The sequence below is a fragment of the Erinaceus europaeus genome, chromosome 3 (genome assembly GCF_950295315.1).
Source record: "Erinaceus europaeus chromosome 3, mEriEur2.1, whole genome shotgun sequence".
Classification (NCBI taxonomy): domain Eukaryota; kingdom Metazoa; phylum Chordata; class Mammalia; order Eulipotyphla; family Erinaceidae; genus Erinaceus; species Erinaceus europaeus.
Window position 1 is genome coordinate 89153286 of NC_080164.1, and position 288358 is coordinate 89441643.

General features: G+C 40.5%; 3 protein-coding genes across 9 annotated transcripts; 1 reads left to right on the forward strand and 2 right to left on the reverse strand.

The window, feature by feature from the left end:
• Positions 1 to 18688: 18688 nt before the first annotated feature.
• ERLEC1 (endoplasmic reticulum lectin 1) lies at positions 18689 to 67382 on the reverse strand. Of its 4 annotated transcripts, XM_060187650.1 has the most exons (14): positions 67066 to 67380; positions 53116 to 53220; positions 51956 to 52036; positions 51096 to 51173; positions 50696 to 50759; positions 49356 to 49390; positions 46351 to 46574; positions 46129 to 46258; positions 45027 to 45188; positions 44284 to 44343; positions 36851 to 36975; positions 24551 to 24628; positions 24168 to 24243; positions 18689 to 19064 (listed from the first exon to the last, which is right to left on the reverse strand). In XM_060187650.1, exons 1-14 carry the CDS (start codon positions 67225 to 67227, stop codon positions 18993 to 18995), a joined length of 1452 nt encoding a protein of 483 aa, XP_060043633.1. In that variant the 5' UTR covers positions 67228 to 67380; the 3' UTR covers positions 18689 to 18992. The 4 variants fall into 4 exon arrangements, with proteins under 4 accessions (XP_060043633.1, XP_060043635.1, XP_060043634.1 ...); XM_060187652.1 differs by lacking the exon at positions 45027 to 45188 and having other exon boundaries at positions 67066 to 67382; XM_060187651.1 differs by lacking the exon at positions 24168 to 24243 and having other exon boundaries at positions 67066 to 67382.
• Positions 67383 to 67450: 68 nt separating this feature from the next.
• ASB3 (ankyrin repeat and SOCS box containing 3) lies at positions 67451 to 181088 on the forward strand. Of its 4 annotated transcripts, none has more exons than XM_060187656.1 (10): positions 67451 to 67632; positions 86372 to 86580; positions 93963 to 94121; positions 119372 to 119484; positions 120077 to 120212; positions 125995 to 126172; positions 131590 to 131787; positions 146555 to 146812; positions 151875 to 152008; positions 178643 to 181088. In XM_060187656.1, exons 2-10 carry the CDS (start codon positions 86385 to 86387, stop codon positions 178846 to 178848), a joined length of 1578 nt encoding a protein of 525 aa, XP_060043639.1. In that variant the 5' UTR covers positions 67451 to 67632; positions 86372 to 86384; the 3' UTR covers positions 178849 to 181088. The 4 variants fall into 4 exon arrangements, with proteins under 4 accessions (XP_060043639.1, XP_007528009.2, XP_060043640.1 ...); XM_007527947.3 differs by having other exon boundaries at positions 67497 to 67636; XM_060187655.1 differs by lacking the exon at positions 67451 to 67632 and adding an exon at positions 68617 to 68803.
• On the reverse strand, positions 71840 to 83239 carry CHAC2 (ChaC glutathione specific gamma-glutamylcyclotransferase 2). The gene is made up of 3 exons (XM_007527948.3): positions 83029 to 83239; positions 76613 to 76648; positions 71840 to 73553 (listed from the first exon to the last, which is right to left on the reverse strand). Exons 1-3 carry the CDS (start codon positions 83161 to 83163, stop codon positions 73170 to 73172), a joined length of 555 nt encoding a protein of 184 aa, XP_007528010.1. The 5' UTR covers positions 83164 to 83239; the 3' UTR covers positions 71840 to 73169.
• Positions 181089 to 288358: the final 107270 nt, after the last annotated feature.

The following is a 288358-nucleotide window of genomic DNA, read 5'->3' on the forward strand; positions in this document are numbered from 1 at the left end:
TGCCACTACCCAGCCCGCTCTCCCCTCCCCCCTTTTTATGCTGGAGACTGAACTGGAGACTGGGAAGCCTCAGACATGAAAGGCTTTTTGCATAACCATTATGCTATCTCCCCAACCCAAGGTTCAATTTTTTTTTTCTTCCAGGGTTTATCACTAGGGCTCCGTGCCAGCCCTACAAACCCTCTGCTCTTGCAGGCCATTTATTTGACTTTTTTTGGATAGGGCAGAGAGAAAATGAGAAGGGATGGGAAGATAGAGGAGAGACAAAGATAAGACACCTGCAGATCTGCTCCACTGCTAGTGAACCGTCCTTACCCTGCCTGTGGGGAGCTGGGGATTGAATAGGGATCCTTACGCAGGTCCTTGGCGCTTCACACTATATGCGCATAACCTGGTGTGCTACCGTGCAGCATCCCCCCATTATTCAATAATCTACCTATTACTAGAGAGAGGAGAACAGGAGAAATAGATACTACAGCACTGCTTTACCCCCATATGGCTTCTCCTAGTGTTCTTTTTAAAAATATTTTATTATTAATAAGAATAGGCGAAAGAACCAGAAGTCACTGTGGATTCATGTGCTACCAGAACACAATTTTGAACAAAATTTTTTGTTTGTTTGTTTTTGTTGCCCTTGTTTTTATCGTTGTTGTGGTTATTACTATTGTGACTGATGTTGTTGTTGCCGGATAGGACAGAGAGAAATGGAGAGAGGAGGGGAAGATAGAGAGGGGGAGAGAAAGACACCTGTAGACCTGCTTCACTACTTGTGAAGCAACTCCCCTACAGGTGGGGAGCCGGGGGCTCGAACCTGGATCCTTAAGCCAGTCCTTGCGCTTTGCACCATGTGTGCTTAACCCGCTGCGCTACCACCCGACACCCTAAGCTTTTTTTTTTTAAGTTCACTTTTTTTTTTTTTTTGGCTTCCAGGTTTATCACTGGGGCTCTGTGCCTGCACCACAAATCCACTGTTCCTGGAGGCCTTTTTTTTTTTTTTTACCTCTTTTGTTGCCCTTGTTGTTTTGATTGTTGTTGTGGTTATTATTATTGTCATTGATGTTGTTGTTGGACAGGACAGAGAGAAATGTGTCGGGGCCTTAAGCCAGCCCCCCTTGCTCCGCTCCATCCTCCATGGCTGAATCTATGGTCTATTTACATAATCATTGTTTTGCCTGAGATCCGCCCTGCCTGCAGGGTATTAATTAATCCCACCAGTTAAAAGCTTTGCAACAGTTACTGTGGAAGTTTTCTACCTTCCTGCTCTTTCCTTTTCTCCACCCCCTTTCCTAGCCATTTCTTTTTCTGACTTGCCACTTCCGGTTCAAAAGACATAAAAGCATTGTCTCTGATCAATAAAGACTCAGCCACGAGTTCCTGGTCTCTCTCCCACGTTGCTGAATAAGCAGCAGCCCAGGTTGGCAGCAGCCTTAGTTGGCTCCAGTCGAGTTCTCTCCAACCCGAGAGCACGTGCCCAGGAAGAAACACCCTCAGGCTAGCCCTGCAGAAATGGAAAGAGGAGGGGAAGACAAAGGGGGGGAGACAAAGACACCTGCAGATCTGCTTCACTGCCTGTGAAGTGACTCCTTTGCAGGTGGGGAGCCTGGGGCTTGAACCAGCATCCTTATGCCAGTCCTCACGCTTCATGCCACCTGCGCTTAACCTGCTGCGCCACTACCAGACCCCCTAAAGTTCTCTTTTAAATTCTTTCTTTAGTCTTTTTATTTATTGGATAGAGGCAGCCAGAAATCGAGAGGGAAGGGGAAAGATAAGGAGAGAGACAGAAAGACACCTGCAGCACTGCTTCACCATTTGCAAAGCTTTCCCCCTACAGGTGTGGACTGGGGACTTGAAAATGAGGGTTCTCCCTCATTTTAACACGAGCTCAACCAGGTGTGCCACCACCTGGTCCCAGGACCTCAAACTTAAAAGTCCAACACTTTACCCACTCTGTCACCTCCCAGACCACCCAGTAGTGTTCTCATGTGCCAGGGCTGGAACACACCGCACTTCACGTACTGAGCTATTTACCTGCATTTGTCTATCCCAGCATTTCTGAACATCAGATTGGAAGATGAAATAAGCAAAGAATAACAGTGATTGGGGCTGGATGGTGGTGCACCTGGTTGAGCACACATGTTACAATGTGCAAGGTCCTGGGTTGGAGTCCCCAGCCCCCACCTGCAGGGGAAAAGCTTTGTGAGTGGTGAAGCAGTGTTACAGGTGTCTTTCTGTCTTCTTCTCTATCACTCCCTTCCCTCTTGATTTCTCACTGTCTCTATCCTATAAATAAATAAATAAATAAATAAATAAATAAAATTAAAAAGAATAACAATGATAGTTTGAACTGCTGCATGTTACCTTGACCTTGCAAGCTGTTTTCTTTAAACATTTTTTTTTAAACCAGAGCACTGCTCAGCTCTGGCTTATGGTGGTGCAGGAGATGGAACCTGGGACTTTGGAGCCTCAGGCATGAGAGTCTCTTTGCATAACCATTATGCTATCTACCCCTGCCCTCTTTAAGAGAGGAAGTAACTTGCATAATCATACTGTGTAGCATGTATGTTCAGACCAAGAATAAACCCAAAGGTTATTTACAAAACATAATTTTCCCCAAATAATTTTATTAACAGAAATAATGGTTTACAGGACAGTTGTTGACATGTGGTTCCAGTTTATTTATTTATTTAATCATTATTATTGGGATAGAGAAAGAGAGAAATTGAGAGGGGCAGGGAAGAGACAGATACCTACAGCCCTGCTTCACCACTCATGAAGCTTCCCCCCCCAAGTGGGGACCAGGGGCTTGAACCTGGGTCCTAATACACTGTAATGTGTGCTACCATCTGGCCCCCATGGTTACAGTTTATCTCCCTATGACACAGTCTGCACACCACTCCCACCAGCAATGCAAGTCCCTCTTCACCATTATGCCCTGGGTACCATACTCTAGCTGCTCCCTCTCATTTCCCCCTGTTCTTTGCTACAACACACCCGGACCACTTTCACTCTGTCACTCTTTACTGCCTTTTTCTTGCCATTTTTATTCATTATTATGATTTTCTTAACCAGAGCACTGTTCAGCTCTGGCTTTTGATGGTGCTGGGGATTGAACCCAGGACCTCAAGCCTCTGGCATGAAAGTCTTTTGCAGAACCATTATACTATCTCCCTATTACGCTATTTAATATTTACATCAATGACCTCCCAGAAACTTCTTCAAGGAAGTTCATCTACGCCGATGACATCTGCTGTGCAACTCAGGCATCAAAGTTCGACATCCTCGAGGAAACACTCACGAAAGACATGTCTCTGATATCTGATTACTGTAAAAAATGGCGACTGATTCCTAGCACTGCAAAAACGGTATCATCTGTTTTCCATCTACACCATGCCTCGACCTCGCGTGAGCTTAATGTGCAGCTTGGCGATACGAGAATCCGGCATGAAGCCCAGCCAGTCTATCTTGGCGTTACTCTCGATCGCACTCTGTCATTTCACAAACATCTCATAAAAACTGCAGCAAAGGTGGGCGCGAGGAATAACATCATTGCAAGACTGGCCAGCTCCTCATGGGGCGCGAGCGCTTCCACACTACGATCATCATCTCTGGAATTATGCTATTCCACTGCAGAATACTGTGCCCCAGGATGGTTCCGTAGCCCCCATGTCCACTTGGTCGATTCCAAATTATATTCCTCCATGAGGATAATTTCTGGAACCATCCGTTCCACCCCGGTTCCATGGCTGCCAGTTCTTAGCAACATCGCCCCGCCAGATATTCGTCGGGATGCGGCATCATCTAAGTTCATTTCCCACGTCTACGCTCGACCGGACCTGCCAATATACGCGGATATCTTCACCCAGCCTGTCCAATGCTTGACGTCTCATCACCCAATCTGGTCCCCTACGCCTACACTGAACTTCTCTGTTCCAGACTCTTGGAAACAGAGTTGGCAGTCAGCTGAGGTAAAGAACAAACACCTCATCACAGACCCCTGCGAGCGTCAACCCGGCTTTTACCTAGCACGTTATGATTGGGCCCTCCTCAATCGCTATCGAACAGGCCATGGCCAGTGCGCCGCTATGTTCCATCTCTGGGGAGCCAGAGACCACCCGAACTGCCCCTGCGGCTACAGACAGACTATGACCCACATAGTCAATGACTGCCACCTCTCCAGATTCAAAGGAGGTCTCGAAACTTTACATCAGGCTCAACCTGACGCTGTTGACTGGCTACGGAAGAAGGGCAAACGCTAGAAGAAGAACTATCTCCCCAGCCCCTCTTTCCTTGCTTCTTAATTACTACCTATAGGTGAGATCATCCAGTATTTTCCTTCTCCTTCTGGCTTGTCTCAGTTAACATGGCTCCTTCACATTCCATCAAGATATGGAAAAGGAGAGATTTCATCCTTTCTCTTTACAGTGGAGTAATATTCCAACGTGACTATGTGACAACTTTTTAAACCACTCACCTGTTGTTGGACCTATTTTTTTTTTTTTTTTTTTTGCCTCCAGGGTTATCACTGGGGCTCAATGCCTGCACTATGAATCCACTACTCCTGGAGGCTTTTTTTCCCCCTTTTGTTGCCCTTGTTGTTTATTTTTACTGTTGTTGCTGTCGTTGTTGGATAGGACAGGGAGAAACCCAGAGGAGGGAATACAGAGAGGGGGAGAGAAAGATAAGACACATGAAGACCTGCTTCACTGCTTGTGAAGTGACTCTCCTGCAGGTGGGGAAGCAGGTGCTCAAACCAAGATCCTTGCTTAGGTCCTTGCGCGGTTAACCTACTGCATTACTGCCTGCCCTCACCCCCGCCCCCAACCTTTTTTTTTTTTTTTTTTTAAGGTTGGTGCTATTACAAACTGCTGCTCTAACCGTGTGTGCCAGGGGCCAGCCCCACAGGTTATTAGGGTAACCTGGAGAAGAAGGGGCATTGGCGAAGAATGAAGAATGAGAGACAAGTGAGTTGATGCTGAATTAAGCTCAAGCAGACATCTCTGTCTTACTTAAGTAAAACTTTATTTTTATAGTCTCATAAGGCTTAGATCATTAAAACAAAAATCACCAAGGTATTGATTATTAAAACAAAAATCACCAAGGCTTTAGTCACTAATACAAAAATCACCAAGGCTTTGATTATTAAAACAAAAATCACCAAGTAAGAACAGCATAGGTAGGGAACACCTCCTACTTTGTGGAACATTCACATTCCAGGGGCACTTTCCTCCCTAGAGATCACATCACAGTTTCTATGTTTTTTGTTATTCCTGTACCTGTGTGCTAGGCAGATGTCCTGCTGATTAAGATTAATATTCTACCTATATGTTTATGCCATATAACATGCCTCTTGCCTCTGTGCATCAGAAGCCAATGGTTCATAGAAAGTTCACCCTACTAGGGAAAGAGAGAGGCAGACTGGGAGTATGGATCGACCAGTCAACGCCGATGTTCAGCGGGGAAGCAATTACAGAAGCCAGACCTTCCAACCTCTGCAACCCACAACGACCCTGGATCCATACTCCCAGAGAGATAGAGAATGGGAAGGCTATCAGGGGAGGGGATGGGATGTGGAGATCGGGTTATGGGAATTGTGTGGAATTGTCCCCCTCTTATTCTATGGTTTTGTTAATGTCTCCTTTCTTAAATAAATAAACAAACAAACAACAACAAAAAAAGAAAGTTCAAGCTTGTTATGTTTCTAGAGGCCTTAAACAAATTGAGCAGCCCATTTTTCATAAAATCTGTTCCATTGTTTGATTAAGGAGTTTTGTTTTGTTCCTTATTGAGAAGGCACCAAGGTGGTGCCAACCTGGCCATCCTCTCCATAAAGTTAAGCTCTCTAGCTAGAATCCATCTTCTGTGTATGCTCACTGTGTGACCTAGGTTCTTGTGTACTATTCCTGCATAAGGAAGTGGGAGCATAGTGGTGGATGGTAGATTAAAAGGCCCATTGTATCTAGGCAGGTACCATAACTTTCCATTAATTAATTATGCTATGTAAGGTGGCCCCTCCACTGCGGGAACCACCAATCTTTCTCTATATTTTAGGGCAAATACTAAAGGAAGTGGTGTAGATAAAGGGGAAAACATTTTTTCCTATTGGAGCCTATAGAAAAATACTGCATTACTGATATTACTTGTTCCATTATGATCAATCTTACAGTGTGCAGTGCAGGTTTTGCCATTATTTTTGTCATTTGGTCAGGCTCTGAGCCTGGCCATAGGTAAATATTATTAAAACCACAAAGAGCTTAATCATGGCAAAAGGTGAGATGGTTTCAGTTTGGCCTGGAGAGTCCAGCCATGCTGAACTTCCTTCGAAGCTGGTACCATCAAGTAGCTCGCATGGTGGCGCCTGTGTGTACATATGGCTTTTTGAATTAGGTGTGTGTTGTTTGAATAGAGACCTAGGAGAGGCACTGCCAAATCATAAGGAAGATCCACTTCTAGTGTTTTTAAAAAAATTTTTTTTATTATCTTTATTTATTTATTGTATAGAGATAGTAAGGAATGGAGAGGGTAGAGAGAGATAGAGAAGACACTTCCAGTCCTGCATCTCCACTCGTGAAGCTTTCCCCTGCAGGTGGGGACCGGGCTTGAACCAGGGTCCTTATGCACTGTAACATGTGTGCTCCACCAGGTGCACCACCACCCAGCCTCCCATTTCTAGTGTTCTAAGGAACCTCTGGACTATTTTCTTTACAGGAATTGAGCCATTTTACATTACCACCAACCGTGTAGATGGATTCTTCTTCCGTCACATCCTTGCCAGCATTTGTTGTTACTAATGTGTGACATTCTCACAGGTGTGAGGTGGCATCTCATTGTTGCCTTTGCTCAAATTTCTTGCATTGGTGATTTTGAGCATTTTTTTTTTTTTGCCTCCAGGGTTTTTGCTGGGGCTGTCTCAGTGCTGACACTATGAATCCATGGCTCCTGGTAGCCATTTTTTCCATTTTATTGGGTAGGACAGAGAGAAATTGAGAGGGGAGGGGAGAGATAGAGAGGTAGAGAGACAGACACCTGCAAACCTGCTTCATCGCTTGTGAAACATCTTCACCCCTTCCTCCCTCTGGGTGTGGAACTGTGGGCTCAAACTTGGATCCTTGCCTGAGTCCTTGTGCTTAGTTCTATCTGCACTTAAGCAGGTGTGTCACTGACCTAGCCCTCTTCTTCTCATTTTTTAAATGGGGTTACTTGGTTGTTGTTGAGTTTTATGGGTCCTTTATATATTTTAGTTATTAGCCCTTTATCTGTATGTTTGTAAAGCTCTCCCATTCAATACGATGGTTCTTTTTGCTGTGCAGAAGGTTTTCAACTTGCTGTAGTTCCCTTGGTTGATTTTTTGGTTTTGTTTCCTTTCTGTTGGGCTCAAGTCTTCAAAGACATTTCTAAAGCAAACATCATGGAATGTTCTGCTTGTGGCAAACCTAAGTTTCTTACCCAGCAGGAAATACCCACAATAAACATTGCAGGCAGTTCTTTAAGATAAATCTGGGAAAAGATAGAGAAGTTTGGAATTTTTCATTTATCAGTCAGCATTTGTCTTTACAAATTAGGGCTTTGGGGGTTGGGGGGGCAGGGTAGTGACTCAGCTTCTTTTTTTTTTTTTTTTAATTGTTATCTGTGACCATCTGTGGCCAGTAGTTTTGTATTTTTAAAAATATTTTATTTATTTTGTTTTTGAGAGAGACGCAGACAGAGAGACACAGAGAGAAACACCAGAGCACTGCTCAGCTCTGGCTTATGGTGGTGTGGGGGGGATTGAATCTGGGACTTTGGAGCCTCAGGCATGAGAGTCTGTTTGCATAACCATTATGCTTCCCAATCTGGTCCCCTACGCCTACACTGAACTTCTCTGTTCCAGTCTCTTGGAAACTGAGTTGGCAGTCAGCTGAGGTAAAGAACAGACACCTCATCACAGACCCCTGCAAGCGTCAACCTGGCTTTGACCTAGCACGTTATGATTGGGCCCTCCTCAATCGCTATCGAACAGGCCATGGCCGGTGCGCCGCTATGTTCCATCGCTGGGGAGCCAGAGACGACCCGAACTGCCCCTGCAGCTACAGACAATGACCCACATAGTCAACGACTGCCACCTCTCCAGATTCAAAGGAGGTCTTGAAACTTTACATCAGGCTCAACCTGATGCTGTTGACTGGCTACGGAAGAAGGGCAAACGCTAGAAGAAGAAGAACCATTATGCTATTTCCCCCACCCGTGACTCAGCTTCTAAAGCACATGCATTACCATGCTCAACCACCTGGTTTCAAGAAGCCCCCAGCCCCCACCCACAGGGGGATAGTATCCAGTGTTTCACAAGTGCTAGAGTAGTGCTATAGGTGTCTCTCCTGGTTGCTTCTTCCTTCCTTCCTTCCTTCCTTTCTCTTTCTTTCTTTCTTTTTTTTCTTTCTTTCTTTCTTTGCTTTTCTTTTCTTTTCTCTTCTTTTTTTCTTTCTTAATTGCCACCAGGGTTATTGCTGGGGCTCTGGCACTCCCAATCCACCGTTCCTAGAGGCCATTTTTTTTCCTTCTCTTTTATTTGACTGGACATAGAAATTGAGAGAGGAGGGGTAGAGAGGAAGAGAAACAGACACCTGTAGACCTGCTTCACCGCTTGTGAAGTGTCACCCCTGCAGGTGAGGAGCTGGAGCTCCTTGGGCCTTGCACATGGTGTATGTGCCCCTCTCCTGAGTCTCTTCCTCACATATACCTCTATAAAAAAAGTGGTGGGGGAATGACTAGTGGGGGTGGTGGAGCCATGGAGGCATGAAGCCACACTTTCAAACAATATCAGTTCTCTTATCTAAAATAGTACAAATTCTGTTATTTAAATAAAATGTTGGGAGTTGGGCTGTAGCGCAGCGGGTTAAGCGCAGGTGGCGCAAAGCACAAGGACCGGCATAAGGATCCCGGTTCGAACCCCGGCTCCCCACCTGCAGGGGCGTTGCTTCACAGGCGGTGAAGCAACTGGTCTGCAGGTGTCTTTCTCTCCCTCTCTCTGTCTTCCCCTCCTCTCTCCGTCCTATCCAACAACAACGACAATAATAACTACAACAATAAAATAAAATAAAAAAAATAAAAATAAAATGTTATTCTCTAGAAGTAAAATGCAACTACTCCTTTTTACTGTTTTTTTTTTTTTTTAGATAGAGATAGAGAAGGAGAGAGAAAGAGACTAGAGCATCAAAGCTTCCTTCTAGGGTGAGGGGAGAGAGCATAATGGTTATGCAAAGAGACTCTCATGCCTGATGCTGCGAAGTCACAAATTCAATCCCCCTGCATCCCTGTAAGTTAGAGCTGAGCAGTGCTCTGGTTAAAAAAAAAAAAAAAAAAAGAAGAACAAAGCTTCCTTCTATGTGGTGTGAGCCTTGTACCCATCCAATTTTTTTTCTTTTTTTTTTGCCTCCAGGGTTATCATGGGGGCTCAGTGTTGGCACTACAAATCCATTGCTCCTGGAGGTTATATTTCCATTTCCCTTTTTTTTTCCTATCATTGTTGTGGTTATTATTATTCTTGTCGTTGTTGGGTAGGACAGAGAGAAATGGAGAGAGGAGGGGAAGACAGAGAGGGAGAGAGAAAGATAGACACCTGCAGACTTACTTCACTGCCTGTGAAGCAACACCCCTGCAGGTGGGAAGCCAGGGCCTCAAACTGGGATCCTTATGCTGGTCCTTGTGCTTGTGCGCTTAACCAGCTGTGCTTCTGCCTGACCCCCAATATTTCCATTTCATTGGATAGGACAGAGAGAAATTGAGAGGGGAGGAGATGATAGAGAGGAAGAGAGAAAAACAGACACCTACAGTACTGCTTCATCACTTGTGAAGCATCCCCCCTGCAGGTGGGGAGCCAGGGGTTTGAACCAAGATCCTTGTGTGTGTCTTTGTGCTTCATACTATGTATGCTTAACCAGGTATGCAATCACCTGGTGCCCACTCCTTCCTTCCTTCCTTTGTTTTTTTGGGGATGGTAGTGATTTATTAATTATAGAGAAGCAGAGTATGACTCTGACATATGCAGTGCCAGGGATTGAACTTAAGACCTTATGTTATTTTATTTTTTACCTGAGCTATTTTTTGCTCAGCTCTGATTTATGGTGGTGCAGGGGATTGAACCTAGGACTTCAGAGCCTCGGGCATGAAAGCCTCTTTGCATAACCATTATGCTATCTACCCCCACTAAACATTCCTTCTCATTGGAATTCCTTGGCTCATTATGTAACCTGAAGACAGTAAAGTTTTCAGAAATCACAAAGGAGTTGGAGAAAAGAGGTAACTAACTACTAGCTTTTGGAGAAAGAGAAGTGAAGATACCAGTTTTTTTTTTTTTTAATAATTTATTTATTCATGAGAAAGACAGGAGGAGAGAAAGAACCAGCCATCACTCTGGTGTATATGCTGCTGGGGATCAAACTCTGGACCTCAGAGTCTAGTGCCTTAGCCACTGCCCCCACCTCCTGGACCACAACCAGTTTGTTTGTTTTTTTTAAAGTATACAATAATTTGAATAAAGATGTATATTCAGTGAAATTTTGCTTTTTTTTTTTTGTAAGATTAATTATGCCAAAGTATCCAATTAAAGTGTCGCTTTAGGGGAGACTGAGTGGTGGTGTACCAGGTTGAGCATACATATTACACAATGACTCAGGTTTAAGCCCCTTGGGGAGGCAGGGGGACAACTTCACCACTGATGAAGCAGTGCCTCAGGTCTCTCTCCCTCTTTATCTCCCCTTGATTTTTGACTTTTGATTTCTGACCCTATCCAATATATATGGCATTCATATAACTGAAAAATAATTTCTAAAAGTATCACTTTATAGCTTTTGAATTTTCCCTTTTCCACTCCCCAATAATTTCTTTACTGATACATTTGGTTAACACCAAGTTAAGTTCATTTGATTTGTGAGTCCTTGTTGATGTGGAAAGTTTGCCCATTTTAGTTTCCTGAACTTTCAGATGCCTGAAGCATGCTGATCAGTGGGAGAACTTTCCACTGTCTTTCACCGTGGGAATCTTAATTTTCATGTGCTTTTTTTTTGTTTGTTTTGCAAAATGTAGCTTGTGCAAATGCCAGGTAGGCCTTTAAAAGTAGGGCAATTCACAAAGGGTGCTCTATTCCTGTTTTCTCTGGCCACAGCATTGGGCCAGGCTTCCTGCCCTATGCAAATACTTTTAACACATTCATATCAGAAATTGGTAAGAGCTTATGAAAGCTTCATGTTCCTTTGCCTGGCTTTAGTGATAAAGTCTGCCAGAGACATTGTTAAGAACTGGTTTTATTTTATTTATTTTAAAATATTTATTCTCCTTTGTTGCCCTTGTTTTATTGTTTTAGTTGTTGTCATTGTTGGATAGGACAGAGAGAAATGGAGAGAGGAGGGGACGACAAAGGGGGGAGAGAAAGATAGACACCTGCAGAACTGCTTCACCTGCAGATGGGGAGCTAGGGGCTTGAACCGGGATCCTTATTCGTGTACTTAACCCACTGCACTACTGCCTGACTCCCTATTTTATTTCTATTTAAATTTTCTTTTTCCCCCACCAGGGTGATCACTGGTTCTCTGTGCTGGCACTACGAATCCACCGCTCTGGGTGACCATTTTTTTTTTTTTTCTTTTTCAATTTTATTTGATAGGACAGAGAAACTGAGAGGGGAGGGGAGACAGAAAGAGAAACACCTGCAGATCTGCTTCACTGTTTGTGAAGCGTCGCCCGTACAGGTGCGGTGCTGGGTCTCACACCTGGGACCGTGCAGGAGTAAGCTTAGTACTTACTATGTGTACTGGCTTCTTACGAACTGATTTTACTAATGTTATTCTGAAAAAAGATATTAAAAATGTGGGTTTTTTGCTTGTTTTTGCAGCAGATAGATGTTTTTGTTTGCTTTTAACTTCAGATGGCTTTACACTAGTGCTTTTGTTTCATGAAGCCGAGAGATTGAAAATTCAATGATTTTCTTGGCCTTTGAGATCAGGAACCTTCCTTCAGTTGCTGTCCACAGTGGGGAAATACAACACTAAGTGATAATGATAATCTAGTTAGGGAGAAACAGCATATAGAACAGTGAGAAAACAATGTGATTTAACAGTTAGACCATGTTGGGGCAGAGTGGTGGCTCATTTGGTGGTGTGCACACCTTACAGATATGCAAGGATCTGGGTTCAAGCTCCCTGGTCCCCCTAGAGGGAAGAAGCTTCACAAATGGGGGAAGCAATGGTGCAGATGTTTTTCTTTCTTTTTTTTTTGCTTCCAGGGTTATTGCTGGGGCTCAGTGCCTGCACTACAAATGCACTGCTCCTGGAGGCCATTTTTCCCATTTTGTTGTCCTTGTTGTAGTCTTTATTATTATTGCTGTCATTGCTGTCAGTGTTGTTGGAAAGGACAGAGAGGAGGGGAAGACAGAGAGCCCGCATGTAGAGTTCTATAGAGTGCAAGTGTAAAAGAATACAGACTGGGTGTGGTTTGGGAGGTGGAGCAGTGGTAAAGCTCTGGACTCTCAAGCATGAGGTTCTGAGTTCGATCCCCAGCAGCACATGTGCCAGAGTGATGTGTCTGGCTCTTTCTCTCTCCTCCTATCTTTCTCATAAATAAATATTAAAAAAAAAAATAGACTGGGCAAACTCAGTTTTTCTAACCATTTAGTTTATCTAAACCTGAAGAACATAGCTTTTCTTCTTAAAAGTTCCAGACTGGGAGTTGGGCGGTAGTGCAGCAGGTTAAGTGCACCAGGTGCCAAGTGCAAGGACCGGCATAAGGATCCTGTTTGAGCCCCTAGCTCCCCACCTTCAGGGGGTCACTTCATGGTCTATCTTTCTTCCCCCCCTTTTTAAAAAAATTATTTTATTTATTTATTAATGAGAAACATAGTAGTAGAGAGAAAGAACCAGGCATCACCCTGGTACATGTGCTGCCGGGGATTAACTCAGGGCCACATGCTTGAGAGTCCAATGCTTTATCTACTGTACCACCTCTGTACCACCTCCCGGACCACTCTTTCCCCTTCTCTCTCCATTTCTGTGTCCCTTGTTATTGTTGATTTCGTCATTGTTGGATAGGACAGAGAGAAATGGAGAGAGGAGGGGAAGACAGAGAGGGGGAGAGAAAGAGACACCTGCAGACCTGCTTCTCCGCCTTGTGAAGCGACTCTCCTGCAAGTGGGGAGCCAGGGCTCGAACCAGGATCCTTACACCAGTCCTTGTGCTTCGCACTATGTGCACTTAACCTGCTGCGCTACCACCCGATCCCCCACTTTTATAAATAAGAGTAAAAAAAAAATCCTGAATAGTTTTTGCTGTCACTAAAAGACCCCTAGTCTGCAAATTAGTATTTCATTGAAGACATAAGTGCTAAGCCTCTTGTCCCTAACAAAGTTTGATATTTTTAGCTACATTACTAAGTTTAGAGAACAGTATATTTGACTTATTGGTAACTCTTAACTTCTGAATGGTCAAGGAAGTTTCAGCTTTAGAATTATCTACTTACAAAATGAAAATTAGTTTGTGCTTCAAGAACAGAAAGGAAGTCAATATGGCAAGACAGCTTACCTAGGAGGTGGAAGGGTGCTTGCTTTGCTAAGTTGTGCTATCTTTCTGTCTCTGACAAACAAAAACCCCATTTTTTTTCTTAAACTCAGTGTCAACTCAGTTTTTTGAAGTGTATAGGAAAGCTGTTTAATCAATATGAAGTATGTAATATATAGAATGTGAGTGGACACGAGATGTTTAGTACTGTCCTTCTTGTGGCTTCATGCCTGCATGGTTCCATTATTCCTGGTGTTTTTTTTTTTTCTCTCAATTTAGCTAGAGGGTAAGAAACAGAAAGGGGTGTGTGTGTGTGTGGGGGGGGAGAGACTCAAGCTATTCCATCACTGCCCCACTGCTCTAGAAGTTTTCCTAGTTCAAGTGGAAAACTTTAGTGACTCCTCATACCTGGTGACGTGTGTCCTCCAGCAGGTAAGCTATCTCCTGGATCCCTCTTTATTTAGTACATTGCCTACCTCCACCCCGCTTTTGTTTGCTGCTCAGCTCTGGATTATGGTAGTGGCAGGGATTGAATTTGGCGCCTTGGAGCTTTAGGTATACTAGTATTTTGCATAACCACTGTGCTATTTCTCCAGTTCCCAAACCCTGCTGAGCACTATCTTTTAAACTCACATTAATCTTTCATAGTTGCCATGTTTAACCTTCCAGAAGTTCTATTTGATGTGCTTGCTTTTACCGAACACTTTGCTTCAGGTATGGAAAATACCAAAATGCCTTCGGACTTCCACGTAGGTGTGAAAGCAAAACATTAAAAGTTTCTCATTCCACTCAGTAACAATTTTGGCTTCTAGTTTCTAAGTTCTAAAACGGTCAGGCCTGTATTTCTGTTAAAGAGCAAAATTCCAAAAGTTTTCAAACCATAACTTCTTTTAACTGCCAGCAAAGAAAACAAATTCAATTCTTATAGTCAGTAAGCAGTAGTATTCATATACTGCATTCTCAGAGAAAAGCCTGTTAAGACACAGGGCCACAGTGATCATGAGTCAGAGCTGGTGAAAGTAGCCAGTTAGGCTTTACTTGAATTCCTATAGGTTATATACCTAATATTGTATGTTCTCAATGCTCATATTTAAAGTATTCCCTTTTCTGCAATGTGATATAAACATGACTTTAATCTATAATGCTGCAGTGTAGACTAGGGAATGGGATGCACCATGGTCAGTCTACCTGTTAGTGAAGTTTAATTTCTTCTTTGAAGATGAAACATTAGCATTTAAGAATTTCTAGTATGAGGATTTCTGATAATTTCTTTCTGTAACTTAATGTATCATTCCACCTGCTTGTGCAGCCCCGTATACAATATGGCATTACTCTTGACATTGCTGTGGCCTACGGCTTCTCTACCACTCCTGCCAGACAACTGGAAACAAAGAAATAAACCAAGATAACAAGGAAAAATGGATTTGAACCCCTATCATCATATTTTGAAAACTTATCTCTATATATGTTAAAGATAGCCTGACAGTTCAAACAGAAAATGTTAAGTATCAGAAAGAGTATTAAAATAAGATTCTCAGATAACTGATATTTTTTTAAAACTTTGTTAAAAATAATTTGAGGAGGAGTCGGGTGGTAGTGCAGCAGGTTAAGAGCAGGTGGCGCAAAGCGTAAGGTCCGGCGTAAGGATCCTGGTTTGAGCCCCCGGTTCCCACCTGCAGGGGAGTCGCTTCACAGGTGGTGAAGCAGGTCTGCAGGTGTCTATCTTTCTTTCCCCGTCTTCACCTCCTCTCTCCATTTCTCTCTGTCCTATCCAACAACAATGACATCAATAACAACAATAATAATAGCTACAACAATAAAACAAGGGCAACAAAAGGGAATAAATAAACTAATTAATTAAATTGAGGGGATGGGGCAGTGATAGCACAGTGGTTAAATGCACATGGCGCAAAGCGCAAGGACCATCATAAGGATCCCGGTTTGAGCCCCGAGCTCCCCACCTGCAGGGGGTTGCTTCACAAGCAGTGAAGCAGGTCTGCAGGTGTCTTTTCTCTCCTTTCCATCTTCCCTTCCTCACTGTCCTATCCAACAGCAAGAACAGCTATGACAATAACAACAATAACTACATGTGCAACAGCAAGGGAAACAGAAATGGGAAAAATGGTCTCATCTAGCAGTGGATTTGTAGTGCAGACACCAAGCCCCAGCGATAACCCTGAAGGCAAAATAATAATAATAATTTGAAAGGGTCGGGTGGTAGTGCTCCTGGTTGAGCGCATAGGCTAGATAGCCCCTGGTCCCCACCTGCAGGGGGAAAGTTTCACGAGTGGTGATGTAGGGCTGCAAGTGTCTGTCTCTCTCCCTCTCTATCTCCCCCTACCCTCTCAATTTCTGGCTGTCTCTAATAAATAAAGTTAAAAAAAAAAACCCTCTGCCTTTAAATCCTAATTCAAAATTTAAGCCTTGATTTAAAATTTCTTCTTCTTTTAAAAGATTTTATTTATGTTATTAATGAGAAAGATAGGAGGAGAGAGAAAGAACCTGACATCACTCTGGTACGTGTGCTGCCAGGGACCAAACTCAGGACTTCATGCTTAAGAGTCTAATGCTCCATCTCCTGGACCACCCTTAATTTTAATTTTCTTGCTTAGTTCACATCATTTTTATACTGGATCATTGGTGATACTGCATCAATAATTTGGTCTGATTTTTTTTTGTCACCAGGGTTATCAATGAGGCTCTGTACATGCACTACTAACCCAGCACTCCTGGCAGCCACCCCATCCCTTTTTTTCTATTTTTATCCAGGTAGGATGGAGAAAAACTTGAGAGTGGGGATAGGGGTGGGTGGGAGTTAGAGAGGGGGAAAGACACTTGCATATCTGGTTCACTGCTCACGAAGCTTCCCCTCTGCAGGTGGAAAGTGGGAGTTTGAACCCTGCTCCTTGTACTTGGTACCATGTGAGCTCAGCCAGGTATGCTATTGCCCAGCCCTGGTCTGATTTTGTACCAGCAAATTTAAGCATTGTCAAAAATTAGGTCTGGACTTTGTAGATAAAAGTGACTGAAAAGGATAATTCATCAAGAAGTCAAACCATTGCGTGTAGCTAAGATAATGTGTTGTTCTTTGCAGTCAAAAGTTCTTATAATAAAGGTTGTCAAGATATTAAACAAGGGTTGAACTATAGGCTCCACCTAGTGGTGGCTTGGAGAAAAGTAGGTAAAGATAAATCAAAAAACAAACGAGCAAAAAAACCCATATTCAACATGTCAAAATTTCCAGTTTTCTGAAAAATGACCTACTAGTTACTTCCTTAAAATCCTAAATCTAAATCCTGACTCCTCTGGGCAGATGACCTCACCAGTGTGTCCTGGAACCTCACTTCTCTAGAGCCCTGCCCCACTAGGGAAAGATAGAAACAGGCTGGGAGTATGGATGGACCTGCTAATGCCCATGCCCAGCAGAGAAGCAATTATAGAAGTCAGACCTTCCACCTTCTACACCACCAGGGGAGAAAATGATAGGGGAAGATGACCAGAGGGCTCTGAACTCCAATTCCACCAGGACCCAGAGACAGAAAAACGACATTCAGAAGTGGCAATGATAGCATAGCGGGTTAAGTGCACATGGCACAAAGCACAAGGACTAGGCTTAAAGATCCCGGTTGGATTCCCTGGCTCCCCACCTGCAGGGGAGTCCTTCACAGGCGGTAAAGTAGGTCTGCAGGTGTCTTTCTCTTCTCCATCTCTCTCCATTTCTCTTTGTCCTATCCAACAATGACACCAATAACAATAATTAAAACAGTAAGACAAGGGCAACAAAAGGGAATACATATTAAAATGAAGGTAGCAGCAAAATAATCTGTATATCAAATGAGACTCGTAGACTAAATATAGGAGTTTATAAGAGTTTTTGAGTACTTTGCCTCGCTCGCCCCCGAAAAGAATTTAAAACTGTTAGCCAATACAGAAGAGTGACTTTCAGCATTTTTTTTATTTTGAAGGAATTATGGCCTCATTATTTCAATTAGATCCTGCCCCCCTCCAAAGGCAATAGTCTCACTTATCTTTCCCAGTGCTAACTTCCTTCTTATTACATCAATCTAATGTGAGAGGAATTCTGTTTATATTATTTAACTTATAAAATGACTGGCTGTATACCTTACTAAAGATATAAACTTAATGAATCTAGTCTCTGATCTTAATATGTTAATAGGGGACAGTGACAATATTAGACAGTATACCAACACTTACTGGGAACCGGTGTCAAGTACTGAGACGAGGTTTTTTTACATACAGCAAGATGAAAATATGCTGATACAGTTACCTTATCAAGTAGATGATCTCTCTTACAAAAGACGAAGTCCGGTTCAAAAAGGCTCCTCTATGTGTTCAGGACCACATGGCTAGATCATACGGCTAGCATCTGGACCTAGTACCAAATTCAAAGCGCATCCTCTCTACAAATGCTCTATTACTAAAATCTACCAGTCCCCCATGAGTCAAGTGTATTAACCTTTTCCCAAACTAAAATGTCTTTGGCTGGAACTACCAAAAGGGAGAAAGGAAGTATAGTATTTTATGATCACTTTCAATACCCTTATTCAGCTGTATATACCCAGAATAGAACAGGGTGATGTGTCAACAAGATAATGGAGAAAATAAAGGGAGCAAGTAATCTGTCACTGACTACATGGCAAAACTGTCTGTCGACATTTTATTCATTTCAAAATAAATATTATGTTATAAAAGCAGCCAGCACTAAAATCTTCAGTATACAATAGGGATATACAAAGGATACCCAGCACAGTGTGTTTGCTAGAGTAAACCAAGAATAGGGCCACTGACTAGACCACCAGGCATACAGTTTGTGAAAAAACATACACTCCTATCAAGTAGAAACAGGCAAGAGCTCTGAGAGAGAAATAATCTATTACAAAATAAGAACTTCTTAGAATTAAAAGGGGTGAAGAAAACTTTTATGTGAGGTTCTACTAGGCACCCAGTTTCTTCTAATTTTATACCCGGTAGAGAGTAATTTCTAAATAAAAATTTGTTGAAAGGAATTCCAGCACTGGAATTTACACATTTTACATAGTCTCTCATTTAAATGACGTGTCAATTTCTTTCTTCATTATTTTTACTTCATTGATTAGTTGTATATTCTATAATTTACATAATAAATTTACTATTTAAAAACTTTCCAATAGGTATAACCATTATGACATTTATTAGATTGGACTCTAAAGTGCTTGAGTGTGATTTGTTCTGAAATCACATTACCCAGGCAAGGAAAAACACACAGTTGGCTTACAAACCACAACAAACATGAAAGGAGACAAATGTCTGCCTTAGAAGTTTATCAATAACCTCTTATATACACAGGTATATTCACAAAGTGGTTACAAGTCCTTTAGATGAGGTCCAATGGATGAGGAGTCTATAATGACACACGGACAGAAATTATTGTGACTTTCAAGGGTCTTTTCTTTCCCTGAACTTTATTCTCCTTTAGTTGGGGAGAGAAAGAAGTCCATTTTCATCTGCTGTATCTAAGATTTTGCAGATCACTGGAGACTCAACCTAAAGAAACAACAAAACCATTAAAAAGTTCCTAAGCAATTAAAAGTCAAATACTTTATTATTCTGCTGAGTTGAATACATGTCTATGAATGTATTAAATGTATCTGAGCCATTGTTTTGGATAAACCACTCAATATTTTTTTTCCCCCCTCCAGGGTTATTGCTGGGCTCCATGCCTGCACCATGAATCCACCGCTCCTAGAGGCCATTTCCCCCCCTTTTTGTTGTAGCCTCGTTGTGGTTATTATTTTTGCCATTGTTGATGTTGTTCGTTTTTGGATAGGACAGAGAGAAATGGAGAGAGGAGGGGAAGACAGAGAGGGGGAGAGAAAGACAGACACCTGCAGACCTGCTTCACTGCCTGTGAAGCGACTCCCCTGCAGGCGGGGAGCCGGGGGCTCGAACTGGGATACTTAGGCCGGCCCTGAGATTTGCGCCATATGCGCTTAACTCACTGCGCCACGGCCCGACCCCGCCACTCAATATTCTTTTAAGGTTTTTAATGTGTTAGTTCTGGGGAATGAACCCATGTTCACATGTGCATGGTACCATTCACTGCAAAGTGAGCTCCCTGGACCTTTTTTTTCCAACTTTTATTTTTATTTTTTAAAGTATTTATTTATTTATTTATTCACTTTTGTTGCTCTTGTTGTAATTATTGTTCTTGTTATTGTTGTCGTTGTTGTTTGATAGGACAGAGAGAAGTGGAGAGAGGAGGGGAAGACAGTGAGGGGGAGAGAAAGACGCCTGCAGATCTGCTTCACTGCCTGTGAAGTGACTACCCTGCAGGTGGAGAGCCAGGGGCTTGAACCGGGATCCTTTCACTGGTCCTTGCGCTTTGCGCCACGTGTGCTTAACCCGCTGCGCTACCGCCAGACTCCCCTCAACTTTTATTTTAGAGAGAGGGAAAGCAAGAGAGGAGAGAGGGAGAAACAGAATGGAAAGACACCGTAACATCACTTCTACATCCATGGAGCTTCCTCGGTGTTCTCAGTGATGCTCCCATGTGGTGCTGCGGTTTGAACCCAGGGCCTCACATACAACAAGAATGTGCTTCATAGGGTAAGCTATCTCCTGGTCCTTCTAATACTATTTCTATAATTTACTTACTTTATTTATTTGAATATATTTTTTGCTGCAAAGGCTATACTGGGTCTTTGCACCTGCACTATTCAGTGATTGCAATTGACTCTTCCTCATTGCCAGACAGAAGATGAGGGAGGCGCTGAGAGGAGGGAAGACACGGGGAGGAGCAATACCATAGCACTACTCCACCATTTGGAAAGCTTCTCCTTTGCATGGTGCTGCCATGTGGTGGCTGGGGTCTCAAATCCAGATGGTCCTCACACATGGTACCCTCCTGGTCCCCAAACTGTGTTATCTGAAACAGTTCATTAGCTCTCCATACAAAATATCAGGTAGGTAGAGGAGACATTTTTATGTCTAAGTAAGAGTGGTGAGAAAGAGACAATGTGAAATACCAAACTAGAGTTGCAAAATAGAAAATAGATGATCAGGGAGTCGGGCAGTAGCGCATCGGGTAAAACGCACTGGGTGCAAAGTGCAAGGACCAGCGTAAGGATCTCGGCTTGAGCCCCCAGCTCCCCACCTGCAAGGGATTTGCTTCACAGGCAGTGAAGCAGGTTTGCAGGTGTCTATCTTTCTCTCCCCCTCTGTCTTCCCTCCCTCTATTTCTCTCTGTCCTATCTAACAAAGCCAACATCATTAACAACAATAACTACAACAACAATAAAACAACAAGGGCAACAAAAGGGAAAATAAATAATAAAAAACAAATTAAAAAAAAGAAAATAGATGTACATGACATAATAGTTGAACAATTCATGATAAAAGGCAAAGCTTGAACCTGGGTCACATACATGGTAAAGCAGTGTTTTATGTTATAAGCAGTTTGTACTTCTCACTCGTCACACTCATGGAGAAAATGTGACAGTGTGAATTCAGTGTTATATTTAACTCTGTTAACAACACATTCTTTTTTTTTTCTTTTCCCCTTTATTTATTTATTTACTTATTTATTTATATTTTTATTTTCTTCACCAGAATACTGCTCGGCTCTGACATATGGCGATGCAGGGTATTGAGCCTGGGACTTCAGAGCCTCACGTGTAAGGCTGTCTTTATATAACCATTATGCTATCTCTCCCACCCAATTCTTCGTCTTAGTAAGTCAAGTCAATCAATCTTCCACTTTGTAGTAAATATGCCTATTGTATACTATAAAAATATTTTTTCTGGCTCAAGCACTATGAGATATTTGCTTTTTTTAAAATAATTTATTTCTTTATTGGGGAATTAATGCTTTACATCCAACAGTAAATACAATAGTTTGTACATGCATAACATTCCCCAGATTCCCATTTAACAATACAACCCCCACTATGTCATTCATCATCTTTCATGGACCTGTATTCTCCCCACCCAGCCACCCACCCCAGAATCTTTTACTTTGGTGTAATACTCCAATTCCATTTCAGGTTCAACTTGTGTTTTCTTTTCTAATCTTGTTTTTAACAACACATTCTATGGGAGTCCGGTGCTAGCACAGTGGGTTAAGCGCAGGCGGTGCAAAGCAAGGACCGGCATAAGGATCCTGGTTTGAGTCCCTGGCTCCCCACCTGCAGGGGAGTCGCTTCACAGGCAGTGAAGCAGGTCTGCAGGTGTCTATCTTTCTTTTCTTTTTTAAAATTTTTTAACATTTATTTATTCCCTTTTTTATTACTATAATTATTATTGATGTTATTGTTGTTGGATAGAAAGGAGGGGAAGACAGAGGGAGAGAAAGACAGACACCTGCAGACCTGCTTCACCGCCTGTGAAGTGACTCCCCTGCAGGTGGGGAGCCGGGGGCTCGAACTGGGATCCAGACACAGGTCCTTGCGCTTGGTGCCACCTGTGCTTAACCCACTGCACTACCACCCAACTCCCAGGTGTCTATATTTCTTTACCCCCTCTGCCTTCCCCGCCTCTCTCCATTTCTCTCTGTCCTATCCAACAACAACGACATCAATAATAACTACAATAATAAACAAAAAGGGCAACAAAAGGGGATAAATAACTAAAAAAAAAAATAATAACACATTCTATTTGGGGGCCAGGAGGTGGCAGACCTGGTTAAACATATGCATTATCCTGTACGAGGACTTGTTCAAGCCCTCCCCCCCACACCAGCATGGAGGACGCTTCATGAGTAGTGAAGCAGTCTGCAGGTGTCTCTCTCTCTCTCCCTTTCACTATTTCCCTTTCCCCTCTCAATTTCTATCTGTCCTATCTAGTACAAATAGAAAGAAAAAAATGGCTGCCAGTAGGGGGTGGGTTTGTAGTGCTGGCACCAGGCAGAAAACCCTGGTGGCAATAAAAACAAACAAATAACACATTAAAGTTACCAATTTCAGTGACTGAGGAAGTGGTTCAGTGGTTAGAGCACAGGATTCACATGCATGAGGCCCTGGGTTCAATCCTCAGCATCACATATGCCAAAGCAGTGCTCTGATTTTGCTTTCAATAAATAAATCTTTAAAAAGTCATTAGTTGGGGTAGGGAGAAGATAGCATAATGGTGATGCAAAGAGACTCTCATGCTCGAGGCTCTGAAGTCCCAGGTTCAATCCCCTGCACCACCATAAATCAGAGCTGAACAGTGCTCTGGTAAAAACAAAAACAAAGAAAAAAAACTTACTTATTGGGGGGTGGGGTGGGTGGAGCTTCATGAGTAGTAAAATAGTGCTATGTGTGTATCCCATTCTTCTCTTTTTTAAAAATTTATTTATTTTCCCTTTTGTTGCCCTTGTTGCTTTTTATTGTTGTTGTCGGTATTAGTATTGTTTTTACTGATGTTGTCATTGTTAGATAGGACAGAGAGAAATGGAGAGAGGAGGGGAAGACAGAGAGGGGGAGAGAAAGACACCTGCAGACCTGCTTCACCGCCTGTAGAGTGACTCCCCTGCAGGTGGGGAGCTGGTGACTCAAACCTGGATCCTTATGCCGGTCCTTGCACTCCACACCACGTGCACTTAACCTGCTGTGCCCGACTCCCGTCCCATTCTTTTAAAATTTATTTATTCATTATTTATTGGCTAGAGAGAGAAAAAGTGACACCTGTAGCACTTCTTCATGGCTTATCACCTTTCCAACCTACAGGTAGGGACTGGGGGCTTGAACCCCAGGTCCTTGCATACTGCACTGAACTAGTTGTACCACTGTGCCCTCTCCTCTCTCCCCCTTCACTTTCAATTTCTCTGTTTATATTCAAGACAATAAAATGTAAAGAAAGAAAGAAAGAAGAAAGAATTCTAGTGGCCTGTGGATAAAGTACTTGAGGTTCTGTGTTCAGCTCCCAGCATCACATACTCTGGTTGTGTGTCTCTCTCTCTCTCATTATAAATAAATTATACATACACACACACATATATATATTTTTTACTAGAGCACTGCTCTGCTCTGGTTTATTGTGGTGCAGGGGATTTAACCTGGGACTTTGGAGCCTCAGGTTATCGCTGGGGTTCGGTGCCTGCACCACGAATCACTGCTCCTGGAGGCTATTTTTTTTCTTCTCTTTAGCTGCCCTTATTTTTTATTGTTGTTGTGGTTATTATTATGATTGTTGTCATTGATGATGTTGTTGTTGAACAGGACAGAGAGAAATAGAGAGAGGAGGGGAAGACAGAGGGGGAGAGAAAGATAGATACCTGCAGACCTGCTTCACCACCTGTGAAGCGACTCCCCTGCAGGTGGGGAGCTGGGGGCTTCAACTGGGATCCTTACACCGGTCCTTGCGCTTTGTGCCACGTGCATTTAACCCACTGCGCCACCGCCCAACCCCCGCCCCTTTTTTTAAAAGAAATTTTCTGTAGTGCTAGACAACTCTGTTTTGATGATAACTATGTGGACACATAACACTGTTTTGCTCAGGACTTAGCTCTTTATTATATGTAAAGTATACTTTAAAAATGTCAGCTTTTACAACAAAGGTGGTATGGGACTAAATTTAATTTTGGAGTGTACTGGAGGTTCTTTCTAGACTCGATGCTAAATGTTAAAATAGCATCTCAAATAGAAGTGCTAAGTATTACTTCTTACTTACCCCAAGGATATACTGACAGGAGTGAGGCTCTAGCATATATACAGTTACAGCATGCGGAGAGTCTGATTCTTTACACCTAAAGCAGAGAGTAGTTTAAAGATACTGTCCAAATCAAAGATGATTTTGTTTTCCTCTTAAAATATCAAAGTTCCATTCTGTGGTTCTGTGTAATTTAATATATAATTGAAGTAATATAGGTAGGCAATAGCTATAAGTTATTATAAAGTTGCCTTACTATTTTACAATAAAATAATTCTGACAATAAAAATCACCTGTAAGTTATGAATTAATTCACAATTATATTTTATGTTTGTGTCACCTTTTCCCCACAATAAGCAGATTACAGAGAAAGACATAAAGTGTAATTTGATGTTCTGACTTACTTTAGTTTCACAGTCACCTGTCTTGGCTTGTCAGTTATATCACAAATATCTCCATTCCCATAAAAGTGTGACACCATCCTGAATCAGAAACACACAAACTTTATTAAATTAAAATGTCACAAATTCAGAGTCATTATAAAGGGTGAGAAGATGGTTAGAAGGATCAGTTTTGTATTAGTTAACTTTTTCTTTAAAAATACAGATGTAGGGGGGTCGGGTGGTAGCGTGGTGGGTTAAACACACATGGCGCAAAGCGCAAGGACCAATGTAAGGATCCCGGTTTGAGCCACCAGCTCCCCACCTGCAAGGGGGTTGCTTCACAAGCGGTGAAACAAGTCTGCAGGTGTCTATCTTGCTCTCTCCCTCTGTCTTCCCATCCTCTCTCCATTTCTCTCTGTCCTATCCAACAACGACAGCAATTACAACTATAATAATAATCACCACCACCAAAACAACAAAAATAAGGGCAACAAAAGGGAAAAAAATGGCCTCCAGTGGTCCGGGAGGTGACGCAGTGGATAAAGCACTGGATTCTCAAGCATGAGGCCTTGAGTGCAATCCCCGGCGCAGCATATGTACCAGAGTGATGTCTGGTTCTTTCTCTCTCCTCCTATATTTGTCATTAATAAATAAATAAAATCTTTTAAAAAAAATGGCCTTCAGGAGCAATGGATTTGTGGTGCAGGTGCTGAGTCCCAGCAATAAACCTGGATACAAATAAATAAATAAATAAAATAATACAGAGGTAGAGGCCAGATGGAAGTGCACCTAGTTAAGTGCATGTGTTACAATACACAAGAACATAGTTTCAAGCTCCTTGTCCACACCTGCAGGGGGAAAGTTTCATGAGTGGTGAATCACGGCTACAGGTGTCTCTTTTATTCTCCCTCCCTTTTCCCTTTTAATTTCTTTGTCCTATAAAATAAAGTTAAAACTATTTAAAAAATACAGATGTTTGGGTTTATCACAGGGGAGATATTTCAGTCTAAGGCATTCCTAAAATATGACCCAGGGGATTCGACTTCCGGAGGCGGAGCTACGAGCAGCAGATCGCTCTCCTCTCATTTTTTTTTTAAAGATTTTATTTATTTATTAATGACAAATATAGGAGGAGAGAGAGAAAGAACCAGACATCACTCTGGTACATCTCCACTCCTCTCCTCTCCTCCCTTCTCCTCCCCTCCCTTCCCCCCACCCCTCCCCTCCCCTCCCCTCTCCTCTCCTCTCCTCTCCTCTCCCGGATCAACTAGGAATACCAAAGGAGACCACCCAGGACTGAAACAAGACAGGACTAGAATGACAACAGGAACCCAGTAAATCACCCGTGAGTACAAACACATGTGGCTGGTGACAGAGAGGAGCCTAAGGAGAGATTAAGTGACGGCTAACAGTTCAGCAGTTTATCAGTTGAGACACCACCTCCAGTCTGCTCCACCAACAAGGGGACAGCTTAAGGGAGGAGAGGACTCCCCAGAGACTCACCAAGTGCAACTCTGAGTCTCCATTGCTACTACCCTCAGAATCTGGAGCAGTGAAAGGGAGGGACACCAGGGGACAGAGATCTAACCGGGAAACTCAGGAGAAGACCTATACTTCGGTAGCATAGCTGAGGGGCTGTGAAAGTCTCTTTGCATAACCACTGGATTATCTCTGCCACACCCTGCTTTATCTCTTGCTCAGGAGTCAGTGATTAAGCTAAGAAGCCTATTGATAGTTTAAAAGCCCTCAGGCTCCCATAGCCTACAGGGAAGAAAAAAAGAGGCTTTTAAACCACTGAGCTCCAACGCAGGGATTGAAAAAACTGTTAACTTCCACCACTGTAAACCCTTTAATTAACTTACTTAGACACAAGTCAATCCAGGCAATAGTGATCAATAATTTGAAAAGTACTGATAAAGGGAACTCATAACATAATATATAAAATGGTTAAAACAACAAGAAAAAATATTGGAGACTCGAACCAGGACAGGAGTCCAGCTAAAAGTCCTCCAGAGGGTGAAGCACAAAACAACGAGTTCAACATCCAAACATTAGCTAAGGAAATAATCACAGGAGAGAGAAAAGAATTTGAAAAAATTGTAATCAGAAATGCAGGAACAACAAAAGAGAATATGGAAGAAAATTCTAATTATCTCATGGTTATTAGAGAGCTGAAAGCTGAAATCGCTGAGCTAAGAATGCAACTAGCTGAACAAGCTAAAACAGTATCAGAGCAGGGCAACAAAATAGATGAACTCCAGAAAGCAGTAGAGGGCAGAGAGAATAGAATCAATGAGGCTGAAGACAGAATTAGCAAGATTGAGGATGAATTAGAGACAACCAAAAAAGAAGTAAGAGATCTCAAAAAGAGATTAAGAGATGCTGAAAACAACAATAGAGTCCTATGGGATGACTTCAAAAGAAACAATATATGCATTATTGGCTTACCAGAGGAAGAAAGAGAAGGAGAGGAAGAAAGCATTCTCCAGGCCATAATAGCTGAAAATTTCTCTAGTCTAGACAACACCAAAGACATAAAGATTCAAGAAGCCCAGAGGGTCCCAAACAGAATTAACCCAGACCTAAAGACACCAAGACATGTCATACTTAGAATGGAAAGGAATAAGGATAAAGAAAGGATCCTTAAGGCTGCAAGAGAAAAACAAAGAGTCACCTACAAAGGAAAACCCATAAGATTAGCAGCAGACTTCTCCATACAAACACTACAGGCCAGAAGAGAATGGCAAGATATCTATTGAGTGCTCAATGAGAAAGGCTTTCAGCCAAGAATACTATCTCCTGCTAGACTGTCATTCAGACTAGATGGAAGCATCAAAACCTTCTCAGACAAGCAACAGTTGAAGGAAGCAACCATCACCAAGCCTGCCCTGAAAGAAGTTCTGAAAGGTCTCCTATAAACAACCAGACCACCACAAATAGGACATATATCAGAACACTCTAAAACTCTACAAGAATGGCGTTCAAATATCTTCAATCTTTGATATCAATAAATGTCAATGGCCTGAATTCACCTATTAAAAGACAAAGAGTAGGAAGATGGGTCAGAAAACACAACCCAACAATATGCTGTCTACAGGAAACTCACCTAACTCAACAAGACAAACACAGACTTAAAGTGAAAGGATGGAAAACTATCATACAAGCCAATGGCCCACAAAAAAGGGCAGGAACATCTATTCTCATATATGACATGATAGACTTTAAAATAGATAAGATTAACAAAGATAGGAATGGACACTACTTAATGCTCAGAGGATCAGTCAATCAAGAGGACTTAACAATCATTAACATGTATGCACCCAATGAGAAGCCATCTAAATACATCAAACGTCTACTGAAAGAGCTACAGCAATATATTAACAGTAACACAATCATAGTAGGGGACTTCAACACCCTACTCTCTCAACTTGAGAGATCATCCAGGAAGAAAATCAGTAAAGACATAAGGGAGCTAAATGAAGAGATAAATAAACTAGAACTATTGGACATTTTCAGAGTCATTCATCCCAAGAAACTGGAATACACATTTTACTCAAATCCACATGGGTCATTCTCAAGGATAGACCATATGTTAGGCCACAAAGACAGCATCAGCCAATTCAAGAGCACTGAAATCATACCAAGCATCTTGTCAGACCACAGTGGAATTAAGCTAACACTTAACAATCAACAAAAGATTAGTAACAGTCCCAAAATGTGGAAGCTCAACAGTACACTTCTTAACAACTTCTGGGTCAAAGAGGAAATCAAGGAAGAAATCAAAATGTTTTGAGAGTTCAATAAAAATGAAGACACAAGCTATCAAAATATTTGGGACACAGCTAAAGCAGTCCTAAGAGGGAAGTTCATAGCTATACAAGCACACATTAGGAAACAAGAAAAAGTACAAATAAACAGCCTGATTGCACATCTTAAAGACCTAGAAGAAGAAGAACAAAGGAATCCTAAAGCAACCAGAAGGACAGAAATCACTAAAGTTAGGGCAGAAATAAATAACATTGAGAATCGGAGAACTATACAAAAGATCAATGAAAGTAAATGTTGGTTCTTCGAAAGAGTAAAGAAAATCGACAAACCTTTAGCCAGACTGACAAAACAAAAAAGAGAGAAGACCCAAATAAATCGGATAGTAAATGAAAGAGGAGATATCACAACAGACACTGCAGAAATTCAACATATCATGCGAGGCTTCTATGAACAACTATATGCCACCAAGCTAGAGAACCTGGAAGAAATGGATGATTTCCTAGATACCTACCAACTTCCAAAACTAAGTAAAGAGGAAGTGAATAACATGAACAGGCCCATCACAGCTAATGAAATTGAAACAGTTATCAAAAATCTCCCCAAAAATAAAAGTCCTGGACCAGATGGCTTTACAAATGAATTCTACAAAACCTTCAAAGAAGAACTAATACCTCTACTCTTAAAAGTCTTCCAGAAGATTGAAGACACTGGAATACTCCCTGCCAGCTTCTATGAAGCCAACATCACCCTGATACCAAAAGCAGACAGGGACACAACCAAAAAAGAAAACTACAGACCAATATCTCTGATGAACATAGATGCGAAAATATTGAACAAAATTCTAGCCAACCAGATACAGCAGTATATCAGAAAGATTGTTCATCATAACCAAGTGGGGTTTATCCCAGGTATGCAAGGTTGGTTTAATATACGTAAATCAATCAATGTGATCCACCACATCAACAAAAGCAAGACCATAAACCACATGGTCATATCAATAGATGCAGAGAAAGATTTTGACAAAATACAACATCCCTTTATGATCAAAACACTACAAAAAATGGGAATATGTGGAAAATTCCTGAAGATAGTGGAGTCTATATATAGCAAACCTACAGCCAACATCATACTCAATGGTGAAAAACTGGAAGCATTTCCCCTCAGATCAGGTACTAGACAGGGCTGCCCACTATCACCATTACTGTTCAACATAGTGTTGGAAGTTCTTGCCATAGCAATCAGGCAGGAGCAAGGAATTAAAGGCATACAGATTGGAAGAGAAGAAGTCAAACTGTCCTTATTTTTAGATGACATGATAGTATACATGGAAAAACCTAAGGAATCCAGCAAGAAGCTTTGGGAAATCATCAGGCAATACAGTAAGGTGTCAGGCTATAAAATTAACATTCAAAAGTCAGTGGCATTCCTCTATGCAAACACTAAGTTAGAAGAAATTGAAATCCAGAAATCAGTTCCTTTTACTATAGCAACAAAAACAATAAAATATCTAGGAGTAAACCTAACCAAAGAAGTGAAAGACTTGTATACTGAAAATTATGAGTCACTACTCAAAGAAATTGAAAAAGACACAAAGAAGTGGAAAGATATTCATGTTCATGGGTTGGAAGAATTAACATCATCAAAATGAATATACTACCCAGAGCCATCTACAAATTTAATGCTATCCCCATCAAGATCCCAAGCACATTTTTTAGGAGAAGAGAACAAATGCTACAAATGTTTATCTGGAACCAGAAAAGACCTAGAATTGCCAAAACAATCTTGAGAAAAAAGAGCAGAACCGGAGGCATCACACTCTCAGATCTCAAACTGTATTATAGGGCCATTGTCATCAAAACTGCTTGGTACTGGAACATGAACAGACACACTGACCAGTGGAATAGAATTGAGAGCCCAGAAATGAGGCCCCACACCTATGGACATCTAATCTTTGACAAAGGGGCCCAGACTATTACATGGGGAAAGCAGAGTCTCTTCAACAAATGGTGTTGGAAACAATGGGTTGAAACATGCAGAAGAATGAAACTGAATCACTATATTTCACCAAATACAAAAGTAAATTCCAAGTGGGTCAAGGACTTAGATGTTAGACCACAAACTATCAAATACTTAGAGGAAAATATTGGCAGAACTCTTTTCCGCATAAATTTTAAAGACATTTTCAATGAAACGAATCCAATTACAAAGAAGACTAAGGCAAGTATAAACCTATGGGACTACATCAAATAAAAAAGCTTCTTCACAGCAAAAGAAACCACTACCCAAACCAAGAGAACCCTCACAGAATGGGAGAAGATCTTTACATGCTATACATCAGATAAGAGTTTAATAACCAACATATATAAAGAGCTTGCCAGACTCAACAACAAGACAACAAATAACCCCATCCAAAAATGGGGGGAGGACATGGACAGAATATTCACCACAGAAGAGATCCAAAAGGCAGAGAAACACATGAAAAAATGCTCCAAGTCTCTGATTGTCAGAGAAATGCAAATAAAGACAACAATGAGATATCACTTCACTCCTGTGAGAATGTCATACATACATCAGAAAAGGTAACAGCAGCAAATGCTGGACAGGGTGTGGGGTCAAAGGAACCGTCCTGCATTGCTGGTGGGAATGTCAATTGGTCCAACCTCTGTGGAGAACAGTCTGGAGAACTCTCAGAAGGCTAGAAATGGACCTACTCTATGACCCTGCAATTCCTCTCCTGGGGATTTATCCTAAGGAACCCAACAAATCCATTCAAAAAGATCTGTGTACACATATGTTCTTGGCAGCACAATTTGTAATAGCCAAAACCTGGAAGCAACCCAGGTGTCCAACAACAGATGAGTGGCTGAGCAAGTTGTGGTATAAATACACAATGGAATACTACTCAGCTGTAAAAAATGGTGACTTCACCGTTTTCAGCCGATCTTGGATGGACCTTGAAAAAATCATGTTGAGTGAAATAAGTCAGAAACAGAAGGATGAATATGGGATGATCTCACTCTCAGGCCGAAGTTGAAAAACAAGATTAGAAAAGAAAACACAAGTAGAACCTGAAATGGAATTGGTGTATTGCACCAAAGTAAAAGACTCTGGGGTGGGTGGGGAGAATACAGGTCCATGAAAGATGATGAATGACATAGTGGGGGTTGTATTGTTAAATGGGAATCTGGGGAATGCTATGCATGTACAAACTTTTGTATTTACTGTTGAATGTAAAACATTAATTCCCCAATAAAGAAATAAATTATAAAAAAAAAATATGACCCTTTGGCATGTGAATGATGATGATTTTGCCTCAAGGGTTATTGCCTAGGGCATAGTGGCAGCATTACAAATCCACTGTTACTGGTGGCCATTTTTTCCTTTTTTTTTTTTAAATATTTTATTTTATTTATTTATTCCCTTTTGTTGCCCTTGTTGTTTTATTGTTGTAGTTATTATTGTTGTTGTCGTCGTTGTTGGATAGGACAGAGAGAAATGGAGAGAGGAGGGGAAGACAAAGATGGGGAGAGAAAGATAGACACCTGCAGACCTGCTTCACCACCTGTGAAGCAACTCCCCTGCAGGTGGGGAGCCGGGGTTCAAACCGGGATCCTTATGCGGTCCTTGTGCTTTGCACCACCTGCGCTTAACCCGCTGCGCTACAGCCCGACTCCCCCATTTTTTTCCTTTTTATTGGATAGGAATAGAGAGACATTAAGAAGGGAGGGAGAGGTAGAGAGAGAGAAACAAAGATAGACACCTGTAGACCTGCTTCACTGCTCCTGAAGTATCCTCTCTGCAGATGGGAAGCTGGGGGGCTCGAACCCAGAATTCTGTGTGGGTCCTAGCGCTTTGTACTATGTGCATTTAAGTGGGTGTACCACCACCTGGCCCCTGCATGTGGATTATTATTATGATTTTCATAACTTTATATCAGATAGAGACAGAAGAGAAATTGAAAAAGGGGAGAGGTTGAGAGAGAGAAAGGTGCAGAAGTAGATAGCAAAATGGTTCTGCAAAGAGATCTCATCCCTGAGGCTCCAAAATCCTAGGTTCAATCCCCGGTACTACCATAAGCCAGAGCTGAGCAGTGCTCTGGTTAAAAAAGAAAAAAAAAGGAGAAACACCTGCAGCACTGCTTTACCAGGTTCTGGTTTGTAACCTGTGCACTAAATCAGGTGTGTCACCACCTGGCCCCTAAAGGCTGAGATCAATGGAGACCCTCAAGTTTATGAGAAAATGTTTACCTACCTAGAAGAATAAAAATTGGGGGTACTGGGAGTTGGGCGGTGGCAGCGGGCTAAGTGCATATGGCACCAAGTGCAAGGACCAGCATAAGGACCTGGTTTGAGCCACCGGCTCCCCACCTGCATGGGAGCTGCTTCACAGGCAGTGAAGCAGGTCTGCAGGTGTCTATCTTTCTCTCCCCTCTCTGTCTTCCCCATCTCTCTCCATTTCTCTCTGTCCTATCCAACACCGATGACATCAACAACAACAACAATAACTACGACAACAATAAAACAACAAGAACAAAGGACGTGGCGCAAAGTGCAAGGACCGCCTTAAGGATTCCGGTTTGAGCCCCTGGCTCCCCACCTGCAGGGGGGTCGCTTCAGAGGAGGTGAAGCAGGTCTGCAGGTGTCTGTCTTTCTCTCCCCCTGTCTTCCCCTCCTCTCTCCATTTCTCTATGTCCTATCCAATAATGACATCAATAACAACAATAATAACTACAACAATAAAACAATGAGGGCAACAAAAGGGAATATTAAAAAAAAACAAAAAAAAACAACAAAGGCAACAAAAGGGAAAATAAAAAATTTGGGGTATTATACAGACTTCAGATTTTTTTTTTTTTTGATCAGTGATAGTCTTTTTAACCTTTTTTTTTTTTTTTGCTTCTAAGTTGTTTACTTCTAAAGTATTTTTTAAAAAAGATTTAAAAAATATTTATTTATTTATTCCCTTTTGTTGCCCTTGCTGCTTTATTGTTGTAGTTACTGCTGTTGTTGTTGTTGGATAGGACAGAGAGAAATGGAGAGAGGAGGGGAAAACAGAGAGGGGGAGAGAAAGATAGACACCTGCAGACCTGCTTCACTGACAGTGAAGTGACTAGCCTGCAGGTGGGGAGCTGAGGGCTTGAACCAGGATCCTTACACCAGTTCTTGTGCTTTGCGCCACCTGCAATTAACCTGCTGCGCCACCGCCCGACTCCCCTGAGTATTTTTATCTCTTGATAAAGGGTGAGAAAGAAACACACAGAGAAAGAGACACAGAGAGAAGGAGACACCATAGCACTGCTCCACCACTGGTTAATTTTCCTTGAGCATGTGCATATGGTGTCTCGTGTTTTTTTTTTTGTTTTTTTTTTACCTTATCAATAAGTATAATAAAGTGTGTGCTATACGGGGAGAACTCTCAGTTCTCAGAAATAATCTTTCTAGCAGCCTGAAGGTGGCTGGACAGCAGGTTATAAGACTTCCAAGTATGCAGTCTTAGGTGTGTTCTTCAATACTGCCTGTGCCATACTGGTGCTGTGACATCACCCAGGAAATACAGAAATATATATATTTTTTCTTTTTTAATGACAAGACAGAGAGAAATGTGGTGACAGGTAGGGATAGAGAAAGAGAAACAACCTGAAGTCTGTTCCATGGCTTGTGGCACCTGGGTATTTGTACATGGGTAACTTTTACGCTTTACTGGTTGTGCTAGCAACCACCCCTATAATAAATAAATAAAATAAATCTTTGTTTTTGAAAAGAAATATCTGGGCTGAGGAGATGGCATAATGGTTATGCAAACAACATGCCTGAGGCTCTGTGGGCCAGGTTCAATCCCTAGAACCACCATACATAAGAACTGAACAGTGTTCTGGTGTCTTTCTCTAACCTTACATCTGCATCTCTCTCTCTTACTAAAACAAACTAATATTTTGAAAATAATATACATGGTTGAGCAAAAACCTAATTATAGGGCATCATGTGGTGACGGAGCTTGAACCCAGGGCCTTGTGCATGGTGAGGCACATGCTCAAGTGGGTGAACTACCTTCCATCCCTAGCAAACACTGCTCTGTTTTAGTTAATCATTTTCTTACTCCTCTGTGTTTGTTTACTTTATGGAATAGTCTTCTTCCCAACATGTATTCAGTTCTACCCCTTCATCTACTGTAACGCAAGTAGTAAAGACGTAAAGGATGAGGCAAGTGTAAATTCCAAATGAGTAGGATTCAAAGACAAATTCTAGTGTAGCTAATCTTATACTCCTGTGCTTCAATGTTTGTTACAGGTTGCTGTAAGTTATTTTCACATGACCTATACAAACAGAAGAAAAATCCATCTGTGTAGTGTAAGAGTGAAATGCTTTTTGATTTCACTAACTTTGAGTTTGGTTTGTATAGTCTGAAGGTAGTCTCTGTGTTAGTAAGGACAAAGTTAATGCTGAGACGGAAAAAGAATGAATAATTAAAACTTACTGGGCAAGACTACAAGCACAGGTAAAATTTAGTTATTCTTGGGAAACAAGAAATTTCTGCTGTGTATGTATTATATATAGTCCAGAACATAAGGTAGTTTTTTTTTTTTTGCCTCTAGGTTTATTACTGGGGCTCAGTGCCTACACTGTGAATCCCCTGCGCCTGGAGGCCATTTTTCTCATTTTGTTGCCCTTGTTGTTGTTATTGTTGCCATTGCTGTTGTTGGGTAGGACAGAGAGAAGGGGAAGACAAAGGGAGGGAACTGGGGGGTTCCAACTGGGATCCTTGAGCCATGTGCCCTTAACCTCCTGTGCTACTGCCCAGACCCTGTAAACTATATTTAACCATTCACTTTACAAAGGTTAAGAAACAAAGGGAAATGCTAGAGTATATTTAAATAGATTTAAATACCTTGGAAGAGGTAAAGATAACACATGAAAGAGGTAAATGCCCTTTGATGGCATCAGGCCTAACTCCTGGAGTTAACTCACTGTTACTAACATGTCACCACTCAGAGTACCACACCCCCACCATGGCTAGAGGCAGCAAAGTTTACTGAGTTCTACTGTCAGGCATTATGCTTTATTTATTTTAAAAAGATTTTATTTATTTATTAATGAGAAAGATAGGAGGAGAGAGAAATAGCCAGCCATCACCCTGGTGGTATGTGTGCTGCTGGGTATTGAACTCGGGACCTCATGCTTGAGTCCAATGCTTTATTCACTGAGCCACTCCCAGACCACGCATTCTGCTTTATTTGAACCACCTTATTTAAATGTCACAACAATATTGTTAAGTAATTGCTACAAGAAAAATTAGCCTTCAGAATATGATATAATATGGTATCATCGAGCCTGGCTCCCACTGCACTGAAGGAAGCTTTAGTGCTGTGACCTCCCCTTCTGCCTCTTTGTCTCAATTTTCCTATAGAAGTTTTTTTTTTTTTTTAATATATTTATTTATTTATGAGAGGGAGGAGAAGAAGGAGAAACAGAGTACTGTTCTGGCATATGTGCTACTGGGGATTTTAGGATCTCATACTTGACAGTTGAATGCACTTACCCACCATGCCACATCCTAGGCTTCCCCAATTTTTCTACTTAAAAACAAAGATGGGGAGCTGGGTGGCGGCACAGTGGGTTAATTGCACATGGTGCAAAGCGCACGGACCAACATCAGAATACAGGTTCGAGCCCTCAGCTCCCCACCTGCAGGGGGTTCAATTCACAGGCGGTGAAAGCAAGTCTGCAGGTGTCTTTCTCTCCCCATCTTCCCCTCCTCTCTTGATTTCTCTTTGTCCTATCCAACAATGACAACAACAATAATAACAACAAATATAAACAACAAGGGCAACAAAAGGGGAAAAATTAAAATAATAATAAATTAATATATATGTATATATTAAAAAAAATGAAGGGAGAGGAAAGGAAGAGAAGATGAAATCTGCTCAAGATAATCTGCCTTAGGATAGTCCTTCCTAAAGTCTTCATACAGATCTTCCCACGAGATCCAAAATGGGCCATTCTAGTACAAGTCACTGTAGTGTGGGGAACTACATCATACTGAAAACAGTAAAGGCTGTGGAGGTTCACAAGAAGCCTGATCACTCAGCTCTCTAGAAGAATGAAAATTGCAACTTTTATTAGAAACAACCTCTCTACTGGAGAAACCTTGCTATATGGCAGGGCTAATATCCAATCACAGAGCATCTGGTCTCTGTCATGAGCCCCCATTCCCCCTACTTCCTGAAGAATCCACATCCACGGAGACTGTCTATATATACTTAAACTTGTCCTTCTACCAATCTGCCTGACATTCATTTGATAGCTTGACCTGCTTGAGAAGTATGTAGAAGGATGGGGGAAATGGCTTCTTCACCTTTGTATTTATAATTGCCAGTATTTGAATCCAAGTCCTTAACTATTACACTGTTGCTGCCCCATGAAAAGAAAACTAGACTAGAGGCTGTTTCTTAAGACTGGCTACAGATTTTGGGTGTTTACATTTTACTTTTTTCATTATTCGAAGTTTGAAGTACTACACAAATCAGAGTCAAATGGAAATAAAGTTCATCTTTACCTGACTGTCTGGGTACCGTCGTCCTGAAGGTAATAGGCTCTAGCAGTGTTCTTCTTTGCCCATTCTATATGCTCCTCTTGGTTCCATGTTCCCACAACCACAGAGGTTTTCCCACTATCCTTGTCCTAATTTATGAAGAGATATTTGTGTTAACACATACTTGATGTTATCAGATAGACATCTAGGTTGAGAGCTTATAATAGTTAATCTTCACCTGTACACCACCTTTACTTAGATGAGTATTAATCAGTCTTGATGGAGTAGATTTAAGCTCACTGTCTTTACTCCTTGTTTTTCTGAATAGTGCAACTGCTTTCTAGTAAGGCTATCTCCAGATGTAGTTATTTTTGACTCTACTATTTCCTTCCACTCCTATTAAAAATATTATTTTCAAGACAGAAAGAGACAAGAGAGACACTAGAGTACTGTTCAGCTCTGGCACACGGTAGTGCTAGGGATGAATCTGAGCTCTCTGGGCAAGTCTGGCATACATGACTGTGTTATCGCCCCAGCCCTATCACTTTTTCTTTGGTGATGTTCCTGACTTTAGACTCTTCCTCTATATTTCTAGGGCTAACATTTCACCTCCCAATGAAGAGCTCACTTCTCACAAGTTAGATAATAAAACCATACATGATTCTCTTCTTTTTTTTTTTCTTAATTTTTAAATATTTATTTATTTATTTTCCCTTTTTGTTGCCCTTTTTTAAACTGTTGTTGTAGTTATTGTTGTTGTTATTGATGTTGTTGTTGTTAGCTAGGACAGAGAGAAATGGAGAGAGGAGGGGAAGACAGAGAGGGGGAGAGAAAGATAGATACCTGCAGACCTGCTTCACTGACAGTGAAGTGACTAGCCTGCAGGTGGGGAGCCGGGGGCTTGAACTGGAATCCTTATGCCAGTCCTTTTGCTTTGTGCCACGTGCGCTTATCCCACTGTGCTACACCTGACTTCCTCTTTCTTTCTTTTTTAACTACAACACTGCTCAGCTCTGGTTTATGGTAGCACAGGGGATTGAACCTGGGACTTCAGAGCCTCAGGCATGAGAGTCTCTTTGCATAACCATTAAGCTATCTACCCCTGCCATACTATTCAGATTCTTAATAAATTTCTGGCCTCAGCCTGGGAGATAGTTGAGTGTGTAGAAACTGGGGAATGTTATGCATGTACAAACTATTGTACTTACTGTTGAATGTAAAACATTAATTCCCCAATTAAAAAAAAAAAGAACTCCTTTTTGTGCAAGAAAAACACCTCAAAACAAATAAGATGCAAATTTTCAGGTTATATTGTTCTTCACACTAATTTTCAAAAAATATTTATTTATTTATGCCCTTTTGTTGCCCTTGTTGTTTTTATTGTTGTCCTTGTTGTTGGATAGGACAGAGAGAAATGGAGAGAGGAGGGGAAGACAGAGAGAGGGAGAGAAAGATAGACACCTGCAGACCTGCTTCACCACTTATGAAGCAACTCCCTTGCAGATGGGGAGCTGGGGGCTCGAACCAGGATCCTTATGCTGGTCCTCGCACTTCATGCCACCTGCGCTTAACCCGCTGCACTATCGCCTGACTCCCCACACTAATTTTTTATTAAGCTTATTTCTCTATCAGTACTGTCTAATAAGAACCTCCCTACTCCATTGCAACATTATTTTAAACACTATATACTATATCGTACGTGGACTTCCTTCTCTCTCGTTCTCTCCATCCCTCCCTCTCTCTAGGGTTACTGCTGGAGCTTGGTGCCAGCATATGTATTCATTGTACCTGGTGGCCATTTTTTCCTTTTTTCTTCTCCCCCATTTTATTTATTTTTATTATTTTATTTATTTTTACCAGAGCACTGCTCAGCTCTGGCTTATGGTGGTGTGGGGGACTGAACCTGGGACTTTGGAGCCTCAGGCAAGAGAGCTTCTTTGCATAACCACTACACTGTTCCCCTCCACCCACCCCTGCTCTTCTCCCCCATTTTATTAGATACAACAGAGAGAAACTGAGAGAGGACAGGGGAGATAGAAAGATAGACACCTGCGGATTTGCTTCACTGTTTAGATAGAACAGAGAGAAACTGAGGGGGAGAAAGGGAAGAAGAGAAACAGAGACATCCACAGCGCTGCTTTACCATTTGTGAAGCTTCCCCCTTGCAGGTGGGGACTGGAGGCTTGAACCTGGGTCCTTGTGCATGGTAATACATGCACTTAACCAGATGCACCAGCACCTGTCCCCCTGGACTTCTTTCTCTTTCCTCTTTTCCTGTTCATTTTTTATGTCTGGTACCAGGCTGCCACTAATACACATCTGATTAGTAGAAAACAAAACCTTTACAATGGCAGTAGGCACACCCATTGCTTAGTGGGTAAGAGTTAATAAACATTCTTTTAGCAACGAGGCCCTAGATAGACAGGGATTAGAGCTGCATAGTGAAATGTTTAAGAGACTAGACAGAAAGCGAAAACTGCCAGGTTTCAAATTTCAGTTTGTTATTTACCACCTATATGATTTCAAGTAAAGTTCTCTTCTGTTTCCTCATTTTGGAATAATACTTATCACTTAAAAGTTGGATTAAAAGACTTTAATATATGTAAAGTGCTTATAACAGAGCCTAATACACTCATTGAGCACTCTACCTGTTAGCTATTATTTTGTATGTCCAAATCTCCTGAGACCCTCAGAAAATTCTAGGTAATATATGACCTTGGACAAATTAAGTTTGATGCAGTCTACTGGTGGTAGATAAAAATGCTAATGTGTCTTGTGACTATATTTGTATAAGTTCACCAAAAGAATTATTATTATGGGGGTCGGGCAGTGGCGCAGTAGGTTAAGTGCACGTGGCGCAAAGTGCAAGGACCGGCATAAGGATCCCAGTTCGAGTCCCCGGCTCCCCACTTGCAGGGGAGTCGCTTCACAGGTAGTGAAGCAGGTCTGCAGGTGTCTATCTTTCTCTCCCCCTCTCTGTCTTCCCCTCCTCTCTCCATTTCTCTTTGTCCTATCCAACAATGAACAACATCAACAATGGTAGTAATAATAACCACAACGAGGCTATGGCAACAAGGGCAACAAAAGGGGGAAAAATGGCCTCCAGGAGCTGTGGATTCATGGTGCAGGCCATGAATAACCTTGCAATAACCTTGCAATAGCCCAGCAATAACCTTGGAGGAAAAAAAAAAAAGAATTATTATTATTATTATTTACCAGAGCATTGCTCAGCTCTGGCTTATAGTGGTGCACGGGACTGAACCTGGGACTTCGGAGCCTCAGGCATGAGAGTCTCTTTGCTATCTAGCCCCACTCCAGAATTATTATTATTTTTTAAGAATTTATTTATTTATTCATGAGAAAGATATGAGAGAAAGAACCAGCCATCACTCTGATACATATGTTGCCAGGGATTGAACTCAGGACCTCATGGTTGAAAATCTGTTGCTTTATCCACTGCGCCACCTCCCAGACCACCAGAATTATTTTTTTTTTAAAAAATGTTTTTATCTATTTATTATTGGACAGAAACAGAGAGGAATTGAGAGGAGAGAGACAGAGAGACACCTGCAGCCCTGCTTCACACTTGTGAAGCTTTCCCCCTGCAGGTGGGAACCAGGGGCTTGAACCTGGGTCCTTGCACACTTTAATGTGAGCGCTTAACCAGGTGTGCCACTGCCTGGCCCCCCCCACCCCCAAAAGAATTATTTAAGCATGTTCCCAAGATGTTGTTAATACATGCACTCAATCAGGTACGCCACCACTTGGGCCCCCAAGATGCTATTAAGAATGAAAATTGTAAACAACTTAAGTTCCAGCTATAGAGATCTGGTTAAATCCATTTTGGATAGAGACAGAATGTGTTGTTGGTGACATGGAAAGATCTCCAGTATACTAAGTGAGAAGAGTAAGTGTAGAATTTAACATGGACAAATTCAGTATAATTTTTTTAAAGGAAGGCTATTTTTACATATACACAATTTCTCTTGTGCATGGTTAACTAATAAAAGATTAAGATGCCAGGCTCAGGAAGATAGCAGAATAGTTATTCAAGGTATTTTCATTCCTGAAGTTCTAAACTCTCAGGTTCAATCCATGGTAAGCCAGAGCTGATCAGTGTTTTGAGAAAGAAAGGGAAGGAGGTTGGGGAGAGTGAGAGGGAGAAAAGAAGGAAGGAAGAATGAAGAAAGAGGGGGAGGAAAGAAGGGCGGGAAAGAGAAAACATTAAAATGTCCCACTTTTCATTTCCAATTTCTGGCATATAGTCCTTCAAAGAGAAAGTCAATGGATATTATCTCAGTCATTGTTTGATGATACTTTTACTATGTTTTCTCTAGTTAATAAGTGCTTTTAGAAATAAAACATCTGATGGTGTGTTTCTTTGTCATAGGCATGGTCCAGGTTCAAGTCTGGCCTCTACCACACTAAAGCTTTGGTGCTGTGGTGTCTTTCTCTGTCATTCTGTCTCTGTGAAACAGTTGGCCTACAGCAGTGAAGCCTCACAGATAGCAACAACAACAATCCACAAGACACTGAGAATCATGGTGATAATCTATTGAAATGGAACATTTCAGGTTTAGGTGAAGGAAAAAAAAAACATTGGTTTGTAGATGCTTCATCCATTTGGTATGACTTATATGGTAGATATTAGTATGACCTTTCTGGGTAAGAGTCATTTTGGAATTTAAAAATCAGTTCAATCTACTTCATGAGGGTAAACAGAGGATTTTCTGATCACTAGTTATTATTTCTTTAGGAAATAAAAAAAAGATATCTCCAGAGTAGGCAGGTTAATATTAAATAAAGGTTGTTTTCTGTCGCTTGTGGCGGTGGCAGGACGCAGAAAAAGGAGGTTTGGAGCAGAAAGGAAACACAATCCTTTATTTGCGCTGGCACCTCAGAGTTGGGTGAGAGCAGCAGTTTGGGCCACGTGGAGGTAGCAAAAATGGCCACCTCATGCAGCAACCTTCCCTGCAAGAGAGTGAGGGGCGGAAGAAGGGCTTTTATGGGAATAGCTCTCGTGAGAATGGGAAGAGGGAGGAGTAACCAAAGCACTCCAACTATGGAGGGAATTGACAATGCCCTGAGGGCACAACATGGCAGAACAGGTGCATTGAGAATGTCCCAACTCTTGCTGCGGGAACTAGCAATAGCCTGAGGGGACAACATGGCAGATGTGACTGCATCTGCACAATTTCCCAGCAGTTTCCCATGTCTAGCAGGCTTACTAGCAGACAAAATTATTGAGGATTTAAAGCAGCTAGACTTAAGTGTAAGAAACAGACTATAAAAACTATTTATGAAATTGTAGCAAGAGAATAAAAAGCCAGTGTAGGTAACCTAAAAACAGAGTGTGGGCACATGCACTATTTCACTACTCTTAGCTGCTTTTTCATTCAGATGGAGAGACAGTGATAGAAAGACAGATGGGGGCGGGGGAAGGGTTAAGTGCACATGGCACGATGTACATCATGGTGAGAAGCACAAGGACTGGTGTAAAGATCCTGGTTGGAGCCCCCACTCCCCACCTTCAGAGGGATCACTTCACAAGTGGTGAAGCAGGATTTCAGGTGTCTTACTCTTCCTTTCTCTGTCTCCCCCCTCCCCAATTTCTCTCTGTCCTATCTAATAACAAGAGTAGCAACAGCAGCAGTACCAACAAAAATAACAATGTGAAAAAAGATGGGCTTCAGGAACAGTGGATTTGTAATATAGGCTTAGTGGGGCAGGTGGTGGTGTTACAGTGCAAAAGGGACCCAGGTTCAATCCCTTGATCCCCATCTGTGGGGGGTGGAGGGGAAGCTTCACGATTGGTGAATCAGGGCTACAGGTGTCTCTCTCCTTCTATTTCCCCCTCCTCTCTCAACTTATGTCTCTATTCAATAATAAGTAAATAAAAAATTAAATTAAATTAAAAAAACATGACAGATGGGCAAATAGGGTGAAAGGAGAAACACTACAGTGCCAGAGATCCCTCCGTTGCTGAGGCATGAACTTGGGTGGGTCACCTGCTTGGCAAAGCATGTGCCTTATCCAGTGAGCTCTCTCTCTAGTTCCAAAATATTTTATTTTAAATTTAGGTGATACGATATCTTTTACAACTGAGAAACTTGCTGCATTTACTATGTTGTTAGCTCAAATGTACTATCTCACCAGTGATTTTCTTTATTTCTCAGAGCTAGAAATTAGTCATAGTAAGTGTGGTGATCCCAGCAGGAATTTGGGACTATTAGCACACAAATGATATCACCTTGAGGAGGTGCTTCAGAGAAGGGAATGTATAAAAGCAAGGGGCTTTGAGCATGTGAGCCTCTTTGGCTGCTGCTCCTTCTCCTAATCAGAAGCTTCTTCTGGTCAGGTGCGCCATGGCTGCTTCTCCTGGGAACTGAACATGTGTGATTCTGCTAGCCGGTAAACTTTCAGACCCCTCTACAGTCATGAGCAACCTTTACCAGAGCTTATAGTGTTTATCTTATGGGGCTAAACTTAGACTTTATGGACCTAGCGCACTCTTAATCCTTAATGATAAGTGCTTATTTTGCCTTTTACCTGTTTCACCCCAATAAACCTTGTATTGTTTAAACCAGTTCCAAGACCAGGCTGTGAATCCTTCTATGTGCCGCAAGCAGCAGCCCCGACCCCCAAACCTCTTTTAAGTTAATTTACAACAAGTAAGTTATTTCTCCAGGTTCATAGCAGTTAATCAACAATGCCATCCTGAGATGTTGACTCAATGACAAGTTTTCTTTTCATTTTTTAAAAATATTTTATTTATGAGAAAGAAAGGAGGAAAGAGAGAAAGAACCAGGTATCACTTTGGTACATGTGCTGCCAGGGATTGAACTCAGGACCTCATGCTTGAGGGTCCAATGCCTAATCTACTGTGCCACCTCCCAGACCACAATGACAAGTTTTCTTATTTTTTATTTTTTTTTATCTTTATTTATTTATTGACTTGCAGGAGGAGATAGCATAATGGTTATGCCAAGAGAGTCTCATGCCTGAGGTTCTGAGGTAGCAAGTTCAATCCCCTGCACCATCATAAGTAAGAGCAGCTGAAAGCAATGCTCTGATTAAAAACAAACAAACAAACATATATTTATTTATTGACTAGAGACAGTCAGAAATTGAGGGAAGGAGGTGAGAGAGAGGGAGACAGACAGACAGACACCTGCGGCCCTGCTTTAGTATTTACAAAACTTTCCCCCTTGCAGGTAGGGACCAGATACTAGAACCTGGGTTCTTATGCACTGTAACATGTGCAATCAACCAGGTGCACCACCACCTGGTCCCACAAGTTTTCTATTTCTAAAAACTCAGAGACACTTTAAGTAATTACTCTGACATCAAAATTATTTGATAATTAAAAGCAATACCAATTTCCCTCTTCCCCCTCCCCCACAATTTAAAATTGTTATGCCCTCTAATGGTAGAAAGGTATAAATGCTATTTAGTACCTCATGGTATTGATGTACATGTTTGCCATAGCAGAATTCGTATTTCCACCAGCCAACACCCTGCAGAAAAAGAAACAGATCAAGTTATACACAGAAATCTATATAATTTTTTAAGAGCTGTAATTGCAGTTGGTTAAACTTGAAAATTACTAAAAAGAAAATAAATACACACTCCCTTGGTAAAATAACTCCCACTGGAGCTACCAATGGGGGGTGGTGAGGGCAGGCAGGCAACAGTTCACCTTTTGGATACTAATTCAAACAATAAATGAAATGTAGGTGGATGCACATAGTAACAACAAATCACAGGTAACACCCTGGATCACAGGTAACACCCACCCACCTACCTATCTGCCTACCTTTCTTTTCTTTTTTCCATTAAGCAAAGGTCAAGTTCTAGCTTGTGAGAAAACTGAACATAATGGTTACAGATTAGCTTACAGGAAGCTGCAGAGGATACATTCATTGGCAGGATTCCAGAATTCTGTCATTTCTTTAAAGAGGAAAGTCATGTGTAGCAGTTGAAGATGTGGTTCAGAGCGTGCAGTGTAATACTTGAATGTGTGTGAGGTCTCTGATTGGGGGTCCCTAGCACTATCTATGGATAGCAGAGCACTGCTCTTTTCCTTTTATAAGATAAATACTAAAATCCTTTTTTTTTTTTTTAAATGTAGTGTAAATGTCTTTTGATTGACAAGGGGAAGCCGTAAAATAAATATCAAATCCAAAGGTTGACTTCTTACCCCATGAAAGCAATAAGAGCCACTGAGAAACTCTTTTATGAGTTGGTCGTCTGTCAGTTTGGAGATGTGTGTTGTTCCAACAGTGAGCACTGGCTGAGAACCAACAGCAATGGGCTTGTGGATTGCTGGGAATCTCTCTTCTTTAGGTGACTGTAAATCTTCCTAAAATTAAGTGTACATATGTTTAACGGCTTCCATGTCACAATTTTATTATTAATATATTTTTAAAGATTTTATTTATGGGGCCAGGCAGCGGTGCACCTGGTTAAGCGCGCACATTACAGTGTGCAAGGACCCAGGTTCAAACCTCTGGTCCCCACTTGCAGGGAGAAAGCTTCATGAGTGGTGAGGCAAGACTGCAGGTGTCTGTCTCTTCCCCCTCTATCTCTCCCTCCCCTCTCAATTTCTCTCTGTATCTATCCAACAACAAATAAATAAAAACATTAAAAAAAACCACTCTAAAAAAACTTTAAAAAATATTTTATTTATTTACTAATGAGAAAGACAGGAGGAGAGAGAGAAAGAACCAGATATCACGGGAGTCAGGCAGTAGCGCAGTGGGTTAAACGCACATGGCACGAAGCACAAGGACCAGCATAAGGATCCCGGTTCGAGCCCTGGCTCCCCACCTACAGGGGAGTCGCTTCACAGGAGGTGAAGTAGGTCTGCAGGTGTCTCTTTCTCTCCCCCATCTCCATTTCTCTCTGTCCTATCCAACAACAGCAACAACAACAATGATAAAACAATAAGGGCAACAAAAGGGGAAAAATGGTCTCCAGGAGCAGCTGATTTGTAGTGCAGGCACCGAGCCCCGGCAATAACCTTGGATGCAAAAAAAAAAGAACCAGACATCACTCTGGTACATGTGCTGTCGGAGACTGAACTTGGGATCTCATGCTTGAGAGTCCAGTGTTTTATCTACTGCACCACCTCCTGGACCACTGTCACAATTTTATTTATCATTTAATTTTAAACCATAGAAGACATGGAAAATATAAATAAATTACTACTACTATTGAACAGAAGTCATTAAAATAGTGATATGTACATTAAAAACTTTCAAAAAGATACACTGAGGAGATACTGTTAGTATTTCTCATACCTCTTTGTTTCTCCTAAAAGGTACCCTTAGTATTTCTTCCTGCTGTTCTAGTTGTCTCAGGGTGAGAGGTTTAAATGGTGACCCTGGCAGTGATTGGCAAAATATGTCATTCACAGGAGAGGCTCTGAATCTATTTGGTAAGAACAAAGCATTAGTAGTAAGCAGCTGACACTGTAAAGCATGTATGCATCTTATGTTTAAAATATGAAGTCCACATCCTACCTATATTTAGGATGACTGCATAAGAGTGGTGTCAAAATGACAACTTCATATTCACAAGTTGTAACTTCGGCTACTGAAAGAATTTCATGCTTAGATTCAGGATGACATATGTACATCACAGTACTTGATCTGGGCCGGTTCTGTTTCAAACTACAAGGTGTACCATTTCCCATTCCCACAGGATAGTAGGGTGTCATCTGACCTTCGATATTTTTAGTGGGAATCTTAAAAAAAAAAAAAAAGTATGAGACAGAGTTTTCATTAGAAATGAAGGTGGGATCAGGATGGGAGAAGCATTTATTCTGAATGAGATAAAATCATTTTATTTATAAAGTGAAAGGTATTATTTCTTCATTTTCAAACAATGGCTTTTTAAAAAAAAAAAAAAACCAGAACACTGCTCAGATATGGTTTATGTTGGTGCTGGGGATTGAACCTGAGGCTAAGAGGTTACAGGCATAACTGCTAAGCTGTCTCCCCAGCCCTCCATTTTCTGTAAGTTTTCCCTGAAATAGTCATTGGATACATAAGTTCTTATCTGAACAAACACATTTTTTAGAACTAATATAGTACAAAACGAAGTTTTTATTTGGTGATAAGTAAACATGGTCATATAAAAAGCTGTAACATCATGATTTATGTAAATTATTTTTAACAGTGCTAAAGAAAGAGTCTATAATAATTAAATACAGGAATTTACTACAACAGCCTGGGTAGATATTTCTTCAGAAATCCCTGAGTGCATCTGTAGCAAACCTTAGATTTGACAGACTTGAAATCTGATTTGTCAAAAAGTAGGACTATGTAAGAAAACATCTTAAATTTTTTTTTTGGGGGTAGGGGAAATAGCATAATGGTTATGCAAAAAGAATCTCACTCCTGAGGCTCTAAGCTCCCAGGTTCAATATCTTACACCACCATAAGCCAGAGCTGAGCAAAGCTCTGGTTAAAAAAAAAAAAAAGAAAAGAAAAGAAAAAATTTGCTTTTAATTGCTACCAGGGTTATCACTGGGGCTCCGGAGCATGCCTGCATGACAAATCCACTGCTCCCTGTACCAATTTTCCCTTTTCCTTTTATGTTGTTTTTGTCTTTACTAGATAGGACAGATAGAAACTGAGGGGTGAGGGGGAAGGTATAAAAGGAAAGAGTAAAAGAGACCTGTTTCACTGCTTGCAAAGCTGCCTCTCTGCAGGTGGGGAGCCAGGGCTCTAACCTGGGTCCCTATGCTTGGTAGCAATGTACGCTCCACTGGGTGTACCACTGCCTGTCCCCCCCTCCCCCCAAAAAAAGATTTTTAAAAGGTTTATTTATTAATGAGAGGGTGGGAGAGAGCATCAAAGTACCTACCACTCTGGCATATGTGAAGCTAGAGCTAGAAATTGGACTCCCATCTTTTGAGAGTTCACTGCTTTATTCACTGTGTCATCTCCTGAACAGCAAAACATTATCTTTTAAAGCAAGACTCTAAATACTTTGTTGATTCATTCATCTGCTTACTTTACCCTATTACCAACATTAATACAGATGCTTATCAACATAGAAACTTCTGAAGACAAAATAAAGATCACCTCAAAAAACCAATTACTAAGGAGTCAGCTACCATACTTTCATCTACATAAATGTAAAAAGAATCTAGGTTAAAAAAAAGATATTTCTAGTGATATACCCAAGAAAGCTCTTTGGAGACAGGGATTCATCTTGTATCACTTTGGTACCATGTTCAAGCAGGATATAGATAAATGCACCAGCAAATATTTTGAGATTTTTCTTTATATGCTATTTTTACCCCAATGTTTGGAATTAGAAAATCTTGGATTTAAAATCCAAGTTTTGAATCTGTCAGTTTTATAACTTGGCTAAATTTCAAAAGAAGAATAATAAATGCTCAAAGGTTGGGAGGAGACTTCAGTATTACCTTCCGTTACATGCCTGGCACGGTGTCTGGTTTATAATAGGGTCTTAGTGTTTTTATTTTTCATTCTCTTACCCTCTTATCTTCTTTATTTATGATTTCACACTTTTGAGTTCCATCACTTGCTATTTTCCAGAACCATGATAAAAAATATTTAACTCAAATGATAGTCTATAAAATTAAAATCTTCAAAACCAGCAATGCTATTTGTATCTATGCCTAGCTGGTCAATTCTACCCCCTCCCCCAAGAGCCACCTTTTTAGCAGTTTTTAAGGTATTTTGCAACTATATTTCTAACAAAGTTATTTTTATGATACGAAAACAGTGATAAACTACATGACATTTAAAAACTGTTATTAGGGGAGCTGACATAAAGCACACCAGGTAGAGTGCACACTTTACCATGTGCAACGACCTGGATTCAGGCTCCCAGCCACCACATGGGACACTAAACTGTGGGAAGCTTTATGAGCTGTGAAGCAATAGTGTAATATCTCTCTTCGTTCTCTCTTTCACTTGCTATCTGGAAAAAAAAAAGAAAGAAAGGAAAGAAAGAAAAGAAAACAAAAGTCTGCCAGGAGCGGGGGCACATATAGGCACACAAAGCCCCTGAGAAGCCCTGGAGGTAAAGAAAAAAAAGTTTTTAGACACCCTAAATCATTCAATCAACATCTCTAAAATGCCTACATTATGTCTGGTACTCTGCATGGTTAGGTAAAGAGATAAAATTTAAACAGTTCCTGCTTTTAAGATGCTTGCAGTGTGGTAGCTTGTGATTTATAGATAGAAGCCATCAGTAAGTCCTCAGAAGTAAGGGACCAAATGGCAGGGAAAAAAGTGCAAGCCTTGTATTTGCTTCAATTTAAACAGAGAAAACAATTCCTAAGGACAGAGGTGACACATTGTCTTTACAGAATCAGTCTCCCAGGCACATCTCTGCTAGTTTTGGTAATATGCAAATGTCTTTGACTTGATCTTTTGAGGTACTTGATAATTAAAGAACACATGGCCATTTTCTGTCAAGTAAATTGTATAAAGTCATGTCTCACTAACAATAAATGTTAAGAGTGAAAGATCCACATGTCACTTGCCTCCTTTGACTTTTCCCTTTCTTCTGCTTCTTGTTCTGTAGAACATAAGAGTAAGATAAGTATAAAGAATTCCAGTGGCTTACTGATAAGATGTTACTAAGTTCCCGATTTTATAACTTTAAACTTCATCTTAAAGAAAACCCAAAACATAAGTTATCATGCTACTTTTCTTGACATACTTTTTTTTTTGGAAACAAGAGTCTAAAGATGAACTTTATATGTTTTCCTATGGAGAAATATTCTACTTCAGACTAGTTAGTATAACTGGCCACAACAGTTTTCTTTTATTAAAGTACTCTTATGAGTGAAAAATTTAATCTTAGCGAATTTGAGTGATATAGATGAACAGAAATTTTTCACAATTTGAGGGATATGCTTACAAGCCTATTTCCAATACTAAAAAAGCATTGCTTAAACTCAGCAAAAGGGTATATAAACACTAATATGTTTATCCTACTAGAGTAAAAAAAATAACAACAACAACAAGAAAAACAACAACAACTATTAATAAGCAGGGAAAGCATGATCGTGGGGGCCAGGCAGTGGTGCACCTAGTTAAGCATACATGATACCAGGCTTAAGGACCCAGGCTTGAGCCCTGCTCCCCACCTGCAGGGGAGAAGTTTCACTATAGGTAAAGCAAGTACTACAGGTATCTCTCTCTCCCTTTCTACCTCCCCTGCTGTTCTAGCAAATAAAGGGGGAAAAAAAAAAGGAAAAATGGCCATCAGGAGTAGAAGATTTGATGAGCAGGCACTGAGCCACAGCAATAACCCTGCTGGCAATAAAACAAACAAACAAATGAAAGACGACTGTCCACATGAAAATAATGACTTTTTTCCTTTTGAACCACAGCTCAACATTAGCTTATGGTGGTAGCAGGAATTGAATTTGGGACCTTGGAGCCTCAGGCATGAAAATTTTAATGCACAACCACTATGTTATCATTGTGAAAAAGCTTTCCAAGCATTATTTGAAAAGTGTAGTGTTTTAAAATTCACAGTTGCCAACAAAAAAATATTTTTTAAGATCTCCCCCCCATTTTTTGTGGCCCTAGGGCCTCACACATGCATTATTTTGTCACTTTTGGGTGACTTTTTCATTCAGACAAAGAGAGGGAGAGTGAGGAGAGACTCCCCAGCACCAGATCTTTCCTCAATTCTATGCATCTCCCATCCTCACATATGGTGCTGGGGGTTGGACCTGGATCACACACAAAGCAAGACACATGCCGTGTCCAGTGAACTCTTCTCCAGTCCAACAAAATCTTTTAGGTTCCAAAGAAAACAATTAATTAAATCAAATCCATTATTACTAGAAATCAGTTGGTAGAAACAAACCTTTTTCAGATAGGAGGTTCTTAGCCAACATATTCCCAAGGTAGTACTCGTGAATATTAACTTTCTATATTTGAAAATAAAATAAAAAAATATAGTAAGTAACTTGCAAGTACAGTTTTCAAGAATACAGCTTTAGTTTTGTTTTTCAAAGACTTCTTTATTTTCTGTGAGAAGACTAGAGCACCTCTCAGTCCTGGCATATGACAATGCTAAAGATTGAACCTGAGGCCTCTGGAGCCTCAAACATACAAATACTGTGCTCTAGTGCTGAGCTATTTCCTTGGCCCCAAGAATAAAACTTTAAAATCATCAATCTTAAAAATAATAATAATCATCAATCTTGTTACTACAGATATCATTTTATAATGCTTGATTACTCATATTTTGAAGAAAAGCATACCTGACCACTTTCCTTCTCTTCATGGTACTGCCGAATATGTTTTCCATGGCATACTTCATAAGTCCAGTAAGATTCAATCTAAGAAAGATGGATGTATTTACATATATGAAAGCAATGCTACTCAGTTGTCACTCTTTGATATCATAATTGAGTACAGTTCCTCAAGATTTAGAGTGCTGGGGGCCGGGTGGTGGCACACCTGGTTGAGCGCACATATTACAATGCACAAGGACCCGGGTTCGAACCTCCGGCCCCCACCTGCAGGGGGAAAGCTTCATGAGTGGTGAAGCAGGGCTGCAGGTGTCTCTCTGTCTCTCTCCCTCTCTATCACCCCCTTCCTTCTTGATTTCTGGCTGTCTCTATCCAATAAATAAAGATAACAAAAAATAAATAAATTAAAAAAAAAAGATTTAGAGTGCTAATGGATGTCTGCTGCACATATTATACATGGATATAAGTGAATAAAATAATATTAAGTAACAATTTTTCATTAAGTTTTAAAAATTGGCCTGGAGCCAATTAAAATTATTATATTTGTTTACTTATTGATAAAGATAGCCAGAAATTGAGAGGAAGGTGGAGATAGGGAGAGAGACAGAGAGACACCTGAAGCACTGCTTCACCATTTGTGACAGTTTCCCCTTCTGGTGGGGACCAGGGGCTCAAACCCAAGTCCTTACACATTTTAACATGTGCACTCAACCAGGTACACCAGCATCCTGCCCTAATAGTTTAATTTATAACCAACTTTAAATCTGATACAATGTAATGAAGTAAAATGAAAAGCAGAATTATTTTCAAGAGCCTCCCGGCTGTTGACAATTTAATTTCTAGTTATTGAGAGAACATAAAATACATACTCTATAGGAACAACTGCTTTGCTTAAATAGTGGCTCCAATAGTTCTCTTGGATTAGGGCCTTTATAATCCTTTTCTTCTTCCTAAGAAAGAACAAGAGTTTAATACTTACAATTATTCTAGAACTCCACCCATTTGAGTATTCATTGGTCAAATCACAAATGCTTGGGAATATGAAGGGGAAAAAGTTAAAACTTATAATAAGAGCCTATGGTATGCCACTTCTTTCAAAAGAACTGAAGTATAAAAAGTATAGAATGAATTTCTACTCTTCCTTCTCTCAGAAAGGGCTTTGAATATCAATTTCAAGAACAATTTTCATACACCTATTTCAGAATTCTCAAACAATCTAGCTATGAAAGCCTCAGGTAAGGAAAAATCTTGTAGATATATTGGAAAGGTTTATGATCCTTTTTAGTTTTATATCTTTACATTTTGTATTTGTATGCTACATAAATGTGATCGCATGTGTCTTATTTGATTTAAAACAAAATGAAACAAAGTTGTCATTTACTTATTTCAAAATCTGAACAAAAGTTACGAAGACACTCACTGAATTTAATATTTCCATTTTACAGATCACGAAAATAGTGCACAATAGGCTCAATAAGTTCATTGAGTGTAGGAATTGAGTTTCAAATTTGTTTACGACTCTACAACTAACTATATAGCCTATACCTCAGCCTCCTGGCTCCTAGGCTGGTGTCCTTTCCATTTTACCATGCTGCCTCGCCTGTTTCATCTTGAAAGAAGTCATTGCCTTGAAGGATGGATAAGAGGCAGTTAGGGCATTTTAAGAGGAAGAAATGGGCATGAACTAAGGCAGTGAGAAAGTATAAGGTACCTATAGATTTATCAGAAATTCTTAATAAAAATGTCACATATTCATATAAAATTCTATCTTGTTTCAGAACCCTCATTTCTAGAAAAGAAAGTAAGAATGGATTAGATTTTCATTCAAAATATTAACTGTGAGCTGCTGATTTTTCCAGGTTGAACTGTAAGATCAAAGAGTTTAGGAATAATGGAAATGACTACGACTTTTATGATAAGCAGGCTTACTAAGAAACATGTATTTCAATTTGAACTTGATGTATCTAATGAAAATGTTTTAAGTACAGTTTTGGTGATAGGGACTACAATATATCACAAAATCTATTACCTCATCCCCACTTGTCACAAGGGGAAGAATGCATTTATATTTTTCTTTATGGGACGTTGTCATGATGACATAGTTATCTTCTTTATACAAAACTCCAGTTGTTGGCTGTAAGAACAAAAATATATATTACTTTCTTCAGCTAAATTGTATTACACTGAATAACTTAGAGTCCTAGGTCGAATTAGCTCATCATTTCAACAGAGGACTTAAGTGACTTATTTATTATGAAAGAGAGAATGAGAGAGGATGGGAAGGGGTTAGGGAGAGACAGAGTACTGCTCAGCTATGGTGTAACTTGATGCCAAGAACTGAACTTGTGGCCTCTTCGCCTTAGACCTGCAAATTGGCAATCTAACAGGCTGAGCTATATTCCTGACCTTAATAAAGGATTTAAGAAACTTATTTCCAGGGGCCGGGTGGTAGCACACCTGGTTGAGTGCACAATGCTCAAGGTGCACCTGGGTTCAAGCCCTCAGTCCTCACCTGCAAAGGGAAAGCTTCATGAGTGGTGAAGCAGTGCTGCAGGCATCTTTCTCCCCCCCTCCATTTCTCTCTGTATCTATTCAATAAATAATAACTAAACTATAAAAATTACTCCCAAAGGCAGGGCTATGAGTCTATACAATTTTTAAAGATATATTATTTAGAGGTAGGATGAAAAAGAGAATGAGGCAGAGAATCAGAGGCTAACTCTGGCATATACAGGACCAAGGAGCAAACTTGAGATTTCAAGCATGGAAGTCCTGTGCGCTACCGCTCAGTCACCTCCCCAGCTGCAACACATTTTTTAATGACCAATGAAAATGACAAGCCTGTCTCCTCTCCCGGATCAACTAGGAATACAAAAGGAGACCACCTGAGACTGAAACAAGACAGGACTAGAACGACTACAGGAATCCACCAAATCACCAGTGAGTGCAAACACACATGGCTGGTGACGAGAGGATCCTAAGGGAGAGACTAAGTGGCTGGTAACAGTCTGGCAGTTTACCAGTTGAGACAACACCTCCAGTCTGTTCCACCAACAAGGGAACAGCTTAAAGGAGGAGAGGACTCCCCGGAGACTCACCAAGTGCGACTCTGAAAATTCATTGCTACTGCCCTCAGAATCGGGAGCAGTGGCAGGGAGGGACACCTGGGGACAGAGATCTAACCAGGAAACTCAGGAGAAGACCTATACCTCGGTGGCATAGCAGTGGGGCTGTGAATGTCTCTTTGCATAACCACTGTACTATCTCTGCCACATCCTGCCTTATCTCTTGGTCAGAAGTCAGTGATTAAGCTAAGAAGCCTACTTATAGTTTAGAAGCCCTCAGGCTCCCATAGCCTACAGAGAAGAAGAAGAAGAAGAAGAAAAAAAAGAAGCTTTTAAATCACTGAGCTCCAACTCAGGGATTAAAAGACTATTGAAACAACTGTTAACTTCCATCACTGTGAACCCTTTAATTACCTTACTTAGACACAAGTCAATCCAGGAAATAGTGATCAGTAATTTGAAAAGTACTAAGAGAGGGAACTCATAACATAATATATAAAATGGGTAAACCAATAAGAAGAAATATTGGAGAAACTAACCAGGACAACAGTCCAGCTAAAAGCCCCCAAAGGGTGAAGCACAAAATAACGAGTTCAACATCCAAACATTAGCTAAGGAAATAATCACAGGAGTGAGTAAAGAGTCTGAAAGAATTGTAGTCAGAAATACAGAAACAACAAATGAGACTCTGGAAGAAAACACTAACTATCTCAAGGTTATTAGAGAGCTGAAAGCTGAAATAGCTGAGCTAAGAACACAACTAGCTGAACAAGCTAAAACAGTATCAGAACAGGGAAACAAAATAGATGAACTCCAGAAAACAGTAGAGGGCAGAGAGAATAAAATCAATGAGGCTGAAGACAGAATTAGCAAGATTGAGGATGAATTAGAGACAACTAAAAAAGAAATAAGAGATCTCAAAAAGAGATTAAGAGATGCTGAAAACAACAACAGAGACCTATGGGATGACTTCAAAAGAAACAATATATGCATTATTGGCTTACCAGAGGAAGAGAGGGAGAGGAAGAAAGCATTCTTCAGGCCATAATAGCTGAAAACTTCTCTAGTCTAGACAACATCAAAGACATAAAGATTCAAGAAGCCCAGAGGGTCCCAAACAGAATTAACCCAGACCTAAAGACACCAAGACACATCATTTTTAGAATGGAAAGGAATAAGGATAAAGAAAGGATCCTGAAGGCTGCAAGAGAAAAACAAAGAGTCACCTACAAAGGAAAACCCATAAGATTAGCAGCAGACTTCTCCACACAAACACTATAGGCCAGAAGAGAATGGCAAGATATCTATTGAGTGCTCAATAAGAAAGGCTTTCAACCAAGAATACTATATCCTGCTAGACTGTCATTCAGACTAGAGGGAGGCATCAAAACCTTCTCAGACAAGCAACTGTTGAAGGAATCAACTATCACCAAGCCTGCCCTGAAAGAAGTTCTGAAAGGTTTTCTATAAAGTCAGACCATCATAAATAGGACATATATCAGAACACTCTAAAACTCTACAAGAATGGCGTTCAAATATCTTCAATCTTTGATATCAATAAATGTTAATGGCCTGAATTCACCTATTGAAAGACACAGAGTAGGAAGATGGATCAGAAAATACAACCCAACAATATGCTGTCTACAGGAAACCCACCTAATTCAACAAGACAAACACAGACTTAAAGTGAAAAGATGGAAAACTATTATACAAGCCAATGGCCCACAAAAAAGGGCAAGAACAGCTATTCTCTTATCTGACATGATAGACGTTAAAATAAATAAGATTAAAAAAGATAGGAATGAACACTACTTAATGCTCAGAGGATCAGTCAATCAAGAGGACTTAACAATCATTAACATGTATGCACCCAATGAGAAGCCATCTAAATACATCAAACTTCTACTGAAAGAGCTACAGCAATATATTAACAGCAACACAATCATAGTAGGGGACTTCAACACCCTACTCTCTCAACTTGAGAGATCATCCAGGCAGAAAATCAATAAAGACATAAGGGAGCTAAATGAAGAGATAAATAAACTAGAACTATTGGACATTTTCAGAGTCATTCATCCCAAGAAACTGGAATACACATTTTACTCAAATCCACATGGGTCATTCTCAAGGATAGACCATATGTTAGGCCACAAAGACAGCATCAGCCAATTCAAGAGCACTGAAATCATACCAAGCATCTTGTCAGACCACAGTGGAATTAAGCTAACACTTAACAATCAACAAAAGATTAGTAACAGTCCCAAAATGTGGAAGCTCAACAGTACACTTCTTAACAACTTCTGGGTCAAAGAGGAAATCAAGGAAGAAATCAAAATGTTTTGAGAGTTCAATGAAAATGAAGACACAAGCTATCAAAATATTTGGGACACAGCTAAGGAAGTACTGAGAGGGAAGTTCATAGCTATACAAACACACATTAGGAAATAAGAAAAAGCACAAATAAATAGCCTGATTGCACAACTTAATGACCTAGAAGAAGAAGAAGAACAAAGGAACCCTAAAGCATCCAGAAGGACTAAAACTAAAGTTAGAGCAGAAATAAATAACATTGAGAATAAGAAAACCATACAAAAGATCAACAAAAGTAAATGTTGGTTCTTCAAAAGAGTGAACAAAATCGACAAGCCTTTAGCCAGACTCACAAAACAAAAAAGGGAGAAGACCCAAATAAATCAGATACTAAATGAACACCGCAGAAATTCAACATATCATACGAGGCTTCTATGAACAACTGTATGCCACCAAGCTAGAGAACCTGGAAGAAATGGATGATTTCCTAGATACCTACCAACTTCCAAAACTAAGTAAAGAGGAAGTGAATAACATGAACAGGCCCATCACAGCTAATGAAATTGAAACAGTTATCAAAAATCTTCCCCAAAATAAAAGTCCTGGTCCAGATGGTTTTACAAATGAATTCTACAAAACCTTAAAAGAAGAACTAATACCTCTACTCTTAAAAGTCTTCCAGAAGATTGAAGACACTGGAATACTCCCTGCCAGCTTCTATGAAGCCAATATCACCCTGATACCAAAAGCAGACAGGGACACAACCAAAAAAGAAAACTACAGACCAATATCTCTGATGAACATAGATGCTAAAATACTGAACAAAATTCTAGCCAACCGGATACAGCAGTATATCAAAAAGATTGTTCATCATGACCAAGTGGGGTTTATCCCAGGTATGCAAGGTTGGTTTAATATACGTAAATCAATCAATGTGATCCACCACATCAACAAAAGCAAGACCATAAACCACATGGTCATATCAATAGATGCAGAGAAAGCATTTGACAAAATACAACATCCCTTTATGATCAAAACACTACAAAAAATAGGAATAGATGGAAAATTCCTGAAGACAGTGGAGTCTATATATAGCAAACCTATAGCCAACGTCATACTCAATGGTGAAAAACTGGAAGCATTTCCCCTCAGATCAGGTACTAGACAGGGCTGGCCACTATCACCATTACTATTCAACATAGTGCTGGAAGTTCTTGCCATAGCAATCAGGCAGGAGCAAGGAATTAAAGGGATACAGAAAAGAAGAGAAGAAGTCAAACTCTCCCTATTTGCAGATGACATGATAGTATACACAGAAAAACCTAAGGAATTCAGCAAGAAGCTTTTGGAAATCATCAGGCAATACAGTAAGGTGTTAGGCTACAAAATTAACATTCAAAAGTCAGTGGTATTCCTTTATGCAAACACTAAGTTAAAAGAAATTGAAATCCAGAAATCAATTCCTTTTACTATAGCAACAAAAACAATAAAATATCTAAGAGTAAACCTAACCAAAGAAGTGAAAGACTTGTATACTGAAAATTATGAGTCACTACTCAAGGAAATTTAAAAAGACACAAAGAAGTGGAAAGATATTCCATGTTCATGGTTTGGTAGAATTAACATCATCAAAATGAATATACTACCCAGAGCCATCTACAAATTTAATGCTATCCCCATCAAGATCCCAAGCACATTTTTTAGGAGAAGAGAACAAATGCTACAAATGTTTATCTGGAACCAGAAAAGACCTAGAATTGCCAAAACAATCTTGAGAAAAAAGAACAGAACTGGAGGCATCATACTCCCAGATCTCAAATTGTATTATAGGGCCATTGTCATCAAAACTGCTTGGTACTGGAACATGAATAGATACACTGACCAGTGGAATAGAACTGAGAGCCCAGAAGTGAGCCCCCACACCTACGGACATCTAATCTTTGACAAAGGGGCTCAGACTATTAAATGGGGAAAACAGAGTCTCTTCAACAAATGGTGTTGGAAACAATGGGTTGAAACATGCAGAAGAATGAAACTGAACCACTGTATTTCACCAAACACAAATGTAAATTCCAAGTGGGTCAAGGACTCGAATGTTAGACCACAAACTATCAGATACTTAGAAGAAAATATTGGCAGAACTCTTTTCCGCATACATTTTAAAAACATCTTCAATGAAACGAATCCAATTACAAAGAAGACTAAGGCAAGTATAAACCTATGGGACTACATCAAATTAAAAAGCTTCTTCATAGCAAAAGAAACCACTACCCAAACCTCACAGAATGGGAGAAGATCTTTACATGCCATACATCAGACAAGAGTTTAATAAGCAACATATATAAAGAGCTTGTGAAACTCAACAAGAAGACAACAAATAACCCCATCCAAAAATGGTGGGAGGACATGGACAGAATATTCACCACAGAAGAGATCCAAAAGGCTGAGAAACACATGAAAAAATGCTCCAAGTCTCTGTTTGTCAGAGAAATGCAAATAAAGGCAACAACAAGATACCACTTCACTCCTTTAAGAATGTCATACATCAGAAAAGGTAACAGCAGCAAATGCTGGAGAGGGTATGGGGTCAAAGGAACCCTCCTACACTGCTGGTGGGAATGCCAATTGGTCCAACCTCTGTGGAGAACAGTCTGGAGAACGCTCAGAAGGCTAGAAATGGACTTACCCTATGATCCTGCAATTCCTCTCCTGGTGATATATCCTAAGTAACCCAACATATCCATCCAAAAAGATCTGTGTACACATATGTTCTTGGCAGCACAATCTGTAATAGCCAAAACCTGGAAGCAACCCAGGTGTCCAATAACAGATGAGTGACTGAGCAAGTTGTGGTATATATACACAATGGAATACTACTCAGCTGTAAAAAATGGTTGACTTCACCGTTTTTAGCCGATCTTGGATGGACCTTGAAAAAATCATGTTGAGTGAAATAAGTCAGAAACAGAAGGATGAATATGGGATGATCTGACTCTCAGGCTGAAGTTGAAAAACAAGAAAACACAAGTAGAACCTGAAAAGGAACTGGCGTATAGCACCAAAGTAAAAGACTCTGGGGTGGGTGGGTGGGGAGAACAGGTCCAAGAAGGATTCAGAGGACCTAGTGGGGGTTGTATTGTTATATGGGAAACTGGGGAATGTTATGCATATACAAACTATTGTACTTACTGTTGAATGCAAAACATTAATTCCCCAATTAAAAAAAAAACAGGAAAAAAAAAAGAAAATGACAAGTCTTAACCTGGTGTTTTAATAGAAAAAAATATTAACAGAAAGTCTGGAGTATAAAGAAAAAAAAAGACTAACTCAACAAGTTGAAATATGGATTAAAAAGGTGTTAAGAGCCAAAATGTTCATGAGGCCTAGGAGGTAGGGCAGTGGATAAGCTGTTGGATTCTCAAGCATGAGACTCTATCACTGACTACAAATTACTTATTATTTTTTTTTTACCAGAGCACTACTCAGCTCTGGCCTATGGTGGTGTGGGGAGATTGAACCTGAGACTTTGGACCCTCAGACATGAGAGTCTCTTTGCATAACCATTATGCTATCTACCCCACACCTACATATTACTTCTATTAACTATTACCACCTATGATTATGCTTAGTGAAGTAAGGAAGTGAAAAGACAACTACCAGATGGCTTTGCTCACATGTAGAATACAGATACCTGAAACACATGAACTTGTGTGTACACACACACACACACAAAGTCAAAGTAGCCACACCGTCTCTAAGAGTTTATGAGAACTATGGTGTTGATGCTGGTGTTGGGAAACTCAACACTTTGGTGGTAGGTGCCGTATGAAACTATATCCCTGTAACCTAATAAAACATTGTTAAATTACTGATAAGAAAAAAAAAAAAGGCCATCACTGCCCATATGTGAGAATCAATAGCCCTTTAGAAGCATACTATCAGTTTTGTTAGATGGGACACCTGAATGATATACTGCAATTACTTTCCCCATGTAGATAACGTATATATATACTTTTTCTGAGTACTATTACCATGTAAAATATAAGTTCCAGGTATACCTCATAATGATCTGATGTTTTGCCATTTGTTATCATAATAAGCCTAGTTGAAATGAAGCACTACTGCACAATTTATATATATATATATATATATTTTTTTTTTTTTTTACTGCACAATTTTTATCTGTCTTTACAGCCATCTGGATTATTGCTGGGGCTCCATGCCTGCACTATGAATCCACCACTCTCAACTCCCCCACTCCCTTAAAATTTTTTTCCTTTCTTTTATTTGATAGGAGAGACAGAAACTGAGAAGGGACAATGAAGTAAAGAGGGAGAAAGAAAGAGATACACCTACAACACTGTTTCACCACTCATGAAGCAGGTGGGGGCCAGAAATTCGAATCCGAATCCTTGAGCACAGCAATGTGTGCACTCAGTGGGATGCACCACCACCCAGCCCCAAGTTTTACTTGATGATTATAACCTTTTTCTTTTTAATTAATTAATTTTTGGATAGAGACAGAAAAGACAGAGAGACGACATTACCAAAGCTTCCTTCAGTGTGGTGGGACTGGGCTCAAACCTGGGCAAAGCAGCATACTATCCAAGTGAACTATTTTGCCAGTCCTGATAAGAACTTTTATTTATTTCATATGAAATATGAGAGTTTTATGGGAGAGAAGGAGAGGGAGAGAGAGAGAAGTCAGAATACCGCTTAGGTACACAAGACACTGGGACTTGAATTTGGAGTCTCAGGTATAGAAACCCCATGATTTAACAAGTGAGTCAATTCCCTGGCTTCACCTCATGATAAGAAAAAAACAAATGAGGGGGTCAGGCAGTAGCGCAGCGGGTTAAGCACATGTGGCACAAAGAGCAAGGACCGGCATAAGGATCCTTGTTTAAGCCCCCAGCTCCCCACCTGAAGGGGAGTTGCTTCACAAGCGGTGAAGCAGGTCTACAGGTGTCTTTCTCTCCCCCTCTCTGTCTTCCCCTCCTCTCTTAATTTCTCTCTGTCCTATCCAACAACAACGAGAACAACAATAGTAACAACACCACCGATAAACAAGGAAGGGCAACAAAAGGGAAAAAATGGCCTCCAGGAACAGTGGATTCGTAGTGCAGGCACCAAGCCCCAGCAATAACCCTGGGGCAAAAGAAAAAAACAAATGAATAATAATTAAAAAGATGCCTTTATTTTTGGTAAAGAGAAGCCAGAACATTAATCTGGCACTTGCAATACAGAGACTTAAACTCAGGACCTCCTCAACACTTTGCCAACTGCATCAGCTCCTGGGCTGCTCATAAAAATTTTAAGATTGGGGCCAGGCAGTGATGCATCTGGTTAGTGCACATGTTACAATGCACAAGGACCTGGGTTTGAGCACCCGGTTCCCACCTGTGGGGGGAAAGCTTTGCGAGTGGTGAAGCATTGCTGCATGTGTCTCTCTGTCTCTCCCTCTATCTCCCTTTTCCCTCTTGATTTCTGGCTGTCTCTATCCAATAAGTAAATAAAGATAATAAAAATGTAAAAAAAGAGTTAATACCTCTACAAAAAAAATAAAAATTTTAAGATTTAGAGGAGCCGGGTGGTAGAACACCTGTAATAGTGCAGAAGGACCTGGGTTCAAGCCCCCAGTCCCCACCTGCAGGGGGTCACTTCACAAGCAGTGAAGCAGGTCTGCAGGTATCTATCTTTCCCTCCCCCTCTATTTCCCCCTCCTCTTTCAATTTCTCTGTCCTATCCAACAATAGCAACAACAATGGAAAAAAGATGGCCCCCAGGAGCAGTGGCTTCATAGTACAGGTACTGAGCTCTAGGGATAACCCTGGAGGCAAAAAAAAAAAAAAAAACCCATATTTTTGTAAAAATTGATTTTTATTTTTTAAAATTTATTATTATTATTTTTACCAGAGCATGGCACAGCTCTGGCTTATGGTGGTACTGGGGATTGAGCCTGGAACTTTGGAGCCTCAGGCATGAGAGTCTCTTTGCATAACCTTTATGCTATCTATCCCCGCCTGAAATTGATTTTTATTTTAAAATCACTATGACTTGTTTTATTTACCCTTTCAAATGATTTTATTGGGGGAAATAAGTTTATAGTTCAGTTGTTGACATATGAGTCCAATTCTTATCTCCCCATCAGTCCTACCATCTACCTAATTCTTTCACCACCCTGTCTTCAACACCACCTCCATTTCCCCCCTCACAACCCCCCCCCAATCTTTTGTTTTAGTGCAATACACCACACCCAATACAGGTTTCACCCTGTGTTGGTGTTTTCTCTTTCATTCCTTGTTTCTTAAGTTCCACCTATACAAATTCAGATCTAAAACTAATAAACTAATAAACTAATAAAACGGCCTCTTCCCGTTTCAGATGGTAGAGAGGTCCTTATCCTTGTTAACACAGCTAACAGGCATAAACCCTACCATCTGATCTACAAAAAGAAAAGGGGCCTGCTTGTACTACATCTGGTTCAGGATGTGTTGCAATGCACTAGGAACCAGGTTTCCGTGGTCCCCAACTGCAGGGGAAAACTGGCGCACCTGGTTAAGCACACACATTGCAATGCACAAGGACCCAGGTTCAAGCCCCTGGCTCCATCTGCAGGGGGCAGCTTCATGAATGGTCAAACAGGACTGCGGGTATCTCTCTCTTTATGCTGCCCTTGTTTATCATTGTTGTTATTATTGTTATTGTTGCTGTCCTTGGATAGGAACAGAGAGAAATGGAGAGAGGGCAAGAAGACTGAGGGGGAGAGAAAGATAAACATCTGCAGACCTGCTTCACCCCCATGAGGCCACCTCCCTGGTGGGGAGCCGGGGGCTCAAACTAGTATCCCTAAACCCTAAGCCAGTCCGTGCACTTTGCGCCATTTGCACTTAATCCACTGCACTACTTGCTCAGCACCTCCCCCCAGTGTCTATCTCCCTCTCCCTCTCAATTTCTCCCTGTCTCTATCAAAGAAATACAAAAATATATAAAGAAAATAAAACTAATAGATATGTAAAAAGCTGGCACACTACACTAGTACCATTTTCCAGAAAATTCTAGTACCAGTAAAAAAACTGAGGTGTTTGGTAGCTAGTTTCAGTCATTTATGTATGGATCACTGTTTTCAAGGTCATATATCAGTGTGCTGTTTTCTTTTTCTTGACCATCAAGATTTTGGGATGCAGTCATTAAAGTGGCTGGACTGAAAGCATGAAGTCCTAACTTTGGTGTCCAGCATCACATATGTCCTTTCTCATTCATACAAAAATAAAATAAAATTTTTGGGGGAAGGGTGCCAGGGAGTAACCCCAGGGTCTCATTATGTGCAGGGCATGTTCTCTACCACTGACATACTCAGCATATTTTAAGTTAAAAAGCAAAACAAAAAGCGCAGGCACAAGAGTAATACAAGGTTTAATGATGTGGTCTGGGAGATGGCGTAGTGAATGATAAAGCTTTGGACTCTCAAGCATGAGGTCCTTAGTTCGATCCTCGGTAGCACATGTGCCGGAGTGATGTCTGGCTCTTTCTCCTCCTATCTTTCTCATAAATAAATAAATTAATAAAAAGGTTTAATGACCACATTTTTTTTTTTTGCCTCCAGGGTTACTGCTGGGGCTTGGTGCCTGCACCAGGAATCCACTGCTCCTGGATGTCATTTTTCCCCCCTTTTGTTGCCCTTGTTGTTTTATTTTTGTTGTGGTTATTATTGTTATTGATGTCATTGTTGTTGGATAGGACAGAGAGAAATTGGAGAAAGGAGGGGAAGGCAGAGACGGAGAGAGAAAGATAGACACCTGCAGACCTGCTTCATTGCTTGTGAAGCGACTGCCCAGCTGGTGGGGAGCCGGGGACTCAAACTCGGATCCTTGTGCTGGTCCTCACGCTTTGCGCCATGTGCACTTAACCCGCTGCGCTACTGCCCGACAAGCATGACCACATTCTTTACACAGCTGTCATGCCCTCCACAATTAATTGTGCTCTTAAAAAAAAAATAGCAGAGATTGGACTAATCATTTCTCACTCTAAGCCAAGTATCTGATTTACAGCAAAACTTTAATGTGATTTTTAAAATTTACTTATGCAGGATCAAGATGGAAACTGAGAGGGAACAGGGAGGGAGATAGAGAGACAGAGAGACTTGAGGGCCAGGTGATGGCACACATGGTTGAGGACATGTTACAATGTGCAAGGACCCAGGTTCGAGCCCCTTGTCCCCACCTACAGGGGAAAGTTTTATGAGTGGTGAAGCAGTGTTGCAGGTGCCTCTCCTTTCCCTCTCTATTTCCCCTTGCCCTCTTGATTGCTGGCTGTCTCCATCCAATAAACAAATAAGGATAATAAAAAAAGAAAAGAAAAGAGAGAGACACTTGTAACACTGTTTCACAGTTTATTAAGCTTTCCCCCTGCAGGTGAAGACTGGGGGCTGGAACCTGGACCTTTGTGCACTGTAATGTGTGCACTCAACCAGGTGCGCCACCACCCAGCCCCTTAAAGTACTTTTAGTATATCAATATTGGGGCCTCGTGGTAGCACACCCAACTGAGCACACATTATCATGCCCACAAGCCCAGTTCAAACCTCCATCCCCACCTGCAGGAGGGAAGCTTCATGAGTGATGAAGCAGTGCTGCAGGCTTCTCTTCCTCTCTCCTCTATCTCCCCTTTCCTTCTCAATTTCTCTGTCCCATCAGTAACAGACACACACACACCCATTCCTTGGAATGAACACAAAGATAAGCCTGCCCTGCCAGACAAATATTTACTTAGATAAGTTAAGAAACCAGTGAATACCAGAAAAGGAGAACTGAAAGCGGGGGGGGGGGGGGGGGGGTGTGGGGGGGGGTGGGGGGGGTGGGGGGGTGGTGGAGAAACAAACCAGGTGTGAAATGTTGACAAAACTCAATATTTGCACAGAAAGCTCTTGTAATGATGATATCTTTTACATCTGGTAAAACTTATTCTGACATAATGGTATTGCTAATCAAGGTTGAAATGAAACAGTGACACAGCAATGTAATAATTTCCCAAGTTGAAAGACTGCAGGTAGTTGACATACTAGATAAAAAAAGTTTACTGGTCCGGGAGGTGGCGCAATGATAAAGCTTGGGACTGGCAAGCATGAGGACCCAAGTTCAATCCCTGGCAGCACATGTGCCAGTGATGTCTGCTTCTTTCTCTCTCTCCTCCTGTCTTTCTCATAAATAAATAAAATCTTAAAAAAAAAGTTTACATTTTCTAGAACCTCAATGTGAAATAGATGAACTCATGACTACTAAACATTATGTCCCACATGGACAAAGTTTCTATTGGCCTGCAGTGGGTAAGAAGACATTTCAGTAGTCTATTCCTTCAAAGCTGAAGGGCTGTGAATTTTCATTACTGAGAGATCATAGAAAATAGGCTCTTGGGCCAGGTGGTGGTATACCGGATTGAGGGCACGTTACAATGCTCACGGATGTGGGTTTGAGCCCCCGTTCTGACCTTCCCGGGGAAGCTTCATGAGTGGTGAAGCAGCGATGCAGGTGTCTCCCTCTCTTTCTCCCCTTAGCCTCTCGATTTCTGGCTATCTCGATTCAGCAAATAAAGACAATTAAAAAAAATTACAAGGGGGACGGGCGGTAGCACAGCGGGTTAAGGGCAGGTGGCACAAAGCACAAGGACCCACGGGTGTTAAGATCCCGGTTCAAACCCCCGGCTCCCCAACTGCAGGGGAGTCGCTTACAGATGGTAAAGCAGGTCTGCAGGTGTCTTTTTCTCCCTCTCCACTTCTCTCTGTCCTATCCAACAACGACGGCAGCAATAACAACAGTAATGATAAACGAGGGCAACAAAAGGGAAAAAATAGCCTCCAGGAGCAGTGGATTCGTTGTGCAAGCACTGAACCCCAGCGAGAACACTGGAGGCAAAAAAAAAAAAGAAAGGAACTAGGGTTCAACCACGCATAACAGGTTCAAAGTTTTGCTCTTTGAAAATAAAATTGGTCCCTACTCCCAGAGAAGGAGAAATGATAAGGGGAAGATAACCAGAGGGCTCTGAACCCCAATTCTATCAGGACGCAGAGAAAGAAGAGGAAAAAAAAAAGGACTTTCAGAAGAAGCAATAGGTGTAGATGTGACTTGGAAAAGAAGGATCATAGGAAAAAAAAAAAGGGCAAAATATATAATTATAGATAGTTATAGGAAATAATAATCATCCCACATCTGTGACCTTGGGAGAACTGCTGCTGTATCTTCCAATGGAGGGAATGGAGACACAGAACTCTGGTGGTGGGAACGGTGTGGAATTATACCCCTGTTATCTTAAGAGTTTTTTTTTTTTTTGGTAAATCAATGATTAAACCACTAATTAAATTTTTTTTAAAAAAGGGGAGGGGGGAGAGCAGGTGTCTACAGAATCCAAATCCTTAGCAATGGAGCATTCTGTTCGCTCAGCACCTGCTGGAGGAATGAATGAATGAATGAATGTCATGGCCGCAGTTTGGGCTGGGGAAAAAGCCAAGCGCATGGAGAGGTGCGGGGGGGGGGTGGGTTGGAGGGAGCTAAGGTGTGGCATCAGTGCCAAGAGGAGGAGAGATGGCCGGGGGTTCGCGAGGGCACTGACCAGAGAGAACTCGGTGCCGGGCCAGTTGACGCGGAAAGGGACGTCATCGCTGAGCTGCGGGAGCGCCCGGCCGCCGCCCGACGCCCCCAGGAGGCCGCAAAGGACCAGTAACACCGGCCCACCGGGGCTCAGATTCTGCACGCCGCCGCCTCCTCCTTCCATCCTCCGCCGCCGAGCTCTCCAGCCGCCGCCACAGCCTCCTCTGCCCACAGAGGAGAGGAGGGGGGAGGAGGAGGAGGCGGCGGCCGGACTCCAAAAGCGTCCGGGAGCCGGGGACCCAACCGCCGCCACGTCTCCTTCCGGAGAGCCCGGCTCCACAGTCCCCGCCCCCTTAGCTCCTCCAGCCACAGCTTCCGGGGCAGGCAACATATCAACATCCGGGGTCACCGCTGTCCGCTTACGGAAGCCAGGAAGCCGGCGGGGCAGCTCGGGTCACCCGCAACCGCAGCGGCTCAGTGGAGAGGCTGGGCGTGGGCCGCCTCGAGCGAGAGAGAGAGGGCCCTGGACGGAGAGAGGAGACCTGACCGGCGACCAGCTCTCTCGGCGACGTGCCGGCCCTGGAGGGAGGTCGGTGAGTCCGGGAGGCGGCGGCAGATCCGGCCCGCCCCGTGCAGTTGTCCTGCGGGTGGGCGGGGGCCTGGGCGGCGCGGGAAGGGGAGCTGGTCTGGGAGCCTCCAGCTCTGCACTCTCCCAGTCTGTTTGCACGTCTCCTCTCCTTGCGCTTCCGCTGTGGGTTCCGGTCTTGCTGACCTGCGCGGGTGGTTGCCCCCGAGCCCGGGGAGCCCGTGTCCTGCACCCACACCAACACTGTGTGACTATTGTAGTGGAGATGCATCCTGTGAGGAGGAAGGGCGCTGCAATTCGGTCTCTACTGAGGCTTCCTCCTTCCTCCTGATCAGAGAGCGTTGCCTAGAATTTCACATTTAGTCATGACGAAAGTTTGCATTGCCGTCCCTGTTAAAAAAAAAAAAAGCTATTTTAATCATCAGTATAATGGAAATGAGAAACTATTTTGTGCCTGGAGAGGGAGAGAGGCTAGTGACTTGACTGCATCTGTTAAGACTTTCTGCACTTGCCCTCTAACCCTGAGTTGTTTTTGTTTTTAATTTAATTGATTTATTTGTTTATTTACTTATTATACTATTCACAGTAGCCAAAGAGTGGAAGCAGCCCAAATGCCCATCATTAGATGTTTGGCTAAATAAGTTATGGAATATATATTCCATGGAATACTCTGCAATTAAAAAAGATGGCACTATGTGTCCTTTGGGACAAAAATAGATTAAACTGGAGGATGGTTATGTTATTGGAATAAATAGATAAAAGACAACTACCAGATAGTGTCACTCATGTGGAATCTAGAGAACACACACAGGTTCTTGCAAAAAAAAAAAAAAAAAAGCCTAACACCCCAGAAGTAAATAAGCTGTTTCTAGACTTTTTAAAAATTTATTTCCCCTTTTGTTGCCCTTGTTTTATTGTTGTAGTTACCATTGTTGTTATTGATGTCGTCATTGTTGGATAGGACAGAGAGAAATGGAGAGAGGAGGGGAAGACAGAGAGGGGGAGAGAAAGACACCTGCAGATCTACTTCACTACCTGTGAAGCGACTCCCTGCCACGTGCGCTTAAACTGCTGCGCTTAACCTGCTGCACGACCGCCCGACTCCGTTCTACACTTTTGATAATTAAAGTCCCCTGCCTCCGAAGTCCTGGAGGGTTATCTTTATCTTTGGGAGGTGGGTGGATGGAGAAACAACTTTGGTGGTGGGTGTGATATGGAACTATACACTCTCCTCTTACAATCTTATAACCCATTATTAATCTCTCTGTATTTTGTAATGTAAGTGGTAGAAGAGTTACTTTGGGAAATAAATGCTTTGGGATTTAGATTTGTAAAATTAAAGTCTAGATCTCTGAATTGATCTATATAGTTCTGAGTTAGCATGTCATCTTGGCTAGGCATATAGGCATACTTTTGTGGAAAATATTAATACATGTCAAAATTAACATGTTTATGCAATAGATACTATCTTATTATACATGTTAATTGATTTAAGCACAGATGAGTTTTTAAATATATTGTAGAGCTATCACTTACCATATGTAATTTTATGGTTGTTGCTATAGAAACAAGCTTGGAGGAGCTACTGTCATATGTAAAGTGTCTGTTCTATCTTTCTAAGATTTTTTTTGAAAGAAACTTAATTTTTTTTCCCCATTTGTTATATTTTATTATTTTTGTTATTGCTGTCATTGTTGGCTAGGACAGAGAGAAATTGAGAGGGGGGGAAGGCAGAGGGGGGAGAGAAAGACAGACACCTGCAAACCTGCTTTACCGCCAGTGAAGCGAACACCCTGCAGGTGGGGACCCGGGGGTGGGGGGCTCAAACCGGGATCCTGATGCCCTGATGCAGGTCCATGCCCTTTCCTCCATATGGGCTTAACCCATTGCGCCACTGCTTGGCTCTCCTAAGATTTTTATTATTATTACTATTTTTTAATTTATTTGTTATTGTATAGAGACAGAGATTGAGAGAGAAGGGGGAGATAGAGAGGAAGAGAGTCAGAGAGACACCTGCAGACTTGCTTCACCACCTGTGAAGCGACTCCCTTGCAGGTGGGGAGCCGGGGCTTGAACCGGGATCCTAACCAGTCCTTGCGCTTTGCAGCTACGTGCGTTTAACCCGCTGCGCTACTGCCCCTAAGATTTTTTATTTAAATGAATGTTAGTACCTTCCCTGTTGCACAAGGTAAATGAAATTATATATACATATATATACATGTATATATATGTATATATTGGTAATTTTTGAGGAAGATGTTAACAGAAAATCATGAGGGACCAGATGGTGATAAACTGGGTAGAACCCACGTCTCCATGTGCAGATTCAAGTCCCCAGACCCCACCTGCAAGAGTTGGAGCTTCACCAGTGAAGCAGTGCTGTGGGTCTCTATCTGTCCTTTTCTACCCACTTCCTTCCCAATTCCTCTGTCTCTATAAGAATAAAAAATTGGGAGTCAGGCGGTAGCGCAGTGGGTTAAGTGCAGGTGGCGCCAAGTGCAAGGCCCAGCGCAAGGACAGGCCTAAGGATCCCGGTTTGAGCCCCCGGCTCCCCACCTGCAAGGGGGTTGCCTCACAAGCGGTGAAGCAGGTCTGCAAGTGTCTTTCTCTCCCCTATCTTCCCCTCCTCTCTCCATTTCTGTCTGTCCTATCCAACAACAACAATAATAGCTACAACAATAAAACAACAAGGGCAACAAAAGGGAATGAGTAAATATTAAAAAAAAGAATAAAAGTTATAACAATGTTTTAAAAAGCCAGGAAATCATAAAGAGGACTACTGATCTTCCTAAACAGGACAGCCTTATTTATGTGACCATTTCTCTTAATTAATAATCATGCCTGGTTTTGAGGTGATTTTATGAAGCTCTATATTATATTTAACGTGATATTGAAATTAATGTTGATTTTTTTTTTTTAGAAATATTCCCTTTTGTTTCCCTTGTTTTTTTTATTGTAGTTATTACTGTTGTCATTGTTGTTGGATAGGACAGAGAGAAATGGAGAGAGGAGGGGAAGCCAGAGAGGGAGAGAAACATAGACACCTGCAGACCTGCTTCATTGCTTGTGAAGCGACTCCCCTGCAGGTGGGGAGCCGGGGCTCGAACCCGGATCTTTAACACTGGTTCTTGCGCTTGACGCCACCTGCGCTTAACCCGCTGTGCTACCGCCCGACTCCCAATGTTGAAAGATTTTAAGAGGGCCAAGAAATGGCTCAGTGGGCAGAGTGCATGGCTCGCTGTGCACAAGACCCAGGATTTGATCCCCAACAGCACATGGGAACATGGTGGACAGCATCAGTAAAACTCCATGCATGGTGGAATAGTGCCTGAATATCTCTCCCTCTTTCAAAATACAGAATAAAAAGCTGGGATAGGGGAGTCAGGCAGTAGCGCTGCGGGTTAAGCGCACGTGGCGCGAAGAGCAAGGACCAGTATAAGGATCTGGGTTTAAGCCCCGACTCCCCACCTGTAGGTGAGTTGCTTCACAGGCTGTGAAGCTGGTCTGCAGGTGTTTCTTTCCCCCTCTCTGTCTTCCCCTCCTTTCTACATTTCTCTCAGTCCTAAGAACAATGACATCAATAACAACAATAATAACCTCAACAATAATAAAAAACAAGGGCAACAAAACGGGAAATTAAAAAAAAAAAAACTGGGTTAGGGAAGCCTCAGCATTATCCTGAATGCACAACAGACCCTTAGTTTATTTCCTGCATGACATTTAGAAAATGATTTTAGAAGGACCACATCCTACTGAGAAAGAAATCGAATTAGAAAACAAACAAAACTTCTAAGTATGAATCCAGTCTTTTTTTTTTTTTTTGCCTCCAGGGTTATCGCCGAGGCTCTTGCTGGCACTACAAATCCACTGCTTTTGGTGGCTATTTTTTCCATTTTATTGGATAGGACAGAGAAAAATTGGGGGGAGGGGAGATAGAGACCTGCAGACCTGTTTCATTGTGAAGCATCACCCCTGTAATTGGGAAGCTGGGGGCTCAAACTCTGATCCTTGCACAGGTCCTTGTGCTTAGTACTATAGGCAGTCAACCAGGTGCACCACTGCCTGGCCCCCTCAATCCCGCCAAATTCTACATGTATAATATGGTACTTGTATTTCTTAGATGAGAGGCATACTGAATATTATTATATACTTCTGCTTAGAAATAATGAAAAAAAAAAACAGCAGCAGCAAACGATCAGATAATGACACCTAAAAATTAAAATCCTAAAGGACATTTAAAGTAGCAAACTTTCTTTTGTCATAGTAGAAGGTCCATCTTTTAATTTCTTCATTTTTTTTTTTTTTTTTAACCACTGGGGCTTGGTGCCAGCACCACTCCATTCTTCCTGGTTGCCTTTTTTTTTTTTTCTTTTTTGATAGAGGATGAGAGACAGGTGGAAACAGACATCTGTAGCACTGCTCCACTGCTTATGAAGTTTCACTGTGCCAGTGGGTTTCGGGGCTTGAATCTGTGCACGTGGTAACTCTTAATATGTCCACTGACCTGGTCCCAGTATCAGGAAACCCATCTTTATTAAAGTTTTGGCACATGACTAATACAAAGTGAATCAAAAGCTACATAGTGAACCCAGTTTGTATAATATAATTGTTTTGTTCTTGTAGCTTAACAGCATTTTTACATGTAGTAAAATACATCTATTAATACAAAGAGATGCAATACAGTATAACTCCAAGGAAGTTTTTATATTAACAATGCCATATTATTTGCCATAATCTTGAAAGGATCTCATTTAATACCTTAACAAGGGAACTCAACAATTAAGGTTGAAATCATTTTATTTATTTTCCCTTTTGTTGCTCTTGTTGTTGTAGTTATTGTTATTGATGTCATCGTTGTTAGGACAGAGAGAAATGGAGAGAGGAGGGGAAGCCAAAGGGGGAGAGAAAGACACCTGCAGACCTGCTTCACTGCTTGTGAAGTGACTCTCCTGAAGGTGGGGGATCGGAGCTCGAACTGGGATCCTTAAGCTGGTCCTTGCACTTTGCGCCACGTGCGCATAACCTGCTGCGCTACTGCCAGACTCACAAGGTTGAAATTTTGACTGTTTACTAATTGTACATTATTTTAAGCAGTATCTTAAACAATGGTTACAGAATTGTCTTATACAAATATATTTAAAGTGCAACCTTTTATTTTTTGGACTTTAGGTTTACTTCTCTGTAACTTTAAAATAGAATGTAATATGAAATGAATTATAGTTCTACTCTGATAAAAACAAGCTCTGAATTGAGTCCTTCACTTTCAAGAACTGTTTTCATAAGCAAGTATTCACTACCATATATTTAAGAAATCATTATATTAAAAGTTGAATTTTTCTTTAACTAGACCCCTATTTTTTTTTTTAATTTGTTTTGGGACACTCACAGTTGAACTATAAATTCTGACATCTTGACTACAACATTAAAAATAAATAAGATTCTAAAGTAAAAGCTTTCCAAATCCTTCTGCCATCAGGGAGTGAAGCTATCCTAAAGGCTAAGTAAGGTCTGCTCATTTGGAAAAGTCAGTGATCGCGTCTTTATATACAGTTGAGGTTTTGTTTTCCTTCCAAACGTTCCTTTACTAATTTTTCCAATGAAAAAAGATGCTCATCTGCATCTTCTGGCACCAGGTTTCTAATAGAATTTGCTAGTTCGAAAAGGTATTCGGTATTTCTTCCGCTTGGACCAGCTGCATTAAAAATCTGTTCAGCAATGTCTTCCAGAGGTGCAGGACCAAGATAGTTAGGATTGTCACATGTTCCGATGTAGAGCAACACGCTAAAGGGTTTTGTTGTGGGATCTTTTGGGTAGAAAATGACCGTGGTGGTCATGTAGCCTCCCTTCTCTCGGAAGTCAAGGTATGCCTTCACTTCTTCTTCCTTTCCTACTGGTAGTCTGTAGGCCACACCCCAAACGCACCCCTGTGAAAAGTGAAAAGAATGTTTTATTTCCTATGCTAAAGTAGGTTGGACATTTGTTGTGATCTAGGAAAATAGCCTTTATTCTTAGAAAATAGTCTGTATTCTTAGAAATCAGTGCAGTTATGCTCTACGTAGTATGCTGGAGAGGCACATACTAAACAATAAGGGTTAGCATTTATTTTATTTTATTATTATTATTTTTTTAACCATAGCACTGCTCAGCTCTGGCTTATGGCAGTGTGGGGGACTGTACTTGGGACTTGAGAGCCTCAGGCATGAAAGTCTCTTTGCATAACCATTATGCAAACTCCCACCCAAGGGTTAGCATTTACTCTGAATAGATTTTGGATAACTTCCCTGTAATCATAAACACACCAGCAGATTTACTTTCATATAATCCTTAAATCTTAGCTTGTACTTTGTAGGAATAGTGAAAAATAACAGATCTTCAAATGAAAAAATATGGTTCTAAAACTTTAAATCTCTTTAATGGAGTGTTGCCGCTACCCAGGAGCCTATCTCTAGGGCCTTCTGGTCCTAAGTGTTGGGGTGGTAGCTGGAGGGACTGTGATAACCCAGTCTTCTTGGGCTAGGCCTGAGCATCACTTATCATTTTACATGTTTGGGTAGATGTTCCCTTGTCTGAACAGAGGGCTCTGTATTTTACCTGCTCTGTAATGAAATAAGTAACAAGGCTATAGCATGTTCTCCCCCCACCCCAACCCCGAATTGGCAACCTTTTTTTGTTAAGAGAGCTTGTGAACATAGTTCTGGTAGCAACTATGTCATTTAGCAAAAAGAATTTAAGTTGAGATGTTTTTTAGAAAACTTTATTTACTTAATCTGACAGGACAAAGAGAATCTGAGACTGAAGGGGGATAGAGAGACAGTGGGACACCTGTAGCTCTGTTTCACTGCTTGTAAACATTTCCCTCTACAGGTGGGGACCAAGGGCCTGAACCCAGGTCCTTTTGCATGGTAATGTACACTTAAAGATGTATGTCACCGCCTGGCCCCCTAAACTGAGGTTTTTTTTTTTTTTTTTTGCCTCCAGGGTTATTGCTGGGGCTCTGTGCCTGCACTTCGAATCCACTGCTCCTGGAGGCCTTTTTATTTTTTTAATTTTCTTTATAATTTTATTTATTTATTTATTGGATAGAAACAGCCAGAAATTGAGAGGGAAGGGGGTGATAGAGTGGGAAGGAGACAAGAGAGACACCTGCAGCCCAGACTCACCACTTGTGAAGCTTTCCCCCTGCAGGTGGGGTCTGGGGGCTCGAACCTGGGCCCTGCGCATTGTAACATGCGTTCAACCAGGTGTGCCACTACCTGGCCCCTGGAGGCTATTTTTTTCCCTCCTTTTGTTGCCCTTGTTGTTTATCATTATTGTGGTTTTTATTAGTTGTTATTGCTGTCATTGTTGGATAGGACAGAGAGAAATAGAAGAGGGGGAGAGAAAGAAGATAGATTACCTGCAGATCTGCTGCACTGCTTGTGAAGCGACCCCCCTGCAGGTGGGGAGCTGGGGGCTTGAACCAGTATTCTTGCACCTGTCCTTGTGCTTTGTGCCATGTGTGCTTAACCCGCCCGACCCCCAAGTTGAGATTTTTTTTTTTTTTAAAGTATTCATGTGATGCTGTCAAGATCTTAACAGTTTGTAATACGTTTTTCGAATTTCTTCCAACAACCTTTAATGATAATAATAATTAAACATTTGGGTTGCAAGGCATCTTCTTGAATTAACATTCTTTTTTTTTTTTAATAAATATTTATTTTATTCCCTTTTGTTGCCCTTGTTGTTTTATTGTTGTAGTTATTATTGTTGTTGTTGGATAGGACAGAGAGAAATGGAGAGAGGAGGGGAAGACAGAGAGGAGGAGAGAAAGATAGACACCTGCAGACCTGCTTCACCGCCTGTGAAGCGACTCCCCTGCAGGTGGGGAGCCGGGGTTCAAACCGGGATCCTTATGCCGGTCCTTGTGTTTTGCGCCACCTGCGCTTAACCCGCTGCGCTACAGCCCGACTCCCGAATTAACATTCTATAGGAACAGTTTGTGAACTGTTCAGCAAGGAGTTATAGTTATCAATTGGAAGCCTCTGTCTTTGTTTTGATTGTTCAGTAGTGCTGGGATCATGGTACCAACTGAAGTCACATTTTATTTATTTTGTCTCCAGGGTTATTGCTGGGGCTCGGTGGCTGCACTAAGAATCCACTGCTCCTGGAGGCCATTTTTCCCATTTTGTTGTTATTGTTGCTATTGTTGGATAGGACAGAGTGAAGTCAAGAGAGAAGGGGAAGACAGAGGGGGAGAGAAAGATAGACACCTGCAGACCCATTTCACTGCTTGTGAAGCGAGGCCCCTGCAGGTGGGGAGCCGGGGTTTGGAGGCAGTATCCTTGCACTTCATACTGTGTGCGCTTAACTGGGTGCACTACTGTCCAGTCCCCCATGATGGCATTTTCTAATTTATACCCTTATTACATGTTATTGTTAGCTGCCTCTGGGCATTAAAGTACTTCCCCCAAATTTTGACTTTACAATGTGAGAGCTGAATCTATACTCTAGTAAAATAATTGGAAATCTTACAGAAACAGGACTATCAGGTAAAAAGAAACTATCGCTAGTGCTCCAACCCTGCTGTGCCACTGGTGAAGTGGTACATAAGGAACGTAAGAATCTTGACTGGAATTTTTGCTGGAAACATTAGACTTTTAGCAAATAAGAGAGCTTTTAAGTATTTCACTTAATTTTGAGTGGCAGTCTGAGGGCTGGCTCTTTCAATGTCAAAGGAGACTGCAAAAATTCCCAGTCAACAGACTTATTAAAGAAAGATTATGCTATTTGGTCTTCTTGTTTACTTTGCATTCTGCATCCCAACTTTTCCCCTCGGACTTATTTCTTCACATAGGTGGAAAGAACTATAATGTATGTGAAGGAATTTTAGAGCTGTTAGAATTAAAGTTGTTTGTGGTGGCTGTTAATTTCATTCATTATGAAAACTGAGAAATATCTTAACACTTAATATTAAAGACCAAACAAGAAAAAAAGTATAGCATACCCCAGGATCTTCAACTAGAGTCACAACTCTTCCAGGCTGTTTTCAGAAAGTGGAAGGAAAAAAAAAAATTTTTTTTCTGAGTTAAAGTTCATTAAGTAATTGAACATTAGTCACTTACTGTAGATATGAAATACTTTTAATTCCTCTGCTTATGTTAGGCATGCATTTATTTAGAAAGCACTTATTTTTAATACATTTTACAGCGAATTAAATTAGAGAGTCTACCTTATCTAAATGGTCTCGGCTTTTCTAATTTTTCAATTTGTATGTGGTAGATATATTATCTTCACTTAAAATGGATATATTTAAAACCATGCTAGTGACTTATGTCTCATCTAAAATGGAAGGCAAAAGAAGAAGCAATTGTAAATAAAAGTTCTGGTCATTTTTGCTCCTTAGGGGAAAAGGAGGATTGTTGTCATGTTCTGTTTCTAGGGTGCTTCCCTAGAGAGAAGTGGTTCTCAAATTTTAGATCAAAATGACATGGAGAGCTTGATAAGTACATACTGTTAGACCACGTTGCCATAATTTCTGATTCTACAGGTACAGAGCTGTCTGAAAACTTTCACTAGAAAAATTCTTACATGGTGCCAAAGGTTAAGTCTCTCGTGCCACGTTAGGGTCATCAGTGAGAATGCTGTGTGTAAGCTATAATTCTGCGTACTTCTTTGCCCATTGCCTGACAGTGGTAAACCTGCATCATTGAAGTATTTGCATCACTTTTGTTGCACTTTGATTCTAGTCTTTGTATGTATGTTGTATAGATAATTAGTAATAATGAGACATAATGACTTTTCAGTTATGTGGTTGTTTAATAAAAATAACTATATTGGGGGCTGGGTGGTGGCCCACCTGGTTGTGTGCATACACACAGGTTCAAGGTCCTGGTCCCCACCCACAGGGGAGTTTCATGAGTGGTTAAACAGTGCTGCAGATGTGTCTCCCTACCTCTTCCTTTCCTCTGAATTTCTTTTTTCTTTTTTTAATATTTATTTACTTATTCCCTTTTGTTGCCCTTGTTTTTATTGATGTCATTGTTGGATAGGACAGAGAGAAATGGAGAGAGGAAGGGAAGACAGAGAGGGGGAGAGAAAGATAGAGACCTGCAGACATGCTTCACTGTTTGTGAAGCGACTCCCCTGTAGGTGGGGAGCCAGGGACTCAAACCGGGACCCTTATGCTGGTCCTTGATTTTTGTGCCATATGCGCTTAACCCGCTGTGCTATAGTGGGACTCCCCTTTCCTCTCAATTTCTACCTCTACCTAAAATAAATACATTAAAAATGTTTTTTGAAAGCTGTATTATTTGTTGTTGCTGCTTTTTAAACTTAAAACTTTTTTTATTTATAAAAAGGAAACACTGACAAAATCCATAGGATAAGGGGTACAACTCCACAAAATTCCCACCACCAGAACTCCATATCCCATCTTCTCCCCTGACAGCTTTCCTATTCTTTGTCCCTTTGGGAGTATGGACCTAGGGTCATTATGGGGTACAGAAGGTAGAAGGTCTGGCTTCTGTAATTGCTTTCCTCCCTGAACATGGGTGAACAGCTTTATTTTTAACCAGAGCATTGTTCAATTCTGATTTATGATGATGCCTGGGATTGAAACTGGGACCTTGGAGCCTCAGGCATGAAAGTCTTTTACTGGGAGTCAGGTGTTAGCACAGCGGGTTAAGCGCACATGGCGCAAAGCGCAACCACCGTCTGTAAGAATCCCGGTTCGAGCCCCCGGCTCCCCACCTGCAGGGGAGTCTCTTCACAGGCGGTGAAGCAGGTCTGCAGGTGTCTGTCTTTCTCTCCCCCTCTCTGTCTTCCCCTCCTCTCTCTATTTCTCTCTGTCCTGTTCAACAACGACGACATTAATAACTACAACAAGGGCAACACAAGGGAAAATAAATAAATACAAAAAATAAAAGATTTCATTTAAAAAAAAAAAAGAAAGTCTTTTACTATAACTATGCCATAACAGCACTATGCTATCACTCTGGCCCTTGAGTTATGTTTTGTTTTTTTTTCCCTCCAGGGTTATTGCTGGGGCTCGGTGCCTGCACTACAATCCACTGCTCCTGGAGGCTATTTTTCCCATTTTGTTGCCCTTGTTGTTGTGCTTGTTGTAGTTGTTATTGTTGTCATAGCTGTTGTTGTTGGATAGGACAGAGAGAAATGGAAAGAGGAGGGGAAGACAGAGGAAGAGAGAAAGATAGACAACTGCAGACCTGCTTCATCACTTGCGAAGCGACCTCCTGCAGGTGGGGAGCCGGGGGCTGGAACCGGGATCCTTACATTGGCCCTTGCACTTTGTACCATGTGCGCTTAACCCGCTGCGCTACAGCCCGACTCCCGAGTTAGGTCTTTTATTTCATTTTCTTATCAGTCTTATCATGCATTTTAATAACTGCATAACAATCTGTCATCTAGGAACTAAATTTAGACATTACTGTGTTGGATATTGGGTTTGTTCTAAAAGAGGTAATGAGGATGCACATATTGGTGGGGTCCTGTAGGTACTGCAGTTATTTCTCATGAGCACTCTCTCCCTTTTTCTTTCTCTCCCTTCCCTTCTCTCCCCTCCCTACCCATCCCTTCTTCCTTCAGCGCTGCTCATCTCTGGCTGATGATGGTGCTGGGGACTGAACCTGTGACTTTTGGTGCCTTATCCATGAAAGCTTTATTTGCATAACCATTAAGCTCGCTCTAATTCTGCTATATTATTTTCAGTCTAAAAGTGAATTAGGAGCTCTTCATTGAATACTTACTGTATGTTGTAAAGATAAAGCTCAATTCTTGCCTCTATGAGTTGATATAATCCTTTTGGAATACAAACTTAACATGTAAACACATAGAGAATGCTTAAGGGCTAAAATGCATGGTATTTACTAAATACAGCCAGAATTACAATTCTTAAGAAAATAAATTGGACAAAAGAGCACTATGACTTAGGATTCCTGAATGAGGACTTAGAGGGTACCACACCAGCTATGTGTCTGTGGCTTTAGCTGAGGGTTTCCTATGTAGAGAAGATGATTCAGAAAAAATAATGTACAGTTAGATTTGAGAAGCCAGAGTGGAGCTGGGTAGGGGGATGATGAGAAATAGTAAGCTACTGAAATTGGGGAGAACAGGAAGGAACAACTGTAGCACTTGAGAGTATTAGGGACTAGTGTGACAAAAGAAATGTGACAAGATCAGCTTGGCAACCTGGGAGGTGGTATAGTAGGTAGGACACAGGACTTGGACTTGCAAGTCTGTGGTCCCCGGTTCAGTCCCTGGTAGTGTATGTGCCAGTATGATGCTCTGGTTCTCTCTCTCTTACTCATTAAGAAATAAATCTTTTAAACTAAGATGATCAGTTTGGTAAAGTGTGTAGTATGCAAGTGAGTGTGTGTGTGTGGGGGGTAGATGCTGAGGAAGAAAGTGGTCCAGGTTATAGCTCAGCTCTCCCACCTTCCCTTGATTCCTCTCCCTTACACCCAACCCAGTCACCAATCTTTGGTGGCTCTGTCTTCTGTTTCTCTTCTGAACCTGGTTCCTTTTTGCCCTGAAATTGCTTCCTTAGGGATCTTACTGCCTGTGTCTAGTTTTGTTCAGTCTGTTCTCTACTCGGCTCCAAATGGATTTTTTCTAGGCAAAATTTTGAGCCACTCACTCCCATACTTTTGAGTTTTCAGGGTTGTAGCATTTTAGAGAATAAAATAAAATACTGTTTAACATAGCATCTATATCATTCTATTTGTTTGGATTTTTCTGTAGTCTTTTTTTTTTTTTTAAATACTAGGCTGGTGATCCATTACAATATAAATGTTAAATAAAATAATAAAAGTTGGGGAGTCAGGCGGTAGCACAGCGGGTTAAGCGCAGGTGGCGCAAAGCGCAAGGACCAGCGTAAGAACCAGGTTCGAGCTCTGGCTCCCCACCTGCAGGGGAGTCGCTTCACAAGTGAAGCAGGTCTGCAGTTGTCTATCTTTCTCTCCCCCTCTCTGTCTTCTCCTCTCTCCATTTCTCTCTATCCTATCCAACAACAAACAACATCAACAATGACAATAATGATAGCCACAGCGAGGCTACAACAACAAGGGCAACAAAAGGCGGAAAAAATGGTTTCTAGGAGCAGTGGATTCATGGTGCAGGCACCGAGCCCAGCAATAACTCTGGAGGAAAGAAAAAAAAAAAGAAAAAAAAAAGAAAATGCTTAGTACTTATATTTTCCTTTAGTTTGCAATGATGACTTCTGTAAATAAAATTAGGCTTGAACTATTAGCCAATATAGTCCTCCCTGCCTTATGTTTCAGTAAACTTACATAAAAGATTTTTATAGTTTCTTCTTCTTTTTTTTTTTTTTTTTCAAAGAATCATAGGCTTATTTTGCTTTCTTAACCTACAAATCCTGAAATGCTATGTAGCAAGCACATCAAACATTTTGGTTGGGACTATAGTAGTTAAATATATACTGTTAATAACCTTATTCATTCATTCATTCATTCATTCAGATTTAATACTTTGCCATTCAAATTAGAACCTGTGTTAGGGCTTTTCAGATGGCAATTTAAGTGTTTAAGTGTGCATGTCTGACATCTCAAAAATATTTTAAGTTAACTCTTTAAAATACTGTTTTTAAGACCTTATGACATTCTTGGAGACATGAAGTTTCTGTTGGTCTAGAAATGTCTTTGCGTACGACATCTGTACCTTAGAGTCAAATTTTTTTTTTAAAGATTTTATTTATTTATTCATGAGAAAGACAGGAAGAGAGAGAGAGAACCAGACATCACTCTGGTATATGTGCTGCCAGGGATTGAACTCAGGACCTCATGCTTGAGAATCCAATGCTTTATCCATTGCGCCACCTCCTGGACCACCAAATTCTTTTTTTAAAAAAAAATTTATTTATTTATTTATTTATTCCCTTTTGTTGTCCTTGTTTTATTGTTGTAGTTGTTGTTGTTGGATAGGATAGAGAAATGGAGAGAAGAGGGGAAGACAGAGGGGGAGAGAAAGGCAGACAACTGCAGACCTGCTTCACAGCCTGTGAAGTGACTCCCCTACAGGTGGGGAGACAGGGGCTCGAACCAGGATCCTTCTGCCAGTCCTTGCACTTTGTGCCACATGCGCTTAACCCGTTGAGCTACCGCCTGACTCCCAGAGCCAAATTCTTAATTCGTTTAACTCTAGTTGAAATATTGAATGGTGCCAACTCAGGTTCTTTCTATGATTTTAATCTTGTCTTTCATGTGCAGAAGCAAACTACTTTACAGCCTTTATCTCCTATTTTCGGTGACTAACCTAAATCCTTTTTTTTTTTTTTTTTTTTTTACTACATCTGACTTCTAGCACTTAAGAAAGCATTCTTGGACCAACATTAATTTATTTACAAAACAAAACAGCAATCGAATCCATGTGATTCTTAAAGTATGGTGAGGTGAGGCCCTTCATAAATCGCAAAACATTCTGGGTAAAAGTAAAAAAAAAAGTTAGGTTTACTAAAAACAAATGTTCAGGTCATCCAAATTGTTGAGCTACTAAAAACATAGCTTTCTATACAAATGGTTTTGGCTGATATGCTTAAGTAATGAGCTGATACTAACTGTACACATATTAAGAGGAATACCTTTGCATGGTTAAGGGAAAAAAGTATCAAAGAACTTGCACATTCATAATTTAATATTTTAGGAGAACTATGGAGAAACATTAACAAAATGCTGGATAAATTTTCCAGCAATGACCTTAGGTGCCATAAAATAAAAACCTTGAGCAGGGGTAGACAGCATAAAGGTTATGTAAACAGACTCTCATGTCTGAGTCCCAGGTTCAGTCCCCTGTACCACCATAAGCCAGAGCTGTGCAGTGTGCTCTGGTTGAAAAAAAAAAAAAAGAAAAAGGTAAAATAAAAACCTTTAGAAATATATGAAGTAACTCCCTCCCCCAGAAGTGACATGCACATTTAAACTCAAATCAGTGAAGAAGATCTGCCAGAATGTAGAAATGCCAACAAATTCCATTGCTGAATTTGCCAGCTGACTTTAGTATTTCAACTGTGTGGTAATGCAGCGATAGATCTTCCCGCTGTTTTTTTGTTTTTGTTTTTTCCTTTTACCCCCTTTTGGCAGAGGTTGCCAGGAGTTAGGGTGCCCTCCCCAGCACATCAGCTTTCTGCAAGCTTGTGCCCACACAGTTTCTTGTCTCAAACTAAGCAGGATCTTAAAGCAGCCTGGACCAGGTGTCCTTGGTGTGTGTGTTGGGGGGGGGGGGGAAGCAGGTGGCGGAAGGGGCTCTAATGTACCAGTAGTCCACCCACCCCACGTGTGCTTGTCACTGGGAGGTGCTGGGTAAGGCTTCCTGGAGCTGGACTGGAGGGGGGGGATAGCACTTTGGGACGGTAAATAGGGGAGGGGGGAAGCCTGGCTGGTGCCTCACCTTGCCTGGGACCCCGCGGTGGTCAGTGCTGCCCTGCCAGAATCGCCTGTTGTAGCCTGTGATGTATCCGACCAGCTTGTCCTGATAGGGGAAATCCACCTTCCAGATCAGGGACCCATAACCAAAAACCCACATCTCGCCGGGCTCTGTGATCTCTCAGGCTGCGGCCGCTTCCGTGCTGACTGGACTGCAGCCTCTGGGACCAGCAAGTAACCGGCTGCGCTGGCGCAGGCGCAGGATTGATGGCTGCCACGGCGCCTCCGCGAGACGCAGAGGACTCTGGGACTTGTAGTTTGAAGGGCACCTGTCTTCTCTAGCTCAGTGCCATTGGCTCCTCAGCTGTAACTCTAGCCTTCCTCAGATGCAAAGTGCAAATGACTGTAGTACCTAGACTGCTTCCTGGGATTTGGGATTTATAGCTCAGAGCAGTTGGCACTGTCTGCTTTTGGCGAACAGGATAGGGGAGGAAGAGAAAGAAAGCATAGAGGAAGTTCTGCTTTGGAACTAGATTTTTTGCCTATATGACATCGGCTGGAGAAAGCATTTTCCTAGATAAAGGAAAACCTGCCTTTCCAGCTTTCAAACAAAAGCAGAAAGTTTTTGACGGATGGTCTACTCCTGTAGTAAAAAACTATTTAACAGAACTTTCTTACATTTGTGTTACTCATCCTTAAAACGGCGGGCAACTCAGAAAAGAATAGGGGAAGGTTTTGGCTCATATGTTGACTTTGAAATTGATCTAGGGATCTTCCTGAACTTGTATAAAAGAATGTTAGGTCTGCAGTTATCTGGGGAGAAGTTGTATAATTTTCATAAGTTTCTCTAATGTATCAAGGAGCCCCCAAATTTGTTAGAGCTATTGCATCCAGATATTATTTAGGGAATTTACTTAAGCCGTGATGGCTGTTTCTGTGTATGAGAACACAGAACAAGTGATAATTACTCTTTAAAAATTTTTTTTTCAAATATTTATTTATTCCCTTTTGTTGCCCTTGTTGTTTCATTGTTGTAGTTATTATTGTTGCCGTCGTTGTTGGATAGGACAAAGAGAAATGGAGAGAGGAGGGGAGATGGGGGGGGGGGAGAGGAAGATAGACACCTGCAGACCTGCTTCACCACTTGTGAAGCGAGTCCTGCAGGTGGGGAGCCAGGGGCTCGAACATAACCCACTGCGCTACCGCCCGAATCTCATGAAAATTATTCTTTCTTGAGGATTGGTATCTCATGGTCTTTAGTTTTATAAAAGAGTATCAAAAAACAGCCAGGTTCAAAGAGTGTTTGTTATTCGTTATCTTTTTTCTTCTTTTTTTGCTCCAGGGTTATTGCTGGGACTCAGTACAGGCACTGTGAATCCACTGCTCCTGGATTTTTTATTTTTTAAAATTGTTTTACCAGAACAGTGTTCAGTTCTGGTTTATGGTGGTGCGGGGGATTGAACCTGGGACTCTGAAGCTGCTGGCATAACCATTATGCTATCTACCCTCCGCCCTGTTATTCGTTATCTTAAGAAATCTGCAGGAGGGAGTCGGGCTATAGCACCGCGTGTTAAGCAAAGCGCAAGGACCGTCGTAAGGATCCCGTTCGGGCCCCCGGCTTCCCACCTGTAGGGGGGTCGCTTCCAAACAGTGAAGCAGGTCTGCAGGTGTCTATCTTTCTCTCCCCTTCTCTGTCTTCCCCTCCTCTCTCCATTTCTCTCTGTCCCATCCAACAGTGACAGCAACAATAATAACTACAACAATGAAAACAAGGGCAACAAAAGAGAATAAATAAATAATATTAAAAAAAGAGAAAGAAATCATCAGGAATAGATAGTTATAGAAATAACAGTCCATATCTGTGACCTTGGGAGAAGCAGTGCAGTTTCCAGTGGAGGAGATGGGGACACAGAACTCTGGTGGGGGGAAAGGTGTGGAATTATACCCCTGCTATCTTATAATTTTGTAAGTTAAGATTTAATGACTAATGAAATAATCAGCAAGAGACTGTTACAAAAAAGGACTTAGTTTAAGAATAAATAGATATTTTGATATTTTCTTCAAGTTGTACTTTATTTTTTATTTTTTATTTATTTATTCCCTTTTGTTGCCCTTGTTTTATTGTCGTAGTTATTATTGATGTCATTGTTGTTGGATAGGACAGAGAGAAATGGAGAGAGGAGGGGAAGACAGAGAGGGGGAGAGAAAGACAGACGCCTGCAGACCTGCTTCACCGCCTGTGAAGGGACCTGCCTGTAGGTGGGGAGCCGGGGGCTCGAACCGGGATCCTGACGCCGGTCCTTGAGCTTAGCGCCACCTGCGCTTAACCCGCTGCGCTACAGCCCGACTCCCTTCTAGTTGTACTTTTGTTTTTACCCTGGATGGTTAGTTTTCCTCTACCTGCAACTTGTTGGAAATACTTCGAAGATACAGAAAAGTTGTGTGTGGGGGGGAGAGTTTGGAGTGATACTAGCCACTGGGATCCAGTAACGAACATTTCCCCCCACAGATGCTTTACTTTTCTTAATAGATGCAAGTTCTGTCTGCCCTACTTAAAAAATATATATGTATGTGTATATTTTACCTGATACATATATATATATAATGTACCTGATATTGAATATATCTGATGCTGGTGAATGAAACAAGGCTGTACTTTATGGGCTGAGCTTTCTCCCACCCATATATATTTAAAATATATATATACATGTATGTATGTGTATATATATATACACACATATATATATATACTTTTAAATATAAAACACCTGAATTGAGGTGCATGTGTTGTTATGCCTTTAACCGCTAATTATAAGTGAATTACTAGAATTTACTTGTAAGAGTAAGGACAGTCTCACAATGTTATGATTACATTTAGGAAAATTAACAGCATGTTTCTATTTCAGATTCAAATTTGCTTTTCTCAAAGAAATGTCTTTGTGTGTGAATTACTTGAAGTGTACTAATCAGGGGATCCAGTTGAGGCTGAGCATTACAGATAGTTCAGTGGCCACACCTGCATGATAGAGTTTGTATTTGGCTAGATGATTCTTGCTCTTCCGTATATGGAGTTGCAGTGAATGTTTTTAGTAGGGTATAGACAGAAGTTGCTCAGATAGTATTTCAAGAGTAAGAATGCTTAAAACTTCCTCAATTTCTTTAATATGAACATTCCAAGGAATCCTAACTCATTCAGAACAGAGACTTCATGGATGAGGCTTTAGCTGAGGCTGTGGCATAACAGACAGGTTGCTCTTTATTAGCTGTCACGTGAGCTTTGCTGGACTAGCCCATTGCTTTCTGGCAAATGCCAGGAGTGCAGTGTTGTTTCGTTGACTATATTGTTTTTTTTCTGCCTTGTTTTGTAGACTCATCAAAAGAATGGATTTTACAGAAGCTTATTCTGATACGTGCTCCACTGTTGGACTTGCTGCCCGGGAAGGCAATGTTAAAGTCTTAAGAAAATTGCTCAAAAAGGGGCGTAGTATCGATGTTGCTGATAATAGGGGATGGATGCCAATTCATGAAGCAGCTTATCACAACGCTGTTGAGTGTTTACGGATGTTAATTCGTGCAGGTAAAGTAAATTCAGAGTGGGAAATTGGACATCAAAGTTGGATTAGTTGAAAAAAAAAATAATAATGCATGACTCATTTCCCTCCTCTTTTTTATTATTCATTTAACAATGGAAAAGCCTTCGCTAGTTGTGCTTCATGCCATTACCTACTTCTCTAAGCATAATCACTTCTAGTTCTTCTTATTTTGTCCCCAAGGATACACGACCATTACTCATGAATAGTACAGTTAACTATTACCTTTCATATATTGAGATGATGGAGCAGGGATATTGTGTCCCTCTGTGTTACCTGCTCTATTCACAATAGACAAAATATGGAACCCACCTAAAAACCTATTGGTAAGCAACTAGGTAAAGAAGTAAGTACTCAATAGAATACCAGTCTAATTTAGAAAGATGATGTTGTGTTGTTAGGCATCCAGTAAGTAACACTAGAGATGATTATGCTAAGTAAAATAAAGAGAGATAAAACATAACTGCTGAATGTTTTTATTTATCTATAGAATATAGATGACTCAAGCAAATTCTACCCATGTATCAACAACTGCATTGTAAATCATCATTTCTTAATAAAACAATAATAGTTAGGGAAAAGAATAAGACTTTAGAAAAAAAAAAGAATAAGACTTTAGAGTGGAATAGAAAAGCTCATATCTTTTTACTGTGCTTTCATCTTTTCTAAGTCAAACTAAGCTTCCCACTAGAAAAGCTGTGCTGTCAAATCACCACTATTGAATCTTTTCTACCCCAAAGCTGAAGTACCCTAGTTTTCCTCCTTCCTTTCTTCCTCCCTCCCTCCATCTCTTCCTTTCTTTTTCCTTTTTTTTTTTTTTTTTTTTTAAACCAGAGCACTGTTCAGCTTTGGCTTATGCTGGTGCAGGGATTGAACCTGGAACTTTGGAGCTTCAGGCACAAGAGTACGCTTGCATAACCATTATGTTATCTACCCTCTGCCCTAGTTTTCTTGAGTAGATTTGGAAATGTCTTGTTTATAGTACTTTAACCAAGTCACACACCTCTATCTTGCTGTAGCTAGCATTCTTTCTATGTTCCTTGAAAAAAAGTATTTTTTTTTTTTTGGGTCTAATGTGTTAACCACCACCTACATCTGCTATGTAGCAGCCATCCAACCTTCCTTCCTTCCTTCCTTCCTTCTTTCCTCCCTCCCTCCCTTTCTTTCTTTTTGCTTTACTTTATTTTTATTATATTTGATAGTACAAACAGTAATTGAGAAGGAAGGAGTAGATAGGGAGAGAGAAAGAGAGACACTTTGCAGCACTGCTTCACCACTTGTAAACTTGCCCCTGTAGGTGGGAACTGGGGGCTTAAACCTGGGACCTCGTGCATGGTAACATGTTTGCCACTGCCTGGCCCTCATGCCAACATTTCTTTCCCTCTCACATTTCAATTTCAGACAAGACCAAGTCTTGTCAGATCTGTATGTTTTTGGAATCTGTCATCTTCCTGGGTCTCTAGATTATAGTCCATCATCACCTCTCACTTGGGCTAGCTAATAATTTCTAAAATGTTCTCTCTACATGTCTTCTGTTCTTTCTTCAGACCAGTCTTTGTGTTATATACAGAATGATTTAATATTTTATTTATGTATTTATTTTGTATAAAACATGGTTTTAACATAAAGGGAATACAAGAGAACGTAACCTATGAGGATTCATCTGTAAATTATGTATTCAATGGAATACTGCTCTACAATTAAATAAGATGATGCTACCCTTTGGAGCAAAATGGATGGACCTGCAGGTGATTATACTCAGTGAAACCAGTAAAGAGCTAGAAGACATCTACTGAATGTTTTACTCACATATGGAATATGTGAAATAGATAATTGAAATTTATGAAATTAAACCCCCCAAAAACTAGTGAATCTAAAAAAAAAATTGAAGTTTAATCATGTAATAAACTTGTCAAAAAAAAAAAGATAGCTAAGCTATCTCTAAAATTTGTGAGAACTATAGTGTTTGTGAGCAGGGGAGCACATAACTTTCTTTGGTAGTGGAGACAGTAAGGAACTATACCCCTGTAATCTTATAATTCGCTAATAAAATTATATTAAAATGTAAAATACAGAAAAGAAAACACAAGTAGAACCTGAAATGGAATTGGCATATTGCACCCAAGTAAAAGACTCTGGGGTGGGTGGGTGGGGGGGGGAGAATACAGGTCCATGAAGGATGATAAATGACATAGTGGGGGTTGTATTGTTAAATGGGAAACTGGGGAATGTTATGCATGTACAAACTATTGTATTTACTGTAGAATGTAAAACATTAATTCCCCAATAAAGAAATAAATTAAAAAAAATGTAAAATACATAATAAAATAATAGAAAAAAGGTGTAATGAAGATGAGGTTAAAAGTTAAGCAATACTATGGAAGAGGAAAATACAGCCTTTTAAAATCAAGATTACCTCAAAACCAAACTTAAAAACATTAAAGTGTTTACTATTTTAATTTGAGAGAAGCAGACTTAAAATTTTTTTATTAGTGACTTAATAATGATCAACAAAATTGTAAGATAACAGGGGTAGAATCCACACAGTTCCCACCACCAGAGTTCTGTGTCCCATCCCCTCCATTGGAATCTTCCTGTTCTTTATCCCTCTGGAAGCATGGACCAAAGATCTTTATGGGGTACAGAAGGTGGAAGATCTGACTTCTGTGATTGCTTCTCCGCTGGACATAGGCATTGGCAGGTTGATCCATACCCTCAGCCTTTTTCTGTCTTTCCAGAGTGGGGTAGGGAAGAGAAGCAAACTTAAAGCAGCATGTCAAGTTGTCAAGTATAGTTCTTTTTTTTTTTAAAAAAAATATGTTTACATATACATAAAATAGGAGTCCATGATACATTCTCAAGGGGAAAAAAAAATGACCTACTTGGATTATATCTGAATGGTGTTCCAGCTGGACATCTATAAATACTGTCTTTCCTGTGTAACTATGTTTCCAGTCCATTTTTATTGTCTGAGTTAGTTGATTTGGCAAATATAGCCTGTTGGTTTAGTTCAAACATTTGATAGTCACTGGCTGTGTTTATTCACTCTTTTCCAAACAAAAGGAACAGTGCTATTGAAGTTGAGAGTAACACTGTCTAGCTCACACTAATATTTAAAAAAATTATTTTTCAGTTTCTTTAACTTTAGCAGTCTTTCCAATTACTTTGATTTCATATTTGCCTAGAATATACTAGCAAATAGGACAAATTCCCTGCCTTTACTAATATATTTGTGAGGGGGACACAGACAATGAATGTCTAAACAAGAAAGATAATTTCAAGAGGCAAAGAAGCGGAGAAAGTAAAATTTAGTAATGGTATGAGGACTAAGCATGCACTTACTGCATGCCTTGTCCAGCTATACATTCAGTTGACTTTACGCTTGTAGCTGATGGCCAGCCTTATAGAAGTGGTTATGCTGGGAGCTGGGCGGTAGCACAACGGTTAAGCACAAGGACCGGCTTAAAGATCCCGGTTTGAGCCCCTGGTTCCCCACCTTTAGGGGGTTCACTTCACAAGTGGTGAAGCATGTCTACAGGTGTCTATCTTTCCCTCTCCCTGTCTCCCCCTCCTCTCTCCATTTCTCTCTGTCCTATCCAACAACAACAATATCAGTAATAACTACATCAATAAAACAAGGGAAGCAAAAGGGAATAATAAGAAAAAAAGTGGTTATGCCACAATCACCAGCAAGTTCTATAAACCAGGCCTTTTTTCTTCCACAGGACCAGTTTAACATTAACCAGCAAGCACACTATTGAGTGAAGGACCAAATACGTGAAACTAAATGAGAGATCCTGACGCTCAGGAGATTTGGGCTGGGAAGAGGATCAGTAGTGCCTGAGTATTGCTTTGTAATACTCATTGCTCTAGATGCTTGGCTTATATTATATATTCAGAACTGTTAGAGTCATTGTTACCTCCATTTCATTGGTGGGCATAGGCTAAAGGACCAAGGCTCAGAGAAGTTGACTTATCCAAAGTTTCATTACAAACAAAAGTATTTGATTTGAACCCACTTAGTTTATACTCTAAAACCTTTGTTCTCCCCACGATACCAATTATTGTCAGAATAAATATTAGTATTCATTTAATTTTTTAAAAATAATTTATTTATTTATGAGAAAGATAGGAGGAGAGAAAGAACTAGACATCACTCTGGTACATCTGCTGCTGGGGATTGAACTCGGGACCTCATGCTTGAGAGTCTAATGCTTCATCCACTGCACCACCTCCTGGACCACTTTTTTTTTTTTTTTGCCTCCAGTGTTATTGCTGGGGCTCAGTGCCTGCACCACAAATCCACTGCTCCTGGAGGCTATTTTTCCCCCCTTTTGTTGCCCTTGTTGTTTAACATTGTTAATATTGTTGTTGTTATTAATGTTATTGTGGTTGGATAGGACAGAGAGAATTCAAGAGAGGAGGGGAAGACAGAGGGGGAGAGAAAGACACCTGCAGACCTGTTTCACTGCCTGTGAAGTGATGCCCCTGCAGGTGGGGAGCTGGGGTCTCAAACCGGGATCCCTATGCGGGTCCTTGTGCTTCACGCCCCGCCGGACCCATGGTATTCAGTTAATTTAAACTTCGGCTGGACTATACTACTCCATGTTACAACACTCAGTTGATCATGGAAATTCAGAATCTTCTTCCTTGTGTCATCAGGTATGGCTATGCAAAATTCAGAATTTCAGGTTCACAGTTCATTCATTCACATTACTATCTTATAACTTTATAGATGTGAAATGAAGTATATCTTACATGGCTTTTTGTTTTGGTTTTAGGGGATGAGGATTGGCAAGGGTAAATTAAATCCTCCAAATCATAGTACAGGAAGTTTGTCATTATTATTATTATTTTTTAATATTTATTTATTTTCCCTTTTTGTTGCCCTTTTTTTGTTGTTGTTGTAGGTATTATTGTTGTCGTTGTTGCTGGATAGGACAGAGAGAAATGGAGAGAGGAGGGGAAGACAGAGGATACCGAAAGATAGACACCTGCAGACCTGCTTCACTGCTTGTGAAGCGACTCCCCTGCAGGTGGGGAGCAGGGAATGTGAGCTGGGATCCTTATGCTGGTTCTTGCACTTTGAAATGCCACCTGTACTTAACCTGATGCACTACCACCGGACTTCCTGTCATTATTTCTTAAGTCTCATGTTATAGAGTTTACTTGTCTACTTATATATGATAGGGACTTCACTGTTTTAGGCCACCTTTCTAGATGACTGGCTAGCTAGCTGCATAGATATCATACCTCTGATGTTTCTCCCAGTGCCTTAGGGGTGCAGTGGGGGGGGGTTTAGCATTATTTACATAATTTAAATGGTACCTGAGTTATGAGGATTTTTTTCATTACAAACGCCAGAAAGCTTTAAGTAAATTAACTCATAAGTTCCTTATCTCCCTCTCTGTATATGCTCATATATACATGCCACTGTTTGATTTCCATGCATTTTATTTACGTTTTTTGGGGGGAAAGACAATTTTTTTAATATTTATTTATTCCCTTTTGTTGCCCTTGTTGTTTTATTATTGTAGTTGTTGTTAATCTCGTTGTTGTTGGATAGGACAGAGAGAAATGGAGAGAGGAGGGGAAAACGAAGAAGGAGAGAGAAAGATAGACACCTGCAGTCCTGTTTCACCGCCTGTGAAGCGACTCCCCTGCAGGTGGGGACCCGGGGGCTCGAATCAGGATCCTTACACTGGTCCTTGTGCTTAGCGCCACCTGCGCTTAATCCTCTGTGCTACTGCCCAATTCCCGGAAAGACAGTCTTTATTAACTAATAGGTGGTAGTTTTAGTTTAGAAAAGAAATACTTTTTTTTTTTTAAAAAGGAATATTTTAATTTGCCTTATTCTTCGGCAACAGGAAATAATGTTAGCAACGAGACCCATTTCCTTCATGAAAATTTAGAAATAAATATTCACATTTATTAACATTTCAGTAACTTTTACCTAAGTGAAATTTGGTGCTGTGTCTTTTTTTTTTCCTTTTTTTTTCTATTTTTTTAAAAATTTTTTATTTATAAAAAGGAAACATTGACAAAACCATAGGATAAGAGGGGTACAACTTCTGTGTCTTCTTTTTAAAAATTATGTTTATTAGATAGAGACAGCCAGATATCAAGAGAGTAGGGGGAAAATAGAGATGGAGAGAGAGACACCTGTAGCACTGCTTCACTACTTGCAAAACTCTTCTCCCTGCAGGTGGGGGCCAGCGACTCAAACCTGAGACCTTGGTCATTTTAACATGTATGTTCTACCAGGTGCAGTAGCACCTGGACTTGCTGTGTCTTCCTTTTTTTTTTTTTTTGTCTTGACCACCCAGCAATCAAAAATTAAAGAGAAAGTGAGAGGCGGAGGGTAGATAGCATAATGGTTATGCAAAAAGACTCTCATGCCTGGGGCTCCAAAGTCCTAGGTTCAATGCCCTGAACCAACATAAGTCAGAGTTGAGCAGTGCTCTGGTTAAAAAAAAGAGAGAGAGTGAGAGAGAGAGAAAGTGAGTAGGTGAGCAGAATGTTGTTTTTATTTTTATTTTTATTTATAAAAAGGAAACACTGACAAAACCATAGATGATAAGAGGGGTACAACTCCACACAATTCCCACCATCAGAACTCCATACCTATCCCCTCCCCTGATAGCTTTCCTATTCTTTATCCCTCTGGGAGTATGGACCCAGGGTCATTATGGGGTGCAGAAGGTGGAGGGTCTGGCTTCTGTAATTGCTTCCCCACTGAACATGGTTATTGACAGATCGATCCATACTCCCAGCCTTCTCTTTCCCTAGTGGGGCAGGGGCCTGGGGAGGCAGGGCTCCAGGACACATTGGTGGGGTAATCTGCTCAGGGAAAGAATTGCATCATGGTAGCATCTGGAACCTGGTGGCTGAAAAGAGTTAACATATAAAGCCAAACAAATTGTTGACTAATCATGAACCTAAAGGCTGAAATATTGCAAATGAAGATTTGGGGTCTCCATTTTGAAGATAGCTAGTAGGCCTATTTTAGGTATATTCCAAAGGGCCCATGACTTTACTAGTTTTTTCCTGAGCCTGAAATCTGATATGCAGGTGGATCCAAGTTATTGTCTAGGGAGATGATGTCATGACCGGAAAAAGGGCTGGGAAGCTGGATCAGGGTAGACAGTAGCTCCCAAATATGAGAATGTGTGTTTTAAGAATATTGGGAGAGCTGTCACACTGTAACTCCTGTAGAATTTTTTCTTAATTTTCTACAGTTTTAAACTGTAAGATTCCCTACTTTTAAATCCTTTATATTTTAATGTCTTACTAAACTTACTGGAATCTTTCTTTTTCAGGTCTTAATTGAGAAGTGATATATTTTAGCTGATTTTTTTTAATTCCATAGATTCTTCTGAAAACTACATTAAGACAAAGACTTTTGAGGGCTTCTGTGCATTACATCTTGCTGCGAGTCAAGGCCATTGGAAGATTGTACAAATTCTTTTAGAAGCTGGTGCAGATCCCAACATAACTACTTCAGAGGAAACCACACCACTGTTTTTAGGTGAAGTATTCTGTTTGTAATACAGACACATTTGTTTGTGTTTTTTACAGAAACAAATTCTTATCTCTTTACCTGCCAGCTACTGTGCTCATAGTATGTTCTTTGGTAGTAACATGAATCTTTTAGAGATTTCTTTTTTCTCTCTTATTTATTAACCATTTTAATAGGGATTTGTTGGGGTCTCATTGTGGTTTTAATTCTCATTTTACCTGGTTACTAGTGATGTTGAACATCTCTTCATGTTATCATTTCCTGTCTTTTTTCCTCATCAATTGTTCAGACATTTTTTTAATATTTATCTATTCCCTTTTGTTGTCCTTGTTTTATTGTTGTAGTTATTATTGTTGTTGTCATTGTTGGATAGGACAGAGAGAAATGGAGAGAGATGGGGGAATACAAAGGGGGAGAGAAATACATCTGCAGACCTGCTTCACCACTTGTGAAGCGACTCCCTGCAGGTGGGGAGCCAGGGCTTGAACCCGGATCCTTATGCCGCTCCTTGCGCTTTGCACCACCTGCACTTAACCCATTGCACTACAGCCCGACTCCCCAGACATTTTGTTTTAAATAGTTTGACTTAGGGAAAGGAATACAAAAGGATTCCTAAGTACTGGCTTATTGGAAAAGTAATGCCACATTTTTGCAGAGAAAAATACACTATGACTTTTCCAACGACCCAGTAGTTTTAATTTAACTTTTGTGAATTTGCTATGCTTGATTTGTTACTTTATATGTATTTATCCATATATTATTTTTCTGAATTCGTCTGGACTATATTATAAATGTTATACCTCTTCACTTACAAATAATTCAATCTGAACTTCCTAAAGCTTTTATGTCACTACCATGTGATCATCAAATCAGGAATTAATGTAAGCACAATACTGTTGATGCTATCCTGAGTGCACTCATAGGGTGCCAGACATCGAACTCAAGGCCTTACATATGTTCAGACTTTTTCTATTGAACCATCTTCAGGCTTTGGAGGCCCTGTGTGGTATTAATTCTAGGGGAGATCACTTTTTAAATAGGTTCCCCCCCCGTTTAGATCCACATTTAAACTACTTTGCACAGTCTACAGAACTGCTTAGTGAACCTTTATTGAGATTCAGATGTGTACAATCTCTGTTCTAGTTGTTATTTTTGATAAACCCACCATATGGAAAAGTGAGCAAAGTGAAAGTTATTTATAAAAGAGAAAGTTATTCAATGAGGGAAAAGCAAGTCCCCCTGGGATGACAGTAAAATACTCTTTGTAGTGTTTGGTATTAATAGTAACAATTTCATTTATTGAGCTGAGAGTATATACCATGCCTTGTATCAGTTTTTTTTTAACATAAATTAACATGTTCATTACTTTGACTCTAGAAGACAGAGTAGAACTTTTACTTATACAAATGAGGAATCTACAAACACTGGGTTGAAGATGAGAGTTATTTTTCCATGTTTATCCTTCTACTGTGTATTGGTTAGAATAGCAGTTTCTGAATCAATCCAACCAGCTGGTAATTGAACTCCTTGACGAAAGGGTTCCTGACTACATTGGTTTGGGAAATAACTATTAACTAGATTCCCCATTGTAGAAAATCAAAAACACTAGCTAAAATAAAAGCTCAATGTGGCTACCCGGTACCCTTCCTTTGTCTTCCTGATTGTAGTCTTTTTTCCATTCTTTGAGAGGAGAGAGGGAGAGACAGAGAGAAGTGTAGTATCACAGCAGTACATGGATGTGGCCTGTGGTGCTCCTTGTGCTACTAGGGCTCAAACCCAGGACCTCATTCATGCACAGCAAGATGTGTGTTCTACCAAATGAGCCATCTTTCAGGTCCTGGGGTTGGCCATTTTATTTGTTTTCTTCCATGTCTATTGACTGGTTTTGTCACTGGAAATAATATCCCACCGGGAGTAGGGATTTTGTTTATCTTGTTCACTGTTCTATCTCCTACACCCAGGCCAGTGCCTGGAATATGATAGGCATTTTGCAAATTTTGTTGTTGTTAGCTGAAAGCCTTTAATTTTTTAAAATTTACTTTTATTAGTGATTTAATAATACTTACAAAAATAATAAGATTATAGTTCCACACTACACCCACCACAACAGTTCTGTTCCTTTCCCATCTGTGGAATTCAATTCCAAATTCTTTTCTGAAACTTTGGGATATGTTTCTTCCTCCCTTGTATGTTTGTAGTACTTGTTTGATAGCCCATTAACACCTGTAGTGATGTGTAGAGATGATAGAGAATGAATTTATCATACCAGAGGGTCAAGGGATAGAAAATGAGCACAAAACTGGAAACTTTTTACCAAGTGACTGCAAAAGTCTTTAACACCAATGAAGTGTTCATGGTTGAACTTAAGGCTAATATCTTGTGTTGCTGGAAAAGCCATTATTATGGGAGTCAGGCAGTAGTGCAGCGGGTTAAGTGCAGGTGGCACAAAGCATAAGGATCCCGCTTCAAGGCCCTGGCTCCCCACATGCAGGGAAGTCGCTTTACAGGTGGTGAAGCAGGTCTGCAGATGTCTGTCTTTCTCCCCCTCTCTGTCTTCCCCTCCTCTTTCCATTTCTCTCTGTCCTATCCAACAAAGATGACATCAATAACAATAATAATAACTACAACAATAAGACAAGGGCAACAAAAATAAATAAATAAATAAATATTTAAAAAATAAAAGTCATTATTATTATTATTATTATTATTTAACCAGAGCACTGCTCAGCTGTGGCATATGGGGCTGTGGGGGATTGAACCTGGGACTTCAGAGCCTCAGGAATGAGAGTCTCTTTGCATAACCATTGTGCTGTCTATTCTTGCTCTCATGATTTTTTTAAAAAATGACTTCCCAGGTGGATGGTAGCTAGCATAATGGTGATGCAAACAGACTCTCATGTCTGAGGCTCCAAAATCCCAGTTTCAGTCCCCCGTACCACCATAAGCTGAACAGTGCACTGGCTTAAAAAAAAAAAAGAGATTTCCTGTGTAAAAATGCATCATGACTTTCCTGGCAACCCAAGAGAATTTGAAAATCTGTAGTTTACAATGCAAACATATTCTTTGCAAAGAATTCATCAAAGTTTTAATACAAATGAGCTTCAGAAGGGACCTCTAGTTTGGTAGCAGTGAGAATCAAAATAAGAAGACTACAAGAAAGGAGATACTCAGGAAGATTTCCATCTTTCTATATGAAAGGTGTCCTTTAGAACATACTTTTGTTGACATTATCTCAACGAAAAGTTTACCCCATGTTTTTTTCACCTTTGCCTTCTTTCCCTTGCATTGTATATGTAAAAACAGGAAGTAGTCTAAGGATAGATCTGTAAACCTGATTTGGAACAAAGAATATTCTTATTCATAAGTGTAATAGTGAAAACTCAATGAATTATGTAAGTAAATGTGTATTTCTCTCCCCCCCCTCCCAATTTTACTGCTTTATTCTTCTTTAAATGATAGGAACAAGTTGTATGACCTTTGACCTATTTGATAGGACAGAGAGAAATTGAGAGGAGAGAAGGAGATAGACACTTGCAGATTTGTTTCACCAGTGGTGAAGCTTCCCTTTTGTAACGTTATTATTATTATTTTTATTTTTTGTCTCCAGGGTTATCACTGGGGCTCAGTGCCTGCACTATGAATCCACAGCTCTTGGAGGCTGTTTTTCCCTTTTTTGTTGTTGTTGTTGATAATGCCCTTGTTGTTATTGTTGCCATTACTGTTGTTAGATAGGACAGAGAGAAATCCAGCGGGGTGAGAGAAAGATAGACACCTGTAGACCTGCTTCACCACTTGTGAAGCAACCCCCCCCTCCACTGCAGGTGGGGAGCCCGGGACTCGAACCCTTGCACTTTGCTCCATGTAACCTTAACCTACTGCACTACCGCCAGCCCCGCAGCTTCCCTCTTGTAAGCGAGGAGTGGGGGCTTGAACCTGGGCTCTTGTGCATGGTCATGTGTTCACTTAATGTGTTCACTTAATGTGTTCACTGGGTGTGCCATCAACTAGACCTAATATGTGTTCTTTTTTATTTTGTTACATATAACAGTGATAAATTGGAGGCTCAAATCCAACATGATATGAATTCATAGAACAATTTTTATGGAAACTGCATAGCTGCAGTCTTGCCTTTTGATAGATTACTTTTCATTTTCCAGTCTTCTGAGTCTCTGCTTATTTTGTGTAACCTTCAGTGTTGAACACAGCAGTAGTGTTTAATAAGAACAGAGTATTTGATAAAGTATTTTGTAAGGCTGCCTATTTCAATATTTAACTGTAAATGTGTCATACTTGTTTTTTTTTTTTTTTTTTTTTGCTCCTGTGGCATATCCTTTAACTCTAACTAACTTTGCTCGTATTTTCCAAAGCTGAGCAGATCACCACTAGTACTTTCAGCCATCAGTGATAATTCATGGGGCAGTTTTTTGAGGCATTAGGATTTTTGAGATTTAGCATTTAGGTATACAGTGTATACCACATTAGTTATTTTGAGATTTTCTTCAAAGAAATGATGGATATCTTCTTCAAAGACTATGACATAAGCATTCTCACCAAAGGACATGCTCTTGGAAACATGGGTTTGAATTTTTTCCACTTTCTTCCTCACTCTGGTACCCAGGATTGACCTCCATTTAGACCTTTAGTGTGTTTCTGATACAGAATTTGACTATCTGGATCCTAGTTTTAGTAAAGATATAGTTTGTGTTTTTAAGAATTTCTTGGCTGCTTTTGTGTTAATTGCTTTCAGGTGTTTCTAGAAAGAACAAAGGAAAATGTACATGCCACAATATTATAATAGTACATATTGATTTTTAACACTAAACAAATTCTTGGTTTCAGTATTTTCTAATATGTGGTGAAAATAGACCTTGATAAGTTTTTCTCTATGTCACTCCCTATACACTGCAATCTCTGCTTTCTTCCAGTACCAGAGATAGTACTGTAAACGGGGAATCGGTTAACAAAAGCCACAGTACAAAGGACTCAGGAAAACAAGAGTTTTTTGGCACTGACGCAGAATCAGCCCACACTACAAGTTCTGGGCCCTGAATTTTATGGAGCTTCTCTTTTATACCATAATAGCACACAAAGAAAGGTGGGGTAATTATTAACAATTTTAGGATATGTGCAGATCATGAAAGGGTATATAAGCCATGGTGGGAGGGGGCATAGTAACATGTTTTTCTTGTCTCTAACTAGCCTTTGTAGTCTTTCTTCTATCTGAATTGCCCATGACATGTAAAGAGAAGGGTACTAACCACCCACAAAAGCGTTACTTGAAAGCACATAGGCCAAAATTGGACTGAGTATAGAGGTCCTTTATGTTAAGAAAGATCTTACCAGGTGAAAAGTGGGAGATTGGCTCCTCAGGAGATTGTCAACAGCAATAGCCTGAGCAGCATGGCTTGGCACATCAGCAAAGATAGCAGTCATTCAGTTGTGACCAACAAGAAATACAAGTCTCAGTGATACCAGGGCTAAGAGAAATCAGAACTTTAACCAAATTAGGAGCTTACTTATATTTTATAACCTAAAGGCTAGAATTAATTATACAGTTTTAGAATATCCTAATTAATAAACAGATGTATCAATATTTAAAACACTGACAGGAGAAAATGATTATAGTATCTTAAGTATTATAATTTTAACATTCTTAATAATTTAAGCCCAATATTAGAACTTAGCCAGTATATATGTTTAAAATATCAAGTATTTGGACTAAATAATTTATACTTAAAAATAATTTATAAAAAATATATAAAAAAATAATTTATACTTGGGGGTCGGGCGGTGGCGCAGTGGGTTAAGTGCATGCAGCGCAAAGCGCAAGGACCAGCGTAAGGATCCCGGTTTGAGCCCCCGGCTCCCCACCTGCAGGGGAGTCGCTTCACAGGCGGTGAAGCAGGTCTGCAGGTGTCTATCTTTCTCTCCTCCTGTCTTCCCCTCCTTTCTCCATTTCTCTCTGTCCTATCCAACAACGAACAACATCAACAATGGCAATAATAATAACCACAACGAGGCTGCAACAACAAGGGCAACAAAAGGGGGAAAAAATGGCCTCCAGGAGCAGTGGATTCATGGTGCAGGCACCGAGCCTAGCAATAATCCTGGAGAAAAAAAAAATTTATACTTAATATCAAGTCAGTTAAGAGTAGCATTATTTTATAAAGAGGTAATTAGAGAGGAGAACTAGAAGTTGGTTTGATATGACATAATATTGACTGTAAAAACTTCTAGAAATTGGGCGGGCATAGATAATGGTTATGCAAAGAGACCCTTATTCCTGAGTTTCTAAAGTCCCCAGGTTCAATCCTCACAACATAAGCCAGAGCTGAATGGTGCTCTGGTTAAAAACAGACAGACAGACAAACAAACAAACAAACAAAATAACCCTTTTAGAAATTAAGAAGAATTTACTGCCAAAATTTTATTTCAGCACATCACCCACTACAAACTTTTTATTACAGGCTTTATTTATTTTGTCTACTTATTAACATTTTCTCTTCATTTTGTATTCAATTTCTCATGTACTTACATTCTTTTACTTTCTTAGTCAAAAATATATTCTGTACTTTTTTTTTTATAACACCCATGGTAATCACTATGACTAAATCAAGCCAGATCATCTAGCAGATTGTATTAAAATGTACATCTTAATTTTGTTAATATTTATTTTCCCTTTTGTTGCCCTTTTTTTAATTATTGCTGTTAATGATGTCGTTGTCATTGGATAGGATAGAGAGAAATGGAGAGAGGAGGGGAAGACAGAGAGGGGAAGAGAAAGATAGACACCTGCAGACCTGCTTCAATGCCTGTGAAGCGACTCCCCTGCAAGTGGGGAGCCGGGGGTTAGAACTGGGATACTTAACACTGGCCCTTGCGCTTTGTGCCACATGCGCTTAGCCTGCCGTGCTACCGCCTGACTCCCAATTTTTTTTTTTCTTTTTTTTGATCAGAGCACTGCAGAGCTCTGGTATGAGGTGGGTGAGGGGGGAAGGGAACTGAACCTGGGACTTTGGAGCCTCAGGCATGAGAGTCTCTTTCATAACCATTATATCTACCCTTGCCCTTAAAACGTGCATTTAAAACTTTGATCTGGTTATCTTAAAAGTCAGAAGTTAAAACTCCCAAAAGGGTTTATAGTGAATCTTACACTGTCGAGTTCCTGGGGGGGAACGAACCAGCCTGGCTCCCACTTCTCTGCCCTATTGGACACCAGGAGACAGATGGAGAACAGGGAATCATGTGCCAGCAGAGCCAGGAGTGAGCTTGCTGAGGGGTCTCTCAGCATATAGTGGTGGCGGATGATACAACAAACCTCCTTAGGGTACCATGGTGGAGAACAGAACCTTTTATTGTCGCAGTCACAAGTTTATAAAGGGATATCTGTGCAGGGGAAGTAACCAAGCTGGCCAATGAGACCAATATCTCCTTATAAAGGAAGAGAGAGCAAGGCATTGAGAAGGTATGGATGGTGATGCAGGAATGGGGAAATAGGAATTTAAAGGAGGCAAAGCCCACCAGAGGGAGAAGGAGTGGGTGATGCTACGAGGATGATAGGAAGGTTGGAATTCCCTCGCGTACCCTGGCTGTATCTCGCTTGACCACAAGGCTGCTATGCCAAGGAGAGTCTGATAGATGAGCTTGGGGGGGGGATCAACCATTCATGCTCAAACACACATCAGACCCACATTACACAATTGTCAAAATGTTGAAACTAACTTGATTAAAAAAATTCTTGCATATAGTATAATGCAAATATAGTTTACACATTTAATTTGTCTCATTTTTCTCACATTCAAGACAAGTGCTTCAATAATTTCCCAGTTTTGATGTGAATCTGCATTTGTTACTGCTACTTCCTCTGCTTTCAAACACCATCCCACTTGATATACAATTACACCCAGGGAAATGTGGACTATGCCCCTATGATCTTATAATCTTTCCAACCAGTATTAAAATGTAAAAAACCAATAAGGTAGCAATCAGCAATTCCAGGAAGCCTTGATGGAACCCTTTAACTTTATACCATTTTAAAAATACCTTTTTCTTAGACTAAATAATTATTTTTTCCCAATGAAGATATGACAACTATCAAATCTTTTATCAGAATAAAAACACATGTACATTTAAGATTTAACCTCTAATTTCTGAGTCTTAATTTATAAAGATAAACCCTTCCCAGTGGGGGAGAAGTGGTAAGTGGAAGAAGATAAGAAGGCTCTGAACTCCAGCTTCATCAGAGAGAGGAGGAAAAAGGGAGGAACATTTGGATGTAGTAATAGTGTCATGTGTGGCTTGGAGGGGAAGAGAGAACTGTACCTTTGCTGGGGCTCACATGGGGTGGCTCTAGCCAGGAGGTAAGATTACCATTTCTCCCTCTTTGGCTCTAAAGGGCTCAAAGATCTAGATAAGAGACATCGGGGAGCATTCTGGTACAAACACTCGTTTTTGGGAGATGGGTTTGGGCTAATGTAGAAAGTTAAACAAAGAACAAAAATGTCAGAATTCACAGGTTTCTTAGAGGTCAGCTTGCCCCCTATGGTAGGGGGTTGGTATGACAAGAGTTGATGTGATACATAAAGGTCAAAACAATTAAGTTTTCTGATGCAGTCATTTAATTATCAAAAGGTATTTGAGAGAAGAATAGGGGTTAAACCAGCAAGGTGAGATGGAGAAGGAAGAACAAGGCTTGATGCAAATTAGTGACATCAAAAGGCACTAGGAAATAAGATTTGGGGCTTTTCATTGTGTTAGGAGTGTGTGACAGGATGTGTTCTTCCTTTGTGATCAGAAGGTGAAGTGTACGTGTGAACTTTTGAGTGAAAGAACCTTAAAGCAGGCAACCATTTGGCTGACAGCAGGGGGAACTAAGGACTGGCATAAGGATCCTGGTTCGAGCCCCTGGCTTCCCACTTGCAGGGGGCTTGCTTCACAAATAGTGAAGCAGGTCTGCAAGTGTCTACCTTTCTCTCCTCCTCTCTGCCTTCCTCACCTCTCTCTGTTTTTTTCTGTCCTTTCCAACAACAACAACAGCAACAATATCAACAACAAGGGCAAAAGAAATGGGAAAAATAGCCTCCAGGAACAGTGGATTCATAGTGTAGGCACCAAGCCCCAGCAAAAACCCTGGATGCAAAAACAAACAAACAAAAAAAATCCCAACCAACCAAACAAAAGCATATAAAGCAGAACAAATTGTTTAATAACCAGGAACCTAAAGGTAAGAATATAGCAGATGAGATTTGGAGTTTCCATGTTGGGAGAAGCTAGGAAGTCTTATTTTAAGTATATTCCAAGGGGTCCATGACTTTGCTAATTTTTGCCTGAGCCCCACAGCTAAATGACTGCACTTTACAGCATTAACTTCCTGAATTAAAAAAACAATGCAAGCTGTGAAGCACTAGATGGATTTTGGGAAATGCTAATGGCTTACAACCTGCAGTTTGACGGGAAAAAAAAAACCCTAAATAATTAGACTTGCTTATTATTCTCTTTAGATAGTTTTTATTATTGAAAGTAAATTATGTACAATAACTTGAAATTGTATATTTTCCTCTTTAGTTTGTCATTGAGAAGTTAGTAGGATAGTAATTGTGACTGGAATAATACATAATCATCTTTGATAAAGTTTTTCTGCTGAAGGTCAAACTTAATCTAAGTGGTAGCTGAATATAGAGCTATCTGTGCTTATTATAACATGTTGATTAAATGGTATGTGGGAAGTCAGATATGTCTCTCTGTCCCTATCTCTCTCCTCTCAATTTTTCTCTGTACTATCAAGTAATGAAATAAAAAAGAAAATCAGATTGAGACTTTTTTTTAGGTTTTGTAGGGAATTATAAAATCATTGGGGATATATGGGTTAAATATTAACTGTTACAATAATCCTGTTTTATGTGTTTGCATAACATTTGTTCCTTAATTATACTTATGAGATAAAAATACTGTTTTACAAATAATGGTTTTATGTTGAAATCACAATATTTCCATACTTTAAATTGAGGTACTATTTTATAATTCTACAGTTCTGACATTACCAACAAATGCAGTTACAGGAAACAATGTATTTTAAAATTTCATGAGAGTGTTGTACATTTAGAACACAGCTATAGAATGTTGTTTTAAGTCAGGTAGCAGCTTTCACACTTTAAGAATCTTCAAAGTATAAGTATGAACTGCTCCCTTTTTATTCAAAGCTTATAAGATTCTATGAGTGCCATTACATTGCCTATACTTTAAAATGCTGTTCATAGTAAAATACACCTTGCCTTTTCCTTCCTTCCTTCCTTCCTCCCTCCCTCCCTCCCTCCCTCCCTCCCTCTCTCCCTCTCTCTCTCTCTCTCTCTCTTTCTTTCTTTCTTTCTTTCCTTCTTCCTTCCTTCCTTCCTTCCTCTATCTTTTTTTTTTTTTTTTTTCTCTCCAGGGTATCGCTTGGGCTCATTACTAGCATTACAAATCCACTGCTCCTGGTGGCCATTTTTTAGTTTTTTTTTTTTTGGATAGGACAGGGAGATTGAGAGAAGAAGGGAAGATAGGAAGAAAGATACCTATAGATCTGCTTCACCACTTGTGAAGCGACTCCCTCCCCCCCCCACACACAGGTGGGGAGCCGGGGGCTTGAATCAGGATTCTTGAGCATGTCCTTGTGCTTCCTACTATGTGCGCTTAAGCTGTTGCACCACCAGTTGGCCCCCTCTGCCTTTCCTTTCAATTATCTTTATCTATTTGATAAGAGACAGCCAGAAATCGAGAGGAAGGGGAATATATAGTGAGAAAGAGACAGAGACACACCTGCAGCCCTGCTTCACCACTTGTGAAGCTTTCCCCCTGCAGATGGGGACCAGGGGTTTGAACCCAGGTCCTTGCACACTGTAATGTGTGTGTTCAGCTGGGTGCACCACCATCTGGCCCCCCAACTTTCTTTCTTAATGACTCAATGGGTTAAAGCTTTATATGTCTTGTAACTTGTTTTCATTTCCTTCAAGCTAATTCCGTTGAGGTGAACTCAGATTTTGCACAGGCTAGGACTTAGGTTTAAGTGTTCTGGAATTTTATTTTTGAAATGCTGCCTGTTGGTAAAATAATGGGCCAATTTTTCTATTAAATTGAAGGCAGAAGAGCTTGGCTGGTGGTTTACTCAGTCAAGCACACATGCTGCAGTCTGCAAGGACTTGGGTTTAAGACCCTCTGCTTTACCTGCACCTGCAGGTAAAGTAGTGAAGGAGTGGTTTTTCAAGTAGTGAAGGAGTGGTGCAGGGATCTCTCTTTCCTTATTGATTTGTCTCTATTCAATAAATAAAAAAATAAAAATTAATGTTAAAAAACATGGTATAAATTAAAGGCATTGATGGCAAAACATGCTGAAAAGGCCAAGTATGAACTTTTTCTTCTCATGCACATGTTGACTGAGAAAGCAAACTGGTGGAGTGCAATTTATTCAGGGGTTCACAGTTGCAATAGGGAAGCCACAGACCCAAGAAGCACTGGGCTGTGTGTAGTCCCCTAGCTCTAGGACTGCCTTTGGGGCAAAAGGTGGGGTTGGTCCCACTTTCAGTTCTGCTATTTCCTACTGAGTTTTTATTTTTTTATAGTATCATTAATTTTTTTCTTTATTGGGGATTAATGGTTTACAGTCAACAGTATGTACTGTAATTTTATTATGTATTTACCTAAAAATGTTTTAACTCTGATTAAACCTACCATTTATTTTAATTTATTTTACAAAATTACATGTCAACAGGGGTTTAAATCCACATCATTCCCACCACCAGAGTTCTGAATCTTCAGTCTCCCCACTGCCAGCCACCACAGTTCCCCCAAGGTTGTAGGCATGGGCCAACCATCATCTCTATAACTCTCTGTCTACGTTTATACATAATTGCCCCCATTTTTCTTCCTGACCCAATCCTCTCTTCCCCTCTAGGCCACTCATGACAACTTAACTGTCTCCATATGTCCTCCTTTTCCTTTGCTCGGTGCTATGGAGCTGTATCTCAGAGCCCTCTTTATCTTCTTCTTATCATTTCTCCCCAGCTGGGAGTATGGATCAAGGTTGTTTTTGGGGTGCAGCAGGTAGGAGTTCTGGCTTCAGTAACTGCTTCTCCACTAGACAGGGGCAAAACAGGTATTTTGACACATAGACAATCACAGCCACCTTAACCTCTGTATAAAGTTGTTTTCATTTATTTAATGTTTACATGCTGTCTACAATGCCCAGCAGCTTTGATGTCTTTATAAGCTTTGACAATGGCTTTTTTGTCTAGGGAGCCATCTGATGGCCATCTTTACATCAAGAGAGGCACAGTCTATCTTTACAGAGTAAATATTACATCACCATTCTCTGAGAAACCTTTAAAATTTTTTCACTATACATCTTAATGGAATTTGTTTACTCTGTGTCCACTCATGACCCACCCATGGTCAGTGTTGCATACTCAAACAGGACTTGCTTCATCCATCTCCGGGCTATGTCCCTCTCTGGGTTTTTTAAATGCCTCTTAGCTTGGGTCGGTGCATATAAACCCCACATGCAGATCAATAGAGCTGTATCTATTTTAAAAAATAGGTATCTACTGACACCATCATCAGTCTTATGAGGTCACCATGCAACTGTGTATTGGGACTCAGCACTTGCTTCTCAGCTGGGCTGCATTTCATTCATACCATTATGCACACGCGCACATTTCTGGACACGTACTCTACCTATCCTCTGCCCTCAAATAATCTTATACCAGTAAGGTTAAGATTTCATCTCTGACTGCAGAGATTACTCAGGCAACTTGTGTGGGAGCTGATTAGAGCCAGAGACGACCCGAACTGCCCCTCTATTCAACACTTTAATTTTTGTTTTGTTTTGGGATAAACTGAGGAATAAAAATATGTAATATATTAACAACTATTGGGGAAACACAAAAATTCCTTGTCATTTCAGGAACTTCTTTCCTAGTGCCACAAGATGTCAGTGTAACCACAGAACTAGAAAAACACTGCCTTGAATAAATGGCTTATACTTTATGTTTTTGCTTCATGAATGAAGTAGGCAGAATTTTAACTAATCAGGTGCACAATGGAAAGATTATTGTTGAATTAGAGAAAAAAATGAAGTGCATACTGGAGAATAGAGTATATGCAAAACTTAATTAAATGTGGATGGAATTATAATAATATGTAAATCAGATGTACTAATAAAATATGGGTCATCTATGGGACTCAGGAATTGTTTATGTGGGTCAGGTAGGTAGCACATCTGTTGTGTGCTGCACTTTCATACCTAAGACTTGTGAAATCCTAGTACCACTGCAAGCCAAAACAGAGGAGTACCCTGTTTTTTCTCTTTCTTATTTGCACGCATCCTAAAATAAAGTTTAAAAAATTGTAAATATCCTGCTATTTTGTAGTATTGTCATCAGAACTCAAAGACATTGTGTTGAGTGAGACAAGCCTTAAAGAGAAAGCCAATACCAAATGATCTCACAAACAGGTGGAACTTAAGAATAAAGAACAGTAAGGAAAAACATAAGGTGACACTTGGACTGGGTATGGTGTATTGCACCAAAACAAAGGACCCTAGGGAAGGAGGGAGATGGATGGGATGAAGGAACATTGGGGTCCTGTTGCGTCTCCTAGATACCAATCAAGGGAAGATGAGAGGTTGTGTCTATGTGTTCAGTAATATACTGTAAAACCCCATAAAATTAAACATTATAAAAAGATGGAAAAAGAAAAATAAATTGTTAATCTGCTCTTAAACTCGAACAAGCAGACAGTCTTTAAAAACTCCCTAGCTTTAAACAACCTCCCTAGCTGTGATGTTTCTCAGTAGAGCTACTGTCTCCATCTGAGCCTATAAACGAATGAGTATAGTTCTTTTTTTAATTTTTTATTATTTTTTAAAATATTCCCTTTTGTTGACCTTGTTGTTTTATTGTTGTAGTTATTATTGTTGTCGTCGTTGTTGGGTAGGACAGAGAAATGGAGAGAGGAGGGGAAGACAGAGGGGGAGAGAAAGATAGACACCTGCAGACCTGCTTCACTGCCAGTGAAGCGACTCCCCTGCAGGTGGGGTGCCCGGGGCTGGAACCGGGATCCTTCCGCCAATCCTTGTGCTTTGCATGCACCACATGCGCTAAATCCGCTGCGCTACCGCCCGACTCCCAAATGAGTATATTTCTAACTCATAGATCTGACTCTTATTTTGGTACAGACTTGGCTATGACAGTTCGCTAGAAAAAGAAGTAAATTGGACATTTTTCTCCCAAGAGAGCATTCAATAAGATAGTGACATTCTTTAAAGAGATTTCTTTCTTTTAAAAAAATATTTATTGATTTATTTTCCCTTTTGTTGTCCTTGTTTTATCATTGTTGGGGTTATTATTATTGCCGTTATTGATACCACTGTTGTTGGATAGGACAGAGAGAAATCAAGAGAGGAGGGAAAGACAGAGGGGGAGAGAAACAGATACCTGCAGACCTACTTTACCACTTGTGAGGCGACACCCCCCCCTCGTGGGGAGCTGGAGGCTTGAACCAGGATCCTTACACTGGTCCTTGTGCTTCATGCCATGTGTGGTTAACTGCTGAACTACCTGCCCAACCCCCGATAATGACATTTTTTTTACTTTTTTTTTTTTTTTTGTCTGGTTAGGGAGATGACTCAGCAGTAGAGCATAGGATCTGAAGAATGAGGTTCTGAATTTAATCACTGGCACCACACATACCTGTATGTTGCTCTGGTTCTCTTTGTAGCCCTAGTAGGTACATAATTGTTAAATAACCCTGATAGCAATAAAAATTTGTTTCTAAGGACATATTTTCACAGATTGCTTATTTCTTCTTCTTATTTAGGAAATGGGAAACCTTGCTTCCTCAACATATAAACTGTCTCCTCAGAAATTATTGAGGAAGAGACTTTTTTCAGTCAATCTACTTTTCGTAGACTTCTGCCTCCAGAGGTTTCTGCAATTCCATAACCTGACCAGTGGTGGGAGTGGTGGTGTTCCTACCCAGAGATCTGGTCTTTCCTATCTACTGTGTTAGTTGCAGTCTTATTGCCAATTCCCATTTGTTTGAAGGGAACAAAGCCTTTCTCCCATCTCTTTATGTACCCTTGACTCTTTGAACTCTGCCTTTTAAGGTGGAGTGCTTTATTTCAACCTTATTCTACATCCTCAGGCTCTGTAGTCTCTAGTGGATGCCATTTGTAATACCAGATACTATGATGATTCTTTGTTTTTTCTCTCTGAGAATCCTCAGCATTTTCTTAGTTTCTTTTTTTTTTCTTTTTATTAATTTTTTAAAAAAATTTTAAAATTTTTATTTATTTATTTTGAATAGAGACAGAGAGAAATTGTGAGAGGAGGGGGAAAATAGTATGGGAGAGAGACAGAGAGACACCTGCAGACCTGCTTCACCACTCATGAAGCTTCCCCCTGCAGGTGGGGACCAGGGCCTTGAACCCAGATCCTTGCGCATTGTAATGTGTGTGCTTAATCAGGTGCGCCACCGCCTGGCCTTACTTTCCTAGTTTCTAGAGTCACTCATTTTGTTTTTCTCTTTGAATACTTACCCAAGTCATAGGAACCAAAACTAAAGATGTGGCTCCCTCTCCCCCACTGTTGGCATGTTTCATGGAGATAATAGATCTGCTTAGTGTTCTAAACTCTAGATCAGTGTTCATCAATAGAACTTGGAAATTTCCATATCTGTACTGTTTAGTAGGAGAATGACTGACCCTGAATAACTCTTGAGCACTTCAGATGTGACTCTCTAAATCTTTATTTTTCAGAAAATCTGGAGCACTGCCCAGCTCTAATTTATGGTGGTGCTGAGAATTAAACTGGGAACTCAGAGCTTTAGACATCAAAGTCTTTTGCATAAACCACTATACTAACTTCTCTGGCCCTCCAATTTTAATTAATTTAAATAGCTAAGTGCCATCAGTGGCTTTTCTATTGGAGAGTTTTGCTCCGTCTACAGAATGAGTAGTATCTTTTCATACATACTTAATTGAGCACTATTTTTCTTCCATCTTTGAAACATCTTTTTTCTTCTCTGCATGCAGCCTAGGCACTTCTTAATATCTAGAAAAGAGAGAGCAAAGAAACACTGACTCGACAGTCAACTTTGCATATGAACAGTGTGGTAGAAGTTACTACTAATTGTCTTCATTATCTTTAATTGATTAAATGATCGTTTGGATTCTATACTCTTTATTGGATTTAGTTCCTGCTATCAAGGGATTATCATCTAATTGGGGATATTATAATAAACAGAATTCAAGGCAAAATGTAGTAAGTACTATAAAAGGCACAAAGTGTTAATGAATTTTAGTTCTGTCCTAACTACTGTTATTACTCCTATAGACCGATTTACTTTGTTAAGCCCGTTTCACCACTCGCAAAGCTTTCCCCCTGCAGGTGGGGACTGGGAGCTCAAACCTGGGTCCTTGTGCATTGTAACATGTGCGCTCAACCAAGTGTATCACCACTTGGCCCCTGGGTCTACCGCCTTTATAAGTCACTTTTTTTTCCCTGGCACCTTGTAAAATATTTTCTTTGTCTTTGACTTTTGATAGTTTCATAATGATGTGTCTGTTTGGGTTTAGGAATTTGGGAGTTCTCTCAGCTTCTGAACATCTGTATTCTTTTTAAAAAATATTTATTTATTTCCTTTTTGTTGCCCTTGTCTCCATTGTTGTAGTTATTATTGTTGTTGATGTTGTCGTTGTTGGATAGGACATAGAGAAATGGAGAGAGGAGGGGAAGACAGAGGGGGAGAGAAAGACAGACACCTGCAGACCTGCTTCACCGCTTGTGAAGCTACTCCCCTGTAGGTGGGGAGCCAGGGGCTCGAACCTGGATTCTTAGGCTGGTACTTGCACTTTGCGCCACGTGCGCTTAACCCGCTGTGCTACCGCCCGACCCCCGAACATCTATTTTCTTATCACAGATTTTGAAAATTTCTGCTATTTCTTTGAATATGGTGTCTGTTCACTTCTCTCTCTTCTCCTTCTGAGACCCTTGTAATTATTGAGTAGTATCTTTTCATACATACTTAATTGAGCACTATTTTTCTTCCATTTTTGAAACATCTTTTTTCTTCTCTGCATGCAGCCTAGTCACTTCTTAATATATAGAAAAGAGAGAGCAAAGAAACACTGACTTGACAGTCAACTTTGCATATGAACAGTGTGGTAAAGGTTGTTTTTCTGTCTCTTGAAGAGTTTCTGCTTAAAAAAAATTAAATCCTTTTTTTCTCCTATTTTGAATTCAGTTTGTCTTCTATTTCTGATATTCTCTTTTCTTTGAGGGTAAGTCTTCCTTGGAATTCTATTTGATACTGGAATGCATTCAAAGTGACCTTTTTAATTTTTATTTATTTATTTTTAAATCTTTATTTATTGGATAGACAGCCAGAAATTGAGAGGGAAAGGGGTGATAGACAGGGAGAGAGACAGAGAAGACAGAGAGACACCTGCAGCACTGCTTCACTACTCGCAGAGCTTTCCCCCTATAGGTGGGGACTGGGGACTCAAACCTGGGTCCTTGAGCACTATAACATTTATATTCAACCAGGTGCACCACCACCTGGCCCCCCAAAGTGACCTTTATACCTGTAACTCTTTTTAAATTTTTGATTCTTAACAAGTGAACCTTAAAGTCATGGATTTCTTAATCCATTTGTCCATATTAAATAGAGAGCTTCGTATTTTTAAAAAATTCTTGACAATATATTCATTAAACTCTGATAGCTCACTGAGTTTTTGTGCTTCCTCTTGGCTTTGCAGAGCCAGTGTTTTCCTAATTTTACCCATCTCTTTTGGTTTCTGTTATTGCTCACAGGTGGTTCTGAATTTTGCTTTGTATATGAGTTGTAGGGTGAGGGGAGGAGCTTTGAAGTGACATAGTATTATGCCTATGGAAGATGAGGACTGGAGAACATTGTGGTGTTCCAGTTACATAGATTTATTTCTGAGAGGAGAAGGTAGAATCTATAGGCAAGGTTCCTGTGAGTCACTCTGAGATACAGAGGGGTGTGAATAGTCATGCTCTGTAGGAGTCCAGTGACAGAGTGTGCTGCAGATTAGAGAACAGAGGATCATCACTGTTGCTCAGATGTAGGTTGCTGTCAGGATAGTGGGCACTGCAGGTACATGTGGCACATTTTGAGTCTTGATAAATAACACCTATGATCTGGATGATAGCATTCTTACTGATGTTGTGCCAGCTATAACCTTCAAGTGGCTTTTACATTATAAACATCAGCAAGGTGTTGCTGGACTTCTCATGGGGAGGCCTCTTCCCGGGCACAAACTCCTGGCTTACCTGCTCTGTTGTGCACCAGATGCGGGGGCCCAGAAAAATGTTCCGGGGCAGTAGGAGTGAGCTGACTGAGTCTCAGTGTTTGTAGCTAGAAACACAACAAGAGATCACCAGGGGAATGCTTCATGAACAGCCCATTTATTGAATAGCAAAGCAGTGTTTATAAGGGGTCGCAGGAGGAAGTGACATGGATACCATATATGGTAGGGAGGCAGAGGGTCTGGGGAGGGTCGGGACTTTTCCAGTAATTGTTGAGCAAGAGGTTTAAAGGAATGAGGAAGCAAGATTATCAGTAACCAGCAGCCAGAGGGGGGTCCTGAGGGCAGAGAGAAGATAGATCAGATATGATCAAAGGCATGGAATGCGTGGGAAAGTAGGGAGGGGACTTTCAGGCAAAACAGTGATTGTGTAGATAATAAGGGAGTGGGCTATTGTGTTAGGGAATGCAGAGTCCCTGTGAGGCAGAGTCTGACAGGTGAAGCTGAACCTGAAGGCCATTCTCTCCCATGCTCCCTCTCTGGTAGAGAGAGGCTGACAGGAAGACCCAGGAAGACTGTGTTCCTCAGGCAGCCATTTTTCAATGGGAGGTTCCACTAGGCTCAACCATATCCTCACAGTTTCTCTACAAGGTTTGTCAGAGTGGACAGTGTTGTTTAGGATATCAAAAATCTTTAATGCACTAGAATTTGTCTGGATATATGGCATCCATATTATGCAGGTGTGACCAGGCCATGAACTGTTAATAAATTCTAAAAACTTACTATGAAACACTCAAAGTACATATTAAAGTGGAAAGTACAACACAGTGAACTGCCATCTACCTATTAGCCACTTGTATCTGCTATCAAATTGTTTTCCCTGTAACTCCAATCCTAGGATTTGAAGGGTTGTTAAAGTTAGCATATTTTCATTTGTACCTTCAAGTGAATGAATCTCAAAGGAACGCAGGATTAGGTTTTTGCTTATGTATTCATATCTCAACTATTTCCAAAAGACATTTTAAAGGGAATGATACTGAAGACACACCTATATGAATGGTTATAAAAAACATTAAAAAAGTTCAAGTGTTTAATGAGGCTTTGGATCAGCCAGAACATATAAATACCTGAACACTACTTCCTTCTCTACTTTTTTAGTTTTGTGAGTTATGTATGTATGTATGTGGTCAAATCCTTTACCTTTATTTATTTTGCTATCAGGTGTTTGTTTTTACTAGAGCATTGCTCAGCTCTGGCTTGTGAAGTATCAGGGATTGAACCCGGACACTTAAGAGTCTCAGGCATTTTCATAACCACTGTGTAGTCTCCCTGGCCTACCCCACTTATATATTTTTATGGGGAAAAAAAGGCCAGAACAATATTTATTTCTCCCATATACAATATGGGGTACAAGGAGATTGAGCCTGGAACCTAAAGTGGGTACGTTGTTTACATTAAACTATTTTCTTGGGCCCTAAATCCCCCCCTTTTCCCATTTTTTTATTATGTCTATGACATTACAATTTATTTTTTGAAGATTTATTTTGTTTATTTTATGAGATAGACCAGAGCAGCACTGTAGCGTATATGGTACCAGGGGTTGAACTCATGTTTCCAATCCCAGATCACTATTGCTTTGCTACCTCCCTGGCCACAACACTGAGGTTTAAACATGTTATTTTTCCAAAGTATGGCAAATGTTCAGTCAAAATTTAGACAGTCTGTAAGCACAGGAAAAGATAATTAGTTAGGAAAAATGCAAATCACTTCACACCTGCTAGGATGGCTATAATAAAAAAAGGGGACAATAACAAATGTTGGCAAGGATGTGGTGAAATTTAATTTGATAGATATTGCTGGTGGAAATACAAAATGGTGCAGTCATTTGATGAAGCCTGACAGTTCCTCCAAAAATTAAATGTAAGAATTATGATTTGAACCAGCTGTTCTGCTCCTGGAAATTTATTCCCAACAGACTAGAAAACTTACACTCACACAGAAACATTTGTACAAATGTCCATGGCAGGATTACTCATACCAGTCACAAAGTTGAAACAACTTAAATACCCATCTTTGATGAATGGAGAAATAAAAGGTGATAGACACATCCATATTGCTGAGTGTTAATCTTCCACAAGAATGATACATTTTAATGATATTTAAAAAAAATAATAGTTCACACAAGACAGAGAGCCAGAGCATCCTGTGGCACATAGGATGCTGCAGATCACACTTGGAACCTCATGCTTCCAAGTTTAGTGCCCTGCTCACAGCTTCACCTCCTAGACCCTGAAGTATCATGATAAAGTATGTATGCTATACTGTGAATCTTTAACACTTTATGCTGTGTGAAAAAAAGCCAGAGTCAAATGACACATACATAGTGTGTGGTTCCACTTATATGTGAACTTACTAGAATAAGCAATTCCATAGAGACAAAATAGGTTAGTAGTTGCTAAGGAGTAAGGGCTGTGTGACTGTCAAAATGGCACTGCCCGCCCACTCACTGCCAGCCCATGGCTGGCTCCTGGTTCAAACTGTTTTTGTCTTGAAAATTTCTCCTGTGACCCTTACCATGCACACTGGCACCTACCTGTGGCTAAGTGAATTTATCTAAATATTGCAGTTACAGTGTTGTGAGATGCAGTATTTTTTTGTTTGTTTGTTTTATCTGGTTGTTCCTGGGCATGATTTTTGGGTCACTGCTATTCCATGGCCACATCTCTCCAGAATACCTGATGATGACTTTTGGTTTTTTTGGTTTTTTTTTTTGCCTCCAAGATTATTGCTGGGGCTCAGTGCCTGCACCGTGAATCCACTGATTCGGGAGGCCATTCCCACCCCCCCCCCTTTGTTGCCCTTGTTGTTGTAGCCTTATTGTGGTTGTTGTTGTTGTTGATGTCGTTCATTGTTGGACAGGACAGAGAAAAATCAAGAGAGGAGGGGAAGACAGAGGGGGGAGGGAAAGATAGACACCTGCAGACCTGCTTCATGGTCGGTGAAATGACTCTGCTGCAGGTGGGGAGCTGGGGGCTCGAACCGGGATCCCTACACCAGTCCCTGCGTTATGCACATCGTGCGCTTAACCTGCTGTGCCACCGCATGACCCCCAACTTTTGGTTCTTCTTAATCCTCAGTGTTAGCAGAGCTCTGTGTGTTAGTGCTACAATCAAATAAGTGAATAAAAAAAGTCTGATTTGTTTATCTGAGTCATATTTACTCATGATAATCTGCTCTTGGTTGACCATGCTTATGATTACAGGTAAGCTTTATGAAAATAAGGTTCTTGTGGGGAGAGTTAAAATTCAGTAAAGACAAGAGCAGGAATCCTTGGTGTAATCATATCTGGAGATTGAGCTTAAGTAGTTATTTGGCAGCAAAGCTCATCCGAACAAGACACGTATTCTGGTATAGAACCTCCAGATTCTGCTGACACTGAATATGGTCACTCTCTCCAGTGTTTTCCACTGCCAGGGTTGTCACTGGGGCTCTCTGCCTATGTAGTTCCGCCACGCCTGGTAACCTTTACTAAGACAGAAGGTGAGCAACCGGGACAGAGAATGAGATGTACCACATTTTCACTAAACTGCATGTGAGGCCCCTCACAACGCTCCCACTGACAGTCCCTTGTGGTGGTCCATGACTTGAACCCAGATCCTCAGACTATGTAATTTGTGTTCTCTATCAGGCAAGACACTTCCTGGCCCCGTTACTGCCCTGACTCTCAGAATTACATTTATTTTATGTTAAGGGGTTACAGGCTGATTCCTGCCAGACCTACACATGCTTGTTCTGCAGCACCCAGATTTTATCAGTTTCAAACTGGGTGTGGCACAAGCTGATTGGCTAGAAACAGAGTCCATCAAGGTGCTGACAATAAAGGTGAGAGCAGGTTGGCTACCATCAGAGCCTTCCACTCAGAGCCCGCTACTGGGATGCTGGAATGTAGAAGTGGGTGTCCACCAGGAGCCTGTAGATTTTTCATTTCATCCCCTCCTCTTCTTGTACCCAGGAAATCTTTGCTGATGTATTGGATTACCTCAGTTTACATTCTCTCTACCAGCTGTAACTTAATTGTTATAAACTTTACTAACATGTTGATAGGCTCTCATGAGCAGAGAGAAACCATACTCATAGCACCAGTTTATAAACTTCTAAGCTTGCCTCTGTTTCTTTTCTAAGCCACACCCACATCTCTTCCTACTTTTTGTGTAAAAATTTTTTCTCTAATAACACGGGAAGCCCCTGTGTCTAGGGAGCAAGTACTGTAGCTTGTCACAGTACTGCCTGTGTTCCCCAGATTCTGCCTGTTTATTCCCTAGCCTCAATATTTCTCCGTTTAGGAGTATGGACCAGAATTCCTTTTGGGATGTTGAAGGACGGAGTCTCACGCTTCTATAACTGCTTCTTGCTGACATGTGGGAAGTTGCCTGATTGATCCATACTCCTAGACACACTTGTACTGTCCCTAGCATTTGCTAGTGGGGCAGGGCTCCAGAAAGATAAGGTTTCTGGACACTTCTCCAAGTATTCATCTGTCCAGGATGGTCAGGATGGGGTTGTGGCAGCATCTGGAACTTGATGTCTGTCTTGGAGAATCTATTTGAGACAAACTTGGTGCCCGGCAACCACATGTTTGAAACCAAGATGGCGTCTGAGACCTTGTGGTCAGTAGTCATGGTAATTGAGGCCAAGCACATGGTTGAGGGTCTAAACAAAGGTGGCACCCATGACCTCATGATCCTTCCCAGAGAGTCTTGTAGTATGTCACCTGTCCTTTAAGAATCAAGGGCTGGCTCGTCCTCAGAGAGGTCTGGTTTCCATGTGGAAGGAGACCTCAGAATTCACATCACATCAAGGGTGTGTGCTTCACTCTTCTACAGAGGGCCGTAGTACCTCTCTGGGTCCGGAGCCCTGGTCTTGCCCAAACAGTGCTGCAACAGCCAGATCTCCCTGGGGCCTCCAACAATGTAATAAAAAATCCTGTAGTATAGTTCATAAGTAACCAAAGAACGAGACCTGAGGCCACATAGAGAGCAGGGAGTTATGTTTATTCTACGTTAACAGGTTACAGGCCGATTCCTACCAGATCTGCCTGAATAACTATTTCTTTTATTTTTTATTTTTTATTTATTCCATTTTGTTGCCCTTGTTGTTTTATTGTTGTAGTTATTATTGTTGTTGTCATTGTTGGATAGGACAGAGAGAAATGGAGAGAGGAGGGGAAGACAGAGAGGAGGAGAGAAAGATAGACACCTGCAGACCTGCTTCACCGCCTGTGAAGCTACTCCCCTGCAGGTGGGGAGCCAGGGTTCGAACCGAGATCCTTATGCCGGTCCTTGTGCTCTGCGCCACCTGTGCTTAACCCGCTGTGCTACAGCCCGACTCCCCCTGAATAACTATTTCTTAATTACAACCATTAAGTTAGCTTTATTTTGAAATATTTGGCAGTAGTTGTAAAAATGTTTTTGTGTTGGTTTCACTTCTGCTATTGAGAACTATTTTCTTCAGAGATAGAAATTAGCTATCTTAATTTGTTTATGATGTTAAAACTGAAAACAGTTTTTCTCATTTTCATATTTCTGTAGTGTGTTTAATAAACAAATTTTTTTTACTTTAATTTTTGTAAAGTCAGCCTAATTCATTCGCTCTGTTTCATATATCACTGCTGTCAACTTGATAATATTCAACTCAGGGTCTGGTTATAGAATAATTTTTTTTTTTTTTGTCAGCAGTCACTAATAGTGATGCGTAGATTGATTATGAAACTACTCTTTTTTCTTTTCTTTCATAATCTCCACCAAAAATTATATTGACTTTAGATTGATTATAGAAAAATAACCACTCTGCTCTTGCACTGACATACCTCCCTGACCAAAAGGTCATACAGTTTTTAAGAATGCAAAAAACATCTTAAAGAATCTAGTTTAGCAGAAGTTTATGAGTCAGTTCCAGTTCTTAAAGTTAACATGCATTTCTTTAACAATATTCTACTTTATCTGGAATCCTCTTCTAGTTCAAAGAGGTTGGTATAAGACATCATTTTAATAGTGACTGCTATTATAATGGTAAAAATTATCTAATATTTTTATTATATTTATTTATTTATTGGATAGAAATAGCCAGAAGTTAAGAGGGAAGGGGGTGATAGAAAGGGAAAGAGAGTGGTCCAGGAGGTGGCACAGTGGATAAAGCATTGGATTCTCGGCCATGAGGTCCTGAGTTCAATCCCCGGCAGCACATGTACCAGAGTGATGTCTGGTTCTTCCTCTCTCTGCCTGTCTTTCTCATAAATAAATACATTCTTTAAAAAAAAAAAAGAAAGAAAGAAAGGGAAAGAGACAGACATCTACAGCCCTGCTTCACCACTTGTGAAGCTTCTTCCCCCCTGCAGGTGGGGACCGGGGGCTTGAACCTGGGTCCTTGTGCACTGTAATGTGTGCACTCAACCAGGTGTGCCACCACCCGGCCTCCATGGTAAAAATGATCTCCATGGTACTTACAGAACTTGCATTATTTCTGTTTGTGAGTATTGCTGTTTGTAACTGATAGCATGCCTGTTACTCCTTTTGAGACTTTTTCTCCAGCCCACTGCTGGTTCTTCTAAACTGTTCACCTGCCTTCTTCCAGTTATGTTTTAAACACAATAGAAATAGACCATCTCCATTACCAGAGAACAAATGTTTGTCTTTTGCTTCCATCCCCTTTGTATTGGTAAAAATAGATGAAAATAATCTATATGTACAGGGAAAGAGTGTATGCATTGTTTTACATTAAGACAGTCATGATAATTGTTTTGGCAGTGCATTAGGGTTATGTGTTTTGATTTGTTGATAGGAATGAGCACAGCATTGTGAGTTCTGAGGTGAATACATGATGAGACCATCACTACTGTGTCCAGTCCTACAAAGAAGCCTTTTTTTTTTTTCCTTCTGACAGTAATGTTTTTGTATTACAGCTGTTGAAAATGGACAGATAGATGTGTTAAGGCTGTTGCTTCGACACGGAGCAAATGTTAATGGATCCCATTCTATGTGCGGATGGAATTCCTTGCACCAAGCTACTTTTCAGGTAACCTCTGAATTCATTATTTCATTTCCATGTAAATTGTGTGCTTTACCCTTTTTAAAAGGACAGTTCTGTATAGTTTTTTGCTCCCCACTTGCTTGTGATTTCTGATGGCTAGTGCAGTACAGAAAAGGCAGTCTAAATGCTAATGCTCATTCTGAATAAGCCAACTGCTCTGGTAATGCCAGCAGAGTTGGGTGCAGGGATTATCTAAGTTTTTCAAATGTTAATAGCATAGTTATGAGGCCTCTGGAATATTTGGAAAGCAAGTTGGTAATGAGCAATGGCTGATTTAAAGGAGAATGTTTAGAAGCTCTGATAACATGCATTGGTGCTTGGTCTGGCAAGCTAATTTTACAGGGTTTTATAAATATTATAATTCCTAGAATTAGTGCTTCATTGGTTTTTTTGCTTAGTGGTTTAACCCAGAGTATAAAAGAAACTGAATAATGCTTTCTTCCCATATAATGTGCATCCCCACCTTTTTTTTTTTTTTGAAGTTTTTCTTTCATGAGAATTGATAAAAGGAACAAATAAGAAAAGAGATATTGTCTTCTTTGTTTTCACTGATTTCAAATATGATTCTGTACTTTAGGAAAATGCTGAGATCATAAGATTGCTTCTTAAAAAAGGAGCAAACAAGGAATGCCAAGATGACTTTGGAATCACACCTTTATTTGTGGCTGCCCAATATGGCAACCTAGAAAGCTTGAGAGTACTGATTTCTTCCGGTAAGATCAGTTCATTAGGCGTTAAGCTATTAAGATGAGTTTCAGCTTCCTATCTTCATAGGAAGAATAAGTCATGACCAGGGACAAATAAGATTGTGAAATTTATGGTTTCATGTAATAGTAAATAAAAGTACATGCAAGTTGATTTATAAACCTGGTTGCTAATTGTTTATTATTAACAGTGCCGTGAACAACTACTAATTTATCTAAGAAGTCACATTGTGATCTATCACTGAAACATATTTATTGGCAAACTGAATGATAGTGCTGTTCTTTCTGGTAGAGCCTGAGCTGTCCCAGATTTCTAGAGTACAAGAGAAGCTTAGACTTAATAAATGTATTGGTGAGCTATTTTACATAGTAAATCTTAGAGTTTAATGTTTTGGTCAATTGTGTGATCATTTAAATGAATTTATTGCAGAACATGTTTTCTAGTAGGTTTATGCCACTTTTAGCATAATAAAGTTTGTTCCATGTCATTCAGCACTACTAGAGAAGATTCTATTGATCCTTGCTGTGATAGTCTGTGACCATAAATGTTTATTATATGAGAATTTTTAAGTCTCTTCTAGCTTGTCTGTGTTCATAGCTTTTTTTTAGGTATCTTCTATAATACCTAGATACAAATAATACTAATGATAATGATCATAATAATAATACTGCCATGTGATTATGCTTAGTGAAATAAGTAAAGTGGTGAAAGACAACTCCTTGATGGTTTTGCTTCTGTGTGGAGTACAGATGATACAAGCATATGAGTTTGCAAAGACTTTGTGAGAACTTTGTGGGGAGTGGCGGGATGCATGGAATTTTAAATGATGGATATGGTATGAAACTTCATCCCTAAAGTTTTATAATTTTTTAAACCATTATTAAGTCACTAAAATAAAAAAAAATAAACATATCTAAAATAATTACCTTCATGGGCTAGAGGGATGGTTCATCTGCTAGTGTGATGGCCTTGGCCTGCTTTTGCCTCAGCTGGGAGTCCCCGTAGCAGCAAAGAAGCTTCCAGTTCTATGATCTTTCTCCCTGCTACCCACCTCCTCTGTGTGTGTATCTATCTGAATAAAAATGTCAACCAGGGGGAGTCGGGTGGTAGCGCAGCAGGTTAAGAGCACCTGGTGCAAAGCACAAGGACCAGCATAAGGATCCCTGTTTGAGCCCTCGGCTCCCCACCTGTAGGGGAGTTGCTTTACAGGTGGTGAAGCAGGTCTGCAGGTGTCTGTCTTTCTCTCCCCCTCTCTCATCTTCCCCTCCTTTCTCCATTTCTCTCTGTCCTACCTAACAATGACGACATCAGTAACTACAACAATAAAACAACAAGGGCAACAAAAGGGAAAATAAATAAATAAATAAATATAAAAAGATTTAAAAAATGTTTTTTTTAAAAAATGTCAACCAGGAGCAGTGAATTTGTATTTGTGCAAGGCCCCAATTTGAACTATACAAAACAGTTTGCTTACTTAGCAGGTCTTTTCCCTTCCTTTCCCTCGCTTTCCCTCCCCATCCCTCGCCTTCCCTCTCCTCCTCATTCCTCTCTTCTCTCCTTTTTTAAATTAGTGATTAAATAATTTCACAGTCATACACATTCATTGAATACCATCTCACTCTCCACCAAAATTCTCAGGGCTTATTTTCTGATTTCTGCACTCTTGTTACAAATCTTCAAATACTCTGGTTGTTGAAGGAAGTAAAAAGACAAGCTTTAAGTGTTGAATTTATGGGTCTCAGTTGAAAGGAAGCTCCACAACCATTTATTCAAGCACATACACATTTTTAATTAAGAATCCTAGTCTCTGAGTTTAATGTGGATTCCCAAAGATCTCAAAAATATTTCCTGACTACTTTTCTTTTTCTTTATTTAAAAACATTTTTTTTTTTTTCCTATTTTTACCCCCAGAGCAGCACTGCTCAGGTCTGGCTTATGATGGTGGTGCTGGGGATTGAACCTGGGACTTTGAAGCCTTAGTCATGAGAGTCTCTTTGCATAACCAGTATGCTATCCCCCACCATCTTGTCATAGCTAACTACATTATACTCAGGTCTTTTGATTGTTCATCTTCTTTTTTCTACTGTGTTGTACTTTCTTGAAAATGGTCCTGTTTCTTCTTCTTCTTCTCTCTCTCTCTCTCTCTTTTTTTTTTTTTTTGCTTTTAGTTGAAATAACATTGATCCCGATTCTTTTTATGGCTTTTGATCTCATAAGTTCCAGTTATTTATGTGTAACTAGTATTTCAAATAAAATAGACTCTTGTGTTTAATAACTCTTTTCCATTCCCAGCTGATATCCTGAAGCATTAAGCATTTGTTATGTTTTGCTTGGTTCTTTTTTTTCTTCTCTCTGAATAATTATAAGCAGCAAGTTAAAAAGATATGTAGATATGTTTATAATGTATGCTTATAATGTAACTATATATATATATATATATATATATATATCTTCTTAAAATGACTTTCCTTTTAGTGACCTATTTGTCATTTTCTCAACATTCTTATGATTTTGTAAGAATTGGTACTTCATTCTTTCAGCACTTTGAAATTGTCAATCAGAATGAAACAGTGCTTAAAGAAAAGTAGGTTCTACTTAGTCTTTTTTTTTCTGAGATTGACAGTATGTCACCTTGTATATGGTGAAAAGTTACTACTTGTCTAGACATGTTGAATGTTTAGTTAGAATTTCTGAAGGTTCCTGCCATGACTCAGGGCCTGGCATGAACCCAAAATGAATGAGCCTCAAACACTACCCTGGCAGTGTGAGGGGAGTCTGGAGAGTCTAGCATATGTCCCTTGGGGTGGGATTTTGCGGTGTGTAGCAACTAAGGCCCTCACACTTTGTCTTTTATTGAGCATATGCTGATATATCAAAGGGAAAACAGAATTTCGTTTTATTATTATTATTTTTAAAGATTTTATTTATTAATGAGAAACATAGGAGGAGAGAGAAAGAGCCAGATGTTACTCTGGTACATGTGCTGCTGGGGATTGAATTCAGGACCTCATGCTTGAGAGTCTGATGCTTTATCCACTGTGCCACCTCCTAGACCACAAAAACAGAATTTTAAAACAACATTGTCAAACAAAAGCATCGTAGCCAAGTACATATTTGAATAATCTCTCCCCCAGTATGTAGACCACTGTATTAGACCTGTTGCCTCCAATTTTAATGATTACATAAAATTCTATGTTTACTCATCAACTCTGGACCCAACCCCAAGGATGCATGCATAGCTCAGGGGTTGACCAGACAGACATCCCTGGAGGCTGGAAAACTAAGCATTTCTGACATGATTAACAACATATAGACAGAGCTTCTGCTTAGATCAGAAGAGTGCAGACTGTGACTGTAGGTACGGAACACAGGATTTCAGGACAGCATAGTGCAGGTACAAGAAGCATTTGATGGGGAGTCGGGTGGTAGCGCAGCGGGTTAAGTGCATGTGGTGCTAAGTGCAAGGACCAGCTTAAGGATCCCGGTTCGAGCCTTTGGCTCCCCATCTGCAGGGGAGTCACTTCACAGGCAGTGAAGCAGGTCTGCAGGTGTCTATCTTTCTCTCCTCCATCTCTCTGTATTTCTCTCTGTCCTATATTAAAAATGACGACATTAACAACAATAACTACAACAACAATAAAAAAATGGGCAACAAAAGGGAAAATAAATAAATCAATATAAAAAGTAAATAAAAGAAGCATTTTGATACGTTCTCAACAGATTCCATACTCTTTTAAACTTATTTGTGTTTTGCTTAGTTTTAATACACCTTAGACCATTTATTTATTTATTTATTTATTTATTTATTTATTTATTTATTTTCATTGCTAGAACTTTACCACTCCAGGCACACATTTTTGAGAGGGAGAATTGGGTGGGGTGGTGAGAAGGAGAGAGACGAGGGGGGGAAGCAAGCAACCTCACAGCAATGATGCACCTCGTAGTGCACTCGGGACCAGGATCAAACCTGGGCTGCACATGTAGCAAAGCAGGCAGGCACCCTCCCAGGTGAGCTACCTTCTTAGCCCCCCCTTTTTTTCCCTTTTATTTTTTTCAAGGTGTATTTATAGAACACTCTTTTTTGATAGTCTTTTTTTCCATTTTTAATGTCATGATTTTCCCAGTGAGGCGTGTTTTAAAGGTTTTTGAAAATGTTCATTCACATGGTAGCAGTGTACTTAGCTTATGCAATACATTATTTGTCAATCAGAAAGTGTGAGAAGTCTGCTATTTTCAAAGCCGTCACAGATATTGGGGTATCTTTCATGTTTTTCAAATATATATTTTAAAAATATTTTATTTATTCCCTTTTGTTGCCCTTGTTGTAGTTATTTTTGTTGTAGTTGTTGTTGTATAGGACAGAGAGAAATGGAGAGAGGAGGGGAAGACAGAGAGAGGGAGAGAAAGACACCTGCAGACCTGCTTCACTGCTTGTGAAGTGACTCCCCTGCAGGTGGGGAGCCAGGAGCTCTAATTGGAATCCTTACTCCTGGTCCTTGCGCTTTGCGCTACGTGCGTTTAACCTGCTGCACTACCCATGTTTTTATCCGACTCCCCATGTTTTTCAAACCTTTATATACTATTATCTAAATAATTTGATTAGATTTATACTTATAAAAATAACTAACTCTGTAACCCATCTAGATATTTTTCCTTTCACTGTTAGCTCTGTCATTCAGTAGTCATGAAGAAAATGGAAGTGGTAAAAGTGTACTTAGTTTGATTAAAAAATTTTTTTAGTATTCTTTTAAATATTTATTTATTTATTCCCTTTTGTTGCCCTTGTTATTTTTTATTGTTGTAGTTATTATTGATGTTGTTGTTGGATAGGACAGAGAAATGGGGAGAGGAGGGGAAGACAGACGGGAGAGAAAGATACCTGCAGACCCACTTCACCACCTGTGAAGCAACTCCCCTGCAGGTGGGGAGCTGGGGGCTCGAACCGGGATCCTTATGCCAGTGCTTGTGCTTTGCGCCACCTATGCTTAACCTGCTATGCTACTGCCCGACTCCTTTTATTTAAAAAAATTTTTTAATTACTTTCTATTATCTCTTTATTTGATAGGACAGAGAGAAATTGAAAGTGGAGGGGGAGGAAGAGAGTAAAAGTGTGTGTGTGTGTGTGTGTGTGTGTGTGTGTGAGAGAGAGAGAGAGAAAGGGAGGGAGAGAGAGAGAGAGAGAGAGAGAGAGAGAGAGAGAACTGCAGACTTGCTTTCCCTTTTGTGAAACTTTCCTCCCTGCAGGTAAGGACTGATGACTGAACCCAGGTCCTTGAGCATTGTAACTGGTGTGCTCAACTGGGTGTGCCATTGCCTGACCTCTTTATTTTTAGAACATAGCTCTCCTGCATGTCATATGTTCCAGGTATTATTTTTATAAATCTTAGCCTTAATCAGAGACATTCATAAATTCTCATATTGTACTTTCCTGTTTTTTTTTCCAGATCAGAAATGTTAGCCATATTTGATCATTTACATCTTTCCATTTTAAATAGTTATAGCTTGAACCTACAGATTTCTTGTTGGAGGGGGTATTGCTCTGAAATGAGTCCTTCAATGAATAAAAATTTATTTTAGCTTAAAAATTAATTCTAAAATATCCATCACTTGTTTTCATGTTAACATGCTAGCAAAAACAACTTAAGTGATACTGTCAAGTTAGGAAAATCAAAGAAACTGTCCTATTGTGAAACCTTTTATGACATCTATTTTGAAATGTATGTTAATTTTCTTTTCTTTTTTTGCTCCATAAATGTGAATTATCTGCTTAATGTCTCATTTTTGTATTAGGTGCAAATGTCAATTGTCAAGCCTTGGACAAAGCCACTCCCCTGTTCATTGCTGCTCAGGAGGGCCACACGGCATGTGTAGAGCTTTTGCTGTCCAACGGGGCAGATCCTAATCTTTATTGTAGTGAGGACAACTGGCAATTACCTATTCATGCTGCTGCACAAATGGGCCACACTAAGTAAGTGTTACAACTGGGAAATAAAAAATGACCTCATAATGAAAAGTTGATAGATAACAGGATTTCAGCTCCAAGCCAAATTCTTCATATTTCCTTCTTGACCAGTTTCCCAGATGACTAGACCACTCCCCGTATCTCCACTTTCCCTTTCATTTCCCACTCCTTATCACTGTCATGCCCATATCCTTTCACTGTCATTCTTTCTTTCTTTGTTTATTAGTGATTTAATAATGACTTATAAGCATTTAGGATAATAGGGGTATAATTCCATACCACTCCCACCACCAGAGTTATGTGCCCCCATCTCCCTTCAGCAGAAACCATTGAAGTTCTTCTTTTTCTTGGATAGGACAGAGGGAAATTGAGAGAGGAGGGGAAGACATAGAAGGGGGGGAGAAAAATAAATACCTACAGACCTGCTTCACCACCTGTGAAGCGAACTCCCTGCAGGTGGGGAACCAGGATCCTTAAGCTTCACACTATGTGTGCTACCTTGGCTGAGCAGTTTTTAAGTTCCGTGTTCCAGCCCAGGAAATGGTACAGTAGTAGAGCTCTGGATTTCCAAGGTCCTGAGTTGGATCTCCAGTGCACTATGTTAGAGTGCTGTTCTGGCAATTTCTTTCTCTCTTTCTTTAGCTCATGAAATCAATCAAATCAGTCAAATCAGAAATATGAATACCAGATGATCTTTTTTTAACACTTCTTTTTTTTATTGTTGTTGTTATTGATTTCCAGTTGTTGGATAGGATAGAGAGAAATGGAGAGAGAAGGTGAAGACAAAGAGGGGGAGAGAAAGACACCTGCAGACCTGCTTCACCGCCTGTGAAAGCGACTCCCCTGCAGGTGGGGAGCCAGAGGCTCGAACCAGGATACTTCTGCCGGTCCTTGCACTTTGCGCCACCTGCACTTAACCTGCTGCACTACTGCCCGACTCCCATCAGATGATCTTCTTATGGGGAGACTTAAGAAGCAAGGAGTTTAAAGTCTCTAGAGTCATACTTCTGCAATAATTTTTATAGTTGTTAGTATTTCTCGGTTAAAAATTTCTATTAGTGATTTAATAGTGGTTTACAATATTATAAAATTATAGGTGTATATAGTCCCATACCACACCCACCACCAAAGTCCTGTGCCCCCATAGAATTGAATTTCAAAAGTGAAATATTTCAATTAAAAAATTAGTTTGAAATATTCTTTTTATTTGAGTGCTATTTATTTTTTAATTTTATTAGTGACTTAACATTGGTTTACAAAATTATAAGGATATTACTAGTAGGAGGAGTTGGGTGGTAGTAAGCACAAGAACCAGCATAAGGATCCTGTTCAAGCCCCCGGCTCCCCACTTGCAGGGGAGTTGCTTCACAAGTGATGAAGCAGGTCTGCTGGTGTCTATCTTTCTCTTCACCTCTCTTTCTTCTCCTCCTCTCACCATTTCTCTGTCCTGTCCAACAACAATGCATCAATAATAACTACAACAATAAAACAATAAGGGCAACAAAAGGGAATAAATAAAGATTTAAAAAATCATTTAAAAAAACTTAAAAAAGAACTTAAAAAAACCTTTTTTAAAAAAAGAGGAATATTACTATTAGGAAAGCAGGTTGAGTAATGTGCTTCCTCTGCTGCTGTGGCCCAGATTTATCTGTGTATAGTCCATTTAAAAACATCAAACACATTTAATAGATTTAAGAGATGTTAAACAGGTTCTTTATTTTAAGACAGTTCTTAGAATCAATACATTTCTTGGTTCTTATTTATTTAGACATAATCTTAGATGAAGTTATTCTCTAGCTTTAAATTGATGCACTCACCTATTCTTAATTTTCAAAATTCTGTTTGATGATTATTTTTTCCTTTCTCTTTTGTTATTAGTAATTTAGTAATGACTGATAAGATTGTAGGATAAGAGGGATACAATTCCATACAGTTCCCACCACGAGAGTTCTGTATCCCGTCACCTCCATTAGAAGCTTCTTTGTTCTTTATCCCTCTGGGAGTATCGGCCAAAGATCATTATGGGGTGCAGAAGGTGGAAGATCTGGCTTCTGTAATTGCTTCCTCACTGGAAATGGGCGCTGGCAGGTCATTTCATACCCCCAGCCAGTTTCTGTCTTTCCCTAGTGGGGCAGGACTCTGGGAGGTGAGATTCCAGGACTCACTGATGAGGTCATCTGCCCAGGAAAGTCAGGTTGGTGTCATGGTAGCATCTACAACTTGGTGGCTGAAAAGCACTAAGATATAAAGCAGAACAAGTTGTTTAATAATTAGGAGCCTAAAGGTAAGAATATAGCAGATGAAATTTGGTGTTTTCATGTTGGCAGAAGCTAGGAAGTCTATTTTATGTATATTCCCAAAAAAAGGTATTTTATTTATTTACATTGTTGAGAGCCACAGAAAGATACAGAGCGAGACAGAGACAGAGATACCACAGCACTGCTCATCTCTGGCAGTGGTGGTGCTGGGGATTGAACCTGGGGCTCAGAAACATAGGCATAAAAGCTTTTTTTTTTTGCATATTCATTATGCTTTCTCCCCAGTTCTGAATTTTTTTCTATAGACTTTTAAAACATTTTTATTTATAAAAAGAAAACACTGACAAAACCATAGGATAGAGGGATACACAACTCCACACAATTTCCACCACCAGAACTTCATATGCCAACCCCTCCCCTGATAGCTTTCCTATTCTTTACCCTCTGGGAACATGGACCCAGGGTCATTATGGGGTGCAGAAGGTGGAAGGTGTAGTTTCTGTAATTGCTTCCCTGCTGAACATGGGCATTTACAGGTTGATCCATACTCCCAGCCTGTCTCTCTCTTTCCCTAGTAGGATGGGGCTCAGGGGAATTGTCTGTCCTGGAAAGTCTGGTTGGCATCATTGTAGCATCTGGAACCTGAAAAAATCTGGTGGCTGAAAAAAGAATTAACATACAAAGCCAAACAAATTGTTGTCTAGTCATGTACATATAGGCTGGAATATTGCAGATGAAAAATGGAGTCTCTGTTTTGAAGATAGCTATTAGGCTTATTTTAGTTATATTCCAAAGGGCCCATGACTATACTAGTTTTTTCCTGAGTCTGACCTCTGATATGCAGGTGGATCCAAGTTATTGTCTGGGGAGATAATGTCATGGCTGGAAAAAGGGCTAGCAAGGTGGAACAGAGTAGCTCCCAAATATGGGAAAAGTGTATAAATATTGTTGACTATAAACCCCATCGATTTGATCTGATGTGGGGCCCATATTCAGCTTAGGAGGCTTTGTAACCTCTGCATCCCTGTACGTCTGAGCTCACATTTTGTGGTAATGAGTAGGAATATTCCAAGCTGCCCCAATTTCAGGTTCCATCTTCCACAGGTGGTAGATAGAGTAGGTTATCCAGCTTCCCTTTGGAGGATGGAACATTCTATAGATTTTTCTTAAGGTGAACCTTTTGAATCTAAGTTATCTTTATGCATTATTTAGACCTATTTTAAACGAGGGGTAAGTAACAAAGAAATAATTGTTATAGATACTTTGGGTTCATTCTGCCTCTTCCAGAAAGAAGGGATTTCCTTATGCTCTCTCTTAAATTACATTCTTAGCTTTAACAGAGCAGACTAAGCCTTTGTATTCTGCTGACAGCTGGAGGTAAGTTTACAAATAAAACTTTAAATGATTTTCTTTAGAACATTTAAAGCCTGTAGTCTTTTCAGAGAACAGAATTTTTTAGCAGCTGTTTTGATATCTTCTTGATGTAAGTGCTGTTCATTTTACATCAGCATATATATATATATATATATATATATATATATATATATTATTTATAACTGGATAGAGACAGAGAGAAATTGAGGGGGGAAGAGGAGATAGAGAAGGAGACAGAGAAACACCTGCATCCCTGCTTTGCCATTTGTGAAGCTTTCCCCCTGCAGGTTGGGGACCAGGAGCTTGAACCTGAGTCCTTATGCATTTAACCAAGTGCGCCACCACCTGCCACCCCCCTTTTTTTTTTACTAATATAAACAAAGTTTTAGTGCTTTAAGAATGAAAATAGTTTTCTTAATATGCATTTATATTTAGTATAATGAAGTTAAATAGCCATATTAGATGCTATGATGTACCCAGCATAAAATTTGAATTTGAGGACATAGGAGAAGGCTAAATGGGCAAGATGTGTCCATGATGTTCTTTAGTTAGATTTCTGCTGTCATGTAGGAGCATTATGAATAGTACTGGGGGGGGATTCCATAGATAACGGAGTGGTCCTTTGGTGTCTCTCCCACTCCCTCTTTTGTCTCCTCCCTTAAAAAGGAAAAAAAATGGACTAAGGAAGAGGCTCAGTGCAGTCATGTATGCATAAGATCCTGGGCTCATTCTCTTCTACTACATTATGGGGGAAAAAATGTGTCTTTTTGTTTGGCTATTGTTGCCTTTATTCTTTATTCTCTCTCTCCCTCTTTTTCTTATTTCTTCTTCTTTTTATAAATACTTTATTTTAATGAGAGAGCTCTTTATTTTCTTCTTGGATTTGCCTCTTGTTTACTCTGAGTCCTCTGTTGTTTCCCTCTTTCAGTTGGTATTTTCCTCATTTTAGTATCATGAGGATTAATGCCTTGAGGGTCTTCCCCAAGAGCTTTGCTTGTTCATCCCTCAGAATATTAGAGATGGACCTACCATATCATCTGACAGTTTGTCTCCTAGGGATTTCTCTAAAGAGATCTGTGTACCCCTGTGTTCATAGCAGCACTAATTGTAATAGCTCAGATTTGCAAACAACTCCAATGTATAAGTTAAGAAAATTGTGATCACACATACACACACACACACGTACACACACACACACACACACACACACACACACACACTACTGATTAGTTGTGAGAAATAATGAAATATTTTCTTTTACTACATCTTGGATGGAACTTGAATCATTTTCAGTAAAATAAGCTAGAAAGAGAAAGGTGATAACAAATAGCTTCACTTATATATTGAATATAAACAAAGAAAAGAACAACAGGATGAAACTTAGCAGAGCTGTGGTCTGTTGGAGCAGAACCAGGGGGTCTAAAGGAGGGAGACAGGATGGGCTTGAGAGGGTGCTGGGAACCAGTGCAGGATGGTGGAGGAAGACTTCAATTGATGGTGGGAGTTTTGCATGGATATGTATCACAGGGAAATAAGGAACTGTAATTGTATGATAACAGTTGTCTTGTAAATCATTATTTCCCCCAATGAAGTGATTTGAACAGTATATATTATACTTTATATTATATATAAATTATGTATAAATATGTATATTTATATCATATATAAACATTTAATTATATAAAATCACTCACACACACTGCATAATATATATATATTCCCTGTAGAAATGTGGCCTGTTCTCATATATGTGTAAACTTTCTAGATGCCTCTGGGTTTGTATACTTACAGAATCTTGGACTTGTTATTACCACTTACCGACCAGGCCTGTGACACGGGAACAGACAAAGTGAGCCCTGTGTACTCAGCGGTTTTTGGAGGGCAGGAAGATTGCCTGGAAAGGTTGCTTCAGTACGGCTACAACCCAGATGCCCAGATGTGTTTTGCCTTTGGATTCAGTTCTCCTATGTTTATGGCTCTTCAAAAGGAGTATGTATATTTATGTATTTTTCTTTCTTTTGTTCTACGTGGAGATATAAATACTCAAGTGGAAATTGTTTTGTTTGCCCAAATAAATATATAGCCTCTCACATACCAAATGGGGGGGTAGACTTACACCTGTATAAGTGTATGTTTGTACTCACCACCAAAATTCAGTGCCACCCCTGTGTATATTGTCAGCATATTAAGGTAAATGAAGAAATCCTCTGTTATTGCTAGTCTCTAAGATAATTCAAGAATTAAAAGAGACTTTCACTCTGTGATGAGCAAGATCTGAGGATCTAATGAATAATGTGTTGATTGTAGTTATAATTGAAATTTGCTAAGGTAAGTAGTACTTATATGCTGTCAGAAAGAAAGAGAAAGAAAGGGAAGAGAGAAAGAGGAAGGTAGTTACATGAAATGAGGTTTTTTTTTTCACTTACTAAATGAAGGGAATCCTTGCACAATGTATGCTGTGAAATGAAATCATCAGAGTATACACATTAATGCCATAAAATCTTATTTGTCAGTTGTACTTCAATAAGACTGTGGGAAAAGAATCAGAAGGATTATATCAAGTAAGGTATTGATTATGTTTCAGACTATCTGAAAAATCATTCGAAATGCATGAGTTCCTAAGAATCTAAAAAACAGAACTTTCAGTTTGTAGATACTTTTTTTTTTTTTTTTTTTTTTGCCTCGAAGGTTATCACTGGGGCTTAGTACCTCACTACGGATTCACTGCTCCTGGTGGCCATTTTATCCATTTTATTGGATAGGACAGAGAGAAATTGAGAGAGGAGGGGAAGGTAGGGAGAGAGAAAGATAGACATATATAGACCTGCTTCACCACTTATGAAGTGATCCCCCCCTTGCAGATGGGAAGCTGGGGGGCTCAAACTGGGATCCTTGAGCGGGTCCTTGTGCTTCATGCTGTGTGCTTAACCTGGTGCTCCACTTCCTGGCCACTGCCCGGATCCCTGGTACTACTTTTTTTTTCTTTGTCATCACTAGGGAGGGCTTCATTGCTCCATACTGACTTTTTCAGACAGGAAAAGACAGAGAGACAGAGATAAAGGCATTTCTACAGCAAAGCTTTTTTCCGTGTGGTGGGAGGTGCTGCTGAACTCATAATATGTTTGGTAATATTATCTGTTATTTCTTTATGTGAATAAGAGTACTTAAATTAAAAAGTTTTAAAAGTATTTGTTTTGGAGTCAGGGAGGTAACTTAGCAGTAGAGCACAGACCTTTCATGCCCAAGACTTCAGCTTTGACCCTTGGCATATACAAGCGTTCTGATGTCTCTGTCATAAAAATAAACTATCTGTGGCAGAGTCACAAAGTGAGGACATAATGCTGGGGGAAATAGTGTTGATTAGACTTACTTGACTCAGTGACTCTGAGCTACCAGAGATCTTCAATTTGTAAAAAAAAAAAAAAAAAAAAAAAAAAGAAAAAAAGAAAAAGAAAGAAAGAAATTAACCATGTATAAAATACAGTGAAACACAATAAAATGGACTGTGGCTGGCTATATATTTCAGGTGATACAGAGTAATAAAAGAGTATAGGATATTTGAAACAAACCTCTTAAAAATAAAAAAAGGAATATACTCCAAGTGCCTCCATGAACCCCAAGTCTCCTTTGTATTTATATTGTGTGAAAAATTGAGTAAGATAGGGACTGACACAATAAAAATTCTTAAAGATGTTTTGTTAATCTGTCATGATCCTGTGATTAGAATAAGCAACTACTGATGCTTTAGTTGTTTCTCCTCAGTTAGAGTCTTTGAGATGCCCAAGATTAGAAAATAGACAATAAGAAGATTTCATGTGTGTGAAAAGTCATATTGAGTAATAGCTATGATTTATCCAATACTTCAAGAAGTTGTGCAGGTAAACAGTTAATTTTAAGAATGCAAAAGAGGGGAGTTGGGCGGTAGTGCAGCGGGTTAAGTGCAAGTGGTGCAAAGCTCAAGGACTGGTGTAAGGATCCTGGTTCAAGCCCCCGGCTCCCCACCTGCAGGGGAGTCGCTTCACAGGCGGTGAAGCAGGTCTGCAGGTGTCTTTCTCTCCCCCTCTCTGTCTTCCCCTCCTCTCTCCATTTCTCTCTGTCCTATCCAACAATGACAACAACAACAACAATAATAACTACAACAACAATGAAAAAAAACAAGGTCAACAAAAATGGAAAATAAATAATATTTAAAAAATTTTTAAATGCAAAAGAGATTTCAGACTTACCTCAAATATGATCTTTCCTAAATTCACATATGCAGTGCCTGCATGACTTCGGTGTTCCCAATGGCCATTTGTTCTAGGATTTGAGAGGTAGAGAGAAATAAGGAGAGAGAGTGAGATTGAAGGGGAGATACTTGCAGCACTGCTCTAGTGCTCATGAAGCTGGAGATGAAGACCAACCCTTGTTTGTGGTCATGTTTGTGCTCTACCTGGTGCATCCCCATTAGCCCCCTCATAGAAGTTTGTTGTATGTCACCTCATATTTTGTCATTTTAAACTCTGACGCCCTAACAAATAATAATAATAAAAAAGCTGTTATTATTATCATTATTATTTTGCCACCAGGGTTACTGCTGGGGCTTGGTGCTTGTTCAGCTGTACTGTTCCCAGTTGCCATTTTTTCCCCTTCTTTCTTTCTAATTTTCTTCTTCTTTTTTTTTTTTTTTAATAGAGGTGAAAGACAGAGGGAGAGAGAGAGAGAAAGAGAGATAGAAGTAGAAACTCTTGCTGTTCTATTCTACTGCTTGTGAAGTTTTTTCCCCTGTAGGTGTGAACTTGAGGCTTGGACCTGGGTACTCGCACATGGTGATGTGTGCATTCTCCTGGGTTAGCCACCATTGACCTTTATAAGACATCAGAGATGGCTTTAGTTGTCTTTCTCTAAATATACCTGTGTCCATTATATTTTATCATTAGTTCACAATGAACATTTAAAAATGAGGGGCCAGGAGGTGGTGCACCTCGTTAAGAGCACACACTACAGTGCACAAGGACCCAGGTTCAAGCCCCCTGGTCCCCACCTGCAGGGGGAAAGCTTCACAAGTGGTGAAGCAGAGCTGCAGGTGCCCCTCTGTCTCTCTCCCTCTCTATTCCCTCTTCCCTCTTAATTTTTTCTACCCAATAATAAATAAAAGTTTTATAAAAAAGGAAAAGAAAAATGAGATCAGAACATGATATCTTTAGATTGTATGGTGTGTCCAATGTAATTGTCTTTTTTGGTCTTTATCTTACCTTTTAGAGAGAAGTGAGATTTTTGGTCTTTTTGGTTACATAGCACCTAAGCTCATACTATAAAGTATAGTTTGAATAAAGCCACAGCAATGCCTCTGATAATCTTAAACACTTTAAAATTAATGTTTCTCTGGCATGAGGGATCAGGTAAATAGAACCCTGTGAGTCAGAGGGCATAAGAGGAATATCAGAGAGGAGAGAGCTATCGACAGAATAAGGTAAGAAACTGCATATATTCTGTGTTTACCCTAAGTTTTGAGTATATAGGACAGGCCCAAATTGTTGAAGGCAAGGGTATCTGCATGTTAGAGTAATCTCTGAGTGACTCCTTTTATGGAACCCAGACACAAAGCTGAAGCATAACTAAGACTTTGAGAAACTAAATGAAGTTAGGACCCATCTGCAAAATAAAATGGAAATTGGAGTCTAAATCTAACTTACATGACTGCTAAAATAAACAAGCAATGTTCTTTGAAGTAGTCAAACATGGCCCAGAGTCTGTACATATTAACAGTCACAGGGTTTAGAACACAGTTAAAAGTATTCAGCATATGAGTAACTAGTAAAATAAGATTGGTTCTCAAGGGATAACACAATTATCAGGTTCCAACCCTGATATTATCGAGATGTTGGAAATACCAAATATTTGAAAGCAGCTATTATATCTGTGCTTTATGGGGTCAACACACTTGAAATAAGTGAAAACAGTTCCTCTTTATTTACTTTTTTTTAAGTCTCAATTTTGAATTAATTTTAAAAGATTGATTTAAAAACTACTTTTACAGATCATTTCTTTATTTTTCTTTTTTAAATTTCTATTTGTTACTAATAGTTTGTTACATGATTATAAGATTACAACATAGAGTTCCACACCACACCCACCACCAAAGTTCTGTATCCCCACCCTTCTACCTCCTCATGAATATTGTGTCTACACATATAACCTCTCATACTTATTATTATTATTTTTGTCTCCAGGGTTATTGCTGGGGCTTGGTGTCTGCACTACAAATCCACTGCTTCTGGAGGACATTTTCCCCATTTTGTTACCCTTGTTGTTGTTATTATTATTGTTGTTATTGCTGGATAGGACAGAGAGAAATTGAGAGAGGAGGGGAAACAGAGGGGGAGAGAAAGACAGACACCCACAGACCTGCTTCATTGCCTGTGAAGCGATCCCCTGCAGGTGGGGAGCCGGGGGCTGGAACCGGGAATCATCAACTGGTTCTTGCACTTTGTGCCATGTGCTTAATCCGATGTGCTACCACCTGATTTCCCCCTTCCCCCGCCCCATAGTTCTTATAAGTCTTAAAAACAGCTTGCTTGCATCTGTTTTATTTGGATTTTTTTGTTTTGTTTTGTTTTTGGCAAGTTCATATAATCAGATCTCTAGATTACACATATTAGTGAAACCATCTAGTAGTTGCCTTTCTTTTCTTATTTCACTAAGCATAATCAGTTCCAACACAGATAATTTCTGAAGCTCCTGAAAAGATTGATTTACTGAGAGAAAGTGAGGCAAATCATCTGTCTGGCATATTTGCTGATAGGAACAGAATGTGAAGTTTTATGCTTGCTAGTCAGGCACTCTACCTGCTCTACTACTTGCTGGGCTGCAGAAAGACATTCAAACCAATGGAAAGTACTTACACATAGCACAATTAGACTGAGTCCAGTGTATTGCACTAAACTAAAGTACTCTGGCTGAGGAATGGGTGGTGTGTGTGTGGGGGGGTTTTTTCAGGTTCTGGTGCGTGATGATAGTGGAGGACCTAGTTTGAGGGTGAAAGAGTTTGACTAAGTTGAACAAAACCATATGGTAGGAGGGGTACAACCCCACACAATTCCCACCACCCAATCTCCATATCCCACCCCATCCCCTGATAGCTTTCCCATTCTCTATCCCTCTGGGAGCATGGACCAAGGGTCATTGTGGGTTGTAGAAGGTGAAAGGTCTGGCTTCTGTAATAGCTTCCTCGCTGAACATGGGCGTTGACTGGTCGGTCCATACTCCCAGTCTGCCTCTCTCTTTCCCTAGTAGGGTGTGTCTCTGGGGAAGCTGAGCTCCAGGACATATTGGTGGGGTCTTCAGTCCAGGGAAGCCTGGCCGGCATCCTGATGACATCTGGAACCTGGTGACTGAAAAGAGAGTTAACATACAAATTGGCCATAGTTTCTGACTTGTATGGACGGATAATGGAAAATATAAGGCCTGATATTATTATTTTTTTTAACCTTCACTATTTTTGTATTATTATTATTTTCTCAGAGAGACTGAAACAGAGAGAGGGATAGACCACAGCATCAAAGTTTTCCCCAGTGTGAATTCACATGTGGGTCACATATCATAGCAGGTGCATTCCCAGGGGTGCTGTCTTGCTGGATTTTTTTTTTCCCTCCTGGGTTATTGCTGGGCTTGGTGCCTGCACCATGAATCCACTGCTCCTGGAGGACATTTTCCCCCTTTTTGTTGCCCTTGTTGTTGTAGCCTCGTTGTGGTCATTATTATTATTGCCATTGTTGATGTTGTTCGTTGTTGCATAGGACAGAGAGAAATGGAGAGAGGAGGGGAAGACAGAGAGGGAGAGAAAGATAGACACCTGCAGACCTGCTTCACCGGCTGTGAAGCAACTCCCCTGCAGGTGGGGAGCCGGGGGCTCAAACCGGGATCCTTACTCCAGTCCCTGCGCTTTGCACCACATGCGTGCGCTTAACCCAGTGCACCACCGCCCGACCCCCTGGATTATTTTTTAAAAATATATAAATCACTCCACTTTCTCATAATTTGATAATATATTGTGCAGTTATTATATAATTTGATAATGCTCACTGTTTATATATTGTGCAGTTATTATATAATTTGATAATGCTCACTGTTTATATATTGTGCAGTTATTATATATCTTAATGTGTTCTCATTAGTTCTTGTTGTTTGTGTTAAATAGGATGGAACATTTCCTTTTAATCTCTAGAACTTTGAGTTTCTCTATTATTCATCAGGGTTTTAGAGAGAATTTAAGTGTCAGGAGAAATATACACATTTTAAAAAAGGAAATACAGACATATATCCATGTTATATACCTTTTATGTCAACAGTGGAGGCCTTTTTTTTTTTTTGCCAAAAAAAAAAAGGGCCATTTGGTATTTATAACATCATTTGTGGGTCATACAAAAACATCAGTATAAAAATTAGCATTTAGTTTTACTAAACTCCCAGATTTATTGAGTTTTGAGCTCCTTGGCAGGACCACAAGACTGGACCAGAAGTTTGTCAAGCATTAAACCAGCTCCCCCTGCTCCATGCTGTGTTGCTGATAGTATGGCCTATTTACATAATCATTGTTTTGCCTGATCTTTCTACCTTGAGACCCGCCCTGCCTGCAGGGTATATTAATTCCACCAGTTAAAATCATCGCAACAATTGCTAAGGACGCTTCCACCTTCCCAGCATGCCTTTTTCTTTTCTCCACCCCCTTTCCTAACCATCTCCGTTCCCAACTTGCCACTTCCGGTTTAATCCCATAAAACCTACTTCTGTTCCTGGTTTCGCTCTCTTTTCCCTCCTGCTTCCCGACCAGGAGAAGCAGGAGAAGGGCTGGCATGTAGAGTGGGAGGCGGCCATTGCAGTTTGGTGCCACGTGGCTTAACCTGCTGTGCTCACAGCCGACTCTGGGGCATTCCCGTGTGAATAAAGAATTGTATTACCATGCTGCCACAAGTTCCTGGATCCTCTCTCCCACCCACAATGCTAGCCAGGCAGAAGTTCCCCACCACTTTTTTTTAAAAAAATTTATTTATAAATGGAAATACTAACAAAACCATAGGATAAGACGTGTACAATTATACAAAATTCCTACTGCCAGAGCTATATCCCAAACCTCCATTGGAAGCTTCCCAATTATTTATCCCTCTTGAGCATGGATCCAGGATCATTATGGGATGTAGAAGGTGCAAGGTCTGGCTTCTGTATTTGCTTCTCCACTGAACATGGGTGTTTACTTAAAGTACTAAACCTAAAGTTAGTAGTTATATTTGAGATATATTGCAAGAGCCCCACCTCTGTTTTAAGCAAAGGTTATATTGTCCTCAGGATCTACCATTGCTCAGTGACATGTGGTAATCAAGGTCATATAGCACATCTGAAGTTACTTGCTTTTCTGAAGCATGTACTGATATTTTGAATAGCTTTCCCAGAATCTCTGGGCATGTTTCAAAGGTTTATTATCCTCCAGTTTATTTTGTGCTTATTATTCAACATATAAGTGATAGTTTTGTTGGAGTAGGGTCTGTACTGTAGCACTAGTCAGTTTTATGAGACTTTTTAGAAATGTTCTCTTATCCCTTCTAACACTTGGTGATGTGATAATTGGAAGAAATTTATAACTGGGCTTCCCAAAGTATTTTGTGGAATACTAAACCCAGTAGCCTGTTAATAGACATTACATAGGATCAAAGCAGTGCTGTAGCTAAGTAAGTTTGGGAAACACAGAAATCCAAAACAGTTAAATAGATTTCTTTCCTGAGTAGATCCTAGGAGTTTTTCTTACTTGGTGTGTTTTGTGAATTCCTATGGGAATGAAATCTACAAAGATTTCAAAGGTTTGGAAAGATAGGATGCACTCATGTTTACAGTAAGTGTGACTATTCTGTGAGGCAAATGTGATAACCACTATACAACTGAAAATATGTAACTGTCACTACCAACTTGTGGGAAATTTATATTGTCACTTTCATGCATTCTCAAGATCAATAATAGGCCTGTTTAGTATTCAAGACACTTCTTGAAGGCGTCTGGGTGATGAAGAAAAACATGTACATATAATTTGAAAATATAGTTACCTTACATATTTATAATGACAAAATTATTCTAAATTTCCACCTTTTTTGGATTCCCTGTACACTTTATAGGATTTCTTAAATACTTTTCTAATGGAGCCTTTTTTTTATGGATTATTCTCAGGGACTAGTGTTTCATGAGCCATACTTTGTAAAATATAGGTATAGCCTTAAAATATTCCCAGTGGGGAAATATAATGATTATGCAAAAAGATTGCCAAACCCAAGGCTCCAAAGTACCAGGCTGAGTATTACTATAAGCCAGAGCTACGCAGTGCTCTGATTAAAATAAAATTTAAGTATATATGTATGTGTAATCTTCCTCATTGTAACTGTTTCATGAACTGAAATAGTTGATTTTCTTAGTTGGGTTTCATTTTGATACTAATATTCGAAGTCTACCAAATTATTAGTTCTGTGATTAAGCTTCAGCATTTGCATGTGAAACAAGGATTAAGGCAGCTCTTCCTTGTAACGCACACATGTTTATCATAGTGCTTAGTTCAGAACAGTCAATAAAGTTTGTTAAAGAATTACAGCTGCTAATGTTCTCACACTTTAGACATGAATGGTTTGTCCTTTGGTTTTATTTTTTTAATTTTTCTTAGTGAGAATCATGTGTTTACATTCTATATTGATCCACCTATTTTTATCTTTGGGGCTTTACCACTCTGGGCTGACTTTTTCAAAGAGAGACAGAGAGGCAGAGGAAAAGAAACCACAGCACCAAAGTCTTAATGGGGGCCATATTCGAATCTGAAATTGTGCACATGGCAGAACAGCTTATGACTTAAGTGAACTATTCTGCTGGCTCTATATTTAAATATAATTAGAAAAATCTCTTAGTTTTTACTTTTTCTTTTTGGAAAACAAAAATGACAAGAAAAATCTATCATGAGACTTTAGGGTGAATTTAGGATTCCCATTTACCTTAGTATTCTGTAGCAAAAGTATGTCTTCCCCCCCCCCCCATTTTGTTGCTACCTTTGTTGTTGTCATTATTATTGTTGTCATTGCTGTTGTTGTTGGATAGGAGAGAGAGAAATGGAGAGAGGAAGGGAGACGGAGAGGGGCAGAGAAAGACAGATAACCTACAGATCTGCTTCACTACCTTTGAAGCAACTCCCCTGTAGGTGGGGAGCCAGGGGCTCAAACTGGGATCCTAAGCTGGTCCTTGCTCTTCGCACCATGTGCGTTTAACCCACTGTGCTACCACCCGACCCCCAAAAGTATGTCTTTTTTAATATGATTTTTATTAGTGCTTTAATACTAATTTACAAAATTAATAAGATAATGGGTATAATTCCACACAGTTCCCATCATTAGAGTTCTTTGTCCCCATTCTCTCCCTTGGAAACTACAGGAGTTCTCCCAAGGTCACAGATATGGGTTGACTATTATTTCTATAACCGTCTGTCTATATTTATAAATGTTTGCCCATTTTTTTCTGTCGTCCTGCTTTCCTTTCCTCTCTTAAGTCACATCTACACCTATTGCTACTTTCAAATGTCTTTCCTTTTTTCCCTTTCTCTCTTTGGGACCTGATGGAATTAGAATTCAGAGCCCTCTGTTATTTCCCTAACATTTCCCCTGTGGGAGTATGAACCAAAATTCTTTATGAGGTACAGAAGGTAAAATTTTTGTGTTTAAGCTACTGATAGCTTAGATAGTTTGAGGGAAGAATTCTGCCAGTCCCTGAATTGCACATGTAAGCATGGATACATTGGAAGTTGCATATTAGGGGCTGGCAGTGGTGCCCTGGGTAACTGCACATAGTGCAAAGTGCAAGGCCCCTCTCAAGAATCCTTTTTCGAGCCCCCAGCTCGTCATCTGCAGGAGGGTCGGTCGCTTCACAAGTGGTGAAGTAGGTCTGCAGGTGTCTATCTCCCCCCTATCTTCCCATCCCCTCTCAATTTCTATCCTATCCAATTAAAAAAAAAAAAGAAAAAGGAAAAAATGGCCATCAGGAGCAGTGGATTTGTAGTGCCAGTGCGCCCCAGTGATAACCCTGGAGGCAAAAAAAAAAAAAAAAAACCTAAAACCAAGAAAGTTGCACATTACATTTGGTGTGTGTGTGTGTGTGTGTGTGTGTGTGTGTGTGTGTGTGTGTGTGTGTGTATGTGTTTTGAGCTTTTCTTTCCCACAGTTTACCTGCATATTCTTTGGAACACATTCAACAATCCATATGCAGCTTGTTCATTTTGTGGAGGAGTCAGCAACTAATAAGTGCAGGCAAAATGAGGGTCTAGTTAATGAGGTCAAAGTGGTTGAAATAAATTGTGGGTAACTATTTGGGACCCTCAGATAGCAGTGCATTCTTTAGCCGTTCTGATAGTGCAAAGACTACTAGCAACACATTTTCTAAGCTTGCTTGTATCTGGAAGAAGTCAGAGAAAAATATATAAGGACTATTTTTTAAGAGTAGTGTGAATGATGGACTTCTTACTAGCAGGATGCTAACCAGACAGCAATGTTTTTAATTTAAAAAGTATTTCCGTGTTATTCTAATAGGCATATAGAGATAGCAAAGAGAGACCACAGCGCTGCTAAACTGTAGCTTATGGTGGCATGAAGGATTGAATTTGGAACTTCTGGGACCGCAGGCATGAAAATATAGTGCATGAACCACTGAACTATCTCCCCAGTTCCAGTTCTTAATTTGTTCAAGTTACTACTTTTTTATAAAGAAGTTTTAGAATTTTTCTTATGAGATCAGGCATGTACAGGGTGGCATGACTGTAGATGTGCAGAATTTTTCTAATTGTTGAATGATGTATAGTAAAGAGAATACTTTCTTAAATTTTTTAAAAAATATTTATTGGATAGAGACAGCCAGAAATTGAGAGGGAAGGGGATGATAAAGAGGGAGAGAGACAGAGAGACACCTGCAGTAATGCTTCACCACTCACAAAGCTTTCCCCCTACAGGTGGGGACCTGGGTCTTTGTGTACTGTAATGTATTTACTGAACAGAGAAAGGGGTCTGTCTCTCATACACACACAAACACTCACTCTCTCTCTCTCTTTACTAGAGCACTGCTCAGCTCTGGTTTATTGTGGTGGTGCAGGGGGATTAAATCAGAGCTTTAGGCACGAGAATGTCTTTGCATAACTATTATGCTATCTACCCCCTTCCCCTCCAGTCTCTCTTTCTCTTTCTGTCTCTATCAATTAAAAAAAAAAAAAAAGGCCACTGGGAACAGTAGAGTTTCTGTGCAGGCACCAAACTCCAGTGATAACTCCGGTGGTGATAAACAAATGGGAGAATAAATGAAGTAGATTTATAAAAGTAAACACGGGGTCTTGGGAGCTAGTTCCCCTGAGATAGCATGTACATCACTGTGTAGAAGAGCTTGTGTTGAGCACAACTCCATGTAGGAACACCATGGATAGTATCATGGATGGTGTCTCTCCTTTTTGTCTCTGTCTCTCCTGCCTTCTCTCTTTAAATCAAAAAATGAAAAAAATGGGACCTTGGAAGTTGTTTGATTCTGTTGTGAATGTGTAAGACCTGAGTTCACATACCACAATACTATATTGAGAACATATATTTGTATGTACATACATGCATATTAATGTGACATTTTATTTATGAGCAGAATGTTTTAGTTGCTTTAAAACCTCGATTTTAAGTTCTGTATATGAGGTTTCAGAAATAGTTTCATTTGATAATAGTGTAGGCATCTTTTATCTGTAGTTTTTGTCTTTTATTTAGACTATTAATACAGTGATTAATGAAATGGTTTCAAATTTTTATTTATTTAAATAGTACAAATTTTGAACGAAGAATACCTTCATTCTTGTATGTTCTTTCATAGTTGTTTCCATGGTGAGCATGTTGAGTAAACTTTGGTATAGGCAACTTTATATCACAAGTAGTTTTTAAAGTGTAGGCACACCTGGGCCAGGCAGTGGCACACCTGGTTTAGCATACCTGTGACAAGCAAAAGAACTCAAATTCAAGCCCCTGGTCCCCACCAGCAGGGCTGAAGCTTCAGGTGTGGTGAAGCTGGGCTGTAGGTATCTATATCTCTCTCCCTCTTCCCCTCCCCCTTCCCTCTTGATTTCTCTATCCAGTAAATAAGTTAAGAAAATATTCAACTTTTTTTTAAAAATATTTATTTATTGGATAGAGACAGCCAGAAATTGAGAGGGAAGGGGGTGATAGGAAAGGAGAGAGACACCTGAAGCCCTGCTTCACCACTCACAAAGTTTTCCCCTTGCAGGTGGGGACCGGGGGCTCGAACCTGGGTCCTTGAGCACTGTAACATGTACACTCAACCAGGTGCACCACCACCCAGCCCCAAGAAAATATGTAAAAATGTGGACAAACGTTCATCATAATTGCAACTCTTAGTGACTATAATGTTTTGTATAATCCATTACTCTGTTGCTGAATATTTCAATAATTTATTTTTAAAGTCTGTTTTAGACAATACTGTGGTTAACATATTTATCCAAATAGGTTATAATTTCTTTCATTTTACAAGTATATTTATGTATTATTAGTTTCTTGTGCTAGAAGGGTTAAAAACTTCAGTCAGTCAGTTAGGCTTTGGTGTCTTGTGTTTGTATAACTGTCCTGTGACATCACATTTAACTCATCTTGCCAATTAGCTCTTTCAAAAAAAAAAACAAAAGGGTTTACCTGTTTTCACTTTTACTCCAACTTACTAGTGTATGGTTACTATTTTCAAGTTAACAAGTTTTCTAGGCATAAGATGACATACTCTATTCTGTAAACATATAAAATAAGGATTAATTTAAAATATAAAACTATACATTAAAATTTTGTTCAATAAAAGGGCCTTTTAGATATTTATTTTTTTTAAAATTATTTTAATATTTATTTATTCCCTTTTGTTGCCCTTGTTGTTATATTGTTGTAGTTATTATTGTTGTCGTTGGATAGGACAGAGAGAAATGGAGAGAGGAGGGGAAGACAGAGAGGGGGAGAGAAAGATAGACACCTGCAGACCTGCTTCACCGCCTGTGAAGCGACTCCCCTGCAGGTGGGAAGCTGGGGGCTGGAACCGGGATCCTAACTCTGGTCCTTTCGCTTTGCGCCACCTGCGCTTAACCCGTTGCGCTACCGCCCGACTCCCTAGAGATTATTTCTTATCTGAACTTTAAAAGTTAAGAGGCAAGTTAACTGAAATTACTGATAAAGGAAGTAATATCTTGTAAATTACTATAGTGAGTCATCTGTTTTAGGAATTGATCCTGTTTTTTTTTTTATTAACGACCACATTTTTAGCAGTAGAGATAATTATACAAAGACATTATAATTTGAGAAGTTCTTATTTTTGTCAGTGATAATTTTAAAGATTATTTAAGATTATTATTGTTTTTTTTAATTTGATTTTTAAAAAATATTTATTCCCTTTTGTTGCCCTTGTTGTTTTAATGTTATAGTTATTATTGTTGTTGTTATTGATGTCGTCATTGTTGGATAAGACAGAAATGGAGAGAGGAGGGGAAGACAGAGAGAGGGAGAGAAAGACAGACACCTGCAGACCTGCTTCACACTCCTGTGAAGCGACTCCCCTGCAGGTGGGGAGCCGGGGGCTCCAACCGGGATCCTTACGCTGATCCTTACACTTTGTGCCACCTGCACTTAACCCACTGGGCTACCACCCGACTCCCTGTTTTTTTAATTTGAAGCTAGCACCTGTTCATCGTTAAAAATTAAAAACCGGGGCTGGGTGGTGGTGCACCTGGTTGAGCGCACCTGTTACAGTGCACAAGGGCCCAGGTTTGAGTGCCTAGTCCCCTCCTGCAGAGGAAAACACAAGTGGTGAAGCAGTACTGCAGGTGTCTCTCTGTCTCTTCCTGTTACACCCTTCCCTCTCGATTTCTGTCTCTATCAAATAAATAAATAAATATAGTAAAAAATTAAAATAAACATATGGGAGGGCATACTTTAAAAAATAATACTTGGGGCAGGGTGGTGGCACACCTGGTTGAGCACACACATCACAGTGCACAAGGACCCAAGTTCAAGTCCCTGGTCCCCACCTGCAGGGGGAAAGCTTCACAAGTGGTGAAACAGGGGTGCAGGTGTCTCTCTGTCTCTCTCCCTCTCTATTTCCCCCTTCCCTTTAGATTTCTGGCTGTCTCTGTTCAATAAAGAGAATAAAAGTAAATTTAAAAATATTTAAAAAATAATACCTGAGGGTCGGGCAGTAGTGCACTGGGTTAAGTGCACGTGGCGCAAAGCTCAAGGACCCACGGAAGGATCCAGGTTAGAGCCCTGGCTCCCCACCTGCAGGGGAGTCGCTTCACAGGCAGTGAAGCAAGTCTGCAGGTGTCTATCTTTCTATCCCCCTCTGTGTCTTCCCCTCCTCCATTTCTCTCTGTCCTATCCAACAACAACAACATCAATAACAATGATAATAATAACCACAACAATGGTAAAACAACCAGGGTAACAAAAGGGAAAAAATGGTCTCCAGGAGCAATGATTTCATAGTGCAGGCACCGAGCCCCAGCAATAACCCTAGAGGCAAAAATAAAAATAAAAATAATACTCCAACCCCTGGCTTCAATTCATCAAACCTGTGGAAACCCACTCATGATTCCATTTGCTCTTCTGGATTTAAAACTCTTCCTAATTCTTTGTAAGATATTTATTTATTTTTTTAATGTAAAGGTCTAACTTTTTTTTGTTTTGTTTTTGTTGTGTAGGTGTGAATTCTTTGGAATTGTGAGTATCCTTTTGAAATATGGTGCCCAATTAAATGAACTTCATTTGGCATACTGCCTAAAATATGAGAAGTTTTCAGCGTTTCGCTACTTTTTGAAGAAAGGCTGCCCACTGGCACCATGGAACCATATATCAGAATTTAGAAATCATGCAATTAAAGCACAGACAAAATATAAGGAATGGTTACCATCTCTCTTGCTTGTTGGATTTGACCCGCTGAATATACTGTGCGGTTCTTGGTAAGTCCTAATGCAGAGGAACTTGAGTGTTTGTTTTCTTGAGTGAATGGTCTACTTTTGATTAATTACCCCCTTCCCATTTTCAATCCCTGTGTTGGGAGTGTGTGTGTGTGTGTGTCTTTGAACTGTGGTGTTTTGGAGTAGTTGGTGACATTGAATTCCTAACAAAAAGGCAAGACTTAACTGCTAGGGAGTTGAAAGGGATGGATATCTACTTCTCTAAGAGAGAGATTTCTTCTACTTCAGGCCATGTTTTCTCATTGCTCTTAAAATGCCTGTGAAAGATTAGTTGTAACGGCTTTGGAGGTATGTGTTTTCCCTTAGTCAGCTAGACTGAATACTGCTCAATAGTGCCTTGTCAGAATTTGTCTCCCTTAATAAAAGGGCAATTTCTGAAGCATCTGAAGATGTAACTTCAGGTAATTTTCTCAGAAGGTCACTGCCTATGAGTTGTTATATGAAAGTTAGGAAAGTAGTTTTGGGGGCAAGAAGAGGTAAATGGTGCCAACCTACCAACTCCCAGCATTTGTACAAGTGTCTAGATGGAACTGAGAAGGTAATTGTAGCAGAGAGAGATTTCTTTAGGCTCCATAAATCAAGTCAAGGTAAGAATATAGAATAAAATCTCCAGGAAAATAGAGTACAAGCATTTATAAAATTTTAGTAAAACATCTGGAAGGCTTTATTTTTGTGCTTCAGAAACCACCACTCACTAATGTAGTTTAGATTTTGTGTCTTAGAAGAAAAGGGCTTGGATATCTTACTTGAATTTTTTTCTTTCAGAACAGGTCAGTTTGGGGGTTTATGCCAGGTGGTTCCTACATGTGAATTTACTTTGTATTTTTAGGGACTTCATCTTCTCCCTGGGGATTTTTCCCATCTTTGGATGAAGAAAATTCTTTATCAGCTGGATCCTAATATTTTATTGAAAGTTTATCTTATTTTTTTTAAACTCCATTATAAGAAATTTGGAATTTTTATTATGTATTTTGTTTTCATTTAATTTTTATGATTAATGGTGGCTTCCAGGATTGTAAAATTTCAGGGTGTAATTCCAAAACACACCCACCACCAAAGATCTGTATCCTCACCCTCTCACCTCCTGAAGATAACCACCGTAGTTCTCACAAAGTCTTAGAAACAGTTTGCTTGAGTGTTGTTGTTTGTTGTTGTTATTTGTTTTTGTTTTGGAACCGGGCTTTGCACATGTGTGGCTTCACACTCAGGGCCAGTTTTTTCATAGAGGGACAGACCACAACATGAAAGCTTCCTCTGTTGCTATAAAACATTCCATGTGATGCCAGGGCTCACATCTAAATCTTGTGTATGGTAATGCAGTCACCCTACTTGCCCTGCAATCTCTCCAGCCCCCTAAATGAAAGTTTTATTTATTTTTCACTGTTGCCAGGGCTTTACTGCTCTAGGCCTACTTTTTCCAGATAGCAAGTGAGATGGGGTGCGGGTGGGGGAGGAGAGAGAGCACAGCAGCATGGTGGTATAGCCCCTTCCATGTGGTGTACCAGGAGCTCAAATCTACATGGCAAAGCCTCTCCCAGCTGAGCTGTCTCACAAGTGTGGTTTTATGCTTTTATCAATTTCTGATATGAAATGTTTCACATGTAAGGTTTGTTCACCAATCTTTTTTTTTTAAATACTTTATTGAATAGAGACAGACAGAAAGAAATCAGTAGGAAAGGGAGGAGATAGAGGTTGAGAGAAAGAGGCACCTGCAGTACTGCTTCACCACTCATGAAGCTTCAGCTCTGTAGGTGGGGGCCAGGGGCTTGAACTTGGGTCCTTGTGCATTGTGTGCTCTACCATGTGTGCCAACTGCCTGACCCCTCTTTCTCCATACTTTTATTTAATAAATAAAGCCAGTATTTATTCTAAATATGATTAACATTTTTTTTTTTTTTGCTTTCTTTGATCAAATTTACAGAGAGCTGTTACAAGAAAAATTCTCCCATAAAAAATTCCAGTATGTTGTTAAAGTGAGTTTTGGTTGTATCTTTATTTATATCACACGTAGGCCTGTTGCTTAATCTTTGTCATATGAATTATAAATGTCTCTCCTAGGTATTGCTTGTCTTAAGCAGTCTTAAAAATGTATCTGGCTGAATAATTGCCTGTCACAATGTAATCTACAAAGTTGAAATATATTTTTTTAACTTTAAATGCAAGACTAGTTTCCCTCACAGTGTAATAGGCAAATAATGCAAAGTAAATGTCATCTGTGCAGTTAGTTGATTAACTGTCACTTATTTATGATTGTACCACTACTTTGTACAATGTAATGGTCAGTGCAGTATAACAACAATACATTTTTAGTGGCATTATCAGCACTGGCAAAATAAACTCAGAATTATATGAACTAAAGCTGTGCAAACAGATTGATTTCTTACACATCTGCTTAGATAACTGAATAAAAATGACTTTGCATTTGGCCACAGTGAGAGTTCAGGCACACGAAAGCAGATAAATTAAATCATCAATAAAAGAAATAAGGAAGCAATCAAGTAACCTTTGGTGTGGGGCTCCTAGGAAGTCAAGGAGATTATTTGCCTATTTATTTATTTATTTATTCTTTTTTTTTTTTTTTTTTTTTGCCTCCAGGGTTATTGTTGGGGCTTGGTGCCTGCACTATGAATCCACTGCTCCTGGAGGCTATTTTTTCCATTTTGTCGCCCTGTTGTTGTGCTTGTTGTAATTGTTATCGTTGTCATAGCTGTTGTTGTTGGATAGGACAGAGAGAAATGGAGAGAGGAGGGAAGACAGAGAGGAGGAAAGAAAGATAGGCACCTGCAGACCTGCTTCACCGCTTGCGAAGCAACCTCCTATAGTTGGGGAGCCGGGGGTTCAAACCGGGATCCTTACGCTGGATTATTTGCCTTTGGATAAGATATTTAATCATTTCATCTGTTCTCAGTGTTTCTGACAAGTTGTGATTTCACTAAGAGCTTTCTAAAAGGAAAGCTTTATTTATTTATCTTTTATTTTATTTTTCAAGTTCTTCATTACATGTTTGCATACTGGAGAGTCAGGAATTTGGGAAATAATTTTCACATACTCTTTAGTTAGTCATTTCAGTGGTTATTTGCTCTGACTTATGAAAAATGTCCATAAGAGGACAAGTTTAGAACACTGCTTTTTTTCCCCTATTTTTTACATTCGTTTGTCCTTGCCCAGTAATGTCTCCCTAAAAGTGACCTTGACAAGAATGTATTTTTGAAGTAATATTTCCACTTTATTCTTCATACAATGTGATGGTAGGAAAGTATATGAAGTAAAAGTTTTGTCAGTTCTTTCTAGGCTTTGATTCAGTTTTATGTGTTCAGTGGTATGAAGTCTGCAGTAATTTGAGGATGTCTTTGGGTGTTTAAACTTTATCCTTTCAGAACTCTGACATTATGCATCAGTTAGGATTTTTTTTTTTTTTTTTAAAGTAGAGAACTCAGCTGTGGCTTAAGGTAGTACCAAGGATTGAACCTGGGACTTCAGGGCCTTAGACATGAGTTTTGTATATAACCACGATGCTACCTCCCTGACTCCTATGTATCATTTAGGATGACCAATCCAGATTCAGCAAAGTGATCTAGTTGGGAGGAGAGTATAGCAAATCCACTTAGGGTATTGGTGCTGTCTCTGTCTTCTCCTATCACTGCTTATTGAGAATATGTGGGTGGAGACCCTTAGCCAGTTGCCAGGGTCCTGATATTAGATGGATCCCAGGGTGGAGAGAAAGGCACCACAGCCAGTCACCATAAAGTTGATCAGGAGAGGTCAGGTGGGGACACACATATGGACATCCTTAGCTAGAAGGGTGTCAGGTGTGTGCCTCCCCCCATCCCATCCCAAGCTTCAAGGAAAACTTTGTAAAACTTATGCATTAAAGGACATGGTTCAGACAAAACAGCTGGTACAAAGATCAGAATACATTTCTTTTTTTTAATATTTATTTTTTATTCCCTTTTGTTGCCCTTGTGTTGTTTTATTATTATAGTTATTATTGCTGCCATTGTTGTGAGATAGGACAGAGAGAAATGGAGAGAGGAGGGGAAGACAGAGAGGGGAGAGAAAGATAGACACCTGCAGACCTGCTTCACCACTTGTGAAGCAGAACCCCTGCAGATGGGGAGCCGAAGCTTGAACCGGGATCCTTGAGGCAGTACTTTGTGCCACCTGCACTTAACCCACTGGGCTACCGCCTGACTCCCAGAATACATTTCTAAGGGAGAAAATATCAGGGTAAGGGTGCTTGAAACTCATTATCCAAGTGTCATTATGTCAGGTACCTTCTTTTGATGCCATAAAGATACTGAGTTTATTCCAGTTATCTTGTGCACAATCTCCAGACTCTTAGGGCAGCAGCCAGATATTCAGATTTATGGGTGATCTTTGTGGCAATCCAATCCTCTACTGCCTGTGGGCAGGAATCACTATAATATCCAGACTTCACCTTACAGCAGGAAATTTGTGATAACAGGACAAAGCCTGAAATATAGGCTTCATGGTAAATTACCCAAAGGAATGTACCTTGTAGACAAATAACAGGCAAAACATACATTTTCACATGCATAAGGCAAGGTTGCATACAATTTAGTAAGAATTCTAATAACAAGTATCAAAAAAGACTGAGATCAGAAAGCTTCTTCAACAACTGCTAGAGAATGGGAAGAAATCATCCCAAAGTCTCTAAGAGTTAGAGATTCTTCCTGTCATGTTTTACAGCTATACGCAGTTTAGGTTTCTTTTTTTTCTTAACCAGAGCACTGCTCAGTTCTGGCTTATGGTGATGTGGGGGATTGAACCTGGGACTTCAGAGCCTCAGGCATGAAAGTGTCTTTGCATAACCATTATGCCCTCTACCCCAACTCCAGTTAATTCAGTTTTCTGTAGAAACATGTAGTAGAATATTCATATTCATGGAACTTGACTCCAATTACATGAATATTTTCTATGCTCTAGATTTCTGACTCTTTTCCACATTAAGTTGTTACGAGACTAGGTAGCATGTGTTGTTTTCAGTATGAACCTTTGATATATGTGTGTCTTGCTTATGTAGGATAGACTCAGTCAGCGATGATGTCCTTATCTTCACATTGGAGTTTACTAATTGGAGGAGACTGCCTCCAGCTGTTGAAAAGATGCTCTCTGTTCGTGCCTCAAAGTCCTCTTCAGCTTTCCAGCAACAAATTGGTAAGAAGAACCATTTCTCCCACCCCCCCGAGCTATTTTTTATCAGTGATTAATAATGGTCTGAAAGATTGTAAGACCACTGGGTGTAGTTCCACACTGCACCCAATTCCAAAGTTCTAAGAAGTACCATTCCTTTTTTTAAAAATTTTTTTTTATTTAAGAAAGTATTAATTAACAAAACCATAGGATAGGAGGGGTACAACTCCACACAATTCCCACCACCCAATCTCCATAGCCCACCCCCTCCCACGATAGCTTTCCCATTCTCTATCCCTCTGGGAGCATGGACCCAGGGTCATTGAGGGTTGCAGAAGGTAGAAGGTCTGGCTTCTGTAATTGCTTCCCCGCTGAACATGGGCGTTGACTGGTCAGTCCATACTCCCAGTCTGCCTCTCTCTTTCCCTAGTAGGGTGTGTCTCTGGTTAAGCTGAGCTCCAGGACACATTGGTGGGGTCTTCAATCCAGGGAAGCTTGGCCAGCATCCTGATGGCATCTGGAACCTGGTGATTGAAAAGAGAGTTAACATACGAAGCCAAACAAATTGTTGAGCAATCATGGACCCAAAGCTTGGAATAGTGGAGAGGAAGTGTTAGGGAGATACTCACTGCAAACTCTAGTGTACTTCTGCTTTCAGGTATATATTTTGCATTGTTTATGGATATGTGTGAACATAAGCTCTCTCTCACAGAAACTGGTGTATATCTAGGTTTTGGGACTTTGTTAGAAAGTGAACCACCTGAGATGAAATTAGAGTATACTATGAAAGGAAAGGTCTCACCTGAGTAATGAAGCTGAAGGGTTGTCATTCCACACGTGAAGTCTCTGGACACAGTCTGAGGTGAAGCATGTTGAGGTGGCAATCGTTGCATTGGTTAGGTTGTGATCGGCGGATGCAATATTATTTGGTATGGATTGGGAGACGCATACGGGAAAGTGGGCCCTATCCAAGGGTTCCAGGACTGGGGGAAGTAGAGGCTCTATAGTGGAGATGTGAGGTTCCTGCTGTCTTAGGGTTCAAAAAGACAATCGATAGTTAATGTTATCATCACATTATTTGTTAATTGGGTTAACTTTGAAAAGTCCTTTTGTTAGGGTTTGCTGTACAGTACCCAGTATCTTGTATATAGCTGTGCTATTAGATGCTTCTGATCTACTTGGTCTAGGCTTTTGAGAGAGTCCACATATCAAATACACAGCCTATATATTTAAAAGATTCAGTTTGTGTTTTGAAAAACTTTGAGACATACAATTGATTTTTCCCCTCTCATATTAACTAGTGATTTATATGTCTACATTTTGCTAGGAGTGTACATAAACACCATTCCCACCACCAAAAGACTGTGACCCATCCCTCCCACCCACTCCCACCCCCCACTGGCCCAGGAAGCTGAATGTCTACCCCTCAACACAGGGTTTTTACTTTGGTGCCCTACTTACAATTTGGTCAGGTCCTGCTTTTAGTTTCCCTTTCAGATCTTCTTACTCAACTTCTGTTGATGAGTGGGATCATCCCATACTCATCTTTATCTTTCTGACTTAGCTCACTTAACATAATTCCTTCTAGCTCTGTCCAAGATGGGTCAGAGAAGGTTGGTTCATTGTTCTTGACAGCTGCATAGTATTCCACTGTGTATATATACCACAGCTTTCTCAGCCACTCATCTGTTGTTGGGCACCTGGGTTGCTTCCAGGTTTTAGCTATTATGAATTGTGCTGCTATGAACATAGGAGTACACACCTCTTTTTGGTTGGGTGTTATGGAGTCCTTGGGGTATAACCCCAGGAGAGGAATTACTGGATCATATGGAAGGTCCATGTCTAGCCTTCTGAGAGTTTTCCAGACTGCTCTCCACAGAGGCTGTACCAATTTACATTCCCACCAGCAATGTAAAAGGGTTCTTCTGTCCCCACATCCTCTTCAGCATTTGTTGCTGCTGTCCTTTTTGATGTATGCCATTCTTACAGGAGTGAGGTGTTATCTTAGTGTTGTCTTAATTTGCATTTCTCTGACAATCAGTGACCTAGTGCAGTTTTTCATATGTTTGTTAGCCTTTTGGATCTCCTCTGAGGTGAATGTTTTGTTCATATCCTCTGCCCATTTTTGGATGGGGTCATTTGCTTTTTTGGTGCTAAGTTTGCTGAGCTCTTTATATATTTTGGTGATTAGTTTCTTGTCTGATGTCTGGCATGTGAAGATCTTCTCCCATTCTGTGAGGGGTCTCTCTGTTTGTTTAATAGTTTCTTTGGATGTGCAGAAGCTTTTCAATTTGATGTAGTCCCATTGGTTTGTTTCTGCTTTAGTCTTCCTTGCAATTGGGTTTGATTCATCAAAGATGTCCTTGAGGTGTAGGTGGGAAAGTGTTTTACCAATGTTTTCCTTTAAGTATTTGATTGTTTCTGGTCTGACATCTAGGTCTTTGATCCATTTGGAGTTGATTTTTGTTTCTGGTGAGATAAAGTGGTTCAGTTTCATTCTTCTGCATGTTACAACCCAGTTTTCCCAGCACCATTTATTGAAGAGAGCCTCCTTCTTCCATTTAATCCTTTGGGCCCCCTTATCACTTATGTCCATAGGTGTGGGGATTTATTTCTGGGCTTTCAATTCTGTTCCACTGGTCTGTGTGCCTATTTTTGTTCCAGTACCATGCTGTTTTGATGATGATGGCTTTATTATATAGTTTAAGGTCTGGGAGTGTGATGCCTCCATTTCTGTTTCTTTTCCTCGAGATGGTTTTGGCAATTCTAGGTGTTTTCAGGTTCCAGATAAATGATTGTAGTGTTTGTTCTATTCTCTTAAAGAAGCTTGGTGGAACTTTGATGGGTATTGCATTAAATTTGTATATGGCTCTGGGGAGAATATTCATTTTGATGATATTTATTCTTCCAATCCATGAGCATGGGATATCTTTCCATTTCTTTGTATCAGTTTCTATTTCCTTGAGTAGCAACTCATAGTTTTCAGCATACAAGTCTTTCACTTCTTCGGTCAACTTTATTCCTAGGTATTTGATTGATTTTGCTGAAACAGTAAATGGGAGTGATTTCTGGATGTCTTCTTCTTCAGATTTAGTGTTTGCATAAAGAAATGCCATTGATTTTTGTACATTGATTTTGTAGCCTGATACCTTGCTATATTGCCTAATAACTTCCAGTAATTTTCTACTGGATTCTTTAGGTCTTTCTGTGTATACTATCATATCATCTGCAAATAGTGAGAGCTTGACTTCTTCCCTTCCAATCTGTATTCCTTTGATTTCTTTCTCTTGCCTGATTGCTATGGCAAGAACTTCCAATACTGTGTTGAAGAGTAACGGTGACAGTGGACAGCCCTGTCTAGTCCCCGATCTGAGGGGGAATGCTTTCAGCTTCTGTCCATTGAGTATGATGTTGGCTGTAGGTTTGCTATATATAGACTCCACTATTTTGAGGAATTTCCCATCTATTCCCATTTTTTGTAGAGTTTTGAGCATGAACGGGTATTGGATTTTGTCAAAGGCTTTCTCTGCATCTATTGAGATAATCATGTGGTTTTTGGCTTTGCTTTTATTGATGTGGTGAATGACATTGATTGAACCAGCCTTGCATTCCTGGGATGAATCCCACTTGGTCATGATGAACAATCTTTTTGATATGTCGCTGTATGCGGTTGGCCAAGATCTTGTTTAATATTTTGGCATCTATGTTCATCAGAGATACTGGTCTGTAGTTTTCCTTTTTTGTTCTGTCCCTATCAGCTTTTGGTATCAGGGTGATGTTGGCTTCATAGAAGGTGGAAGGGAGTATTCCTGTTTCTTCAATCTTATGGAATAGCTTAAGAAGTATGGGTATTAACTGTTTCCTGAAAGTTTTGTAGAATTTGTTTGTGAAGCCATCTGGTCCAGGACTTTTGTTGTTGGGGAGATTCTTAATAACGGTTTCAATTTCTTTGTCTGTGATTGGTGCATTTAGATTTTGTAGTTCTTCTTGGTTCAGTTTTGGAAGTGCATAGGTTTCTAGGAATTGTTCCATTTCTTCCAGATTCTCTAGCTTGGTGGCATATAGTTCTTTATAGAAGTTTTGCAGGATTCTCTGGATTTCTGTGGTGTCAGTTGTTATATCTCCTCCTTCATTTACAATTCTATTAATTTGAGTCCTCTCTTTTTTGTTTGGTGAGTCTGGCTAGGGATTTGTCAGTTTTGTTTAATCTTTCGAAGAACCAATATTTGGCTTCATTGATCTTTTGTATGGTTCTTTTATTTTCGATGTTGTTTATTTATGCTCTAACTTTAATGATTTCTATCCTTCTGGTTGCTTTAGGGTTCCTTTGTTCCTATTCCTCTAAGTCCTTGAGGTGTGCAGTAAGGTCGTTCATTTGAGCTTCTTCTTGGTGTTTAATATGTGATTGTATGGCTATAAGTTTCCCTCTCAGTACTGCTTTAGCTGTGTCCCAAATATTTTGATAGGTTGTGTCTTCATTTTCATTAGTTTCCAGGAACATTTGAATTTCCTGCTTGAGTGACTCTCTGACCCAGTGGTTCTTAAGGAGTATGTTGTTTAGTTTCCAAATTCTGTGACTTTTAATAATTGTCTGTTTGTTGTTAAATGTTAGTTTTACTCCACTGTGGTCTGAGAAGATACTTGGGATGATTTCAGTGCTCTTGAATTTATTGATGCTGTCTTTGTGGCCTAACATGTGGTCTATCCTTGAGTATGTGTTATATGGATTTGAAAAGAAGGTGTATTCCAGTTTTTTGGGGTGGAGGAGTCTGAAAATGTCCAAGAGGTCTAGTCTGTCAATCTCTTCATTCAATTCTCTTGTATCTTTATTGGTTCTCTGCTTTGTTGATCTGTCTAAGTGTGAGAGTGGGGTATTGAAGTCTCCCACTATTATTGTATTACTACAATACAATAATATGTATTACTACAATATTGATGTATTTTTGAAATTCTTTCAGTAGGTGCTTAATGTATTTAGATGGTCCAGAAGTACCATTCTTAAGTAGAGTTCATTACTTTTTCTTTTTAATTTATTTTATTTATAAAATGGAGATATTGGCAAGACCATAGTATAAGAGGGGTAAAATTCCACACAATTCCCACCACCAAAACTCCATATCCAAACCCCCCCCCCCCCAAAGCTTTCCTATTCTTTAGGAATTCTCTAGGAATATGGACCCAGGATCACTATGAGGTGCAAAAGGTGGAAGGTCTGGCTTCTGTAATTGCTTCCCTGCTGAACATGGGTGTTGGCAGGTCGATCCATACTCCCAGCCCGTCTCTCTCTTTCCCTAGTGGGGTAGGGATCTGGGGAGGCGGGGCTCCAGGACACATTGGTGTGGTAATCTGCCCAGGGAAGTCAGGTTGTCATCATGGGATCATCATGAACCTAAAGGCATGAATATTGCAGATGAATATTTTTTAGGGGTCTCTGTTTCGGAGAAAGCTAGTAGGTTTCTTTTAGGTTTATTCCAAGGGGCCCATGGCTTTACTAGCTTTTGCTGGAGTCTGACAGCTAACATGCAGGTGGACCCAAGGTAGTGTCTTGGTAGATGGTGTCAATAGTTGGAAAAAGGTCTAAAAACTTTTTATTCTCTTCTTTCTCTATGTTGTATTTTTTAATTTTAAATATTTATTTATTTTCCCTTTTGTTGCCCTTGTTTTTCAGTGTTGTTGTAGTTATTGATGTCATCGTTGTTGGATAGGACAGAGAGAACTGGAGAGAGGAGGGGAAGACAGAGGGGGAGAGAAAGATAGACACCTGCATACCTGCTTCACAGCCTGTGAAACGAAGCCCCCTGCAGGTGGGGAGTCGGGGGCTTGAACTGGGAGCCCTACAGCGGTCTATGTTGTAATTTTAAGTGGTCATTGGAGAATATATATTAAATTGTATGTGTTTTGCATTCTTACTATGAAGGTAAAGAATAGAATTGGGGGAGGTACTAATAATTTCTTTCAGTAAAACCATATAAGGGTTGTGTAAGCAAAAATGAGTTACAAATCTTGTGAGTGTGGCTAGGTGGTGGTGCACCTGGTTGAGTGTACATGTTACAGTGTACAAGGACCCAGGTTCAAGCCTCCAGTCCCCACCTGCAGAGGGAAAGCTCCACAAGTGGTAAAGCAATGCTGCAGGTGTCTTTCTTTTTCTCTCCCTATCACCCCCTTTTCTCTCAATTTCTGGCTGTCTCTATTCAATAGATAAAGACAATAAAAATTTAAATTATATTCAATAAATAAACACCCTCCTTTCTACTATAAGATATAGAATATTCATTTAAAAAATTCTTGTGAGTGAATATTAGTTTGTGATCAGAAAAGTGCTAGATTTAGTTTTTCTCTGAAGTATGTTTGGGTTTGTGTTTTCTATATTTTATCATTTATAAAAGGAAATAGTACATGTACCAGTATATGCCAGTGTATTGGTATGATATAACTATGAAGGAAAATTCTTTGAATTGGCTGATACTTCAAATGACCTTTTAAATTCTTTAAAAATTTTTTTATTGTCTTTATTTAATAGAGACAGCCAGAAATTGAGAGAGGAGGGGGAAGCAGAGAGGGAGAAAGACAGAGAGACACCTGCAGTCTTGCTTCATCACTCACAAAGCTTTTCCCCTGCAGGTGGGGGACTAGGTGCTCTAACCTGGGTCCTTCTGCACTGTAATGTGTGCACTCAACCAGGTGTGCCACCACCCAGCTCCCTTTAAGTGATGTTTTAAAAATAAATTCTTGGGGGCAGACAGTGGCACAGCAGGTTAAGCACACATGCAATGAAACGCAAGGACCAGTGTAAGGAGCATGGTTTGAGCCCCCGGCTCCCCACTTGCAGGGGGGTCCCTGAAGCAGGTCTGCAGGTATCTGTCTTTCTTTCTGTCCTCCCCTTCTCTCTCAATTTCTCTCTGTCTTATCCATCAGCAATAAGAATAACAGCAACAATGATAAACAACAAGGGCAACAAATGGGAAAAAATAGCCTCTAGGAGCAGTGGATTCGTAGTGTAGGCACAAAGCCCCAATTATAACCCTGGAGGCAAAAAACAAAAACAAAAGAAAAATAAATAAATAAATACATTCTCAGCTTACTAATGACTTTAAAAAATTAAGTTACACATATTAGCAGCATCTATTTGTCTGCTTATTGATTTTTTAAATATTTATTCCCTTTTGTTGCCCTTGTTCTTTCGTTGTAGTTATTATTGTTGTTGGATAGGACAGAGAGAAATGGAGAGAGGAGGGGAAGACAGAGAGAGGGAGAGAAAGATAGACACTTGCAGACCTGCTTCACGGCCTGCGAAGCGACTTCCCTACAGGTGAGGAGCCAGGCTCAAACAGGGATCCTTACTGGTGCTTGCACTTTGCGCCACGTGCGCTTAACCTGCTCTGCTACAGCCAGACTCCCCGCTTATTTATTTTTGTCATTACCAGGGCTTCACCACTCTGGACCAGTATTTTTAGATAAAGACAGAGAGAGAGAGAAAAACAGCACAGCATAGGAACACTCTCCAAAGTGGTGGGATCTGGGCTCAAATCTGGAGTAGAAGCTTTTGTACAAGGCAGCCAGGTAAAACTCATCGCGCTACATTCAAAGTTGTTTGTTTACTTACTCAGATTTATTTTACTTTAACTATATTTTGTTTACCAGACTATGTATTAAGGAAAATGATTTCTTCACTGCTATCTTTTTTTTTTACATGAAATGTAGCTCTTAACAAAATATGCTGAATAGATTTTTAGCAAGTAAACTTATGCATATGTAGAAATGCCTTCTCTCTTGGAAAATTATACATAAGTGAATCTTCTTAATCACATATTCAGGAGAACATGCTCTTGAGGTGTATTCAAAACCATTAGAGAGGTTTCTAATGAAGAAAAAAGTAATTTGGTTGGAGTCTCCGAGCCTTCCAGTGCAAAATATTCTTAATGATAATGTCGGAAAACTCACTTATATGTAATTCTTAATGTTGAGAATTGCACCTGCTTTTTCTAATTATGTATCTGCCGCAGAAGAGAACAAATGTCTATTCAGAACAGACAGAATATAGGACAATAGATTTGGGAACAAAAGTCAAAAGAGGGAGCATATGCCAAGTGGGAAAATGACTGCAGCATATCAATTAGTAAAGATATGTGAGAGTTCACTCGGAAGACTTTAACATATGGCAAGTTTGTCCAGATGAAGTTAAAAACTAAGCACGAGTACATTACCCTGAAGTAGATTAAATCCATCAAGGGCTTCTTGTTTAATTAGGCACTAGGTAGAGCTTGTATAGGATAATAATTATCATCTCTTAAGAGGATTTTATTTTGGCTGAAGATTTGCAAAAGCCTTTCTCAGAGGTATTAATGTAGCTAATTCTTTTTTGATCTATTTCTTTAGCTAAGACCTCTTTTCTTGGTTCTAGTCTCGCATATTCAGCTGCTTTTCGAACACCATCACTTGTTATCCCTTATTTTAACATTTAAATTTTGAACTGTCTTTCCCCCTATAAATCCTACTGTTTCTTCTCCCTGTTTCCTGCTTCAGTAGATGAGGTGGTTTGGGAGTGCTGTTCGCACACTAGAAGCAAGTTACTCCTGGCAGCTGTTTTTAACAGCTTAATCCATAGCAATGCTTTATCCATAGCAATGACATTCAGCAGAGATCATTTAACCCCTCAGGGGATGATATTAGACAAACTTTTTTTTTCTTCCTCTTTTGGTCACAGCTGGTAGAGGTACTATGGGGGAAAATTCCCTGAATTGATTGATATTTTGAATTATGTTTTTATAACAAATCCTGAGAGTAGAGGCCAAAGGTGCTGCTAAGCACCCCATCACCCCCCCCACCACACACACACACACACACACACACACACAAAGAATTATCTGACCCCCAAATACCAGCTGAGAAACTCTAATCCTTATTAGCCACTATTGTGTTGTTCAGTCTTAAAAATTCTTTTTGGGGCTGGGGTAGATAACATAATGGTTATGCAAAGAGACTCTTATGCCTGAGGCGCCAAGATCCCAGGTTCAATCCCCCACACCATCATAAGCCAAAGCTGAGCAGTGTTATGGTTTAAAAAAAGGAAAAAAAATTCTTTTAAAAGTCTGTCACTATTTGCAGATGATACGGAAGTATATACATAGAAAATCCAAAAGAATCCTGTGGAAAACTGGAAAAGACCAAGCAAAGCTCCTGGAAATTCGTGGCAGGCTACAAAATCAGTATATAAATTTCAGTGGTGTTCCTCTATACAAATACTAAACCAGAAGAAGAAGAAATCCAGAAATTGATTCTATTCACCAAAGAAGCAAAGCCATTCTAGGGATAAATCTAACAAAAGAAGTGTAAGGTTTTTACACTGAAACCTATGAGACACTTCTTAAGGAAACAGAAGAAGATATGAAGAAATGAATTAGATTGGAAGAATTAACATCGTCAAAATGACTGTTCTACCCAGAGCTATATATAGATTTAACACAGTCTCTATCGAAGTCCTACGAAATTTCTTCAGGAGAGTAGAACAAAAGATCCAAAATGGAGACAGAAAATATCCAAGAGAGTCAAAACGACCCTGAGGGAAAAGAGCAAGAATGGAGGCATTATGCTTGCTGATCTCAAAACATACTACAAAGCTACTCTAATCAAAACTTCCTGGTACTAGAACCAAAAATAGATATACAGACCAGTGGGGTAGAATTGAGAACCCCCAAATTAGGCCCCACACCTATAGTCAGCTAATTTTTGATAAGTGAGCCCTAAACACCAAACACAAAAGGAGAGCCTGTTCTACAAATTGTGTTGGGAAAATTGGGTCAAAACATGCAGAAGAATGAAATTGGACTAGCACATTTTTTTTTTTTTATCATATATAGAAGTTAGTTCAAAATGGATCAAAGATTTAGAAGTTAGGCTAGCAGCCTAGTTGGGCAGAACTCTCTTCCACATAAGTTTTTGCAGCATCTTCATCTATTCAAACCCAATTACAATGAAAATAAAAGCAAAAATAGACCTATAGGACTACATTAAACTGAAGAGCTTCTGCATAGCAAAAATGAAGCCCCCCCACCCGCAGAGTGGCTAATAATCTTTATGTGTTATACAGCAGACAGAGGACTGATAATCAAAATACACGAAGAACACACCAAACTGAACAATAAAAAGACAAACAAACCCCACTGAAAAATGGAGGTGGGGGTGGGTGGGTGATGGTGCACTTGGTTAAGCACAGGTTACCATGCATAAGGACTCAGGTTCAAACCCCTGCTCCCTACCTATGGAGGGTGTGGTAGTGGTGGTATAGGGGAGGACATTCTCCTACATTGCCCGTGGGAATGTGAATTAGTCCACCCCCTATGGAAAAGTCTGGAGATTCATCAGAACCCTAGAAATGAACCTGCCTTAGGACCCAGCAATCCCTCTCCTGGGGATTTATTTACCCAGGGAAATAAAAACACCTATCTGAAAGGACCTGTGCGAACCTATGCTCATAACAGCACAGTTTGAAATATCCCCAAACTTGAAAGCAACCCAGATTCCCAACAACAGACTAATGGCTAAGAAAGTTGTGATACACATACACGATGGAGTACTATGCAGCTGTTAAAATTGATAAAGGTCATCTCCTTTGCAGTATCATGGTCAGAACTTGAAGGCATCATGTTGAGTGGCACAAGCCAGAAAGAGAAAGACCAATACCAAACAATCTCACTTACAGGTGGAATTTAAGAATAAAGGGCAGTCACCGAACCCCTGGAAGAAAAAAAAAAAACAAACAGAAATGAACAGTGTGCTGGTAGAAACAAACAAACAAACAAAAATGAATTTTGACAAATACAAGGTATGCTCAAGTTAAATTGTAATTTAACTTGATAATTTAACTTGTGAGATAAAATTCTAGAAAAGATTTAGCTTAAGGACTGAAATGAGGTACCTGTTAGACATTTTATGTATTAGAATTAAACAAGATGGAATGCTGAGTCCGTTTCTCCTCCCTTCCCTTTTTTTTTTCTAACACAACAATTTGAAGAACACAGGCATTTCTCAGTGGAAGAGCACAGTACATGCATGTCTGAGGATTCAGGATTCATCCTTGGTATTACAGTTGCCCGAGCTGAGTGGTATGCTGATATCTCTTTTTCTCTCCTTAAAAAATAAATAAATGGGGCCGAGTGATGGCACACCTGGTTGAGTACACATATCACAAAGCACAAGGACCTGGGCTTGAGCCCCTGGTCCCCACCTGCAGGGAGAAGCTTTGTGAGTGGTGAAGCAGTGTTGTGGGTATCTCTCTCTCTCTCTCTATTCCCCCTTCACTCTCTGTTTCTGGCTGTCTTTATCCAGTAAATAAATAAAGATCTTTACAAAAAATTAAAATAAATAAATGGGCTGGGTTATGGTGCACCTAGTTAAGGGCACATAGTACTAAGGGCAGAAGGACCTGTGCAAGAACCCATGTTCGAGCCCTGGCTCCCCACAAGTGGTGAAGCAGGTTTTTATGTGTCTATCATTCTCTCCCTCCCTGTCTCCCTCTCCCTCTCACAATTTATCTCTATCCTATTGAATTAAATAGAAAAAGAAAAAAAAAAAAAGGAACAGGCCATCCAGGAGCAGTGGATTCATAGTACCAACACCGAGCTCCAGAGATAACCCTGGAGGAAAAAAAAAAAAGAATAAAGGGCAGTAAGGGAAGATATAAGGAGAAACTTGGACTGATGTGGCGTATTACACCAAAGCAAAGGCCTCTGGGGGAGGAGAGAGAGGGACAGGATGAAGGAACATTGAAGTCCTGCGGTATCTCCTAGATACCATTCAGGGGCAGATGAGAGGCTGTACTTGTGTGTGTAAACCACTAACCCACTTAAAAAAATTAACAATAATATACTCATAAAATTCAAGTGTTATGGAAAGGATAAAATTTTCTCTTTAATCCTGCCTTGGAAAGTCTTATTCTTATTGCCAACTATTAAGGAAATGAAACATCCTCACCCTTCGTTTTGTTAGTCTCACTAGTGTTTCCTCGTCTGAAGATCAACCATTCAATGTTGAATTCGAGTAGGACTTGGAAGAAAAATATGTCTATCTGCTTACCTGGCTGTAGCTGAAATGGGATTATGATTCTTTTCCCTGCAGTTGAAGCTGTCTTGGTGCACCCAGTTCCCCCTTTTTCTCCAGTTGTCAGGACATTCAGTTTTTATTTTTATGTTTGTTTTACTTTACTGGAGGATGAATGGATTATAGTGCAGTTATTGTGGACACATGGATGCAGTTTCTTAACTCCCTGTGTTAGATGTCTGCATCACACTCCACCCGCCACAAAACAAGCCCCTTTATACCACCATCCACCAGGATAACACCTCCCACCCCTTGCCAATGCCCCTCTTCCCCCTCTTTCCCCAGTGTCCTTTGCTCTGGTGCAGTACATCACATCCATTCCATGTTTTATTTTATGTTTTCCTTTTCTCTTCTTGTCTTTTCAGTTTCATCTGTGTGTTAGTGCAGTATTCATTGTTCTCATTTCTCACTTAATATGCCTCCTTCAAACTCCATCCAGAGAAACCATCAAATATTTCGAGGAAAGCATTGACAGAACTCTTTTCCATGTAAGCTTTCAATGAATCTTTAATGACTCAAGCCCTCCTTCAAGGAAAACAAAAACAAAAAGACACCGATGGAACTACATAAAATTGTTAAGTTTCTGCAGAACTGAAGGAACCACCACCAAAACCGAGAGACTTCCTATGGAAGGAGGGAGACCTTTACATCAAACCAGGGATGAAGAAACCAGAACACTCAATTTTACGTATTGGTTAGCTGTCCCCCCCCCCCATTTATATTTTTTATTTTTATTATTTTTATTATTATTTTTTAATAACCAGAGCACTGTTCAGCTCTGGCTTATGGTGGTGTGGGGGATTGAACCTGGGACTTTGGAGCCTCAGGAATGAGAGTCTGTTTGTGTAACCATTATGTTATCTACCCTCTGCCCCCTTATTTGTATTTTGAGGTGCAGAATTTCATTAAAGAATGTAAAGGTGCTTTTTGCAGCAATACTATTATATAAGTTCTTAGAAAATTTCAGTGCCTTGGGGAGGTGGTGGCACACATGGTTGAGCGCAATGTTATAATGTGCAAGGGCCTGGGTTCGAGCCCCAAGTCCCCACCTGCAGGGGGAAAGCTTTGAAAGTAGTAAAGCAGTGCTGCAGCTGTCTGTCTATCTCCTCTCTGCCTCCTCCTTTCCTCTTAATTTCTGGCTGTCTCTAACAAATAAATAAATGAATAATTTTTTCAATGCCTTGATCAAAATTCTCCTTTTTCACAAGTAACAACAACATAGCTTGGTTTCTATAAATTAAAAATACAAATAGCCCTTCCTGCTTATCTATTTTAAAAAATTTTATTTTATTTATAAAAAGGAAACATTGACAAAACCACAGTTCCCACCACCAAAGCTCCGTATCCCATCCCATCCTATGCTTTAACCCTCTAGGAGTATGGACCCAAGGTCATTGTGGGTTGCAGAAGGTGGAAGGTCTGGCTTCTGTAATTGCTTCAGTGCTTAACATGGGCATTGACAGGTCGATCCATACTCCCAGCCTGTCTCTCTCTTTCCCTAGTGGGGCGGGGCTCTGGGGAATCAGAGCTCCAGGACACATTATCCAGGGAAGTCTGGTTCAGCCACCAAGTTCCAGCTGCTTATCTTTTAATCACTGAATCAGATTTTTCTTCATTTTTATACACCACAGAAAATTTTCTGATTGCAACTTTCATAACAATTTTTTTCTCTTTTTTTTAATTGGGGAATTAATGTTTTACATTCAACAGTAAGTACAAGTTTGCACATGCATAACATTCCCCACTTTCCCATATAACAATACAACCCCCACTAGGTCCTCTGAATCCTTCTTGGACCTGTGTTCTCCCCACCCACCCATCCCAGAGTCTTTTACTTTGGTGCGATACGCCAATTCCATTTCAGGTTCGACTTGTGTTTTCTTTTCTGATCTTGTTTTTCAACTTCGGCCTGAGAGTGAGATGATCCCATATTCATCCTTCTGTTTCTGACTTATTTCACTCAGCATGATTTTTTCAAGTCCATCCAAGATCGGCTGAAAATGGTGAAGTCAACCATTTTTTACAGCTGAGTAGTATTCCATTGTGTATATAGACCACAACTTGCTCAGCCACTCATCTGTTGTTGGACACCTGGGTTGCTTCCAGGTTTTGGCTATTACAAATTGTGCTGCCAAGAACATATGTGTACACAGATCTTTTTGGATGGATGTGTTGGGTTCCTTAGGATATATCCCCAGGAGAGGAATTGCAGGGTCATAGGGTAGGTCCATTTCTAGCCTTCGGAGAGTTCTCCAGACTGTTCTCCACAGAGGTTGGACCAACTGACATTCCCACCAGCAGTGTAGGAGGGCTCCTTTGACCCCACACCCTCTCCAGCATTTGCTGCTGTTACCTTTTCTGATATATGACATTCTTACAGGAGTGAAGTGGTATCTTGTTGTTGTCTTTATTTGCATTTCTCTGACAATCAGAGACTTGGGGCATTTTTTCATGTGTTTCTCGGCCTTTTGGATCTCTTCTGTGGTGAATATTCTGTCCATTTCATCCCCCCATTTTTTGGATGGGGTTATTTGTTGTCTTGTTGTTGAGTTTTGCAAGCTCTTTATATATGTTGGTTATTAAACTCTTGTCTGATGTATGGCATGTAAAGATCTTCTCCCATTCTGTGTGGGGTCTCTTGGTTTGGGTAGTGGTTTCTTTTGCTATGAAGAAGCTTTTTAATTTAATGTAGTTCCATAGGTTTATGCTTGCCTTAGTCTTCTTTGTAATTGGATTTGTTTCATTAAAGATGTCTTTAAAATGTATGCGGAAAAGAGTTCTGCCAATATTTTCTTCTAAGTATCTGATAGTTTATGGTCTAACATCCAAGTCCTTGATCCACTTGGAATTTACTTTTGTATTTGGTGAAATACAGTGGTTCAGTTTCATTCTTCTGCATGTTTCAACCCATTGTTTCCAACACCATTTGTTGAAGAGACGCTGCTTCCCCATTTAATAGTCTGAGCCCCTTTGTCAAAGATTAGATGTCCATAGGAGTGGGGCCTCACTTCTGGGCTCTCATTTCTATTCCACTGGTCAGTGTGTCTATTCATGTTCCAGTACCAAGCAGTTTTGATCACAATAGCACTATAATACAATTTGAGATCTGCAGTGTGATGTCTCCGGTTCTGTTATTTTTTCTCAATTGTTTTGCCAATTCTAGGTCTTTTCTGGTTCCAGATAAACATTTGTAGCATTTGTTCTATTCTCCTAAAAAATGTGCTTGGGATCTTGATGGGGATAGCATTAAATTTGTGTATGGCTCTAGGTAGTATATTCATTTTGATGATGTTAATTCTACCAGTCCATGAACATGGAATATCTTCTTTGTGTCTTTTTCAATTTCCTTGAGTAGTGACTCATAATTTTCAGTATACAAGTCTTTCACTTCTTTGGTTAGGTTTACTCTTAGATATTTTATTGTTTTTGTTGCTATAGTAAAAGGAATTGATTTCTGGATTTCAATTTCTTCTAACTTAGTGTTTGCATAGAGGAATGCCACTGACTTTTGAATGTTAATTTTGTAGCCTGACACCTTACTGTATTGGCTGATGATTTCCAAAAGCTTCTTGCTGGATTCCTTTGGTTTTTCTGTGTATACTATCATGTCATCTGCAAATAGGGAGAGTTTGACTTCTTCTCTTCCAATCTGTATCTCTTTAATCTCTTGGTCCTGCCTGATTGCTATGGCAAGAACTTCCAACACTATGTTGAATAGTAATGGTGATAGTGGGCAGCCCTGTCTAGTACCTGATCTGAGTGGAAATGCTTCCAGTTTTTCACCATTGAGTATGATGTTGGCTGTAGCTTTGCTATATATAGATAGACTCCACTATCTTCAGGAATTTTCCATCTATTCCCATTTTTTGTAGTTTTTTGATCATAAAGGGATGTTGTATTTTGTCAAAGGCTTTCTCCACATCTATTGATACAACCATGTGGTTTTTGGTCTTGCTTTTGTTGATGTGGTGGATCACATTGATTGATTTATGTATATCAAACCAATCTTGCATGCCTGGGATAAACCCCACTTGGTCATGATGAATAATCTTTTGAATATACTGCTGTATCCGGTTGGCTAGAATTTTGATCAGTATTTTTGCACCTATGTTCATCAGAGATATTGGTCTGTAGTTTTCTTTTTTGGTTGTGTCCCTGTCTGCTTTTGGTATCAGAGTGATGTTGGCTTCATAGAAGCTGGCAGGGAGTATTCCAGTGTCTTCAATCTTCTGGAAGACTTTTAAAAGTAGAGGTATTAGTTCTTCTTTTAAGGTTTTGTAGAATTCATTTGTAAAACCATCTGGTCCAGGACTTTTATTTTGGGGGAGATTTTTGATAACTGTTTCCATTTCATTAGCTGTGATGGGCCTGTTCATATTATCCACTTCCTCTTTACTTAGTTTTGGAAGTTGGTAGGTATCTAGCAAACCGTCCATTTCTTCCAGGTTCTCTAGCTTGGTGGCATATAGTTGTTCATAGAAGCCTCACATGATATGTAGAATTTCTGCGGTGTCTTTTGTGATATCTCCCCTTTCATTTACTACCTGATTTATTTGGGTCTTCTCCCTTTTTTGTTTTGTGAGTCTGGCTAAAGGTTTGTCGATTTTGTTCACTCTTTCGAAGAACCAACATTTACTTTTGTTGATCTTTTGTATGGTTTTCTTATTCTCAATGTTATTTCCGTCCTAACTTTAGTAATTTCTGTCCTTCTGGTTCATTTGTTCTTCTTCTTCTTCTACGTCTTTAAGATGTACAATCAGGATGTTTGTGCTTTTTCTTGTTTCCTAATGTGTGCTTGTAAAGCTATGAACTTCCCTCTCAGCACTGCCTTAGCTGTGTCCCAAATATTTTGATAGCTTGTGTCTTCATTTTCATTGAAGTCTCGAAACATTTTGATTTCTTCCTTTATTTCCTCTTTGACCCAGAGGTTGTTAAGAAGTGTACTGTTGAGCTTCTGCATTTTGGGACTGTTACTAATCTTTTGTTGATTGTTAAGCGTTAGTTTAATTCCACTGTGGTCTGAGAAGATACTTGGGATGATTTTAGTGCTCTTGAATTGGCTGATGCTGTCTTTGTGGCCTAACATATGGTCTGTCCTTGAGAATGACCCATGTGGATTTGAGTAAAATGTGTATTCCAGTTTCTTGGGATGAATGACTCTGAAAATGTCCAATAGTTCTAGTTTATCTCTCTTCATTTAGCTTCCTTATTTCTTTATTGATTTTCTGCCTGAATGATCTGTCAAGTTGAGATAGTGGGGTGTTGACGTCCCCTACTATGATTGTGTTGCTGTTAATATATTGCTGTAGCTCTTTCAGTAGAAGTTTGATGTATTTAGATGGCTTCTCATTGGGTGCATAGATGTTAATAATTGTTAGGTCCTCTTGATTGAATTATCCTCTGAGCATTAAGTAGTGTCCATTCCTATCTTTTTTAATCTTATCTATTTTAAAGTCTATCATGTCATATATGAGAATAGCTGTTCCTGCCCCTTTTTGTGGGCCATTGGCTTATATGATAGTTTTCCATCCTTTCACTTTAAGTCTGTGTTTGTCTTGTTGAGTTAGGTGGGTTTCCTGTAGACAGCATATTGTTGGGTTGTATTTTATGATCCATCTTCCTACTCTGTGTCTTTTAATAGGTGAATTCAGGCCATTGACATTTATTGATATCAAAGATTGAAGATATTTGAACACCATTCTTGTAGAGTTTTAGAGTGTTCTGATATATGTCCTATTTATGATGGTCTGACTGTTTATAGAAGACCTTTCAGAACTTCTTTCAGGGCAGGCTTGGTGATAGTTGATTCCTTCAACTGTTGCTTGTCTGAGAAGGTTTTGATGCCTCCCTCTAGTCTGAATGACAGTCTAGCAGGATATAGTATTCTTGGTTGAAATCCTTTCTCATTGAGCACTCAATAGACATCTTGCCATTCTCTTCTGGCCTGTAGTGTTTGTGTGGAGAAGTCTGCTGCTAATCTTATGGGTTTTCCTCTGTAGGTGACTCTTTGTTTTTCTCTTGCGGCCTTCAGGATCCTTTCTTTATCCTTATTCCTTTCCGTTCTAAATATGATGTGTTTTGGTGTCTTTAAGTCTTGGTTAATTCTGTTTAGAACCCTCTGGGCTTCTTGAATCTTTATGTCTTTGATGTTGTCTAGACTAGAGAAGTTTTCAGCTATTATGACCTGAAGAATGCTTTCTTCCTCTCCTTCTCTTTCTTCCTCTGGTAAGCCAATAATGCATATTTTGTTTCTTTTGAAGTCATCCCATAGGTCTCTGTTGTTGTTTTCAGCATCTCTTAATCTCTTTTTGAGATCTCTTCTTTTTTAGTTGTCTCTAATTCGTCTTTGATTTTGCTAATTCTGTCTTTAGCATCATTGATTCTATTCTCTCTGCCCTCTACTGTTTTCTGGAGTTCATCTATTTTGTTTCCCTGTTCTGATACTGTTTTAGTTTGTTCAGCTAGTTGTGTTCTTAGCTCAGCTATTTCAGCTTTCAGCTCTCTAATAACCTTGAGATAGTGTTTTCTTCCAGAGTCTTATTTGTTGTTCCTGTATTTCTGACTGCAATTCTTTCAGACTCTTTACTAACTCCTGTGATTATTTCTTTAGCTAATGTTTGGATGTTGAACTCGTTATTTTGTGCTTCACCCTTTAGGGGGCTTTTAGCTGGACTATTGTCCTGGTTAGTTTCTCCAATATTTCTTCTTATTGGTTTACCCATTTTATATATTATATTACAAGTTCCCTCTCTTAGTACTTTTCAAATTACTCATCACTATTTCCTGGATTGACTTGTGTCTAAGTAAGGTAATTAAAGGGTTCACAGTGGTGGAAGTTAACAGTTTTCAATAGTCTTTTAATCCCTGAGTTGGAGCTCAGTGATTTAAAAGCCTCTTTTTTTTTTTTTTCTTTTCTGTAGGCTATGGGAGCCTGAGGGTTTCTAACTATAAGTTGGCTTCTTAACTTAATCACTGACTCTAACCAAGACATAAGGCAGGGTGTGGCAGAGATAGTCTGGTGGTTATGCAAAGAGTCTTTCACAGCCCCACAGCTATGCCACGGAAGTATAGGACTTCTCCTGAGTTTCCTGGTTAGATCTCTGTCCCCTGGTGTCCCTCCCTGCCACTGCTCCAGACTTTGAGGGCAGTAGCAGTGGAGACCCAGAGTTGCACTTGGTGAGTCTCCAGGGAGTCCTCTCCTCCCTTCAGCTGTCCCCTTGTTGGTGGAACAGACTGGAGGTGGTGTCTCAACTGATAGAGCGTCGGACTGTTACCAGCCACTTAGTCTCTTCCCCAGGCTCCTCTCTGTCACCAGCCACGGGTGTCTGCACTCACTGGTGATTTGGTGGGTTCCTGTAGTGGTTCTAGTCTTGTCTTGTTTCAGTGCCAGGTGGTTTCCTTTGGTATTCCTAGTTGATCCTGGAGAGGAGAGGAGAGGAGAGGAGAGGAGAGGAGAGGAGAGGAGAGGAGAGGAGAGGAGAGAAACAGATCTTCATAACAATTTTTATTGTGCATTTTATACTTATCTATTAGAAACATCAGTTTAACTACATAGCAATAATATTAATCAGAAGGTTCAGTAGGCCCTATCAGCTATCTGAGATTACGAATTTTTATGAGGGGGCTGGGTGGTGGCGCACCATGTTAAGCTCACATAGTTCAAACTGCAAGGACCTGCACAAGGATTCCCGTTCAAGCTCCTGGGTCCCCACTTACAGGGGGTCACTTCACAGGTGGTGAAGTAGATCTGCAGGTGTCTTTCTCTCCCTCTCTATCTCCTTTTCCCTCTCAATTTCTCTCTGTCCTGTCCAATAAAAAAAGGGGGGGTCGGGTGGTGGCGCAGTGCGTGAAGTATATATGGCGCAAAGTGAGAGGACTGTCGTGAGGATCCCGGTTCGAGCCCCGGCTCCCCACTTGCAGGGGAGTCGCTTTACAGGCGGTGAAGCAGGTCTGCAGGTGTCTATCTTTCTCTCTCCCTCTCTCTCTTTCCCTCCTCTCTCCATTTCTCTCTGTCCTATCCAGCAACGAACAACATTGACAATGGCAATAATAATAACCACAGCGAGGCTACGACAACAAGGGCAACAAAGGGGGAAAAATGGCCTTCAGGAGCGGTGTATTCATGGTGCAGGCATTGAGCCCAGCAATAAGCCTGGAGGAAGAAAAAAAAAGGGGGGGGATGGCTTTCAGGAGCAGTGGATTTGTAGGACAAGCATTGAGTCTCAGTGATAACTCTGGAAACGAAAAAAATTTTATGGCTGGTCTTCACCTTGAATCTTTTTTTTTAATATTTATTTATTCCCTTTTGTTGCCCTTGTTTTATTGTTGTAGTCGTTGTTGGATAGGACAGAGAGAAAATGGAGAGAGGAGGGGAAGACAGAGAGGGAGAGAGAAAGTGAGACACCTGCAGACTTGCTTCACCTCCTATGAAGCAACTCCCCTGCAAATGGGAAGTCAGGGACTCAAACCGGGATCATTAAGCTGGTTCTTGTGCTTTGAGCCATGTTCGCTTAACTGGCTGCGCTCCCGCACGACTCCCAGTTCACTTTGAATCTTTAATGTTCAAATATGGGCAATTCTATTTAAGTATATTATGAATCTGGAGTCCTAAAAGGGGAGTGATCATTGCCTTTTAAAAAAATTTATTGAGGGGAGTCGGGCGGTAGCGGGTTAAGCGCATGTGGCTTGAAGCGCAAGGACCAGCTTAAGGATCCCGGTTCCAGTCCCCAGCTCCCCACCTGCAGGGGAGTCGCTTCACAGGCAGTGAAGCAGGTCTGCAGGTGTCTATCTTTCTCTCTCCCTCTCTGTCTTCCCCTTCTCTCTCCATTTCTCTCTGTCCTATCCAACGACAGCAACAACAACAATAATATTAATAACCACAACGATTATAAAACAATAAGGGCAACAAAAGGGGAAAAATGGTCTCCAGGAGCAGAGGTGGTGCAGGCACCAAGCCCCAGCAATAACTCTGGAGACAAAAAAAAAAAATATATATATATATATATATATATATATTTAAAAGTATATATATATATATATATATAGCGCGGGTGGAGGAGATATCACAATGGTTATGCAAACATACTCTCATGCCTGAAGCTCCCAAATCCCCTGTACTACCATAAACCAGAGCTAAGCAGTGTACTGGTTAAAAAAAAAAAAACTTAAAAAAAATCTGTAGATTTGGACTGTGCAGTTAGTGCCTTGGTAGTGCACGAGACTTGCATGCATAAAGACACCAGAGATCCCAGATTCATTTCTTAGCTCCACTATATGCTAAAGCTGAGTGGTGGTCTGGTCTCTCTTTCTTTCCAGTGAACACAAAACTTGAGGAAAACTGTGGGCAGATGCTGCATTGTGTCTAGTCACGGGCTATGCTCATCAAATTCCTGAGACCAAATATTGGATGAGAGTCTGAGTCACTCACTATTCAGTGATTTTTTTTTTCCCCTAGAGGCATTTCTTCTGGATGCTCTTAATCTAGGGGAAGCATTAGCCACTAAGACCACATAGTAAATGCCTTTCATCTTCAAAAAAAAAAAAATTTCAGTTATGTGATCTTCCATTGGTAGAGCAGGAGACTTTTGCCCTGTCACTACCAGTCATGGTAGGCCTTTACAACTTCTGCAGAATCATTCCTTCATTAACACTGCCCTTAGTATTAGCTTTAAGAGCCAGACTTTGTACTTTTTAAATAGTGATTTATAATTAACTTACAAAAAAGAAAAAAAAAAGGTGAAGTAGAGAGAGAGAGAGAGACTTGAGTACCACTCAGCTCTGGCATATGAGGTACCAGTGGTTGAAAATGGGACCTCCTGCATGTGAGTCCTGTATTCTACCAGGGAGAGCACCCCAACCCCTCACTTAGAATTTTTATTTTATTTATTATTTTTAAATTTAATTTATTTATTATTGGATAGAGACAGAGAAATTGAGAGGAGAGGGAGAAATAGAAGGGGGAGAGACAGAGAGACACCTGCAGCTGTACTTCACAACTGGTGAAGCTTTCCCTTTGCAGGTAGGGATCAGGGGCTTGAACCTGGGTCCTTGTGCACTATAGTGTGCACTTAACCAGGTGTGCCACTGCCTAGCCCCTAGCTTAGGATTTTTATGAGGTTTTTCATGTCTAATTTTAGCTTTGCATAACCTTCTACTAAGACAAGTATTTGTTGTTGTGTATGGTGTGTAAATCCGAACTAAAATCAGTATTAATTAGTTGTATCTATAATTGTTGGGCCATTTTGCTGTTAAAACTGTTTTGGTGTTTTCATCTGTCTGTTGAGGAGAAATAATGCCATATAGCATGAAAACATTTTAAAATAAGTTGTTTTTACTAAGTACGGAGACCAGAGTTCCATTCCACTAAATGCCTTGCTGGAGATTTAGCACTGCTCTCACACATACCAGGCCTGCATCCTAACGGTGAGTCACCTTGGCTGCTATGTGTTCTAAGTATCAGGTCACCAGAATGATGTGAAGGTCCATCCTACCCTTTGCAGACATGTACTACATTGGATACGTGTGCAGGCAAACTCCTGGGATCGATCTGTCTGTCTGTTTGTCTCTCTGTCTCTCTCTCTCTATCTGTTAGTCTGTCTCTTCTGTCTATCTATCTATCTCCCAGTTAAACAAATGAAAATATTTTTCCAGATTTTAAACCTCTGTTTTGAGGTGGAATGGTATTTAGGACAAAGAACTTTTAGTTCTGATAACGTGTTCATTTAACACCTTCTAATCACTAAATAGTTTTAATCACATTGCACCAAAGTAAAAGACTCTGGGGAGTGGAGAGGGTTCAGGTCCTGGAACATGAAGGCAGAGGAAGACCTAGTGGCGGTTAAATTGTGATGTGGAAAACTGGGTATTGTTATGTGGTAAAATGTTACACACGTACAAACTATTGTATTTTACTGTCAACTACAAACCATTAATCTCCCAATAAAGAAATTAAAAATAATAATAATTTTAATCATAAATGGGAATCACAGGCAGAAGTATTCAGTGGGACAAACACTATAATATCTGTATGTGGGCCTTTCTTATTATTTATTAGTATTTTATTGTGTATTACTGATTTAAAAATGGTTTACAAGATTGTGAGATTATAGGGTATAGTTCCACACCACCACCAAAGTCACATGCCCCCATCTTCCTAATAATAACCACCACAGTTCTCACAAAGTCCTTGAGACAGTTTGGTTGTATCTGCCTGCCTGCCCCTCTCTTTCTTCCCCCCTTCTTTTCCCTCCCTCCCTCTCTTCACAAGTTCATGTGTTTCAGTTCTCTAGATTCCACATATGAGCAAAGCCATCCTGTATTATCTTTGTACCTCTTTACTTGCTTCACCTACATTACCTCCAGTTCCATCCATTCCCTCCCCCAAGGACATGCCATCATCTTATTTGATTGCAGGGTAATATTCTGTGCAGAATGTATGCATATATGGATGTATATAGGTGGGCATCTATAAAACTAGCAGTTTATATCTATTAACTTTAGTGAGTTCTTTAATTACACACAATGTATATAAAACACTGACTGAAAACCCATGAATTAAGCAAGTAAACTGAACATGCTTCTCTAGTATAATGACAGGGATTGATGCAGGATCATGACAGAGTTTTTCTTTTAAAATGAGAGGCTTGTACATGTTTTACAAACTAAAGTAACCTTAGTTTATTAAAAAAAAAAGTACATTAGATTTGGAGATAAAGGTTGTAACTTATGTAATAAGATATAACAAGTGTCAGAGAGAGAGAGAGATCCTTTGAAAAAAAAGGAGAGAAAGGAAAATGGAGTGGGTAAGTAATTTAAAATTTGGTGATCAGAAGCTTAGGAAAGAGCTTAGAAAACAAGTTCTCACTTTGAAATAGCAGCTAAAGTCTTACTAGGTCAGAGTTGGGTAGCGGATTTGATCATTTGAAGTGTTCATTTTAGGAAACTTAACAGGAAAACCAGTGGCAGATTTGCTGACAACTCTGAGAGTTTGGCAGAGGTTGCAAGTGATGCTAATTCACATGGCTATATCACCCCCCCGACACACAACTACGATTTTATTTTCTGTGTATTGGGTTATAGAAGGGAAATGGTTATATTTGTCCTGGGTATTGTCAGAGAGTTATAGAACTGAAGATGGCCCCTCAGTAGAGTGTATGTGTTACATGCAAGGACCCAGGTTCAAGCCCCCATTCCTCTTGTGTAGGGAAAAAGCTTCAAGAGCAGTGAAACAGTGCTGCAGGTGTGTCTCTCTCAGTTTCCTTCTCTGTCTCCGTCTCCTCCTCCCCTCTCAATTTATCTCTGCCTTTATTCAATAAGTAATATAAAAAAGAACCGTGAATGTTGGGTTTATGTCACCTAGCTTGTCTAGATAGAAAAAGAAATGGCAAAGGAGTGGACCAGACAGACTGGTCTTCTTGAGGATTTATACTCCTTGTATGTGCGCCATCAGGAAACATGAGAGCATTAAGATCTGATAGTGCCCAAGATTTGCATGGTGTTCCAGTTCATATAATGCTTTTGTGAATGCCTTTTAACTTGGATCTTGTCAAATCCTTTTCATTCAGAGAGGACTTATAATGTATACTCCCTGAATTGATAGAGGAAGACAAAAGGTTAGACTGTTTTACTTCTTCAGGATTACCCAGCTGGTTAGTAGTGGTTTCAACTTCAGCACAAATCTTAAAATAGGCCACTGCTCTGTCTACCATTATTACTGTTATTCTGGTCATTCACCATGTTTTGATGTTCTGTTTTATTCAATTCCTTTTTCATTCAAAATCGTTAGGAATGTGTACTTGTCTAAATTTAACAAAGTCAAATCTGTTAGGATTGCCCAGCTGGTTAGTAGTGGTTTCAATTTCAGCACAAATCTTACAATAGGCTACTGCTCTGTCTACCATTATTACTATTATTCTGGTCATTCACCATGTTTTGATGTTCTCTTTTATTCAATTCCTTTTTCATTCAAAATCGTTAGGAATGTGTACTTGTCTAAATTTAACAAAGTCAAATCTGATTGTAATAAGTTTTCATAAAAGTACTGTTCTACAAAATGTTTAATAAGCAGGAGCCAAAAAGTAGGAATAGAACAGATGAAAATAGGGACCCAAGGGTGGAAAAAACTTAGAATATCTGTTTTAGATATGTTCCTATGGGTCCATTACTTTAATAATTTTTGTTTGAGCTTGGTAACTTAACATGGGACTAGAAATATTGTCTGAGAGGATGGTGTCAGAGTTCAGAATAGAACATGAAAGCTGTATTAGGACAGAGAGTAGCTACAAAACTTGAAAAATAAATATAAATACAATTAACTGTTTACTATATCGATCTGACCTAGGGCCCATGTATATTCATATTTAGCACAGGAGTCTGTGTAACCTCTTGAGTCCATGTCTGTCTGAGCTTGCAGTCCATGGTCACAGCTAGAAACATTCTAGGCTGCTCTCACTTCAGGACCAGTCTTCCTGGAGAGGCAGAATAGATTGATCCAGCCTCCATTTGGAGAGGGGGTCAGTCCTTACCATTGCTGCTTTATAGTGAGGGCAAGGTCGGTCCTGTAGAAGCCCAAAGAAGGGTTTATAGTGATATTCCTGATGGAAGTGAAAGGGAGGTCTCTTTTAGAAGTTTAGGTCCATGGTATTTCTGTGGGAATCCAAAGAGTCCCAGACTAAGGACCCCAGGTGATGAGATATCCTGATATTGACCAAAATAGCCATTGTTATTTTTTTTAAACTTACTTTTTAAAAATTTACTTATTCCCTCTTGTTGCCCTTGTTGTTTTGTTGTTGTAGTTATTATTGTTGTCGTCATTGTTGCATAGGACAGAGAGAAATGGAGAGAGGAGGGGAAGACAGGGAGAGAAAGAGAGACACCTGCAGACCTGCTTCACCGCCTATGAAGCGACTCCCCTGTAGGTGGGGAGCCAGGGGCTTGAACCGGCATCATTACACCATTCCTTGTGCAAAATGGCCACTATTAAGTGAGCCAGTCTCTTGTCCTTTTCCTTTTTCTTTCTTTTTTTTTTTTTTGTATTCCTTTCATTGGTAAGCGTGGACTTTCTCTTAGTTGTGAAGGCCTTGAATGTCAGTTGTACCCCCACACCTATGGACATCTGATCTTTGATAAGGGGACTCAAAGTATTAAATGGAGAAAGGAAGCTCTCTTCAATAAATGGTACTGGGAAAACTGGGTTGAAACATGCAGAAGAATGAAACTGAACCACTTTATCTCACCAGGAAAAAAAAAATCAACTCCAAATGGATCAAGGAATGTCATTTGTTATATCCAGGCCATTATTAGGTTTATGAAATATGGCCTTAAGTTAGGGAGGAAATAGACCTAGGTGTTAAGTGTAGTCTAAGTTAACTTTGAGTCCTTTTTGCATTTACTTGTTTGATAATTCTAGTCAGCATTGTCATAGGGACAATTGTCATATATATATGAAAAAGGAAAGAAAAGTTTAAGTAACACAACTCCTCTTTTACTACGCCACAGTGAAAAAAAATTTATATTTTGCTGTCTAAAATTTTTGTCTCTATCTCTTTTTTTTTTTCCCTCCAGCCTGTGTTCCATCTCTGAGTCACCTCTGCCGGTTGGAAATTCGCTCTGGTCTGAAAGCAGAACACCTAAGATCTGACAGCTTTATCTGTCAGTTGCCACTTCCCAAAAGCCTACATAATTATTTGCTCTATGCAGACGTCCTGAGGATGAATGAAGTTCCAGAACTGGCAGTTACTCAGGACGGAGAAATCAGTGAAGCTACCTAACATAGTTTGTGTTTTACACTGAAAACCACCAAAACAAAGAGCCATAGAGTACAAATCCTTCCTTCTCACAAAGAATGACTTGTGTTTGTATGCTTAGTTTTTTTTGTTTTTTTTTTCTAATGTGGGGCAGCAGTTTACTACAGCTATTTACAACTGGACATTGTGGCAAAAAGTATTCTAACTCTCACTGATGTTGCTAGTTAACAGTTTCGTCACAAGTACATTATGTAGTATTTATTCAACATTTTCTGCTTTATTTTGTCAGTGAACTGTGATGCAGCTTTTAGTGGTAAACATGACATATTTTCACCTAAAATTCTATGTTTGCCTAAGACTAGAACATAGAATAGAATACGTACAATTTCGTTATGAGACTATACAACAGTGGGATGACTATTATTTTATTTGGAATTATTTAAACATCTCTTATGTTTGAAAAGAACACCTTTTCCTGTATTGTATTCTACTCTTATCTCTTAATTCAGTCACTTTTATAAAGAATGGATGCTTAGTGACTTTTTCACAGGTAAACTCAGGAGAAATTTTTTTTTTTTAATGTGGAAAATAGTTTTTTTTCCCCCCTCTAGTTACTTTGTACTGTCTTTGGCCATAAAAAAAAAAAAAAGACTTTCTTTCTAATCTGCAAAGGCAACAACAGTGCTAAATTCAAGAATATATGCTCAGTTGAAAAATGATTTAGATCAGTATTGAGATAAATGAGCATTTTATCACTTTCAGAATACTGATTACCAGACTGAGAGGCATGGTTCTACAAAGAGACTCTCAAGCCTGAAGCTCCAAAGTCATAGGTTCAATCCCCACACCACCAAAAGCCAGGGCAGAGCAGTGTTTTGCTAAAATAAACAAGCAAGAAAGCAAGCAATCAAAAAAGCACTGTGTTCCTGAGTCATTTAGTATCAAATAAAACTTTCAAGCTCCAGTCAGCCTCCAAATTAGAGGGCAGCTCTGGTCATAGTAAGTTCTATTCATTTTTTATTACCCAGATAGATAATCAAAAGAATCCCTGGAATTTAGAACTTAAAATTCTAGGTTGATAAGATACTACTGTCTTACATTTTAGGTTGTTTGATCTAAATCTAGAATCAAAGTACTAAACATAGGCTCAAGTTAACTATAAAAGGCTTGGGGGAACAACCTGGGAGGAAGGTTCTGAAACATTGCTTTCAAGCTAGACAACTAGAGAAGGAGCCCAAGAAGGGCTAATGGAATCCTGTGGCTTAAAAGAAGTGAGAGTGAGTCAGTAGGCCCCTCTTAGATAGACCTTTGCTGTTTGATAAAAGCTGTGGTAAAGGTAGACCAAATGGTAGAGGCATAGCCCAGAGGGATGACTAAATCAGCTCAAATTAGAGCTATAGTTGTTGCCTAAAAGTGTAGACAGAGTGAATGTGGACATACAAATGGAAGATTTCATATGAAGAGCCAGGTGGAAATTCTGATACTTATAGAGAAATTCTAAGAATGTGGATAATATGTAGCATTTATAAAAAAATGTCCCAATCATTGCTTTTCTCAATTCTAAAATGGATTCATAATATAATCAGCTCTGTTATCATTATGGTCAAGTATGTATAGAAAGCTTAAATTGAAGATAATTTTTTTTTTATATTTTTTGTTCATGTTAAAATACGTAATAAAATCTCTATCCAGAGCTTACAACTGAACTCTGTCCTTAAATCTAAAATTCAGTATTTCCAAGTCCTTGGGATTTAAAACACAAATGATTTACTTATTGTTTGTGTGGTGTCTTTCTTTCTCACTATTTCATAATAAAATGTGTTTTTATATGACTTGCAGCAAGGACTCCTTGAGAAATCCGATAAAGGTAAATGTATTATACTTAGTGTGAACCTTTATTCGCTGCCCTCCCTGCACAATGGTACTTTAATCCTCTGTTTCAGTCCTATTTAGTAGCTTTCTAGTGGTGGTACATTTTATCAGAGGGGGACACAAATCAATTTTAATAACACTTGGCAGGAGTTTGCCTGACCTTGATTCCATGTTGTCCTTTAAGTATAATAATATCCTACTGGTTGTCCTGTCATAGGATACATTTCTGTTGTTATTTATTTGATATAATAATGATAACCTGAACACTTTTAAGTTTCTCCTGCCTTTTTGATAGATAGCAGGTGGCTTGATATGCAGCTTTCTGGTGGTACTTTTATGCCCCTCCTCTATCCTATGATCTCTATGAATTGAATAAATATAAGACAGGCTGGAGTAATATTTATGTTGCCTGACTAGTTAACATCTCTAACTTTTGGTCTCTCCTTAACTGAGTTCACCTATAAAAACTGTGTGAAAAGTGTGATATGCTATAGATCTTCAAATACTTTGTCATCTATAGTTTGAATATAGTAATATTTTTAATGTTATTTTATTTGATAAGACAGAAACAGAGAGGAGGAAGAGATAGTGAGGGAGAAAGATAGACACCTGGCAGACCTGCTTCACTAATCATGAAGCTCCCCCACCCCCTGCAAACCATGGGCTTGAACCTGGGTTCTTACACATAGTAACATGTGTGCTCATCCAGGTGTGCTACCACTCAGCTCCTGAAGATAGGAAGATTTTGATTGGCCACTCACTGTTATAATTCTGTTATAATTTTTTTATCCTCAAAAACAATTGTTTCAGTAAGAATGTAAATAACTACATGTCTTCTGTGATAGAAGTTGAAAACATTCGGCTAAAAGTCTGTCTTTCACTTCAATATCTTATTTTCTCAGAAGCCTGTCCTTTAGTTACTATATTCCTTATTTAGTCATAGAGATATTTACTCGGAGAGGAGCTCTCACTACAATTATTGCCAACAAATTCCTGGTGTTATTGTGGGAAAGTTTGAAATGGTGAGGTGATTGGAGGGCTACTAATGTTGATGGTATTATGACAGTTTTAATTTTTGTGGTCAGATGTTTTAGCTATAAAATTTGGAGAAGTGAATTGTAAGCTAAAGACTGCCTCTTATTAGTTTTAGAACTCAGCCTCTTTATATAACATGGTGACAACAAAAAGCTCGTGACTCCAAAGCCCATCCTGTGAATAGAGGGGACAGATCTGTGTTTTGTTTTTTTTGGTTTTTTTTTTTCACTTATTTATTTTCTTTTTTCTTTTTTTTTTTATCATGGATTTTTTTATTGGGGAATTAATGTTTTACATTCAACAGTAAGGACAATAGTTTGCACATGCATAACATTCCCCACTTTCCCATATAACGATACAACCCCCACTAGGTCCTCTGAATCCTTCTTGGACCTGTATTCTCCCCACCCACCCACCCCAGAGTCTTTTACTTTGGTGCGATATGCCAATTCCATTTCAGGTTCTACTTGTGTTTTCTTTTCTGATCTTGTTTTTCAACTTCTGCCTGAGAGTGAGATGATCCCATATTCATCCTTCTGTTTCTGACTTATTTCACTCAGCATGATTTTTTCAAGTCCATCCAAGATCGGCTGAAAACGGTGAAGTCACCGTTTTTTACAGCTGAGTAGTATTCCATTGTGTATATAGACCACAACTTGCTCAGCCACTCATCTGTTGTTGGACACCTGGGTTGCTTCCAGGTTTTGGCTATTACAAATTGTGCTGCCAGGAACATATGTGTACACAGATCTTTTTGGATAGATATGTTGGGTTCCTTAGGATATATCCCCAGGAGAGGAATTGCAGGGTCATAGGGTAGGTCCATTTCTAGCCTTCGGAGAGTTCTCCAGACTGTTCTCCACAGAGGTTGGACCAACTGACATTCCCACCAGCTGTGTAAGAGGGTCCTTTGACCCCACACCCTCTCCAGCATTTGCTGCTGTTACTTTTTCTGATATATGACATTCTTACAGGAGTGAAGTGGTATCTCGTTGTTGTCTTTATTTGCATTTCTCTGACAATCAGAGACTTGGAGCATTTTTTCATGTGTTTTTCGGCCTATTGGATCTCATTTGTGGTGAATATTCTGTCCATGTCCTCCCCCCATTTTTGGATGGGGTTATTTGTTGTCTTGTTGTTGAGTTTTGCAAGCTCTTTATATATGTTGGTTATTAAACTCTTGTCTGATGTATGGCGTGTAAAGATCTTCTCCCATTCTGTGAGGGGTCTCTTGGTTTGGGTAGTGGTTTCTTTTGCTATGAAGAAGCTTTTTAATTTAATGTAGTCCCATAGGTTTATGCTTGCCTTAGTCTTCTTTGTAATTGGATTTGTTTCATTAAAGATGTCTTTAAAATGTATGCGGAAAAGAGTTCTGCCAATATTTTCTTCTATATTTTCTGATAGTTTGTGGTCTAACATTCAAGTCCTTGATCCACTTGGAATTTACTTTTGTATTTGGTGAAATACAGTGGTTCAGTTTCATACTCCTGCATGTTTCAATCCATTGTTTCCAACACAATTTTTTAAAGAGACTCTGCTTTCCATTGTTTTGTTTTTTAAAGTGGTACAAAGGTTACACTGCTGCTCAGTGCCATTGTGCTGTCTGCACACCTTTTAAAACTGTCAGACTTCCACTCCTTATCATTTCCCTCACAACTGATTTTCAAGCTGACTATCCAATAGAAGACACCAAATGGGTCTCTGGAACAGAAAAATGACAGCTCCAAAACTGATCTACACATGACAGAAGCTTAAGGACTCAACCACTAATTAGACAAATAGACGTCTAGTCCTTGTTCACTGCATCAGTTTTCTTAACAGTCACTTTTCATTAATACTTGTTTTTTACAACAGCCTTAATATCTGTTATCTTTATAACAAATATTAAGGGCTGGGTGGTGTCGCACCTGGTTGAGTGCACATGTTACAATACATAAGGATCCAGATTCGAGACCCAGCCCCCACCTGCAGGGGGAGAGCTTTGCAAGTGGTGAAGCAGGGGTTCAGGTGTCTCTCTGTCTTTCTCCCTCTCTTATCTCCCCCTTCCTCTTGATTTCTGGCTGTTTCTATTCAATAAATAAATAAAGATAATAATTAAATCTTAAAAATATATGTTTGTTATAAAGTAATGCTGTTTGATGTTTCTGAGTCAGGTCAAGCAAGCATCAAATGAAACAGGGGAGTAAAGTAGTGTATAAAAATAATTTAAGGGGATCAGGCAGCGGGTTAAGCGCACATGGCACAAAGCACAAGGACTGGCGTGAGGATCCTGGTTCGAGCCCCTGGCTCCCCTGCAGGGGAGTTGCTTCACAGGCGGTGAAGTAGGTCTGCAGGTATTTTTATCTTTCTCTCCCCCTTCCTTCCCCTCCTCTCTCCATTTCTCTCTGTCCTATCCAACAATGAACAACATCAACAACAACAATAATAACCACAACAAGGTGACAACAATAAGGGCAACAAAAGGGGGGGAAGGCCTCTAGGAGCAGTGGATTCATGGTGCAGGCACTGAGCCCCAGCAATAATGCTGGAGGAAAAAAAAAATTTAAATCCAGGGGCCGGGTGATGGCGCACCCGGTTGAGTGCATGTATTACAATGCCCAAGGACCTGGGTTCGAGCCCCTGGTTTCCACCTGCAGGGGGAAAGCTTCACCAGTGGTAAAGCAGGGCTGTGGGTGTCTCTATGTTTTTCCCTCTCTATCGCCTCCTTGCCTCTTGATTTCTGGCTGTCTCTATCCAATAAATAAAGATAAAAAAAAAATTTAAAGGAAAAAATAATTTAAATCTTATTGTGGAGTATAACCAGAGATACTGAGTCTGAGAAGTCAATCTTGTAACTCTTCAAATCCCGGTGAGACCTTTCCTAACACATGTGACTACCTAGAAAATAACAGATACCAGATTAGGCTAGGGTTTAGGGTACTAGATACAGGTATACGTCTATCCATAAACAAGGGGCAGTTATATAACTCAAAGTCAAAGTGCTCAATAATGATTGAAGTGCCTAATGAAAGCATCATAAATTCTATAATTGATTAGACTTAGATCAGATAAAGAGGACTACAAAAGTTGGATAAGGGCAAGAGACTAGCCCACTTAATAATGGCCTGTTTGCTCAATATCACACCACCTCATCATCTGGGGCCCTAGTTAGGGAATCCACCTATGATGGGCCTAGACCTCTATAAAGTGTTCCTCTCTCCACTACCACTGGTCACTTCCATAAGGAACGGCATCTTGTGGGCACTCCCAGGACCTTGTTGTCCTCACCATAAAGCAGTGATGGTAGGGATAGCCCAGTCTTTGAAGGGAGGCTGAGGATATCCTACCCTGCCATTTGAAAAAGACTGGCCCTGAAATGAGTGCAGCCTGCAATGTTCCTCAGATGTGACCATGAGCTACAAGCTCAGACCAATAGGGACTTAGAGGTTACACAGGCCCTGGTGTTAAATATATATATCCTGGAGCAGGTAGATGGAGGTAAATAGTTAACTTTAGCCACAGTTTTTTTTTTCCCCCAAGAATGGGAGCTACTCCTTGCCCTAATCAAACTTTATATCCCTTTTCTCTACTCTGACACCATTCTCTCAGACGATATTCTTATTCAACCTTAGGCTGGCTACCAAACTCAAGCAAAACTACCATAGTTGTGTGCCCCCAGGAACATACCTAAAATGGTTCTCCTAGCTTTCTTCTACCCTAAAATCTCTAAACTCATTTGCTCTAGTCCTACTTTTTGGTTCCTGTTCATTAACCATTTTGTCTCAATTTAGGGTATGTCACTTTCCAGACATCAAGCTACAGATGCTACCATGACTCCATCTTGACTTCTCTGGGTAGACAACCTCACCTGTGTCCTGGACCCTTGCATCTCCAGAGTTCTGGTCATAGAGAAATAGAAACAGTATGAATTGACCTGTCAGCACCCATGTTCAGTGGAGAAGCAATTACAGAAGCCAGAACTCCTACCTTCAGCTCCCCCTAAAACAATGTTGATGCATATTCCCAGTGGGGGAGAAGTGATAGGATGAAGATAAGAAGACTCTGCACTCCAGCTCCATCAGCACCCAGAGAGAGAGAAGGAAAAGGAGAGGGCCATATGGAGGTAGTTACATTGCCATGAGCAGCTTGGAGGGGAAGAGAGGATTGAATCAGAAAAAAAAAGGGGCAACTATGTATAAATGTGGACAGATAGTTGTAGAGATGATGGTTGGCCCATGTCTACAACTTTAGGGGAATTGTGGTGGATTGCAGTGGGGAGAATGAAGAATCAGAACACTAGTGGTGGGAATGGTGTGGATTAAAACCCCTGTCGACATGTAATCCTGTAATATGAAAATAAATTATAAAAAATAAAAATAATTTCAAATATTTGTACCAGATCTAAAGGACATCTATAAATTCCAGGTCTAATCCCTTTCCATCTCTGCATGTTTGCAGGGTTTTGAGGGATTCTAAGCAAGTTAACTTTTTACTGTCCTCAGCCTCCCTCCCCCACACACAGACCTTGGCTTACATGCTCTGCATATACCTTAAAATTGTTAATAATTATCCCACCTTTCTTTGTGTGCTGTTAAGGTATAAAATAGAAATTCCATTAGAATTTAGGGCCCGGAGCTTGTAGCCTGAGCTAATTCTGGGTTAGCATCAATAAATTCTGTTTTCATGCAAAACCAAAACAACAATGGAAGTACAGCCATTGATTTCATCCAATAGTCAGTTTAAAGAAGACCTCTGGGTGGTGGCGCACTCAGTAGAATGTACACATCACCATGCCAAGAACCTGGGTTCAACCCCCTTTTCCCCCATATGCAGGGGGGAAGCTTCATAAGTGGTGCAGCAGAGCTGTAAGGTGTCTTTCTCCCTGTCGCCCCCATAACCTTTCAGTTTCTGTATCTATTAAAAACAACACTCCCCCCCCCCAAAAATGAAAACCTACAAAGGAATGGTAGAGTGTTAGATTTGTCATGCAGCGCCAAGCCCCCCAGCAGCAACCCTGGTGGCAATAAAAAGGTAAAGATCTCTGAGCCAAAGGATCACTAAAACTTAGCCCAGAATTTCCGGTACTAGAGCACTTGCCTCCTTTCTTCTCTTAGTCCCTGAATCCCTCGTCACATAACTGAGATGCCAAAACTAATGTGTAGATGAGAAACCAGTCAAGGGATTGTATATTTACTTTTTTAAAAAATTTTTTTAAAAGAATATTTTATTTTATTTATTCCCTTTTGTTGCCCTTGTTTTTTTATTGTTGTAGTTATTATTGTTGTTGTCGTTGTTGGATAGGACAGAGAGAAACGGAGAGAGGAGGAGAAGACAGAGAGGGGGAGAGAAAGACACCTGCAGACCTGCTTCACCGCCTGTGAAGAGACTCCCCTGCAGGTGGGGAGCGGGGGTTCGAACCGGGATCCTTATGCCGGTCCTTGTGCTTTGTGCCACCAGCGCTTAACCTGCTGCGCTACAGCCCGACTCCCCATATTTACTTATTTTTTTTAGCTCTCTATGGCTTCTGATAGTTACCCAAAATCAACTGTTCTTGAGAGCTAAGGCTGCGGCTCTGAGTTTATATCTACATGTCTCTAAGAGAAGGCAGTGTTTCTGATAGGGCTTATATTTGAAGACTTAGGAAGTATCATGGCAGTTTTGTAAACACATGTTTATTTTCTCTTTTTTTTGCCTCCAGGGTTATCTCTGGGGCTTGGTGTCAGCACCACAAATCCACTGCTCCTAGCGGCCATTTTTTCCATTTTATTGGCTAGGACAGAGAAATTGAGAGTCGAGGGAGAGATAAGCCACTCCCACCCCCTTTGCAGATGAGGAGCCGGGGGCTTGAATCCGGATCCTTTCGTGGGTTCTTGTGCTTAGTACTATGTGCGCTTAACCTGGCCTGCCACCGCACCTGTATTATTTTTTATTTATATATATTTTTATTTATTTATAGAGACAGAGAAATTGAGAGGAGAGGGGAGAGACAGAGAGGGAGAGAGATAGAGTGACACCTGCACCACTGCTTCACCACTCATGAAGCTTCCCCCCTGCAGGTGGGGACCAGGGGCTTGAACCCAGGTCCTTGCACACTGTTGTGTATGCACTTAACCAGGTGTGATACCACCTGGCCCCCTTATTTATTTAATTTTTTATTTATAAAAAGGAAACATTAACTAAACCATAGGATAAGAGGGGTAAAACTCCACACAGTCCCCACCACCAGAACTCTATATCCCATCCCCTCCCCTGATAGCTTTCCTACTCTTTAACCCTCTGAGAGTATGGACCCAAGGTCATTGTGGGGTGCAGAAGGTTGAAGGTCTGGCTTCTGTAATTGCTTCTGTGCTGAACATGGGCATAAACAGGTCGATCCATGAGTAGGAACATTCCATGCTGCCCTAATATCAACCTATCTTCCTCAGGTGTAGCATAGAGTATGTTGTTCATCCTCCCTTCGGAGGATGGAACATTCTCTACCATTGTTGATCCAAGTTGAGGGCAAGATCCTATGGGGCCCACAAAGGGTCTATTTTGTTGTTCCTGATAGAGATGACCGGTAACAATGGAGAGAGGGATTTGTTTGAGGTCTAGGCCCATCATGTCTGGGAATCTCAGGACTCCCCGAATAGCCCCCCCTTTTTTTCTTTTGCCTACAGGGTTATCACTGGGGCTTGGTGCCTTCACCGTGAATCCACTACTCCTGGAGGCCATTTTTTTCCCATTTTGTTGCCCTTGTTGTTGGTGCTTGTTGTAGTTGTTATTATTGTTTCCATAGCTGTTGTTGCTGTTGGATAGGACAGAGATCTAGAGAGGAGGGGAAGACAGAGATAGACACCTGCAGACCTGCTTCACCGCTTGTGAAGCGACCCCTTGCAGGTGGGGAGCCCAGGGGATCCTTATACTGCCCTTGTGCTTTGTACCATGTGCACTTAATCTGCTGCACTACCGCCCAGCCCCCCCCCCTTTTAAAACTATTTTCTAACAACATATTTAGGGAAAATTTAACACTCCTGTATGTGACTGTTGAGGGTTTACTTTTATTTCTTTCATTTTTTTTTCCCTCTTCGAGGTTGAAGTGGTCTGTTTAACCTCCTCTGTATTGTTGTTGTTAAATGGTGTATGTGTTTATTATAGCACAGCACCTCACTATGTAAACCAACATTTATTCAATAATTCTACTCACTTGGTAGAGTATACACCTTACCTTGTGTGAGAAACTTGATACCACATAACAGCACCGTGGGGAAACTCCATGGGTAGTGCAGCAGTACTTCTGTGTAAGTCCCAGCCCCCATCCTCCCAATCTCATCTCTCTTTTCTTTGAGGACATAGGATTTTGAACTTCTGTTGAGGTAGGTAGAGGCTGCCCAGTAGTATAGCACATACATGCAGCCCCTCGGTTCACTCTCTGGAACTGCATAAAAAAAAATCCACAATGCCTTAGAGTAAGTAAACTTTTTGGTAAGAGAGTCACTAAACACCTGTGGCTTTAATGAAATGGGGAGCTGACTAATTATACCTAGTATTTTTGTGATATTGGTAGAAAAAAATGAATAGCTGTATTTGCAGTAACACATCTGTAATTTATACTGAGAGAAGATTAATCTGAATTGTATTTTTATGGAAACATACTTGGAAGTGACTTGGGTACAAATCTTAAGTACAAGTTAGTAGTTCCTTTATGGTGAATAAAATTTCCATGTCAAGTAAAGGATATATATTAACCTGTCTTAGTGCTAGTAAAAACATTAAAAATTCTTATTGCAGTAGCAATAATAGCTCATTTTAAAAGAAATATATATTTAATGAAAAATAGTTTCAAACCTGGGGGATTAGCAATTACCTTTCAGACTCAGCGTTAATGTTAACCTATATGCTATAATATTTTCTTTTAGATTTTAAGTCTCATCTTTATAGCTCAGTGGGAGATCACATGTTCTTACATGTATAAGTCCTGGGGTTCAGTCCCCAGCAACCTGCCCTCACCCCCAATACTGGCTTTGGAGTTTTCTGTAATTAAAATCATTTTTACAATGCACTTTTACGATCATTTTTACAATGTTCTGATCAAGCACTATCTTGCTAAAGGTACCTACAGCCTTTCAAGATGCATTCAAGTTCAACCCTTTCATGTTGCATTCAAGTTCAATCCTAGAATTATCACAAACTATAAACTGGTAAAAATGAGAAGCATTTCTAGGATGATCTCCCCTGTCCCCAAAAAATCTGCATAAAGCAAGGGACCCTTCTATCCTATTTATAATAGAAAGAAGTGTGTGAGAACTGCTCTAGTCTTCTGGTCAGTCCATAGTAGCCATGCAACTGCATATCCTTTGCATGATTCCATTATAACTGAGTGCTGTGCATGCATTTTAAATGAAGGAATATAAAATACCATTGTTGCCATAAAGATTAGTGTCTGCATGTGTTTTCTGTCTCTTGGCCCTTTTTTCATGCAAAGCACTAATAGATGAAGCAGAACAGGTGGTAATTGCCATTGGCGCACTGAGACTTGTGAATAGCATCTGTTTATGTCTCTTTTACCATCAAATGGTTATCATAACCTTTTCTTCACTGCTTTCCTACACAGATGATAAAAGTTTGTCATGAGGCATTATAAGGTGCTAATTTACACTCTTTCTCTAACATGATGAAATAGGTGAAGAAGAAAGTCCATCTGGTGACTAAATATGACTGTGATCTGAATCAAACAGTTAAAAACATAATACTTGTGAGGTTATTGCAGGATGTTGAGTCAAATAATATATACTAAAGATCTTAATTCCAAGTTACAGTAGTTCCATCAATACAGATAATAGTAATGTGTAGTCTCAGTTATGGCTTTGACCCTTAAAAATTACTGGTTTCGATTTGGACAGGAAAGCATTCTACTCTACAGTTTTCACTTTGTTTGTAATTACTTGCGTTATGAAAGTCCAAGTTAAATGTCATACTGTGATATTTGTATGTGTTGACTAAATGCATACTTGATCTTTCACCTTTCACTGGGAAATTTCAAACATAAGAAATAGAGAATTGAGGGAGTCAGGTAGCAGTACAGCGGGTTAAACACACATGGTGCAAAACACAAGGGCCGTATAAGGATCCTGGTTCGAGCCCCCTGGCTCCCCACCTGCAGGGAGGTTGATTCACAAGCGGTGAAGCAGGTCTGCAGGTGTCTTTCTCTCCTCCTCTTTGTCTTCCCCTCCTTTCTCCATTTCTCTCTGTCCTAAAATGACGACATTATCATCAACAACAATAATTATAACAATAAAACAAGGGCAACAAAAGGGAATAAATAAATATTTAAAAAAAGAGAGTCAACTTTCGTGTTCCTATTACTGAACTTTGACTACTGTCAACTTATAGCCACTCTCACTTTCTTTTTCCCACCAAGTCCCTCTCTTCTATACACATTTTGAAGTACATTTCAGACATATTACTGGTAAATGTTTTAGTATCTATTTTTGTGTCTCACTATTCTATCTGAAAAAGTCAACCCAGAACAGTAAAACCCTAGCAATGACAAAAAAAGAAAAAGAAAAAGTAGAACAAATCCAGTAACATTATCTTTGTATTCCCCTTTAAAATCAGTAATTTCTTAATATCAAATATCCAGTCTACATTTACTGTGTAAAAGGTTTGGTTAAATCTCAATCCTGGTCCTACGCTAGAATATACACCTTACTGTGCATTAGACCCTGAGTTCAGGTCTCTGTACTACATAGGAAAACTATGGGTGGTACCAGGAGAACTCCATGACTGGTGGAGTAATGCCATGGTGTCTCTCTTCTCTGGTTGTGTGTTTATCTCTCAAGGAAATCAACATAAAAAACCCAAAAAAAACCTGTATCTGAAAGTATCAGCGTATTGTTTTTCCCCCATTCAAGTTTTTCATTTGAAAGTTTTATTTTAATGTTCTTTAAAATTCCCCTCAAATCTGAATTTTAACATTTTTTATTGTGTGTGAAAAAGAGATGGGGAGACACAGAGACAAGAGCACCATGCTGTCTTCCCGTGTGGGGCAGGTTTCAGAACGGAAGGCCTCATGCATGCATGGCTTCTGTTCTGCCACCGAGAATCCCCATGACCCAGCCCACAGTTTGAATTTTCCTAATTACATACCTATCCTCTCATTGAACATGTTCCTTACTTTTTCCTTCTGTCTCTTTCTCTCTTATACTAGTGACATACTCCTGTGTAACAAATTTCTTCATAACTTAACCATTTGAAATGACAAGCTTTCTGTCAGGTAGGACTTCAGGAGTGTTTTAACTGAGTGATTAAGATGAAGTTGCATTTAAATTGTAAACTGGAATTGCATTGATGTCAAGGCTTCATTGGGGCTGAACGCTCCACTCAGAGAAGGCTCACATAGTTGATATAGATGTTGACTAGGAGTCTCAGTTCTTTGTCACGTGGAGCCCTTCACATAGCAGCTTGCACATTCTTGTAACATGATAGCTGCCTTCCTTCCTTCTGAGCAGGTGAGCTTAGAGTCAGGTGTCAAACTGCTCTTTATTATTTATTTGATTAATTAATTAATTTTCATATTACAGGATTACATGTTGACAGGGGTTTGAATCTACACCATTCCCACCACCAGAGTTCTGAATCTTCACTCTCCCCATTGCAATCTACCACAAATCCCCTAAAGTTGTAGACATGGACCTTCTCTACAGCTATCTGTCCACATTTACACACAGTTGCCCCCCTTTTTTTTCTGATTCAATCCTCTCTTCCCCTCTAAGCCACTCATAACATCATAGCTACCTCCATATGTCCCTCTCCTTTTCTTTCTCTCTCTCTGGGTGCTGATGGAACTGGAGTTCTGAATCCTCTTATCTTCATCCTATCACTTCTCCCCCGCTGGGAGTATGGATCAAGGTTGTTTTGGGTGGGGGGGGGGAGCAGAAGGTAGGAGTTCTGGCTTCTGTAGCTGCCTCTCCGTTGAGCATGGGTGTGGACAGGTCAATCCATACCCCCAGCCTTTAAACTGCTCTTTATACACCGTCATTTCTAATACTTTCTGAAAAGTGAATCACAACATCAGAAGACAGTGCCTCAGGTAAACTACACACCTTACTATGCGTGGTGTTCTGGGTTTGATCCTCTGCACCACAGAGGAACACCATGAACAATACTAAGGGAACTCTGAATGGTAGAGTGGTGCTTCACTAACACATTTTCTACCCCCTTCTTCCCTACCCAAAAATAAATGATAGAATAAAAAGCTAACTGGGAGAGTACTCAGCAGTATCAGGAATACCTAAAGGTCCTAGATTTTAAGTAATTTTTTAAAATTTATTTATTTATTTATTTATTACCAGAGCACTCACTGTTCAGCTCTGGTTTATGGTGGTGTGTGTGGGGGGTTGAACCTGAGATTTTTGGATTCTTAGGCCTGAGAGTCTCTTTGCATAACCACCCTACTATCTCCCCTTTTCAGGCCCTAGATTTTATTCCCTGCCACCACATTTAGGGGAAAAAAAAAGTAAATTGGAGGTTGGGCAGTAGTACAGCGGGTTAAGTTCACATGGGGGCAAAGTGCAAGGACTGGAGTAAGGATCCCGGCTAGAGCCCCCAGCTCTCCACCTGTGTGTGTGGGGGGTTGCTTCACAGGTGGTGAAGCACGTCTTCAGGTGTCTATCCTTCTCTCCCCCTCTGTCTTCCCCTCCTTTTTTGATTTCTCTCTGTCCTATATAACAACAATGACATCAATAATAATAACAACAACGATAAACAACAAGGGCAACAAAAGGGAAAAATGGCCTCCAGGAGCAGTGGATTCATAGTGCAGGCACTTCTTCTAGCGTTTGCCCTTCTTCCGTAGCCAGTCAACAGCGTCAGGTTGAGCCTGATGTAAAGTTTCGAGACCTCCTTTGAATCTGGAGAGGTGGCAGTTGTTGACTATGTGGGTCATAGTCTGTCTGTAGCCGCAGGGGCAGTTCGGGTTGTCTCTGGCTCCCCAGCGATGGAACATAGTGGCGCACTGGCCATGGCCTGTTCGATAGCGATTGAGGAGGGCCCAATCATAACGTGCTAGGTCAAAGCCGGGTTGACGCTTGCAGGGGTCTGTGATGAGGTGTTTGTTCTTTACCTCAGCTGACTGCCAACTCTGTTTCCAAGAGTCTGGAACAGAGAAGTTCAGTGTAGGCGTAGGGGACCAGATTGGGTGACGAGTTTAGTGCAGGCACTAAACCCTAGCAATAACCCTGGAGGTGCAAAAACAAATAAACAAACAAGTAAATTAAGAGTCACAGAGTACAGCTCACTCTCATGGAGAGGACCTAGTTTCCACCTTCTTGAGGGAAACTAAGATGTATTTCATCTTTCTCATACTGATAGGCATCTGTGATATTTCTTGGCTTTTGCTACTACAAATGGTGCTACAAGGAATAACTTTGTGCCCTTTGCATTTTTACCATATTAACCGGGAGGTTCCTAGAGTGAGATTGCTGGGTCAAAAAAGAAATGCATACGCAAATAGATATTGTACGTTCTCCCCTATAAGTATAAAAATATGTACCTGTAATATGTGGCAGTGCCAATGAAGTTAGCTACTTTCTTGTCTTCTTACTGAGAGTTATGACAGGATAGTTTCAGTTTGCATTTGTTTGGTGAGAAAGATGGAACATCTTCATTTTGGTGGAAAAGGTACATTGGTTTTTTTTTTGTTGTTGTTTGTTTGTTTTGCCAGAGTTCTTGCTGGGGCTTGGTACTGGCACTAATAATTCACCACTCTTGCTGGCCATTATTTTCCTCTCTCTCTCTCTCTCTCTTTTTGTTATTCTTTCTATTTTATTTGGTAGGACAGGGAGAAATTGAGAGGGAGTAGAGGAGGTTGAGAGGGAAAGATAAAGATACACATCTGCAGACTTGCTTCACTGCTCCTGAAGCTGGGGGTCAAACCTTGGTCTTCAAGTGTGGTAATGTGTGCACTCAACTGGGTGTGCCACTGTCTGGTCCCCCATGGGTCAACTTTTAATAATTTCTGCAACTACCCAGTTATCCTACATTTTTTTGTTTGTTCTTTTTCAGTTCCTTTAAGTATGAAGTTACAGATTATTTATGTGGAATTTTCATTGCTTTCTGTTATGAGTCTCACTTGCTATAAATGTCCCTCTTGGTGCTACTTTTGCAGTGTCTTGTAGGTTCTGATACTGCAGTACTGCCTCCCCCCTCTCCACTCCACAGTGGGCCACTTTCTCCCTATCTTACCCTGTCTTTATTCAATAAATAAAATATTAAAAAAATATTACCAAATTAAAAATTTGTACTTAGTAAATTTCGAACCTTGCCCAGGGTTGCCATGACAGTCAGACTAGATGATTTCAAGGGCTGTGTATGGCCAACTAGATGGACATTCTCCACCCCTGACCTAGAAGAAAGGAGAAAAAAATTATTGTGTCTTCTTTAGGCCTTTCTACCTAATTACCAAGCTTATTTGGTCTAAATCTAACTGCAGAGGATTATTAAGCACCTTAACTGTTGCCCCTATCTTGTGTATATTTATATCCATGTACCCAGTCCCCTAAGCCCCATATCTAGGATCTGTAACTTTGCTAGAGAAAGCACCATCTGAAGTGGCTCTGGGTAGTCCCATGTGTTAGGAATGGTCTCACCAGATTATTGAAGTTGGAAGGTTGACATCTCAAGCTTGCTGTCTTTGGATATAATCTGAAGCAAAAATGGCCATGGCAATATACCAAGGACATGGTGACACTGGTTGCATTGATTTAGTGGAGGCCAATAGAGGCAGTTAAACAGGGTAAGAGATCAAGAGGAGAGGCATCAAGAAATACAAGCAAAGTCCCAGAGGTTCCAGGACTGGGAGAAATACAGATTTTAAAGAGAAGGGGGGTGGGGGCGGAGATAGATAGCGTAATGGTTATTCAGAGACTCTCATGCCTGAAGCTCCAACGTCCCAGGTTCAACCTCCCACACCACTATAAGATAGAGCTGAGCAGTGCTCTGGGATAGAGAGAAAGGGAGAGAGACAGACAGACAGACAGACAGAGAAGGAGAGAGAGAGAGAATGAGAGGAGGTTTCTTGTAGTCTTAGGGTTTAAAAGGCATAGAAATACAACCAAGTTAGTTGGGAAGGAGCTTGTTTTTTCTTTGAAAATCCCGTGGTTAGGATTTCCCTCACTATACTTGATCTCACCATGCTTTATGCCATTTAGTGATATCTACTAACGACAATATCTTAGTGACAGGACCAAATGATCCTGATTTATCTAGCCTAAGGTTATAGGTAATAGTATTAAAAGCAACAATAACAACAACAACAACAACAAAACAACTTATATTTATATTTAGAAGAGCTTAAACAATTTAAGCCCAAAATCAAAATTCAGTCAATTTTCAAATTTGAAACATTAAATGCTTAGACTAAGGAAATACATAATTAGACTAAAATGTAGGCAGTTGTAGAACTTGAAATAGTCAATCTATTTTTCCCCATATATTGAATTAATAATGATTTATAAGATTATAAGCTGATTATAATTGTTTCACACTGCTCCCACCACCCAAGGACTGTTTCCTCACCCCACCCCTATATGGTGAACCTGAAATTCCCCAGAGTCCTTGACTTTGGTGCAATAAATTACAGAGACTTTCTGACAGGAAAAATGGAGCATCATAGTATACACATAGACTGCCATATTGAGAACAACAAATGTTTACGATAGTTGTATATTTATTAGTGAAGTTTTTTTTTTTTTTTTGCCTCCAGGGTTATTGCTTGGACTCAGTGTCTGCAACGTCCCAGCACCGTCCCAGCAATCCACCACTGCTCCTGGAGGCCATCCCCCCCTTTGTTGCCATTGTTGTGGTTATTATTGTTGTTGATGTCGTTCATTGTTGGATAGAACAGAAAGAAATGGAGAGAGGAGGGGAAGACAGAGAGAGGGAGAGAAAGACAGACACCTGCAGACCTGCTTCATCTCCTGTGAAGGGACTCCCCTGCAGGTGGGGAGCCGGCTGGAACAGGGTCCTTAACGCTAGTCCTTGTGTTTTGTGCCACGTGCTCTTAACCCGCTGCTACCACCAGACCCCCCATTAGTGAAGTTCTTAAGCTTCACTCTCCTGCTCCTACCTCACAAATTTTAAACATTTTTTTGGTTTGAATTGAGATCTAGTTAAGTATCATAAACTGCAATCAGCTAATTTTTTTTTTTAATCCTACTGTTAAGTCTGTAGCTCATTCCAATATTTGAAAGAGCTCGCCTTGTGCCAGCCTTTAGGGAGTTTGTAAAGAAATAAATTGGCTTAAATTATTTACTTGGAGGACCAGGGGAAAGGGCCCTCCAGATTCAGTCCCTGGCACCACTGTAAACTGGAGTTGAACAATGTTTTGATCTTGAAAGGAAAATTATTTGGCTGCAAAGAAATGCACAGATAAAGACTTTAAGACAAAGAATCAAGTGAGAGGAGTTGGATGAACCAAGTGTTGGGAGATTTCAGAAAAGAGAACAATTCTGTTGTATTTAGGCCATAGTGACTATGATATTTGGAGAGGCTCCTGAAGAGCAGAAAAAGCAGACTTAAGAAAAGAATAATGGCGGAGGGCAGATAGCTTAATGGTTATGCAAACAGACTCTCATGCCTGAGGCTCCAAAGTCCCAGGTTCAATCTCCCACACTACCATAAGCCAGAGCTGAACAGTGCTCTGGTTAAAAAAAAAAAAAAAAAAAATTATAAAACAAACAAACAAGCAAACAAAAAAGCCAGGTTCTACAGGATTTCACATGTCTAGGTTAGTGAGTTAAAGGAGGTAAAATGTCTGTTTCTTATGAGTTCCCTTAGAACAATTCTGCTTTAGATTATTATTGATCTTGGCAGCCAACTTGGGTTTTCTTTTCAGTCTTCAGTTATTCATTTTCGAAAGCCCTTAAGATAATTGGCATCACAAACTCTATATTACTGAGGAGTCTTTTAAAGTTAGGAGTTTACTCTGGGGGAAATGGATGTACAAGCAGTTTTATATATAATAAAAATTACCAAAAAATATTTAAAGTGTGATTTAGACATTAACAGAAGAAATTTCTACCCACTCATAGTAACAGTGCTGTACAGGCAATAAAAGATTAGAGCTATGCTTTATTGTTCTTCTTTGCAAAAACAAAACAAAACAAAAAAAAAAACCCCATAATTTATTTTTATCTTGAGTCCTCTGACTATCTTCAAGATATTCATAAATCTAAACAAGATGCTTTTAATTTGCTCAGGGGAAGTTTATTCATGTTCTGTTATTTTAATCCCCTGATGACCCACAGCAAGAAGTAGAGGATATTTATGACCTGTGACTAATACCTAGTAATCATGATGGACAAGGACTTTTGTCATTAAAGAGCTATTTGAGGCGGGAGACAGACCTTCAGTGACCAGTAGGGCATTTAAAAAAAATCTAATAAACTGCTATTACTACTTCAGTAATAAAAATGTAATGGCTTGTTAGGCATACAAATTGCATGAAGTTTATTTAAAGACTATCTTGGGGTCAGATGGGAGATTTACACATGTAATTATTCTGTTGATCAAGATGAAAATGAATAATTTGCTTTTAGTAAAAAGTGTTAGAAGATAACACTTATTTTATTCTTTTCATATACTTTAAGCCGTTAGAACATGATATATAGTGGTCCGGGAGGTGTCGCAGTGGCTAAGGCACTAGACTCTCAAGCATGAATGAGGTCCTGAGTTCAATCCCCGGCAGCACATGTACCACAGTGATGTCTGGTTCTTTCTCTCTCCTATCTTTCTCATTAATAAACGAATAAATAAAATCTTAAAAAAAGAACATAATATATATAGGCTGCAATTTTAGAACATTTATTGTGATGTTACTTTACCATCTTGTTCAAATAAAGTGACTTCAAGAGAAGTCTGGAGAAGGGGGTCTGAGAGTAGTACACAGAGCTCTAGAGAACATTAGAAATCAAATGACCAGGGGCCAGGTGGTGGTGCACCTGGTTAAGCACTCACATTATAATGTTCAAGGACCCAGGTTCCAGCCTCTGGTCCCCACCTGCAGGGGAAATCTTCATGACTGGTGAATCAGAGCTGCAGGTGTTTCTCTGTCTCTTTACCTCTCTATCTCCCTTTCCCTTCTCAATTTCTCTCTGTCTCTATCCAATAAATAAAATAAAATAAAAATATTAAAAAATAAAAGAAATTAAATGAACATTTCTTGCATGATTCCATGCAATAGTTTATCCAGAGGTGTCAAATAATCAGAATTTTTTTTTCCAAGAATCTTTGAGTTCACACATGAGTCGTTACAAAATCTATGGCAGCTCAAAGCAGTTATTAGCTGGCATCTTAATTTTATGGAAAGGGCAGAATCTGACTTATTAATTTGGTCTATTCACTTTTTTACTTTCTTTTTTAAATTAATTTATTCCCTATTGGGAGATTAATGTTTTAAAGTTGACAGTAAATACAATAGTTTGTACATGCATAACATTTTCCAGTTTTCCACATAACAATATAACCCCCACTAGGTCTTCTGCCATCATGTTCTGAAACCCCCCCCCCCTTACCCCCTAACCCCAGAGTCTTTTAATTTGGTGCAATACACCAACTCCATTCCAAGTTCTGCTTAGTGTTTTTTCTTCTGATCTTATTTTTCAATTTCTGCCTGTGAATGAGATCATCCCATATTCATCCTTCTGTTTCTGACTTATTTCACTTAACATGATTTCTTCAAGCTCCATCTAAGATGGGCTGAAAAGAATGGTGAAATCAACATTTTTAATAGCTGAGAGCCCAGCTAGCATGGGGGTGCCTCTTCCCAGACGCGTACTCTCTGGTTGGAGAGAACTCAACCAGACACGAGGGAGATGACTCAGGAACAGACATGTGGTGGCGAGACATTGCAATGTATATATTGATCAGAGAGTCCAGGCTTTTTAAACGGCAGACCCGGAAGTGGCAAGTCAGAAACGGAAATGGCAAGGAAAGGGGCGGAAAAAGGCAAAGGGGGCTGGGAAGGTAGAAACTTCCTTAGCAACTGTTGTGAGGGTTTTAACTGGTAAGATTAATACTGCAGGCAGGGAGGGTCTCCAGGTTAGAAAGAAGATAGATCCTATGCAGCTATCAAGAACAATGAATCCACCTTCTCTGACCCATCTTGGATAGAGCTAGAAGGAATTATGTTAAGTGAGCTAAGTCAGAAAGATAAAGATGAGTATGGGATGATCCCACTCATCAACAGAAGTTGAGAAAGAAGATCTGAAAGGGAAACTAAAAGCAGGATCTGACTAAATTGAAAGTAGGGCACCAAAGTAAAAACTCTGTGGTGAGGGGTAGACCTGCAGCTTCCTGGGCCGGTGGGGGGTGGGGGTGGGTGTGTGGGATGGGACACAGTCTTTTGGTGGTGGGAATGGTGTTTATGTACACTCCTAGTAAAGTGTAGCCATATAAATCACTAGTTAATTAATATGAGAGGGGGAAACTTAATTGTATGTCTCAAAGTTTTTAAAACACAGACTGAGTCTTTTTAATATATAGGCTGTGTATTTGATATGCGGATTCTCTCAAAAGCCTAGACCAAGTAGATGAGAAGTAACCAATGGCACAGCTACATACAAGATACTGGGTACTATATAGCAAACCCTAACAAAAGGACTTTTCAAAGTTAGCCCAATTACCAAATAATGTGATGATAACATTAACTATCCATTGTCTTTTTGAACCCTAAGACAGCAGGAACCTCACATCTCCACTATAGAGCCTATATTTCCCCCAGTCCTGGAACCTTAGGATAGGGCCCACTTTCCCGCATGCCTCTCCCAATCCATATCAAATAATATTGCATCAGCCGAACGCAACCTAATCAACACAACGATTGCCACCTCAACATGCTTCAGCTCAGACTGTGTCCACAGACTTCAGGTGTGGAATGACAACCCTTCAGCTTCATTACTCGGGTGAGACCTTTCCTTTCATAGTATTCTCTAATTCCATCCAAGGTGGTTCACTTTCTAACCAAGTCCCAAAACCTAGATATAGACCAGGTTCTGTGAGAGAGAGCATATGTTCACACGTATCCATAAACTAGTGCAAAATATATACCTGAAAGCAAAAGTACACTAGAGTTTGCAGTGAGTACCCCCCTAACACTTCCTCTCCACTATTCCAACCTTTGGTTCCATGATTGCTCAACAATTTGTTTGGCTTTGTATGTTAACTCTCTTTTCAGCCACCAGGTTCCAGATGTCATCAGGATGCCGGCCAGGCTTCCCTGGACTGAAGACCTCACCAATGTGTCCTGGAGCTCTGCTTCCCCAGAGACTCACCCTACTAGGGAAAGAGAGAGGCAGACTGGGAGTATGGACCGACCAGTCAATGCCCATGTTCAGCAGAGAAGCAATTACAGAAGCCAGACCTTCCACCCTCTGCAACCCACAAGGACCCTGGGCCCATGCTCCCAGAGGGATAGAGAGTGGGAAAGCTATCAGGGGAGGAGATGGGATATGGAGATTGGGTGGTAGGAATTGTGTGCAGTTGTACCCCTTCTACCCTATGGTTTTGTTAATTTATCCTTTCTTAAATAAAAAATAAATTTAAAAAAAAGAAAGAAGATAGATCAAAGGAATGGAATGGGTGGGGATTTTTCAGGCAAAACAGTGATTATGTAGATAGGCCATAGTATCAGGAATGCAAGGTGGAGCAGGGGGAGCTGGTTTAATGCTTTGTGAGGCTCCTCACAATTTCCCAACAGCTGAGTAGTATTCCATCATGTATATAGACCACAACTTGCTCAGTTACTCATCCATCTGTTGTTGGACACCTGGGTTTCTCCCAGGTTTTGGCTATTACAAATTGTGCTGCTATGAACATAGGTATACACAAGTATTTTTGGTTGGTTGTGTTTGAGTCCTTAGTCCTATATCCCCAGGAGAGGACTATTTGCTTCTTTTAAATATCTTATCAAATCTAAACAATTGAAATGAGTTACCCAGATGTTGCTATTTTCTTATTCTATAGTATCTAACATAAATAACATTTATATTTGCATTATCTATTGCTATATAACAAAACCTCACACATAGTATGTATATTTTTATATATAAATAGAGCACTAATCAGCTCTGGTCATGATGATGTTAGGGATTGAACTTGCAGCCCTGACACCTCAAGCACAAAGGTCTTACATAACCATTATGCTATCACACATCCTCTCACACTTAGTACCTTACAATAGCACACAACTGTTATCTCAGAATTGCCAGTGGGTCAGGAATCAGGGGATAAGTTAGCTGGAACTGTCATAAGTTTGCCATCTAACTGTCAATCAGAGCTAGGGTCTCATGATAACCTGACTACAGAATCTGTTCTAAGTTCATACGGTTCATGACAAAATTTGTCCATAGTCCTGTTAGGTTATTAAGCTGAAAGACTCTTAATCTTTTACTGGATGTAGGTCAGAGGCTACTTTACATTTTAGAGATAAGGGGTAAGTCAGTTCCTTGCCACATGGGTCTCCCCAACATGGATGAGTACTTGAAGGTAATGAAGAGCACTCTCCAAAAGGGAGGCTGGGTTAGCCTACTCTGCCACTTGAGGAAGACTGGTCCTGAAATGAGTGCAGCCTAGAATGTTCCCACGTGTGAACATGGACTGTGAGCTCAGAGTGACAGGGACTCAGAGGTTACACAGAATCCTGTGCTATATATATATCCTAGGTCAGATCGATGGAGTTTACAGTTTATAGTATTTGTATACTTTCTTTATTTGGGAGCTACTCACTGTCCTGATCCAGCTTTTTGGTCCTATTCTCAAGTCTGACACCATCTTCCCAGACAATATTTTTATTCCATGTTAATTATCAGGGTCAGGCAAAAATTACTAAAGTCATGGGCCTTTGGAACATTTCTAAAATGGACTTCCTAGCTTCTTCCCACAAGAAGACCCCTAATTTCATATGTTTATTAAACAGATTGTCCTGTTTTATATCTTACTGCCTTTTAACCACCAAGTTGCAGAATCTGCCATGACGTCATCCTGACCTCTCTGGGCAGATGACCTCAACAATGTGTCCTGGAATCTCACCTCTCCAGAGCCCAACCCCACTAGGGAAAGATAGAGACAGGTATGAATCGACCTGCTAAAACCCCATGTCCAACAGAGAAGCAATTACAGAAGACAGACCTTCCACCTCTGCACCCCATAATGATCTTTGGTCCATACTCCCAGAGGGATAAAGGGATGAACAATAGGGAAGTTTCCAATGAAGGAAATGGGACACGGAACTCTGGTGGTAGGAACTGTGTGGAATTGTACCTATGTTATCTTACAACCTTGTTAATCATTATTAAATCACCAATTAATTTTTTTTTTAATGAAGAGAATCTGTTAGACACAGTCACTATTAAGATGGTACCTGACTATGAGAGTGGTGATCTTTGCCATTTTCTATTTTTTACATTTTTTATATTTATTTTTCCTTTTGCTGCCCTTGTCATTATTGTTGTAGTTATTATTGTTGTTACTGATGTAGTCGTTGTTAGATAGGACTGAGAGAAATGGAGTACATGAGGAATTCCAACCAGCCTATCAGTCTCGCCGCATCGCCCTACCCCTCCTTCCTCTGGTGGGCTTCACCGTCTTTAAGTTTCTATTTCCCTGTTCCAGCATCACCATCCATAAGTTCTCATTGCCTTGCTCTCTTTTTCCTTATAAGGAAATATTGGTCTCATTGGCCAGCTTGGCTACTTCCCCTACACAGCTACCCCTTTATAAACTTGTAACTGAAACAATAAAGTGTTCCGTCCACTGCCTCGGTACCCTGAGGTGGTTTGTTGTACCTTCCATTGCCACAGTACTTTGGAAGACCACTCAGCAAAATTATCCATGTACTCCAGCCCATCTCTCTGGACCACAACGGCTGGAATGCCAAGGGGAGACTGATAGACGAGCTTCCAGGGGATCAACCATCCATGTTCAAACATGCATCAGACCCACAAGTGGTCCTCAGGCTTATGAGTTTAGAACAGCTATTTAGATGCCAAGCATTTACCCACAGCCAAGTACACTATGCTGCACCAACACCTTCAGCAGAGATCCTATTACATCAGATACACAGGAGGGCGCAGGACTCCCAGAACATGGCATAGATACATTACTCTTCCTAATAATTGTAGGAAGTTCTTCGGCTTCCAAATCATTTCCTCTATGCCAGAGGGAGAAAAGTTATTGAGAAGGGAGATGTTCCTGCCATTTCTTTTGTGCAGTGTGTAGTGGTGTTGGCTTATTGCTTAAGTCATTAATTCGCCATCGTTTTCCAATGAGACTTTGATTTCATTAAAGGTAATAATAGTTGACAATCTATTACTCTCCCTTATGCCCTGAATTATTACTATATTTTGCCATGGAGTATAAAAATAAAATATGCACACTGACATAGATCATCAGCTCAAAGTTAGCTTCTTAAGAATTTTATTATTCAATGGAATTTTCTGTAGGGAGCTGTATTCTCCTTTTCGGGCATTCTGAATATGCTCCAACTGTCCAAAAAGAAAAATTAGCATGCAGTTCCAAAGTTCTTTGCTGTTAGAATTGTTTGAAATAAAAAGTGCTGAACCATTTGAAACTCCTAAGCTCCCTCTGACAGAAGGGAGGAAAATAAGTCATTTTTCTCTGAGACCCTGCTGGTCTCTGTTGTATCTAGTCATCATCCAAAAGTCTTAAAAGTAAAGCAAAGAGCCAATTAATTTAAATATGTAGGGGAGTGAGACCAGCAGGAAAGAAAATAAATGCCACTCATTCTTTGATCTGCGGCAAGTCACTTACATTTTCTCAACTTATCTTCCCACCTTTAAAATATTAAGAATAAATGCATCTCCTTCAAAGCACTTACCCTTATATCTGGCATATAATTTTAGGCTTCATAAACATTATGTGCTAAGGCCAGGAGATAGTGTATCCAGTAAGCACAAACACTTTACTAATACACAGCCCCACATGGGAGCACCATGCACAGAAGAAGCTTCCCAAATTCTGGAGCAGTGCTGTGGCATCTTTCCTCTCTCTACAAAGAATTAAAAAGAATAAATAAAACATCTTCCAGGGTAGTGGAATCTAGATCTTCACACTTACATGTACAGGCGTGTAGCCTCAGCAGCTACTGTTAATAATAAGTATTACTTGTTGTTGATGTTTTATTATTTCATAAAGGAAAATAGCATTATATGAGGTGAAAATGATAGACCTTGCTGATTCTTGAATACCGTGCTAAAGAGAACTTCACTCAGCAAGAAATGAATCAGATATTATATTCATAATAAGAATATTGTAAATATATATGAGTTTTAGAAAGAAAACAGCATCAAATGGACACAGATAGAGATAAAAAATATGGGGAATTTTTTTTTTAATTATTGGAAAGTTAATGCCTTATAGTACAGATATTGACACATGGGTACAATTTCTCATCTAGCCATGATAGCTGTCAGCAAAAAAAAAAAAATCCCCAATTTAGGCTCTTTAAAATCTCCCCACCCTCCTATCCCAGAGTCCTTCACTCTGGTGCAATATACCAAACTAATCTAAGTTTTACTTTGTGTTTCCCTATTTCTGTTCTTGTTTCTTAAGTTCTACCCACAAGTGAGATCATTCCATATTCATTCTTCTTTTTTTGGCTTATCTTACTTAACATCATTCCTTCAAGCTCCATCCAAGATGAAGTGAATTAATCATTTTTAATAGCTGAGTAGTGGGGGTTGTATTGTTGTATGGAAAACTGGGAAATGTTATACATGTACAAACTATTGCATTTACTGTCAAATGTAAAACATTAATTCCCCAATAAAGAAATTAAAAAAAAAAAAAGCTGAGTAGTATTCCCATTGTGTATGTACCACAACTTACTCAGCCACTCATCTGTTGTTGGACACCTGGGTTGCTCTAGGTTTTGGCTATTAATTGTGCTCCTGTGAGCCTGGGTATACACAGTTCTCTTGAGATGGGCTGGAGTACAAGATTACCCCTGCAACTGCTAGCCTGAGATTCCCCACTCTTCGTCTGTCTCTGGGGGCCAACAGACCGGGTGGTGGCGTGGGAGTTGGGCTGGTCTGTTCCCCCGAGGAACCCGACAACCACTGTTAGAAGGCCCTGTTTCAAATAATTTATAGAACATTGCTAGTCCCTTTCCTCTCATTAGTCAGAGGACCTAGCCCTAAAAGGAACTTCCAAAGGGGCCATATTAATTCTGGCTACTTTCTCACACTGGATCTTACAGAATATGTCTATTCAGAAGTTCATATGTAGATGCTGTCTGAAATTCCAGTAGGCTTTTTGTTTAGGAAACACTGGAAAAGACAAACCGAACACTATTTTTTCTTCACTCATCAGACTGTGCAAAAGTGTATTTTATGTAAAAGTTTACTCCTCATTCTTTCATTTAAGTTTTTTTAAATTCTATTTTCATTTATTTATTATTGGCTAGAGACAGAAATTGAGAGAGGAGGAGGAGGGAGAGAGGGAAAGAGACAGAGAGACACCTGCAGCCCTACTCCACCACTTGTGAAGCTTTCCCCTCTGCAGGTAGAGACCAAGGGCTTAAACCTGGGTCCTTGTACACTTTAATGTGTGTTCTTAATCAGATGTGCTACTGCCTGGCCTTTATTTATTTATTTATTTATTTATTTATTTATTTATTTATTTATTTTACAGAGCCCTGCTCAGCTCTGGTTGATGGTGGTACAGGGGATTGAACCTGGAACTTTGGAGCCACAGGGATTAGAGTCTCTTTGCATAACCATTATGCTACCTATCCTCCATTATTCTTTACAACTACAAACACATATATTGCCAGTTTTGCCCTCAATTTTCTTTTTCCTTCCATTTATTGGGAAAGTGAACCCCCTGTTCAGATTTTATTGGCTTCCTTCAGAGCTGGAACTATTGGCACACAAAGATAGAAGGGCGCAACAGTATCTTTCTCAGGACCGTTTTCCAGATTTGTTTCTCATTGGCATGAGTCTTCAGAAAACTTCACTGAATAGAGATGGATCAGTTTTCCACTAAGAGTCTGCAAATAGCTGCCCTCACCTGTTAGGACCTCCAAACAAGCTCTCAAGACACTTCTGGTTCTTTGAAGGTACAATTGCAAATGAATGGGTGTGGGAAGGCTGTCTAACAATGGCATTTTGCGATTGTTCCTTCCTACAAAACTGTTGTTAATATATTTACTGCTTCTGCAAAGCAATCCCTGTAAACCAAATATGAAAACATTATTAGTCTTTTGCTTAACCTATTTTTATTAATTTCAGAAAAGGTTGTCCCTTTAGGGTCATGTCAAGCAGCTCTGTTACCATAGTTTCACTTTATCCAAGCACTTCAATTGGTCTTCTTTAAATCTGTCAGACAGGGAGGAGGAAAGTTTTTTTTTTCTACTCCATTTAGTGTATCATATTTTCCAGTGCTCAGGATTAATTTTTTTCTCCCATTCCATCCCACTTTCCATGGCATCCCAAAATGAAAATGATCTATGTCTAGTAGAATCAGAAACAGCGGGGCCAAAAATGGATTTTGACCTCTAGTCTATATGCTCAAGAAAACTGGTAAGATCACATCAAATCGATGGGGTTTACAGTCAACAATATTTATACCCCTTTCCCATATTAGGGAGCTACTCTCTTCCCTGATCCAGCTTTCTGGTCCTTTTTCCAGCCATGACATCATCTCCCCAGAAAATAACTTGGACCCACTGGCATATCAGATTTCAGACTCAGGGGCAAAAAGAAAAAAACAAAACAAAACAGCAAACTAGTAGTATAGCCACAGGCCCGTTGGAATTTAACTAAAATATGCCTACTAGCTATCTACAAAATGGAGGACCCCCCCCCAACTCTTCATCTGTACTATTCCAGCCCTTAGGTCCATGATTGGTCAACAATTTGTTTGGCTTTGTATGTTAACTCTCTTGTCAACCACCAGGTTCCAGATGCTAGCAGGATGCCAATCAGACTTCCCTGGACAGACAACCCCACCAATATGTCCTGGAACTCCACTTCCCCAGAGCCCTGCCCCACTAGGGAAAGAGAGAGACAGGCTGGGAGTATGGATCAGCCTGTCAATGCCCATGTTCAGCAGGGAAGCAATTACAAAATCCAGACTTTCAACCTTCTGCATCCCACAATGACCTTGGGTCCATACTCCCAGAGGGTTAAAGAATAGGAAAGCTATCAGGGAAGAGGATGGGATACAGAGTTCTGATGGTGGGAATTGTGCGAAGCTGTACCCCTCTTATCCTACAGTTTTGTCACTGTTTCCTTTTTATAAATAAAAAATTATATATAAAAAAAGAAAATTGATAAGTGTGTGTATAGGGCCGCTTGGTGTTTATTCTCTGTTAAGGGAAATATTGTTCTATGCAGAGCTTGTCTGAATTATTTGATACCAGTGTACAATAGGCAGAAGCAGTTAAGTATTCGGGCAACCATTGTAAGGTTCCCTACTCCCTTTGGACTAATAACTAGTGTGTCTAACAATCTGTTTGACAATATGATTTGGAACAATGAAAGTTATCTAGTTAAGGTTAGCTTACTGGTGTGATCTAAAAGTTGATTTCTCCCCAAAATTCACATGTGGAAACTCAAATTGGTGGTATTTAAAGGTTGGGCTCTTGAGAAATAAGTGCAAGGACCCATGCAGGATTCTGGTTCCCCATCTGCAAGAGGGTTGCTTCAGAAGCAATGAAGCAGATTTTCAGGTGTCTGTGTTTCTTTCTCCCTCTCTATCTCCTACCCTCTCAATTTCTCTGTCTTATCCAATAAAATGAAAAAAATGTCCACCAGGAGCAGTGGATTTGTAGTACCAGCACCGAGCCCCAGTGATAACCTTAGAAGCAAAAAAAAAAAAAAAAAAAGTCTATTTACAGCTGCAACTCTTATTTAACTAAGAAATTTAATATACATACATGCAGAGTAGCATTATGCTAATGATCTCAAACTTATGTATAATTAGTTGGTGGACACTGTGGATAAACTGATTCCATCCTATAGTATTAGAAATAGTATTTGCCTAATGAATTTTTTAGGCAAATCATACACAACTTACCAAAGGGTGACCAACAGATAAGCCAGCTTTTTAAATGGCTAACTCCGATGAAATTAATGAGGAAATTCAGTTTTTGAAATGCCCAGTATAAGCGAGGTCACATGTGTTTATTAACACCACACATTTCCTTGTAGTGGTGTCTTTAAGCAGATAAGAAGTGAAAGAATTGCTAACACAATATAATTTTTAATGCAATTAAAGAGTGGAAATAGTGCTCTGAAAGGGGATTGTTCTATTTTGGTAGACACTTCTAGACATAATCCTGAACTTCCCCTAAGCTATTTGCTTTTTAAAAAAAATTAAATTAAAGTTTTTTGAAAACACAAGGAGAACCTGAACTGGAGTTGGCATATTGCACCAAAGTAAAAGACACTGGGGTGGGGGTGTGGGGGGGATAATACAGGTCCAAAAAGAATGACAGAGGACCTAGCAGGGGTTGTATTGTTATATGGAAAATAAGAAATGTTATGCATGTACAAACTATTGTATTTACTGTTGAATGTAAAACATTAATTCCCTAATAAAGAAATTTTAAAAAATTAAAGCTTTTAATTTAATTTTTATTTATAAAATGGAAATATTGACAATACCATAGGGCAAGAAGTATACAATTCCACATAATTCCCACCACCAGAACTCCATATCCCGTTCCCTCTCTTGACAGCTTTCCTGTTCTTTATCTCTCTGGGAATCCCCAGGATCACTGTGGGATGCAGAAGGTGGAAGGCTTGGCTTCTGTAATTGCTTCTCCACTGAACATAGGTGTTGGCAGGTTGATCCATACTCCCAGCCTGTCTTTCTCTTTCTCTAGTGGTGCAGACAAACCCATATTTCTCCCAGCCCTGGAACCCCTGGTTGAGGGGTGGGGCTCGCTTTCCTGCATATTTCTCTCAGATCATACCAAATTGATACTGTATCTGCTGAGTTCAATCTAATCAATGTAACCAGTACCTCCTCAGCATGTTTCACTGCAAATTGTTGGCTTTTTTTAATGCCAGCATTTCTTCATGACTTTACCATTTCCTAAATATATTATTCAATTTACTTAGCCATCTTGCATGCATTTGGTTACTCTATGGAGATGTTCTGTTCCATGGGAAGTCAAGGGGGGTGGACTATCAGAAGCCATATTGTATTTCCTAGCAGAAAAAAAATAGTAACACAAAGCCACAGAGATAGAAGAACTTCAGGAGTGGCAAGGAGACCAGTGTGACTATCCACTGGAAGGGACAGCAAGAATGAAAAGAGGTGAAGCTGAGTCCAGAGGCCAGAGACCAAAATACACAGCCCCTGAGAGGAGCTGAAAGGTCTGTGATAGGAGGGATAATGATCTGAATTCTTGGGATGGTCAAAAGCAGAAGGAAGCAGACTAGTCAAGAGGTTGGAGACATAGTGGTTTGGGTTTGGCAGTTGTGCAGATGGAGAGCAGTGTGTGGTTTTGAGATGAACTTAGAGATAGAACTTAAGTTGATGGTGGATGGGCTGTGGGTGTGAGGTAAAGATGGATCAAGAGTGAGTGCCATGATATTTCACTTATATGTACGTACACTTTCCACTTAGGTTACTTTTGCTTTTACTGAAAAAGGTCTTTCAGATCTTAACAGCAACAAAAACAATAAAACTGCATTCACGGTTTATAAAAAAAAAAAGTTCTTGCTTAGAATTAGAAACACTTGGTCTTAGAGTGGCTATTAGCCAAAAGCAATAAAATTATAATATGCACTTTAGGCGGATAGTTGGCTAGATTGTGGGATCATTTAGAAAATATTTTGAAAAATGTTAAAAAAAAAAAAAAAGAAAAATGTTGTTTCTTGAACCATTGCTTCCAACTGTAATGTAACTTCTACCAGCCCAACTAATTTAATATGCACAGAAAGTGGTACAGCTCCACAGGAAATATAAATTTTTCATTGACTAGCAGCCTGTAACTGCTTAAGTGTAATTACACATTTTTCATTTAAGATCAATTTCACAAAATCATTTTTATGACCTGAGGCTGCCTTCTTAATAATTGGGTACAGCTAATTTATTAGGGCTTGCATGTGTTGGTACTGGTGTCACTCTTGCATGGGTTTAATAGAAACAGTCTCCACGTGGATATGGGAAAAAAAAACCCACCTCTGTAGTTTCATATTTATTTCCTTTGTGCCAACCCAGTGAGCTTTCTTTTGTTTCTCAGCATATATTGTACTCTACAAAATCCTATGATAATCTTTTTCTTTAACTTAGTATACAACTGAAGATATTTTCCATTTAATTCTAGATAAGACACCCTTCCCCCCTCGAAACATAATTAAATATGATCTCTCTTACGTGAAGCAGCATGAATGATTCATAGAGTTAAAGTATAATCAAGTTCTAGGCATTGAGAAATTTCAGTTGATATGTAAAGGTTAATTTTTTTTCTATTAAAAGAAAAGATCCTGTGGAACTATCTTTTATGTCAAGATTTATGAGCTGTGGAGAATCTACTAAACAAGGGTGAGGGTAGGGGGTTATGTCACTTAAAGTGGAGGGAGTGTACTTCCATATACAATTCACTGTGCGCATTTTAACCTGCATCACCTCTGTCACACAAATATTAGCCAGATATGCTTGAATGGGTGAAGTCTAGATTAAGGAGTTCACATCAAGCCTTGGTGACTATAAGCCCGAAGGAGGCAGATTCTCAGTTGGATTACTCAGTAATCTGATGGTACTAAGGACCCCACTGATGATAGTATGAGAGGTGGTGATCACCCCAGCAGGCAAGTGTTATCAGTCATTCTTTCCCATCCCATCTCTGATTCACTTGAATGCTGTGCAGGTAGAAAGCAAAGTTCCTGGTTGTATATTAGTTATGATGATTGAGCAGGGAGAACCATCACACATATGAGCGTAGTGAATTGCATGCCTTCTGTTAACCTCATTGTCTTCAACAAATCAGGGCTAGAAGATAGCTCTCCTGGTAGAACACATGTGTTACCATCCGTGAGGACCCAGTTTTGAGTGCCTGGTCACCACACAAAAAGGAAGCTGCACAAGTGGTGGAGCAGTGCTGTGATCTCTCTCCTTTATGTCTCTCACACACTAGATGAAAGAACAAAAAGAAGAGTCCACTGGAGTAATAGGTGCAAAATCAATAAATAAAATGGGTGATAATAGACTAGTAACTGGACTGTCAGCTTGTGCTTTGAAATCAGAAGGTCTCTATGATAACCCTGAAGGAGACTGTTACCTTCTATGACTTAGAGAAAGACTACATTATGTTGTAAGAATTTAATTTTTTGAGTTGTTACTTTTATTTATTTTTGTATTTATTTTGTATTTATAAAATTGGAATATTAACAATACCATAGGATAAGAGGAGTACATTTCCACACAATTCCCACCCCTAGAACTCCATATTCAATCCTCTCCCTTGATAGCTTCCCTATTCTTTATCCCTCTGGGAATATGGACCCAGGATCATTGTGGGGTACAGAAGGTGGAAGGTCTGGCTTCTATAATTGCCTCTCCATTGAACATGGGTGTTGTCAGGTTGATCCATACTCCCAGCCTGTCTCTCTCTTTCCCTAGTGGGGTAGGGATCTGTGGAGGTGGGGCTCCCAGACACATAGTGGGGTCCTCTGCCCAAGGAGTTCGGGTTGGCATCATGGTATCATCTGGAACCTGGTGGCTGAAAAAGAGTTAAGATATAATGCAGAACAAATTGTTGACTAGTCATGAACCTAAAGGCAGGAATATTGCAGATGAAGATTTTGGATCTCCATTTTGGAAAAGTTTAATGTTAAGGGTTGCTTTGCTGCAAAGAAGATTGAATGAGCAGTCCCTGTGGGTCTTTTGTGTGAGAGTTTTGGTGCCAATAAGAAATGAGTGGGACCCCAGTGCTTGGGTCAGGGACATTGGCAGGTTATTCTGAAGCCTCTGGGGTAGCAAGAGCAATCCCTTCCATACCCTGCAATACTTTGCTTGAAGCAGACATTTGAAAGATGATACTTATTTTTAAGATTTGCTACTTCCACTCCTTGCTATTTTCCTTAATAAGAAATAGTCATACCTCAACACATTCTAAGTGTGTGTGTGTGTGTGTGTGTGTGTGTGTGTGTGTGTGTGTGTGTGTAGGGTGGATGGGTGGAGAAATAGCTCCGATGGCAAAGATTTTGCAGGTTGTAGAGGAAGCCGTGTAAGAGGGGCCTTTGTTGAGAGTCAAACTGGAGAGGCTGAAGGAGAGGATGTATTGGTACAGAACACTCCTCCTGTGACTCTGACTCAGTGTTTGGCAGTCACTTCTGGACTCAGTACAAAGAACCACCTCTGCTTCACACCAAGTACCTCTCTCTTATCATATATCTGATGATTTTTACTGATGTCTGAATGGCTCACATCTCAGGAATTTGCCCAGAGTGCAGTTACCACTGGCTGATATTTGTTCTGTCTTATTTTTCTGTCCTGCGTTTTCTAACATATTTTCACTTTGGCCACAGAGTGGATGCCTTCCCTGTCCATGAACAGCCTTGGCCAGCAGCCTTGGGAGGCACTGAGGATGTAACTCATAATAAGCCAAACATCGCACCATGATAGTTTTAGACTTAACAATTGTTTTTGTGGTATCTCAGAAGGTGAAAAAAATTCTGCTCCAAATATGATCTCAGATGTGAAACTGGATCCTAGAAATCTCTTCTGACCTAGCGCAGGAGTGGGGTGGTGGGGGTGGGGAGGGAAGGAAATGAGTAATGTCATAACATTATCAGGACACCCTCTTCTCTGGCCAAATGCCAGAGAAGAAGGAAAAGTATGCTACCCACAGCTAACTCAGGTCCCAGCTAATGTTGGTGTGAATAATTATAACTCTTTCTCCAGTAATGGCTCTTCTAGCTCATTTACCCAGTGGTAAAGATTCTGAATCAGCATTGTCTTTTCTTTCTTTTTTTCTTCTCTTTTAAACCAGCCCCTAGGATTTTTCTATTACTTTTCTTGATCGTATTAGTTGCATGCTTCAGTTGTTTATGTTTCTATAACTGTGTCTGCATTTTTGTCTTTAGTCCCTGGCTGATTTCAAGGAATACCATCAGTATTAGAAGGTTAGAAAGAAAAAAAGGAAAAGTTTCAAGTAGTTTGAGTGGCAGAAAAAAAGAGAGAGAGAGAGAGAGATAACATCTGGGTCATCAAAAGCCCCTACTGCTCAAATCTGCTGGTTTGAAAATGAATTTATAGTGAGTTTATTTCCATATTTGCATTTGCATTTGTCCCCTGAGCCTCCTTTCTACCTTTCAGCCAATGATAAAAGCTATTTTTCCCTGGCTTGGTTCCCTTCCTGATGAGTTTCCATTAGCCACCCTAAATTTCCTAGGGCTTGTTGACAAGATGTGAACTTTGTTACTTTGAAACCTATTTGATGCAAACCAGGGAAGATGAGTTTAACCTTTCAGAGCTGCTCTTCACTAAGCAGCTCTTTCACTTGGTTTTGTGGTATCTCAGAAGATGGAAAAAATTCTGCTCCAAATATGATCTCAGATAGGTAATCAGATCCTAGAAAAGTCTCTCTTTTCAAGATTCACTCCTGAGGTTGACTTTCTTTGAAAATTTCACAAGAGGAACTAAATTAGCCATGGGCGGACAGTGCTACAACGGCACTCCAGTCTCTGAGAACAATGACCACATAATTGTTTGTGTCTCTTTATTTGATGGTAATCCTTTAGAGAAAGGCTGGATTATGTCAGAGAAGAGTTGTTGTGTGAAAAGGTCAGTGCCAGGAACCATAAAATCTCTAGTCTACCTCTTATTAGTTGTATTAGGCTCATTATTTCACCTCTCTGATTTCCTTCTGTTACAGAACTGTTGAGTTGGTGCGACATTAGTAGGATTTACTACTCAGGTCATTGTGAGCACAGTGTAGATATATAATGAATGCCTCTATTAGGTCTGTAGGCAATTTGTACAAGTTTTTTTTTCCCATTTATTTATTGGATAGAGATAATAGGAAATTTCCAAATTTTATCTCCTGGATATGCTTATATGAATTTATAACCTGTTTGTGATGCATTTGTAAGTAGGCCTCAAGACAAGATGAAAAGACTGAAAATATAATAAAGGATTAAGAATGTGTAGAAAGTCTGATATAGTACAGGGGGTTAAGTCAGTGATGCAAACCGGCCTTCACTGAGTGAGCAAGTAGAGACGGTGAAGGTCAGACTGAACTTTTATTGACAAGGCAGTTTATGTAACCCTGACTAGTTTCTGCCTTCCTAAAAGGTGCTGCTCCCCCAGCGAGCGTACACACACACACACACACACACACACACACACACACATATACACACATTGTTGTATCTTATGCTGAGGCTAAACTTTCCCAGATACATCTATGCAGGAAAGATAACAGTAACTAAGGCAACAAGACCCTGAGCAATGGGTATAAGTCCCACCCCTTACCCTTGCAGCTTCTGCAATGATGTTTTTTGCTCTCAAGCCTGAACGCCCTATATAAACTTGCACCGTCCTTTGGTTCAGGGTCAGAGTTATCAGAATGACCTGAGCTCCTGGCCTACATGTTAAATAAAAGGCTCCTTTCTTCCTCCATCCACCTTGCCTTCAGTCATCTTGATTATTAAAATTCCTTAACAGAAACAGTCAGAAATCAAGAGAGAAGGGGGAGATGTTGTAACCCTAACAGTAGTTTGGAACTATTTGCATATGAATGACATCAGCCTGAGGAGGGGACATAAAGACAGGAGTGTATAAAAGCACGGGACTATGATTGGTCAACAATTTGTTTGGCTTTGTATGTTAACTCTCTTGTCAACCACTAGGTTCCAGATGCTAGCATGATGCCGACCAGACTTCCCCTGGACAGACAACCCCACCAATGTGTCCTGGAGCTCTGCTTCTCCACTAGGGAAAGAGAGAGACAGGTTGGGAGTATGGATCGACCTGTCTACACCCATGTTCAGTGGGGAAGCAATTACAGAAGCCAGACTTTCAACCTGCATTCCACAATGACCTTGGGTCCATACTCCCAGAGGGTTAAAGAATAGGAAAGCTATCAGGGGAGGGGATGGGATACAGAGTTCTGGTGGTGGGAACTGTGCGAAGCTATACCCTTCTTAACTTATGGTTTTGCCAATTTTTCCTTTTTTTTTTAAAAAAAAAAGCACAGGACTTGGGGCAGCTCAGTCTCTTTGGCTGCTGCTTCATCTTGGCAGAGGTGCTCCAGGTATCCACCACGGCTACTTCTCCTGGGAACTAAACACGTGTGACTCTGCTAACTGGTAAACTTTTAAGACCCCTCTACAGCCATGAGCAACCTATACCCCAGTTGATAATTGTTTATCTTATGGGCCTAAACTTTTGATAACTATACTCAGACTTTATGGACCTAGTGTATTCTTAACCCCTAGTGATAATTGTTTATTTTGCCTTTTACCTGTTTCACCCTTGTTGCTGAGGAATTATTCTGATGCAGTCTCTGCCCCCAGGTTTTACTACGCCCCGCGAAATCCTAGCAGTGCCCCCTTCAACCAATCCTGGCCCCATACGTCACCCCTGGTTGTCTCACCCCTGGTTGTCACTCAATAAAAAGCCCTCTCACCCCCCTTCTTTCTCTCTGGGCTCTCAGCTCCCCCCTTCTCAGATCTCACCCCCTTCTCTCTCCCTGGGGTCAGGTAGTGGGGACAGCCATTGCCAGCTGGCTCCACGTGGTCTGAACCAACCCCCCCATCCTATAATAAAGATTTGTGTACCCCTTTGCTCTGGACATCCACTCTCGTGTCTGCGGTGCAGCCCGACACCAGACCGCTACAACAACATCTGGCGCCCATCGTGTTCCGCGCCCACACCCTCCTGGATGGCCCGGCCTGAGGTCCCCGAAACCGCCCAGACACAGGTAAGTGGCATCCGCCCACCTCTGTGGCCCCGCGTTTCCATCCACCATGGGAAATTTTTCGTTTTATGAGGAGGTGTCCCAGTCATTATCTCTTTCTGTCCTGGGACAGATTCGCGCTGTCAGAGACGGTTTAATTTTTGCTACACTGTGGGTTCTCATAGCCATAATTGTGACTTACAAGATATGTCAAACGTGGTCTGCCATGAGGATAAGTGACCTTGAGGCTGAGATACGAGAGTTAAATCACATGTGCTTAAGACTTAGACGTCCTAAGTGATCAGCGGCTAGACCCAAGAATTCCTTTCCCACAGACATGTACACGTGTTCGGACGCTCCTCCTCTGACCCCGCTCGCTGCCGCCGTGGTTTCAGCTCTGCCTGAGGCTTCCGAGTCCCTGAACCCCCCCCCCTGCCCTTGCTGCCCGGTTTCAGCTCTACCTTAGGCTTCCGCTCCCTGACCCCGCCCCCTGCCCCTGCCACTGTGGTTTCAGCTCTGCCTGAGGTTTCCTCATCCCTGACCCCGCCCCCTGCTGATATGTCATCATCAAGGGACCTAGTGGCTGAGATACGAGAGCTAAAGGATATTTTTTCAGCATATAAGGACTTTAAACCATGTGCAGTCCACCCCGGGAGCTCCGTCCCCGTAGATATGCATTGTTTCCCCTGCGGCCACTACAGCAGTTTCCACAGCACCTTCCACTTCTGTAGCTCCCTCTCCCGTGCCATCGGACCAAATCCGCACCTTCCCGGTAAACGTGGCCCCTTCTAAACAAAACCCTAAGCTGTGGCAGCCATACTCCTCTAAAGATTTTGAAGCACTCAGGCAAGCGGTCAGAGAGGACGGTTTGCACGTTTCATGGACCAAGTCCGTCTTAAGGAGCTTTTACTAGCATCTTAATACACCACAGGACTGGAAAGATCTGGCTCGTGCTGCACTCCCAGACCCACTCTATCTTCAGTGGCAGGCATGCTTCCACAATGAGTGCTCCAGACAGTCGCAGGAAAATAGTAACAAACAGGTAGAATGGAATTCTGATGCTTTGTTTGGAGCAGGAACTTATGAATCTGGAGCTTAGCAGGCAGAAGCCAGGTTTCCAACCGGTTATTTTGAACAGGTACACATCTGTGCAACACAAGCATGGGAAAGGGTGACCCCACCCAATGTAGATTCGTCAGCTCCCATTAACTCTTCACCAAGGCTCTGATGAATCATTGGCGAGCTTCATCTCAAGGGTGAAGAGAAGCTTAGCGAGAAAGGTTTATAATCCTGACGTCTGCGCACTACTCCTGCGCTCTATTGTCTGGGAAGGCATGACACCACAATTCCGTCAGGCATGCCTTAATCTTAAACACCTACACCCAGATAATTGGATTTTAGCGACACAGGAACTTACATCAGGCAATTATGGGGCACCCGCCATGACACAGGTTTATGCAGTTACCCCACATAAGCAAAATGGGGCCTGCTTTCAGTGCGGTCGCCAAGGACATTGGCGTAACCAATGTCCTGATAAGTTGCGACCACACCTCCAGTCAGGGAAACCACGCCTCCAGCCAGAGCAACCCCGCTTTCAGTCAGGGAGCCAGAGACCACGTACTGTTTGTCCAAAATGTCGTAAAGGGTTTCATTGGAAGAGAGATTGTTGGTCCCAATTTCATAAAGATGGTTTGCCCCTGAATGGTACAAATTCAGGGCCTGAGATTTTGTGGACCACTCCTGTTTTAGAATGGGGCCACCCTTCTATGACAGTAAAGATTGGCAATATTCCTTTTAAATTTTTGATTGACATGGGGGCATAAAAGATGATTTTAAGGCAAGAAGAGGTTCCCCAAGACTGGGAACTTATCCCTGGACCCAGTATACATGGAATAGGAGGGATGACCCCATCATTTTGCACATGAGACTTGCTCATGTGGGAAGACCCGGAAGGTTCTACCGGACACTTCCGCCCTTTGGTAGCTAATATTAGCACCAACCTACTGGGCAGGCATCTTCTGGAATGTCTTGATGTTAGGATATCCACAGATGCCTCTGCAGAGCGTAAAACTCGTTCCCGCGATACCAGGTCTAATCAGCACCCCCAATACTAAATGCCACTGTTCATAGCCAAACACCCCGCTTAAGCTGGCTTTCTAATGAGCCTGTCTGGGTGGAACAGTGGCCTTTACCTAGGGATAAGCTAGAAATTTTGAAAGAGCTCATCCAAGAGCAGTTGTCCTTGGGACACATTCGTCATTCTCGAAGCCCATGGAATACTCCTGTCTTTGTGATTAAAAAGCGCTCGGGAAAATGGCGCCTCCTCCAAGATCTCCGTGCAGTAAATAAAACCATGCAGGTCTGGGGCTCCCCCCAAAGGGGTTTGCCTCTTGCTTCTGCAATTCCCACGGGAATTCCAATCATAGCTATTGATATACAAGATTGTTTTTTCTCTATTCCCTTGCATCCACAAGATTGTAAACGTTTTGCCTTCTCTGTTCCGTCTATTAATAATGCCAGCCCTGCTGATAGATTTGAATGGGTGGTGCTGCCCCCGGGTGTGGCCAGTAGTCCTACTATTTGTCAGGAGGCTGTTAAATCTGCCCTTGTCCCATATATTTATAAGGGCCTTAATATTTTTCATTATACAGATGATATTTTAATATGGGGAAAATCAGATACAGATCTCTATGCCTTACGTGATTTTCTCATTCCTGCATTAAAGAAAAGCGGCCTTAATGTAGCCCCTGAGAAGATACAGCTAATCCCTCCAATATCCTTCCTAGGTTCAGAGATTTCTCTAACTCAAATTCGTCCCTTAAAACCTAATGTTACCTTCCCTTCTAACCTTACTCTTGCTTCTTTACTAAGTTTTCTAGGAAATTTAAATTGGCTTAGGCAGTATCTCTATCTGCCGACAAGCTGCCTCCAACCACTGTTTGACCTGTTGAAAGGAAACAAACAGCCCTCTTCAAAACGTAAGTTAACTCCCGAGGCCTCCTTGGCACTGGAAAGGGTTAACCAGGCCCTCCAGGACATGCACCTTGTTCGATTCTACCCCTCCTCTCCGGTAAACCTTCTAATCTTCAACTCCACCCCCACAGTGGTAGGGGCACTGTGGCAAGACCATGGGGTTCTCGAGTGGCTTCACATGCCAGTAGGAGGAGCTCCAAGATTCCTCACTGAGATAGACGCGTTAGCATTCATGGTTCGCCAAGGGAGAAATAGGTCTGTGTAGGTCTTAGGGAAAGAACCGGATTTAATCATTCTGCCCTTTTCTTTCACAGATACAGAGTGGCTTATACACCATCATTCCCGCTTTGCCATAAGCTTCGTGGGGTTTCCAGGACAAATAGATAACCATTTTCCTTCTAATAAATTGATAGCTTCTTTACCTCTTCTGCCTCTACTAGCACCTAAACCTTTCTCTCGGGATCCCATTCCCTCTGCTCCTACAATCTTTACTGATGGCGGAAAAAAGGGAGCTGCTGCCCTTATATATTACCCAGACAAACAATCTCCTAAACCTCTCTTTACTGAGCTTCCCGAGAATTCCCCTCAGTACAAAGAACTTTATGCTGTTTTCCTTGCACTAAAAGCTGTACCAGAATCCTTCAACCTTTTTTTCTGACAGTGTGTACACTGTTAACTTACTTCCATGGCTTGCTCGTTCTGATGTGAAAATTGACGACAACCCACTTTCCCCTCTCTTGATTCAAATCACCTCTATGCTCTGTTCTCGAACCCAACCACTGTATATTCAACACCTTTGTTCCCACAGCCCTCTTCCTGGTTCCCTGTCCGAAGGGAATGCCGCAGTTGACCGCCTTGCCTCCACAGGAACTTTCCCAGTCTCCATCTCTGATCCTGCTAATTTTCATTCTCTAACCCATGTTAATCTTAAAGGCCTTCGAGCTCGATTCCCTGATGTTCCTGTACCACAGTTAAAACATATCCTCACTACATGCTCTTCTTGTGCAAGTCTCATAAAGACACCTGCTATCCAGACCCTTGGGGTTAACCCCTGAGGTTTAAAAGCTAATGCTATTTGGCAAATTGATGTCACCCACATACCAAACTTTGGCAAACAAAAATATGTTTGTCTCAACTGATACCTTTTCTTTTTTTTTTTTAAAGTAATATATTTCTTTTTTTTAATACTTATTTTATTTATTTATTCCCTTTTGTTGCCCTTGTTGTTTTATTGTTGTAGTTATTATTATCGTCGTTGTTGGATAGGACAGAGAGAAACGGAGAGAGGAGGGGAAGACAGAGAGGAGGAGAGAAAGATAGACACCTGCAGACCTGCTTCACTGCCTGTGAAGCGACTCCCCTGCAGGTGGGGAGCCGGGGTTCGAACCGGGATCCTTATGCCGGTCCTTGTGCTTTGCGCCACCTGCGCTTAACCCGCTGCGCTACAGCCCGACTCCCCGTGATGTGTGTTTTCTACTGGGTTGAGCAATCACCCAACCCCCATCTTTCTCTTTATGTTGACTATGTATCCTTTTTTTTTTTTAATTTTGTTTACCAGAGCACTGCTCAGCTCTGTATCTATTCTGATCTATTTTTAATCTTAGTTATAGTTCTAAAAGGATTCATAACTCAGAACAACAAATGAGTAGATTTTGAAAAGGATGCAAGAATGCACAAAACAATGCCATTGAGTGTGTGGGGGGGTAGATAAAATAATGGTTATGCAAAGAGACTCTCATGCCTGAGGTTCCAAGGCCTCGGAGTTTAATCCACTGCACCACCATAAACCAGAGTTCGAACCAGGATCCTTATGCCGGTCCTTGTGCTTTGTGCCACCTGCGCTTAACCCGCTGCGCTACAGCCCGAATCCCGATACCTTTTCTAAATTTATGTGGGCTACAGCTCAGACAGGAGAAAGCGCTAAAAAGCTTGTAAGCCATATGCTCTCTTGTTTTGCCGTTATGGGGGTCCCATTATTTTTGAAAACAGACAATGTAGCTATGTTTACAAGCAAACAATTTAAAGATTTTTGTTCCCTCTGGAATATTACTCATACCACGGGCATTCCCTACAATCCACAGGACAAGGCATTGTCGAGAGGGCCCATCGAACTCTGAAGGCTCAACTAAATAAAGATAAAGGAGGAACATATCCCCCCAATATCCAGCTAGCAAAAGCCTTAACTACGTTAAATCTCTTTAATATTTACAATAACTCGGACTTACCCCCTATTATTCTTCACTGGCAAACACCATCAACCCTCCCATCTATTAAGGTCAAATGGAGAGACCCACTCGATAAAATTTGGAAAGGGCCTGACCCATTATTGACCATGGGAAGGGGTTTCGCATGCATTTTCCCTCAAAATTTCTCTAAACCTGATTGGGTTCCTGCCCGCCATGTCCGACAATACCCGCAGGGTGGCGCTGTTATTCCTGAAGAACAAGAAATACTACAAGAGGACCAGATGCAGGATACATCCCAGGACCCGTAATACGACATGGCAGAACCTACAAAATCTGGCTCACAGAGACCTCTCTCCTACCCTTTCCCTGTATGTCTTATGTTATAACTGGTCAGTTGTTTTTGTGAGTGAGTGTGTTGAATGACAAAAAAAAAAAAAAAAAAAAAAAAAATTTTTTGCATGACCCATCTGCTCGGAGTACTCTAAAAGGTAATTGGCTTTATATAAAAATGCTGGACGCAGCCAAAGTTTCTGGAGACGTCCGGAAACATTCCAAAATTTTTTTTCTTTCTCCCTCTTTTGATTTTTATATATAGTTTTGGTATATATGTGTTTAGTCTTAAACTGTGTGACTAATGACGGATATAAATTTGTTTTTAAAATAATATGTTTTTATAACAAAAGTTCTTTTTCCTCCAGTTTGTTATAACTAAATGTTTATGGGTATGTCTCAAGTTTGGTAACACTAACTTAACGGTCAAAAGTGTAACCCTACAGCTACACTATTACCAGACAAGGTAAAAATTAATTTGTTAAGTTAACTATTTAGCTAAAGTCTAAATGTTTAACGTGACTATTCATTCCCAAAACTAAAATATATAAATTTTATATACAGGACACCTTTGAAGGGCCCCTAAAGGTGCCCTGTAAACTATCTTGTGGAAATTAATCCACAACAGATCTGGCATCAATCTGGCATTGATCTGGCACTGTAAACGTTAAAATCATTGTCACGAATATGCGTTAACTCTCTAAGCAATTTGAGTCTGTTTAAAATACATATTTTAGCTAAAATTGGTCTCAAGATCCTGTGTTAGAGACTGCTACAGGAGGTCACATTAGATGACCTTTAAATAAAATCATAAGGAGATTTTAAACCAATTATAATCATCGATGTATCAACTATAACAAACCTATAACTTGTTACAAGTTCAAATTAACCATGAGAAGCAGATTGTTTGTGTTTCTTTCACAGGAATCCCGGAAAAACCATCTGAACCCCTGCACACCCTGATGTCACCCACTAGATGGCACGACTACAGTGGCACACCCCCTGAAACCCTAGATGTCACTCAACGCGATCTGAAGAACCTGATACACAGACTCCAAGGACAGAACTTTCTTAATGCCTGCTTGCCGTTCCTGCTTCGACCTGCCTGTCACATGTTGGCAGTTCCAGCTGGCTATCTACAGAAAATCAAAATTCCAGCGGCTGACCTCCCTCAATTCCAGTGGCTGATCTCCCTCATGCAGCGTCACATCCCCTGCCAATTCTTCCCCTAGCCATCTACTTCGGACTGAGACTTGTATCGGACTTTCTGACATACCCTATATACATTTTACACAATTTTAAAGCAGCTTATTTCCCTTCATGCTGCTGGTTTTTTTTATAGACTGATCCTGAGTAATTCATAGACTTTACAGACTGTTGCCTTGAGGACTATACAATGCCAAAAAGACCCTCTGTTTGGTGGGTCATGCCCTCCCACCTCCCCCTCATTATGTACCCTTGCCCTTCCCCCACCCCAAGCAGGGAATGTTCCTTTACACACCAATCCTTCCCTTCACACCACTGGCTTTTACTACTCCCCTACTTGTCCCTTCCTGTTTTATTATATCATTTAGGTTTATGCCCAAAAGGTTTCTGCTCCATGATAGTCTTTTACAGACTTTGAACATCTTATGCTATTACTAGATAGAAAGATAGAAAAGATGTAGAGATATTGTGAAGAGGTGGTTGTGCAGGCTGCGCTTAAACCTATGAGATGAGTCTCTCCAGGTAAGTCTCTCTCTCTCTAAAGAGGGGTTGAGCACAGGAGGACGCATAAATCTCACAAGGTTGGCAGCCATTTAAGCCTTCCCTCCTCCACAGAAAGTCCTACATCTTCCCACCTGAGCCCGGCATTCCTTAAAAACATTTAAGCCTGCTCCATTCCATTTTTCTTTACTGTGTCCATTTAGATATAAAGGGATAGGAGGAGATGTTGCTGAGGAATTATTCTCATGCAGTTTCCATCCCCAGGTTTTACTACGCCCCGCGAAATCCTAGCAGTGCCCCCTTCAACCAATTCTGGCCCCATACGTCACCCCTGGTTGTCTCACCCCTGGTTGTCACTCAATAAAAAGCCCCTACACCCCCCCTTCTCTCTCTCTGGGCTCTCAGCTCCCCCTTTCTCAGATCTCACCCCCTTCTCTCTCCCTGTGGTCAGGTAGTGGGGACGGCCATTGCCGGCTGGCTCCACGTGGTCTGAACCAACCCCCGCCCCCATCCTATAATAAAGATTTGTGTACCCCTTTGCTCTGGACGTCCACTCTCTTATCCGCAGTGCAGCCCGACACCAGACCGCTACAGCAACACACCCTAATAAAACCTTGTATTGTTTAAACCTGTTCCCAGCTACCCACTGTGAATCCTTTTAAGCACCACAGCTCCCCCAAACCCCCTTTAATTTAAGTTGCAACAGGGAGATAGAGAGGGAGAGAGATAGAGAGACACCTGCAGCACTATTTCACCACTTGTAAAGCTCTCCCCTTGCAGGTGGGGACAGGGCTAGAACCTGGGTTTTTGTGCACTGTAACATGTGCACTCAACCAGGTGCACCACCACCCAGAACCAGCAATTTGTACATGTTGATGCTTCCCCATTCTATGTCTGTTAACATATTTTTAGATAGGACTTCTCAGCCATGATAGTAATTTAGTTCTTTATTTCTTCCTTCTTTTCTTCCCCCCCTTTGCCAGGAGGGTTATTCTTGCAGCTCAGTACCTGCACTTAGAATCCACCATTCCTGGTAGCCATCTTTTCCTTTCAATTTTCTTTTTTTTGATAGGACAGAGAGAAAGTGAGAGAGGAGGGGGATTGAGAGAGGGAGAAAAAGACAAATACCTGTAGACCTGCTTCACTGTTTCTGAAGCATCCTCCCTGTAGGTGGGGAGCAGAGGCTTGAACCCAGGTCCTTGCACTTGTAATATGTGTGACACCACTCAGTCTTCTCTTCTCTTCCCTTCTTTTCTTCTCATCTCTCCTCTCTTCTCCTCTCCTCTCCCTTATCCTCCCCTCCTCTCCTCTCCCTTCCCCTCCCCTCCTTGCTCTCCCCTCCCTTTCCTTTCATTCCTCTTCCTTCCCTTCCCTTTCTTCCCACCCCGTTCCTCCTCCTCCCTTTCCCCTCTCTTCTCCTCTCCACTCCCTTTCTCACCTTCCCTCCTCTTCTCTGGCTTGTTGGTAGTGTCAGGGATTGAACCTGGGACTTTGGAGTATCAGGCATGAAAGTCTTCTGTATAATCACTATGCTATCACCCTCACCCAAAGTAAATTTTAAAAAGCTAATTAAGACTCACGTGATAGAAAGAACATGCATCAGTATCATTTATCACTACCAGACAATTTTTTTTATATGCTAAGATGATCCCCTTTTAGTGCCATAATTAATTAAATAGGAAAACCATTGGATTGGGCATTGTTGTATCAAAACACAAACAATTTACAGGCCCATCACAGCTATTATACAACACATAGAATAATAACTATGAGATTTACTGGTCTTTTAGTATGTGCTAAGTAAGTGCTTGATGATCAATATTTCATCTAATGTTTACAATAATCCTGGGAAGTAGACTTTGGTACTGCTGTTATAGTCCTTGGTTGAATATTGAGTCTGGAAGATAAACGACTGACTTGTCTAAAGTTATACAGTAGACAATTGAGTTGCTAGACCTTGGCCTACACCTATTTGGCTTATAGATTTTCTTTTTCTTTTCTTTTTTCTTTTTGCCTCCAGGGTTATTGCTGGGGCTCAGTGCCAGCACTATGAACCCATTGTTCCTGGAGGCTACTTTTCCATTTTTTAAGATATGATAGAGAGAAATTGAGAGAGGAGGGGAAGACAGGGAGGGGGAGACTAATATAGACACCTGCAGACCTGCTTCACTGCCTGTGAAGTGACCCCCCCCCCCCGCAGGTGGGGAGCTGGGGGAACCGGGACCCTTAAGCCGGTCCTTGAGCTTCGTGCCAGTGCACTTAACCTGCTGTGCTACCGCCTGGCCCCCTCTTCATAGGTTTTCTTACTCAGTACGTCCTGCTTCCTCCATCGTCTGCTCTTGACTGTGGTGAGCTTTACCCTGAAAGGTGCACAAATCCTTTCTTAATTACAGCTCTATTGCTAGTCATCTTGGAACCTGAGGTGGATGTATACCTGTACTAGATCTGAGTTATCAAAATACCCTCCCTTATAGTGAAACAAGTACAGAACACTAATAAGTCTACAATTTGAAGAAGAGTAAGTATTCATTCCTTAATTGTTTGATATTTTCTCATGTTATTGTCAATCATAAGAAATTTGCTGGGGTGGAACAGGGAGATGACTTTGTGGGAATTGTGACCTGATTTGGAATGAGTTTATTTATTTATTTTACAGTGTTGTCGCAGTTCCCAATCCTGCTTATTTTAAAATTTATTATTATATTTATTTATTGGATACAGAGCCAAAAATTGAGAGGAAGAGGGATGGAGAGAGACAGAGACACCTGTAGACCTGCTCTACCACTCATGAAACATTCCCTCTGCAGGTGGAACTGGGAGCTTGAACCTGGTTTCCTGCACATTGGAATATGTGTGCTCAACCAGGTATACCACTACCTGGCCCTCCCTCTTGATGCTTTGCAGACCATGTGCTTGAAAGATGTAAATGCAAATGATTCTATTGTTTTTTTCCTTCTGTAAGGTGGCCTATAGTGATATACTGCTCAAATCCACTAGGAGACTCCCTATATTTGGTGTTGAGACATGCAAGCACTTTCTATAGTCTATTGTGTTTTAGAGTAAATTTGAAGAATTATTTTCCAGTAAAAGTTAAAAGAATATTAAGTTAGTGTGGAACTATCTTCCAGAAGTGTTATAATCAATTTATTTGGAATTTCATTTACTTTGAAAATCCCATAGTTAGGATTTGCTGTATCATACAGGCCCTTACCATGATTTATGTCATTTAATGCTGTTTACAGATAAATGTATCTTCTATGCTGACAAGACCAGTTGCTTCTGGGCTCCCTGATCTAAGACTATAGGTGATTTAATATTTCAAAAAAAGTATTTATTAAAAATGTATTAACAATTTAATTTGACAGTTAAAAATCATCAGTTTACTAATTTGAGAACTTAAATATTTAGATTGAAGGTATATGTACTCAGAACTTGGGGTCTATGCATCAGAAAATTTGAGACATTCAATCTATTTTTCCCTTCTCATATTGATTAGTGATTTATGAGACTACATATTAAACTTCTTTTCTTTTATTTATTTGATAGAGACAGCCCGAAATCATGAGGGAAAGGGGTGATAGAGAGGGAGACAGACACCTGCAGCCCTGCTTTCACCACTCAAAAAGCTTTCCCCCTGCAGGTGGGGACGGGGGAACCGGTCCTTGAACATTGTAATATATACTCTCAACCAGGCGCGCCACCACCCGGCCCCGACTATAAATTAATAGGAGTATATATTAACACCATTCCCGCCACCAAAGGTCTGTGTCCCTAACCCCACCCCACTGCAGTGAAGCTGAAAACCTACCATCCCGCTCTCCTCAGAGGATTTTACTTTGGTGCAAAACTCCAAACTCAGTCAAATTCTGCTTCTCTTTTTCCTTTCCTTTCTTTCTTTTCCCCCCCAAATTCTGCTTTTAGTTTCCCTTTCTTCTCTTTCTTCTTGCCCTATTTTTACTTTAAAAAAATTTATTTATTTATTTATTCCCTTTTGTTGCCCTTGTTGTTTTATTGTTGTTGTTATTGATGTCGTCGTTGTTGGATAGGACAGAGAGAAGTGGAGAGAGGAGGGGAAGACAGAGAGGGGGAGAGAAAGATAGACACCTGCAGACCTGCTTCACTGCCTGTGAAGCGACTCCCCCTGCAGGTGGGGAGCCGGGGGCTCGAACCCGGATCCTTAACGCTGGTCCTTGCCCTTCGCGCCACTTGCGCTTAACCCACTGCGCTACCTCCCGGCTCCATTTTTACATTTAAAAATTTTTTTGCTGGCCCTGATGTATTATTATTTCTGAGAGAGAGACCCGAGGCCCGCTCACCTCTGGCACAGGCTGTGCCGGTGTCGAACCTGGTCCCTCAGGCCTGCCAGTCCTGCACCCTAGCCACTAAGCTACTTCCCCAGCTCGGTTTTGTACTTTGACTTCTACCATCTCTTGTCCAGGTGAAACGGCCACGGTCACCTAAGAGCCAGGCGGCCAATCACCTCTGGCCTCCCGGAAGTGCTGCAGAGCTTCGGGGCCCACCTTCTGGTGGGTGGGTTCCAGAGCACAAGGCGGAGGTCCGCTGGAAGTCCACCAGCAGGCGTCCCAAGGCGGCCTCTCGACCTGGGAGCAGCACAGCGCCAGGCACGCAGCCGGCTCCTGGCCCCGCTGTCCATCGGCAGCTGCTGTTGAAATCGTGGTTGGCAGGAGCAGCTGGAAGCACGGCGGAGCAGGGCGGGCTGTGGTAGGCGCGCTGAGGCAGAGTGGGCAGACCCCCCGCGAGGTGAGGTGCCCTGAGAGGGGGCTGCACGCCTGCGGGCCCCCCCACGTAGGCAGCGTCGTGTAGCTGCGTGTGCTCGCGGCGCTCGGGTGGCTGGTCAGGGAGCTGCTCCGGCAGTCGCTCCTTCAGGCTGGAACCTGCACTGTAGACAGTGCCCCGTCAGGCCCTGTGAGGGCCCAAATGAGCTCTGTGAGACCCCCTTACCAGGGCTTTTTTTCTTTATTGGGGGGATTCATGTTTTACAGTTTTTTAAAAATTTACTTATAAAATAAAAAATACAAAATGTCAACAAAACCATAGGATAAGAGGGGTACAATTCCACACATTTCCCACCACCAGATCTCCCTATCCCATCCCCTCCCCTGATAGCTTTCCTATTCTTTATCCATCTGGGAGTATGGACCCAAGGTCATTGTGGGATGCAGAAGGTGGAAGGTCTGGCTTCTGTAATTGCTTCCCTGCTGAACACGGGCATTGACAGGTTGATCCATACTCCCAGCCTGCCTCTCTCTTTCCCTAGTAGGGTGGGACTCTGGAGTGATGGGGTTCCAGGGCACATTGGTGAGGTCCTCTACCTGGGGAAGTCAGGTTGGCATCATGGTAGCATCCCAGGATTTCTGGGAGCTGAGGTGGCCTCTTGCCCTTATCCAGCTTTTGTAGTCCTTACTTTGTCTGACAAGGAGTGATTGAGAGAAGTAAAATAGGAAGTAGGTGAGGAGATTATCTAGGTCTAAGTAGAAACTATTTGATTAAGTACTTTATGCTGTATTTTTTAGTCAAGCTGTTTTAAATACATCTCAGGACTCAAGTCCTCGTGCAAGAAAAAAGAAAATAAGCCAGTGGGACTAAATCTAATTGAAAAATTTCTGCACAGCAAAAGAAACCATCACCCAAATAAAGGGACTCCTTAGAGAATGGAAGAAGACCTTTTTATGCCATACATCAGACAAAAGGTTATTAAGCAAAACATGTAAAGAGCTAACCAAACTCATCAGGAAAAGACAGATGACCCCATTTGAAAGTGAGGAGAGGATATGGACAAAATATTCATCCATCCAAGAGATACAAAGGACCAACAGACATATAAAAAAACTCCAAATCATTGATTGTTAGCGGAAATGCAAAAAAAAAAAAAAAGCAATGATAAGAACACTTCACTCCTGTGAGAATGTCATACACCAGAAATGATAGTAACAACTAATGCTGGAGAATTTGTAGGGGTAGAAGTACCCTTCTTCACTACTGGTGGGACTGTAGATTGGTCCAACCCCTGTGGAGAGCAGTCTGGAGAAATCTCAGAAGGCTAGACATTTCTACCTACCCTAAGACCCTGCAATTCCCCTCCTGGGAATATATCCTAAGGAAACAAATACACCTATACCATGAGATCTGTGTATACCTATGTTCACAGTAGCACAATTTGTAATAGCCAAAACCTAGAAGCAACCCAGGTGTCCAACAACAGATGAGTGGCTGAGCAATTTGTGGTATATATACACAATGAAATACTATTCAGCTTTTAAAAGTGATGTTTTCACTTGAAGGAATGATGTTAAGTGAGATAAGCCAGAAAAAGGATAAATATGGGATAATCTCACTTGCAGGGAGAAGTTGAAAAACAAGATCAGAAGGGAAAACACTAAGCAGAACTTGGAGTGGAGTTGGTGTATTGCACCAAAGTAAAAAACTCTAGGGTGGGGGTGGGGTTCAGGTCCTGAAACATGGGGTGCAGAAGAGGAAGGTCAGGCTTCTGTAATTGCTTCTCCACTGGACATGGGCATTGACAGGTTGATCCATACTCCCAGCCTGTTTGTACCTTTCCCTAGTGGGGTAGGGTTCTGGGGAGGTGGGGTTCCAGGACACATTGGTGAGGTCATCTGCCCAGGGAAGTCAGGTTGGCATCATGATAGCATCTGAAACTTGGTGGCTGAAAAGCATTAATATGTAAAGAACAAATTGTTTAATAATCTGGAACCTAAAGGTAAGAATATAGCAGATGAAATTTGGCATCTCCATTTTGAAAAAAGTAGATCTATTTTAGGAATATTCCAAGGGGCCCATGACTTTACTAATTTTTGCCTGAGCCCGATAGCTAACATGTAGGTGGGCCAAGTGTATAATCTGGGGAGATAGTGTCAGGGTTGGAAATAGGACTAGAAAGCTGGATCAGGGCAGAGAGTAGCTCCCAAATGTGGGAAAAGTATATAAATACTGTTAACTGTAAACCCCATCGATTTGATCTGGGGCCTATATTCAGTGCAGGAGCCTATGGAACCTCTCTCTTCATCTCTGTAGGTCTGAGGTCTCATTCTGTGGTCATAGCTAGGAACATTCTAGGCTGCACCTATTGCCAGACCCATCTTCCCCAAGTGGTAAAGGATTTTGGCCCAACCTCCCTTCTAAGAATGGGGCAATTACCATCAACAATGGTAATTGTTGATCCATGCTGAGGGCAAGGCCCTGTAGGGGCCCTCAAAGAGGTCCATTATGTTGTTCCTGATGGAGATGACCAGTGACAATGGAGAGAGGGATCTATTAGAGGTCTAGGCCCATCATGTCTGTGTGGAAATCACAGCACTCCCTGACTAGGGCCCCGGGAAATGAGGTGGCGGCTTCTTCTCCTCCTCCTCCTCCTCCTCCTCCTCCTCCTCCTCCTCCTCCTCCTCCTCCTCCTCCTCCTCCTCTTCTTCTTCTTCTTCTTCTTCTTCTTCTTCTTCTTCAAGATTTTATTTATTTATGAGAAAGATAGGAGGAGAGAGAAAGAACCAGACATCACTGTGGCATATGTGCTGCCGGGGATTGAACTCAGGACCTCATGCTTGAGAGTCCAAAGCTTTATCATTGCGCCACCTCCTGGACCATTATGAGGTGGCTTCTTATCAGGCATTTATTTATTTATTTATTTATTTATTTATTTATTTATTTCCGTTTGTTGCCCTTGTTGTTTTATTGTTGTAGTTATTATTATTGTTGTTGTTGTTGGATAGGACAGAGAGAAATGCAGAGAGGAGGGGAAGACAGAGGGGGAGAGAAAGATAGACACCTGCAGACCTGCTTCACTACCTGTGAAACGACTCCCCTGCAGGTGGGGATCCAGGAGCTCAAACCAGGATCCTTATGCTGGTCCTTGAGCTTTGTGCTATGTGCGCTTAACCTGCCACGCTACCGCCCAACTCTACTTATCAGGCATTTTTAACCAATCCTGTAAGACAATTTTAACCAATCCCTTTCTACAGCCAAGCTGTGAAAAATAGCAATACAGAGAATTTACATATGGGAAATTTACACTATGTCAGCCCCAGGGCCAGCCTTTTTTTGTCGTGAGAGATGTCCCAACTCAGTCTTCTTGATCTGGAAGCTGCTTCTCCTTCTTAGTCTCCTGTCTGCTCAGACGGCCTCTGTTCCAGCCAATTAGAGGTAAGTGTTGTAATCTTGGATATAGCAGAGTCTTCTTTTCCTCTGTGGCCTTGCAGGACTATTTTCTCAGTTCAGAAGGCTTTTGCCCTTTCTGTACCCGGCTGTCATGTTTTCTCAGTCAGCAGCTGAAGGGTCACCACTTGCAGAATCAGATACTCTAGGGTTCAAGACTCTGCCAACTCTGTCACTGAAATTACTAGGAGAACTTGCAAAAAAAAAAAAAAGTATCTTTAACTCTTTGGTTTGTACATATATGGGATATTTAACAATATTTTTCTCATGGAATCAATCTTAGGTAAATATATAAAAGAGAGGTGTGTTTAATACTTTTTTATAAGAGTTAATTGTATGGGCGGAGGGCAGGAGATGGCTCACCAAGCTGATGCACACTTTGCCATGTATGAAGATCCAGGTTTATGTGTGCTGGGTAGTGGCGCACTTGGTTAAGTGTGCATAATAGAAAGTGCAAGGAACCATGCAAGGATCTGGGTTCGAGTCCTGGCTCTTCACCTGCAGCAGAGACACTTCACCAGCAGTGAAGTAGATCTGCAGGTGTGTCTGTCTTTCTGCTTCTCTCTACCCCTATCAGTTTCTCTCTGTCCTATCCAATAAAATGGGAAAAAATGACCTCCAGTAGCAGTGGATTTGTAGTGCTGCCAAACCCCAGCGACCTTAGAGGCAGAAAAAAAAAATCCAGGTTTGAGCCCCCAGCTATCACATGGGAACATCGCTCAAAGAGGAAGTTTCAGGAGAGATGAAGTTGTGTTATGGTGTTTCTCCTCCTCCTCCTTTCTTCCTTTATGTAACTCACTCTCTATCTGAAAAGCAAAGCAAAACAAAACAAACACCAGGAGCAGTGGAATCATGTGGGCATAGAGCCCCTGGCAGCATAAAAAAAATTAAAAAGCTAACTGTACAATCATAAAGAATCTACCTGGAGTCATACAACTGTAAGCTGAGGAGACAGGCCTGGAACCCAGTTGTGGTTGACTCTACCACTGTCATTTCCCCAAATGAGGTATTTTTATCATTACTGTTATCATCTGTTGGAGGTGGGAGTCTCTTCTTTCCTTGAGTAGGAGGAGTTTCATTAGATGTTCCCTTATCCTGTCTGTCCTGCCCTTCCACACATTGACTCATTTCTCCCTGGAGGAGGAGTAACGGGTCGTCTCAGTAGGTTTAGATGAAAGCATGAGCGAGTCAGCCCTACCCTTCATCTCTGCCTTCCCCATCCACCTCATGGGGCTTCATGGCCGCACAATCCACTGATCTCAATGGACATTTTTTCCTTCCTTTTCAATTCAGAGCAGTCCTCCAGGTGGCACAGTGGGCAAAGTGTTGGATTTTCAAGCATGAAGTCTTGAGTTCTGTCCCCAGCAGCCCAGATGCCAGAGTGATGTCTGATTCTCCTTTCCTCTCCCTCCTGTATCCCTGTCTCTCTCATTAATAAATAAAGTCTTTAAAAATAAATAAATTCAGATAGAGGGAGGGAGGGTGAGAGAGAGAGAGAGAGGGAGGGAGGGTGAGAGAGAGAGAGAGAGGGAGGGAGGGTGAGAGAGAGAGAGGGAGGGAGGGAGGGGGAGAGAGAAAGAGAGGGAGGGAGGGAGGGAGGGGGAGAGAGAGAGAGAGAGAGAGAGAGAGAAGACACACTACAGCATTCCAGCATTTTTGATGGTGGTTGGGGCTTGAACCTGGCCCCTTCTACATTGTAAAGTGTGTACTCCACCAGGTGAACAATCTCCCGGCCACCTCTCCCACAAACCCTTACTGGGTTAAGTGTTGACTTCCAGGTTCTAGGGCTGTCTGTACCTGGGTGGAGATATATTTTCTCATGACTATTATTAGCACATTCTAGCTATGATCCCTAAGATGTCTGTGCAGGTTTCATTAGTAATAGAGCTAATGTTTTGGTATTCATCTGCTTGCTACCTGCTGTTTCTATCACTCAGCTGGTTCTGAACTCAGCCTTGGAAAGGGGAGATGCTATTTATGAACTCAGTGGTATCCTTCAAATAGGCAATCAGTCTCTGGAGACTCCCTGGTCTGAGTATCTCCTAAATGCACTTCCTCCTTCTGGCCTTTCTGCTACTATCTTGGTGTGAATTCTCAGTGGTACAGCCACGGCTTTTTAAATGTCTGTGTTGCTAATAGTCCTGCCTCTATTTCATCCTTCTCTTTTCACCCCTGTCTGCAGATATGATCCTGACCCTGCCCTGTTCATAATCCTTCAATTTTTAAATGGCTTCCTGTGAGCCAGCACAAAGCCTTCCTCAGTGCCAAGTACAATGCCTTCTAGATTTGGAAGCTGCTTCTCCTTCTTAGTCTCCTGTCTGCCTCAAATAGCCTCTGTTCCAACCAATTAGAGGTAATTGTTATAGTGTTGGCTATAGTAGAGTCTTCTTTTCTTCTGTGGCCTTGCAGGTCTGTTTTCCCAGTTCAGAAGGGTTTGTCCTTTCTGTACCTGGCTGTCATGCTTTCTCAGTCAGCAGTTGAAGGGTGACCACTCCCAGAAAGCCTTCTTCTCATTGACTTCATTCTGCTTGGGCTTCTATGCACTTGCACCACAGTGCTGCTGGCGTTAGTCCTGGCCCATCTGCCCCTTAAATTGAGAGGGTTTTTAATGCTGAGCCCTTTCATCCAAGTTTTTTTTTTAATATTAGTGATTTAATAATTATTTATAATATTGTAAGGCAATAGGGGTATAATTTCATACAGTTCCCAACATGGGAGTTCCCTGTCCCATCCCCTCCACTGGAAGTTTCCCTATTATTTATTCCTCTGGGAGTATGGACCAAAATTCTTTATGGGGTACAGGTAGGAGTTCTGGCTTTTGTAATTACTTCTCTATTGGACATGGGTGTTGGCAGGTTGATCTATACCCCCAACATGTTTCTATCTTTCCCTCATAGGGTAGGGCTCTGGAGAGGTGAGGTTCTGGGACACATTAATGAGGAGGCCAGGGGAGGTCAGGATGCAATTATAGCAACATCTTCAACTTGGTGGCTGAAACATGTTAAGATTTAAAATGGGAAAATTGTTTAATAAATAGGAACCCAAAGGTAGGAAGAGAGCAGATGAAATTAGGGGTCTTCGATTGGGAAGAAGCTAGAAGGTCTATTTTAGGTATGTTCCAAGAACTCATGGCTTTAGTAGCTTTTGACTGAGGTTGATAGCAAGTGGAACTGATGCAGGTTGACTAAAAATATTGTCTGGGAAAATGGTGTCAGAATTGAGAATAGGGCTATAAAACTGGATGTGATAGGCCTAGATCCCTCTAGTAGATCCCTCTTTCCGCCATCACTGATTAATTCCAACAGGAACATCATTATAAGCCCTTTTGTGGGCCACTCCAGGACCTTGTCCTCACTGTAGAATAGCAGTGGCAGGGACTACCCTAGTCTCTGAAGGGAGACTGGGTCACCCTACTCTGCCAATTGAGGAAGACTGGCCCTGAAATAAGTAAAGCCTAGAATGTTCCCAGCTGTGACCATTGGCTGTGACTCAGACTGACAGGGACTCAGAGGTAACATAGGCTGCTCTGCTAAATATGAATAGATATAGACCCTAGGTCAGATCGATGGTGTAAACAGTTACTGGTATTTATGTACTTTCCTCATGTTTGGGAACTACTCTCACCCAAGATTTTGTCCTTAGAAGGAGTTATAATTTAATCATTACCTTCTTGACTCAAGTTGATGAATAGACAGATAACAGTAGAAGAAACCTGAGTAATAAAAATGAAAAGTAGCTCAACCTTACCAGGAAGGATTAGGAAAACTCAGAATTACAGTTGAATGTCATCTCATACTTTATAGATGAACAGATGTTTGAGAACATGAGACAATCAAGTGCTGACAAAGATGTTGGTAACTGATTTTTCCTTGCTCTGTTAATGAGAGCATCAACTAGAACAGTCACTGTGTAGCAGTTCTGCCAGTTAGTTAATTTTAAGATGCATGAGTACGCTATTATTTCTACAAATTCTTAGTCAAGAATCAAAGTATAGGTATGTTCATTGCAGCATTACTTGTAATAATAAAAAGTTAAAGGTCATAGAAGTTCCCATTAACAAGGGAATAAATAAAAATAAAAAAACCAAGAGAATAAATAACTATGATGGATCGAAACTGAGGCTTCAGAATTGTAATTCTATTCTCTACCACTGTGCTATCTCTGTGGCATTAGAAGGTTCCTGGCATATGCTTGTTAATTTTTTTTTTTTGTCAGATCATTCTTGACTGATGAGTACTTGACATTAAGCACTTTGTAAAATCTCAACATACTAGGCAACTACAATGCAATTTGATGACATTTGAATTCTGTTCAATGTAGAATTGTCTATATTTTTCAATATTTTAGAAGTATTTATTATAAAACACTATTTGTTACAGAAAAAGGAAATCCAACTGATAAGTCTTCTTACTTTAAAAGTATTAACACATCTTTTTTTTTTTCTTTATTGGGAGCATTAATGGTTTGCAGTCAACAGTAAAATACAGTAGTTTGTACATGTGTAACATTTCTCAGTTTTCCACTTAACAATTCAACACCCTTGGAGAGATATTTGGATGTAGCAATAGGGTTATATGTGGCTTGGAGGTGAAGAGAGGATAAAGAACTCTGGTGGTGGGAATGGTATGGAATTATACACTTATTGACATATAATCTTGTAAATAAATATTGAATCACTAATAAAAAAGCACACACATACAAACAAACAAACAAAACCAATTCAGCCTCCTCTAGGTCCTCCTCTGCCATCATGTTAATATGTTTGTTAAATTTAAAGTGAAATCATGTCAGTTTTTGCAGGGGTTGGAGTGCATGGGTGTAAGTATAAGTAATAAAGATGTACATACTTCTAGTTGTAAGCCAAGGGATTTCTGGAATGTCTATTGTAGTGGCTACAGTTAGTAATATTGTGTCATTCATATATTTGAAAGTTTCACAATGAAAAAAATAATGTCAGATGATGGAAGTTAACTAGTTTCATTGTGGCAATCATTTAAACATGTGGAACCATGATGTTGTACACCCAAACTTAGACAATATTATATGCCAATATAAAAGGTAAAGTGGGGAAAAGGAAATAATACCACTTATTAATAGTGGTATATCATTAGTTCCCTTCCTAATGGGAACTGTCAAGCTCCCTGAAATCTTAACCAAAAAGGTGGATGGAGCTTCCAGTTTTTCATGTTCAGAGCTTATTTGTGTCTTTCCTTTAGGTCATAACTGTCAGATTAACACTTGCTTTCAAGGTGAGGCTAATGTCCCTGATTTTTAATATAATTTAGATAATTGAGGGAGTCGGGCTGTAGAGTAGCGGGTTAAGCACAGGTGGAGCAAAGTGCGAGGACCGGTTTAAGGATCCCAGTTCGAGCCCCGGGCTCCCCACCTGGAGGGGAGTCACTTCACAATCGATGAAGCAGGTCTGTAGGTATCTATCTTTCTTTCCCCCTCTCTGTCTTCCCCTCCTCTCTCTATTTCTTTCTGTCCTATCCAACAACAACATCAATAACAATTATTACAACAATAAAACAACAAGGGCGACAAAAGGGAAAAAATAAGTAAATATAAAAATTTTTTAAAATTTAGATAATTGAGGTACTTCAGGTGGGAGCTGTGTAAATGCAATTTGATCAAACAGGAGAATTGTAACACACTAAGCAGTTTCTCTAAGCAGTGTATCTTCACATTAGATGACTCTTCTTGCTTTAGGGCCTTTTTGCCTCCCTCCCCCCCTTCATTAGGGCTTCATTGCTCAAAGCCAACTTGTTCAGACAGAAAGTGACAGAGAGAAGGAAAGATACCACCGTATGCAAGCTTTTTATAGTGTGGTGGAGACCAAGCTGGAACCCATGTCCACACTTTGGAACCCAGTTGACAGAAGAGGCACACTGTCCAGATGAACTATCTTGCCAAACCTTGCTTGAAGGGTTTTAGTAATGTTCAGCTCCTTGCAAGCTGAGTCCTTCCAGCTGAATGCAGTCAGCTCTAAATAACCCTATTGACAACCACTAGCCTGCCTTTGCAGTGTCTCAGCTCTAACAAAAACACGGGATGTATCTGACTACCTCCACCTTCCTGTTGCTGCCTCACAGCCAGGTGTTGAGATAGTCGCGAAACACATAGGCTTCCAGGTCAGCCTGACCTCCTGAAAGATGAAGGACCCAGGCAAAGGTCTCCTGTGCAGGCTACTGAGGAGAATGGAGAGCAGTGTGGCAGAAAGAAGGCAGGACAAGAAAACACACAGAGAGAGGTGGCGGGGTGCTAGCGCAGCATTTTAAGCGCGCGTGGCGCAAAGCCAAGGACACATGTAAGGATCGGTTAGAGCAGATGTCTATCTTTCTTTTCCCTTCTCTGTCTTCCCCTCCCCTCTCGGTTTCTCTCTGTCCTGTCCAACAACAATGACAGCAATAATAGTAACAACAGCACTGATAAACAACAAGGGCAACAAAAGGGGGGGAAATGGCCTCCAGGAGCAGTGTATTTGTAGTACAGGCACCGAGCCCCAGCAATAACCCTAGAGGCAAAAAAAAAAAAAAAAAAAAAGAAAAGAGTCAGGCAATATGATGCTGCACTGTATAACAGTGATAAGTCTAGTAATTATTCCCTCCTATAGGAACATTGAGTAATAGCTATAAAATTAATTATGAACACTATGGCTTAATTTTCTAATTAACTGAAACCATTTGGAAGATCTGAATGTCAGATAAACAGCTTTCTATATTGCAATCCTCACCCAAATATTCTTGGGCTTGAATCTCAGAATCTGAATTCTCCACTCTGCCTCTACTTAGAGAGGTTAGGAAATCTGTGCCTTTTGGTAAATCACTTTATTTCTCTCTCTTGCCTCCAGCCAGGGTTATTGCTAGGGCGTGGTGCTAGTACTATGAGTTCACTGCTCCCGGTGGCCATTTTTTCCATTTTATTGGATGGGACAGAGAGAAATTGAGAGGGAGGAGAGAGAGAGAGAGAGAGAGAGAGAGAAAGAGAGAGGATGAGAGACACCTCAGGCTTGCTTCACTGCTTGTGAAATGACCTCCCCCTGCAGGTGGGGAGCAGGGGACTCTAACCGAGATCCTTGAGCTTAGTACAATGTGAGCTTAAGGAGTTGCACCACCACCTGGCCCCCTCACTTTAGCTTTCTAAAGGGAAAAATCAGGGGACATAGTAGTAGCTATTTTAGGGCTTGCTGTTGAGATACTTGAATTAATATGTGTAAATAAAATTATAGGAAGCATGCAGTAATCATTAGCTATATTCGTTGCCTAATTTGGTCGGATCAAAAAGGAACTTTTGTGTCTTTAAACACGTTTATTTATTATGGGTGGAATCTGGGCTTTGCACATTGTGATTTCACTGCTCTGTGACCACATTTTTTTTTTATTCAGATAGATAAATTAATAGGAAGAAATAGTACAACAGTGAAGCTTTCTATAGTGCCATTTGATGCCAGTATTTGAACCTGGGCCACATGTAAACCAATGGAGGCACCTTACCAGGTGAGCTATCTTTCTGGTCCATGTTGGTATTTTTAATAAGCATGGATTTGGATTTGGTGGTAGTGATTATTTATTTTTATTAGTTATTTAGTATTGATTTACAAAATTACAAGATAATAGGGGTACAACTTTGTACTTTTCCCACCACCAGAGTTCTGTGATCCTATTCCCTCCATTGGAAGCTACAGCAGTTCTCCTAAGGTTGCAGATATGGTTTAACTATTATTTCTATAACTATCTGTCTATATTTGTATATATTTTTCCTTTTTTTTTTTTGCCTCCAGCGTTATTGCTGGGATTAGTGCCTGCACTACGAATCCATTGCTCCTGGAGGACATTTTTTACATTGTTGTTGCTACTGTTATTGTTGTTGGATAGAACAGAGAGAAATTGAGAGAGGAGGGGAAGACAGAGAAGGGGAGAGAAAGATAGACACCTGCAGACCTGCTTCACCATTTGCAAAGTGCCCACCCTGCAGGTGGGGAGGTGGGAGCTAGCACTGGGATCCTTGCACTTCTCACTATGTCTGCTTACCCAGGCATGACACCACCTGGCTCCCTATTTGCCCTTTTTATTTTTTATTTATAAAATGGGAATATTGACAAGACTATGGGATAAGAGGGGTACATTTCCACACAGTTCCCACCCCTAGAGCTCCGTATCCAATCCCCTTCCTTGATAGCTTCCCTATTCTTTATACTTCTGAGAGCATGGACCCAGGATCATCGTGGGATGCAGAAGGTGGGAGGTCTGGCTTCTGTAATTGCTTCCCCGCTGAACACGGGTGTTGGCAGGTTGATCCATACTCCCAGCCTGTTTCTCTCTGTTTCCCTAGTGGTGCAGAGATCTGAGGAGGGCTCCAAGACACATGGTGGGTCCTCTGCCCAAGGAGGTCAGGATAGCATCGTGGTATCATCTGGAACCTGGTGGTTGAAAAAGAGTTAAGATATAATGTAGAACAAATTGTTGACTAATCATAAACCTAAAGGCAAGAATATTTCAGATGAAGATTGGGGTCTCTGTTTTGGAAATAGCTAGTAGGTCTGTTTTAGGTATATTCCGGAGGACCCATGACTTTACAAGTTTTTGCCTAAGCCTGACAGGTATGCTTGGCTAAGCACACACTTTACAGTGCACGAAGACCCATTTTTAGTTTCCCAGTTCCACTGCTTCACCAGTGGTGAAACAATGCTGCAGGTGTCTCTCTGTCACTTTCTCTTTCCCCCCTTCATCTCAATTTCTCTTTGTTTGCATCCAGAAAAACAAATTAAAAAAAAATTAAATCAGTTATCTATGTTTTCTTATTTTGTCACATACTTTTGGAATGAATTGATCAAGTTTCTGAGAGCAAAAATTTTTCTTAGGATTATGTAAATCTGGAAGTTACTCTGAAGTTACTCGGGAAATTGTGAGGATGTGGTTGAGCTTGGCAGGGCTTGACTTGAGGGGACATCCATCCTCTCATCTTATCAGACTTATTATCTACATAACCATTGTTTTGCCTGAAAGATCCCCACCCATTCCATTCCTTTGATCTATCTTCTCTCTACCCTCAAGACCCTCCCTGCCTATTAATTATTATTAATAATAATTAATCTCACCAGTTAAAACCCTCGCAACAGTTGCTAAGGAAGTTCCTACCTTTCCAGCCTCCTTTTGCCTTTCTCCACCCATTTCCTAGCTATTTCCGTTTCCGACTTGCCACTTACAGGACTGCCCTTTCAAAGCCTTGGCTCTCTGATCAATAAAGAATTGAATTTCCTTTACACCATGAGCTCTGTTCCTGAGTCATCTCTCTTGTGTTGCTGGCTCCGGTCATGTTCTCTCCAACCCAGAGAGTACGCACCTGGGAAGAGGCATCCCCCCCAGCATTACTCAGAAAAAATTGAGGGGGGGCTGGGCAGTGGTGCACCTGGTTAAGCACACATAGTGTGTTAAGTGCAATAACCTGAGCAAGGACACTGGTTTGAGTCCCCCAGATCTCCAATTGCAGTGGAGACCTTTCACAAGCCGTGAAACAAATCTACAGTTGTCTCTCATTCTCCCACTCTCTATCTTCCCCATCCCTCTCAGTTTCTCTCTGTTCTATCCACTAAAATGGAAAACATAGCTGCCAGGAGCAGTGGATTCATAGTGCTGGCACTGAGCCTCAGTAATAACCCTGGAGGAAAAAAATTGACATCTTTCCTATGTTGCTGCACATCCATGATTTGGTTTTCTAATTTATTCATAGATTTTTTTTAAAAAAAACAACATGTAAAATAGTTAAAGTATTCTTCATAAAGGTCTTACGTCTTTTATTTTTCTTTTGCTGTGCAGAAGCTTTTTGTTTTATTTTTGACATTTTTTTTCCTTTGTTGGGGGATTGATGTTTTATAGTTGCCAGTAAATACAATAGTTTGTACATGCATATCATTTCTGTTTTCCACATAACAATACAACTCCCCATTAGGTCCTCTGTCATCCATTTCCAGGACCTGTACTCTTTCCCTCACCCACCCCAGAGGCTTTTACTTTGGTGCAGTACACCAACTCTAGTTCAGGTTCTGCTTAGTGTTTTCAATTATGATCTTGTTTTTCAACTTCTGCCTGTGAATGAGATCATCCCATATTCATCTTTCTGTTCTTATATGTTCTTATAGATAATTCATAACTATTTTTCACATAGAAGAGTACATTGTTTCTTGTTTTATTATGGATGGAGAAAAGATATTGTTAGTTTTACAAATATAACTTATTTCAAGATATCTTAAATTGTTTTCTTATTAGATCTCATGATATATCTGTTTTATTGGATTATTAAATTTTCTGCAGTTTATTATAGTTTAAAATGGAATTTCATAGTTTTTTTTTTCTCCTTTTGTTGCCCTTGTTGTTGTAGCCTTGTTGCAGTTCTTATTGTTGTTGATGTCGTTCGTTGTTGGATAGGACAGAGAGAAATGGAGAGAGGAGGGTAAGACAGAGGGGGGAAATAAAGATAGACACCTGCAGACCTGCTTCACCACCTGTGAAGTGACTCCCCTGCAGGTGGGGAGCTGGGAGCTCAAACTGGGGTCCTTACGCCGGTCCTTGTGGTTTGTGCCACATGCACCTAACCCGCTGCGCTACCGCCCGACCCCCTCATAGTTTTTTTTTACCTGAAAATTGAATTTCTAGTTTTAATAGAAATGATAAACTCTATATTCCTACTTTTCATAAGGATAAAGAAAAAAATACAATTTCAGGAGCTTAACAGAATCACAACCAGCAATAGACAATTATCTAATTATAATCACACTGAACTTTATTTCCAAAAAACACAATATTTTTATTACTGGTAGAGACAATATCAACAACAAAAACACAGATCTTTCAATTCCTGTATTTGCATTATAGTAATTCAGAAACAGGTATGGATATCTCAAATTTTTGCATATTTAAAATATTATCATGTAGTTAAATTTTTTTATTCATAATGCATACTTGTCTTTACTGATGTGAATACTAATGTTATATTGTTTTTATTCTGTTTCTATATTGTATACATCAGTTTAACACAAGGTAGAATTTAGAATTATTTATCAGTGCTAAAATTCACTGAAAATTTATTTACATATTTAATCAAAAGACTGTAGGAGGAATTTATTTTCAATTTTCTTTATCTACATTTTTTTCTTACATAAAAGAATGCAGTAATTCATTAGTTTTCAACATATCAGAACAATCCGTTTTCAGATAGTTCAGTCATCTCTGTTATTTTACAGAGGACACTTGTGCATATATGTATGCTACTCAAATAGCAGTTTATGTACTTACCTAATGAGAAACAGGATACACAGCAGCAGCAGCATTCACTACCTGTGAAACTTTCCCCAGACAGGTGATACCATTTGATGGTCAGGGGCTTGAACTCAGGTCCCAACCCTAAACCCTAACCCTAACCCTAACCCTAACCCTAACCCTAACCCTCATACATGGTAAAGTGTATACTGTGTCAGGTGAACCACCTCCTGGCACCCTATACTGGAAACCTTGTATCCATGATTTTTCATTTTCAAAACAATCTATATTTGTGCTTAAATTTTTTTAAAAGATTATTTACTGAATAGAGATAGCCAGAAATTGAGAGGGAAGGGGGTGATAGAGAGTAAGAGAGACAGAGAGACATCTGCAGCACTACTTCACCACTTGAGAAGCTTTTACCCTGTAGGTGGGGACTGGGGGCTTGAACCTAGGTCCTTGCGCACTCTAACGTGTACTCAACCAGATGTGCCACCACCCTGCCCCTACTAGTGCTTTTTGAATATCAGAAATCCCTGGAGAGACTGTTAAAGTTTCATCTTCAGAGGTTCTGATACAGAAGGTCTGGGGATAGGTTTCTAACAGTTTTCTTGAAAGTGGGTGTTGCTGGTTCATTGCTATAAATGCTTTTTTTTTTTGTGGCCTCTCAAATTCCCTCCTTTGGAATCCAGATCCTTTAGGAGATAATTTTAGGAGATGAAGTTTTTTTAAAAAATTTTTTATTAGGTCATGAGGACAATACCACATGGGACTGGTACTTTTCTTTTTTTAATTTTTATTTATAAAAAGGAAACATTGGGATTTGACTTCTGGAGGCAGAGCTATGAGCAGCAGATCACTTCCTCTCCTCTCCTCTCCTCTCCTCTCCTCTCCTCTCCTCTCCTCCCGCATCAACTAGGAATACCAAAGGAGACCACCCAGGACCGAAACAAGACAGAATTAGAATGACCACAGGAACCCAGTAAATCACCGGTGAGTACAAACACATGTGGCTGGTGACAGAGAGGAGAGAGGAGTCTAAAGAGAGATTGACTGCTAACAGTTCAGTAGTTTATCAGTTGAGACACCACCTCCAGTCTGCTCTACCAACAAGGGGACAGCTTAAGGGAGGAGAGGACTCCCCAGAGACTCACCAAATGCAACTCTGAGTCTCCATTGCTACTACCCTCAGAATCTTGCATAACCACTGGATTATCTCTGCCACACCCTGCTTTATCTCTTGGTCAGGAGTCAGTGATTAAGCTAAGAAGCCTACTTATAGTTTAAAAGCCCTCAGGCTCCCATAGCCTACAGGGAAGAAAAAAAAAGAGGCTTTTAAACCACTGAGCTCCAACTCAGGGATTGAAACAACTGTTAACTTCCACCACTTTAATTAACTTACTTAGACACAAGTCAATCCAGGCAATAGTGATCAATAACTTGAAAAGTACTGATAAAGGGAACTCATAACATTATATTTAAAATGGTTAAAACAACAAGAAAAAATATTGGAGAATCGAACCAGGACAAGAGTCCAGCTAAAAGTCCTCCAGAGGGTGAAGCACAAAATAACGAGTTCAATGTCCAAACATAAGCTAAAGAAATAATCACAGGAGTTAGTAAAAAATTTGAAAAAATTGTAATCAGAAATGCAGGAACAAAAAATGAGAATATGGAAGAAAATACTAATTATCTCATGGTTATTAGAGAGCTGAAAGCTGAAATCGCTGAGCTAAGAATGCTACTAGCTGAACAAGCTAAAACAGTGTCAGAGCAGGGCAACAAAATAGATGAACTCCAGAAAACAGTAGAGGGCAGAGAGAATAGAATCTATAAGGCTGGAGACAGAATTAGCAAGATTGAGGATGAATTAGAGACAACTAAAAAAGAAGTAAGAGATCTCAAAAAGAGATTAAGAGATGCTGAAAACAACAACAGAGTCCTATGGGATGACTTCAAAAGAAAAAATATACACATTATTGGCATACCAGAGGAAAAGAGAAGGAGAGGAAGAAAGCATTTTCCAGGCCATAATAGCTGAAAACTTCTCTAGTCTAGACAACATCAAAGACATAAAGATTCAAGAAGCCCAGAGGGTCCCAAACAGAATTAACCCAGACCTAAAGACACCAAGACATATCATACTTAGAATGGAAAGGAATAAGGATAAAGAAAGGATCCTGAAGGCTGCAAGAGAAAAACAAAGAGTCACCTACAAAGGAAAACCCATAAGATTAGCAGCAGACTTCTCCACACAAACACTACAGGCCAGAAGAGAATGGCAAGATATCTATCGAGTGCTCAATGAGAAAGGCTTTCAGCCAAGAATACTATATCCTGCTAGACTGTCATTCAGACTAGCTAGACTGTCATTCAGACTATATGGAGGCATCAAAACCTTCTCAGACAAGCAACAGTTGAAGGAATCAACCGTCACCAAGCCTGCACTGAAAGAAGATCTGAAAGGTGTTCTATAAACAGTCAGACCATCATAAATAGGACATATATCAGAACACCCTAAAACTCTACAAGAATGGCCTTAAAATATCTTCAATCTTTGATATCAATAAATGTCAATGGCCTGAATTCACCTATTAAAAGACACAGAGTAGGAAGATGGATCAGAAAACACAACCCAACAATATGCTGTCTGCAGGAAACCCACCTAACTCAACAAGACAAACACAGACTTAAAGTGAAAAGATGAAAAACTATCATATAAGCCAGTGGCCCACAAAAAGGGGCAGGAACAGCTATTCTCATATCTAACATGATAGACTTTAAAATAGATAAGATTAAAAAAGATAGGAATGGACACTACTTAATGCTCAGAGGATCAGTCAATCAAGAGGACTTAACAATTATTAACATCTATGCACCCAATGAGAAGCCATCTAAATACATCAAACTTCTACTGAAAGAGCTACAGCAATATATTATCAGCAACACAATCATAGTAGGGGACGTCAACACCCCACTATCTCAACTTGACAGATCATCCAGGCAGAAAATCAATAAAGAAATAAGGGAGCTAAATGAAGAGATTGATAAACTAGAACTATTGGACATTTTCAGAGTCATTCATCCCAAGAAACTGGAATACACATTTTACTCAAATCCACATGGGTCATTCTCAAGGATAGACCATATGTTAGGCCACAAAGACAGCATCAGCCAATTCAAGAGCACTAAAATCATCCCAAGCATCGTCTCAGACCACAGTGGAATTAAACTAACGCTTAACAATCAACAAAAGATTAGTAACAGTCCCAAAATGCAGAAGCTCAACAGTACACTTCTTAACAACCTCTGGGTCAAAGAGGAAATAAAGGAAGAAATCAAAATGTTTCGAGACTTCAATGAAAATGAAGACACAAGCTATCAAAATATTTGGGACACAGCTAAGGCAGTGCTGACAGGGAAGTTCATAGCTTTACAAGCACACATTAGGAAACAAGAAAAAGCACAAATAAACAGCCTGATTGCACATCTAAAGACCTAGAAGAAGAACAACAAAGGAACCCTAAAGCAACCAGAAGGACAGAAATCACTAAATTTAGGGGAGAAATAAATAACATTGAGAATAGGAAAACCATACAAAAGAAAGTAAATGTTGGTTCTTCGAAAGAGTAAACAAAATCGACAAACCTTTAGCCAGACTCACAAAACAAAAAAGGGAGAAGACCCAAATAAATCGGATACTAAATGAAAGAGGAGACACTGCAGAACAGACACCGCAGAAATTCAACATATCATATGAGGCTTCTATAAACAACTATATGCCACCAAGCTAGAGAACCTGGAAGAAATGGATGATTTCCTAGATACCTACCAACTTCCAAAACTAAGTAAAGAGGAAGTGGGTAACATGAACAGGCCCATCACAGCTAATGAAATTGAAACAGTTATCAAAAATCTCCCCAAAAATAAAAGTCCTGGACCAGATGGTTTTACAAATGAATTCTACAAAACCTTAAAAGAAGAACTAATACCTCTACTTTTAAAAGTCTTCCAGAAGATTGAAGACACTGGAATACTCCCTGCCAGCTTCTATGAAGCCAACATCACCCTGATACCAAAAGCAGACAGGGACGCAACCAAAAAAGAAAACTACAGTCCAATATCTCTGGTGAACATAGATGCGAAAATATTGAACAAAATTCTAGCCAACTGGATATAGCAGTATATCAAAAAGATTGTTCATCATGACCAAGTGGGGTTTATCCCAGGCATGCAAGATTGGTTTAATATAGGTAAATCAATTAATGTGATCTACCACATGCACAAAAGCAAGACCAAAAACCACATGGTCATATCAATAGATGCAGAGAAAGCCTTTGACAAAATACAACATCCCTTTATGATCAAAACACTAAAAAAATGGGAATGGATGGAAAATTCCTGAAGATAGTGGAGTCTATATATAGCAAACGTACAGCCAACATCATACTCAATGGTGAAAAACTGGAAGCATTTCCCCTCAGATCAGGTACTAGACAGGGCTGCCCACTATCACCATTACTATTCAACATTGTGTTGGAAGTTCTTGCCATAGCAATCAGGCAGGAGCAAGGAATTAAAGGGATACAGATTGGAAGAGAAGAAGTCAAACTGTCTTTATTTGCAGATGACATGATAGTATACATGGAAAAACCTAAGGAATCCAGCAAGAAGCTTTTGGAAATCATCAGGAAATACAGTAAGGTGTCAGGCTATAAAATTAACATTCAAAAGTCAGTGGCATTCCTCTATGCAAACACTAAGAAGAAATTGAAATCCAGAAATCAATTCCTTTTTCTATAGCAACAAAAACAATAAAATATCTAGGAGTAAACCTAGCCAAAGAAGTGAAAGACTTGTATACTGAAAATTATGAGTCACTACTCAAGGAAATAGAAAAAGACACAAAGAAATGGAAAGATATTCCATGTTCATGGGTTGGAAGAATTAACATCATCAAAATGAACATATTACTCAGAGCCATCTACAAATTTAATGCTATCCCCATCAAGATCCCAAGCAAATTTTTTAGGAGAATAGAAAAATGCTACAAAGGTTTATCTGGAACCAGAAAAGACCTAGAATTGCCAAAACAATCTTGAGAAAAAAGAACAGAACTGGAGGCATCACACTCCCAGACCTCAAACTGTATTATAGGGCCATTGTCATCAAAACTGCTTGGTACTGGAACATGAACAGACACACTGACCAGTGGAATAGAATTGAGAGCCCAGAAATGAGGCCCCACACCTATGGACATCTAATCTTTGACAAAGGGGCCCAGACTATTACATGGAGAAATCAGAATCTCTTCAACAAATGGTGTTGGAACCAATGGGTTGAAACATGCAGAAGAATGCAACTGAATCACTGTATTTCACCAAATACAAAAGTAAATTTCAAGTGGATCAAGGACTTGGATGTTAGACCACAAACTATCAGGTACTTAGAGGAAAATATTGGCAGAACTCTTTTCCGCATGAATTTTAAAAGACATTTTCAATGAAACGAATCCAGTTACAAAGAAGACTAAGGGAAGTATAAACCTATGGGACTACATCAAATTAAAAAGCTTCTTCACAGCAAAAGAAACCACTACCCAAACCAAGAGACCCCTCACAGAATGGGAGAAGATCTTTACATGCCATACATCAGACAAGAGTTTAATAACCAACATATATAAAGAGCTTGCCAGACTCAACAACAAGACAACAAATAACCCCATCCAAAAATGGAGGGAGGACTTGGACAGAATATTCACTACAGAAGAGATGCAAAAGGCTGAGAAACACATGAAAACATGTTCCAAGTCTCTGATTGTCAGAGAAATGCAAATAAAGACAACAAGATACCACTTCACTCCTGTAAGAATGTCATACATCAGAAAAGGTAACAGCAGCAAATGCTGGAGAGGGTGTGGGGGGTCAAAGGAACCCTCTTACACAGCTGGTGGAAATGTCAATTGGTCCAACCTCTGTGGAGAACAGTCTGGAGAACTCTCCGAAGGCTAGAAATGGACCTACCCTATGACCCTGCAATTCCTCTCCTGGGGATATATCCTAAGGAACCCAACACATCCATCCAAAAAGATCTGTGTACACATATGTTCTTGGCAGCACAACTTGTAATAGCCAAAACCTGGAAGCAACCCAGGTGTCCAACAACAGATGAGTGGCTGAGCAAGTTGTGGTATATATACACAATGGAATACTACTCAGCTGTAAAAAATGGTGACTTCACCGTTTTCAGCTGATCTTGGATGGACCTTGAAAAACCATGCTGAGTGAAATAAGTCAGAAACAGAAGGATGAATATGGGATGATCTCACTCTCAGGCAGAAGTTGAAGAACAAGATCAGAAGAGAAAACACAAGTAGAACCTGAAATGGAATTGATGTATTGCACCAAAGTAAAAGACTCTGGGGTGGGTAGGTGGGGGGAATACAGGTCCATGAAGGATGATAAATGACATAGTGGGGGTTGTATTGTTAAATGGGAAACTGGGGAATGTTATGCATGTACAAACTATTGTATTTACTGTAGAATGTAAAACACTGATTCCCTAATAAAGAAATAAATAAAAAAAAAGGAAACATTGACAAAACGATAGGATAAGAGGGGTACAGCTTCACACAGTTCCCACCACCAGAACTCTGTATCCCATCCTCTTCCCTGAGAGCTTTCCTATTCTTTAACCCTCTGGGAGTATGGACCAAGGTCATTGTGGGATGCAGAAGGTTGAAGGTCTGGCTTCTGTAATTGCTTCCCCACTGAACATGGGCATTGACAGATCAATCCATGCTCCCAGCCTGTCTCGCTCTTTCCCTAGTGGGGAAGGGCTCTGGGGAAGCAGATCTCCAGGACACATTGGTGGAGTTGTCTGTCCAGGGAAGTCTAGTAGCATCCTGCTAGCATCTGGAACCTGATGGTTGACAAGAGAGTTAACATACAAAGCCAAACAAATTGTTGACCAATCATGGACCTAAGTGCTGGAATAGTGCAGATGAAGAGTTGGGAAGTCCTCCATTTTGTAGATAGCTAGTAGGTGGGATCGGTCCTTTTTTATAGAGTCCTGAAGTTCCCTCTCCCCTTCAGCTATATGAAGATACTAGGAAAATAACATCTTCTGTGAAGTAAGCAGGTGGCCTTCACTAGATATTGCATCTGCCAGGGTCTTTCTCTGGATTTCCCAGTCTTCAGAACTGTGAGAAATAGATTTCTATTTCTAATCAGTGACTCAGAGTATGTTATTTTGTCAGAGCAACCTACATAGGCTAAGAGATCCAGGACCTACCCTTTTATAATAGCTGACTTATAACATAGCAATCTATCTGTTTTGTAACTGAGAAAATGAAGTTATAGGTTAAACAAAGCTATTAAGGTGTAAGCCAGGATTTCAGCCCAAGTTTGTGTGACTCTGTAACCACCTGCCTATTTATTTATTTATTGGCCATCACAGAAGCTTTGCTGCTCCAGACTGATGTTTTCAGGTAGAATGACAGAAAAAGAGGAAGAGACAGAGAGGAAGATACCACAGCACTGACGCTTCCTTTAGTAAGATGGGGGCCAGGCTTGAACCCAAGTCAGTGTATGGGGAAAACATCTACACTATCCCGATGAGCTAATTTGCTTGTCTAAAACGCATAACTTTAACTGTACTTTAGTGGTCTTTGAAATATGAACCTGTAACTCAAATCACAAAGTGATTTGGTTACTTTGTAAAGATTATCCATCCAGGATGCTGCACAGCTGAGTCACTAGGGATTTTCTCAACGTGACATACACATGGAGCCATCAGAATCTGGACTCTGAGGTTCATACATCGAGACCCACTATTTCTGAATTGACTGGAGAGATTCCTCACACAACCAAAGCCTGGTCAATAATTTAGTATGAAAATAAATTGCCATGGGGCTAGAAAATTTTGATAGGCCACATAATATGAAGACATATTATGTGCATGAGAAACCAAATTAGCAGGCATATAATTGGTGACCATGGAATCATAACGAGGGGACTTAATATTTTGTGTCATCTTCATTGCTGACATGCCTCAGTGAATATGTCTCCAGAAAAGAAATGTCCTAGCAGGAGACCGGTATTCAAGTTAAACTGACCAAGTTAATTTTTTTTCTTAGAAAATTTTTATTAGTGATTTAATAATGATTAACAAGATTGTAAGATAACAGAGGTACAATTCCCCACAGTTGCCACCACCAGGGTTCCAAATACCTTCCCCTCTTTTGGAAGCTACACTATTCTTTATCCCTCTGGGAGTATGGACCAAAATTTTTCATTGGGTGCAGAAGGTGGAAGGTCTGGTTTCTATGATTGTTTCTCTGCTGGACATGGAAATTATCAGGTCAATTCACATCCCCAGCTTGTTTTTGTCTTTCTCTAGTTTGGTAGGGCTTTGGAGATTGAGGTTCCAGGATACATAGGTGAGGTTGTTTGCCCAGGGAAGTCAGGATGGCATCATAGTAGCATTTGAAACTTAGTGCCTGAAAGGTGGTAGGACATAAAGCAGGACAATTTAATAAACAAGAATCTGTGGGCTGTGTCTACAAAGCCCCACTGAGGCAAGAGTGGGATGGACCACAGGAGGTTCAGGGAGGTACCCGAGGGACTCGAGGGGTGGGCATGCGAAGGAAAACACCTACCTTCGGGAATGCTTCAGAGAGATGACTCAATTTTATTGGGGTGAGAACAGATTTATATATGGTTTTAGAAGTGGAGGAAAAGGGGCAAAAAAAAAAAAGTGGGAGGACCAATAGGGAAAGATCAGTCCAAATAAGGAATATTGGGGAAAGGTCTGTTGCTGGTATGTGGAACAAGGTGGCTTGTAAAGGAATTTATGGTCAGGCTGGTCGTGGTCAGTGGCACTAATTTTATCTCTGGCTGGGGTTCCTTTTTTTTTTTTTTTTATTGTGGGGCAGTGATCCATTGGGCTTCCTGTAAACCAAGGGGAGGAAGCGCCTGCCGACCTCTTTGCAGAGGGAACCCGGGGTTCAACCCCTCAAGGCCTGGGGTCGCCTAGGGACCACTTCCCACAGGAGTCCAAAGGTATGAATAAAGCACATGAAATTGTGGTCTTTGGGAAGAAGCTAGGAATGTTAGGTATGTTGCATGGCCTGTGACTTCAGTAATTTTTGCCTGAACCTGATAGTTTACTTATAGATGGACTAAAAGTTTTGTCTTGGAAGATGGTGTCATAGTTGAAAATAGGGCTAGAAAGCTGAATTAGGGCAGAGAGTAGCTCCCAAACATGAGAAAAATATATAATTACCATTGACTGTTTACCCCATCTGTCTGAGCTAGGGCTCCTATCTTTTTGTATTCAGCACAGGGGTCTGTATGACCTCTAAGTCACTGTTAGTCTGTGTTCACAGTCCATGGGCACAGCTGGGAACGTTGGAGGCTGCACTCATTTCAGGACCAGTCTTCTTGAAGTGGCAGAGTAGGCTGACCTAGCCTCCCTTCAGAGAGTGGCAGTCCTTACCATTGCTGCTCTACACTTAGGGCAAGTTGACCAAGTTCTTCACTAGCCAGTGGAGACTCAAATAATTCTTATACTGATGGAAGCCCACTCTCCCCTATGCTTCCGGACCCAGTTTACCTGCTTTAAGTCTCTTACTGTTTAAGGGGTCTAAATAGCACCAACATGATAAAAATTAAGACTTATAAGCTTGGGTGTGGTAAAATCTAAAAATGGATGTCTCCCCAGTTGCCCATATTGAACTCTAAGCCCTGAGTGATAGTACTAAGAGGTGGGTGGACCACTAGGGGGTAGTTAGATCATTATCCAAAATGCTTATAAATGGAATCAGTCCCTTTATAAAAGAAGTTCCAGAGCAGTCCTTTGTCTTATCCTCCCTATGAGGTCACAGTGGGAAGAGTATGCTTACCAGACCCTGAATCTGCCAGCATCTTGTCTTCCTAGCCTCCAGAGCTTAAGGAATAAACTTCTGTTGCTTGTAGGTTATGCATTTCATGGTATTATTAATACAGTGACATGAATAAACCAAGCCAGGGAGTAATTTTTCTTAGTCTTTTTCACCATTATTAGTATTATTTTAATTGAATAGTATTTATTTATTATTGGATAGAAACAGAGAAATTGAGAGGGGAGGAGGAGATAAGAGAGGGAAAGAGAGAGACACCTGCAGCCCTGCTTCACCAAACGTGAAGCTTTCCTCCTCTAGGTAGGGACCAGGGGCTTGAGCCCAGGTCCTAATACACTTCAGTGTGTGCACTTAACCAGGTACGCCACTGCCTGGCCCTTCTCCAGTATTGTTACTAATGCTCACTGCCTGCATAACTCCATCACAGTGAAGCAACCTCCCGCCACCCCGCCCCACCCATTGGTAGGGGCCAAGGATTTGAACCTTCTATGTGCACAGTGATGTGTGTTTTCTTTCTTTTTTTTAAAAAATTTTTTATTTTATTTTATTTATTTATTCCCTTTTGTTGCCCTTGTTTTATTGTTGTAGTTATTATTATTGTTGTCATCGTTGGTGGATAGGACAGAGAGAAATGGAGAGAGGAGGGGAAGACAGAGAGGAGGAGAGAAAGACAGACACCTGCAGACCTGCTTCACCGCCTATGAAGCAACTCCCCTGCAGGTGGGGAGCCGGGGTTCGAACCGGGATCCTTATGCCGGTCCTTGTGCTTTGCGCCACCTGCGCTTAACCCGCTGCGCTACAGCCCGACTCCCCGTGATGTGTGTTTTCTACTGGGTTGAGCAATCACCCAACCCCCATTTTTCTCTTTATGTTGACTATGTATCCTTTTTTTTTTTTAATTTTGTTTACCAGAGCACTGCTCAGCTCTGTATCTAGTCTGATCTATTTTTAATCTTAGCTATAGTTCTAAAAGGATTCATAACTCAGAACAACAAATGAGTAGATTTTGAAAAGGATGCAAGAATGCACAAAACAATGCCATTGAGTGTGGGGGGGGTAGATAAAATAATGGTTATGCAAAGAGACTCTCATGCCTGAGGTTCCAAGGCCTCGGAGTTTAATCCACTGCACCACCATAAACCAGAGTTCAGCAATGCTCTGGTAAAAACCAAACAAACAACAACAAAACAATACCTTTGAAACAGGCACTCAAGAACTTGAACCATTTACATTCAAATCATTTATGGACTGTGACCTAATGGCAGTTCTTAGTCTGTGTCCAATGTCCTTGTTTATAAGACATGGATAAGAAAAAAATATATATATATACATACATACATATATATGTATGTATATATATATACATACATATATATATATTTCCTTTTTTCAATTTTATTATTTAATATTTATTTATAGAATTACACGTCAACAGGGGTATAATTCCACACCATTTCTACCACCAGCATTCTGAATCCCTGATCTCCATTACAAACCACTGTAGTTCTCCCAAGGTCACAGGCATGGGTTACAACTATATGTCTATATTTGTACATAATTGCCACCTTTTTCTTCCAGGTCCAGTCATCTGTTTCCCTCCAAGTCACTCATGACCCTATTATTACATCCAAATGTTCCTCCCTTTTTCTGCTTCTCTCTCCGGGTCCTGATGGAGCTGGAGGTCAGAGCCCTCTTACCCATAAGATGAGAGAGTATATCTAATTGGCCTCTTAAAACGATTTATGCACTTAGAGTCCTCCCTGACACATAGAAAACATTTAGTATGTGTTTATTAAATGAAATGACTAAATGACTTTATTGAGTCCAAGGGTTATTTTTTATTTTATTTTATTTCTTAATTTTTTTTTTTTTTTTTTTTTTTAGTATTTAGAGAAAAGCTGAGGAGGCTTGGGTAGGTTTTGGAGTCTTTTCTTGGACCCAGTTCCTGTTATTTACTTCAGCGCCTCCTAAGGCGGGCTTGCTAGTGTGCATTAGACACTTAACACTTACTTGGGACGGTCCTTTGCTTAGGGTATTCTCAACAGGTCCCTTCTTCTTCTTCTAGCGTTTGCCCTTCTTCCGTAGCCAGTTAAATGGCTTTGAAAGTGACTGGGATCCATGTGAATTCAGTCGGCTAGGAAGGATCATCAGTTTCCCCAATTAATGGGTAATCACGGGATGCACCACGAGAAGGTCGATCCGCATCCCAGCAGGTCCCTGAGATGACAGAATCCATCAACATCTTTGCTTGAAGCTGAAAGTGTTTCCATCAATTGTATCTGGTTGGAGATGAGTTAAGAGCTGCAAATCTCCCATCACAAGAGATAGTTGTTTTGATTAGGAATGTATCACTACATGTATCTGCTCAAACTGAGACACATTCAGGAGTTTGTCTGCTTGCTTTATTATTTGTTATTTCTTGGATAAAGACAGAAATTAAGAAGGGCAGGGGGACAGGAGGATACAGAGGGAGAAAGAGAGACATCTGCAGCACTGCTTCACCACTTGTGAAACACCCCCACCCCCCACTGCAGATGTGGACTGGGGTTTGAACCCAGGTCCTTGCACATGGTAATGTGCGCTCAACCAGGTGCACCATCACTTAGTCCCTGGGTTTGGTTGTTGTTTTGCTTCTAGGGACACTGAAGAAGTTACCTCTTCCTGAGAAAGGACACTGGCCAATAGATAAGTGAATTTTTTTTTTTTTGCCTCCAGGGTTATTGCTGGGGCTCGGTGCCTGCACTATGAATCTACTGCTCCTGGAAGCCATTTTCCCCCATTTTTGTTGCCCTTGTTGTGCTTGTTGTAGTTGTTATTGTTGTTATAGTTGTTGTTGTTGGATAGGACAGAAAGAAATGGAGAGGGGAGGGGAAGACAGAGAGGAGGAGAGAAAGACACCTGCAGACCTGCTTCACCACTTGTGAAGCGACTCCCCTGCAGGTGGGGAGCTGGGGGCTGGAACCGGGATCCTTATGCTGGCCCTTGCACTTTGAGGCCATGTGTGCTTAACCTGTTGCACTACTGCCTGAATCCCAAGATAAGTGACAATTTCATGAATGCTTGTAGTCTGTGTTGATTCAGGCTTCATCTTATCTGTTTCAGAGCTTGAATTTCAGGGCTTCTAGTTTAGATGTTTCATTATTATTATTGTTGTTGTTATTGTTATATCTTCTTTTCATGCCTAGATTTATTTATTTATTATTTTACATTACTGAACGATTTTATTTTTATTCTTAATTTTAATTTTTTATTTATAAAAAGGAAACATTGACAAAACCATAGGATAAGAGGGGCACAGCTTCGCACAATTACCACCACCAGAATTTTGTATCCCATCCCCTCCCCTGATAGCTTTCCTATTCTTTAACCCTCTGGGAGTATGGACCCAAGGTCATTGTGGGATGCAGAAGGTGGAAGGTCTGGCTTCTGTAATTGCTTCCCCACTGAACATGGACGTTGACAACAAGTCGATCCATACTCCCAGCCTGTCTCTCTCTTTCCCTTGTGGGGAAGGGCTTTGGGGATGCGGAGCTCCAGGACACATTGGTGGTGTTGTCTGTCTGGGGAAGTCTGGTCGGCATCATGCTAGCATTTGGAACCTGGTGGTTGACAAGAGAGTTAACATACAAAGCCAAACAAATTGTTGACCAATCATGGACCTAAGGGCTGGAATAGTACAGATGAAGAGTTGGGGGGGGGTCCTCCATTTTATAGATAGCTAGTAGGCATATTTTAGTTAAATTCCAACGGGCCTGTGGCTATACTACTAGTTTGCTGTTTTTTTTTTTTTTTCTTTTTGCCCCTGAGTCTGAAATCTGATATGGGTCCAAGTTATTGTCTGGGGAGATGATGTCATGGCTGGAAAAAGGACCAGAAAGCTGGATCAGGGAAGAGAGTAGCTCCCTAATATGGGAAAGGGGTATAAATATTGTTGACTGTAAATCCCATCGATTTGATGTGATCTGGGCCCCATAATTAGCTTAGGAGCCTATGTGACATCTGCATCCCTGTATATCTGAGCTCACATTCTGTGGTCATGAGTAGAAACATTCCGTGCTGCCCCAATATCGACCCATCTTCCTCAGGTGTAGCATAGAGTGTGTTGTCCATCCTCCCTTCAGAGGACAGAACATTCTCTATCATTGTTGATTCAAGTTGAGGGCAGGGTCCTATGGGGGTCCACAAAGGGATCTATTTTGTTGGTCTTGATAGAAATGACTGATAACAATGGAGAGATGGATTTATTTGAGTTCTAGGCCTATCAAGTCTGTTTGAATATCTCAGGACTCCCCGATTATTAGGATCCCAGCTGGTGGAATGGCCTGATAGTGACTAAAGAGTCATTGTTAAAGTATGCCAGTCTTTTGCCCTTATTCAGCTTTTGCAGTCCTTTTTTTGATAAGGTTAGCTTTGGAGTGAGTGAGAGAATTGTAATAGGAAGTAGGTTAGGAGGGTATTTAAGTCTAAGTAGACACTATTTCATTATGAATTTGATACTGACTCACTACAGACTATTGTGTATTTTTGCTTTGAGGTATATATTTTGCCCTAATTTATGGAAACATGTAAACATATGCTCTATCTATCTAACGGGACCTGGTCTATATCTAGGTTTTGGGACTTTGTTAGGAAGTGAACCTCCTGAAATTGAATTAGAGAATACCATGAAAGTAAAGATCTCACCCGAGTGATTTGGGTGAGGGGTTGGCATTCCATGCCTGACCTCTCTGGACACAGTCTGAAGTGAAGCATGCTGAGGTGGTACTCGTTGCATTATTAGGTTGGGATAGGCAAATGCAATATCATTTGGTATGACATTAGAGAAGCATGCAGGAAAGTGAGCCCCACCACAGAGGTTCCAGGACTGGGGGAAATATAGGCTCTATAGTAGAAGTGGGAGGTTCCTGCTATCTTAGCATTTAAGAAGACAATAGATAGTTATTGCTATAATCACATTGTTTGGCAATTGGGTTAACTTTGAAAAATCTCTTTGTTAGGATTTGCTGTATCATAAACACCATCACCATATTTTGTGTCCTTTGACATTATTTGTATATAGCTATACCACCGGTTGTTTCTGTTCTCCCTGGATTAAGCTTTTAAGAGAGTTAACATATCAAAGAGTCAGCCTATGTATTAAAAAGCCTATGTATTAAAAAAAAAAACAACAGTCTGTGCTTTAAGAAATTTGATACATTCAGTTTTTCTCCTCTCATATTACTTAAATAGTGATTTATATGACTACAAATTAATAGTAGTGTAAATAAACACCATTCCCACCACCAAAAGACTGTGTCCCATCTCATCCCCCGCTTTAGCCTCCCCCACCCCCGCCCCATGAAGCTGAACATCCACCCTCATCCTCAACCCAGGGTTTTTACTTTGGTGCCCTACTACAAATTTAGTAGAGTACAAATTTAGTCAGATCCTGCTTTTAGTTTCCCTTTCTGTTATTCTTTCTCAAAATCTGTTTATGAGGTGGGATCATCCCATACTTGTCTTTATTTTTCTGACTTAGCTCACTTAACATAATTCCTTCTAGCTCCATCCAAGATGGGTCAGAGAAGGTGGGTTCATTGTTCTTAAAAGCTATGTAGTATTCCATTGTGTATATATACCACAGCTTTCTCAGCCACTCATCTGTTGTTGGGCACATCTTTTTTTTTTTTTTTGCCTCCAACATTATTGCTGGGGCTCAGTGCCTGCATGATGAAAAGCCTCTGCTTCTGTAGGCTTATTTTTTCCCCTTTTATTTCCCTTGTTGTTGTTTTTTATCATTGTTGTGGTTATTGTTGTTGTTATTGATGTCGTTATTGTTGGATAGGACAGAGAAATGGAGAGAGGAGGGGAAGACAGAGAGTGGGAGAGAAAGATAGATACCTGCAGATTTGTTTCACAGTTTGTGAAGCAACCCCCCTGCAGGTGGGGAACTAGGGCTTGAACCGGGATCCTTACACTGGTCTTTGCGCTTTGTGCCATGTGCGCTTAACCCACTGTGCTACTGCCCAACCCCCTGGAATCTGTAAATACAGTTGTTTATACATGGCTTAAATTTCTCAACTTTCTGCAAAATACTTTCACCTCCAGGACCTGAAAGCCACCCTTCCCTCCAGAGTCCTTTGCTTTGGCAATATACCAAACCCAGTCCAAGTTCTACTTTGTGTTTCCTCTTTCTGTTCTTATTTCTCAACTTCTGTCTATGAGTAAGATCACCCCATATTTTTATACTTCTCTTTCTAGTTTATCTCACTTAACACCATTTCTTCAAGCTCTTTCCAAGAGAGCTATTCTTAATAGCTGAGTAGTATTCCATTGTATATATATATCACAACTTTCTTGGCCACTCATCTGTTGTTGGACACCTGAGTTGCTTCCAGGTTTTGGCTATTACAAATCCTGCTGCTATGAACATAGGTATATGCAGATCTTTTTGGATGGGTGTGTTTGGTTCCTTAGGATATATTCCCAGAAGAGGAATTGCAGGGCTATAGGGTAGGTCTCTTTCTAGCCTTCTGAAATTTTTCCAGACAGAGCTCTCCACAGGGGTTGGATCAATTTATATTCCCACTAGCAGTGCAGGAGGGTTTGTGGAAACTATTTTGAGTCAAATAAACTTCCTCTTGCTCTAACTGCAATGCTGAAACATCCAGGTGAAAAATGAAACAGATGGACTCAACAGTTTCATAATTATAAAAATATAAAGAGACAATTTTTTGGTTGTGGTGACAGGTCTCCCCTAGACAGCCTTCTGTCTGGAGAGTTTTGCCTATCAATCATAAATCAGTTCAGGGCCTAGGAGATAATTCACCTGGTAGGGTGCTTGCCTTGCCATATGTACAGCCCAGGTTCAAGTACCAGCACACATGGGAGTATCAAGGCACCAGGGGAAACTCTCTCTATCTACCTCTCTATCTCAGATAAGTAGAATAGTGCAGTCAGCCTGGGAGCTATGAAATCATGCATGCACAGATCCCCAGCTTCACACATGCACACACAATTCAACAAGTTTTTACGACACATGACATAAATTCAGACTACTTTCCTCCCTAATTTTTAAAAACTCCCTTGGTTTCTTTTTTCTTATTCCCAAAGTTCATAAAAATTTTCTTACAAATATTCTGCCAAAACAAACAAACAAACAAAAAACACTACCGTCAGATTGCTACTTCTTCTTCTTTTTTTTTTTTTTTGCTGTTTCTTAGTCCATCCACTTTTCTTCAGTCCTTTTTCTCCAGTAAACAAACTTTTAGAATGTACTGAACACAAACAAATAGAAAATGCCTATTATCATCAAATTAGCCCTCCTGCCGGGTTTTCAAATGGATCTGACATCCTCATTTACATGTTGCAATAGTGAAAAGTCTCTCAGAGGTTATTGGAAATCTGAGCTGATTGCAAGAGGATTGATTTGCTGACAATGTGGCAAAATGACCAAGAAGGATTCAGGACAGCTTCTTGCACACTGTGATGTTCAATGAAAGGTCATTGCCTGGAGAGATAAGATTAAGGATTCCTAGCAAGTCACCAACATTCCTGTGCTCCTCTGGCTTCCTCTGCTTCCTCAGCCTCCACGACTCCCTTCACTCTATGATCAAATAAATCCCCGAATCCCGAATGAGTAGAGGTGGAGTGTTGCTATGTTTATTTTGTGTTATCTGTCCTAGATTTGGAGTGAAAACCTCCCAGTAGATGAGCTGCATTGAGAGCTTTTCCAGTTCACATTGTGAAATGTGTTGTTATGCACAGCTCAGTCTATTAAAAAACAAATGTGCAAACGGAAATTAAAATGCATAGGGTGGATACCTTATAGGAGGATTCTGAAATATGCAGGCATGAAATGTTGACTAGATTTCTTGTTAACGAGAAAATTATTTTAACATGCGACCCTTCCTGAGGCCTGGGGAAGGGCGTTGTGAGCCTCTGAAGCTGTAAGGTGAGTGCTTGATATTAAGCACATTTATCTCACTTGCCAAGAACTTTACCTTGCCATCTGTCTCCAGCTTTGCCAGAAGCTACCTGTGGTTTCAAAGGCCGGGAAGGTCTGCACAGCTAGGGAGCTCAGGGAAATAGCATGGCAATCAAATATTTGCTTTTTTTTTTTTTTTTTGTTAACTTTCCTCAATACACTGTGTGAGGTTTCCAGCTCCCTTAGGTGCCATTCAGCGAGGACAGTTTCATGATTTTTTTTTAAAAAGACAAAACCGACTTCCTAGGGTAGGTCTGCTCATAATATGGTGTCTAGAAATACAGCTTGTCAGCCTTTGTATTTGAGCTGTTTGCCTGTGACACTCAGTGGAGAAGCGAATTGTTAGGTGAAGTGCTCTCACAAGAAGAGGCTGAAATTTTTCACTAACACTCCGGTTTGTCTATGGCCGGAGGGAATGACAAAATGGAAAACAGCCATCTGTAGAATTTAGAAAAATCTTATGGAGGCTACATTTCTAGTGATTGCCTCTATACGGTGACATTAACACTGACATCTCCTGCTGTCTTCTGTAGCTGCAGTCTAAAATAAAAACTCAAGGAATCAGGTTTAAAATTGTGACTGTTCAAGAACTATAGATCACTAGTGGAAATTAAGTGAGTGTAGCTCAATAAAATATGCCCGACTCCAGCACTCACAGTTTTCATCTTGGTGACAGCAAAAAAGAAGTGTGTGATGAGTTTTCAGCAAACAAGTGCTAGGTTAGGCACAGGGATGGATAAAAAAAAAAGGAGTGATAGCAGGAGCCTGAAAAGAGTAGGAATGATAGAAACTGGGGTCCTGGGGAGGACAGACCCCATAACCTCTGTTGAAAGAGTCTAGTATGAAGCAGGGCTAGAACTCTGGCAAAGCCCTGAAAGGGGCTGACTAGCCTCATTCAGGTGTTGCTCCTTTTAGAAGGAGAGGGCCCCAGTATGAATTATATCTCCATCCCCATCCTCCCTTGTTTCCAAAGGATCAGGCCTCATTAGAGTCTCATCCTGGAAAATCAGCAGAATTTAACTGCCTGAGCTGCCCTAGTCAGCATCAAAGGCTGAAGTGCTCCCAGTTACACCTTGGATTTGTTTTGCAATTCAGAATTGGGTTTCCCTGCTGAGGTGCATGCAGTTGGCTTTGGTTATAGTGCAATAAATTCAAATAAACATTTATAAGGGTAAGTCATCATATTTTATGCAAACAAATTATTCTTCCTTAAAAGTCACTTTTATGCTGTTTCTTTTTCTCAGTCAGCATACTGAGCTAATAAAAGTCCTTGTGCCATTGAAATTTCCTTCATGCCTGCTTATTGTTCCATTTATGCTCAGTTTAGGCTGGTCTTCATTTTTCCTCCCTCCCTCATTAAAATATCATACTCTTACTCTAGAAGATATTATGATTATGTCACATATCATCTAACTAAGGTAAATGACTAGAGAGCACTACTTCCAGAAGAGAAGATGATATCTTTTTTCCCCCTCTTAAATGCAGGTACATCTTAAATGTAAAGAAATGGAAAAATCACTAGCTCATTAAAATTGAACTTCCATATTAAGACCATACAACCAATTAACCCAAAGATCTTTGTGAAGCACAATGCACACTGTTATCTTAGTTAAATGATAAGGTGCTTTTCTGGTTCATTTTAGGCATCCAGTTTGTTTGATCAAGAAATCCCAGAGAGCTGCCTAGGAATTTATGTAAGACGTGAAGTAGAATGGTCCAGGAAGTGGCGCAGTAGATAAAACATTGGACTCTCAAGCGTGAGGTCCTGAGTTCAACCCCTGGCAGCACATGTACCAGAGTGATGTCTGGCTTTTTCTCTCTCCTCCTATCTTTCTCATTAATAAATATATAAAATATATTTTTTAAAAAAGATGTGAAGTAGGAGAACAAGGGTTTTGAATACAGAGTGCTCTAGGAGACAGACTGGTGATGCTTTTAGTTCTGAAATCATTTCAAAGAGAGTTCAAGAAGAAAAAATGATGGTAATGGAGAAATGCGGGTCTTGGTTTCTCTGGGCAGATGACTTCACCAATCTGTCCCAGAACCTCACCTCCCCAGAGCCCTACCCCACTAGGGAAAGATAGAAATGGGCTAGGGGTATGGATCAACCTGCCAACGCCCATGTCTAACAGAGAAGCAGTTACAGAAGCCAGAACTCCCACCTTCTGCACCCCATAAAGATCTTTGGTCCTTACTTCCTCCTAGAGGGACAAAGAATAGGGAAGCTTTCAATGGAGGGGACAGGACACAGAACTCTGGTGGTGGGAATTGTGTGTAATTGTACCCCTTTTAGCCTACAATCTTGTTGATTATTATTAAATCACTTAAACAAAATAAAGAAAAAAACCTCTGCCAGTTGAAAAAAGAATGATCAGTGGGAGAGAGCAAGCAAGCAAGTGAGAGAAACACTAAAATATTCCTCTAGTATATGTAATGCTAGGGCTCAAACTACCCTCCCACAGAAATAAATCTTAAATAAAAGTGATATGAGAAATTGTCTAAATTTTTTTTTTCAAAAAAAGAAGAAATGGGGGCACAACACTTAGAAAGTATTTTGTTGAGAGGAACCCTAAGTAATAATGGCACTTATTGAGTATTCTTGGAAAGGGATCCTTTCTGTACTACTTACAATGGTCTCTGAAGGATCACGCAGTCTGTTGGGAGGAAACAACCAAAGGCATCTGAACCTCCATGTTGACCCAGAATCCTAGACAGCTGAGTGTGGTAGATGGCTCTTGCTGACTGCAGCTCTCTGCAGCAAAGTGACCCTCTGAAATTTACAAGTTTTGCTTGCTTTTGTACAAGTGAGTATATACTATCTGGCTCCTTGCTGGTGAGAGCACATAGCTTTCTAGTCTTTGCTTCTGTGTTCTCTGGTTTGTTGCAGAGATGATGACATTTGCCTGGGCAAACAACAACAACAAAACATTCCTATAATGAACTCTTACATGCCACTACCACTAAAGCTAGAGATGGAGCAGATGGTGCTGGAACACAATGACCTGTACAAGGTGACAGAGGTCTCAGTTCTATTTGGCTGCTTACTAGGTCTGTAACTGTGGGTACTTTACTTAAGCTTTCTGCACACTTTTTTTTTTTAATCTACAATATAGGGATAATAGTACTTACTTCTTGAGATTATAGTGTTAAATAAGTGTTAAATGTCTGTAAAAAATCTATCACAGTACTTGGGAATAAAATAGGTACTAAAAATTTTGTAGCTTTGTTACATTTATTATGGTGAGTTCCCATCATAGTAATTCCAACATAAAACAGTTAAACTGATTTGCATGCACTATTTAGATATGCAATTCACTCTGGCTATTTAAATGCATTTCTATTTCACATTAAGCTTGAAGCATAGCTCATGTCATGAATGTTACTTGCAGCCTTTATTCTAGAAATACTCAGAAAATTATTGCTAGCACTGTATAATAGTTATGGTATTTTTGACTTCATGGTTAAAAAAATAATGAGTCATAAATATCCAAGTATAATACTTCCCTTTCTAGTGAAAGGAAAATATTTTCCATTGATTGCAGTTCTACCTCTGAAAATAACCACCACAGTGTAAATATATAGGCAGACTGTCTTGAGTGTAGAAATTAGTGAAAATAAATTCAACTTTAGAGATAGAGCATGAAAGTACACCTCAGATCTCTGCTTGATAAGATGTTTGTCCTAGGGAGTAAGATGCTGAAAAATAAATAGACAAAATGGGATGATATTTTATGTTCTGACTGAAGAACATGCCATAGTTATTATTAAACTTGTCCAGCTTAATTTATCCTAATTTGTCTTTTGCTTCTCCTGAAAGGAGGCTATACTGTGTGAAATGTCAGGGACAATCAAACTCACAAGCATGCCTCCTATCTCAGGGGATGGCTGCTGACTGGCTGAAAGATGCCTTGACATCTGTAAGAAGCTACATCCAGCTTCCAGAGACCCCATAGTTTTCCTTTATAAATTCTAAGTACCACTCACTTCATGTGTGAGGTTTCCACCTCTTTGGCTCCTCTGGTCTCTGTTCCTGGGACATTATTTCCTCTGTCTTTCCTTTCCTTTTTTTTTTTTTAATGTTTATTTATTTCCTTTTTGTTGCCCCTTTTTGTTTTTATTGTTGTTGTAGTTATTATTGCTATTGATGTCATCGTTGTTGGGTAGAACAGAGAGAAATGGAGAGAGGAGGGGAAGACAGAGAGGGGAAGAGAAAGACAGACACCTACAGACCTGCTTCACCACCTGTGAAGTGACTCCCCTGCAGGTGGGGAGCCGGGGGCTCAAACCGGATCCTTATGCCGGTCCTTGCTCTTTGTGCCACATGCGCTTAACCCGTTGTGCTACCACACCAACTCCCTGTCTTTCCCTCTGATAAGACCCACCTGGGATTTATTTATTTATTTAAAAAAGACATTAACAAAACCGTAGGATAGGAGGGGTACAACTCCACACACTTCCCACAACCAGATCTCTATATTCCATCCCCTCTCCTGATAGCTTTCCCATTCTCTATCCCTCTGGGAGTATGGACCCAAGGTCATTGTGGGTTTCAGAAGGTGGAAGGTCTGGCTTCTGTAATTGCTTCCCTGCTGAACATGGGCGTTGACTGGTCAATCCATACTCCCAGTCTGCCTCTCTCTTTCCATAGTAGGCCACCTGGGATTTTAACTCACCTGAAGGTATAGAGGCTCCTGGTCTATAACCAGACTCTAATGAGAGGTCTCTGGGCGGCGGCATGCTGACCCACCAATTTGGCCAAGGTTAGTAGTGTGCAACAGGAAAAGACAGAAACCCCATCTGCCTTAACTCTTTATCAAAGCTTGTTGCTAAACCCACCCCTCATTCAGTTCTCGCCCAGCGTTTCCTTGAACCCAGCTACCTTGCTCCCTGACCTGGAATTAGACACTCCCCTACATGACTGCTCCAAGATTCTGAGCTACACATCTAGCCTCTGGCAAGACCTGAAGGACCAGTCTTTAAAAGGAACAGAAGTGAACTGGGATACTGACGGAGCACCTTCATCAGAGATGGGGTAAGGTATGCTGGGGCCGCGGCAACTACTGAACATGAGGCTGTGTGGGCAGCCACCATACCCACTGGGACTTTAGCTCAAAAAGCTGAATTAATTGCCCTCACAAAAGCCCTCAACCTGGGAAAAGGGAAAAGACTTAACATCTACACTGATAGCCGCTATGCCTTTGCCACAGCCCACGTCCACGGGGCTATATATCGAGAAAGGGGTCTGCTAACAGCTGAAGGTAAAGCTATCAAAAACCAACAAGAAATATTAGACCTGTTAGAGGCTATCTGGGTGCCAGATGAGGTGGCCATAATACACTGCCCTGGGCACCAAGAGGGAGAAAGTCCTGTGGCATGGGGCAACCGCCTAGCAGATACCACAGCCAGACAAGTCGCATTAGAAAGAACTGATGAATTGGCTCTTTGTCTGCCGGACCCTGGAGAGTCCACCCTGCCTGATAAGCTGGAGTATACACCAGATGATGAGCTTCAGCTAAAAAAGTTACCTCTCGCCGACAAGCACAGTAACTGGTGGGTGACAGCTGATGGTGAACTCATCTTACCCCAAGCTGTGACCAAACACCTGCTACAGCATATACACAGAGCCACTCACCTGGGGTGAAGAAAAATGGCTGAACTTTCGCAAGAAGCCAGCCTGAGAATCCACAACAGGAGCCAACTGGTTGAGGAAAGAGTTGTAGAATGCAAAGCCTGTAGACTTACAAATGCTAGCAACCAGCCTAGAACTCCCGGGGTTTATGAGAAAGGAACCAGAACAGGCGCCTACTGGGAGATAGACTTCACTGAGGTAAAATCAGGAAAATATGGGTATAAATATATGTTAGTGTTTGTAGATACCTTTTCAGGATGGACTGAAGCATTCCCGATCAAGAGGGAGACCGCCCAGACAGTGGTGAAGAAACTACTCGAGATTTTTCCCAGGTTTGGTATGCCTATTTAATTAAGCTCAGATAATGGTCCAGATTTTGCTTCCCAGGTAACTTGGTAGGTGTCCTTGGGGCAAAATGGAAATTATATTGCACCTACAGGCCCCAAAGCTCAGGATAGGTAGAAAGGATGAATAGAACTATAAAAGAGACCCTAACAAAATTAATTATGGAGACTGGTGTGGACTGGGTAACTCTCCTTCCCTTTGCCTTCTATAGAGTAAGGAATACCCTCTATACTGCAAAGCTGACCCCCTTCACCCCCTCCAGACCCTCATCCCTTGCAGCCCAGAGACTTGGGTCTGGTGAGACACCACCAAAAAGAGACGCTTGAGCCCTGGTGGAAAGGACTTTATACTGTCATCCTAGCCACCTCCACGGCCCTGAAGGTGGAACAGTATCAGCCCGTGGATCCACCACGCCCACATCTGTGCAGCAGAGGCAGGAGAGTTCAAGACCAGATGGAGACTTGAGTCTGTCACCAAACACCTGCTCAAGCTCCGTTTGCTCTGCTCATGACTCTGCAGACTCTTTCTCTCCTGGTGACCAGCCCTTGGCAGAAACAGAGATTGGCCCATGATTGGGCCCTAGAAGTTGCAAAAGACAAGGGGGGAATGAGGAGGTAAATGAGAACAGCTGTTGACCTGAAACCAACTCTTCCTTGTTCTGAGTAAACATCCCCACCTGTCCCCACCCTGTGCTAACTATAAAAAGCTGAGATGAAAAATGTTCAGAGTCGCAAGACTTCCCCTGCATGGAGACTCTTGGGACCCAAGCTTAAGCTTGCTAATAAAGACTCTTGTACTTGCATACTCGGGGCTTCCTTGTGTGTGAGCGGGACCTGAACCTCTGAGTGTAACAAAGATAAGTCTGTTTACCTTCTCTCTTTCTCTTGACTTGTTCTTCTGGCTCAGGAACCACCTCTGTAGGCTAAATGCCTCAGGTGTCTCTCTGTGTGTAAGATTTCTCTCTCTGTCTCTCTCCTGCCTCCAGTCACTGGGGCTTACTTAGTGATGGTACTATGAATCCATTGCTCCTGGCAGTCATTTTTTCCCCCCTATTTTATTGGATAGGACAGAGAGAAATTGAGAAAGGAGGGGAAGATAGAGAGGAAGAGAGAAAGATACCTGCATGCCTGCTACACCACTTGCTGTGGGTGGGGAGCGCGGGTCTTTGCACTTAATACTGTATGTGCTTAACTGGGTGCACTATTGCCCGGCCCCCAGATCTCTCTCTCTACCTGCAGTGGGAAAAAATGGTCTTTTGCATGTTTCTATAAAATGTCATTTGAACATCAGTTGGAGATCCATTAGTGGATTACAATGCTAGTTTACATGCCAGTTTCACAGGTTGTAGTGAACTTGATTGTTTTTGTTAAAAAAATGAAGTAGAAGGGCTGGAGTTTAGCAGTACTCTGGTAAACACACACACACACACACACACACACACACACACACACACACCCCAAAACAACACAAACACCACACACACACACACACACACACACACACACACACACACACACACACACACACCAAAACAACACAAACACCAAACTCTTCTTGAGATGCTTTCAAGGAAATTGCATTTCCTTTGCTTCCTCCCTCTTCTCAGCTTCATCCCAAATACTATGTGCTGTACTCAGGGTAGGGCATTCAAGAGAGGAAAATGATATGTGTAATAGGGTTACTCCAATAATTACCATTATTTCTTCTCATTTCTATGGTCAAGAGATTCCATAGTTTGAGAGATTCCTGCTAGTAAACAAGAGAGTATGGAAGAGATTACTGGGGGCTGATGCTTGGGGATACAGAATATATATGTATGTATTTGGAAAGGAAGGAAAAAGTGTTGATATTTTGTGGTGGTAGCATCTTCGGAGTGATCACCACCAGGTGCAATTGATTAAGTTGGGTTTATTACTCGTTGAGATTATGGAATCTCAGAGTGAAAGACTGCTCAAAGGTTTCCTACGATTCATGTTTGGCAGTTTTAGGGAAAGTTTTTAAGAAAATGGGACTTTGGGCAGGCATTGTAGTTCATCTGGATAATATATCTGCTTTGCCATGTCTGTGACCCAGGTTTGAGCCTGATCTCCACCACATGGGAGGAAGGTTCAATGTTGTGGTGTCTCTCTTGCCCCTTTATCTCTGTCTCTCTTTTTAAATTTATAATTATATATTTATTATTGGACAGAGACAGAGAAATTGAGAGGGGAAGGAAAAACAGAGATACCTGCAGCCCTGCTTCACCACTTGCGAAGGTTTCCCTCTGTAAGTGGGGACCAGGGGCTTAAATCTGGGTCCTTGCACACTGTAATGCATGCACTTAACCAGGTGTGGCACCATCTGGTCCCTTCTCTCTTTCTTTTTTTAAGCGATAGAAAGGGAGAGAGAGAGGGAGAGGGAAAAGGAGAGAGAAAAGACAATGCTGAAGCTTCCTTCAGCGCTGTGGGGGCTGGGATTGAACCTCATGTCCATTTCTTTATTTTTTATTTTATTTTATTTAAGAAAGGATTAATTAACAAAACCATAGGGTAGGAGGGGTACAACTCCACACAATTCCCACCACCCAATCTCCATATCCTACCCCATCCCCTGATAGCTTTCCCATTCTCTATCCCTCTGGCAGCATGGACCCAGGGTCATTGTGGGTTGCAGAAGGTAGAAGGTCTGGCTTCTGTAATTGCTTCCCCACTGAACATGGGCGTTGACTGGTCGGTCCATACTCCCAGTCTGCCTCTCTCTTTCCCTAATAGGGTGTGTCTCTAGGGAAGCTGAGCTCCAGGACACATTGGTGGGGTCTTCAATCCAGGGAAGCCTGGCCAGCATCCTGATGGCATCTGGAACCTGGTGACTGAAAAGAGTTAACATACGAAGCCAAACAAATTGTTGAGCAATCATGGACCCAAAGCTTGAAATAGTGGAGAGGAAATGTTAGGGGTATACTCACTGCAAACTCTAGTGTACTTCTGCTTTCAGGTATATATTCTGCAGTAGTTTATGGATACCTGTGAACATATGCTCTCTCTCACAGAAACTGGTGTATATCTAGGTTTTGGGACTTTGTTAGAAAGTGAACCACCTGAGATGAAATTAGAGTATACTATGAAAGGAAAGGTCTCACCCGAGTAATGAAGCTGAAGGGTTGTCATTCCACACGTGAAGTCTCTGGACACAGTCTGAAGTGAAGCATGTTGAGGTGGCAATCGTTGTGTTGGTTAGGTTATGATCGGCAGATGCAATATTATTTGATATGGATTGGGAGAGGCATACGGGAAAGTGGGCCCTACCCAAGGGTTCCAGGACTGGGGGAAGTAGAGGCTCTATAGTGGAGATGTGAGGTTCCTGCTGTCTTAGGGTTCAAAAAGACAATCGATAGTTAATGTTATCATCACATTATTTGTTAATTGGGTTAAACTTTGAAAAGTCCTTTTGTTATGGTTTGCTGTACCCAGTATCTTGTATATAGCTGTGCTATTGGATGCTTCTGATCTACTTGGTCTAGGCTTTTGAGAGAGTCCGCATATCAAATACACAGCCTATATATTAAAAAGATTCAGTTTGTGTTTTGAAAAACTTTGAGACATGTCCATTTCTTTGTGAAAAAGTTGGCGTGGAATGCTGAGGCCCCAACAGCAGAGGCAACAACAACTACAAGAAAATGAGACTTTGCACCAAAGTAAAAATTTCTAGGGGGTGGGGGTGGGGAAGGGTAGATTTTTCAGCTCCACTCTTGGGGGGTGGGGGGTAGGGACACAGACCTTTCCTTGGTGGCTGGAATGGTGCTGTTAAAAAAATAAAAATAATAAGTGTTCTGGGAGGTGGCACAGTGGATAAGGCACTGGACTCTCAAGCATGAGGTCCTGAGTTCAGTTCCCAGAAGCACATGTACTAGAGTGATTTCTGGTTCTTTCTCTCCTGTCATTTCTCATGAATAAATATAATAAATAAATAAAAAAGAACACAAGTCATTAAAAAATCAAAAAATAAAATAATAATAAAAAAGAAAGTGAGACTTTAGATTGCTGGATGCTATCAGGAAATTGGGGATAATTACATGATTGGGTAACTTCGTCTCTTCTATAAGGAGGGGAAACTAGATGAAGGTATGATTGGTAAAGGAACAACAATAACCCATATTACCTAGTGGAAGAGGGCTCCCCCCCCCAGTATTTTGTGGGTTAGACAATGTTTATGTTTTATCTATGTTTGTGCATACAAAATGCTCTTATTTTTGTCTTGATCCATCATGACCTCAGGGTGCCGTTATCTGATATGGACACTCCACCTAATCTTCAGGAGAATGCCAAGGCCTAGTTAGATAGCCAGGCCTATTACTAGATGTAAGGGGCCAATTTCTCTTTTTCAGTACTGTCTGTTTCATTACATTTGAATGAATGAATGAATGATTGCTTCAGGAGTCGTGTGCTGGCACAATTTCACTTTTACTCTACAGACTTTCTCCTCCCTTGTAATTTCAGTTAAAACTGGAGAGGGAGAGGGAAGGAATGACACCTTCTATTGTTCCACCTCCCACTGCCACACCATTCATTGAGTTTTCCCTTAGTGTCACACCTGGGGCATAAGCCCAGGTTCTCACACAAGGCAAAGTATGTACTCTACTGGGTGAGCTATCTCCTGGTCCCTTTCATACTTAAATATCAAGATAGACTAAGATGAGGCATAAGATGCTAAACACGTATCTCTTTCTTTTCTTTTTCTTCTTTCTTTCTTTCTTTTTTTTTTTTTATAATTTAATTGAAGCCTTGCTCAGCTCTGGCTGATGGTGGTGGCTGGGGATTATAATTAGGACTTTAGAGCCTCAGGCATATGAGAGTCTCTTTGCATAACTATTATGCTATCTACCCTCTGCCCTGCAAATACATATCTCTGTGCTTATATATGTGATGTAGTTCACATATCCATCCAGTTATAAAGGCTGTCTAGGTGGTAGTTCAAAGTATGCTGATATGTACATTAGGTACTAAGTTCCTTACATGCTTAATCCTTTTCATTCACTGAAGGATTCCAGGGTCTCTCCTGTGAATTCCATTCATTATCTACAGACTTGCAAATGCACAGTTTAGAAAACTGTACCCCTGACATAACATTTTCAAGTAGGATTGGAATGACAAGGTTAGGTGTCTTTTAGTGGTGAATGGAACTGATTCCCTCTACAAAGTATGGGGGGATCTTATGGCCATAGGCTTGCAGCATCCTTTACTGAGGGTGGTCTAAAGCAGACAATTTCCATGGGGGCAGCGGCGGGGCTGGGTGATGGTGCTGGCAGCATGTTTGTGCAGCTATATTCAGTTGAGCTCCATCTGAAAGACAGCCACCTGGGCTGCAAAGGCAGACTTAGAAGTTAATTCCATAACACCAGCAAGGAATCATTTACAATGATGGTGAATTACACAATGCAACAATATGCTGACTTTAATTCCTAAGCCATATGGCTTTAGGTTTACTTCTATGCCTTTGGGGGGTGGGGTGGGATGGGATAGTTTAAGGCTTTTTTCCCCATAAAGATCATAAAAACATGATGCTATTTTATTAGGTGGGTGGAAATTGCAGTAAAATATAGACCTAGGACAGAAAAGGGAGATAAAGGGGGATATAGCAAATGCAGGATGATTTTTATTATTTTGTAGTCTGTAGAAGCTGGAAGATATTTATGACTTCACTTCATGGTTCTTGAGGCACTGGGAGGCTTCAAAACAGTGCTTTAGAACACTCCAGAAGATTCAGAAGACAATCTACTTATATGTTCATGTTCCATTGACCAGGCATCTGAAATTAAATTCAATTGCTTGAACTTTCCCAGGAATGCCTACAGGAGAATGTCTTATATCCAAATAAGGAAACACTTCAGCCAGCAGTGGGTGTCTCACCGGGCCAGCTCTCTCTTACTTTTGCATGCTTTGGTTGATGTTTTATGTAGGCAACTGTATAATCTTTATATTACCCTGACTTCTTCTTTGAAATAAATCATCCTCAAAGTCACCCAGTTTGGGCTGGGACAGGAGGATTTCAAAGAGTTGTTTGGGAAGAAGGACGGGAAACCAGGAAAGAAATGCTGTAGTTGAAGGGGAGGAACTTGTGGTAGAGCATGAAGAGAGTGGACTTGCTATTGGCTTTGTCCAGTGAGACCAGAGTCATTGTGAGCCAATACATCAATAATGCATTAATGTTTTGAAGACGTTAGAGGTAACTGTCTTACAAGCTTTATGACAATTCTGACATTTTAATGGGGCCTTACATGAAGTAAATTATTAAGAAGCACACTTTGGATGAAGTCATGGATTGTAAGTTTAGGAATCAATAGAAATGGCCTTTGTGCCAATATGACTAAAGCTATACCAGTAATTTGTGCTGTTAGATTATAATATAATAGAGTAAGAACTCTCTTTTTTCTTTTATTGCTCCCTTCCCTTTAACATACCTCAAAAATACCAGATATAGAGCTAAGATTCAATACTGAAAGCATCATCTTTTTTTTTTCATATGGATGGATACCACACACTGTGCTACTTTATTACACACAAAATTATAAAAAGAATTTTGCTGTCATCTTCTGACCTCTTCATGTCTTTCCCCTATTGATCTGATTGTTTATTTTGCTTGACTACAATCATCTAGATGGCTCCAAACATCAAGAATGTTGACTAGTGTTTTTCTTTTCTTAATGTTGTTTGTTTTTTTATTTGATAGGATGAGATAAATTGAAAGTGGTGGGGGAGAGAGAGAGGGAGAGTGAAAGGAGACACCTGTAGCACTGCTTCACTGCAGGTGAGGACCAGGGGCTTGCAGCTGGGTCCTTGTACATGGTAACGTGCACATAACGAGATGTGATACTGCCCACCTCAGTGTAATTGTGGCTATTATTCAAATGGAATATTCTGTACCACTGATATGTGTGATACAGATAGAAGTAGGGATTTTCTCAGTCAGAGTGGTGGTCTCCTGACTAGAGCATTGGCTTTGAGAGTGTGAGATTCTGAGCTTCATCCCTAGCATCACATGTGCCAAAGTAATGCTTTGATTCTCCACCCCCCATATGAATTGTTATTAAGATGGCAGTTAAAAGACCAAGCCTTGTCCCTCTATGGCAAAGTCTGTATAGCATGGCAGCTCACTAGCAAAATCTTAGTAGAGTGCTCAGTTTTGTACTGTTGTGGTTAAAGAGGTGTGGAAACATTTGCATTTTTCTTTATTGGGAGGGGATTCATGGTTTACAGTATATGTGTAATATTTTTTAATTTTCTGCATAACAGTCTAACCACCACCACCCCCCCTCTTCCCCAGGTTCTCTTCAGCCATCATGTTCTAGGACCTGGACATTCTTCTCCTACCCCAGAGTCTTTTACGTTGGAGTAATATACCAGCTTCAGTTCAAGATCTGCTTTGTGTTTTCCTTTCTCTCTTATCTTTTAACTTGTGCTTTGACTTTTGACCTCTTTCATAAAGCAAGAGTCAAATTCTTGGGACAGAGAGGTGACAGCTTTACATGTGCCAGACTCCGAGTTCTATCCCTGGACACCACATGGGAGCACCAGGGACAGTATGAAGGGAATTCCATACATGGATTTGTGCTTTGAAAGCTATCATTCTAAAAATAGAAAATGAAAATGGGAAGAAGACTCAGTGATAATGCTTGTGCATGAGACTCCAGGTTCACTCTTGGCATTGCATTAAAGAAAAGTCAGGTTCTTAAAGCCATGCCATAGTTTCTAAATAGTATGAGAGAAATAAAAGAGCAAGGCAAAAAATATCAGAGGCTTTAAAATTAAGATGCCTTGTGTTTTCTCTTCTGATCTTGTTTTTCAACACAAGTAGAACCTAAACTGGAATTGGTGTATTGCACCAAAGTAAAAGATGCTGGGGTGGGTGGGTGGGAGAACATAGTTTCAAAAAGGATGACAGAGGACGTAGTGGGGGTTGTATTGTTATATAGAAAACTAGGAAATATTATTCATGTACAAACTATTATATTTACTGTCAAATGTAAAATGTTAATTCCTCAATAAAGAAATAAAAAAAATTAAGATGCCTTAAGATGGAAAGACATCTAAACATGGTTTAAAATAAGAATATATATTCTCTCACAGAATGTCTTCTCAGGGCAACTCTGGAATTGATTAACTGGATGACTCAACAACTTCATCCTCTAGAACCCAGTACTTGCCATCTGCTCTATTATCTTTAGCAGTTGTGCTCTGACTCATTCTCCTGACTGCATAACATACAAGTGGTAGTGTTGATAGAAAAAGAGGAATTAGCGTATACTATGAAAGGAAAGGTCTCACCCGAGTAATGAAGCTGAAGGGTTGTCATTCCACACGTGAAGTCTCTGGACACAGTCTGAAGTGAAGCATGTTGAGGTGGCCATCGTTGCGTTGATTAGGTTGTGATCGGCAGATGCAATATTATTTTATATGAATTGGGAGAGGCATACGGGAAAGTGGGCCCTATCCAAGGGTTCCAGGACTGGGGGAAGTAGAGGCTCTATTGTGGAGATGTGAGGTTCCTGCTGTAATTTGGTCAGGTCCTGCTTTTAGTTTCCCTTTCAGATATTCTTACTCAACTTCTGTTGATGAGTGGGATCATCCCATACTCATCTTTATCTTTCTGACTTAGCTCACTTAACATAATTCCTTCTAGCTCTGTCCACGATAGGTCAGAGAAGGTGGGTTCATTGTTCTTGACAGCTGCATAGTATTCCATTGTGTATATATACCACAGCTTTCTCAGCCACTCATCTGTTGTTGGGCACCTGGGTTGCTTCCAGGTTTTAGCTATTATGAATTGTGCTGCTATGAACATAGGAGTACACACCTCTTTTTGGTTGGGTGTTATGGAGTCCTTGGGGTATAACCCCAGGAGAGGAATTACTGGATCATATGGAAGGTCCATGTCTAGCCTTGTGAGAGTTTTCCAGACTGCTCTCCACAGAGGCTGTACCAATTTACATTCCCACCAGCAATGTAAAAGGGTTCCTCTGTCCCCACAGCCTCTCCAGCATTTGTTGCTGCTGTCCTTTTTGATGTATGCCATTCTTACAGGAGTGAGGTGGTATCTTAGTGTTGAGAGACAGCATATGTTCACACGTATCCATAAACTACTGCAGAATATATACCTGAAAGCAGAAGTACACTAGAGTTTGCAGTGAGTATACCCCTAACACTTCCTCTCCACTATTTCAAGCTTTGGGTCCAAAATTGCTCAACAATTTGTTTGGCTTTGTATGTTAACTCTCTTTTCAGTCACCAGGTTCCAGATGTCATCAGGATGCCGGCCAGGCTTCCCTGGACTGAAGACCCCACCAATGTGTCCTGGAGCTCTGCTTCCCCAGAGATCCACCCTACTAGGGAGAGAGGCAGACTGGGAGTATGGACCAACCAGTCAACGCCCATGTTCAGCAGGGAAGCAATTACAGAAGCCAAACCTTCCACCTTCTACAACCCACAATGACCCTGGGTCCATGCTCCCAGAGGGATAGAGAGTGGGAAAGCTATCAGGGGAGGGGGTAGGATATGGAGATTGGATGGTTGGAATTGTGTGGAGTTGTACCCCTCCTACCCTATGGTTTTGTTAATTTATCTTTTCTTAAATAAAAAAAAAGTTCACAAAAAACAAAATGAAAAAGAGGGAGTTTTCTTACTTCTTGTAAGTCTCCTGTTGTTGTTATTGTTGTTGCTGTTGTCACTATCACTGGGCTTGATCACTCTAGGCTGACCCCCCCATTTTTTCTTCGTGGTTAAGTTACAAAACTGTAAGATTACAGAGTATAGTTCCACACCACACCCACCACCAAAATTCTGCGTCCCTACTTGCCCATTTCCCAAAGATCACCACGATAATTCTCAAAAAGTCTTAGAGCAGTTTGCTTGCTTCTGTTTTTAATTTGTTTTTGCAAGTGCATATGTATCAGTTCTCTAGATTCAATATGTGAGCGAAAACATTCAGTAGGTTGTCTTTTATCTCTTCACTTATTACACTAAGGATACAATGTCATCTTTTTTGATTGCAGAGAAGTAGTCCATGGACTATATATACATATATATATATTCCATAAATTCTTTAGCCAGTCATCTCATGATGGGCATTTAGGCTGCTTCTACTCTTTGGCTATTGTGAATAATGCAGCTATGAACATAGGGATTTATATGTCCCTTCGAAGTAGTGTTTGAGTGTCCTTTAGATAAATGCCCAATAGTGGTATTGCTGGGTCATAGGTAATTTCACTTTTATTTGTTTAAGGACTCTCCATACAGTCTTAAAAGGGGTTGCACCCCTTTGGAAGTGTATGCTGCAAAGTGTATGCTGCATTCACACCACTTTGCTTTTGATGCTGGAAATTTCTGACTGATACCAGTGTACCCCTTTGGTTGGGCTTCTGTCTATCTAGGCTGACTTTTTCAGATAAAGAGGTTGAGGGAAGGGGTGAAAGAAGGGGTGAAAGAAGCCATGAGGCTTCTCTCAGTGGAGTGTGGAGTAAGCTCAAACCTGAGTCTCACACATGTCAAAGGAGGTGCCTTCCCAGATGAGCTGCCCTTCTTCTACATTTTTTTTTTTTTTAAGCCAGAGCACTACTCAGCTCTGGCTTATAGTGGTGCAGGGAACTGAATGTGGGACTTTGGAGCTTCAGGTATGAGAGTCTCTTTACATAACTATTATGCTATCTATCTCTATTCATGAACTATCTTTTTTATTTTTTAATTAATTTTTTCCAGATGAACTATCTTGCCTACTGTACTCTCTTTGCGTTTTTTTTTCCCCCATTCTATTTTATTCTATAGGACAGAAAGAAATTGAGAAGGGAGAGGGAGGTAGAAGGGGAGAGAGAAAGATTGATTCCTGCAGGCCTGTTTCACCACTGGCGATGCATCCCTGCTGCAGGTGGGGAGCCAAGGCTCAAACTCTGGTCCTTGCACATAGAACTCTGTGTGCTTAACCAGGTGCACTACCTCCCAGCCTACTCTAGTCTCTTTATGTTTAGTGAGAAAAATCATTCTCAGAGCATTGCTCCCTTCTTCTCATTGCCCCTCTCACAAACTGATCTTCTCTATTACACACCATTAGCCAATATGGCCATAAGCCCAGGCCTAAACCAATCATGGGAAAAACTGCCTGAGTCTGGGGAAAAACCCAGTCTCCCAAAAGCACTTGTGTCTTCTACATGTATGAAGGAAAAATTGTGGAAAATTTAATCAATAATCTCTACAAAAGGCTCCAGCTTTTCTCACTTCTTGCTGTTTTTTCCTTCTCCCCTCTTTGTGGGCACTGCAATTATTCTAGCGTTTGCCCTTCTTCCGTAGCCAGTCAACAGCATCAGGTTGAAAGCTGTCAGGAGCTGCTTGTTGCTGGCTTTGAAAGTGACTGGGATCCATGTGGATTCAGTCGGCTAGGAAGGATCGTCAGTTTCCCCAATGAATGGGTACTCACGGGATGCACCACGAGAAGGTCGATCCAATGCATCCCAAGAATGCCAATAATAGGGAGTAGCTCAGTGGGTTAAGTGCATGTGGAGCAAAGTGCAAGGACCAGCATAAAGATCCTGATTCGAGTCTTCGGCTCCCCATCTGTGGGGGGGGGTCACTTTACAGGCGGTGAAGCAGGTCCATAGGTGTCTATCTTTCTCTCCCCCTCTATTTCCCCCCCTCTCCATTTCTCTCTGTCCTATCCAACAACAATGACATCAACAACAGTAATAACTACAACAATAATGAAAAACAACAAGGGCAACAAAAGGGAAAACAAATATAAAAAATTTTTTTAAAAAGAATGTCTATAATACTGTAAATAATTAAAGTTAGTTACTGTGAACTATTTTTAGTAAAAAAAGAAAAAAGAATTAGCTGAAGTACAGCTTTTAAAGAGTATCTCTATTTTTGCAGTATAAACTAAAACAAAATCCAAATGGATATGAAATAAATACAGAAAACAAAGCAAAAGAGAACACTTCTTCCTCAATCCTAGAGTAACTGGAAGAAAATAACAGCTCATATCAGAGGAAGAATGTGTACTCTTTGTATTGAAGCAATAAAAGTAATTAAAATAGCAATGTGTTGGAATGTAAAAACTATATATTTTTGGTGTACAGGAGAGCAAACTAATAAAAATGAGCAACTGATTAGGAAAACATTTTAGTCAGTGATTTAGAAAATTTATTTCTAATCTGTGATTTTACATTCAAACTTATAAGAACAGATGTAAACTCAGACCAGAATAGGCACAAAATACAGGAAGAGATAACAAGACGGGAAACAATCAGTAATTAAGCATGTTAAAAACCATACCTCTTTAGAAATCAAGAAGTTCAAGTAAAAGCAAATGAGATGCAATTTGTAACTTATAGAAAAACTTTTAAAGTAAATGTAATTATGGTTATAATACAGCTGATAAGCTAAATCACTGCTGATGATCTTTATTATTTTTTTGGTAAAAGTAAACATGAAAACGTGCAAGAAAACCACAAATACTCTTTTTTTTAAATCAGTAATTCAAATGTACAAAGTTTATTCTAGGGCTGAGAAGATAGCATAATGGTTATGCAGTGCACTGAAAGTCCCAGGTTCAGTCCCTAGCACCACCATCAGCCATAGCTGAGCAATACTTTGTTTAAAAAAAAAAGTTTGTTCTAGCTAATTATGGTATGTCAAGAGACGCAATATATGGACATAGTTTAATAAATTATGGCCAAATATTATTCAAACATTTAAAATGTGAACTTTGAAGACATTATAACAAGGGTAGTATTTATGATAATACATGACAAAATGGAAGAAGTTGGAATTGCATTATGATAATTTATCATCATCATCATCATTTTATTGCTACCAGGGTTATCTCTGGTGCTTGGTGCCAGCACTGAATCCACCACTCCCATCTCCCTCCCTCCCTCTCTCCCTCCCTCCCTCCCTCCCTCCCTTCCTTCCTTCCTTCCTTCCTTCCTTCCTTCCTCCCTTCCTTCCTTCCTTTCTTTTTCCTCTTCCTTTTATATTTGATAGGACAAAGAAATTGAGAGGGGGAGGGGAGACAGGGAGAGAGAAAGACACCTGCAGACATACTTGACTGCTGCTCTCCGCTCTTGAAGTGCCACGTTGCAGGTGGGGTGTGGGAACTCAAACCCAGGTCCTTCCTCATGGTAATATATGTGCTTAACTGCGTGCACCAGTGCCTGGCCTCCATTGTGATAATTATATAAATAATTTTCATATGGAAGATAATATGTGAAGACAGAAATTAGGATGTTGGCTTTTGGTGATGTTTTAATTGTTCAACTTACTTCTTTAATGTAGTGACTATAACTAAGTAAGACATTAGTCCCCAATATAGTGGCTTCTCAAACTACAAGCATTTAATATCTGATTTTTTAAAAACATTTCTTTATTGGGAGATTAATGGTTTACAGTCGACTGTAAATTACAATAGTTAGTACATGCATAACATTTCACAGTTTTCCACGTAACAATTCAACCCCTACTAGGTCCTTCTCTGCCATTATGTTCCAAGATCTGAACCCTCCCTTCCTCATACCCCAGAGTCTTTTACTTTGGCGCAATACACCAACTCCAGTCCAAGTTCTGCTTGGTGTTTTCCCTTCAGATATTGTTTTTCAACTTCTGTCTGTGAATAAGATCATCCCATATTCATCATTTTGTTTCTGACTTACTATCTGATGTTTTTTCTGTGATTCAAAAATTTAGGAGCAGGGAATAACATAGTGGTTATGCAAATTACTTTCATGCCTTGGGCTCTGAGGTTCCAGATTCAGTCTTCAGCACCACCATAAGCCAGAGCTGAGCAGTGCTCTGGTCTTTCTCTGTATTTCAATACTCATTAAAATAAAATAAATAAAATAAAATAAAATAATAGAAAAAATTAGGAGCAGCTTAGTTGGAAGAGTCTGTCTGCACTTTTCTCATGAGGTTGTGGTCAGTAGGTAAAGGTTGAGTCATCTGAGATCTCACTGAGGCTGAAGAATCTGCTGACAAGCTCACTTCTACTCTTTGCTGTGTAGGTCTTAGGGTTTCTAGTGTGTCTTCATGGCATGACAGCTGGCTTGCCCCAGAGTGAGTGCAGAAAGATGGAGCAAGAGATACCTCTTCTGACTTAGTCACCCAGGTAGGTACTGTTATGTCTGTTTTCTAAAAGCAAGCCATTAAGTGTAACCCACATCCAAAGGGATGGGAACTAATTTCTGCCTCAAATAAATTCTCAGGAAATGTTGAGTTTTGTTTTGACAATTAATTTACCTATTTTATGAAGTGGGGGGCACAGAAAAGGGGGAGCTAGTGTCCTGCTCTGGCATATGTGGTGCTGGAGACTGAACCTGTGGCCTTAGGTTAGCAAGTTTTGTGTATTACTATGTTGGTATGCTTCTAAAAACGCCTTCTGTTTCATTTGGTTTAAATCCCCCCTGCTTAACACTGCATTCTATTTACATAACCACTGTATTCTATTTACATAACCTCTGTTAACAAGCACCACCCTCCCTCCAGGGCATTGGTGGTTCAGTGGCAGAATTCTCGCCTGCTCCGCCCCCTCTCCTTGTCATACCCTGATTTTCACCAGTCACTTTTCTCTCCACCCTCTCTGCGTCGCATCCTGTTCCCACCCTACTGGGCTAGTATATTTATAAGGACAAGATTGTTTGTAGAGTTTAGTTTAGCTTAGCTTGGTATAGATTGCGCTGCATCCTGCATGAATAAAGAGATACTGTGTACAACCCAGCCATGAGTTCCGGGTCGTCTGTTACCCGCCTGTGAAGCCAGCCCGGCGAAAACAACATTACTGTATTGCTGAATTACTTCCCTGGCTGTGATGCTCCATTTTTTTGAAAGAAAGTATATCAAAACATTTGTGAACATATTTAAAGTTACCACAATAGTTAAGATTCCTTCTTATAAAAAGATTTGCTGAAACAGGTGCATGGTCCAGTTAACATGTTTGGGGTATTAGTAGTTGGTTGAGTGGGAAAATAATGAGAAAAGAGAGGAAGTGGCCTATAGTGACCAAATAAAAATGTAGAAGAGGGGTTGAAAGGAGGCTCATCAAGTAGAGTATATATCACCATGCTTAACAACCTGGGTATGGGAGTCCCCACCTGCCAGGCTGGCTAGCTTTGCGGTCGGGAGACAGACGACCAGAGACTCATGGCTGAGCTGTACGCAATATCTCTTTATTCGTGTGGAACGCAGCGCAATCTAAACTCTCTCTAATCACAGTCCTGTCCTTATATATACTCGCCAAGTAGGGTGGAAACAGGATGTGACGTAGAGAGGGTGGAGCGAATAAAGACTGGTGGAAATCAGGGTGTACTAGGAGAGGGGGTGGAGCAAAAAGACATCATGAAGCAGTGAGGATTAAACCAATGCCCTGCAGGCAGGGTAGTGCTTAGTTAACAGTGGTTATGTAAATAGAATACAGTGTTAAGCAGGGGGGATTAAACCAATGAAACAGAAGGGGTTTTAGAAGCAGAATTAGAAGCATACCAACACCCACCTGCCACCTGGGAGCACCTGCAGTGGGGGTAAGCTTCACCAGGAGCAGTGCTATAGTTTATCTTCTTGTCTGTCTTTTTTTTTGCCTCCGGGATTATTGCTGGGGCTTGGTGCCAGCACTACACTATCTCTGGTGGCCATTCCCTCCCCCCATTTTATTGAATAGGACAGAGAAGTTGAGAGAGATGGACAAAGAAAGATTAAACACCTGCAGACCTGCTTTACTGCTTGTGAAGCATCCCTGCTGCCCGTGGGGAGCCAGGGGCTCAAACCCAGATCCTTGCATTGAGCTTAGTACTATGTGCGCTTAACTGGATGTGCCATTGCCTGGCCCCTTCTCCTTCTCTCTCTGTTTCCTCGGCTCTGTCTCTCTTTGTCTCTTACGTTTTATCAAAAAAAGAAAATAATGACCACCAGGTATGATGGAATCATGCAGGAACTGAAACCCAGTGATAAGATAACATTGGTGGCAAGAAAAGAAACTAAAAATCAAACGGAAACTTGGATGTTTTCCCAGATGAAGGTAATCATTTCTGTCCATGTGGTGGCTAGAGCAATGATATTTCTGGACTACCTCTCATGTGGCTCCCTCCAAATGGAGCATGTCTTGCCAACGGATGACACGAAATCTCCTTTCTTTGGCACAATATTGCACAGGTTGGGCATAACATTTTCTTAACTATCTCTGAGGAACCTTGTCTGCATTTTGTTAGTTGCACATTAATTTGAATGAGCAATTACCTTTGAATCATCACAGTGCATTTGAACTCAATCTTGTTTAAGAAAAAAATCCCATAGCACGAGCTATGCCCTGTATATATTAGTATGCATGGAGAGATGAAAAGCAGATGCCAGATCCTGAGAGAGCCACAGTTAAGTTGTCTAGAGCTTCCTGCTTGAGATCTTAAATGTTTTCCTTAGTTAAATACATGTTTCCCTCCATCTCAGCATTTTTTGACTACTTTGAATGTTTCTGAATCCTCTATTCTATAATATGTAAGAAATGTGATAGTGATGTTGACAATAAGACTCCACAGAGGATTTTCTATGAATTTTAAAATATGCTTTATTCTCAAGATTCAGTGAACAGAACATGAACTTTAGAATTGAAAAGGCCTCCACTTTTATCCCTTGCTTTGTTTCTTCACTCATTCAAAAGAGGTTTGCTATGTCCAGTAATGTGGTACATGTGGTAAATGTGTGAGATATAATGATGGTGGTCTGGGAGGTGACGCAGTAGATAAAGCACTGGACTTCTAAGCATGAGGTCCTGAGATCAATCCCCAGCAGCACATGTAGCAGAGTGACATCCAATTCTTTCTCTCTCCCCTCTTATCTTTCTAATTAACAAATAATATATATATTTAATTTTTTATATTTTTTATTTATTTTTCCTTTTGTTGCCCTTGTCATTTCTTATTGCTGTAGTTATTGTTGTTGTTATTGATGTCATCATTGTTGGATAGGACAGAGAGAAATGGAGAGAGGAGGGGAAGACAGAGAAGGGGGAGAAAGACAGATACCTGCAGACCTGCTTCACCACCTGTGAAGCGACTCCCCTGCAGGTGGGGAGCCAGGGGCTCGAACTGGGATCCTTACGCTGGTCCTTGTGCTTGGTGCCACATGTGCTTAACCCGCTGCACTACCACCCGACTCCCAACAAATAAAATCTTTTCAAAAATATTTTAGTGATGAAGAAAGCTTGAGTCCTAGGGAGATAGTGTAGGGGTAATAGAACATACATATATATATATATATATATATATATATATATATATATATACTATATATATATATACTTTTTTTTTTTTTTACCAGAGCACTGCTCAGCTCTGGCTTATGATAGTGCTGGGACCCTTTGGGTCCTTGCACATTGTAACATGTGTGCTCAACTAGTGCCACCACCCAGATCCTATTATCTTTTTAAAAGATTTTATTTAAAAGATTTTATTTATTAATGAGACAGTAGGAGAAGAGAGAGAGAAAAAAACCAGACCTCACTCTGGTACATGTGCTTCTGGGATTTGAACTCAGGACCTTGTACTTGAGAGTCTAATGCTCGACCCACTGCACCATCTTTCATGAGATGCTTTTTTGCATAACCAGTATGATAATCTCCCCATCACAGACTAAGCTTTTAAAAAAATTTTATTTATAAAATGGAAATATTGACAAGACCATAGGATGAGAGGGGTACAACTCCACACAATGCCCACCACCAGAACTCCATATCCCATCCCCTCCCTTGATAGCTTTCCTATTCTTTAACCTCTGGGAGTATGGACCCAAGGCCATTATGGGGTGCAGAAAGTGGAAGGTCTGGCTTCTGTAATTGTTTCCCGCTAAACATGGGCATTGACAAGTCAATCCATACTCCCAGCCTGCCTCTCTCTTTCTTTAGTGGGGCAGGGCTCTAGGGAGGCAGGATTTTAGGGACATACTGGTGGGGTCTCTGCTCAGGGAAGTCTGGTTGACATCATGGTAGCATCTGGAACCTGGTGGCTAAAAAAGAGTTAAGATATGAAGCAGAACAAATTGTTGACTAATCATGAATCTAAAGGCTGGAATACTGCAGATGAAGATTTAGGCTCTCTGTTTTGGAAAAAGCTAGTAGGTCTCTTTTAGGTATATTCCAATGGGCCCATGACTTTTACTAGTTTTTGCCTGAGTCTGACGGCTAACATGCAGGTGGACCCAAGGTATTGTCACCCAGTCTATTCTTAACAGGTGTCTATTATTAGTGACTTCACTGTTGTTTAGAAAATTATAAGATTTCAGGGGGGATAGTTCCACACCCACACAAGTTATGTGTAAGTCATTGCAGATACTATGAAAGTTCTGTGCCTTCTTCACCCTTGGAAAACCACTACATTTCTCACTATGTCTAAGAAAAAGTTTGGATATAGATATTTAATTTGATCCCCCATTTGGTATTTTTAATTAGTGATTTACAAGATTATAAGATAATAGAGGATAGTCTGTGAGGTGGCGCAGTGGGTAGAACATTAGACTCTCAAGTACAAGGTCCTGAGTTCAATTTCCAGAAGCACATGTACCAGAGTGATGCACACACACATACAAAAAACAAAACAGATTTTTTTCTCTCTCTTCCCCTGCTGTCTCATTAATAAATAAAATCTTTATAAAAATAGGGGCCGGGTTGAGCACACATGTTAGAATGTGCAAAGACCTGGGTTTGAGCTCCTTGTCCCCACCTGCAAGGGGAAAGGGTTGCAAGTGGTGAAGCAGGTGTCTATTTCTCTTCCTCTTTCTCTCCCCCTTCCCTCTCAATTTCTTGCTGTCTCTGTCCAACAAGTAAATAAAGATGATTTTAAAAGTTTTTGAAAAATATAATAGGGATGTAGTTGTACACCACTCCCACCACCAAAATCCTGTGCCCAAATACCCCTTATTGGTTATCTTTAAAAAAATATTTAGTTAGGGGCCAGGCGGTGGCACACCTGGTTAAGTGCACACATTATAGTACGCAAGGACCCAGGTTCAAGCCCATGGTCCCCACTTGCTGGGGGACACTTCACAAGGGGGTGAAGTGGGGCTATAGGCGTCTCTCTGTCTCTTCCCCTCCCTATTTCTCCCACCTCTCTCAATTTCTCTCTGTCTCTATTCAGTAAAAAATAATTATTTACAAATATATATATATATATATATATATATATATATATATATATATATATTTGGTGGATAGAGATAGAGAGAAATGAGAGAGGGAAGGAGATAAAAATGGAGAGAGAAAGAGACACTTGCAGCACTGCTTCATCATTCATGAAGCTTTCCCCCTGTAGGTGTGGATAGAGAGCTTGAAGGTGTGTCTTTGTGCACTCTGCCAGGTGTGTCTTCACCTAATCCCTGCTTATATTTTTTGTAAGTTTATTTAATTTAGTCATCTGTATTTCACATATGAATGAAACCATCCAGTAGTCATTTTTCACCTCTTATTTCATTAGCATAATCACCTCTATTTTCATCTGCCCCATTAAAAAAACAATACAATTTCATTTTTTCTCCCATCCAAGTACTAACCAGACCCAACCCTGCTTATCTTCTGAGGTCAGATGAGATCAGGTGTGTTCAGGGTGGTATGGCTATAGACTTCAGCTCTCTGTCTCTTTGTATTTATTTATTGGATAGAGACAGTCAGAGATTGAGAGGGAAGGAGAGATGGAGAGGGAGAGAGACTGAGAGACACCTGCAGCCCTGCTTCACCACTCTTAAAGCTTTCCCCCTGCAGGTGGGGACCAGGGGCTTGAACCTCGGTCTTTGTGCACTGTAGCATGTGTGCTCAACCAGGTGTGCCACCACCCGGCCCCCGTCTTCAGCTTTTCTAATCATAGAGAAGTATTTCATATTTCACTGAATATAATCTCAGTCATCTGTTGTTGGGTATTGGGTTGCTCCCATATTTTGACTGTGGCAAACAGTGTAGCTGGAAGCATAGAGATGTACATATCCTTTTAAATTAGTGTTTTCATAGTTTTTGAATATATGTCTAGGTTTAGTATGACCAGGTCATTTGTATTTCTGTTTTTATGTAAGGACTCTGTAAACTGTTTTTCATAGGGGCTGTGCCAGTTTGCATTCCCACTAGTAGTCTATCCAAATGCTTTTTCTCCACCAACACTTGCTATTTCCTATTTTATTGATGTTGTCTATTCTCACAGGTAAGTGCAACAGACTTTCATGCCTGAAACCCTAGAGGTTATAGGATCAGTAAAAATCACCCTCATTTGTTAAAGCCTAGTAGTGTTCTTGTCTCTCTTGATGTTTCATGAAAATAAATACTTTTTAAAAAATGGGTGAGCTCACTGGGTAGGCTGCTTGTGTTGCTTCTTGAGCAACCCAGGTTTGAGCCCTGACACCACATGGTGGTTTGCTATGGTAACAGAGGAAGCTTCAGAGCCATAGCTTCAAAGATTTCCCAGGCTTCTGTTCTTTTTTTTTTTTTTTTCTCTTTCTCTTTTTTTCTCTTTCTCTCTGTCTGAATGAAAAAAGTGGCACAAAGTGATGAAATTGTGCATGCACTAAGCTCCAGTTTCATCATAAATATAACTTTAAAAAAGAAAGAAAATTTGCCACAATCTTCAAAGAAGTTGGTTCAGTGGATACTTTCAGATGAGAAAAATAGCAGTAAAGTTGAGATTGAACTCACACACTCTTAGTAGTAGGAGGTGCTGAGTTGTGAAAATGTCATACACTAGAAAGGACAGAAATAACAAATATTGGCTATATGCTGAAAAATAAAAGCTTCTGTTGGCTTTACTGGGGGTTAAACAAATGGCAGTTTTATTATAACTTGGGTTTATTTAGGTTTATAAAACCATGGTGGCAAAATAAGCAAAAGGGGAAAGACCAGCTAACCACGTGACAGAGAGCCATGAGTCATTTAATTTAGTTTACCAGTGTACAGATACAGGTCATGAGGGTCCCAGGGAAATGGCTTCATCAGGTCCAGGAAAAAGAGGGGAAAGAAGAAGACTAAGACAACCTGGCGAAGGGCAAGCTGGAAAAAAGAGGGTGATTTCCACCAGACATTCGTTTAAATAATTTCCTATACCCACAATCCCTTGTGAGTTTCATATGTCTGTCATATGCTCTTGATGTCAGAGTGATGTCAACGGTATGCTAATTATGTTCATGACCCATAAGCCATTTTGCTCACCATAAGTGAATCTTGTTCCCAACAGTTGCTGAGGATGTTGGGGCGAAGGAATCCTTCTTTACTGCTTGTGGGAATGC

Bases quoted from the DNA above. Each gene is read 5' to 3' on its own strand.
- CHAC2 (XM_007527948.3), bottom strand. From the start codon at position 83,163: ATGTGGGTTTTTGGTTATGGGTCCCTGATCTGGAAGGTGGATTTCCCC. The intron at 76,649-83,028 runs GTGAGGCACCAG...TTCTGAAAACAG, and splicing joins ACCGCGGGGTCCCAGGCAAG to CCTGGAAGAGTTGTGACTCT. The intron at 73,554-76,612 runs GTATGCTATACT...CACTTTTCACAG, and splicing joins CTCTAGTTGAAGATCCTGGG to GGGTGCGTTTGGGGTGTGGC.
- ASB3 (XM_060187656.1), top strand. From the start codon at position 86,385: ATGGATTTTACAGAAGCTTATTCTGATACGTGCTCCACTGTTGGACTT. The intron at 86,581-93,962 runs GTAAAGTAAATT...TTAATTCCATAG, and splicing joins ACGGATGTTAATTCGTGCAG to ATTCTTCTGAAAACTACATT. The intron at 146,813-151,874 runs GTAAGTCCTAAT...TTGCTTATGTAG, and splicing joins AATATACTGTGCGGTTCTTG to GATAGACTCAGTCAGCGATG.
- ERLEC1 (XM_060187650.1), bottom strand. From the start codon at position 67,227: ATGGAAGGAGGAGGCGGCGGCGTGCAGAATCTGAGCCCCGGTGGGCCG. The intron at 52,037-53,115 runs GTAATAGATTTT...GTTCTTTCTTAG, and splicing joins TTGTGACAAGTGGGGATGAG to GAAGAAGAAAAGGATTATAA. The intron at 51,174-51,955 runs GTATGTATTTTA...CATCTTTCTTAG, and splicing joins AAAGCAGTTGTTCCTATAGA to ATTGAATCTTACTGGACTTA.